This window comes from Caloenas nicobarica, chromosome 27 (genome assembly GCF_036013445.1).
Source record: "Caloenas nicobarica isolate bCalNic1 chromosome 27, bCalNic1.hap1, whole genome shotgun sequence".
Taxonomy (NCBI): domain Eukaryota; kingdom Metazoa; phylum Chordata; class Aves; order Columbiformes; family Columbidae; genus Caloenas; species Caloenas nicobarica.
In genome coordinates this window covers 4,036,070-4,302,942 of record NC_088271.1, presented here as the reverse complement: position 1 = coordinate 4,302,942, position 266,873 = coordinate 4,036,070, and the positions used below count along the sequence as shown (strand labels likewise).

Genomic DNA, 266,873 nt, shown 5'->3' with positions numbered 1-266,873 from the left:
TAAGGTGTCCTTTTATAAAAGAGGAGGAGCTCTGGGGAAAGGGAAATAATTGCTTTATTGAGTGTGGCTGGACAAACTGAACTGGCAGGAAAAAAAATGTTATGAATCTGGTTGAGAGCATCTGGATGCGTCCCGTGACAGAGGACCTGGCAGGACACGTGTGACATGCTGCGGGGACAGATTTCCTGGCCACCACCCATGTGAATGTTTGCAAATCCCATGCAAAATTTCCCAGCAGCGGGAGTAAGATGGGGATTAAGGGAGTGTCCCTGCAGCCAGGAGGAAAGAGGCAGAGCTTCCTTTTGCAAACAGTCCCGGACTCCGAGCCACCCCAGCTGTGTTACCCCAGGCAGGAGCACCTCTGAAAAAACAGGGGCTGCAAGTCCCTCCCCTCTGGTTGTCACATCTTGGTCAGTCCAAGGTGACAGTGGCGATGGACAGTCCCTGGTTAACGCAGACAAACGAAATGCACTAAAAAAAGAGCCTGGAAACTATTAATTAAGTGAATCGAGGTCTCCTTCCTGCCTCGTTCTGTCCAGGTGGGCTTTTCTTCCTCCCTCCCTCGCCGGTGGTCCTCACCCAGCTGGTCTCTGCAATGCCACTTCTTAGTTTTGCATGAATTTATTTTCGGTTCTGTGTCAACCCTGTGCATCGCCACAGGCAAGAAAGGTGCTAATTCACTCCGGTGACACACAAAACTACCTTCTCTACACAGCCAAGGTGCTTTTCAGAAGCTGGTGCTGGTATGGAATCGTCAGCATTAGTGCACTGCATCCATCCACCCTCTCGTATTTATGTATAACCACCAAAGTTACGATTGCTCGTTGTTGTGAGGAGTGCATATTCCTGTAGCTTTTTTTTTTTTTTTTTTTGGTACTTGGGGGGGTTGTTTTGTTTTTTCCCAGCACGCTGCCACCGCACGGGGTGGGGGAAGTGTATGTATACTGTATTTGGGCTCATGTCAAACTTGAAAACTCTTTTACATAATGCAGCTCCAGACTCTGGATTTTGCAAGAGTCCCAGAGCTTGTGACAGGATGGGTGGCCTGATGTTTGGGTTATTTTTTTTTTATTATTATTTTGGTTTGGTTTGTTTTTCCAACAGGTGCTTTTTTTAAAAAAAAGAAAAAACTATTAATAATAATAAATTAGCAGAGATGGGTTTGTGTGTGTGTGTTGAGCCAAAAGTCTCAAATGAAAAAGCTCAAGGTTTCCTTCATTCCTCTCTGGTGCGGTGTTTTTTTGGGTTATTTTTTTGTATTGACATTTCTTACTGGTTGGTTTGGTTTTGGTTTTTTTTTGGGGGGGGGAAGCCTTGAAACCCAAAACCTGTGCCCCCTTGTCCCGCACAGAGAGGCAGCTCTTTGTGGAATTCCTTTTTTGTATCAGAAGCAACAGCAACAATAAAATTATTTTGGGTTAAGTGGTTGCCGTGTCTTCCTCCTTGGCGCAGTGGCGGCAGCGTCCTGCCCGGCTCATCTCCCCTGCAGGTCTCGGCACCCCTGGGGGTTTTGGGGTCCTTTCCTGATCCTTTGCTGGTTCCCAGTGAGGGATTTCTCTGGGCAGGGAGGTGCCTGGGGACACAGGGGGGAAACAGGGACCACATGGAGTCTCCTCACCCCTCCACCATATAGAATCATGGACTAGTTTGGGTGGAAGGGACCTTTCGAGCTCATCCGATCCAACCCCTGTCATGAGCAGGGACATCTTGACCACGGGCTCATTCCACCCTTTAAATCCCTGTGGGTTTTTGATCAAGAGTCAAGAGCTAGAGATGGGTGGTGGATGGGAAAGCACAAGGAGTGCCCGAAGCAGAATCAGAGCCTGATTAGGGAAGGCAGCTGGAAAATTCTTTGCGTCAGCCAGAAAGGACTTTCTGGACACTAACATTTCAGGTATTAGAATCACAGAATGGTTTGTATTGAAGGGACCTTCCCAGCTCCCCCAGTGCCCCCCCTGCCATGAGCAGGGACATCTGCACCAGCTCAGGTTGCTCAGAGCCCCGTCCAGCCTGGCCTGGGATGTCTCCAGGGATGGTTCATCCACCACCTCTCTGGCCAACCTGTCCCGTGGTACCATCCTCTGCAGAGCAGCTCCGGGGAGATGTGGGGTCTTGGCTCAGAGGTGGGACGTCCCACCACTGCCTGGGCACCTGTGGGGAGGCAGCAAAGAGCAGCAGGAGAGCGGTGTGGGGTTAGCACAGTGCAGCTTTATTTCTGTGGTGGGGAAGAGGTTCTCCTCCCTGGGCTCAAAGCCCTTGGTACAAAGCTCCTTAGTGACCACAGCCATAACCCACCATGGCCTTCGCTAGCCCTGTGGCTAGCTGCAGCACCCCTGCTCGCCGGGCATGGTTCCCACAGAGGGGCAGGAGGAGAGCTTGGTTTTCCCCTCAAGAACTTCCACAGCCCTTTGGATGCCCAGATGCAGGATGGCCAGGGACGTGTCGGCCACCCCCAGCAGCCCTGGACTTGGGGACATAACCCCAATCCTGCTGGAGCAGGGGCTGGCCATGGTGGGATGCTGGTGGGAGGCTGCCAGGCTTGGGCTGGCTGAGGAGCATCTCCCAAGCATCGTGTGGAGCCTTTGATCCCTCCTGGGATCCCAGCAGGGCCACCCAGGCAGGTCTGCATGACGGCCCCTCTTTCAGACCAGTTTCACCAGTTGGGCAGGGGCAGGTCACTACGGTGTGAAGCAGAGAGCAGGCTGCAGGGCTGGATGCCGGAAGGGGGCTGCGCATGGAGGGGGTCACCATCTCCCCCTCACTTCTTGGAGGGGGCACTTGGGGCTGCCACACACTGAGGAACAAAGCCAGCACTTGGGTCTGGTGCCTACAAACCCCCCGACAGACACAGCTCAGCTACAGGGACACACACGCGCGCACGGGACCACGGGCAGCGCTCCCAGGGGGACACAGACGGGGGACACGGGGGGCAGGAGGAGGTGGGGGTCAAAGCTCTGGCCTGGCAGCGGGCAGAGCCGTCCCGAGCAGGAGCCCCGGGGGCCGTGGCCGAGGGCAGGTCCCGCCATGCCCTGTCCCATCGCCTCCTGCCCCGCGACACCGCCGGGGGACACAGGGGACGGCAGGGACCACGCGGAGCGACGTCACCCCTCCAACACATCTCTCCGAGAGTCCTGCGGGCTGCCAAGAGAACTGAAAAGTGCTTAGAAAAGAGAGAAACCCCTAGAAAACCCACCGCGGCCACAAGCCCGACCTCACCTCCCTGCCCGGAGCATCTCTGGCAGTCGGGGGTGACACCACAGAGGAAGGGGGGGCCGGGGCCAGCGGGGGTGGGAGGCACAGAGAGCACCCAGGCTCGCCCCATCTCTGCCCTCTACACCAAGGCGTAGTCGAACTGGCCCCTCTCCAAGCCTTCCTTGTGGTCGGTCCAGGAGGAGGCGGGCATGCGGCTGTAGGGGTCCAGCAGGATGCGGAAGCAGCGCACCATCAGCATCACCAAGAAGACCAGGAGGAAGATGACGAAGGCAAAGACGGTTTTCTGCTCGGCGTCCATCCCCGCGGCGCCGGCTGGGTGCTCCACCAAGGAGGGGGAGAGCAGTTCATAATCCATCGTCGATGCATCATTCATGGCAGAGGCGAGGAGCGTGTGGGCTGGGGGCGTTCAGCCGCCCGGCGTCAGGCTCCCGCTGTGCCCACACACTGAGGATGGGTTACTCCATAGTTGCTATGCCAAGCTCAGGACTCGCTCCTGCCCGAGACAAGAGCTCCTGGAAGGGAAAGCAGAGATGGTCAGGGAAGAGAAATTGGCCACAGGCTACGCCATCTCTGCTAAATAACCAGGGGCAGGGAAGTTCACAGGTGGGTCCCCAGTTTTCCAGCAAGCTCAACAAGCCACTCACGAGGGTAACAAAGGCAGGGAACCATAGAATCAATCACAGAATAATTTTGGTTGGAAAAACCCCTCGAGATCATTGAGTCCAACCGCTAATTCAACCCTGGCACTGCCCCATGTCCTGAGAACCTCATGTCCGTCTGTCCAACCCCTCCAGGGATGGTGACTCCAGCACTGCCCTGGGCAGCCTGTTCCAATGCCCCACAGCCCTTTGGGGAAGAAATTGTTCCCCAGATCCAACCTCAGCCTCCCCTGGCGCAACTTGAGGCCGTTTCCTCTGGTCCTGGCGCTTGTTCCTGGGGAGCAGAGCCCGACCCCCCCTGGCTCCAAGCTCCTTTCAGGCAGGTCAGAGATCAGAAGGTCTCCCCTCAGCTCCTGTTCTCCAGCTGAACCCCCAGCTCCCTCAGCCGCTCCCATCACCCTTGTGCTCCAGCCCCTCACCAGCTCCGTTCCCCCCTCTCAACTCGCTCCAGCACCTTGGCACAATGAGGGCCTGTGGTTTAGTGCCAGGTATAGGAGGACCCGAGTCCCGATGGAGAAGGAAGGCGCCTACCTCAGTGTATCTGCATGGGGACACTGGCATTGCTACTGCAGCAGAAGGCTGAGTCCGAACAGCCACGTCACTGAAGGAGGATCTCTAGGGTCCAGCTTTCTTGGGCTAAGGGTGCAAAGCAGAAGGACAAAGACAACAGAAGAGGTTAAAAGGACCACAGTCACTAGGAGTCACAGCAAAACACCACAAGGCACCTCTCAAGCTCACAGTGTCTCTTGTCAGACCAGCACTGGGTGGAAAAGACCTTTTAGATCATGGAGTCCAACCACAACCCACCCCTGGCACTGCCCCATGTCCTGAGAACCTCATGTCCGTCTGTCCAACCCCTCCAGGGATGGTGACTCCAGCACTGCCCTGGGCAGCCTGTTCCAATGCCCCACAGCCCTTGGGGGAAGAAATTGTTCCCCAGATCCAACCTCAACCTCCCCTGGCGCAACCTGAGGGAGGGCAGGAGGATGGGGATGGGGGAACTGAGCTGAAGGAGCCTCCACCTGGGCAGAGAGCACTTGGCTGTCCCATCCCCAGCCAACAGGTGGTGGCTCCACATGGTCCTGTCCAGGGGAGAAACATCCACCCATGGAGGAGCCGGGATGGACACAGCATCCCACTCCTCTCCACAGAAGCCTTTGGGGACAGGGACTGTTCTCCAGAGCCTCCACCTCCCTACAGTGCTCCTGGTGTCCTCAGGAACCCCCTTCCCACAGACACATCTGCCTTAAGAAGATTCCCCTTCACGGTTCTCAGAGATGCTCAGGACAAGCCCCGCTAAAATATAAGTGACCCAAGAACAAATCGCGTACCTGGAGCTGCCCAACTGACTCACATCAAAAGCGCAGCGAGGAGACGGCACATTCAAGACAAAAATGCAAGATTTTCTGCTAAATAGTATCCCCAGTATTATATCCCATAGTATTGAGGATAAACAATTTCCCCCACATTTGGGATGTGTTGCTTTTTCATTACTGTTTAATGAAAAAAAATCAGATCTTAATTTCCCAGGAATTTTGAGCAGAGAGAGAAAAAAAAAAAAAAAGCCTGATAAGACAGTTAAATGAAGGCAGCTGTTATTTAAGGAACATTTGATTGAGTTTTATTAAGATTCATGTTCCCTTAGTAACTAAAAAGGATCCACGAGCAAGGAAATTGCTTAATAGGGACAGAACTCACACCAGAAGAGGATCACTGTCAACAATTCAGCGACGCCGCAGTGAGATTCTTCTGGATATGAAACACAAATTAAACGTTAATTCGGGCAAGGCAAATACCTAATGAGATATTTCTTTCAAAATCAAGAAGGACGGTGCGGTGTTTACTGGTGCAGGATGCCATCTGGCGTGGAGGGCTCACCTTTCCCACCGCAGCCGCCTCCAAACTGGGATGCGAGTGGGCAGCGAGGGAGGCGCTGGGCTCTCGGCAGGGACTGGGTGACTCAGCCTGTTCCTGGACCACGGGCTCATTCCACCCTTTAGATCCCTGTAGGTTTTTGACCAAGAGTCAAGAGCTAGAGATGGGTGGTGAGTGGGAAAGCACAAGGAGTGTCCGAAGCAGAATCAGAGCCTGATTAGGGAAAGCAGCTGGAAAATTCTTTGCGTCAGCCAGAAAGGAATTTCTGGACACTAACATTTCAGGTATTAGAATCATAGAACGGTTTGGGTTGAAGGGACCTTCCCAGCTTCCCCAGTGCCCCCCCTGCCATGAGCAGGGACATCTGCACCAGCTCAGGTTGCTCAGAGCCCCGTCCAGCCTGGCCTGGGATGTCTCCAGGGATGGTTCAGCCACCACCTCTCTGGCCAACCTGGGCCAGGCTCTCACCACCCTCAGGGCCAACAATTCCTTCCTCGTGTCCAGCCTGAATCTCCCTCCTTTAGTTTAAAACCATCACCCCTTGTTCTATCACGACAGCCCCTGCTAAAACATTTGTCCCCATCAGGCATCCGCTGCTGCGCGGGGGTCAGGGCTCTCGCAGGACCCGGCTCCGTTAATATTCATTGCATCTCTGCACAACCGCCTGTTGCAACCAGCCAGCAAACGCGATCGCCAGGGAGATCCAAAAGCAAACGCCCTCGCAAGGATTGCAAGCAAACAAGCTTCTGCCTCAGCAGGAGGATTTCTAGGACCTGAGCTCCTTAGAGATGAGAAAAGGCTTTACTTGCAAGTGCGGCAGGGCTGCGGTTTTCTGTCTGTCCTTCCATTCCCGCGCTCCCAAAGCAAAGGGTCTGTCTGTCCGCAGCGCGTCCGCTTGTCCCTGCTGGGACGGAGGCAGATAGATGCCTTTTTGGGAAGAGCGCCCTTGTGCTTGGCACCGTTACACGGCGCTCATGAGGCAGCTGAATTCTTTGCAGGGTTTCCGTTGCCTTTTTCAGTAAACGTTGGTTCAGACGGACGATTCCCGCAGGGTTCCTGCATGCTGCCAGCGCAAGCACAGCCCGTGGCTCTGCCAGGGGATGCTGAACTTCCCACGGGATGCAGAACTCTGGAGCAAAGAGCTGCACGGTGACCTCAGGGGTGGTTTTGCCCCATGTTCAAGCACCTTGCGAAGCCCCTGGCTGGCCGAGGCTGTGAACACAGGGCTGTGTTCTCCAGCTGCTTTATGGGGTGCACTCTGGACTTGAGAGCAAACAGGGCTGGGACTATCCAAATGGATTTCTGTCTTCCTGTGCATCCCAAAGCCAAATTGTGGAAATCTGCTCCTGGCTTTGCCGAGGGGGATGCAGAGACCCCCCCCAGCCCTCAAACTGGCTGTGTCTGAACCACCTGCGGGTGCATCTGGCCCTGTCCGTAGGGGCAAAGAGCTGCCCAGGGACAGACAGTGCCAAGGGACCACAGTCGCATCTGGGCTTCCTCCTACCTACAGCAGGATGCTGGGGGCTGCTTCACGAACCATCCATCCCTCCATCACCTCGGCCCTGCCAGGGCTCGGCATGTGGAGGGACAAGGATGTCCGGGGCTCAGGACACATCCTGCCACAGGTCTGGCCCAGCTGCCAGGACCTGCACCCAAGGAAGATCCCAAGTCTCAGCAGGATGTCCCAGGTGGGCTGGTGTACCCAGAGGTCCCCTCGCGCTGCTCTCAACATCTCCACCTTCCAGCGCGAGCAATGGCAGGACAGGCTGGGACTCCAGCCCAGCACATCTGTACCCCGAACCCCGACGTAAGAGCTTGGCCGGTCTTCTGCTAAACCAGCCCATGGCCAAGGGTAAACCACCGTCTCCACCACTGCTTCTCCAGCGCCGCGAAGCCACCATGGAGGGGCTGTCCCAGCAAAGCAGCTTTACTGGGCAGGAATGAGCAGACCCTGGGCTTGGAGGGGACAACCGAGCAGATCAGACAAGGGCAGGAGCCTGAGATATGGAGTGTCAGGGATGTCCCATCCACTTCGGTGCAAGCGGAGGGGACAACCCTTCTGCCCAAGGGGAGGTTTAGCACAGCAGAGGTGCTTGTCCCCAGATCCCAGGCTCTGTGACCCCCTCATCCCCCTTGGCAGGGGGTCACAAGCCTGGTCAAGCACAGAACATCCTTCACGTGTCTCTGCTCCACGGCCATCCCAGAGCACACGGAAAACCCGCTGCTGCTAACCCAAGTCACCCAGAAACAAGATAAACCCCCCGGAAAGGTTGTTCCCACCCCAAACACCAGCCTCCTGCTCTCTCCACCTAGACTTGACGACCACCACCAGAAGATCCACTGGTCCTCAGCATCAGACAAACATCTCAGCCCCATCTCCTGAACCCACCACTGCAAAGGGTGGGGGGCATCCCTGGCCACCAGGAACGACCCCCTCCTTGCCGTCCCCAGCTCTGCAAGGCCACCCTGCTCCCTGCGCCCCGGGGGCACGGACGGTACCTGGCTGGCGTGGGCTCCCGGCTCCATCACTTGCCATCTTGAGGGAAGGAGCAGCCGCCTCTCTCCTGGAGAGCACGCAGGGAAGGCAGCTGCTCCTCACTCGCGCTGGAGCGGGTTCCTATGGCGATGCAGAATCAATTATAATAAAAGGTGGAGCACAGCAATTGGAGACAGGAGAAGTTTCGTGAGCTGCCTGCCTGGGGAAGCCAGACCAGGGGAGAGTGCAGGGCTGGGGGCTGAGCCTGCCCGTGCAGGGACCACAGCTCCTGGATCCCGGTGTTCCCCCAAAAAAGCCGCTCGAAACCCCAGGGCAACATGCCTGCATCGCTGCCCCTCCAAGACACAGAATCAGAGAATTGTTTTGGTTGGGAAAGCCCCTCCAGATCATCGCGTCCAACCACAACCCACCCCTGGCACTCCGCGATGTCCCTGAGAACCTCATGTCCGTCTGTCCAACCCCTCCAGGGATGGTGACTCCAGCACTTCCCAGCCCTGGACCCTGTTCCTCTGTACCTGTCCCAAGAGGAGCCGCGTCTGTACTGGAAGCCCAACTCCAACCGCTCTAATACGTTTGCCTTGAAATTCCTCCCCCACTCCTCAAGTCTCTGTTAAGAAGTCCATGCCTGGGGGAATGGCAATGTGGGGAGCTCCCCACCCTGCCCTCCCTCTTGGAAGGGTTTTGGAGCTGGAGGGTGTCCTTCTGCTGGAGATTTTGCCTCTTACGACAACAAGAACAAAACCAACACTGGATGAGCCTCAGGGAAACTCGGGACACAAGTTCCCCGGGGCAAACAGAGGACTCTGGATGCCAATCCAGAAATATCGATCCCGACTGCACTTGAGAGCACAGATTTAATGCTGCACCGCAGCCTGCACAGTCACTGCCCCAAAAAAAGTACCAGGAAGGGTGGTCCAGGCTTCAGATTATGCTAAACTAATTGCACCGTGGAGACAGCAAGAGTTTGTTGTGCCTGGACTTAAAGGGCTTGATAATTAAATGAGGTTCAGCCTTTGCATTATCTCACCACTTGGCCAAGCACTTTGAAAGAAAAAAAAAAAAAGCAGAGTGTTTCTCTAATCAGAAATCTATTCACCTATAAAATGCAATAAATCTCAGAAAGGGATCTAAGCACTTTTTTTTTTTTTTAGTGCTGACGAAGTGATATTGTAAAACACTGCAGTGGTTGCACAGGGTAAAACCCTGTGGCATGGAATGACGGCTTTTGTCTTTGAGGACAGCGCCTGTAAACGCACACTTGGATGCTTCGGTTCAAGGCAAAAATAGTTGCCCGTGGCTCAATGAAAACCATTCGTTATTCATGCCGCTTTCACAGATTAAAGATTTTAAATTTACCTGCCGATGGCAATTAAGGAATATTAACTTCTGATGTATGGCGGGGCTGGATTGCAGCAAGCACTGCTGCTGCTGCTGCTGCTTCCGAAGGGCTGGACCGCTTGGGAAAGCTTCTGGGCTCTCCCCGGTCTGAAGGCGACGTGCCGAGATGCTGCAGCCTGCCAAGGCGGCGCGGACCGAGCCAGGTCACGTCCACCAACCCCCCGCCTCAGTCCCCCGGGACTGGCAGGGCTGGTGGCACAATCCCGTCCCCTTTCCTGGAAAGTACCGAGCGCCGACCTGAACCTTCCTTCCGAGGGCTGGGGACGTGTTTCTCAACCTGCTTGGGTGGCAAAGAGGGAAGAGAGTGTCTTTTCCTGGGCTCATCCAGAGCACTAGGGAGCAGCTGACTCCTGCGTGCCGGCAGCTGATCAAGCAGAGAATTGCGCTTCGTTGCTCTTCCCTGTAAGCCAAGTTCAGCTTTGCAAAGCTATTATGGATAACGTGAATGATGCTTCATAGCTGACCTGTTCTTTGATATGTGCGCTTAAAAGGGGCCCATAAGAAAGATGGGGACAGACTTTCGAGCAGGGCCTGTTGTGATAGGACAAGGGGTGACGGTTTTAAACTAAAGGAGGGAGATTCAGGCTGGACATGAGGAAGGAATTGTTGGCCCTGAGGGTGGTGAGAGCCTGGCCCAGGTTGGCCAGAGAGGTGGTGGATGAACCATCCCTGGAGACATCCCAGGCCAGGCTGGACGGGGCTCTGAGCAACCTGAGCTGGTGCAGATGTCCCTGCTCATGGCAGGGGGGCACTGGGGGACCTGGGAAGGGCCCTTCAACACAAACCCTTCCGTGATTCTATTCTGTGATTCTATGACCAGTGGGGAGATCTCCAGAGCAGATCAACCCATGCCTGCTGCCTGTTGCACCCTTCTGATGCTTCACCCCGTCACAATTGCTGTGGTGGACAGGAGCGCTGAAGAATCACCCCTCCCAGCCCCAGACAGAGGGTGAGGACAGGCAGGGGAACGGTCTGGAACCTTCTCATTTCCAGCTGCTTTGTTTCACCAAGTTACATTCACAGCATCCCGGCATGTCAGGGGTTGGAAGGGATCTCAAAAGCTCCTCCAGTCCAACCCCCCCGCCGGAGCAGGAACACCCAGATGAGGTTACACAGGAAGGTGTCCAGGCGGGTTGGAATGTCTGCAGAGAAGGAGACTCCACAACCTCCCTGGGCAGCCTGGGCCAGGCTCTGGCACCCTCACCAGGAAGAAGTTTCTTCTCATATTTAAGTGGAACCTCCTGTGTTCCAGTTTGCACCCATTGCCCCTTGTCCTATCACTGGCTGTCACCCAGAAGAGCCTGGCTCCATCCCCCTGACACTCCCCCTTTCCACATTGATCACCATGAATGAGTCACCCCTCAGTCTGCTCTTCTCCAGCTCAGAGCCCCAGCTCCTCAGCCTTTCCTCACCCGGGAGATGCTCCACTCCCTGCAGCATCTTCGTGGCTGCGCTGGACTCTCTCCAGCAGTTCCCTGTCCTGGAGCTGAGGGGCCCAGAACTGGACACAATATTCCAGATGAGGTCTCCCCAGGGCAGAGCAGAGGGGCAGGAGAACCTCTCTGACCTACTGACCACCCCCTTCCGATCCTGCCCAGGTCCCATTGCCCTTCCTGGCCACAAGGGCCCAGTGCTGGCCACCAGGGACTGTGTGACACAGGCTGAGACCGGGCTGGTACCTCAGGGCTGGCACGAAACACCGGCTACTGCTGTGGGGCAGAGAGGAAGCATGTCTGCTTCACTCTAATTAGCATGAATCATTAAATAAAATGTCCCCTTCCTGACTTCAGCATGTGTTAGCGAAATAGCTCTATCAAAGCCGCCTTGTCAGGGGACAAGAAGTATCCTTCTGCTGGGATTTTACAGTGGCGGAATTATCCCTTGCCATTGACAAGATCAATTAATTACTTCAAAGTCATTTGCAGTAATAAATTAACTTTCCTTTTTTTCCTCCCTGTTAAGCTGGAGTGTAGCTGCTGAGTAAATAGACGTATCTGGGCAGGCACATGGTGTCAGCTTGAGACCCCTGTGGTCAGGCTCTGAAGCAGATAAAGGCTCGATTTTGCTCCCTGGAGGTGTGTGCTGGGTTCCAGACATGCAGGAGTTTCTTGACAGAGCTCCAGGGTCTCCTTGTCTCACAATGTCACAGCCGTGGACGCACACAAGCTTTCCACCACTGCCCTGAGCAGGCAGCTCCACGCTGCAGAAGAGTTTGTGCCTTGCAGCCCAACTCATTCGTGCAGGTGGGGTTTGCCTGCCCATTCCTACCCAGACATCAGCTAGAACAGCACAGAGAGCTGCCCCAAATTGTCCCCACGTCTCCCTGAACTCCTCCCAAAGGTGACCACACGTGATGGGCAGGGGTCCCTGCTCAGGGAGTCTGTCTTGGGCTGGGCTGGGAACCCAGGGTGGAGGCTGAGGAGCTGGAAGGGGTCCAGAGGAGGCTGGGGAGGAGGAAGAGGTCCTGGAGCAATAGCTTCCAGGGGCCAGGCAGCACAAACAAACATGAGCAAGAAATCCAGACCTTGAGTTCCAAGGAGAAGACTTGAGGTCTCTCCAGACACCCACAAACAGGTTGAACTGAGACCTGAAGGGAGACCAAGAGCAGGGAATGCACCCACGGCTGCAGACGACCGGCCTCCAAAACTAATTCCTGCAGCTTTCAGCCCAACCCTGCCGTTTTCTGGTCGTGCACGGGTGGTTTATCCGATGGACCTACTGGTAAACGAAAAAGAACAAGTGCAGGGCAGCTCCCCGGGCAGACTCATGTCCGATGGAGTGTTCCACGGGCGTCTCCTGCCCCTCGGCTCTCCCTCGAGCCCCAGCTGTGCAGCAGGACGAAGAGCACGGGAGGACATGGGCACAGCAACGTCACCCAGGCGCCAAGCACTTGGTCCCATCAGCCACACGAGGACAGCCCTGGTGACGGGCTCCGTCAGACACCCATCGGCAGGAGCTGAGCCATCAAACCTGCAGCTTTCTGGCTGCTCCTTTCCTGCCGCGGGTCTGCGCAAGTAGGTTTCGTGTCCAGCTTAAGACAGGTTGTGTCCTTGGCCCGCCTGCCTGGCTCTGGAAACGGTTCTTTCAAACCCAGGCCCACGCGACAGCAAAGGGAGACACATCTGAAAAGCAACACGGTTTTCAACAGATATATTCAGATGATGTGTCAGCCCAGGTGACATGGAGGCTCCAGGGCACAAATTGTGTCGACACGTTCACTGGGAGACATTAATCTGGCCCTAGATAATTCACGCAGAGAGCCTAGTGATAAAGAGCAGCATTCCCTGAGCAGGCTCTTTCTGAAAGAATTTGTCACCATCAATAAATTGCTGGGAGATTTATTTCTGCCAGCCCTAAAACTGCACACAAAGTAATGCGATTTGTTCAAACTCTTTAACATGCTGTTCTCCTTGATTTAAAGTCTGTTGAACTATCTTTATTTTCTTAGCACATTATTAATTCAGATTCTGGCTCTGACGTGAAGGAACCGAGATGCCTCTAGAGTCTGTAATGTGGGAATGAAAGGAGGAAAGGGCACATGGAAGGGCTTAGGCAGCAAAAAAACCAGCTCGGCCTAACTTCAAGCTGGGAATAAGCAAACTTAATCCACGTCTTGCGCATCACTTACATTCTTCTTCATGCCTACAGCTTTGACCACATCAAGATAACCCAGCTCCAGAGCTCCCAAGGGGTGTTTTCATCCAAGATTATGTAAATGTATTGTAATCTCCTCAACTCTCTGACTCACAACCCCAGTTCCAAGGCCAGAACAACAGCTCTGAGACTTTACTGAACTGAACTGCTGGCACATCGGACAACGGCCGTCTCCGACCCTTCAGGATGGTTTGCCAACTTTTGCAAGACACCTGATCAGCCCACGCACAATTAAATTAATCTTTCCTTCATAGCGGCACCTCTGAGGCCCATGGTGAGGGATCTCATGCTTTTAACTCAGCTTTGTGCCACAAACGATGGCAACATCTCGCCAAAACTGCCAGCTCCAGCACCTGCCTTCGCTGAACCCAGAGGAGCAGCGGTGAGAACCTGGGAAGTGTCCAGCCCAGGATGGAGCTGGATCTCCAGCAAAGATCCACAAATAAGCATGGAAACACCCCACAAATGGCAAGGAACGGGTCTTCCACTATTTTTGTACAGAACCAGCTGACTTCCACCCTGTGCTGGCTGAGAACAGTGGCTAAATTGCCTACAGGAACCTTCCTGCCTTTAACCTCCGTGTCCCTGAGCTGCGCAAAACAACTTCAGCAATTCCTTGGTTGAAAAAAAGCTCCTGGTGAACATCTGTTCTGAAAGGCAACAACCCTTCACCGTCTCATTAGCAAATTCCCCAGGCGAAGGAGCAACCTTTGCAGATGCTCAGCTTTTGTTCGCTGTGCCCTGGCCAGGAACGATAATTCTCGAATTCTTGGGCCAACACGGAGCAGGGTGTCACCCAGCCCCAGAAAACGGGAGCTCCAGCCCTGGATGGGTGCGCTGAGCCTCGTTAATCTCGGCGGTGAAACCAGGCTGCACAGTCACTGCTTCTGCAGATGGGGACGCTGCCTCATCCCTCCCATCACCTCCTCTATCAGTTCAGGGCTTATCCCATCCAGTGCTCCCAACTATTTATCCTCAAATACTTAACAACCAGACCTGGAAGAGAAGTGCAGCCACATCAGCCACTCTTTTGAGCAGGGCCTGTTGCGATAGGACAAGGGATGATGGTTTTTAAACTAAAGGAGAGAGATTCAGGCTGGACATGAGGAAGGAATTGTTGGCCCTGAGGGTGGTGAGAGCCTGGCCCAGGTTCCCAGAGAGGTGGTGGCTGAACCATCCCTGGAGACATCCCAGGCCAGGCTGGACGGGGCTCTGAGCAACCTGAGCTGGTGCAGATGTCCCTGCTCATGGCAGGGGGGGCACTGGGGGAGCTGGGAAGGTCCCTTCAACCCAAACCCTTCGGTGATTCTACTCTCTGATCAGTGGGGAGATCTCCAGAGGAGACCAGCCCACACCTGGTGCCTGTTGCACCCTCCTGATGCTCCCCCGGGGCGATTACACTCCCAGCTCATCCATCCATCCACCTCCCAGCCTGTCAGCTCCCGCAGCATCCCGGCAGCATCCTGACCAGCCGGTGGCCGATGCAGGTTGCCATGGTACCCACAAGCTACCTTAACTGCATTGACATTAACCGCAAGGTTACGGCGCGGCTTTTCTGCTCGTGCTGCTCTAGCTCGGTGGTCCCCAGCCTGGCACAGCTCCCGGCCAGGGTTCAGGTGCTCAGACCCAGCCGCTGTCTCTATAGAGTTTGCCTTGAAAGCGAGCCGAGCTCAGCGTGGGATCACTGCCGCCTCCCTCACTAGATTTCTCTTTTTTTTCCCCTTAAAATCACTGATTCATATTCTCGGTTTTAATTGCATCATAACCCAGTTTTGCCTGGGAATCTATTCCAGGAGCAGGAGGGTGCCTAATATAAAGACACTGGAATAACTGCACCTGCCTGCACCTCCCAGAGGTTCGAGCATCATTACAGCGAGGGCCGGTCCCAGCAGAATGTGTCTATCAAAGGAACATCGTGCAAAAGGGCCTTGATCGACATGCTCGAGGAGCTCGGAAACAACCCCAGTATTTCCCAGTTCTCCCAGCAGGGACGGTGCTGCTCCTGCGCGGTTCCTCTGGATCAGCTGTGGAAAACCTCAGGTTCCAAGCCATCCACCCAACATCAGTTTATGGTGTACCAGGCACTCCAGAAACCAGACATGGGGTATGGCTGCTTTTCCCAGAAACTCAGCAATATCAACAAGAGAATCATAAAATTCACAGAATAGTTTTGGTTGGAAAAGACCTTTAAGATCAGTAAGCCCAACCGTTAACCCAGCACTGCCAAGTCCACGTCTAAACCACATCCCCAAGGACCTCATCTGCAAAGAACAAATTTGAACTGAACTTTGTTTATTCTCAACTCGGTCTTCACAGTTTAATGTAAATTGTTAATTAACGGTGCTCCAGCCCTTCCGTGCCCAAGAAGAGTCAGAGTTTGAACCGTGAAAAGCTGCTCAACAAAGACAAGGGAAGCTGATGCCTTGTTTTTCTTCAGATTACCTAGAAATCACCAGAGAGACAAACCTCGGTGGCAGGTGGACCAGCTGGGTCCCGGCAGGCACAGATATCCTGGTTTTGCTGGGTTTTGGAGCAAAGGCTTCGTGCGTTCACCTGAACTGCCCCGGGAGCCTGAGCCATAGCCAGGGAAATGGAAAAAGATGCCAATTCAGAAAGAGAGACAGGCACTGGGCCAGTGGGAACAGCTGGGGTGAGCTGCGCGTCGGTCTGCGACCCACCACAGTTTAATCAACAGGATCAGATGATCTATCCTGTGTCTCCCTCGGAAAACCAGTAGTTAAGGTCAGGAATCTTTAGCTGGGGTTGCTAATCACAGAATCATTTTGGTTGGAAGAGACTCTCAAGATCGAGTCCAACTGTTAACCCAGCCCTGGCACTAGCCCACGTCCCTAAGAACCTCATCGATACATCTAGTAAGTGTGTTGAGCCAGGATATGTGATTACAGGCTATTGATTGCTCTCCTTCTCTTTCTGGAGAACAGCAAATATAGTTCCTGGACTGAAGAAAGAAAGAGTAGAGACAGAAGCACCTACAGACTCCACATAGACCAGCTACGACAGCACTCAGGGTTTCTAAAGCTGGGAACAACGCAAAGATGTATATTTGAGATAAGATAAAATGCTGCAGCGCTGGCAGAGTGTGCCCATGCCAGGCAGGCCGACAGTTATTTTCAACAACGTCATTGTTTACAGGAAGAAATTCCAATTAATGTCATCCATCAGGATTTCAGCAAAGCACATGGAGTGGTGAGAAATCTGTAGTCAGGCTGAGGGTGACGGCGGACAAAATAGGATGAGCTGTCCTCAAGGGGGAAGATGGGGAACAAAGCTCGATATTCTCCACAGCCTGATCTTAAAGGTCTTTTCCAACCAAAACACACAGCCTGTGCTGCTCAATTTTTTTTTAATTTGTGTTTTTCCTCATGTTTTTAATAGCCACTAACAGAAGATGCAGCACATGCCTTCCATCAGCACAAATACAGGGAGAAGTTTACAAGATAACTGCCTAAAAAAAATACAAGTGTTTATGCTCTGTGCAAAAAACTCCACAGAAATGCTGACTAATTCTTATAAGATGGTAAGTAACTGTATTATTTTTAATTAGCAATTAAATTACTTAGTAATTTCTTGCATTTAAACAGTAATATAAGTACAAACAATGCTAAGCAAATCAGGTCTTTAGCATTTAATTACCAGGCTCTTCTATGAATTATTTAGCAAGTGGGCAAATACGCTACTCCAAAGAAACCCATTGCTGCAATTAAGTGATGCTTTAAATTATTTCTTTGTCTGGGTTGCTGGCTTGCCTGGCACCATTCATGTGCAACAGTACGCGTAGCGATGCTGGGGTATTTCTGTGGAAAACGGAGCTGAATTTTCAGTAAAACAACCCAGACTGGCTGTAAATGTGCAGGAGTTGAGATGTCCACCCCATGGGTCTGCACGGTGCCACTGGCATCAACAACATCACAACAAGCTACTCTAGAGCTATTTTCTATTTTCAGGATGATTTTAAACATGGAACATCCTGGGCTCACGGAAACATGAGGATCCCCAAACCCCACCTGCCACCAGCTCTGCAATAAGCCCAAGGATGCTCAGAACAGTCACTTACTTTGTTAAAATGCAGCTGACGGGGATTCTCCCAGAACTCATCGCCCATCTGCACCTCGCTCCTCTCTAACCTAAATCTCATTAGCTCCAAATTAAACTGATCACTTCTCATCTCGTCCCAGCAGATGCAAAAAATATTCGATCACTTCATAACACTTTTTTATGTGTTGGGAAGAGCTCCCTCCCTCTCTTTGCTGATCAAATTCAGCTTGTTCCACCAGCCTTCCTGGTCCTTCTTCGCTTTCTCGAGACCTGCTGCTTTCTCCAGCGGGGTGGGAGCAAAGCTGGGATCACACGGGGTTCTGCAGAGGGATGAACCCCAGGCCAGGAACCAGGTCACCCAGGAAAAACTCCGCCAACTCCTGCCCAAACCCCTCTACATGGCTTCTCAGACCAGCTGCAGAGCACATTTCTCAGGTCTGGTGGAACGTGGGACAACCCAAGAAGAAGATAACAACTGCGAGAGGAGCATCGCGTCCCATCCCTGCTCGGTGGAAGGACGGCCAGCTCCCCTTCGCCTGGGATGCAGCCAGACACGGCCGATCACACCACGCGGTGCCGGAGAGACGATTCCTCCTGAGCCCTGCCGGGGGGAGGAATTGGAGCCTGGCAGAGTCAGTTCTGGGGCTGAAATTGGATAATTTCTTGACAATCGTCCGTTTCAGCATCACGACCGAAGCCCAGCGCTTGCCAAGCAGCATGTTCAACTGCAGCTCCGGTTTCAGAGAGAGATAATATTAACAGAGGCAGCCTTAAATTAACACATTGCCCCTCAGCTCTGTGCATCAGCACGTCTCCAAATGAGCAAAAGTCTCCTAGAGGACTCGAATTGTTCAAGCCATTTTGGCCAGGTAGCTCAAGCTCTGCCCGAAGAGCAAATATCCTGCCTTTGGCAGCTGGATGCTCTGGAATTTATCCCTTCCACCCATACCCTTCAGTGGCAAATGGGAGCAGGAGAAGGAGAGAGAAAAGCGAAGGCAAAACCTCGCTGGAACTGGTTGAATGTGGGGGCTGCCCAGCCAAACTGCAGCCCCGGGAGAGTTTTAACCTGGAGAACGTCCCTCTAATATTTTCGCAGGCAGGTGCGTGACATTGCAGGGCCAAGCAGAAGAGCCGAGGAGCTGAGGCGGCCAACAGCAGCGACCCCAGGACAGAGCTCCTTCCTCTGCAGCGATGCCGGAACGTCTCCCGTCCGCTGCGATGAGCTGATAAGGATGCAGATCGATTCCAGGGCCAGGTCTCCAGCGCGTGTAAATTGATGCTGTTCCCGTGACTGGAGCAGATTGCTACTAACTCCAAGCAATGTTATCTGCCATCAGCAGGAAGAGCCACAGAGCTGCAGGAAGCCAGGGGATCCCATTTCTGCCTCCCTTAAGGAAGGCGCGAAGCGAATCTCACTTGTGCCACAGTTCCCGGCACCTGGAGCACTCTCCTGGCCCAACCGAGACTTCAACAAGCCGCAAACCGGCCGTGCAAAGGAGCTGGGAGCTACCATGTGGAAGGAGCATCCCCAGAACTTGAGCCTCAGGCAACAAATAGATCCCCAAATCCTTTCAGCCCACTGCTGAGACACTTTTCCCTTCCCACATCCACTGTGCCAGCCTTATTCTGCATGTGCGGAGAAGGAACAATACCAGGGACAAACAGGAGGGGACTTTCTAACCCTCCGTCCCGCTGCGGAAGGGCCATGGTCAGAGGAGACCTGTGTCCCCTCCGTGGAGACCTGTGTCCCCTCCACCCACCTGCTTCGGGCTGCGGCTTTTTCGGTTGCCACCGAGCGCGGCTCCGGCACAGCGCCAGGTCCCTCAGCTCACAGCGCTGCTCCCGTCTGCGCCCCCCTTGCAAAGAGCCCCTTGCGCCAGGACACTTTGTGCCATCTCGATGCCAAGCGCTCGTCATCGCTTCTTGATTTGCTTCCCCGCCACGTAAAAAGCTGAGAAATGCATCCCCACGCGCATTCCTGGAAGCATGTCGGTGTTGCTGCAGCAGAATCCTTGCACCCGCATCATTGCGCCTTCTGTTAAGAAGCAAGACTGGACAGACAGTGCTAGCACCCTGCCAGACAGACGGACAGCGTCCCGTGCCCAAAACACGTATTTTCTCCCAGATACTCTGTGTGTGAGTTGTGACACCCCTGGAATGTGGGGGGAGAACAGAGCTTGCTCTGCTCGCCAGCCTGTGAACACTGCTCAGAGACATTTAGTGCTCCAGAGCCCAAACAAAGCTGGAAGAGAAGTTCAGTAATTCACATCCTGCCTGTTTTGGAGCTCCCAGGAGTTGTTTGTTCCTTTCCATGTGCTCAAGCAATCGCTCTCTCGCGGGCACAGTGATCTCCGCTCTTTAACACTTACATTAACTGGGTAATTCAAGCAGCAAAGTGTGCTTCCAAATACAGCGTTTTGGAGTACAAAAAACCCTCCCCAAAGGAGGTTCTGCTCTCGTGTCTGGGATGTAAATACCCAGTAGGCACTAAGCCCTGCCAGGATAGGAAGAGAAAGGCAAATAAGGGCTGAGAGGCCATAAATATCCATGGCTACGTCTGTATTGTGGGATCCTGGCAGCTTCCCAGGCTCCAGGTCTACACCTCAGCGATGTCCGAGCCTCACAGCAGCATCCCACCTCCCCACACATGGAAACCTTCAACCTGTGCTGGGGGGCAGGTGCAGAACGGTCTGAGCTCTCTGCTTCGAAGCCGGTTAAATGGTATTTCAACAAGACCAAGTAAACAGGACAGAACCGTCCAGCAGCTGCAGCAGCCGCAGCACGGGCAGGAGCTGGATCCAGCCGCCCAGGGTGGGATGGGACAGGACAGAGAGTTAACGCCGGTTTTCCTGGCACATGCGGACCCCGAGTTCTGCCCAAGGAGCTGGTCTGCTTGGCTGAACAGTGCGATCAAAAAGAACCTCAGGACAATGCTGGGCAGCAGGTCCTGTCCCCAAAAGAGTCCACAAGCAGGACATACTGAGAGCAGAGCCAGGACGGGGGACCTCAGGGATCACAGAATCATTTTGGTTGGAAAAGACCCTCCAGATCATCAAGTCCAACTGTTCCCCCACCCCTGGCACTGCCCCATGTCCTGAGAACCTCATCTCCGTCTGTTCAGCCCCTCCAGGGATGGTGACTCCAGCACTGCCCGGGACAGCCCGTTCCAGCGCTGCTCCCTGGATGCTCGGCCACCTCAGACCCACGTTACACGTCATTCTTCGGGTCACCACAGCTCTGCCCTGGCAGGTACCGGCTCCTCCTGCCACAGACCTCGCAGCAGCTTCCCCAGCTCTGCTCTAGGTCTCCGCGCTCCCGGAGCAGCCAGCCCCCCACCGCCCTCCACCCATCTGGCAGCCCTCTTCATTTATCTTTACGCCTTTAATTCTTCCGTTAAATGGCGCAGCTCTGCACTCAAAGCTGGAAAAAAAACCAGCCTAATGGCCATTAAGTTCCCCTACAGAATATTAGATTCAGATCCATCAATTTTACTTTGTAGAGGATATTTGCAGTAAAAATCAGAGCAGCTCCCAGGCGCCTGACAGCCCAACAGTGTTTTCTTCCTAAGAGCAGCTGTTCAGAAAACACATCGGCTCAGGATTTACTGGCAGTTGGCAATACAAGATAGTTCAGAGCCACGAGCCAGAAGATGCCACCCGCTTCTGCCACTCATGTCGGCATCCGTGAAGAAACCATGGAGCCAATAAAACACATCTGCTGCTATAACCCTCCAGCTTTCCAGCATCCAGCCCTGGTCACTGGTGTGCAGCCCAGTTCATCCCCAGTGAGAACTGGGAAGGTTGCCCCAGCCATGCTGCAGATAGTGCAGCAGAACCGGCCAACTGCTAGGGGAAAAAAAAAAAAGAAAAAAAAAAAAAAAAGAAAAGAGCAGATTTCTCTGGCAGAAGCGCAGCGAGGAAAGCAGCAGGACATGCCTACATCACCCAGCCGGTGCCATTTGCAACAGGTTGATGGGAGCAGCCGCCCTCTCCCAGCCCGGGGAGCAGGTTTGCAGGCAGACAGCGCGGTTGTGCATCCCTGGAGATGTGCCAAATCCTTTCCAGGGGGACCTGCATTTCACCCATGCAATGTGTTTACAGCTTGCAGAGGCGATGCCAGGTCTCTCCCTTCCCCTCCTGGAGCAGCCCTGAGCACACATGCCACAGGAGCTCACCAGCATTCCCTGGAACTTGGGGAAAAGCGCAGCCTCACCCTGAGATTTGCACATTTTCTGCCCGCAAGCATCAAGCTGGGGCTGTGCTGCTAAAGGCAAGAGCAGAAGTGGAACAAGATGGAACCTGCTTCCAGCCAGTCCACCTGCCAGGACAACCTTCCCCACCTCCCGTCCCATGCACCAGCCCTACCAGAGCATCACCAGAACCTCTCACAGAGCAAAACCAGAGGATCATAGAATCATAAAATTATTTTGACTGGAAGAGACCCTCAAGATCACCGAGTCCAACCGTTCCCCCAGCCCTGGCACTGCCCCATGTCCCTGAGAACCTCATCTCCGTCTGTCCAACCCCTCCAGGGACGGTGACTCCACCACTGCCCTGGGCAGCCTGTTCCAATGCCCGACAACCCTTTGCAGCCTCCCAGCTGCAAACCCAAGGACCAGCACCCTCTTAATGATACAAACAGCAAGGAACACCACCAGATTAATTTTTTATCTTGCTAGACTTACCCGCCTAGCCCCAAACTGAACATTACTGGGACAACAAGCTCCCACTGGGTGCAGTGGTTCTGTTCAGCTTAAAAGCTGTGCCCCAAGCTGGCGGGTACTAAACTGGGCAAAGCAATCGGAGGCCTCGAGTCCCTCGTTACAGCATCTCAGCCTGAGCTTGGGGTGGCTTGCAGCGCATACAGAGGGAGACTGGGCAAGTAGACAGAACCAGAGTCACACTTCCCCATGTACTGCAAACAGGTCTGCCCTGCCAGCCTCAGGATTTTACCTCCTCTGCTTTTGGGCAGATTTATGGCAAATAAACAATAGCTGGGAGAAAGCAGAACATTTCTGGGAACGGCAGGAAGGTAAGGATGGGAGTCAAGTGCTGGGGAGCCCCTGACCCTTGGCAAATCCACACCTGCCGTTGCCAACAGCTTTTATCCTCATGTTTAACATGAGGCTCTGCACCAAAAACTGTCCCTGGCAAACCCGGTTTTCCCAGGGCTCGGGAGAGCTGAATCCCCTCTGCCACGGGCAAGGCTCACCGACACTCCCAGCATCGCATGGAGAGTTCCCGCAGCTCCAACTCTTCCCAAGAGGGCTGAAATTTAAATTAAACCAGCTCTTTTGTGAGGCTGCTTTGGCTCGTTCCTTTGTCCCAGGTCTCTGTGCAATCCTCCCCTGGTTCCGCACAGGCCCACGGCTCCAGAAGGGAGAAATCAGCCCGATTTCATTCAAAAGTTTCGCAGCCCCCCCCCAGCCCTCCAGCCCCAGGGGCTGAGCATCCTCCGAGGCCCCTCGGCACAAGGGGGCTTTTTGCAGCCGCCTCATCCCTTCCAGCTAGAAGAACTCTCAAATCAGCAGTTTTGCAGCAGCTGCAGAAATTCCCTGTTTTCGACTTCTTCTTCCCCACAACGCCCAACCCCATTTTCTCATCTAGTAGCGGTATTTCTTCCTAAAGCCACATTTTTTTTCCCCCCCTCCAGGCTGTCACAGACCCCCGGCAGCACATCCACCCCGGGGATACCCCAATTCTCCGGGACCCCCTTCTCCGCAGGGTACCCCGGAGCCTCCGGGAGCCCCACCCGGCCGTGGCTCAGACCGGGGGGGAGCAGCCGGTACCGGGAGCGCTCCCCCCGCCCCGTCCTTCCCCCGCCGCCCCTGCGGAGCCGCTGCCGGGCGGTTCCCGGTGCAGCCCCGGGCTCGGCTCAGCCGCCGCCCCGCTGATACCGCGATCAAACTTTCCCGGGAGCCCCCCCAGCCCCGGTTCTCCCCCCGGCTCACCTGCGCTCCGGGCGGCAGGCGGGGGCCGCGCCCGCCCCGCGGCTCCCCGAGCCCATCCGGACCGGCCCGGCCCCGTTCCCGGCCGGGGGAGCGGAGCGAAGCCGCCGGGTGGTTGCGGGGCAGGGGTTTGAATTCGTCCAACCCGCCCTGATTGGGCTGCGGAAGGCGGGGGGGGACACACACACACACACGGGGTGGGGCCCGGGATTGTGGAGCGGGGTGGGGGGGGCGGAGTGTAGATGCGGAGTGGGGGGGGATGCAGCGGCGGCGAGGAGGCAGGAGGGTGTGGGGGGGATGCGGGGGAGGTGGGACCGTGGGGATGGGGGGGCGGGGGGGTGGGACAACTCGGGGATGCGGGAAGGTGTGGAGGATGGAGAGCCGGGGGGATGCAGGGGGTGTTGGGGTGCAGGGGGATGTGGTACCCTGGGGATGCAGGGGGATGCAGGGGGATGCAGGGGAGTGTGGTACCCTGGGGATGCAGGGAGTGTTGGGGTGCAGGGGGATGTGGTACCCTGGGGATGCAGGGGGATGCAGGGGGGTGTGGTACCCTGGGGATGCAGGGGGTGTTGGGGTGCAGGGGGATGTGGTACCCTGGGGATGCAGGGGGTGTTGGGGTGCAGGGGGATGTGGTACCCTGGGGATGCAGGGGGATGCAGGGGGGTGTGGTACCCTGGGGATGCAGGGGGTGTTGGGGTGCAGGGGAATGTGGTACCCTGGGGATACAGGGGGATGCAGGGGGATGCAGGGGAGTGTGGTACCCTGGGGATGCAGGGGGATGCAGGGGGGTGTGGTACCCTGGGGATGCAGGGGGTGTTGTGGTGCAGGGGGATGTGGTACCCTGAGGATGCAGGGGGGTGCAGAGGGGTGTGGTATCCTGGGGATGCGAGAGGTGTGGGGGATGTGGGGGATGTGAAACCCTGGGGATGCAGGGGAGTGTGGTTCCATGGGGATGCAGAGGGTGTTGGGGTGCAGGGAGATGTGGTACCCTGGAGATGCAGGGGGGTGCAGGGGGAAGTGGTACCCTGGGGATGCAGGGGGGTGCAGGGGGAAGTGGTACCCTGGGGATGCAGGGGGATGCAGGGGAGTGTGGTTCTGGGGGGATGCAGGGGGTGCGGGGGTGCTGTCAGATGTCACCACCAGGGTGACAGCATTGCTGCTGTTTATGCTCAGCGCCAGCTCGCAGCTGGGAGCGTGATTTGCTGTCCAAGATCAGCAGAGCTCCCCTGTCCTGCTGGGGCATCTCCAGGGGACTTGCAGGGCCAGCACTGGGTGACAGCAGGGACAGGAGAGCAGTGATGGAGCTGTTGGTCCTCTGTAGCTAATTGCTACCAGCACACCCTCAGCACATCCCTGCAGCCAAGCGTAGTTGCTGCTGCTGCACCACAGCTGTCATAGAATAAAATCATAGAATGGTTTGGGTTGAAGGACCTTCCCAGCTCCCCCAGTGCCCCCCCTGCCATGAGCAGGGACATCTGCACCAGCTCAGGTTGCTCAGAGCCCCGTCCAGCCTGGCCTGGGATGTCTCCAGGGATGGTTCAGCCACCACCTCTCTGGCCAACCTGGGCCAGGCTCTCACCACCCTCAGGGCCAACAATTCCTTCCTCATGTCCAGCCTGAATCTCCCTCCTTTAGTTTAAAACCATCACCCCTTGTCCTATCACAACAGGACCTGCTCAAAAGTCTGTTCCCATCTTTCTTATTGGCCCCTTTTAAGTCCGGAATGGCCGCAATAAGGTCTCCCCGGAGCTTCTCTTCTGCAGCTGAACACCCCAGCTCTCTCAGCCTGTCCTCAACATCTCCTCATCATCTCCTCCACCCTGCCCTGAGCCTGCCAGGACCAGCTTCCCAGGAGAGAAGCTGCTGAGCTGCACATGTCAATGCAAAGCCTGGGTCAGAATTCGTTACGGGCTCCTCATTAAATGGGAAGAGGTGCCCGTTGGTGAGACAGAGACCTTTGCTTCACAGGCAGTGGGATGCTCAGGGCACAGATAAGCTTTAATAGGGTGCTCCCTTGCATTGCATAGAAAAATTCATCATTTGTATTTGCTTAAAATTTGCAGCCCTTGCTCTGGGAACAGCCCGAGTCATCACTGACAGCACCGAAGAGGAGGAAAAAAAAAAAAAGTGGAAAAGTGTTGCTGCGCACCGCTTATGTGTATCTATGGTTACAGGAGATCGTGTCGGAGGATGTCAGACGTTACTGGGGAAATCAGACGTGATGGTGTCGATAGAGACCGCGGGAGCTCATCCCCCGTCAGGGCAGGGTTTGGCTGCTCGGCGCAGACCCACACGGCACCCGGTGGGGATAAAAATAACCGCCAGCCATTTGGAGAAGAAAGCAGCCCACACACCGCGGGCGAGGTGGGCCTGGCAGGGAAACACGAGCATCACCCGCTGCCGCAAGCGCCTGGCACATGTTCCCGGGGAAAATTCAGCGTGTGCTGAGGAGCCGCTCCCGCCCGGGCGGTTCTTGCGTCGTTACAGACCTGGGCGCAACGAGAGCTCCTCAGGATGTTTGCATCCAGCATCGCGTCCTTTCCAAAAAGCAAACGTTTCTGGGAGAAAAGATTCTTTCAAAATCATGGGATATTTTCAGTGTATTTTAAGAAAATGGTTTCATTGTTTCTGCTGCATTTTCATCTTCAAAATTGCGATATTTTGGGATGCTATCCTTCTTCTCTTTCAAAATACATGTAAATCTTATCAAATCGTTCCAGTTACCAATTAGTAGCATTGCAGCAACAGAGTGAAAATGAATGAAAGCCGTTTTACAAAACACCTCCACTGAAAGCACACCAGGAAAATTCAGATCAAGGACAAAATAAAACTCATTTATTCATCTATTAAGCTGTGGTCTTTCCTCTACTAAGAGTTGTTTTGAAAACCAGCAGCACAAAAATTACGTGGTAGCATGTTGGCTTTTAAGGGGCAGCGCAGATGCACCAGATCCGGCCTCGCCATGGGATTCCCAAATCTCTTCCTGTTCCCCTCTGCTCCCGGAGCATCCTCGAGACTTTTCCCAAAGGTGCCCACAAGCTTTTTGTGTCTTTTTCTTTTTGTTTTGCTGACAGATACCGGCTGCGGCGTGTTCAGCCACATGCTCGAACCTGCTTCAGATCAGACGCGCTGTGTCAGGATGCTCTGGATTTTGGGCATCTGCCTCCAGACACTTTTACCGTGGCCACGATGTTTGGAAGCGCTGAGAGCACTTTCCCTCTGGAAAGTAAATTGCTGATGGCATCTGCAGCTGCTGCCCAGATCATAATTCAGGGCTGACAATTGGAGTGTGGCTATTTTTTTTAATGATGTTCCATGTCTCGGTTTGTGCTACCCGGCTCGGTGCTGATGCCATGTTGGAGTCACAGCGGTGACTCCACTATTTAAGAGCCTGCACGTTCAACACGTGCACCTTCAAAAGCCCCTCGTGCATCTTCAAAAGCCCCTCGTGCATCTTCAAAAGCCCTTCGTGCACCTTCAAAAGCCTCTACATACCTTCAAAACCCCCTTGTGCATGTTCAAAAATCTCTATGCACCTTCAAAACCCCCTTGTGCACGTTCAAAAATCTCTATGCACCTTCAAAACCCCCCCGTGCACCTTCAAAACCCCTTCGTGCATCTTCAAAAACCTCTATGTACCTTCAAAACCCCTTTGTGCACCTTCAAAACCCCTTCATGCACCTTCAAAACCCCCTTGTGCACCTTCAAAACCCTCTTGTGCACCTTCAAAACCCCTTCATGCATCTTCAAAACCCCTTTGTGCACCTTCAAAATCCTCCATGCACCTTCGAAACCCCTCCATGCACCTTCAAAACCCCCTTGCGCACCTTCAAAAACCACTATGCACCTTCAAAACCCCCTTGTGCACCTTCAAAACCCCCTTGCGCACCTTCAAAAACCACTATGCACCTTCAAAACCCCCTTGTGCACCTTCAAAACTCCCTTGCGCACCTTCAAAAACCTCTATGCACCTTCAAAACCCCCTTGTGCACCTTCAAAACCCCCTCGTGCATCTTCAAAAACCTCTGTGTACCTTCAAAACCCCTTCATGCACCTTCAAAAACCACTATGCACCTTCAAAACCCCCTTGTGCACCTTCAGGAGCCCTTCGTGCACCTTCAAAATTCCTTGGTGCACCTTCAAAACCCCCTCGTGCCCCGGGAACCGTCTCCCTGTGCGGAGCTCACGTGTCGACGAGCCACCGTCCCACCTCTCGATGTTCCCCCACGCTAACACTGCATTTCAGAAAGAACCTTTCAAAGTGGTGTTTCCTCTCCGTGCTTTCCGGCATCGGGAAAATGATTTTAAAGGATTTGCCTTAAAGAAGCTTTTATGGTTTTTTGGGTTTTTTTTTAAATGTGGGGGTATAGTCACAGCCTGAAGAATTTCTCATTTCTCAGTAACTCATCCCTCTGAGGAGCTCGGGTAAACCTCCCGCTCTTCTCTTCAGTAGCACCGGGGGAGAACTCGCAGCACTTTGGGCTGATCTAATAAAGGAGAAGAATAATTCCGGAGTCATTCACCGCAAAAATGAACCCATCTCGGAGACTTCGGCAGATGAGATGAGCATCTCGAGAGCCAGAACAGAACAATTCTGTTCCGGGGAGCTGCACCCAGGCCTGGCAGGTACATTCCTGAGATGAAATACACCCCATTCAAAAAATAACTTCCACCTCTAACGAACTGTTCTTAAACGAGGTTGATGCGTCAGTCTTGGCACAGTGTTTTCCTTGGAGCTGCAATTTGGCAGAGAAAACTTTGTATGCTGAAGTCTGGAAAGAAACAACCCTGTGCCAGGAAGCCCGGGGAGGACAATTGCACCCAGCAGCACAGGCTGCATCCCCAGTTTGTGCCATTTGGGGGAGGAACAGGGGACCAAAGTGCACCAGGTGGGGGTCACTGGGGACGCGTTCGAGAACCGTCCTGATCATCGCATTTCGTCAAAATCAAGCACGAAACTTGGAAACGGCTGAATAAAACCTTCAGTGAGAAGTGCTGGTCGGCAAATAGGCTGTCTGACCTCAAACGCGGCAGCACCGACCCTCTCCGGGAGGGCAGCGGACGGGGGTGACAGACGCAGAGTCATAGAATTATGGAATAGTTTGGGTTGAAGGGACCTTCCCAGCTCCCCCAGTGCCGTGAGCAGGGACATCTGCACCAGCTCAGGTTGCTCAGAGCCCCGTCCAGCCTGGCCTGGGATGTCTCCAGGGGTGGTTCATCCACCACCTCTCTGGCCAACCTGGGCCAGGCTCTCACCACCCGCAGGGCCAACAATTCCTTCCTCGTGTCCAGCCTGAAGCTGGGTGGACAGTGCCCAACACCAGCTCCTCTGCCCTACAACATCTCCTCCAAAAAGAGGCTACGTGGGGAGCCCCCGTTAAGCTGTCAGGAGCTCACGTCCTCCGTGGCAGACGCACCTCAGGTCGCACCAAGACCCAAACAGCAGGTGTGTTCCTGCATCATGGAGGGGACAGAAGGACCGTGTCCTTGCTCCTGCACCGCACACAGGTGTCCCAGGCCAGACGGGACCCACGCGAGACCCCAGCGTGGAGGCAGCGCCTGCTCCGGCCGTGGTTGCGTGCGGTGGACCTGCCTCCTCCTGCGGTCCCCGGGGAGGGATACAAATTGCTTTCTCCCCAACCAAGAGTATCGATTGTGGTCAGGCCCGCGGCTCAGAGCTCGCTAATGAATTGTAATTGGAAAGAAGTTCCACTTTGACATGTTTTATTTTATTTATGTCAGGATTTGCCATGCATTAAGCTAGGGGCTCATTAAATTAGCGAGGCAGACAGTTCCCGTCAAGATGGCCTGAGCTGGGCAGACTTCAGCCAGGGACGGGCAGCAGCAGGTCTGGGAGAGACGTGATCTGCAGAGACACCACGGGTCCTCCTGCTTCCCCGCTCCCCGCAGCGCAGAAAGCGGCTCCAAGACCGTCATGGCCAACACTCCTCTCCTCGGCCTTGAGCCCTCTGGTTGCCCCGTAGATTCCTCGCTCCCAACGCCTTTTTCCAGGGATTTTGCCCTCCCCGAAACAGCCCTTCGTGCATTAAGGGTGAGCACGTAGTAGGGCAGCAGGTTGGGTCCTGTCTGCCCTGCCTGAGGCCTCTTGTGGCCCAACTCAACACGGAGGAGCCATCTTGCTCCATTCAGTGCTCAACGGGTGGGACAGAGGCCACACTATGGAGTGCTTGTCCATCCCTGAGCCAAACTCCAGCCTCAGGAAAGCCTGAGAGTGGGAGAAAGAAGAGGAACCAAAAGCGTGGTGAGCACGGACCAAGAGTAAACAGGCCAGGAGAACCTTCCAGTTGAGCAAAGCGGGACCTGAGCCTGAAGACTAAAGCTGTACCATTAATCCCAGTGCCGCAAGTTGGGCTGTTGACAGAGATTGGCTGGCCTCTGAGGACCAGATGGAGAGACGTGGCTTTGTCCCCACTCCCAGGACTGTACCCCAGCGCGTGCGCTTGCACCTCACATCTAAGCACCGGCATAGTCTTGACATTAACCACGAACCGTCGGTCGCCATCAGGAACACGCGGCGTCGGAAACCGACACAGGTACCTGGAGATGCCACCTGAAACTTTGCTGCGAGTCAAGGTCTCCAAGAATGCGGTTGCTAAACAGGAAAGAGTCAAATGGGAATTTCGTCTCTGGGTGAAAGCAAGTACAGCAAAATGGACAACATCAAGGGTCACAAAACAGATTTTCTATCAAGGTCTGCTAATTAATTAACGTCAAAATTAATCAAGTCCCTAAACTGGGGCATGAAATGTGCTTAGTAGACTATTAGGTGACAAAGAACAAGCTGGTTATTACTCATATTTGCTATAGAAAGTAAGAACACCGTGCTCCCAGAAAAAAAAGAAAAAAATTACAGTGCTTATAATGGACATGAGATTTTAGTACAACACTTGATTCCAGATGACTTGTAGAATCACACCCTCGAGGCAACATTGTAATGCAGATCAAGAGACCTCCAAACTGGGGAGGAAAAAAACGTGAGGGAAATTAAGCAGAGAAAGAAGGATGCTGCCATGTAAAGCTGGGCCAGACAAATCTGGAGGGACAGTATAAGGGTCTGAATCAGAATTACAAAAGCAGGGCTTGAAGGAGAAATCAAAGCAAAACTCCGAAGGCAAATAACATTGCAGGAATTAAAGAGTGCATCAGGTGGGAAAGCAACTTGGACAGAAGCAGCGTCTTCTCTTTTCGCCAGTCCAGATAAATTTCCAATAGCACGTTTGGAGCATAAACTTCTGGCTGATATTGCGAACAGATGGTACCTATGAAGAAATAAATCAGAGCAGGGTATAACGCACCTGCAAAATATGCAGAGAGGTGCGGCAGAAGCAGGACCTCACCAGATTTATTAGTTGGAATCTGGGGGGTGATGTCTCTGTTCAGGGACAATTATACTGAATAAAAATGGAATAATTCTTACAAAATTAGGCCAATTCTTCTCATTAGATCTGGTGCTCAAGTTAATGGCCTGTCTGAAGTTAGTCTGTGAAAACTAGAGAGAAAATACAGCTGCACAGAAATCTTCCAACTAAACCTCGACTAACACCCTGGGACGCCACGCAGTGGTGGACTGGGCAGCGTTAGTTTAACCGTTGGACTGGATGACCTTAAAGGTCTTTTCCAACCAAAATGCCTCTATGACTCAATGACATCTGGCCCCAGAGCCATGTACCGCAGCGGGGCACCCAGCAGGGACGGGTGACGACCCAACGGGCCACGCGATGTCTGCTACACCCAGGCGGGGACCACCCGAGCTGTGAAGATCATTGCTCCCAACCTCACAGCACCAAAGGTGGGTTCTTGCTGGCCAGGGATCTTCTGAGACACCAGACCAAGGTGGGCGCAGCCTTCAGAGCGCCCCCCACCCCTCCCTGGGGACAGCACTGCCGGGGCTGCTTTGCACACCTCTTGTGCAAGGAAAGTGGCTCGGGGGTGGTGGGACAGGATCCCCCCGCGGGCTGTGTCCCCTGAGGGTCCCTGGTCCAGCCGCCCTCTGCCACCAAGGGCAGCCGGGATGACCATCCCGCGCTCGTTCCGCGGCGAGGAGGCTCTGCAGCAGCTGGGGAGGGAGGTTGGGGAGCATCATCCATCACTGACACATCTTCCCGCAGCAGAGAAACACCCTGTCTGAAAGGCCTCATTAGCATGTAAACGAGCTGCTCCTAAGCACAGCTGGGGCTTCCCTCGCCAGCGGGTCACAACCGCTCGTTTACCGGTAACCACCGCAGAAAGGCAAGATGCTCAACACTGGCCCAGGTTGGCCAGAGAGGTGGTGGCTGAACCATCCCTGGAGACATCCCAGGCCAGGCTGGACGGGGCTCTGAGCAACCTGAGCTGGTGCAGATGTCCCTGCTCATGGCAGGGGGGGCACTGGGGGAGCTGGGAACGTCCCTCCAACCCAAACTATTCCATAATTCTATGATTTCCAGGCATCAGCCGGGCTGGAGCGAACAGAGAGAAGCATCACTGAGGTGGGAGGAGGACGCAACCCAAGGACGTGTTCGGATGAAGAGCTGGCAGGACAAGGGCTGGGAGGTCGGACACCTACACGACCAGCCCCGTCCATCCCACATCAACACCTGGAGCCTCTGCCCCCCCCGCACACAGTACGTGACTCTCCACGTACCACAGAACTGAGGCTACACCCAGAAAAGGGGCCTGGAGGGGGACGAGGAAACCGCCCCCACTCCCAATGTCAGCAGGACGAGAGCTCCGCGCCTCCAGCTACACCGCAAACTCAGAGAAAGTCACTTTTATTTATAAAATCAGGCCATGTCATTAATAACACGTAATGACTGTATTGCTGTGTGCAGCACGGTAAATATACACATCGCATTACCGAGCCCGGCAAATTCCCAGCTGCAAATTGCTCACAATTTGCCATCGACTGTGTCTATAATCATGGTGACTGTGTGATTCTTGCTTTCAGCGCTGGGCATCTGGCAGGATAATGAGGGGATCTGCTAATTGGAGTTCCTTTAACTAGAGTTTCTTGCAGGGGAGAATTGCCCTCGAGGCCAAGCCTTCCCCCTCGGTGACAAGGGACCTGATCTTTCACCGATTAGCCCCATCCTGACCCCAAATGATTTTGCCTCAGACTCCTCTGTCCCTGGAGACATCCCAGGCCAGGCTGGACGGGGCTCTGAGCAACCTGAGCTGGTGCAGATGTCCCTGCTCATGGCAGGGGGGGCACGGGGGGAGCTGGAAGGTCCCTTCAACCCAAACCATTCTGTGATTCTATGGACAGTTGGGGTCCTGCTGGAGAAACCCCACAGCTTAAAGGGAAGAGAACATGGAGCAACCAGGTGCCCAGGAGCCTGAAAAGAAGCAACCAAGGCTCGGCAGCCACGTGAACCCCGTTCAGTACAAGGTCCCAGTTCAGTACAAGGAACCGCCAAGGACTTTGCTCGGCTCCCGGAGCCTCACAAGCACTGTTCCTCATTTGTTGTTACTCCATGAAAGAAAATAAGCTCTTGAGCCGCGGACGGGCAGCCAATTGATTCATACATCACCGGGGAGAGGCTCAGACACTCCTGCACCACATTCTGTGCAGCAGCCCTGAGCTGCAATGCGGTGTCATCGGATAAATCTCCTACTCTGTGCTGGAAAACCATTTGGATTGCGCTCAAATTCTCGAACTTCCAACTAGGTTCCAGGCACTATTTTTGACTTACAACAACCAGGAGCTGCTTCATAAATTCCCACAGGAGAGAGGCCTCCGTGGCTTCTCCTCACCAGAAAACTTGAGCGCTGTGCTCTGCAGGAGCCCCCTCTGCTCGGGCGACCACTGGGAACCCCTGCTCTCCAGGTCCTGCTGTTCAACCGTAACCACATCTTTAAGTCGTTGTCTTGGCTGACCCGGGCCCCGTTTTCCCCCCAGGAGTCTGGATGCTCTTTGTGAGGCAGCTTAAGCCTGGTTCTCCCCAGGCTCAGCCCTGCCCCTGCCAGCTCTGCCCGAGCGCTCAAACATGCCTCCAGCATTGAATCGTGGAATCTCTTGGGTTGGAAAAGGCCCTCAAGCTCATCGAGTCCAACCGTTCCCCACCCCTGGCACTGGCCCATGTCCTGAGAACCTCATGTCCGTCTGTCCAACCCCTCCGGGGATGGTGACTCCAGCACTGCCCTGGGCAGCCTGTTCCAATGCCCCACAGCCCTTTGGGGAAGAAATTGTTCCCCAGATCCAACCTCAACCTCCCCTGGCGCAGCTTGAGAAGAGCAGGTTGCACTCAGGAGAGATGACACCACTGAGTGGATTCTCAGTCACTGGAGATGCACTGACCTTCCTGAGTCATGAAACTTGGCACATCTCCGTTGATGGAAACGTCTAGAAGTAAACCCAGCCATGTTCCAGCAAAGGGCAGCCACAGCCACCATCTTCAATTGATTTGGTCATGGAAAATCAGTAATTCACAGGGCAAACCGTGACTGCTCATCTCTAATGTGATTTCTACCTTAATATATGGCATGAAGGCTGGAAACCCACCAAAGGTGCAGATGGACGTCAGAGCGCTGCTGAAAACAAAGAACTGAGAGAAATACGAAAGGTCAAACAGCGTAAATCTGTCCCAAGCACTGAAATTCATTGCAAAGGCCAGGAACTTCTTATCTCTAGAGCTGTCCAGGAGAAAAAAAGAAATCTCTGGAGGATGGAGTGAAGCTGGATCAGCAGAGCAGCATGCGAGGAGAGGTGCCCATGACCCACCTCCCATCAAACACTGCTTGGAGAGGGAAACCTTTGGGTGTGAAGAGCATCTCAGAGCAAACAGAAAAAGGAGAGCCTTACTCAGCCCTTGTACGAGCCTGGGCAGCGCAGAAACGACTCGTTTGGTGACCGTCTTCAGCAACAGATCCTCATCCTCCATCGTCCTCTCTGCAAAGGCAGAGGACAAGGCCAAAGGGCTGGGGGGTGATCTGGCTGCAAAGACGCTCCACTGCTCGGCCTCTTCCTCTTGGAGAGCAGAAGTGTCTCCTGTTGGCTCTAGAAGCTGGAAAAGGCCAGTTATGACCATAGCGAGAGGATCTGGAAGTGGTGGCAATGCCAAGAAGGGAGAAGAGGGGCAAGACAGCAAAGGTTTGAGCTTCTACTTGTTCCTGCTCTGCTTGGGCTGCACCAACGTCATCTTTTCGTGCGGGACGGGATGAGGAGCAGCTGGAAGGGATCTCTGATCCCAGGGGAAGGGATGAAGGGCTTGCTGTCCCAACCAAGAGGCCGGTGGGGAACAGGATGAGCCCAGAATGGACAGAACCGGAGCAACCCCCCCATTTCAGGGCAGCCAACCCACCCAACGCTCCCACACACCAGGGTGGTGGCAGCGCCTTGCAAGGCTGAGGGCACGGCTGGATCTGCAGCAAAGCGGAGCAGAAACAGCACGAGACGTTGTTTATTGCAGTCACGGTCACTTAACTGGCTTAAATGAGTATTTAGGAGCTATTACCGTGAATCATGAGTGTGCCTGATCCCAACACGCAGCGCAGGAGCCACTGCAGGCAGGCTCCGCATTAGCTGGCAAAGATAAACGAAGAGAGATTAGAGTCTGGAGATGACCAAGGGAAATATTTTTCCATTTCAGGTGACGCACAAGGAGGTGTCTGAGGAGCTGGAGGCTGACGGTCCCACCCAGCAACGCGTGGCCAGGAGCTCCCAGTTTCCAGCACCCCGCAGAGTTGTGTATCAGCTTCAGAACAGAGCAGCCAAAATACTGGAAATCAGGCAACGCCAGCAGATTTGAGTGCCCGTGGGGGGACGAGGACCAAGTCACCACACTGAAAACACACTCATGCTGTTTTCTCTTAGGATAATACATATTTATATTTTAATTATATCATTATTAACACTGGCACTGCCCCATGTCCCTGAGAACCTGATGTCGGTCTGTCCAACCCCTCCAGGGATGGTGACTCCAGCACTGCCCTGGGCAGCCTGTTCCAATGCCCCACAGCCCTTTGGGGAAGAAATTGTTCCCCAGATCCAACCTCAACCTCCCCTGGCGCAGCTTGAGGCCGTTTCCTCTGGTCCTGGCGCTTGTTCCTGGGGAGCAGAGCCCGACCCCCCCTGGCTCCAAGCTCCTTTCAGGCAGGTCAGAGATCAGAAGGTCTCCCCTCAGCTCCTGTTCTCCAGCTGAACCCCCAGCTCCCTCAGCCGCTCCCATCACACTTGAGCTCCAAATGCAAGAGCCTGTTTGTACCTGATGACTAACTGGGCAGTGCTTCGTCACCCAGGCTAATTGCTGTCACCCCCCCAGCGCTGCCTCCCGTCCTGCAGCACTTGGCCTCCCCAAGCTTGTTAAATGCTGCAACGCGACGCTGTTAATTGGCTTAGCCCAAAACCCCTCCACTTTGGCAGGGTTCAGGCCCTAATTACAGCAAATTAGCCTTCATTCATTATTAATGAAATGCAAATTCAGATGAGCAAACAGTTCCCCGGGGTTCAGCTCTGCTCCTCTGAGCTGATGGTACCACAGGCTCCAAGAACCCTCTGCATCCCTCCCCCCAAGGACATAATTGCCCCCCAAAATGCAATATTCTCTCTGCTACATTATTATTATTATCATCATCATCATCATATTTAATCCCCATTGGAACAGGCTGGAAAGGCTGAGCCCCAAGACGCAGCCCATGGGTGCAGATCTCCCCATCCCAGCTGCTCTCCCTGTACCAATCTGACCCAATATCTTCTTTTTTCAGAGAGATTTATAAGCACCACCAAGCTCTCTCCACACCCCAGTGCCTTTACAGCAGCGCCAGCAAGCGCAGGCCTGCGCGGTGCCACTATAACTCAGCGCTGCAAAATATTTACAGCCCCCTGTAAATCTGCTCACTCATGAGAAGTATTTAAAAATAATTTAAAATCCTCCTCCTGCTGTGTGCAGGCTGAGCGCTGCCTTTCTATCCAAACTATCTGCACCTCCCAGGAGATTGCTGCTTCTAATTACTTAAAAAAAAAATAAAAAATCAAATCTCAAGATAATTATCCCAAGAGCTAAAAAAAAAAAAAATGAAGCTCCATACAAACCAACCTTCCCACGTGCTGTAGGTGACACTTATTATGACCTGCAATAGGTTTCCATCCCATCCCTGTTTTGCTGAAAAACCAAGAGCTGGACTTAGAGACGACCAACAAACCCCAACCACGGTGAAGCCCCAGCAGATGCAGAAGTCACCAGTAGAGTGATGTGGGTTGACCCTCATGGTTTAAACCTCGTTTCGGTAATTACCTTCGCGCCACCGCATCTCTGGCGAAAAGCTGCTAATGTGGACAGACCCTAGCAGGGCCTGTTGTAACAGGACACGGGGTGATGGTTTTAAACTAAAGGAGGGAGATTCAGGCTGGACACGAGGAAGGAATTGTTGGTCCTGAGGGTGGTGAGAGCCTGGCCCAGGTTCCCAGAGAGGTGGTGGATGAACCATCCCTGGAGACATCCCAGGCCAGGCTGGACGGGGCTCTGAGCAACCTGAGCTGGTGCAGATGTCCCTGCTCATGGCAGGGGGGGCACTGGGGAGCTGGGAAAGGCCCTTCAACCCAAACCCTTCTGTGATTCTATACTCTTAATTTAGATCATTTTTTGCCCCCAACATCAGTTAAAGAGAAGTGAAAAGCACACTAAGTAAAAGAAGTTTTGCACATGCTTCAGAGAAGCATCCCAAGACTCGGACAACAGGTTGCACGTACGTACCCAGGCTGGTGTAACTCCTGTCTGATTGGCAACTGCTCCCGCAGACACAGGGCAGGACAGGATCAGGCTTTATTTTCAGACAATTTCTGCACAGTCTTGGCAATGAGACTTTCCCCATCCCTGAGGAGGTTCAAGAAGCATCTCAAAGACATTCTGTCAACACTGCATTTGCCCTCAGTGGTCCAGACGTTCAAATAAAGAAGTCTCTCCACACACGGTACAGACTGCGCGCAGATGCTGGATGAGACCTGTCCCAGAAAGAGCCTCAACTAATGTGGCATCAAACATCCACCCACCACTTCCGAGGGATTCCTTATTCCATAGCCGATTCCTGCATTGTGGAATTTATCCTGCTCAGATCTTCAGTTTGTGTACCAGCGCTTAAGATATTTGAGTAAAAATTCTGAAATCACTTCACTGGAAAATGCAGCAGCAAGAAAACTGTGTGATGAGGGAGGGAGCAGGAACACCCGGCGTGGCAGCAACTCTGGGCGTTTTCTAAGAGAAAAGGGTGGATTCTGCTCTCGAATTTGCTGCACTCATCACAAGAGAGCTGCTAAAGGTGGATGTCTCACCCAAGGGCTGTGAGATAATCCCGTTTACATTCAAAGGAACCGATCCAGACACTCAGAAGGAAGAACCGGCAATTATTCTCTTTAATCATAATGTCAAGGAAGTGCTGTCCTGCATCAGCCCGGTTTGTGCACAGGCAGAACACGGCAGCAGATCAGTCCTTTGATTTCCTATTCCACGATCGATTTCTTTCCGCCCCCCACAACCTGACTTTCCATTAAGAGGTGGCAGCTGATGGATTGACCCACATCACAGCCCCGATCTGAGCCTCCAGCAGAAGCTCAAAACCCAGAGTCCGTGTGTGCCAGCAGCTCTTCCCCATGTGCCATCCCCCCGAATCACAAGTCATCTGGTGAAGAAAACCACGCGTGTTCTGCAGTAGGTGTGTGAACTGCACCCTCTTTTCTCATGTCACATAATACCTGAGCTACAAGAGGTGACGTTCTGCCTGTTATTGCATTTTATTTACATACTTGCTGCTATTCTGTCCATCTCTACTCCTCTGCCTGCTTCCTCGTAGCCGGTCAGAGCCCATTGCCTTCCCACCATCAGATTAACCTGATAGAGAAATCCAGTGGTGCACTCTTGATACAATGAACAGAACACCAGAAACGATAATATTCCCCCTTTGAAGCCGTGGATATATAAATATTATCACTGGCAGCAAACTCCACCCTTGCAACTGGCTGGGAGAACTCGTGGGATGATGCCAAAACCCCCATCCCAACCCTGCTCCACCCCAGCTACAAGTCATGTGCAAAGTCCCGATTGTATTTGGTTCGGTAAAGTGCAAGACACTGCAGCAACGGAAGGCTTACTGGTGAAATTCTGAACATGAGATGTATGCTAGCTGAGACAACGTGCCTTCAAAGCACCTTTAAGATATTTTAAGGGATGCTGTGAGGCCACCAGAGGATGACAGCAGATGGGAACTAGACCTGTCACATCTCCCTCTCCGATACCCACCTCTGTCCATCACTGGGAAACACACGGCACCCAAACCAGCCTCCTTCGGCCACAATTAAAAAAGGAGCCAACAGCAGCTGCTAGTGTCTGAGAGCATTCACGTTGAGATCCACCATACGCCCTTACAGTGCAGTACTACACAGCAAAGCGTAAGGCAGACACGTCGTCCAGTTCGTTACGGGAGTTGGTATTAACGAGGGCGCACCGACCAGCCCGGTGTTGTGCAGAGGAATGGATCTGGCAGCAGTTGGTGCACGTTCGGAGGCGGCGGCGCCGGGCGAGAGGAACGGGAAAGCCCTGGGACGCGATTGCGCTCAGAGAACCTGCTCGGTGCTCGAGGAGGAAATGTCCAGCAGCCTCCAGGCAGCGTAGGGGTTGAGCTCGTCCTGGTCCCTGCAGAGCGCCCACACATACAGCATCCGCAGAACCTTGTCCTGGAAGGAAAATCCCCTCGTTAAAACGTGCGTGGCGGTCACCGACCTCCTAAGCTCAGAGTTCACCCTTCCTACAGTGACCGTATCGTGATTTTGCCCTCTGGTTCTAAGCCCGAAGCTCTCAAATAAGGATAATTCCAGCGACATCCGCTGGATTGTGGTTAGAACCTTATCCCGGTCAGGAACGGATAAACTCTTGAAGAGAAGCTGCCAACTTCATGTACACTCTGATTAAATTATAAAAGAAGCACCCATCATTTACTAATTGACATGAGATAAATGCCTTCTGACCACCTGCAAAACGAGGGGATATTTTTCAAGTTTTAGGTCCTGTTGCATGACGAGAGGGAGACAGAAGATGAAGTGATACATTGTTTAGAAGCAGAGTGCTTAGTTTATATTTAACTAATAATTAACAGGGGTATTGTAAGTAAGAAACTAAACAATTATAAGTAACATCGTTAATTATTTCTTAGTATAGATGTATTGTATGTCAAAATTTTCAAAAATTGTAATGCATATGTAATAATTATGTGAATATAAGCAATGCAAGAGCATCCAGTTGCTGCAGCACTGATGGAGGGTGATCCCCAGTGTTCCCCAGCGCTGATAAAATAAAGAATGCTGCCTAACAGTATAATTGACTCTGCTGTTAAGTTTATTTCTTTGTTTCGCTTTTGATTTAAAAAAAAACCCAGAATTAGGGTTTCCAGGTTATCTCTGGCTGACATACATTAAATGGCACCGCTGTCAAGTTTGATAGTATTTGACCTTATTTTTAAAATATAAATTTCTGGTTTCAAATGGGTTCGGCTGCCAGGTTGTACTGCTCTCTGTAACCTTCAACCAGGTTTAGGTGTAACCTGCCTGTCCCCCCCCCAGCTCCATCTGTACCGCTCACACTGCAATCTGACCACAAATTATCATTATCAGGTCTGAGGAGAGACGGAGAGTTAAAAAAACCCCAAATTTATCGATGAAAATCAGATCATACCAAGTCCAGCCACAGTGTTAGCCACAGATTGATATTAATTCTGCAGGGCAGAATTAATTGATATTAATCCTTTCCTGGGCAAACAGGGTTTTCACCATAGGGCATCAGACTGAAAGAAACAAGCAGCTTTTCCACCCTTGATGCACGTAATGAGAACGCCGGCGGTTTAGTTCAGAGCAAGTGAATAAGGACGAAAGCCGCATCTCAGCACATCCTGGGCCACCACTTACGAAAACAACCCCCCGAAGAGTCACCACGGCCTCGTGTGACACAGGGGACACTGCCCAGAGCCTGCGCTGCCATGGGGTCACACACCCAAACCAAAGCTTATTTCCATTTTATCATTTAACCATTAACCACGGAGAGTATCTCCCTCGGATAACAAGCATCGCCGAGGGATCCGACTGTGCGCTGGCTCAGCTCCCAGATGTGCACTTAACTGCTACGTTTTTGATTGAATCTGTGAATCTTTATAAGTTATAATTTAGGTACACAAATGTGAGGGGGGAGACTTTCTGTCCCAGACCAGTCATTACAAAACTAACGCTTTAGAAATATCACATAAAGCCTATTTTTTTTTTTTCTTGCTCAGTGTTTCAGAAGATGAACTTGCTTCAGCTCTGCTGAGCAGTGTTAAAAGTGATGGAAAACTTGAGTCATGCGGATGTTTGGGATGTGTCAGAAGGAAGGGCAGAGGGGACAAAAGAACAAAAAACGACCTCCTGCCTGCTCGAGACAGGCTGTACATTGTTGTACTATCCACAGCAACACGAACAGAGCTTTCCTGAGTATAAAACACTAAGTATAAGCTTAAGATGAAATGGGTAACAACTGGCTTAACGTCAGAACCTTAATTTGTACGATTTTTGTGATTTGTGATTTTCAAAGTCCACTTCACAGGATTGCGTACGAAACGCAATTCAGTCGTGCACGTCTGCATCAAAGCTCTGCTACACCTGGACAAGTTTACATTCCTGAACACGGGATTTCCGAAGGGATGAATGGCGGATAAGTTGGGAGTTGCTGGGGCTCTCGCAGTGCACAGTACTGCACAAGCAGCACGGAAACGAGACGTGACGAAACATCAAAATTCCGTGCTTCCAAAGCTGAGAGATTTCTGGGCTTCTGATCTGGTGCTTTTATTAATAGGGTACATCTTAATCCTCAATGTACAGCGCATGCTGCTGCATATATTGACAGCAGGAGAGCAAACGTTTGGACTCCCAAAGGCTGATTTCTACCCTGGCCGTGCACGCAAGGCGAAAATTTGTCCTTTAATCCCCCGATCTGCCGTGACAAACACCATCCTGCCTCACAGTCCTCCAGGACCTCATTTTAAAAAGCTTCCCTCGACTCCGCAGCGCTGCTGGATGGGTTGTCTAAGGCCTCGTTTGCCCAGATGGATTTTGCGGTGCCCCACGGGGATCCCCGACATTAATGTCCCCTCCACATCTCAGCGGGGCCGAGTTGCAGCACAGCGGCGGGAGCTTCAACAATTGCAACGAGGTAAAACATAACAGCATTTCCAAGCATGTGATTTCTGTTTAGCGAACTTACAGTTCGAGGCTCCTCCTTTTCCCGAGAAGGTCATTTGTTCAGTGCTCTGCAGGAGCAGCTCAGCAGTTAACACCAAATCGCAGTTACCAGCCTGCGTCTGACATTTGATTAAAACCGAAGTTTTGTTTCCCATGGAGAATTTTAATGCATCTCCTTGATTTATTGCTGCTCCAGAGAAATCAGGCAGCAAACAGACTTTGATATCCTGTTCAATAATTATCACATCAATATCCATCTTCCTGGAATGCGGTAATTTAATGCAAGAAATTACTATATCAGCTGTTCCTCCCCTGCAGTCGAAGTGACAGGTTGTAAATCAGTCCAGATGGGCCTCATCATTAAAATTAGTCCCTTTTTTTTTTTTTTTTTTTTGAAACTTACAGCCTGGACTGAAGGGTTGCAAAAAGCCAATGTTTGTCAAATGCATGTATTAATTTTAACAGAAGTCTGCTAGAAACTGCCAGCTCCAAGCATCTCACAATATCCCCCATTGTACGTCGTTAAGCTACTTAAATATTGCGAGGCAGAGCTGTCTGGACAGCGAGCCGCTTGAGAAGAGCGGTATTCAGAGAACACACGGGCTCCTCGAGCCTGCTGTGTCATTAACTCCGGTAACGAGCGTGTTTTGTGGTTGTGTCTGGCAGGCTCAGTCCAGCATCGCTCACAACACAACAGGCTGGACTCGCAGCGTTAAAAGCGAAACCGCGGCAAAGCAGAATCCACAGAGATCTGCTCCACAAACCGCCCTAGACCATGGAATTTAACACAGCTGGATACAGGAGAGTGTCGCTAAGTAAAGGTTTGTGGCCCTGTAGGATATTTTGTATTAGTGTAGGGAGACAGCAGCTAAAAACACGAACTTCTGCTCCCCGTTGTTTACAGTGATTTTCCCCATCTCCTGCAAATTACGTCGGTAACTCCAGCTCCTGCCCTGTTTGCCAACCATCTTTGTGCTCTGTTCTTACAGTGCCCTTTATGAAAGGAAAAGGGAGAAAGAAAAGAACAGGGAAACCACGTGCAGACCATGAGCATCACTTACCGGATCACCTTCCACCACCTCCCCGCTCTGGTTCTTAATGACCATCACGACCTGAGCCTGAAAAGTGATGATTAATACTGGTCCCTGCTCCATCATCTTCCCCATCGCCAGCTGCAACGGAAGAAAATTCCATCAGAAAACAGACGATTTCTGTAGATTAATGTAAAAGCATCAAGTATTTAACACAACTGTTAGGGCTTGACAGGGCCAACAATCCCACCTTCTCCTCGAGGAGTTATTTTAATCTAGTTAACTCTAGTTATTTTCAGCAGGTTATACCTGCTCTGTTAACACAGGTGCTGCAGATACTATTGCAAAGCGTTTTCCCAAAAACTTCCCCTGTACTTAAGAGCTTTCCCAAAATTGTTCTGAAAGTTTTCAGTTCTTCCAAGCCTAAAAAACTGGGAAATATGAACAAGCTCTGTTCCACGATGTCCAAATTAGAAACCAGAAATAAAAGAAACCCTGCCCTTAAAAAATCACATTTTCTGAAGAAAGTACCTCAATGGAAGTTTTTTTCTCTTGCTTTTAAATGAATCTTTGACATGAAATTGTACTGAACTAGCTAAAAATAACTAACAGAAAGACTTCAAGGTGAGAACCTTTTGTTTGACAGGATTTTTTTCTCTATCCTAAGGTCGCTCCATTAAATATTTAAAGAACTTATTAACTGAAATGCAAAGAGATTAATCCCCCATGGTAAAAAAACATAGAAAAGGCCACTCACGTCGATGTTGTCGATGTCGAGGATCCTGGAGTGGAACTGCAGCCCCATGGCTTTGGCTTGCTGGATTGGATGGGCGAGCTGACTGTAAGTCTAAACGAAGCAACAAACTTGTGTTACACCTTTGAATCTGTTCTGTCACAACGAAAAAGGTATTTTCTGCTTAGAGGGAACCACCAAAAAGAAAAGAATAAAAGTCCGGTTTTGCGCGTATGCTGAAGACGTATGTCTTGTGAGGTATTAAACACTCTGGGCTTCACAGAATCAAATTCTCACTAAAAATCCCATTGCCCCTGGCCAGGAGATCCATGATTCACAACAGAATAAGCACACCGAGTGCATCTGATAGCCAAGATGCCGATTTGACGGCAGACGAGGAGAAACAGTCTGGGAACCGAGCTATTTTCCTAATATTCAGCCAGCCCCTGGAGGCAGCCCAGCATTTCCTGGCTCCTTTTAGCCACACGCTTCATTATTTATAGTATTTATGCATTGAGAACGGTTGCTGGGGATGGGGGATTTCGATTTGCTTCCAGCATCATCACCAGATTCTTGGCAGGTATCAAACAAACAGGAGGGAGTCCCTACCTGCCTCCCCACCCTGGATCTTCTAACCCTCATCGCAAGCGTTTAAATGCAAATATCCTACAGAAGTCACCGGCAAAGTCACCGAAGCCGGAGTTACAGAGCGGGGATTCTGAGGACACAGCTCAAGGAACCACCATTTTTTTTACATTTAAGGCAGTGGGCTGGCAGCAACCTGCAGCTCGGCTGGTCAATCTCACTTTAATAAGTTTTTGCCTTACTGGTTTTATTCCAACACGTCAGTGACCAGTATCACAAACTTATCATGCGTGGAATGATTCTGTTCGAGAGCCTTTTATCTCCTGGATTCTCACTAGTAGGACTCCCATCTCCTCCCTTGGCTTATTTTACAGATGATTCTTGATTTACGAGCTTAATTTACAACTACAACTAGCTTAGAAGGGTTTGCTTTTTGTCTTATAAACTGCAAGAAATCTCCTACTACCCTCTAGAGATCTGAGAGGAGTTCTACGGTGTCATTTCAAAGGTTGCTTGAAGCAATAAAGAACTTTACTTTTATACTGCTTTAAATATCTTACTCTTACATACTGGAATATTGTTATAAAGATGCTAATCACAATTAAAAATAAACACCAAATTAAATATTAAAAAGCCTCTCCCAGCGTGTGCATTCCAGCCCTCTGGTGGTGATGAGTAAGGAGAACATTCACTTAAAGCAGTTAAATTCTTTAGAAGCAGAACAAGTACGGGTGTGCGTTGCCTATAACACAATTATTTTGGAGCAAAGGGAAGAGCAAAACAAATTTCCCTCTATGTTGTCAGGAAATGATCGGCTTTCATGAAGTTAAGTGGCCAGTAACACAATCACTGAATCACAATCAATTCACAGTCACTGCTTTAAGAAGTGGATCCAATTCTGAAAATCTATCCCAGTACAAAACCAAAACCGGTTTTTGTACAACAAAACAGCTGGAGAGCAAAGGAAGCACAAAACACTGACTTACAAGAGAGAAACAACCTTTTCAGGCATGTTTAGTAGCTCTACTTACTGCTTCATAGCACCAGTCTTTGAGGATATCGAGCTCTCCAGCCATCATAGCCTGAAAGAGAAAATCAAATAAAACATGAACATTTTAAAACACCTCCTATATCACAGAGTTGAAATTATCAGCACTTTCAGCAGCATACTTGAAATGCTACGTCTGAGTCAGATGAACATAAACCTCCCAATAATTAACATGAAAGCTATCTTAAACCTTCCTGGCCAAAAAAACCCTGCAGAATGCACACTGGCCAGAAATCCTGGGATCTAAGAGAAGCAGGAGTACAAACCAGAAGTATATCCACAGTTTTCAAGACTGTGAAGACTTCAGGGCACAGAATGAACAGAAGAATCACGCGGCAACTCCTGAAAAGTTTTCTCTTTAAACCGCTGTGTAATAAACACCTGGAATTCATGACAAGACAGATGCTGGGAGTTCAAAATCAAGTCAGTTAAATGTGGTTGGGTGTTTTTCAATATAATGTCTATAAATCTTCACGTGTGATGGAATCTGTAAGCTGGCTGCCCACAATTTGAAAAACTCTCTCCTTTGCAAAATTCGTTCTCTGATAGTCAAGAGCCCGTTTTTTGCAGCTTGATGTATGACACGGCACCATTAGAAAAGCAGGTTCACTATGACAGGTCTGTCTTATTTCGCTGCCGACACCACGGTTCCAGCCACACGTCTGATACACAGTCGGTCACTGCAAAAACAACCGTGCATCCGTCTGGATGCTTGGAAGCATCAAATTATTTTTTATTCATCCTATAATGCTACCTCACGCCTAGGAGTATCATAAATATTTCTACATGTGCATTAGCACGCATGAATTTGAGATACGATCACACACGGTGTTGTAGGATGAGAAAATAACACTTTGCTCTCTCTTAGCATCTGTTTCTCTCTTCAAGCCTCAGTTTTTCCAGTCTCAGACAAATCTCTCAAAACAATTTCTGCTGTACGTCTTCAAATCCCCTACTTTGACTCTGTCTTTTCTGACATAGCGTTACAGCGAGAAGAACTATATTCATTTATACTTGAAGTCACATCCTACATCAGTGCCATCCTCTGAGTGGTTTTATACTTTAAAACATTAAGTTCCACATAGTTCCTTGACGAGTGCCTGAAATAGTGTCACTGAATCATCTGTCATGACCTGGTCTTCTTCCCAAGCAGTCTCAGATCATTTAGAATCCAGCAGTACATACACACTAAATTATTTCCCTTATCAATATTCAATATCAGCATTTGCCCAGTACTGTTCATTCGCCTCCTTCAGGTTGATCTCCCTGATGCCCAGATCATTTATCACGGGAGAAGACGGTTTGTTGTTTCCCAGGCCACAAAAAAAGAAAATGTGCTAGTCTACTAAATGCTGAAATATGGTTTTAAATTAAATTGTTATGTGGGATCCAGCTTCCTTTTCCCAAGGTGATCTCATGTTCTGTGCAAAGCTGGATGATTGAAAAGTAAATACTGCTCTACCTTTTAATTGTAGCACCAGAAAACTAAAAAAAAAATCTCCCATGTTATAGTAAAGGAAAAAAATAAAACAAATGCATCATACTCTACCCCCACCTTACCTCCAAGACATTGGGGATTATATCGCGTTCACATTGCTTTAAAAAACGATCTTTATCAAAGGATGGATCCACTTTGAGTATCTCTGTTAAAACCTCGGACATTTCTGTCTTCGAGAACAATCCACCTAATAAAACAACTCAGTGAGGCAGGTGGGACAACAACTGTCGCCAGAAAACAAGAGAAAGACCTTTGGTTTTATACCGGAGGGAAGGACGACTTGGGAACAACTGCAGACTTTAAGTTAGGCTTGAGATTTATCCTACACAAGCACTTGTCATCGCGCCGTACTTCTGATCCTGCAGCAGGTTGCGACGCTGCGTGATACTGGATAACGATCCGTGCAAATTGTCATAAAGCTCCAGAATCTGTCCCAAAGGTTGGGAACACACAGAGGGCGACAACGCTAACAGTGACTAGAACAGAGCTAAAGGCTAAAGACGCACTTCCACAGCAGCGAGGAAACGTTACCTATTAAGTCAGTGACTTTGTCTGTGACAGCTCGGGAAGCTCGAATGAACGCGTTGTCGCTTTCATCGTACTTCATTTTCATTTCAAAGAAGCCTGAAAGGAGAGGAGATGTGAGCAGCAGGATCCTTACGCGACATTCCCGACCAATGAAACAACACACGATGGGTCGCAGATCAAACCTGCTTGTTCTTTTCTAAATCTCTTTGTTGATTAACAAGTATCAATGTCAAAAGTCACTTTTCTCCTCATTTTCCTGCCAAGTTCTTAACTATCAATAACTGTCATTAGAATGATGGTTTCTCTGACTTCAGCTGCCAGAATCTCTGGACCTTCTATGCAGATTTTCAGACAGAAAATACACTACACTTGCTCACACCCCATGATTCAATCTGCTACAAGGGGGAGCAGGATGTGAAACCAACACCAGAAAGTTCAACTAGGGGGGAGGAAATCAATAATAGACCTTCAACCTTGCCAATTTTTAATAAAATAGTACGACATCAGTGAAGATGCGGTTTGAAGCAGCTCTATGTGCTCCTCAACCTTGGTAAGAAAGCAAGCCGAGCCTGTCCCCAAACTACAGAAGTCACTGATGTGGAAGAAAAATTCCTGCAAAGCAAAATCTCAAAGGTAGAAATAAGAACAGAGGTGAAGCAAAAAAATAAAAAAGTCGTTTAAGCAAGCAGGCATTTTGCAACAAACTAAGGGCTCAACCAACCCATTATCTGTCTCTGGACATGATCAGATGGACCAGAACTGCAGAAGGTGGTTGCAGGATAATGGGCCCTGCAGGGAAGATTCTTCCCAACACGTCAATTAACATTTGGAATCCTGCCCTGAAGCTTTGCTCCTTCCAAAAAAACCAAAAATACACAGTGTTCTTGGTGCAGGTGGTACATAAAGGGAGAGCACACGCTGTAAAGCCCGGTGCAGCCACATCTGCAACGGTGCCTGAAATGTGAAGCCAGAGCCTTGGAAATACGCAGAAAATGTGGAGAATGTGGAGAGCTGGTGCAGATGGCACAGGAGCGGAGGAGGCAGCAGGTGGGGAGTTTGAGGAGCTGTGAGCATCTCTCCTTGGAAAGGCTAACAAATGGGATGGAAAAACCCGTTCTTGGAGAACTCCCAAGGAGCTCCGCTTTAAAAGAAGTTGGGAAGAAACACAATCCAAAGCTAATTATATGTTGCACTTTTATAGCCTGTTTTTCCTTAACCTTAACCCTGCAGTCAAGGGCAGCGATTATTTTGATTCGTTGAAGGATTCTGGTCTCGGGCTTCTCGATGCCTTTCAGAAACATTAAGTGTCTAAATAACTATCAAAAGTAATCGCTCACCACGGTACAGATATTCAGTATTTTTTAGGTTTTGCAAAAAAAACAGAGAGGAGGCAAAGTCCCACACATCCCTGAGTTCTAAGCAGACGAAAACAAAAACCGGCTCGCTGAAGACAAGATTTTTCCTCGTTATAAGCTCAAGGTCAGGAAGAAGAGATCTGCATGTGTGCACACATGCCCTGTGCCAGAGCGGAGCTGACTAGAAAAAAAAATAAATAGAAAAAAAGAACAAGAGTTCATTTCCCTTTAAGCAATGGCGAAAGCAGGTTTTGGTGCCTACCGGGAGCAGAGAATGATCAAAACCAACGCCTGACCGGGGAAAGGGTCCAAACACAGATGGAGGAGCTTGGAAAAGCTGCAGTGTTGTCACCTCCGCCCACCTCCCATTCACACCACCTCCCAGCAACAGCGACAGCAACAAAAAGCTGGCGGGGATTTGCATTATGTTGAGACTAGTTGCACAGATGGCATCAGATCCAACACAGCAAGAATCAGAACAGGGAAAATAACGCGCGACTCCTTTGTCTTTGGAACACTTACGATTGAAGACCACGTTGTTGTCCTTGAAATCTTTCCACTGCTGGTACCATTTGGAGTCTTTATGCAGCACCACTCCCATGGCCTCCCTAGAAAGCGCAGAAGATGTGGATGGGTATTTGGGAACGATTCACTTACATCCAGTGGGAATAAAAAGAAGAATATCCTGACGAATACTGCTGCAGCACACGGTACCGCCAAGGCTGATCCACTGTATGACCCCATTATATTACATACCCACTGTATAATTATAAGTGCCCGGTTTCACTATCAGAAAATCCAGTATCGTCAGCTTATGCTGGAAATTTGCTCTCAGACTGACCTGCTCTGCAAGGTCACACCCTCACTTCAGTACTTGGGTTTTAACCATCTCTGACCTGCAGTTAAGATTTCAAGGTTTACTAAATCATAAACAGAATTATTTGCCCTAAATTACATTCAATACGTACTCATTAGCTTCAAATATTCGCTCCTCTTTAGTCCTCTCGCCTGAGAATTCTGTTCTTTTTCGTAGTCGCTCCGGACGTTTGTAAGGACCAGTCTGCCCTAAAACACTTTCATCTATTTCCTTCTTAACGGTTTCTACTCCCTGAAAGGAAAATATCACTATTAGCTTGATTCACCATTCCCCTTCATTTCCCAGGAACTGAAAAAAAGAAAGAAACCACAAGTTATTCTCCTCTCCCTTCGTCAGCAAACGTGTCTTTGCTGACGTCTGTTGACAAACCAACACCAAGGCCTTCTGCTTGAGAAATTAATCCACCCGAAAAAAATGAACCAATATAGCAAAAACTATGGACACAGTCAAACCTGATGGCTGATAATGGGTAACGTAACCTCCACAGAGCTTAAATTGGAATAAATGGAGTCAGTGAAGGCAAGAATATCAGCCCCAAGAGCAGGCAGCAGCTGCTGGTAGAATGACAAGCCCCAGGTAAAAGGAAGAATGATTCGTATAAGGGAAAAGAAAAACTTCAGGACATCAATAACTAACTGCAAAGCCACCTAAAAGGTCAATAAAATCCAGGTTCTAGGCCCAAGTTTAAATAGAAGTATTGCTCTCCCCAAAACAAAAAAAGAGCCTCGCTTTTTATGGAATTATACACATCTTCTATCGGAGAAAATAGCTTTGAAGCAAATTGGGGTTTACCAGAAGACATTTGCTACCCTGCTCCACAAACACAGCACCCAATTTTTCCAGTAACGCAATTTAGCTGCTCGAGACTTAACACTTTTCTGGGGCGGTTGAGCAAACGCCAGACCTGCTAAACACATCTCCTGAATTTATCAGCTTGTTCCAATGGCTCGCGAGGTCTTGCTGTAAGATTTTTGCATTGAATTTCATACTCGGCACAAAGTCGCATGTAATTTCTGTGTCAATGAGCTGTGCCCACAGCGCTGGGTCCTACCGAGGCACGGGACGTACGGACCTGAGAAAGAGCTTTGAAGGCTGCTGTCCTGCCTAATTTCTCCCCTCCTTTTGTCACTGTCTCCGCAGACTGCTTTGCTGTTTTCGCTGCTTCTTCCACACCTTCCTTTATCTTTCGGCCAATATCGCTCTTACTTACTTCATCCAAACTCTGCAACAAAAGAAAACAGGAAAGAAAAGGTTATTTCAGGTGAAACGAGTGAAAATTTATTTTGAGTAACTCCTTTTTGAGAATGCTAAAGATCTCCTAATGCACGCACAAGACTAACCAAAGCTAAGGTGAACGCACAGCGGAGATTTACCACGATGCTGTGGCATCATCCAACACCTCCGTGCAGAACAACAAATCTGGCTACTCACGGGACCACATGCATTTGTAAGAGCTGCTACCAATAGATTTTAAAAAATATTTCTTTTTCTTGACATCAAAGAGAAGGAGCAATGATGCAGAGTTAAAATACTCCAGCCCTTTCCTTTGAAACCGTAAGGTGCTTCTTAAGCGAAGGTATGGAAGAGATTGAGACATTTCTCCGCTAAGCAAATCTTCCTGCAAAATCGGGAAACGCTTTTCTCAATCCACCATCTCCACTGACACCACTCGGGCTGTGTTTACAGAGTCAGGATCTTTACGCAAGGGGTTAAAAGGACTGTGACAGTAGCTGGTCAAATGGAGCATCTCCAGTCTCCAAATCTGAGCGGAATCGCGGGGCACATGCTGAATAAGAAATCCGTCCTACATTATTGCTGCAACTTTGTTAATAACTCTGGTCTTAAAGATTCAGAGTTGTGATCACCTTTGGAATAGCGACCACGGTCCACCAAGGAAAAAGGGGTGGTAATTCAAATGCAGACAAAACACAAAACTGCCTTAAGGGGAAGGTTCTTCCGCAGCTGGGATTTACCTCTTTCACTGTGCCGGTTATTTCTTCGAGTTTCTTTTTAATCACTTCTGAGGTCTTCACCGTTTCAGATTCAATGGTTTTCTGTGGGGAAAAAAAGAAAGGAAAAAACCAAAACACCAAACATGCTGCATGTAACTGTGAGGACAGAAAATACTCCAGAACAGTTTAGCACGTAGCACAGCCCGTTAGCGCTGTAATTAAGGGCAAAAAGTTCCTCTCAGGGAGGTTACTGCAGTAACCGGCCTCAGCATCTCATTTTCGCAAGTCATGCGGTTTATAGTTCTTCAAAGAAAGTACACAAAAGTATTTAAATACTGCCAACGTTAAATTTAATGGCTCGTTAGTTTATCTGTTCATTAACAGGGAAATCGGTGAAAGGTCTGCAGTAAAGATTTTCCACTAAAAAAAAAACCCACCACCACTCCAAGGCATTTACCAGTCGATATTTGCAACCAAGCAGAACTTCTCATCAAAACAGACATGCAGAAAGATTCAAATTTACATTCAGAACAGTAACAGCTCAGTGGCTGAAAAATAACATCAAAGGGATTCATGAGGAAGACTCACATATTTCCTCCTTGCTTCTCGAAGCGCATCGGATTCTTCCAGCTTTCTGGCTTCATCGCGGAATTTTTTAATACTTTCTTTCATCTCCTTGTTTTTTGCTAATTCCTGTTTGATATTCTCCACAAAACCCGATATAAACCCCTTTCTTCCTCCAGAAGAGTAGCATCTAGACTAAAGAAAACCATTACATGTTATAGAATCCAAAGAGACATTAATTTAAAACGAGCACCAAAGCCAGCTGGTAGATTTACTTAAGCCAAGCAGTGGGTCACTTCTAATGTAATTAAATGTTGTAAAAAACAAACAGCTAACTTGAAAAACAAGTAGCTTGCCCTCAGAACAGCCCGATGGCTAAAATATATCTAATGCCCCATGAAGTACATCCATACAGACATTAAAAAAGATGTTTCTCCAGGGGAAGTTTAACTGCACAGGTTAGTTCAGGCTTAAATGATTTGGCAGATGAAGTTACCAGAGCATCACTCCTGAACTCTGTCACTCGCACTCAGCTACTACGGAAATCCTTGAATTCATCAGATATATCTTAAGAAGTGGAATTTTTCAACCGAGAACTGGCGCTTCTCAGAAACACGCCCACATCCAGTAGATCAGCACTCTAACAGGAGACCACTTTTGGCTTGAAATAAAAAAAATTCAGCCGTTCACCAACCTGCTGGAGCTCTGTAACAGGTCTGCTCATTCTGTAGGTGCCCCCGTGGAGCGCAGGGACGGGGTATCTGCTGGATATGAGCCACACGCCACTGAGGAGACATTTCTGCAACGAAAACACAAGATCAGGTTAGTGCAAAACACGGCAGCGGTCTTAGAGAGCCAAGGAGGAAAGAATGCTGCAAATAGACAATATTCACTGGTTTTCATGGGAATACACAACAAGTGCTGCCAAGAAATGCTGAAGGCTGGGAAGAGACACTGAGAATATTTAATTCTGTGTCCAAACAATGCGTCTACCTCTTTATCAAGCTCCTCGGTGTTTAAAGGGTTTTGTAAAGAGCTGTACTGTCCAGTCCTGGGGCTTCAGTGATGGCACCACCAAACATCACAAGGTAAATCCAGATTTCTGAGAAGGAATAGCTTGACTCTCCCGCATGTCCTGCTGGCCCACATGGTATTAATTCACCGGTTTCTACACTTCTATTAACTCGCATAGTTTAAATTTGGCTCCCTCCTATTTATCGCCTCTGTAGCTACCACTAAATTCCACTAAAGTATCAAGCCGATACCAAGAAAGGAAACGCTACCCACAGCCTATCTTTAAACCTTGCTGCCCAAGTCAGCGCTTAGGCCGGGCTTTGAAGCAAGCAAGAACAACCTAGATGTTACATGCATAACTTAAACACCTCTATTAACTGCAAGAACAGTGTCAGAACTTGGGCCGGACCGTCTGATGGATTTAACTGATCGCAGCTCTTGACCAAAAGACACAGAAATGCTTAACCCCACGTTCAGCTTTGGGCACAAAGGATCCACCACCTCCGGAGCACGTCAGCCTACAAAGTGACTTTTAAAGCCCGAACCTTTGCGTGCAGTTCACGCATCGATTCACCTGCTCGATTCGGGGGAAGAATTTAATGTTTCAATGAAAAGCTCACAGGAGGCCAAGTGGAGAGCTGCTCTGTGACGGCTCCAGGAGCTCCCAGAGCGCTCCGGGCTGTCCCTTGCTGGGGCCACCGGGCAAGCGGGGACACTGAGGGGCAGAGCAGCCCCCGTCCGCCCCCTTTGCCCTCAGTACGGGCCCCACAGCCCCGGGACCCCGCGTCACGTCCCCCGGCAGCTCCGCTACCTCAGCAGCCACCGAGCTGTTACTGTTCTGAACGTAAATTTGAATCTTTCTGCATGTCTGTTTTGATGAGAAGTTCTGCTTGGTTGCAAATATCGACTGGTAAATACCTTGGAGTGGTGGTGGGTTTTTTTTTTTAGTGGAAAATCTTTACTGCAGACCCTTCACCGATTTCCCTGTTAATGAACAGATAAACTAACGAGCCATTAAATTTAACGTTGGCAGTATTTAAATACTTTTGTGTGCTTTCTTTGAAGAACTATAAACCGCATGACTTGTGAAAATGAGATGCTGAGGCCGGTTACTGCAGTAACCTCCCTGAGAGGAGCTTTTTGCCCTTAATTACAGCGCTAACGGGCTGTGCTACGTGCTGAACTGTTCTGGAGTATTTTCTGTCCTCACAGTTACATGCAGCATGTTTGGTGTTGTGTTGGTTTTTTATTTTCCCCACAGAAAACCATTGAATCTGAAACGGTGAAGACGCTGAGAAGGGAGCGAACCGGCACCGGGCCGCCTCTCTGGGCCCGGCCCCGCCGAGGCGCTCAGCGCCCTCACGGCACCCCCAGCTGCCTCCCGCCGCAGCCCCACGGCGCATCCCGGCCCCGGTGAAGCCGCCACCGCCCCGTTCAACCGTCAGAGCCCCGGTGAAGCCGTCACCGCCCCGGCCGCCCCCGCTCACCCGGCAGCCGCCGCCCGCCGCCGCCATCTTGCCCGCCCGGCGTGTCACCTTCGCGCGGCGCCGCGCAGTGACGTCACTTCTGCGCGCCGCCCGCGGCCACGTGGCGAGGGAAGGAGTGGGGACAGGAGAGGGACCCGGGAACGGGGACCTGGAGCGGGGGCGGCACCGGGAGGTCAAACCCCATCGGGAGGTCAAACCCCATCGGGAGGTCAAACCCCGCCGAGCATCGACGTGCCGGCCCCGGGGCAGCTCCCACGGCCCCGGTAAAGCCCCATCCTGCCGGCGAGGCCCCGCCCTCCCGCAAGGAAACGCCAACAACGTTTTAATGACGTTTTTATTGTGAAGCAAAATGCAAATTTTTTTTTTTTTTCCCCCCCTCCAAAATACAAAATCCCAAGTGAAGTATCTGCTCCTCGTGCTCCCTCCAGCGGCAGCAGCCCGCGCCTCCTCTCACCACATTCTCTGCAGTAACAAGGCTGGTTCGAGGTTTCAGTTTACAGTTAATTATTTGCAAGGGTAATATAAAAAACTGTGAACTACAACCGAATTTGAGGAGTTTCATCCCACAACTATTTCCACGGTTGTAACCGAGGGGTAAGAGGGAAAGGGCAGGAACCTCTTACAGGTGATTTTCCTGACTAAAATAAGCAAAAGGTGATAGTAAAAATAGATGGTCTGAAGCACCCAGAAGGTGTTTCTGAGAGTTCATTATCTTGATGCTTACAGGAAGGAGTAAGAGCCCAAGTTGTGACATTTATTTCCCACATCGTACTATTCTAATAATCATTAGGGCTATTTCAAGCTATTTTCCCCCATTTAGGATTTCTGACACCGCTCAGCTCCTGCAGCATCATAACGCAGAGATCAGCAAGAAGCAATCGATAAAAATTCTCTTAATTTCCCATTGCTGTAAGAAGAATTTAATTTTGGAGGCTACGCAGGTCTCAAACTAAGGGCAAGAAATCCTGTCTTTGGCATAAAGCTTCAGCCCTCTCACAAGAATTCCCACTTTCAATTCGTATTATTAAAACTATATTTGTTGCAGAAGGTGAAATAACCCGCCTCCTGCTTTTTGCCTGCACCAAGCAAAATGCCCCAAAAAACCCCACAAACCAACCCCAAACCCACAAGGTTTTAAAATCTATTTTCAGTTCAGGCCTTCAGAATGGCACTGACGCAGCTGAAGGTAGAGGATGTTTTATTTGTTTTGGTTTTTTTTAAATCGGCATTGCCACTGGAGAAAAATTAAACTACCGGCCTTTTGCTACGAGTGGTCACAGGTTGGGTGTGAACACAGAAAAGGGACGTTGCCCGCACCCCAAAGACATTCAGAGACTAACGCGAATGTGCAAACGCATCATTTTAAAGACCGAAGAGGAACATTTCTCGACACTTCACGAGATAATACAAAATTCTAGTTTACTGAGCTCAGTTTACAGAGGGTTTTGCAAGCGCGGGACGTGCTGCCAGTAACGGATGCTGTGACTGAGATCTTTAACTTGCATTTATTATCAAAGTCATACTGTTTACATCTGTAATGTCAACGAGATGCCACAACTACAAAAAAAGATTGTGCACATTGCTGTTTCAATGCAAAAAACAGTAAAATGGAAATCCATTTGTTAAAAAAGTAATTAAAATTACTCCAGAAAGCAACTGAATTGTCTTAACACCTTTACATCCAGTCAAATTAAAATGGTTAACAAGAAAAAATACAAATTCAAAAATCTGGTATCAGTGTTAAAAAGGCAACTACTTAAGCGTTTCTATCGATTCGCACATCAATCTCCCTCCCGCGGAGCTGGATCCCGTTCATCATGCGGCAGGCTCGCTCGGCAACCTCTGGGGACTCAAATCTAACCACACCACAGCCTTTAGACTTCCCGTTCTCCATCTTGATATCAGCGTACAGGACGTGACCTGAAAGAGGAAAAAAAAAAAAAAAGGCTCGTTTAACCTCAGAAAGCTCTACCAAATCATAGTTCTCAATCAGAAAATATACTTTTTTAAATTACCATTACTTTGAAACCTAAAACCGCAGGATGACTTTAGCAAGTCATTGTTTTAAAGAAGCATTCTCAGTTTAAAAGGTGAATTAATTCAAACCGATTCTCACTCAGATGCAGATAAATGGAGCAAAGCACAAGGTAACGAGCCCGGTCCAACCCCTCAGCGCACAGTTCACGTGGGAACCGATGAGGCTTTGCCATCGGACAAGCAGCACAAGAAACTGAGGAGCAATTCGGGGGACACAAACCACTGCCATGAGAAAACCCCCAAAGCTCAATAGCAAAACTCAGTCAGCAGCTGAATTCCGCATTTTTTCAATTAATTTTTTTTTAAGGACAGTTTTCCCAGACAACTACGTTCATTTAGATATAAAGAGTCTGTGCGGGTGCTTTTCAGCAGTTGTCAGGATTTTTCTCTCTCTATTTCTATCTCTTTCTGCAACTACAAAGAGACTACAGGGTAACCCAGCCCCTGAGATGGAGCACGGAACAAATGCTTAAAAAAAAATAAAAAGCTTGTGATAACGGGGTTAGCAACTGGCCAGGCATTTATTTCAACACTGCAGAACTCTTGCTGGTATAGCAGGCATGGTAAACATCCTCACGACACCTGTCAAGTTTAAGATCTAGTATTTCGTTAAGTCTGAGTGAGATTTTAGTTAAGATACTCGTGTCAGGGACACACAGAGCCAGGAGTTAACTGTTTAATTCATATTCAATTCTCAAAGTCGTCACCACTGATAAAGTAACTTACCGCATTCATTAAATTTATCTTTCAGCATTTTCCACGTAAAATCAAAAGGCAGCTGTGAAAAGAGAAGAACAGACCATTACTGAGGATCTGCCGAACAACTTGCAAGCACTACCAGCTCTTCAAAATACATTTTCCATCCTGGGACAGCCACAGTTCAGCATCTTCCTTTACAGATGCTCTTCTCCAGTTAATAGTTGCAACTCAAAAGCCCACCTAAGCCCATCCTTGGCAGCATCCAGCATTAGATATGCTGACTGCAGTCAACAGAGCACAGAGGAGATCACGTCAGTAACATTTTCAGGAGGGAGGAAGAAGGCTACTCACATTTCTCACAAATATCTGACAGGCTTTTCTGGCCACCCCAGCTGCAGGTCCTCCAGTTCCTCCAAGGGAGCCTGCAAAATTGCCTGCAAAGTTTCCACGTTCCATGTCCATTGGTCTTTCAAAATTGCTTCCCATCGCAAGTCCCATTCGATCTATGCCTGCTCCCATGCCCTGACCCATAGCAGGACCCATTCTTTCCATATTAGTGGCTCCAATGCGCTCCAAGCCCATCCTCTCCATGCCAGCAGCGCCCATACGCTCTATTCCTATTCTTTCCATAGGAGTGGCACCTATACGATCCAAACCAGCTGGCATTCTCTCTATCACCTGCCCCATTCCGGTGCCCATTCCGGCAGGGACCATCCTCTCCATGCCTATCCCCATCCTCTCCATGCCAGAGCCCATCCGCTCTACGCCTGATCCCATTCTGTCCATGGTGGTGCCAACGCGGTCGATGGCAGCGCCCATCCTCTCGATACCAAAGCCTATTCCAGACCCCATCCGTTCTATGCCAGAACCCATCCTCTCGATAGCTGGGCCCATTCTCTCGATATTAGGAGCGATGTGGTCTATGCCCAGAGGGGCCATGCGGTCAATTCCTGACCCCATTCGCTCCACGTTGGAGCTCATGCGATCCAAAACGAGCCCCATCCTATCTATTTCTGACCCTACTCTCTCCATCCCATGCCCCATCCCGGAAGGAATTCTTTCTATTCCCGAGCCCATACGATCAATGCCAGGTGCCATCCTCTCAATCCCAGGAATGCTGGCATTTCCACCACCTGGAACACAACACACAGATCATCAATCATCATACAAGGACAAAAAAACCACATGTTTACACTGCTGAAATGCTTCGAGCTCTGTCATCTTTCAGAAAAGTGACTGCACACTGTGCGCTCTGTTGCTGCAGAATATGAAGTTTTATTTCAGATGGGAAGAGGAGAACCAGAGCTCCAAGAAAAAGAACGCAAGTTCCACACAAAAACCACGGCAGAGCGGCCACTGTAAAGTCACAATGCACGTTTGGCCTTTTCGTGTGGAAAGAAATATACAGAGGTTGCACAGTAAGGTGTTCTCTTAAATCATCTAATGTGTGACGCCAGTCTCTACCAGATTCCTAAGATGTCTGGGAGGAAAGGAAGGAAATTAAGGTTTCACCACATTTTTCCTCCCTACTGTCTAGACTGCAGACTGGTTTGGTGACAGGACTGCATCATGAATCATTCAGATCGTTATAACAAAACACACATGATTTTTATCTACAGTTCGGGTATGAAAAGCAGGTAGAAGTACTCAGCGTTCTGTACTTACCTATTCCTCTCTCCAAGGTCTCTCCAAAACTACGAGACATTCCCATTTCATTTCTTCCAAATTCTCTTTCAAATCCTCCACCCATGGCCCGATCCATCTCTGAAAATATTAAGTTTGATACGTTCTTCAGGGTGTCTAAGTGACTCCGGAGAGAACGTTTTAATACAGGTATGATTTTTAAAGGTTAAAAGCAAGGCAAGTTTTTTTATTATGTTCTCCAGATCATTTTATTACATCTCTCCAGTGTTACACTTCCAGACAACACAAGTCAGGAGTTGGATATATAAGAAAATCCAAATGCTCACCACTCATTCTGCCCATGTTCATCCCAGCGGGGAAGCGACCAAGGTTTTCCAAGGCACCAAAAGGACCTTCCATTCCTAAAGGAAAATATTTTTCAGGGATTCTTTAGCATAATGCGTTTCAACTCAACACCACGCCTCACGGGCATAAGCTGCCTTCACAGAACATTTCCACGGGCACCAAGACAACTCTGTATCGCAGCTTCGCAACACAAAATTTGGTCAGAATTTGGTGGCACCGTATCTCCTAAACCAAGAGCACTTTTAACAAGTCACGTGACAAAAAACATTGGTCATGTTTTATCTGAGGTATTAACCCTTCCCCATACACCTACGGCAGTTTTAGTAACACTCAAAAAGAACAAGTTATTACTAAATTGGTGATGACTTCAAAGAACACAAATAACTGCTAAGTTTACATGTCTTTCAGAAAGCCCAAGCTATATACACATCAAAAAACACAGCTTACCTCCCATTTTATTCATTCCAAAGCCCATGCCTTCCATTCCCATTCCTCAAAATAAAAGAGAAAGCTTTATGTAGCAGATGTAATTCTACCAAAGTTCAGCCATTAGACTGGCTGTAGAAATAAAAGGCAATACAACATGTCCACTGCTTGGACTGAAGAGCTTACATGTGATAACTCGGAGTAGATTGCAACATTCCTTCTCAGAAAATAAAGCAAAAAAAGGGGAAAAAACCCATAGGCATTTATAAATTGAAAGCTGAATGTGTGCTACTTTTTAGGTGGCTCTTTAAAACTTGTGCTATTTAAACATATCCTAAACAAAGATTTGCAAGCCCACTAATAAGTGTTAAAAGTGACAGATGGTTTTAAAAGTTTAATGTATATTTGCAGTGTCTGCTGCTCATGCTCAAGAGTCAGAAAATGAGAGCTGTGCCTTGACCATAGTGAAAAAAAAAAATGGAGCAATTGGTTAAATTCAAGTTTCCATCATCAAGCTCATTACTTAGCTCAACAAAAACTCGTTTGGTTTTTACACTCCTAATACACTTCAACTTTTTGTGTAGGCAAAACACAGCTATCTACCTTCTACACAGCTTAAAGCTCTCATGAAACAAAAGCATAGGAGTAATCTTCTTACCTCCAGGTCCCATGTTGCCCATTCCCATGCCTTTGTTTAAATGATTTGCATCAATAGGTTGACCTCCAGGTCCTAATCCCATGCCAATACCACCAAGACCATCTGAAGAAAATATTCAGATATCAAAAAAGCCTTCTTTCCATAGTTTGACAAAACAGCAAGTTTTATTCTTAAGTAATTGACTTCCATTCTCCAAAAAGCTTGCTGTGTTCCCACTTTGGGGTGTGTACTTAAAGCATGAAAGTGTATATTCAGAGTAGATGTGTCTTGAAATATACTAAAAACTATCTTGATTTTTTTTTTTTCCTCATAAACCATTTTCCGTCTTACTACTGAGAAAACTTGCTTGTTTGGTTGTTTTTTTTAAGCTGACTCCTGAAAAATAACTGGCTAGAACACTGCTTATTTTGTGCAACTCCTCAATCTAAGGAGAATAGAGTGGGCAATTTAGTATAAAGATCTTCTAATCTTTGCACAATATCACCCTTGATTGACAAATGGCTTATTTCAACCTGTCATTATGATAGCCACCTATAGAATTCAGAGCACACAGCCAGCCTCTTCTCTGAGCAAACAAAATATATCATTCCCAAGCATAATTTTGAATCTTTCTGTACCCAAACGAATTAAGGATTCCCCAGTTCAAAGAAAGAAGAAAAAAGCCCCCATATTTTCCTTATAGTTTATCAGGAAGAAAGAGTTCTCTGCTTGCACTTGCATCAAACGACAGCTTAGTGGCATTCTTTGCCTATGGAAGAGGAGTTTCTCATTTGCAGCTCAGCATAATAAACACAGGAAGCATTGAACCTTGTTTTAAAACAACACAAGAGATCCCTTCCCCGCCCCAATAAAGGCCAAGAAACAGGCTTCCATTGGTATGTGTTGAGTTTTATACAAAGGTCATTAAATAGGAACCCAAGGACTTCCTCTTGAAAAAGAAATATACCGTTATAGAAAGCCAAGGCAGCAGCAAAACCCATGAATTATATTGTTGCTGAATGAGGCTTTGACAGATCCACGGAAAACTGAACTAATTAAGGGACAGATTGATTGTCGATGGCTAAAACTGTGCAAATTAGCAGCACGCCACAGATTTGGTTCCCATGCCTAAGAAAACAGCAACTGGCTGAATTAACAGAATTACATGAACAGCCACACTTGACATTTTTGCTGTCTTTTGACAACTCGAGCCTGTGTTCCGCTGCCTCCAGCTCTTGCCTTCCAAGCCAGGCCCTCCCTGTTCAATACTTCCAGTATCATAGCACAGCTGAGGTTGGAAGGGACCTCTGGAGCTCATCTGGTCCAGCCCCAGCTCGGTGCTTCCCCTTTAGAAACCTGAAGACCTTGAAGATTCTCAGGTCTTTAATTCAGCCCTTTCAATTGAAGGAAAAACACCATTAGATACCCAGAATATCATCACATAAAAGGAGGCACAATTTTCCCTATTGACTGATTAATTACATTTCCGTTAAATCCCACTGTTAACAGTAGTTTTACAAGGCGCTGGGGTCTTTTGAATTGCAATTGAGAGATTTGGAAGCCTTGAGAACGTGAATGGGATACTGTTTTAAAACAAGCTTCTAGCTATGAGCTGAAAAAAGTAACCAAAAAAAAAAAAAAGACAAGACTGAGCAGCTCTTCTCTATTATTTCCCCCTTTGATATTCTTGAGGGCATCTGGATCCCAGCTTTCCAAAGTTTGAACCAGAGCCTTACTGGGGCTGGGATCAGGCCCCAGTTGCTGAACAGCAAAATAAAAAAAATAACATGTTCAGTCATGCAGGAGAGACTTACGAGGAAGTTGTTGCGGTCGCTCTGGAGGAAAGAAGTCTCCTTTTGGAAAGGCTCGTTCGTCCTAAACACAATTCAATACATTAAAGTTTGCGAGAAAAGAAATTATTTCTTGCCCTTTTTTTTTTTTTTTTTTTTTAGTTAAAACATAGAAACTTCAAGTCAAAGCAATCCTCACTGTACTTATGATTGTCTTTTAGCAAAATAAGCAGAATTAACCTTCCCTGATGGTGTGAGTTGACATGGCTAGGAACTAGTCATGCCACGAGTCTTTCCCCCGCCCCGTGTTTCGACCCAACATTGAAACCTCGCATCATCCAAAAACCAAAAGCACAATTACCAGTTCAAGAAGCAGTAAGAACTTGGACATACTTACCATTTTTACATGCATTGGTCTGTCGAACAGCAGCTGCCCATTGAACATCGCTATTGTTTCATTAAGGATCATTGTTCAAGTGCTAGAGCCACCAAGTCTTAAAGCTCTAAGCGCTATCTGATGCAAAATACAAAAACCCAGTCAGAAAACCACATCTGTCTGATCACGGATTATCAAAAATCCTTCTGCTTTCTCCAAAATTAGAAAGCTTTGAAATTCAAATAACTGAACATTCAAAGAATGGCTTTGTATAATTAAAATGTGAGTTAAAAATACTCTTCTGGTTAAGTTCATTAAGAGGTCGCTCAAAATGCGATTCCAAACAGCCCAGGTGTTTTAAGTGTTTCATCAGTAACCTTAGCCATTTAAAACAGAAGAAAACATGCAAAGTTCTCAACATTTCCAAATCAACAAACAGCCACATTTTGAAGTACGCCACGCTAGTGATTCATGTGAAATTTGTATAAGTCTTTGTCCCACAAGGCTTAATTTCTTAGGTGCACATGCGGAACGGAATTTGCATTCAAATAGAAACTTGGTGGTGGCAGAGAGAAAGAGGGAGTGTTTTCCTCCTTTCCATCCCATCGCCACAAGTTGAGAGATCATGCCCACAGTAGCATCTGGACTTCGTTGTTTGGTTTTTGTAGATTGCTACATAGCAAACCATTGCTTGCACAGTGTAAGGAGAGAGGGAACAGAGGAACACGCTAGGTCAAGCCATCGTACACTGCAAATGGCTCCACCACACTTCTCCTTCACCTCCGTCATGGCGATTTAAGACAAATCTTTTCTCAGAAACTGCATTTTAATACTAGCTACAACTTAGAGATAGAAATAGACTACTTGACCTAGAAATGCATATATCCGTGTGGGAAAGGGAATCCACTTTGTTGATGATTCTCAAACAACAACAATTCTTTCAAGATAGACTTTTTCCTTTTTTTTTTTTCCAGTTTTCTTAATATTTTCTGTCCCCTGCAATGGCTTGACTTACTGTGACATGGAATATCCTCACTTGTAGCACTACAATTTGTATTTTCATCCTGTTTACCAAGTTACTTGACTACTATTTACCATCATTACTCTTCAAGGATACATATAGCCTGAACAGCCTCTATAGCTTGCTCAAAAGTGACGGTGCCGATCCCACGGCTTTTGCCATCTTTGTCTTCTAGTATGTCTGCGCGAACCACGACGCCGGCCATGCTGAATACTTCTTTCAGTTTCTTCCAACCAACCTTGTAATCCAGCTGGAAGACAAGCAATATTGGAAGTATGAGAAAGATTTCCATCAAGAAATGGCTTTAGTGTTAAGTTTCCTTTCCTGATACCAGCAATCTTGAGAATGGAGAGTCTTCAGGGATCGGATAAAATTTAAATAGCATAAAGAATGCTAAAGAGTTTAACGCAATGTTCTTAGCTCTCTTCAAAAATACAAATTAATAAATGCTATATAGGCTACATCTTAGTTTACAGCTTCACTGGCACAGAGAATCAACGAGAGTAGCCACACTTTAAGTTACTCCTCAGTTCTACTGGAACAGAGCTGCAAGTCTAAGGCTTTTCTTTTAATTCGTGAGATTTAACTCAGTTAAAACCCAGATGTTCTGCTCATTGATTCCACAGCACTTACATTTGCAACAAAGACAGTGCTCCCGAGCCTCCCTGCCTGCAAGGCGTGAATGATCTCGTTGGGTATGTTGGGATTGTTGAGGATACTGGGTGGGATATTGATCATGCCGGGGCCGCCCGGGCCTGGACCAATTCCCATCCCACCGGCTGTGGCCATGACCTTCTGCATCGCTCTCCTGGCGTGTTCGCCATCGGGATCCTGCAAAAACACAAACAGAGGCTGTTCCCTCCATGCTCCACTAAATCTCTGGAGGTTTAGTGGCATGACTAACAATCAAAATCTCCAGCCAACTACTTCACATATCATTGCCGTCCACTAATTTACTTTCACCAATATGCCAGCACCTTTCAAGTTATCAAGTTAATCCTACTCATGCATTTCCCCTGATTCTGAAAGTTTTTATCTATTACTTGATACTAACAACAAAGCTCACAGTTAATCTGTTCTGAAGATGGATAAACCCATAATGGCATTGGGAAGGTTTTGGAAAACCAATGTCAACTAACTCTTGACATCTTCAAAACAATGCAACCACTTGTCTACTTTGCACTTGGAATTCTTCACAAGACTGTGTGTAAAACTTCAAGAAAATTAGCTTAAGCAACACCTTTTTTCCCCCGCCCACACTGGCTTTCTAACCCAAAACACACATATCCCCCTATTACTACACAATCTCATGATTTTAGGACATGCCAGAGAACACGGAGCATGGGATGAAGAATTCAAGGAAGGAAATAAGATGAATTATTGTCACTTTATACTGAAAATGAAGGTAAGTACCTTCACAATACAAGATTAGTGTATGTTACTTAGGTTGGAAACGTCACACTATTCAGTGAGCAAAACGCACCAGCACTGCGAGACTGCTGAAGTCAAATGTCAAATAGAATTAATTTAGTCGGAAGTGCAGATATTTTAAAAATAAAAGATAGTCAAGTCAATTTGAGTCTTGATTTGAATTTTAAGCCTAAACAACAGTACATTTTGAAAACAGGAGAAAGGATAGCTTTCACATGATTATTTCAGCTACAGAAAAATCATAGTAGTCTGAGGTGGAGAACACATTAAAGTGAATACAAGTCACTTCTCAATTTACATTTTCTATTTCACTGTTAAAATAAGGTATTGATCAAAACTAGATCAGTTCCAATAGGAAGCCAGGAGCATTATCATACGAAGTAAAGCCTTCTGATCAGGCAAAGAGCTTTATCTATTCTGCCCTTCATTTTGATCGTGTCACTTGAAGGCCTTCAACCTCCTCAGCAGCGAGACAGCCACCCCAGAGAGGTGGCAAAACCACTGCTAACGGTCACCCACAAGAACTTCATTAATTCCACAGAGTCAAACTAGGGAACTTGGCTGGCATAAGTATTGCTAAAGCCCCTAATATTGGTACAATACTGCTTCATTGATTTCAAGTATTATTTCTGTTCTGCCTGCATCATACAGGCAGAAGCACTCAAGTATGACAATGGTTTCATAAAGAATTGGTCAAATTACAACCACCTCTTCTCAAGGACTGATACCAAAGGGCAACATGACTTCCAGTGTTGATGGTGTATCATTAACAGGAAAACTGACCCAGCAGCCCACTCACAACAGCTTTTTCTTCCACGGTCCCCCTTTGACAGGCCAGTGCCTGCTGACGTCCAGGTGCAATTCTGTTTTTCTAACCTTCCACTTCACCTTGTCCTTCTTTTAAAGGGTAGCGAGAGGTCACTAGCGCCAGGAGATGGCTCGTGCCCAGAAGCAGGCTCACTGCTCCCAGAACTCATCACTCTACTTACAAAATCTGCAAGATTTGAGAAGTGTCACCACTTGTTGTCCCCATCCTTCTTCCCAAGCGCTCCTCAGACTGCAGCAAGAAGCCACGAAGGGCAGATCTTCCACACGTCTCCTACCTTAGGTTCCTGCGGACGTCTTTGACCCATTAAGTGGGCAGGGCACAACAGAACATGCCGTTCACTTAGCCAAGAACACAGCTCACACACCCCAAGGCCATGCTAACACTGCAGTCTCTCTTTATTTCTGTTTAATTGAACTTTAAATGCAGCTACAGGTTCCAAACTGCTGGAATAAAACTTTAAACTTGTCAATGGTTAAGAACTCATGGTGCAGTCGAGCGTGTCATACTGGTTGACAATAGCAAAGCCACTAAAATGGAAGTAAATCTTTGAAGTATTTCAGAAACCAGATTGTTTTCTGGAATTGTTTGTGGAATACATTATTATGATGCAGAAATAAAAGTGAAGGTAGCCAAGAACAAACAGTACTTATGCAGGTTTCTTCTTCAAATCACTTAACAAGAAAATATACGTGTGGTTAAAGCCAAACTCTTGCTTTGTCCGAGTTCTGCAAAGCTACCATCAGCACCTATTCTTTAAATCAAGGTTAGTCTTGATAATCATGTTCAAACTCAAGTTCAGCAGTACATGCTGCTGGTAACAAAAGGTTGATTGTCTTTTTTGTTCTTAATCCCATTTGATGAGTCCTGGCTTTTGTCAATTATTTTTATCTGCAAATGAGTCAGCCATAAATCTCAACCAAGAACTACCCCTTCACCTTTGAATTCAACATACGGAAAGAACAGATGCACGTCTTACTTCTTTCACTTTCAATGGTCTTCCACCAAGACTATGCTTGTTCAAAACCTCTGCAGCCTTTTTCATGCTTTCTTCCATCTTGAATTCAACAACACTGTAGGGATACAAGACATCTAAGAACATTGCTTATTTTTTAAGTTTCCTCATTTCTTGCTATAAATATATAAGTGAACTTACGCGCATCCCTGATGAGGCGATTTCACAGGCGAATAACAGGGAGAGAAGAAAGAAGAAGTAAAGTAAGTAAAAGCACAAAACACACAAAAACTTTTTTTTTTAAGTCAAATCACATTAGTTAGCCCTCATAGCGAAAATAAATGTAATCTTACCCAATAAAGCCTTCAATACTTGAATTCCATAAGATATAATTTCTTATGCGTTAACAGGATTAAACTGTAGTTTCTGAAGTTGTAACAAACAGAACTAAGTCCCGATTCTCCAAGAAAAATACCACACGCTTCATGTGACCTGCTCTTCTCTGTCATACAGCGAAACCCTTGCCATATTCTCTCACCCTAAATCCATATCCTTCAGTACAGTTAAGCATGCTCCTACTATTTTTTTCCTCATAAGATACTGTCACTGGACTAGAGGACTTAAGTACCTATGAAGGCAATATACATTTACATTTAGGAATGGAATTCTGTTTACTGGCACAGGAAGCGTAGTTTACAGAACCTGCTTTTGCGCACTGGCCTTACAAATTCAGCAAACCGCTACACTGACGTTTTCCAAAACACAAGGATTGCTTTAGTATTCCGTACCGCTAGGGTCCCTGGGTCATTCGAACAGCCAACGCCAACTGAACACAGTGGAAAAACCAGCCTAACGCTGCTTACAAGGCCCCATCCCACCTCCTCCCCGCCCCAAAAGAAGCTGTAAGCGATCCTATATAATAGCCACTAAACATACACACTCTCTACCTCCCTGACTTCCTTTCGTTCCACGCCACCATACAGTTACATTTGTCATGTAGAAAATCCACAGAAGAAATCTCTCAAACACTTACCCTTGACTTTCCTTCAGCGTCCATTAAGAGCTCCACGTATGTTACCTCACCAACTACAAATCAGATTCCAGACGACACATATACCAAGGGAGAAAAGCCAAGAAAACAATGGGAATTTAGAACAATCAACAACCGTGTATGGAGCCTCTGCCTTATAAGAAAGCCCAGAAACACTCCATGTTCTCTAGACCACAAAACTGGACAATTACAGGTATGCAGTAAAGTCTTCAAAACAGTTAAACATGTTCTTGATTTTCCTCCACTTCAAAAGCCAGCTATTTCCACAATATCAGTTTCCTTGATCTTTAAGACCCACTTGTTACTCAAGGCAATCCAAATCCATGGGAAAATCTGCAAGAACAAGTTTCCTTCGCTTTACAGAGTATGCAATCTTGTCTCCATAGTCCAGAACTTGAACAGCTATTTGCTTTTCTTTGGATTTCAAGGCAAACTTCCAAAAACGGAGTCAGGCTGAACCAAGAAATTGACTGCCTGCTATTTATTTCAGCAGGTTTTTTAGCCTTTTGTTAAGCCACAATAAAATAAAGTCCATTCTTTAGCTTCAATAAGTGGCATTAAACAGTCTGCCATATTCGCTCTCAAGACAAAATGCATTGAAAACTTCATCTGCACCTTTCCTCACAAGATTAGGATTGCCTTTTTATAACCACATAACCATGTGCCTCCAGAATACAACTACCGAAATGGCTGCTGCCTTTGAAGTGACTGGCATACAGAAGAATCACCCAAGAAAACCCCTTTTCACTTTTTCTTTCTGGTTTTAGAAGTCCTAATTTGGAAGTTTAAGACAGGAGGACTCCAAATTGCATTCTCAGAAAGGTGGAAAGCAGTCTTCAGGGGAAATCACGACCCATCTTGGTAGCGTATTTTGAGCAAGGAACTGGAGTCACACCTCGGCAAGTGACAGAGAGAGAAGCTTGACCTCCCACAGGACCAGTCATTTATAGGACAGTGTCATTATGCAAAATGAACATCCTGAAGGGATGAAAAGGAATGCTTAATGAAATCACTATCTTTTTTTTTTTTTTAATCTCCATGTCTCAGTCAAAAAATAATTTAGCAACATCAGCATTCCAGCAAAAGAGCAGTTAGCTAGATGGAGTAAATAAGCTCTGAATCATTAATGTTTTTATGAGGATAGTGTTTGAGATGAGTAGAGGCTAACGAGTCCCTTTGAAAGGGACAGGGCAGATCAGAGTGTTCAATTACTATCCAGAGCTTCACTATCTAAACAATACTTCTTGAAATGAAGCCTAACAAAATTCATTCCATCCTATAATCTGAACAGCATGAGATGATGTAATATAGATGGAATTGTTTACAGGGTGTGTGTACTGAAGGGACTGCACTGTACACAGCCTTCCTTGGTGGTACGTGGTGGCTGTGAATATTCAAATATTCAGCATTACCAAGGCATTCTGAAGCCAACCATCTCAACAGCAGCAGCCAGAGTCCAACCAAACTTGGAATGCAAATGGGATTCAACAATTTATGTAGTGAGACAACAAATCCCCAGATTACCTACAATACAAAACCGCTCCGTTTCACAGAGGCCAGAAGTCTGTGACTTTGCTCCTAATAACGCTACTGAGCCCCTGGACTGAGGGCTCCCCTTTCCCAACCGCTCATCAAATTCAGCTACAGTTCTTACTTCAGATCCACACAAAAACTTCCAAAGAAGTTCACCAAGCTTGAACATATTAGATATGATTTAGCATCTACTTTTTAAATGAGTCTGACCTCTGAACTACTATTATAGCAGCAATTGTTAATACTTGGAAGGGCATGTGCTAATTTTGCTCACTGCTTCACAAAGCCTTATAGACACCTATGTTAAAAAAGAAATATAGATCCTGAAGTAGCTGTTTTCCTTCAGAGGACACTTGAAATTCCTCCAAATTAAATTTTAAAAAAAAAGCAAGGGGGAGGAGAATGACACAAATAGTGTAACAGCTCAGTATCTGAGACGTCAAGTCCAGAGTACAGAACGACTGCAATAAAAATGCCTTTTTTTTTTCCCACTTGAAAAACATGTAAAATTATTCAACATGATACTTCTTCCAGGAGACTATTGTTTGAGGCTGGCAAAGGAAGCTTTTTTTTTCCTTTAAACAACCTATGTCGGGTCACATTCTGTCTTTTTTCTAGATCCTAAACCACAGTATATCACAATATCAGGCCTTGGGGATAAAGCACAGGGGCAGACAAGGGCAGCCTACAATAGTGCACAGGCAATTAAGCCATGGAAAAGTTATAACAGCAGATATCCACATACTAAACTTGCTTCAGAGGGCAAAAGAAATGCAGAGTGATCCAGGTAGATTTTCTTTCTGCTAGAGAATAGTTGATTTACATCAGGAAATGTAGCCTATAGCCACAAGTGAAGAAATTGCTTTCAAGCACAAGAGATTGTTACTTAAGGAACTCAAGTTCATTACTGGACCAGCCTCCAAAGGGAGACAGAGCTAGTAATTTTTGCAAGCTTTAAGTCAATACAAGTATAATTAAGGAACGTGTTCCCCATGGTGTCTTTAAGGCTTAATTTGGAGGAGACAGATTTATTTATTTTAAACCTCACACTTGAGAAAGTTCAGAAACTTGATGTTTCTTAAAACAAGAGATTAAAGCAGAAATCATTCGTTTGTATTTCTAGTTACAGCAAAGGAATATCCAGTGTTAGTTATCATTGCAGCCATCGAGTTTTTCCCCCTCAAAACTTTATATTCACTTTCCAAGGAAGTTTATCCGCATGGAAAATGGAGATGTTCAAGCCAGGCTGGTCTGCAGCATTCAGATATTCTCTGACGACTGTTGAAGACACTCAGACAAGTACGTCCATATTGTGACCTGAGGCATGGCACAGGCGGAATCACTCTGCCCTACAGACATACCTGGGAAGTAACGAGGATAACAAGCTCAGACATACATGTCAACTCTGAAGATTTTGAAGTTGGGGAATATGATTTTAATAGTTCGCGACAAACCAAGAAGCTCTGAAAGGCATGAAAGGTGCAGAGAGGCAAGTCTCAGCAAGAGCAGAAGCACAGAAACTGAAAAAGGGGTAACTGCTTTATACCATGGTCAAAAGTAAATACTAGATAGAGAAGGAAGCCTCTCAAGACATTACCAAAATGATATGGGTGTCCCATTATCTTCTGAAGTAAAGAACTACAAGCAATGTGACTGATTCGAGAGGACTCTGCCATCCAAAGCCTAATAATTTCAACATAAGTCAATTCAGAATTAGTCACAGCTCCTCCTTCATTTACAGTGCTCACCAGTACTAACATCTGGGATTGAGTACGATAGCAAGAGAGCCCAAGTTACATCTTTAGGAGGCCACGAAGGTTCCCAAAATCTCTGGAGATGGAGCGAGCTGCCATGAAGCATCACCATTTTTCTCCCTAAACCAGAACCATTTGTTGGGGGACAGATTAAGACAGTTCTTTAGGATTCAATCATGTTTATGTTTAGACTCCACTTACATGCTGAAGAACTGCTGCCTCATTCTTCTCCTGAAGCCATTCACCAATTGCCAGTTATCAATGCTGATTATGTCAGTTGTGTTTGTCAGCCAATACAAGGGAGTTTCAAACAAGAACATTTTTTAATTTCATTAATAAGGATATCATACTGCATACCTGTAATTGAGTTTCACCAACAAATACACTGAAATGACTGAACCAAGGAATTACTCTTGAGAGAGAGGTCACCTTTAGAAGACTTCAGATGCACGCATCTGAGAAAACCAGGTTGCAGAAATACGAGCAGACCTCAAAGCTCGTGGCTCCTAAACCATACTTACTGACGCAAACCAGCCCAGTGAGGTGAACTCCTCCTACGTTCCGCAACCTGCCAGGCCATTGCTGCTAACAGCTTACGTCTTCACAACTGCCAAGCGATGGAGCAGTCATGAAACGCCTCTGGTTACCGGTTGTGTACACATCTGTTTCGCATGCTCCCAAAACCTTGAACGTTTGGCCTGTAATTCTTAACACTTACAAACCAAGAATTCTAACGTTTAGGTTTTTCCACGGTCACATTCCTGGTTCTTGGAACTACTATGCCTTGTATCAAGAAGTACCAATTGAGCAAGTTCAAGCACAGCACAAGAGCACCAATTTGGTAGAAGTCAGTGACTAATTAGAATGAATCGCAACTACACAGCAGATCTAAACTGTTGTATTTTAACAAGCAGTCCCAAAAACCAAGAACAAGGTTTCTCAATGCTTAGCGTAACAAGCCCTGCAGACAGAATGAGGAGGTTTCAACGTTCCCCTAGGAGTATCTGCTGGAATGAGCAGCTGAACAGCAAGGCAGGAAACAATCTCACACCGGACTTTTCCATCCACGTGAACTGGAGAGAAACCACAAGACACTTGGAACGGAATTCAACATAGTACTTAAAATTAGACATCTACACATACTCCTGTTAACTAATGTACCTTGCGTAGCAAAGTGAAAGCAGAGTTTAAGGCAAGGGACCATTCATAATTAGGGCCTGTTAAAGCAGTCTTTAAGACTGTAATTCTTCATATTACAGAAAACCACTGCTGACTCTCAAGCATCAACATTTCACACCCTCTAATTATGGAATTTTCCCAGGGCTTATAGTCCTGAAATTCATTACGCAGACTCAGTTCCATTTTGCCTCCAAAGACAGACATTTTAAAACCCTTTGGAAATTTGTTTTCCCGTTCATAGGCCACACCTTGTGAACACATTAACTAACATTCCTTACCTAGGTCACACACAAGTGAACACTGATCACTATTTTGCGAGACATTTATGACTGACGCTATGTATTTTAGAAGTGACCCACAAGAGGAATGGTCGTATTAGTCACTCTCAACTTGGTTTGAGACATTTTAAAGATGGAGTAGCCAAGTATATTCTTGCCGTTCCGCTGCATTTCCAAGGTGACTTGAAAACTAGTAAGCTTAAAGAAATAACACTATATTTAAGACTTGTCACCACCTGAGAGTAGTCAGCTCCATTTCTTCATCTTCCTCAAGAGATGAAGATGCTACGGTCAACAAACTAAGGCGGCTCTCATTCACATGGGACAGTTAAATAGAATTGGGGAAGGGGGAAACACCATGAACATGATTTCCAAAGCCCTAACTGTGTTGCAGCACATGCCAAAGCACAAACCTGTTTTTTCTGTTTTGCAGGTCACCCTTAAATACATTTTAGTGCTATCAAACAGCAGTATGGATCTTTATCTAAGCACAAATCACTACAAAGTTGAGGGACACAGCTATATATACACACACCAGATGAGCAGTAAATAACTATCCTTATTAGCCAAAAGACATTAAAATGCTTCAGAAAGCTTTGTTGCATGTCAAGGCTAAAATCTGGTGTAAAGCCTCATTTTTCACCCCCTAAGAAAAATATTCTTAAATCTGCAATGAAGGTCTATTAACTGGATGCCAACACGCCTATAAAGGAACTATACATCTGCCGGGCTGCCAGCGAGATGTTGTGCAACACCCAAAAAGGCTTCCAGAAGACCTTTTACAAAACTCATGTCACTAAGTCCACCCAGAACTTCAGCTCTTAAGTTTACAAACAAAATCAGCCACAGGTAAGATGACAGACATCACTTGGCCACCTGAGGTGTACATTACCTTTCTCTTTGACCAGGTCTTTCAGAGACTGCCACTTCACATCAAACGGAATATTTGTAATAAAAGCTCGGTATCTTTTAGCAGGATTAGCATATGGCTCAAAGCGATTTCCTCCTCTTTTGACACTTTTCTCTTTTCTTTTTTCATTTTGGCTTGGTCGTTCACTTTCACTGCAAGCAAACAAAGATAATCGCACACATTAACTACTCTGGCATGTGATCAATGTCATACCACCTCTTGGAACATAACTTGATACATTCTTAAAACTAAATCAAAACCTGCAAAGTTTGCAGAACTGTAAACCTTTCAACCAAAGCTGATATGCACAGTACCAGCGCTACATAGTGTATTGTAACATAGATTTACTAAGAGCAAACAACTTACATCATGAAAACCAACTCTCTTCTCTCCCATTTATCCCATGTAACCAAAGTGGTTTTTATTTCATAAGCTGAATTTCTTTAAAGCCAACCAAGCCTTACTCCATCTCCTCGCAATGCTCCAGACCAGACGTTCAAACTATTTATTTTCTCCTTACCACACTGTACTACTTCAACACCTTTAAGTGAAATAATACATTGATCCACCATATTTGTAGTCTTACGCGAGAATAATTTTAACAAAATAATCCTGTATCTAACTAAACACTCAGGTCAATGACTCTTGCCTAACAACTTTTTTTTTCTCCTCCAATTAATACAGGTTTTGGACAAATTCAAGGCTTCTGTGCATTCCAACAAACGTTCTGAATAGTTCCTTTAACTGTTTCAGAATACCAGCTCTAGCGGCTCAAAAATTTAAAAAGTTAGAAATGAAGACTATTTCTCAACCAAACTAGATGACCATCAAGTCTTAAAAGAACACAAATGCCACTGAATAACAGTATTTTTTAAAATAAACCATGAGAATTAAATACTTCAGCCTCAGCCTGACATGATTTCCTTAACTAATCCAACTAATCTCCTTGTTCACTTCTGCATCAACGCTGTCCCTTTAGAACCATTTCAATCACAAATCAGATACAACAGCCTGCAGGGGAAAAAATATTGTACTTTATGGATACAACCATAACCGCAAACAGAATTTGCCTCTAAGCATGGCCATCACGTACCACTTCATGTCAAAGGAGACATAGGTTCTGCATGTAAGTAATATGCTGGAAAAGAGGTCTGTAAAACAAGTGTTCTTTAGTTATGTACAATATTTATTTCACCAAAAAGTGAAATTTTTAGACTTTCCCCTCACTGAACTTTAAAGCTTCTTGAGTAATGAAGTAATTAAAACCCCAAAAATAGATCCAAAATAGGACAATCCTTTTAACTTCTGCTTGGCTGAAGAAATAACACTAAATTTAGTGCTTGTGTTAAAAACTACACCCAGGTTTGGGTTTTTTGGTGGTGGTTTTTTTGCTTGGTTGGTTGGGTTTTTTTGTTTTGGGGGTTTTTGTGGTGCTTTTGTTTGTTTGTTTTTTTACAGTTATTCCTCAAACAGGAACTATTTGCATCCCCCCTGGGTTGAACTGCTGTACAACAGGCTTTGATGTAATGCTGCACAATGCAGATATTTTTTGCAATCCTGCATTTAAGGCTCCCAAGTCAGCTTAAAAAAAACCCTCAAGCTTTCATATATCTGTAAAGAATTCACGCAAGCTACAGTACCTGTCATTAAAGCCAAGCATTAGCCTAGAACATATTCCTTATCATATTCTGTGTAACAAAGTCCAGCCAGGTCAAAAGAAATGTCAAGGAAACTACTTCAGCTGCAAAGATTTTTTTGTCTCTTCCAGGATTTCAGACACCACCTCCAGGAGTTTCACACACCAAAAAGACAAGGCCAGGCAGACAGAGGTCCTCAGCAACCACTTAAAAAAGGTGTTTTACCAAGTGTGACAACAACTGAGCTTCTTTCAAGGGACATCTAGAGAGCAGGAAGGAATGAGCCCCACATTCCGCCCAAAACAGAGCCCGGCTGCCTGTGAGAACCCCCAAGTTGGAAGGGCAGGTGAAATAAGATTCCCACAGCAGCTCTGCTCATCCCAGTAAGGAATCACTTGGAGGGACTGTGATCCATTTACACCAAAGCTAATGCAAGAGCTACAGAAAATAATGTACTTAAATAATTATCTTCAGAAGATATTTCATCTATGTTTTTTTCTCCTTGGGTTACAAAACCAAAATGCTCCATCAAGACTGAAGAAAACTTCTCCTGTTTGTGGTGTGTATAGAAGGAGGAGCTGAAAGGGAAGCTCTTACTTCCTTCAAATAAATTAACCATTATGCACATTCCTCTGTAAGATTTCTTAAAAACACCTCCTAGATCCAAAAAGTGTACTGGAAATAACTCAGAATCAAAATCTAGCATATAGACAGATCCCCCTTCCCTGCCCCAATGACACTGCGAATACATTCACATCAATATTGGCATTATCACTGTAGATATGCGAGTTTTGCCACATGGAGCTTGATATTACAAATAGAATTGCACTTAGATAAGGAGATAACCTCTCTGGAGAAACTCCAAATATAAAAGGGAGCCGAGGGGGGGGAAGTGGGAGGAAATCAGACCAAAATAGACACCTCTACTTATACTTCCAGGGATAAATCATCTCCTCATATAAGACAAAATACTGATTACATATGACCTAGAGCTGCAGGTTCTGTTCCGGTCACCAAGAGCAAGTTTTGAAGTGTAAACAGAATCCAAGACAAGACGTGAACATCCTCCATGTACCAACAACGCAACATGCGGAGGAGAAAAGATGGAGGGAAGATCCTTCCCTAGCCCTGCTAACATATTACATGTCACCGTGCCACCTGAAATGGTGGCACCGGGATCTTCAGCTCCGGGATCAGGACCGCCTCTGCTCCTGAACAGGCATGCCTGTTTCTGCCTGGCAGGAAGAAGGCAGAGTTGCGTATGTCAATATTTTGTTCTATTGCCATAAGCACAGTTTAACTATTTTGTGTTGGGGGAGAACAAAAAAAAAAAACTATGGATATTTTTCCCAAAAAGTGACACTTGGAAAGCTGATTGCCTTCCTGGTCCTGTGAAATTCGATCCACAAACTCGGGCAGCAGAGGCAGATGAGAGCGGCTTTTCAAATTGAAACACACTGTCACCATACCCATATTATCTCAAATTAACTACAGCCTTTTGAGCTGGCCTCTGTTATTGGGATCTGTCAGCTCTAGGTCAGACCACAGATACGCGACGTGCCTGGGCGTACCAGCCCAGCAGCCTGATTGACACAACTATGTAACACACCTCAGATAAATCCACCTGACCTCAAGTCTTAAACATTACTCACAGCCCATCAGGTTCAAAATGCTGATTGTTATCTTTACGGCATTTAAGGCCTAGGGCCAAAAAATAAACAAAGAAAACGTGTTCTTTATTCTACAATTTGGTGTTGAAAGAGTTTTGGTAACTGAGAAGCTTTCCAAAATGAGGTTAGCATCAGCATATGAAAGTAACAAGCTGTTCAATCTTTTTCTGCTCATCATCCACACATTTACAGACCTAGAACTGTAACCCCTGCAGATTTTTTTTTTTTATATTTCTGTAACGTTGTATTAACATCACACACACAACCCTTACTTAGGGCCTGGCATCACCTGTAAACTCTCGCACTCGAGGCATTTGTCTCTCGTGTTCCTAACCCAACCCACAGAAAAATCATCAACGACAAAACAAAACACGCTTTGCTCCAAATGCTTCTATTCTACGATTCTATTAAGTGCTGCAGCAGTACGAGAGATGAGCTTAGCTATTACACCATGCCGTTGATAAAACAAGAAGTAATTAACTTCGAACACCAAAACCCACCCCGCTAGCACAGCCTATACCTCTAGGGGAGGCTTTAAGTTGTCCACTAAGGCCCAGCACAAACGTATTTCTAACGGAGATACGCAAAAATCCCCCTGTGCGGTGCACAAAGCGGCAGGACGCGGGAACGGCTCCTTCCCCGCTCAACCGGCGGGATCCCCCGGACGCGCCTTCCCGGGGCGGCTCCGCGCCGCAGCGGGTGGGCCCCGCCCGGCTTCCCTGGATGCAAACAGCGGCCCTGGCCCCAGCAGCAGCTCTAACCCCCCTCCCAGCCCCGCCGACAGCCTCCCCTGCGCGGCAGCGGCCGCCCCGGCCCGCCCGGCCTGGGCCCGGCCCGCGGCGCGGGGAGGCCTCATGCGGCCCGGCAGGCCCGGGCGGCAGCGCGGCCCCACAGCGGCCAGCCTACCTCTTGGGGGGCGCATCCCCAGCACCGCCCGCCCCGTTAGGTGGTGGCGGAGCCGCCGCCGTCGCCGCAGCCGCCGCCGGTTCCTCCATTTTGCCGCCGGCGCTCTCCGTGGCCGCCGCTACCGCCGCCGTCGCCGCCATTTTCCCAGCGCTGCGCCTTTGTGTGAGGAGAGCCCGCCCCGCTGGCGCCGCGCGGGGCACGCCGGGACGGTGGCGGCCGGCGATGGCGCCCGGTGGCGCTGCGCATGCGCACGGCGGCCTCCCGCTTCCCGCGCAGGGCCCGGTCACCGCGGCCGCGCCCGGAGGGGATGGAGGAGCCGGAGCGGCCGTTCCCGGCCGGCGGGGCCTGGGGGGGAGCTGAGGGAGCCGCATCCGCCCGGTTCCCGCGGAGGAGGCAGGGCGGGCCACGCTGCGGGCGCCGCTCCGTCAGGGCCCGTCAGTCCGGATCTGCCTCGGGCGGGCCCAGCGTGGCGGGCGGGCCCAGCGCGGAGCCCCGCGGGGGAGGGAGGTTTAAACGTAAGTGCTTATGTGCAGCTCCAGTGAGGCCCCAGCAGCATGGGAGGCCCTCAGCTAACTCGAGGGATCTTATTATGAGGAGGTATTCTCTTATTATTAGGGGATATTAAGTCGAGGGAGGGGATTGTCCCCTCTGCCCTGCTCTGTGAGACCCCCCGCAGTGCTGGTCCAGCTCTGGCTCCTCAGCACAGGACACACATGGACCTGCTGGAGAGGGGCCAGAGGAGCCCCAGAAATGACCCGAGGCTGGAACAGCTCTGCTGGGAGGACGGGCTGAGAGAGTTGGGGTGTTGAGCTGGAGAAGAGAAGCTCTGGGGAGACCTTAGTGCTGCCCTTCTGGACTTAAAAGAGGCTGAGAAGAAAGATGGGGACAGACTTTTCGAGCAAGGCCTGTTGCGATAGGACAAAGGGTGATGGTTTTAAACTAAAGGAGGGAGATTCAGGCTGGACATGAGGAAGGAATTGTTGGCCCTGAGGGTGGTGAGAGCCTGGCCCAGGTTCCCAGAGAGGTGGTGGCTGAACCATCCCTGGAGACATCCCAGGCCAGGCTGGACGGGGCTCTGAGCAACCTGAGCTGGTGCAGATGTCCCTGCTCATGGCAGGGGGGGCACTGGGGGAGCTGGGAAGGTTCTTTCACAGCCAAACTATAACTCTGTGATCACCTTTACATAGCGCTGCTGCTGAGGGGCCTTTGCCAGGACTAGACCCTACAGATCGCTTCACACACACACTCTTTCACTCAAGCTCTCGCCCTCACCGATTCCCCGTTTTTTTCCCCATAAGTTCCAGCAGCGATCTCCAGTCCTTGCTGGGCGTCACCTTGCGCTGAGCTCGGAGGATGAAGGTTCCCAGCTGGCCCCTTCCCGTCTTCACAACACGGATCCCTCTTCCACGATCCCGAACTTGAGCTCGCACCTCCAGGCAGCTCCCGGAGGAGGCGGTTTGGGGACGCTGAGGACAGCACAGAGAGACGCGGGGACAGGGCCGGCGGAACCCCTTACCGGGCCGCGGCGGAACGGCGGGCTGCTGTCAGTGGCACAGCGGCGGTGGGCGGGGCTTGCTGACAGACAGCAGAGAGAGCCAGTAACAAGCGAGAACCCGTCGAGCGGCGGCTCGTCAAGCCAATGAGCGGCGGAGAGGGGCGGGGTTATTTCCCGGAAGTGGCGAGCGGCGCGGGGGGCAGCTGCTGGGTGGCAGCGGTGGCTGAGGGTCGCAGCCATGTCGGAGCGGAAGGTGTTGAACGTGAGTTTGGGGGGATTCCCCGGCTGGGGTTGGATATGCGGGGGTCCCAAGGCCGGGCTGGTCCTGGGGAGGGTTGCCTGAGAAATGAGGTTGGTCTCAGACCGGGGGTACCGGGGAGTCCCTGGTCAGTTGGAGGGTCCTGAGGCGGAGAGGGGACCTGAGGGGACAGTCGGGCTGGGAGGGGGCGGTTGGGGTGGGATGTGCAGGCTGGGGGCTCCTGGCAGCTTGCGGGGGGCCTGGCAGGGGCAAGAGGATTAGGCCCTAAAATCACAGAAGGGTTTGGGCTGAAGGGCCCTTCCCAGCTCCCCCAGTGCCCCCCCCGCCATGAGTAGGGACATCTGCACCAGCTCAGGTTGCTCAGAGCCCCGTCCAGCCGGGCCTGGGATGTCTCCAGGGATGGTTCATCCACCACCTCTCTGGCCAACCTGGGCCAGGCTCTCACCACCCTCAGGGCCAACAATTCCTTCCTCATGTCCAGCCTGAATCTCCCTCCTTTAGTTTAAAACCATCACCCCTTGTCCTATCACAACAGGCCCTGCTCAAAAGTCTGTCCCCATCTTTCTTATGGGCCCCTTTTAAGCCCAGAAAGGCCGCACTAAGGTCTCCCCAGAGCTTCTCTTCTCCAGCTCAACACCCCAACTCTCCCAGCCTGTCCTCCCAGCAGAGCTGTTCCAGCCTCGGATCATTTCTGGGGCTCCTCTGGCCCTTCTCCAGCAGGTCCATGTGTGTCCTGTGCTGAGGAGCCAGAGCTGGACCAGCACTGCGGGGGGTCTCACCAGAGCAGAGCAGAGGGGCAGAATCCCCTCCCTCAACCTAATATCTGTCCCCGTCTTTCTTATATCATGCAAGAGTTGGGTTCCCTGGGGTGAGGACATAGAGACGCACACACCAATACCTGACTCTGGCAGGGACGGGGTGTTTGGCACTTGAGACCACACCTGGTTAGCAGGGACATGCTGGTTCCTGCTGTGCGCAGCTGATATGGCAGCTGAGAGCCTGCCCTGGGTGACTCTGTGCCCAGCACACACACCTCTGTGTTCTGTCTCTGTAGAAATACTACCCGCCAGACTTCGATCCTGCTAAGATCCCAAAGCTCAAACTCCCAAAGGACCGACAGTATGTGGTGCGGCTCATGGCTCCGTTCAACATGCGGTAAGAGGGGCTGTAGGGGTCAGAAGGGACAGCTGTAAAGAGAGGAGTTTGCTTGGGAATTTTTTAGTCTCTGTATGCTGCAGGGGAGCTGCTGGCAGCAGCTGTTAGAGGTGACACGGACCAGAAGAAAAGGGGTGAGGGAGAAGGAAGAGATGTTGGGTGTGATTTTGGGCTTCTTTGAAGAGTAGGTACCGAATTTCCAAAGAAGAAAATAACCCTTGCTCAGAACCTGGGCTGGCATGGCCCGAAAATCAGTTGGACTTTTCTTGGTCTGTTAACATTTTTGATGTATTATGGATTATATTTCTCCTTTTCCAGGTGCAAGACATGTGGTGAATACATCTATAAAGGGAAGAAGTTTAATGCCCGTAAGGAGACTGTTCAGAATGAGGTGTACCTGGGACTTCCCATCTTCCGCTTCTATATCAAGTGCACGCGTTGCCTGGCAGAGATCACTTTCAAGGTGAAATATGCTCTGTATTTTCTGCACTCTTGTTTTCTGGGGAGGTTGTGCAGTCTGTGGACGTTCCTGGGTGCTCACCCCAGAGGGAAGCGTTGTCCCAGCAAAAACTGAGTCTGAGCGTGTGCCTTTTGGTGTATTTTCCCGTATTGTGGCAGTTTGCTGTTCTCACGTGTCTCATCCATCCATGGGTGGGCTGCAGCAGCACATCAGCTGGAGCAAAACAGAAGGCCATGGGTGTTTGTCTACCCTGTGGTATGAATGAAATTGCGAAACATTTGCTTGGGGTTCTGGAAGTGGCCACAGGATGGCTGGGGCAGAATTGCCCCGGTACAATGACGTGGCTGTCTCGTTTCTCCCTTAGACAGATCCCGAGAACACAGACTACACCATGGAACACGGCGCCACTCGCAACTTCCAAGCTGAGAAGCTCTTGGAGGAAGAGGAGAAAAGAATGCAGAAGGAGAGGGAAGAGGAAGAGCTCAACAATCCCATGAAGGTACAAGAACGTGACCTTCTCTGCAGAAGGCAAACGGCTCTCTTGCCCTGGCTGGTTTTTCCCGGTGAAGCAGGTGACTTTGGAGCTTGATTGTCCAGGCTCCCAAGGTATCGCTGTGCTCTGGGCAGGCAGGAGCCACTCTCTGCCCTCAGGAGGTTTCCCCTTGTGCTTGTGACAGACTTTCTGTTCAATTAAGACCCAAAACTGAAGATGATGATGATCCTCTTAGTGTTTCCTGCCCCATACTGAGTGGGTAGCTGATGTTGGAGATTGCTGGTGGGTTCTGCTACCTCACATAAACCCGACTTCCCTCTGGTCACCCAGGTCCTGGAGAACCGAACCAAGGACTCCAAGCTAGAGATGGAGGTTCTGGAGAACCTGCAGGAACTGAAGGAACTCAACCAGCGCCAGGCAAATGTGGACTTTGAGGCCATGCTGAAGCAGTACAAGGAGTACGAGGAGGAGCAGAAGCGCAAGGAGCAAGAGGAGGATGAGCAGGAGATGAAGTGAGTGGGCTGAAAGTGTTCATGTGTGTATGAAACCAGTGCCTCACCCTTTCCTCAGCACCCCGAGAGCAATTAAGAGAGGTCTCAGTGTTCACAGGAGTTGTGGGGGTGGCACATGAGGAGACCAGGGACAGTTTGTCATTGCAAAGTGTTTAGAGAGGTGGATGTGGAGGGGTTTTGGTGCCACTGGCTCACCTGCTGTGGAAATCGGGGCTGCTGCAGGTGCCTGACTCCTCATCTGGAGAGTTTCTGCGCCTGGCTGAGGCTGCAGATCTCAGTGCTATCAACCTTCAGGTGCTGCTTGAACATGACTTCTTAAAAAGCACCTGAGAAGGTGGATCCCATTGCGCTGCTGCTCAGTTCCAGCAAACGGCACAGGCACATTGCACGGCAGCAGCACGGAGCCAGTTCTAACCATCCGCACGCGGCCTCTCTCCTCACAGGGCGATGCTGGAGGAGGCTCAGAACCGGCGGCTGCTGGTAGACTCTGACTCTGACGAAGAGCCTGCGAAATCACATACAAAGCCTGTGGCAGAAATTAAGCCTACGGACATCTTGCAGGAGGTGAGTGGGGGCTGAGGCTTTTCCACCCACCCCAACTCTTCTCCCACACCAAACCCACTGTCCTGGGCTGTCGTCTCTTCTGTCCCTGCGATGCTGGAGTCCTGACGCCTGTCACGCATGAGCAGCTCGGAAAGCCCATGTCCCTGTGCGCTGAGCTGGAATGAGACGGGGATCAGTTTGTGATTTTAGACCGCAGCTGCTGACAAAGGCTGGGTGGGACCTGCCCTTGTCCTTGCTCAGGACGTGGCTTCCCTTTCAGCTTGAAAAGCACAGGCTTGCCTATGTCTTGCTCGTATTTCAGGCGCGATTTCAGCGCTCTGAAAATCAGAGTGATGAAACCGCTGCCTGGGACAGCTGCTCCTTTGGTTCTGTTTTGTCCGTGTGCAGAACAAAAGAGCTTTCAGTGCCCGACTTGCAAGGGAGGGATTATCCCCGCAGACCGGCCCCCGCGCTGTCGATCCGTGTCCGCGGGGACCTCTGTCCGGTTGGATGAATCGAAGCTGCCGTGTCTCTGAGCCGGGCTGGGGTTAATCTGAGCCATGTTCCCTGGCCCGGCACTAATCCTCGTTCCCGGGGGGGTTTGATTTGGTGGCTGTACCACCTGCAGGCACGCGGTCCTGGCTGGCAGAGCTTGTGCAGCCCTGCAGCACGTCTCTGGCTCCTCATCATCCCAGGCCCAGCGTGTGGCTGTGCGAGGCTGGATTTAACTGTCACAGGCAGCGGGATGTTTGTCACCATGGGCTGTTTTGCAGCCGTTTAGATCCATATCCCTGTTGTTTGTCCAGCTTGTGCCAGTTGCTGCAGGGGGAGAATACCCCACTTGGCTACTCCAAGCAGCTCTTCTTGTGTCTCCTGTGCGTTTTGCTGCTGTTTTTACCGCTCCTCCCCTCTCCATCTGTCTCCCCTCCAAGGCCAGAGCACCCTAAACCCTTTGCTCTGCTCCACAGGACCCTCAGCCCCAGAGTAAGAAGCTGAAGACCGAGAGCTGGGAGCGGAGCGTGGGCAAATTGAACACCAAGTCCCAGCTGGCCGGGCTGGTCACAGTGAAGAAGCAGAAGCCAGATCCTACACTGGCTAATGGGATGGAAAATCAAGGCACCACAGCCAACACCGGTAACTGCTGACATGGGGATGGTGAGCCTGCTGGAGAGGGGCCAGAGGAGCCCCAGAAATGATCCGAGGCTGGAACAGCTCTGCTGGGAGGACAGGCTGAGAGAGTTGGGGTGTTCAGCTGGAGAAGAGAAACTCCGGGGAGACCTAATTGTGGCCTTTCTGGGCTTAAAAGGGGCCCATAAGAAAGATGGGGACAGACTTTTGAGCAGGGCCTGTTGCGATAGGACAAGGGGTGATGGTTTTAAACTAAAGGGGGGAGGTTCAGGCTGGACATGAGGAAGGAATTGTTGGCCCTGAGGGTGGTGAGAGCCTGGCCCAGGTTGGCCAGAGAGGTGGTGGCTGAACCATCCCTGGAGACATCCCAGGCCAGGCTGGACGGGGCTCTGAGCAACCTGAGCTGGTGCAGATGTCCCTGCTCATGGCAGGGGGGGCACTGGGGGAGCTGGGAAGGGCCCTTCAGCCCAAACTATTATGTGATTCTATGATTCTTTGATCAGGGAGGGGTCTGGCAGTACCCAGGTGACATTTAGCTCTGTCTTCAGAGCCTGAATGCTCTCAGGTCGAGTCCTTGTGGTGGGACAGATGGGGCCGTGATGGTAGAAGAACAAGGGCTTGTCTCTGTTTCCAGGAGATGTCCTGATAGAGGAGAGATTCCTTCCTGGCCCTTGGCCATAAGCCAAGGCCTTGGAGACAGACTGTCAGGGCCAGAAGCTTCAAAACAGCGTCTCGGTGCACAGATATGTTGCTGGGAATCGTCACAACAGTGAGATAGGAATGGAAAAGCAAGAAAACTGCTTTGGTTTAGAGCCTGATTATAAAACCTGCCAAACTGTTGGAATTTGGAAGCTTTAAAGAAGTGGTGAAAACAAGCAGAAAGGCTTTCCAGCACCGCATCGTTCACTGCCCTGGGAAGCCAGAGGATTTGGAGAAAGAGCTGATGAATCGATTGGTTCTGGGCTGATGGGTCCTAAGCCTTTGGCTTAACAAGTCCCTCTGCCCTCAGGGCTTCCCCAGCGACAGCTCTTGCAGTTGCCCTGTTTTTGATGTGCTTTCCCCAGCCTGGCAGGGTCTGTTCAGCCAAATTATGCTGGAAGAGCTGTCCGTCTTCCAAGGACTCAAGTCTCATGGTCAGAGCTGAGCACTGGCTCCTCTTCTCCTTTCCGGTGGCTGAAATCTCCTGGGGGGCTGTGGAGGGAGCAGAGGGTTTTGCAAACCTTGTGCCCACCTTGCTGCGAGGCGGAAACAGGAGATTCCAGCCGAGGGTTTTCCTTGTCCGCCCAATTTAACTTTGCTGTCCTCATGGAGACAGGCTGGGGGATGAGGTGCTGCTCAGATTCCAGCTGCCTTGTGTTTCTGTGCAGCTGGTTGCATCGAGCTGGGGGGGTTGCCAGCGGTGGGAAGGGCCCTATCTGATGGTGTCTGCTCTCTTCCTTGACTTCCAGGCTCGTTTCCCACAGCAACGGGCACCATGTCCTCTCTCAGCTTGTTGGGGGCATATTCGGACAGCGAGGACAGTGGGAGTGACTGATGGGCGACGGAGCTGGCCCGGAACAGAGATCGCAGGCTGTTCCCCCTCCCGGCTGGCAGCAGCTGCTCTCCAGAGCCCGGCGCGGAGCTGGCAGCGCAGCCATCGTGCCCAGCAGGGGTTCCAGGCCATCTGGAGTCCCCACATTGTCACCTGCCCGGCCCAAAGTGTGCGCCCGTTCTCCAACAGGGACAAGGACCCAGCAGAGCGAACCCAGAGAAGTTGGCTTCCTCAGAGGAGGGTATTGCTGTTGCGTTGCAGCTGAGAGCCCTGACGCTGTGCCCAAACCCAGTGTCCGGCCATCCCCAGAGCACGATGTGTCCCAGCCACGCACCCGTAAGGCATTCGGGAGTGCTGGGACTGTGTATTTTCTCTGTTTTGCACTCACCCCCACGCTGGTCATCCCTGGGCTGGGGTGTCTGACTTCCTCACCCTCCCATGGCAATAGAGGGACTTTGGGGCCTTCCTGCCCCCCGTCCTGCGTTCCCACAGGGGCAGGCAAGAGTATTCACCCCTCTTTTGCCGCAGGAGGGCCCACCACTGCCTCTCCGGCCCTGGGCGTCTCCTGACCTCCCTGTGGGGCTGAGATCCCCCCTGTGACTCCAAATCCCCCGTTGTTTTGCTGTTAGAGGTGACACATCCTGCAGCGCAGATTCGGGGGGCTCATCCGTCCCCACGCTGCGGGGACAGGGCTGCCCCCAGCCTCCTTCCCCTGCCCAGGTCCCCCCACACCCCAGCTGTCCCCAGCAGTTTGGTGACAGACCCCTCCTCACCGTTTGGAGAGCGATTGGGTTCGCTCAGCTCGCCAGCAACCACGGCCCAATAATAAATGGGATGTGTCAGAGCCAGTTGTGTCTTCATCTTCCAGAGCGGCGGTTTGTACATGGGCAGTGGGTCCTGAGTGGGGGGCTGGCAGGGGCAGCCCCATGGTCCCCACCCATCAGAAGAACTGACCCACACTGGGGTGCCCCCCTGCCCCAAGCAGGACTCAGCATGGAGCTCTTCTCACCACAGTATGTCCATTAGCTTCCTCCTTATCAAGGCACCCACCTCTTAATTAGCTCCTCACTAATTAAACCCCTCTCAGAGCCTCACTATTGGCTCTCAGGGCATGGGCTGTTGGGGTATTTCTGAGCACTGAGAAGAAAAGGCAGCCCCCCAGCCCTGTCCCCTGTCCCAATTAGCATTCCTTACACATGCTTCATAATTAGCCTCTTCAAATATTAATGCTGGGTGTCAGGCTTGGCCCTGAGGGGTGTGTTGGAAGGGGTGGGGGCTGGTGGGAGGACTTTGTGGGGATGGCAAAACCAGGGGTCCTTGTCCCCGTGGTCCCCCCAGGTGTGTCCTGCACATGTGCCCCCCCCAGCTCCTCGCACCCCCCGGCACCAGACCAGGATCCCAGGCGAGGAACCTTTGTTCTGGGAACAGACAATACAAAGAGCCAAATCAGGGCATGGCTGGGGGGTCCCTGGCCCTCCTGCCCCCGCGGTGTGGTCCCTGCTGCTCCCCCGGGGCAGAGGGGCGGCAGGGTCCCCCCCGATGAGCTTTCTGGGGGGGTGTGGGTGACCCTGCAGCTGGGGGGGGCTCCATGTTCCCCCCAAAGCCCCCGGGTTCAGCCCCCTCCCAGCCCTTTCCCTGTGCCCCGACCCCTCCAGGGGCAGCCCCGAGACCCCAAAGGGGCCGGGGGGCTCCTATAGCCGGTGCCCGGGGGTTCCGGTGACCCCCACTTCTCCCAGTGTCACACAGGGGTGGCCGTCCCGGTGTCACTTGGGGGGGGTCACCGCGGGGGGGAGGGGGGGGTGGAGCAGCCTTCCCTGTGCCCCCCGCGGGGCTCCCGGCGTGTCCCTTGTCCCCTGCGTTGTCCCCGGTGCCCTCCATCCTCCCGACATCCCCCCGCTGGGTGTCGCTCCCCCCGTGCCGGTGCCCCCCCCGGCGAGGCGGGTGCGGAGCAGGGTTTTGGGGGGGGGGGGGGGGCGGGCCGGGGGCTCCGGTCCGCGCCGCGCGCGGCGGCGACACAAAGCGGCTCCTGGCGGCGCGGGGGGGGTCCCGGCGCGCCCGCGCTCCCGGTGCCGGGTGGCCCCGCCATGGCCAAGTGGCTTCGGGAGTACCTGGGCCGGGGGGCCCGGCGCTCCCCCCCCCGCCCGCCCCAGCCCGACTACAGCGGCGGCGAGCGCCGCTCCAGCGGCCCCGGGAGCGGGGCCCCCCCCGGAGCGCCCCCCGGCGCTGCCCTCCGCGGGCCCGCTGCTTCCCCTCGGCACCGGCTGGTGCGGGTGGGGGGCGCGGGGCCGGGGGGCGGCCCCCGCCGGCTGGAGCAGGTAGGAGCGGGGGACACCGGGGGGACACCGCGCGGGGAGCGCAGCGGGGCAGGAGGCGGGGGAAGCGCGGGCACCGGGGAGGGCGGCGAAGGGACCGGGGGTGCAGTGGGGCGGCGGGGGTGGGGGCTGCGGAGGGGAACCGGGGGGGCACCGGGAGCACCGCGGGGAAATGAGCGGGGCACACAGCGGGGAGCGGAGGGGATGGAGAGCAATGACCGGGGGGGACTGGGAAGACAACGGGGAAACGGGAGGTGACCGAAAGGGACTGGGGAGGACCGGGGGTACCGCGGGGGACAGGGGAGAGCCAAGGGGTCGGGGGGGTCGTGGAGCACCCGGGGGAGGACCTGGGGTCACTGGGAGAGGGAAATAGGGGAAGGGCTGGGGGTGGTGGGGTCACTGGGAGAGGGGGACGGGGACAAAGGGACCAGGTGGGAGGGAGCAGGGAAAGGGCTGGGGACACCCATATCAGGGACCTGGGGGAGCCTGCAGGGTCCCAGGGAGGGGACCCGGGGACTGGTGACCTGGGGGGGGGGGCAGTGGGGGTGTCATCCCACCCAGGGCACCCACCTGCAGGGCCCTGCTGAGAGTGAGTACTCGGAGCCCTTCGAGGAGGAGCAGGACCTGGCGCCCGAGAGTGGCTGCGAGGAGCCCGGCGAGGCCACAGGTGGGTGACACCCTGCGCACCCCCCAGCACCCAGCCCTGGGAGGGGGGTCCCGCGACCAGGGTGCTCCCACCCGTCCTGGCCCCCCCCCGTGTCTCCCAGCCCCGCCTGTCCCCAGGGTGCCCGTGGCAGGGTGAGGGCCGGCGGGCGAAGCCGCGGCGTGGACCCCAGCTCTACGACACCCCCTACGAGGAGTGGGAGACGGCGGGGGAGGGCCCGGGGGTGCCCACCACCCGGGAGAGCCGCCTGCCCCGCGACGACGAGCGCCCGGCCGATGAGTACGACCAGCCATGGGAGTGGAAGAAGGATCACATCTCGCGGGCGTTTGCAGGTGACAGCATCCCAGGGTCCCTCAGCATCCCCCAGCACCCATGGGTACCACCCCAGGGGGGCAATGGGACACTGGAGCAAGGCAGAGCCATGCTGGGGACATCTGGGATGTTCCTCAGGGGTGCTGGGACCCCACAGTGGGGTGACACCCCCCCACTTGGTCCCTGCAGTGCAGTTTGAGAGCCCCGAGCGCTCCCCCAGCCTGTCCCGGCACCTGCCACGGTCTCCCCGACCCCCCGCGAGTGCCAGGCCAGGGTGTCCCCCCAGCCCCAGGCACGTGGACACCTCGCTGCCCCTGGAGAAGCAGGCGTGAGTCTGGGGATCCCTCCTCCACAGGGCAACATCAACATCCTGGTCACACATCGTTGCATGGGGACAGCCCTGTGGGGTGGAGGGTCCCCCATAGATGGGTCCCCATGGGGTGGAAGGTGCCCCATGGCATGGTTGGTCCCTTTGATCTGGTTGGGTGCTCCATGGCATGGATGGGTGGAAGGTGCCCCATGGCATGGTTGGTCCCTTTGATGTGGTTGGGTGCCCCATGGCATGGATGGGTCTCTATGGGATGGAGGGTGTCCCATCCATGGTTGGTCCCTTTGACGTGGTTGGGTGCCCCATGGCATGGACAGGTCTCCATGGGATGGAGGGTGTCCCATCCATGGTTGGTCCCTTTGATGTGGTTGGGTGCCCCATGGCATGGATGGGTCCCCACGGGCTGGAGGGTGCCCCATGGTGCAGATGGGCCCTGGGGTCCCAGTGCTGTGTGGCAGGGTGCCACATTCCAGGGTGCCACATGCCAGGGTGACATGTGCCACCATGCAGATGGTACCACGGGCCCATCGGGCGGGCGGGCGCCGAGACGCTGCTGGCGCTGTGCCGCGAGGGCAGCTTCCTGGTGCGGGACTGCGAGACCAGCCCTGATGACTACTCGCTCTCGCTCAGGTGAGGGGTTGGGGACACTGGAGCGGCCCTGGTGACAGCCCAGGCATTGGGGGGGCCGTGGGAGGGGTGCCCTGGCAGAGGAGCTGGGCTGTGAGCACGGTGCTTGCATCCACGCGTTCCCATCATCTGCATCAATGTGCACGTGCGTGTGCAGCCAGGTCATGCACTGTGTGCCTCAGTTTCCCCTCCCTGCCCGCAGGAGCAGCCACGGCTTTGTGCACGTGAAGCTGACGCGGACCCGCGAGCAGCATTTCATGCTGGGCCGCGCCGGGGCCGCCTTCCCCTCGGTGCCCGAGGCCGTGCGCCACTACACGGCGCGGGCGCTGCCCGTCCGCGGTGCCCGGCACCTCTCCCTGCTCTACCCCGTGGCTGTGCAGCCCCTGTGAGCCCCCCAGCTGTGCCCCCCGCGATCCCCGAGTGAAGCCCCCCCATTAAAGGCCGATATTCAGCCCGTAGATGTGGCGACGCTCTGGTCTCTCTTGGGGCTCAGCTCTATGGTGTGGCCAGGGGACAGCATGGTGGCCGCTCTCCCGGTCACATCCTGGTCCCTCCATGTGGGTTCCTGCCCTTGTGCCCCCTCCCACCACCCCCTGGGGTGTCCAGGCAAGGGGGGGGGGTGTCTGGATGCCCCCCCCCACCCCACTGCAGGTCCTCGCCTTGGGGACAAAGCGTGGGGGTGACACTGCTCGGGGTCACCCGCCACCAACCTCACACCAGCTCGCCCACGCGGCACAGGGAGGACAATGACGCTGGCCCCCCCGGGGGGGTCCATACTGGAGGGGTGAAGGCCTGGCGTGCTGGGTGCCAGCACGAAACGAGGTCACCAGACCACAGAGTGACTTCCCCGAAATGGGGGGGGCCCTGGAGCCTGCTGCCCCCCCGCTACCCACCCACGTGTGGCGGGACAGGCTGGGTGCACCGGGGGGGCACCGGATGCGGGGGGGTTCTGTGGGCGCCGCACAGGAGACACAGACCGGGGTGGCAGGATGCTGCAAAGCAGCTTTTTTGGGGGGATTTCCTGCAGAAAGGCAGAGCCGGGGGGGTGTTTCCCCCCCCCAAGGCTGGTGACACACTGGGCCCCGGCTCAGGGCTGGGGGGCGCGGGGGGGACCCCGTGACCCCTGCAGCCCCCCCTGGTATGTGTTGTTCTCCATCAGCGTGTGGGGTGGCAGCAGCTTCTTGGGGACCCCCGCCAAGGAGGGCAGTGTGTTCATGTAGATGCTCGTTTCTGGGGGGGCGGTGGGTGTTGGGGGGGGAGGCACAGGGCTGGACATGGCCAACCCCGGCCCCCGAGATGGGGGTACATGGGGCAGGGGGGACAGGGGTATCGGGGCGGGGGGGAGAGGGGCTTGGGGGTATTTTGGGCACGAGGCAGAGAGGGACGGGGGCAAATGCGGACGGGGTATTTGGGGATGGGGTGTTTAGGGACAGGGTTACCTGAGTCCCTGCGCCAGCGCCGGTGGCCGAGCAGGGCCAGCCCCAGGAGCAGGGCTGTGCCCCCCACGGCCCCACCCAGTCCCCACGCGAGCCCTGCAAGTACACGCAGCTGGGGCCACCCTCTCGGCGCCAGGATGGAGGGGACAGCGGGGACAGCAGGGACACGCTTACCTGTGTGGTGTCCTCCATCAGCTGCTGGCGGTGAGGGGAGAGCAGTCAGGGATGTCCCTGTCCCCATCACTGTCCCCATCGCTGTCCCCATCCCTCCTGCACTGTGGCCCCCCCAAACCCACCAGACGTCTCCCTCCAGGGACCCCATCACCCCCCAAAGTGACACTGTGTCTCAGGGACCCCCCGAAGGTCCCCAGGGAGGAGGGGAAGAGCAGGAGCCCCCCCGGGTACCTGCGGTGACACTGAGCAGGGTGCCATTGCCGGTGGCCGTGCTGTGGCGGGGGATCTCGAGGGTGACCCGGCAGAGGTAGCGCCCGGCGTCGTCCCCCCGCGCCTGGAGGACACTGAGGGTGGCGCGGGGGGGGTCCCAGGCCAGGCGGAGGCGGGGGCTGCAGGGGGACGAGGGGACAGGGGTGGCGGGGCGCAGGCGGGTGGCACACAGCACCCTGTGTCCCGTGTCCCTCACCCACTCCAGCCGCAGCAGGTCCCAGGGTTTGGCCACCAGCACTCGGCACCCCAGGGCCACCTCATCACCTGCTGTCACCTGCGCCTCTGCCGGGTCCTGGCTCACCTGCAGGGCGCCCGCTGCTGGGGACAGCATTGGGGTCACGAGGGGTGTCACCTGCCACCCCTGCATTCCCCAGGGCCACCCATGCACCTCAGGGACCAAGAGCCACCTTAGCTGCCTGCGTGTCCCCCCTCTCTGATGCGTGTGCATGTCCCTCTGTCCCCAGCCTGTCCCCACGCCTCTGTCCCCACACGTGCTATATGACCCCATCCTGTCCCCCCATCCGTCCCCATTCCCTCTGTCCTGTCCCCCTGCCACAGCCATGTCACCCACCTCTGTCCACCCACCCATCCCCATCCTGTCCCCATGTCTGTCCCTCTCTCTGTGTTGCCAACCCCTCTCTGGTCCCCGCCCCCAGGACAGATGTCCCCAGCAGCCCCCTTGCCCCAGCCATCAGCCCCGTGTCCCCCCAGTGCCCCCAAATGGCCTGTCCCCAACCCCACGGTGTCCCAGGAACTGTCCCCTCTGTCCCCCCAGCCAGCCATGTCCCCCCACTCACCGCCAAGCAGGGGGATGAGGACCCCGAGCCCCCACATCCCTGCGCCAGGCCAGCCACCCTGCTTGGGGGAGCTGTGTCCCCAGGGCGTGCCTGTCCCCGAAGGGTCTCTGTCCCCGAGCTGGCCTCGTCCCCAAAGCGTCACTGTTCCCAAAGCCTCCCAGTCCCTCGTCACCCAGGCCGTCTCTTGCGGTGACGCCACAGCTTCCTGCCACCCCACCCCACCGCGCTGCGCAGCCCAGGGGAGGGTGACAGCGACAAGGATGGGAACGGATGGGGACAACTTCTGGAGCAAGGGCAGGGGACAGGACCACCTTGGGCACCCCCCAGGTGAGGGAGCTGGAGACAACTCCAGCCTGGCCCCATGTATGGGGACATCCCACCTGGGGACCCTCGCTGGGACCCCCCCGGGGTGACACACCCTGAGCCCAGGGCAGGCTGGGGTCCCAGCACGGCCTCACTGGGAGAATGAAGATGCTACGGAGATGATGGAGAGGGTGGAGCATCTCCCGTGTGAGGAAAGGCTGAGGAGCTGGGGCTCTGAGCTGGAGAAGAGGAGACTGAGGGGTGACTCATTCATGGGGATCAATATGGAAAGGGGGAGTGTCAGGAGGATGGAGCCAGGCTCTTCTGGGTGACAGCCAGTGACAGGACAAGGGGCAATGGGTGCAAACTGGAACACAGGAGGTTCCACTTGAATACGAGAAGAAACTTCTTCCCGGTGAGGGTGCCAGAGCCTGGCCCAGGCTGCCCAGGGAGGTTGTGGAGTCTCCTTCTCTGCAGACATTCCAACCCGCCTGGACACCTTCCTGTGTAACCTCATCTGGGTGTTCCTGCTCCGGCGGGGGGGTTGCACTGGGTGAGCTTTCGAGGTCCCTTCCAACCCCTGACATCCTGGGATGCTGTGATTCTGTGGCAGGGGTCCCGCACTGGGACAGACCCCCGCTCTGTGTGGCCGTGCCCCCCACCCCGCCACCCCTCCCCTCCGGCTCCTGCGCTACATCCCTGGGGGGGGGCAGAGGTGCTTCCGCCTTGGAGTGGGGGGATCCCCAAACGCGGGGGGTCCCCGTGTTCCGGGGGGTGACACTCAGGCTCCCCGTTGCTCGGGGGGCGGCGGGTCCCCCTCCCCGCCTCCCGCGGGCTCCATCTCCCGGCGCGGGGCGGTGCCCTGGGGCTCGGCCCCGCCCCCTGGCCCCGCCCCGGCCCCGCCCCGGCCCCGGTGACCGGACTACACTTCCTGTCGTGCCCCGCGGCGGGGCGGGGCGGGGCGGGGCCGGGGGCGCCGCTCCCCCTTTGTTGGTGTCGGCGGGGCCGAGCGGCGGCGGGGCCGGCCCGGTATGGGCGACCAGGTGGGGCCGGGACGGGCCGGGGAGGGAGGGAGAGGGGGGGATGGAGGGATGGAGGGAGGAGCGGGATGGAGAAGGGGGAATGGAGGCAGGAGGGAGGGAGGGAAGGATGGAGAGGGAGGGATGGATGGAGGAGGAGGGGATGGAGATCTGGAGGAAGGAGGGATGGAGGGGTTAGAGATGGCGAAGGAGGGGTGCAGGGGGGATGCGGGGTGCAGCGGGGAGGGGGCGGGAGGGATGGAGGGTGCAGAGGCGATGGAGAGGGAGGGATGGAGGGGTGCAGGCGGGAGGGGGGCAGGGGGGATGGAGGGGTGAAGGGGGGATGGAGGGGGGCAGGGGAGATGGAGCAGGGCAGGGGGGCGCAGGGCTGTCCCCCCTCGCTGCCCCCACTCCGCACTCCCACACTTGCCAAGTCATCCCGCTCCCGCCATGCCGGCACAGCCCCCCCCGCGGCGCCTGGCACGACTGGGCCCCGGGAGGGACCGGGAGCCGAGGGGGGGCCGGGGGTGCTGACCGCGGGCGGGGGGACCGGGCAGGAGGGTCTGCGGAAGATCATCACCACCCTGGCCGTGAAGAATGAGGAGATCCAGAACTTCATCTACTCCCTCAAGCAGATGATGCAGAATGTGGAGGTAACGGGGACCCCCCCTCCCCGCCCTGGCACACCAGGGTCCCGCTCTTGGGCGGGGGGCACCCGCTGATGCCCCCGGCGTTGTCACCAGGCGAACTCATCGCGGGTGCAAGAGGACCTGGAGGGCGAGTTCCAGTCGCTGTACACGCTGCTGGACGAGCTGAAGGAGGAGATGCTGATGAAGATCAAGCAGGACCGCGCCAGCCGCACCTACGAGCTGCAGGTCAGCACCCACCCTGTGTCTGTGTCCCCCCCACTGTCACCTTCACCCACCGCTGTCCCTGTCCCCTCCCCAGGCCCAGCTGGCAGCATGTGCCAAGGCCCTGGAGAGCTCGGAGGAGCTGCTGGAGGCGGCCAACCAGGCCCTGGGGACGGCCAACCACCATGACTTCTCCCAGGTGCGTCCCCACTGGTGCAGGGGGATGTCCCTGTCCAGCTGGCCCCCACGCTGGCAGTGTCCTGACCCCCCCTTGCTGGCCAGTTGATGCTGCACCCTCCTTTCTTTCTGTGCTGGGCACTGGGGCAACCCTGGGCAGGCTGCGGGCCTGGGGGAAGCACGGAGACCCCCTGGGGGGATCCCAGAGCTGCCAGGTGCCCCCTTTCTCCCAAGACAAAGGGACACCATGGCAGGGATACGGAGGACACTGGCGGGTGCACAGGGTGCTGTGCCGTGGGGTTACCGCGGTGGGGATGCAGGGATGCTGTGCCGTGGGGTAACACTGTGGGGATGCAGGGATGCTGTGCTGTGGGATAACGCTGTGGGGATGCAGGGATGCTGTGCTGCTGGGTACCACAGTGGGGATGCAGGGATGCTGTGCTGTGGGGTAACGCTGTGGGGATGCAGGGATGCTGTGCTGCTGGGTACCACAGTGGGGATGCAGGGATGCTGTGCTGTGGGGTAACGCTGTGGGGATGCAGGGATGCTGTGCTGTGGGATAACGCTGTGGGGATGCAGGGATGCTGTGCTGCTGGGTACCACAGTGGGGATGCAGGGATGCTGTGCCATGGGGTACTGCTGCAAGGACACTGTGCTGCTGGGTACCGCCATGGGGACCCTCTGGCACTGGTGTGGGGGGGTCCGGTCACGCTGCACTGTGCTGGCTCCTGGCGCTGCTGTCTTATCTGCTTTTTTGTTTCCTCCTCTTTTTCCTCTGCGCTCGCAAGGCTGCCAAACAGATCAAGGATAGGTACGGCACCCCCGTGCCCCCCCGTCCCACTAACTCCCACCCTCCTCCCAGCCAGGGCGGGTGGCCTCGTGGGTGCTGGGGGGGGCAGTCAGGGCTGGGTGGGTGTCTAGCTCCCATCCCCACTGACCCTTGTCCCTGTGTCCCCCCCCATGCAGTGTGACAATGGCACCTGCCTTCCGCCTCTCGCTCAAGGCCAAGGTGAGCGACAACATGAGCCACTTGATGGTGGATTTTGCCCAAGAACGTCGCCTGCTCCAGGCCCTCGCCTTCCTGCCAGGTATCACCTGCAGGTGACGGGGACATGGGGACACAGGGGCACAGGGCACAGTGAGTGCAAGGGAAGGCTGGTGCTGGGGACACAGGGGGCTGTGCCAGCCTGGCAAGGGGACAGCACAAGGGTGGGGGTCCAGGGTTTAAGGATGCCAGGGGTTGGGGTGAGGAGTTGTGGGGTGCCAGGTCTGGGGTGCCCCCAGCCAGAGCGGCAAGAAGGTGCTGGGTTGGAGGGATGAGGGGCAGGTTTGGGGTCCCCAGGGTGGGATCTGAGGTGCGGGGGGGGGATGTTGTGGACACCCTGGCTGGCAGCGGGGCTGCAGCAGGGGCAGGAGGGGGACACTGGCACGGCTGCTCCCACGGGCAGTGCCCAGCACCCCCGAGATCGACCTGGCGGAGTCACTGGTGGCCGATAACTGTGTGACGCTGGCCTGGAGGATGCCCGATGAGGACAGCAAGATCGACCACTACGTGCTGGAGTATCGCAAAACCAACTTCGAGGGGCCTCCCCGCGCCAAGGAGGACCAGCCCTGGATGGTGGTCGAGGGCATCAAGGGCACCGAGTACACCCTGTCCGGTGAGGGCACAGGGCGGGCAAAACCAGCCCCAAATGTGCCAGGGCACCGTGGGTGGCAGGGATCTGGGGTTGTGCCAGGCTTTGTAGGGGACATGGGGGTCACGGTGCCCCCCTCCATGCCCTGCTTTGTGACCCTGCTGTGCCCGCAGGGCTGAAGTTTGACATGAAATACATGAATTTTCGGGTCCGGGCATGTAACAAGGCTGTGGCGGGCGAGTTCTCCGAGCCGGTCACTTTGGAAACAAGAGGTGGGTACCAGGTGGGTGGCAGGGGACACATCACCCCTCGTGCCACCCCTTCCCAAGTGTGCCAGGGTTCTGACACCCCGTGGGTTGGGGGACACGCGCTGATGGTGGCTGTCCCCAGCGTTCATGTTTCGGCTGGACGCCAGCACATGCCACCAGAACCTGCGGGTGGAGGAGCTCAGCGTGGAGTGGGATGCCACGGGGGGGAAGGTGCAGGACGTCAAAGCGCGCGAGAAGGACGGCAAGGGCAGGACGGCCTCGCCCGCCAACTCGCCTGCCAGGTAATGTCACTCCCCCCTTGTCACCCCAGCGTTGTCCCCGCTTCCCCCGGGTGATGCCAACCCACCTCTCCTTGCTGGCGTCTGTCCTAGGGTGGTGCAGTCACCCAAGAGGATGTCCTCAGGGCGCGGGGGCAGAGATCGCTTCACCGCCGAGTCCTACACGGTGCTGGGTGAGAGCTGGGGACACCCAGTGCGTGCGGGGGGGAACCTGCAGGTACCCTGGGGTGCAGGAGGGGAGAGGGGGACCCCGAGAGTGCAGGGTGTGATGGAAGTGGGCAGAGAATCATAGAACCATTTGGTTGGAAAAGCCCCTCCAGATCATCGAGTCCAACCATAACCCACCCCCGGCACTGCCCCATGTCCTGAGAACCTCATGTCCGTCTGTCCAACCCCTCCAGGGATGGTGACTCCAGCACTGCCCTGGGCAGCCTGTTCCAATGCCCCACAGCCCTTTGGGGAAGAAATTGTTCCCCAGATCCAACCTCAACCTCCCCTGGCGCAACTTGAGGCACGGGTCACCCAGAGGGACCTGGTGGGGCGGGGGACAGAATGGGGCACCCATGGGTGCAGCAGGCAGAGCCGTGCCCCATGCCCACAGGTGACACGCTGATCGACGGTGACGATCACTACTGGGAGGTGCGGTACGACCGGGACAGCAAAGCTTTTGGCGTGGGGGTGGCGTATCGCAGCCTGGGCAAATTCGATCAGCTGGGCAAGACCTCGGCCTCCTGGTGCCTCCACCTCAACAACTGGCTGCAGGTCAGCTTCAGCGCCAAGCACGCCAACAAGGCCAAGGTGCTGGACGTGCCCGTGCCCGACTGCATCGGCGTCTACTGCAACTTCCACGAAGGTGGGTGTGGGGTGGGGTGGGAGACAGGCAGCATTGGGGGTGGGCACAGGGGCTGCCACCACCGTGGGCATTGCCACTGCTATGGCCACCAGCATGTCCACCATGGGCATTGCCACCACCATGGACACCAGCATGTCCACCATGGGCATTGCCACCGCCATGGCCACCAGCATGTCCACTATGGGCACTGCCACCACTGTGGGAACCTGGGTGTCCACCATGGGCACTGCCATCGCCACAGCCACCAGCATGTCCACCATGGGCATTGCCACCACCACAGCCACCAGCATGTCCACCATGGGCATTGCCACCACCATGGACATCAGCATGTCCACCATGGGCACTGCCACCACCACAGCCACCAGCATGTCCACCATGGGCATTGCCACCACCATGGACATCAGCATGTCCACCATGGGCATTGCCACCACTATGGGAACCTGGGTGTCCACCACGGGCATTGCCACCACCATGGACACCAAGATGTCCACCACGGGCACTGCCACCACCATGGACACCACGCTGGGGGTCTGCAAGCTCTGTGCCCATGTGTGACCCCAGCCTTGTGCCCACAGGCTTCCTGTCCTTCTACAACGCCAGGACCAAGCAGCTGCTCCACACCTTCAAGGCCAAGTTCACACAGCCGGTGCTGCCCGCCTTCACGGTAAGGGGCCGGTGGGGCTGGGCAGCTCCCAGGGGGGCTGCTGGCAGGAGGGTTGAGCCCCCCCATCCCCGTGGCAGCCCCCCCAGCCCAGCCGCTCTCCTGTGCCCGCAGGTCTGGTGCGGCAGCTTCCACGTCACCTCGGGTCTGCAGGTGCCCAGTGCTGTGAAATGTCTCCAGAAACGCAACAGCACGGCCAGCAGCTCCAACGCCAGCCTGCCCTAGAGCCGTGCCCCCCGCCGCGGGCACCCCAGGCGAGAGCACTGAATGTACCCACCCCAAGCCCCCTTTTCCACATACGCTGCGCTGGCAGGGCTGTGCCACCCCCAGAGCTGGGGTGCAGCAGCACCCATGGCCCTGCCAGCTGAACCCCCCCAACTCCGTGCCACCCCCCGCATCGCTGGCACCGGGCTGGGCACGTCCCCCCCACCACTGAGAGCTGCTTCTGGCCTGAAGAATAAATTGGGATGTAGGTGTGACATGATGGTGGCTGGGGCATGGGGGGCGCCAAGGTGGAGAAGGGGGTTTTTTGGGGATGTGGGGGGGCAGTGTCTTTATTTGGGGTGGGGCCCCCCAAATATATAGCTTGGGAGGTCCATTGCTGTCCCAGACTGAGCTGGGCCGCTCGCACGCCCCATCTCAGTGCCACCCTGGGGGGGGCACCGCTGTCCCAGCCGGTGCCTGGCACAAAGCGGGGGGCGCTGGGCCCCCCCATGCTGGCGCCCGTCAGTCCTCGATGAGCTCGGCGCAGCTGCAGCTTCTTGGCAGCTCCTCCGCCGCACCTGCACCGTGCGGGGGGGCCGGGCTCCCTCCCACCCCCTCACCTCAAAGGGACCCCCCTGCTCCACCACTTGCCCCCATTGTCAGCGGTAGCAGGCTGGGGGTGCCCCCCCTGGGCACGTCCCAAGCACGAGGGTCCCATCCGGGGGTGCCCCCCCAGCGTGTGCCCCAGCCCAGGGGTGTCTCCAGCCTCGGGGGGGTCCCAGTCCCGGGGGTTCTGCCCGGAGACCCCCCCGGCACCTCGTAGTGCCGGCCCCCCCCAGAAGGTGCGCGCAGCCCCCGCAGCCCGGCCGGGACGCTCCGGTAGCCCCGGGGGCGGGAGGGGACTCGGCACCGCACCGGGCGCTGCGGGGACACCGGGACCGGCGCACCGGGCGCTGCGGGGACGCAGCGGCGGAGGGAACCGGGTGGGGTCGGTGCCTGGGGGGGTCAGTGCCAGGGGGTGTCGATGGTGGTTACCGGCACCCGGTGGTCTGTCCCGGGGGGTCGGTGCCGGGGGTGCCGGCCCCCCCGGTCCCGCTTCTCCACGGAGCCCCCGTAGCTGGGCCGGCGTCGGTCCCGCCGGGGCGGTGGCACCGGCCGCGCCACCTCCGCCCGCCGCGGGCGCTGCCGGGCCGGGCCGGCCCCTCCCGGGCTGCGGGCACCGGGCGGGTGTCCCCGGGCGTCCCTGTGTCCCGTCTCGCTGTGTCCTTGCTGCTTGTGTTCCCACGCCCACACCTTCCTGTCCCCGCGTCCCTTCGCGTCCCTGTCCCAGTGTCCCCACCTGCAGCGTCCCGCCTTGCCCGAGGAGCCCAGGGGGCGCTCGGAGGGACACCCACGGGCGCACACCCCCCGCACGGCTGCGGGCACCGGGGAAAGGCAGCGGGGGGTGTCCCCGGGCGGGGCGCGGAGCCGGTGCGGGCGGGTGTCCCCGTGTCCCCCCCCGGTGCGGCAGGTGCGGGGCTGTTTCCCCCTCCCGCCCGGCCCGGTGTCCGTGTCCGTGTCCGTGTCCGTCCCAACCCCCCCGGGCGGGGCGGGGCGCGCGGGGCCGCCCCATCACGTGGCGCCGCCGCTGCCGCGCGCACCGGGGGAGGCGGGAGCGGCGGGAGCGGATCATGGCAGGTACCGGCGGGCGCGCGCCCCGGGCGCGCCCCGACACGCGCACCGGCCGGGACACGCGCACCGCGCGCGCGCATGCACCCGCGCGCCCCCCCCCCCCCCCGCCCCGTGCACACGCTTGTGCACCTGCGCGCGCGCGCACGCACGAACACACGCGTGTGCGCGGACACGCGGGGCCCTCGGTGCACGAGGCACCCGCGGGGCGGGGCTGCGGACACCCCGGGACACCCGCGGCGGGAATGGGGACACCCGTGAGGGTGGGAGGGGTTGGGGACACCCGCGGGGAGGGGCTGGGGACAGCCCGGGGCACCCGCGGGCAGCCGCGCGGGGCGGGGGCGGCGCTCCCCCGGGGGCCCCGTGTGCCCCCTGCACCCCCTGGGTTCAGACCGGGCTCTGGGGACCCGCTGGGCCAGGAGAACCGCGTCCCCGTGTCCCTGTGTCCCCCGGCCACGTCCCCATGTGCCCCAGTTCACTGTCGTGCCCCTGTGTCCTCACACCCCCACATGTCCCCCTGTCAGTGTCCCCCACCGCCCTGTCCCTCAGTCCTCATGTCCCTGCGTCCATCCCCTCTGTGTCCTTGTGTCCCGTCTCCCTGTGTCCTTGCTGCTTGTGTCCCCACGTCCACACCTTCCTGTCCCCGTGTCCCTTCGCATCCCTGTCCCAGCGTCCCCACCTGCAGTGTCCTCCCGTGGGCGAGGACCCAAGGGTGCTCTTGGAGGGACACCCATGGGCGCACACCCCCCGCATGGCGCGTCCCCTCCCGCAGCGCTGGCGGCCGCCTCCCCCGGTGGGGACGAGCTGGAGGAGGACGAGGACGAGCTGGAGCCGGGGCTGGACGAGGCGGAGGCCGAGCCGGACGGGGGCAGCGGGGCCAAGGAGGCGGGGGGCACCCGGGGGGCCGTGCTCACCCGCCGCGGCATCACCCTCCGCGTGCTGCTCCGCGACGGGCTCCTGGAGCCGGCCCGCGGCGTCCTCTCCATCTACTACCTGGTGAGACCGGGCGACACGGGGTTGGCGACAGGGGTGGGGGACAGGAGACCTCCCCACTCACCCCAAACTCCCCAGGGCAAGAAGTTTGTGGGGGACCTGGGGGCGGACGGGACCATCACATGGCAGGAGACGGGCCAGGTTTTCAACTCGCCCAGCGCCTGGGCCACCCACTGCAAGCGCCTGGTGAACCCCGCCAAGAAGTCGGGGTGCGGTTGGGCGTCCGTGCGCTACAAGGGCCAGAAGCTGGACCAGTACAAAGCCGCTTGGCTCCGCAAACACCAGCCCAACGCGCCGCCCGCCGAGGAGGTGGGTTGGGGGGACCCTGGGGTGACCCCCCGGTGTGGGTGGCGGGGTGGGTGCCAGCCCGGTGCTGCCCGCAGAGCCTGGCCAGCGAGGGCGAGGAGGAGGAGATGCCCGAGGAGGAAGAGGAAGAGGCGACGAGGGAAGGTCGGGTGCCTGTACCGGAGCTGGCAGCTGCCAAAAAAACGGAGGAGAAGAGCAAGAAGCAGCAGTGCAAGAGCCTGGCGGAGCCGGCGGGGACGGGTAAGGTGACACGGGGTGTCCCGGGGGATCTCGGGCAGCCCGGCAGCGGTGACAGGACGTTGTGCTTTGCAGATCACGGCCCCCCGGGGAAGAGCCTGGAGAGCAAACCCCGGGTGCCCGTCCGCTACTGCACCCTGGGGACCCGCGACTCGGCCAGGTAGGGTGTGACAAGGACCCGAGCCCCACGGGTGCCCCCGCCGGCCCCACGGGTGCGGCTGTGGCAGGGGGGGCTGCGGCTCTTCCAGGAGCCCCCAGACCCTGGTGGAGGTGACGTCCTTCGCCGCCATCAACAAGTTCCAGCCCTTCAACGTGGCCATTTCCAGCAACGTCCTCCTGCTCCTGGTGCGTCCCCTCCCCGGCGGGGGACGGGTTGGGACACCTGATGGTACTGGGGACACCCACAGGGAGGTGGGGGGTGTCCCCAGCATAATTTTGGGAACAAACTCTTTGATTTTAACCATTTTCCTTTAGGATTTCCACAGCCACCTGACGCGGAGTGAAGTGGTGGGGTACCTGGGCGGGCGGTGGGACACCAGCACGCAGCGTAAGAAGTGGGGTGGGGGGCGTGGGTTGGCTGGGTGTCCCCCCCAGCCCGTGGCAGAGCCACCCACCCCTGTGCCCCCCCGCCTTGGCAGTGCTGACGGTGCTGCGAGCTTTCCCGTGCCGGACCCGCCTGGGCGATGCCGAAGCCGCCGGCGCCGTGGAGGAGGAGGTAAACCAGCCCTGGGGGGGGATCCTGGGGTTCTCGGGGGGGTCCCACAACATCTGCCCCCCCCCGCCCAGATCTGCCAGAGCCTGTTCCTGCGGGGGCTGTCGCTGGTGGGCTGGTACCACAGCCACCCCTTCGGCCCCGCGCTGCCCTCCCTGCACGACATCGATGCGCAGATGGATTATCAGCTCAAGCTGCAGGGGAGCGGCAACGGCTTCCAGCCCTGCCTGGCGCTCATCTGCGGTAAGAGCGGCACCCGGGGGGCCGGGGGGGCCGGGGCTGCCGTCGCCGTACCCGTGTCAGCCCCATCTTTCACCCCCAGGACCCTACTACCACGGGAACCCCGGCGTGGAGTCCAAAATCGCGCCCTTCTGGGTGATGCCACCGCCAGAGGTGAACGGTCGCTGTCCCTGGGGGGGGTGGGTGTTTGGAATGGGGGTGTCCCCAGTGCCGTCGGTTGTCCCCAGTGCCATGGGGTGACCCCGCTCTCCCGTCCCCCAGCAACGACCCAATGACTACGGCATCCCCATGGAGGTGGAGGTGACCTACATCCAGGACGGGTTCCTCACCAACGATGTCCTGCAGGAGATGGTGAGCGTGGGGTGGGGGCCCCAAAATCCCCACCCGCCCCAGCAAGGACACGTCCCCATCTTGCTGTTAGCCCCGGTGACAGTGGCAGCCCCTTCCCCATCCCTGCCGCGGTCTCGGCGCTGCCGGGGCGGGGGGGGGCTGGGGGCAGCCCCAGTGTCTGCAGCCCCTTCTCTCTCCTGCCCCCCCAGACACTGCTGGTGGAGTTTTACAAGGGAGCCCCCGACCTGGTGAAGTTCCAGGAGCTGTGGAGTCAGGATCAGACCTACCTGGACAAACTGAAGGTGAGGAGGGGGCCCCAGCTCCAGCCCCCACCCCTCCAGTTTTAATTCTAGAGCACAAGTGTGATGGGAGCGGCTGAGGGAGCTGGGGGTTCAGCTGGAGAACAGGAGCTGAGGGGAGACCTTCTGATCTCTGACCTGCCTGAAAGGAGCTTGGAGCCAGGGGGGGTCGGGCTCTGCTCCCCAGGAACAAGCGCCAGGACCAGAGGAAACGGCCTCAAGTTGCGCCAGGGGAGGTTGAGGTTGGATCTGGGGAACAATTTCTTCCCCAAAGGGCTGTGGGGCATTGGAACAGGCTGCCCAGGGCAGTGCTGGAGTCACCATCCCTGGAGGGGTTGGACAGACGGACATGAGGTTCTCAGGGACATGGGGCAGTGCCAGGGCTGGGGAAACAGTTGGACTTGATGAGCTTGAGGTTCTTTTCCAACCAAAATGATTCCGTGACTCTAATTAACTGGGTTGTGTCCCCATCTCAGGGCTCCCTGGCCTCCCGCACCCCCAAAGACCAGAGCTTTGCCCACGTCCTGGAGCAGATCTACAGCCTCCTCAAGCTCAGCAGCTGAAGGACCAGGACCCCCCAACATGGACCAGGTGCCCAGGCTGGGCTCAGCAGCGCCCCCAGCCCCAGGGGCTCAACCCCCCCCGGTGTGGGGCAGCGCTGGGGGACGCAGCATCGCCTGCTGCTCCGGGGAGCAAAACCGAGGGGTCCCGGCCCCCCCGCCGGCTCCTGCCCAGCCCCGGGGGGTGACAGAGGGAGGGTGGTGGTGGTGACGGTGAGAGTCTCGGTTTTCAGTTGTTTGTGGAAGTGGTAGTTGATTAAAGAGCAGTTCCTGAGAGGTGGCTGGTGTGCAGCTCCGCTGGCTCGGCGACATCGCGCCTTGGGGACATCGCACCTCGGGGACATGGTGCTGCTGCCTGGGCTTGGGGCTGAATGGGGGACATCCTGCCGAGCCCCCCAGCCCAGCTGTGCACTCACAGAGAGGACGCAGCCGTTAGAAAGAAGAAAACATTTAATACTTTCATTCCGAGATACAAGTCGAGATTTGTGGGTCGTCTTTTTTTTCCCCCTGAAAACCAGGAGAAACCATTACCAAAAAAAAAAAAAAAAAAGGTCTAGCAAGTTGTCCCAGCTGACAAAACGCATTTCAATCCACCTGAGCAGGAGCCGGCGTTCCCGGGATGTGACCCTGGTCCCCAGCGGGGAGGGGACAGTCCCCTGGGCTCCCTGCGCTGCTGGGATCCAGGGGGGGCTGCCCCGTGCCCCCCGTGTCGGGGAGCGGGGTCACCGGTCAGCCTGGCAGGGGATGGGCACACATCGACATGCACGGCTAAAATCCCTATAGAGGGCTTGTGGAACTATAACAGGAGCAGGGACAGGGGCGTGCTGCAGCACGAGGAGGAGGAGGAGAGGTGGAGTGTGGCCAAGGCCCAGGAAACAGGGGGAAAAACCCCACTTTTCTAGCGAGAAAAACCAGGGAGAGACGGTGTGAGCATTGCCTCTGCCGGCCCCCAGCCTGACCCCGCGATACGGAACGCTTCGGGCGGCAGGAGCAGCTCTGAGATGTACGATGCCTTTTCCCACCAAGCCCAGGGACAGAGGGGGACACGGGTCCCCCCGCAAGGAGGACAGAGGTGGGGGGCACAGGGAAGGCACGTGAGGATCAGCCGAGCCCCGGTCCTGCGGGACAGGGGGCTGAGGGCTCCCTGGGGAGAAGCGCAGAGATTTGGGGGGACCTGCTCTGCCCCACAGCGGGGAGACCCCGGGCTGTGTCCCCCCCACCCCACATTATCCCCCAGCTCTGAGAGGGTGTAGCAGGAAAAGCCCGAGGTCCCTGACACAACCTGACTTCAAATACTTAAAATCGAGGGCAGAAGGGAACAGCCAACCCTGGTTAAATTCTGTGGGGAGGGGGCAGAGGGATAACACGGGGAGGGGACATCCCTGCTCTGTCCCTCGGGGTGGGGGGGACAGCACAGAGCCCCAGGGAGGGCTCAGCACCCGCGCCGCAGGGCTGGCTTAGTGTTCGGTGGGTGTTGTAGTGTTACTGTGCCACAGCGTCCCTCCCCGGTGTCCCACATGGGTTTGGGCTGTGGGGAGCGGGGTAGTGTTCAATGGGGAGGGGGCAAAGGGTTTGCCCTTCCATGGGGCTGGGGGCTCTGTTCCCGCCACCGCTGGGCCGTGCAACTCCCTGCGCTGACGCTCAGCGGGAAGGACGCGTCCCGGCTCTCCCACCTGGCTCATCCCGATGCTCGATCCCAAAGGAAAGACAAAAAAAATCTGGCAAGGGAGAGGCCGGTGACAACGGTACAGCCGGGGGGGGCCTGGCGGGGTGCGCAAAGTACCGAAGTTCAAGCACCAGAAGGACAAAAAAAAAAAAAAAAGAAAAAAAAAATTAAAACAACCAAATTCACAGCGGGGGAGAGGGGGCCTGTTCGAGCCTTCCGGCTTGTTCCCTTGGTGGCAATCTCGCCCCGAGGTGACGCAGAGAGAACGGGGTCCCGGTGTGGGATGGAGGCGGAATGGAGCGGGGACGGGAGCGATGCCGCTTCACTGAGGTAGCGGAACCAGCACGTCCACGTAGTTGCGGGGGAAGAAGCCCGACTGGCCGTTGATCATCCCCTCGTACCAGTTCTCGTCGATCTGGTTGGTCAGGGTGATGATGTCGCCTTCCTTGAAGCCCAGCTCGCCGTCGTTTTCGGGTTCGAAGTCGTACAGAGCCTTGCAGCAGGGCTGGTCCAGGGGGGCTGCGGGGAGAGGATGGGGGGGAGAGGTGAGCAGACCCCCCGCACACCCCTTGCCCCCCGGATCCCAACACCGCACGGGATCATCGCTCGGATCAACTCATTTCCCAGCCCAGCTCTGCCTGGGAGAAGCTGCCCCATCGCTTTGCCCCCGATAGTAAAGAATTAACTCCCAATAAACTCCTTTAGCTGCTTTTAGCTCTCAAGTTCCTCTGCTTTCTTGCTGCTACAGGCTCAGGGAGGAGCGGCTGGAAAGTGCCCAGCGAAAAAGGCCCCGGGGGTGTTGGTGGCAGCAGCTGAACACGAGCCAGCGTGTGCCCAGGTGGCCAAGAGGCCACCAGCATCCTGGCTGGTACCAGCACTGGTGTGGCCAGCAGGCCCAGGGCAGCGACCGTCCTGTGCTGGGAATGGGCAGGAAAAACCGCGAATCCTGGGGGCAGTTCTGGACCTCTCACGCCAAGAAAGGCCTTGAGGTGCTGGAGCGAGTTGAGAGAAGGGAACGGAGCTGGGGAAGGGGCTGCGGTGGGTTAACGGTTGGACTCGGTGATCTTGAGGGGCTTTTCCAGCCAAAATGGTTTTCTGTTCTTCACCAGCTTCTCCCAAAGCAGATCTCTGCCTCCAGCACCCCGTGGTGTCTGTTCCTGCCGGGAATTCCCCTACACAAAGCTTAACTCCAACCTAAATCAGACCACATCGCACTAGAAACCAGGTGGTGAAAAGCCACATTATTCCTGTAGATATGTGAGAACCTGCTGTGCGGTTCATGAGTTAATAGGTGACGGGGTTGGACATCAGGACGTGGTGGACAAGTACCCGGGGGTCCCTCTGCTCTAGAGGGGTCACCCCGAGCCTGAGGGTGATGGGACAGGGAGGACTGCAACTGGGCACAGGGCTTCAAAGCAATTAGCAGCTCAGTGTTGCATGCAAGACTCTCCCAAAAAAATGGGGAGAAAACGCAAGTGTCTTTCCCCTCCGTCAGCTCCATGATTTAAACATCAGACCTTCTGACTGCAAAGGGGATTTTTTTGCAGCAGGGAAAGGTGCTGCTCGCTCTGTCTGCGCACTCACGTTTCGGGATGGGCAGGTTGTGGGGATCCTACTGAAAAGGGATCGAGCTCACACAGACCCCCCTGCACCAGAGCTTTCCAGCCGGCGCAGAGGGAACGGCATGGACGGCAGCAGCACATCTGGGCTGTGAACACCCCCAGCCAGACGGGACCCAGAGAACGCCGAAAACACCCCAAAGCGGCAGCCAAGCAGATCCGTGTTTTTTAAGACAACTTCCCAAAATTCCAGGCTGGCCCCACCACCACAAGCTGGTCCCACAGCGGCTCCTCCAGTCCTCCTGCCCCCCACGAGCTCTCCCCACGGTGACACCACCGAGCCGCAGCCCCAGCCTGGCCTTGGGACCCCAACAGGGACCCCAAAGGGTCCCTTCAGCAGGAGTGTTGACCCACAGACCCCACATCACCCCACAACGCGTTGCAGGCTCCTCGCTGCCCCGCTGGGCCCGGCTCAGCGTGCCGAGGCTCTGCCACTGCCCCAGCCTTTGGCAGGGGGGGACGGGGGAGAAACAGGAGCTGGAGGGGGGTGACCCAAGCTGGGGGCTCATAACGAGAACGGGGTAACCCTCGAGATGTCGGATACCTCATGGAGGAGCATCTGATCCCTGCGCTCTCACGCAGGACGCGCCTGTGTGATGACAGCAGATGCCGCTCCTCTGGGTGAGCAAAGGCCCCAGCTTTGGGGTGGTAAACACCGATATAGCGTGGCTGTTTTAATTTGGGGCTTAGCTCAAGGCTTAGCTCAGCTCGGCTTAGCTGTTCTGCCGGCCAGGTTCAGCATGGAGGTGTTAGCGGCTCCAAGCGGCAGCATCACAGGAAGAAGGAGCGAGGAGGGATGGGGAGAGATGGTCACACACGTCATGCAGTGAGGAGGGAGGAAACTCACGGATACTCCTGACGGAGGCCCGGAACGGCTTGTCGGATCGGAAAGAGGAGGAAGCTGCTTCCAAACAAAAAGAGACATGCTTAAAACAACGTGAACTGGAGAGAGGGGAAGGTCCAAAGGGAGAAGGAGCTGTCCGGAGAAACAGGGGGGGCCCACATGCTGTGTTAGAAACCCGTCTGCCTCGCCGGGACCGGGAGGGATGGATGCAGGTGATGGAAGGCGGGGAGGGAGGGAAGGATGCTTCGTTTTCCCTGTTTGCCACTGCTGGGTGCTCCAGGAGAGCAGCCCAGGCTGGAGACGCCGCTGGGACGTCCCTAAAGCCGATATCACAAAGGCTGCTGGGCCCCAAGAGAAAAACAGCCCAAGTCTAGAGGCGTTTCTGACGTTTTCAGAGCCACCAGCTTGTGCAGGCACATCCGACACTCCAGAAACTTCATTTCCAAGGACAGCAGTTCCCCTCCATCCCAAGGAGGCTGCTCCAGAGGCACCTGCGTGTGCACATACACACAGAGGACAACTTTACCTGGGACTTTGGGGGTAGGATTGTAAGAGAAGCCCCCGTTAGATTGGTCAGGGTCTCCCAAGTCGTATGTCTCCCTGGGTTTGGGCTTGTATTCCCGCCTGGGACGCGAGGAAGCCTCCCTCATCCTGGAAAAAGGAAAAGAAATGCAGATAAATCGAAATACAAACCAGAATATTATGAGATCCATATGATAGTTACTCTCCTCGGTGGTTACGCATGGGAGCAAATTGGCTTGTAGGCAAGAATCTGCCCAACATTCTGTGCTGGGGCATTTTGAAGGTGGATCTCACCCAGGGTTTGGGACTTTTCCTTTTGAGAGGGCCACATGGCCCAGGCTTTGCTATGAAGGTGGCTCGGGCAGCTCAGACCAGCAGAGGACACTCGTGCTGCGGCTGGAAAGCTCATACTCAGCAGGATCCTCCCAGCTCTTAATTCAAGCCAGGCACTGCATCCACTCAGCAGTTTCTTCTTACAAGGAAAGACCAGCAATGCCAAATCGCCTCAAGAGGCTGAGTCGCTGCTCTGGCTCTGTCCAAGCCACCTCGAGCCAGGCTTGGGAAGAGACAAAGCCACCTCTGCTTCCTAAAGGGTGGTGAGAGCCTGGCCCGGGTTGACCAGAGAGGTGGTGGATGAACCATCCCTGGAGACATCCCAGGCCAGGCTGGACGGGGCTCTGAGCAACCTGAGCTGGTGCAGATGTCCCTGCTCATGGCAGGGGGGGCACTGGGGGAGCTGGGAAGGGCCCTTCAACCCAAACTGTTCTGTGGTTCTATGACTCTTCAGCCAGGCTTTGGGGGGACCCTCGCTCAGGTGAGATAGAGCAGCAGGAAGAGCGACCGTGCAAGTCACAGCAGCCACGTGAACCAGCTCGCTGAGTATTTCAACAGCAGCTCTGTGTTTCTTGGCACCTTGGCAGGAACCGCACGTTCCCCAGGGCTGCTGCAGAGGTCGGGCACTCGAGGAGGGGCAGGGAGAGCAGCAAGACCAGGCAGCTCCGTGGCTCTGCCTGCCAGACACCCATCTGCCTCTCACCACCTCTGCAGCAGCGTCGGGCAGGAGAGGGACTTCTGAACAGAGGGGAGAGCTGGAAAACACAGGGTCTGGGGGTGGATCACAGGTGCCTGCCTTTACGGAGGTGATCTAAGTGCTCTTCTGCTGGTCTGTGGCCACCATGTTGTCCCCACCATGCTGCGTTCACCTTCTGGGGAAGGGGCTGGAGCACAAGTGTGATGGGAGCGGCTGAGGGAGCTGGGGGTTCAGCTGGAGAACAGGAGCTGAGGGGAGACCTTCTGATCTCTGAGCTGCCTGAAAGGAGCTTGGAGCCAGGGGGGGTCGGGCTCTGCTCCCCAGGAACAAGCGCCAGGACCAGAGGAAACGGCCTCAGGTTGCGCCAGGGGAGGTTGAGGTTGGATCTGGGGAACAATTTCTTCCCCGAAGGGCTGTGGGGCATTGGAACAGGCTGCCCAGGGCAGTGCTGGAGTCACCATCCCTGGAGGGGTTGGACAGACGGACATGAGGTTCTCAGGGACTTGGGGCAGTGCCAGGGGTGGGTTATGGTTGGACTCGATGATCCTGAGGTTCTTTGCCAACCAAAATGATTCTATGGTCTTCAGAGCAACCAGGACCGTCTGAGACCGACCCTTCTGGAACTCACCTGCGTTTGAGTTTTTCTGCCAGCTCATCCAGGATCTGCACCGCCTGCCTGTGATAGTCCAGCTGGGCGTCCACCAAGGCTGAGAGCTGGCTCACCTGCTCGATCTGCGGGATCACACCAAAGTGGGATGATCAGAGGGCTGCGGCACCTCTGCTTTGGAGACAGGCTGAGAGAGCTGGGGGTGTTCAGCCTGGAGAAAAGAATCTCCGGGGAGACCACGGAGCAGGCTCCAGTACCCATACGGGACCTACAGGAAAGCTGGGGAGGGACTTTTTAGAAGGGCATGGAGTGATAGGACAAGGAGGGGGTGGCTTTAAACTGAAAGAGGGGAGATTTAGATAAGGTATGAGGAAGAAATTCCTCCCCATGAGGGTAGTGAGGCAGTGGAACAGGCTGCCCAGAGAAGCCGTGGATGCTCCCTCTGCTCTGGACAAGAGCTGGATCAGGACAAGGGGCTACAGGAATGACAAAAGGCCTACCAAGCAAAACCACGCTGGCACAAACGAGAGTGGAAATTAGTGTCTAATTCCATGTCCTTCAAGAGATCCCACCCTCGTGCACAGAAACACACTCACGTCGGTTTCCAGCAGGTTGTGCATACTGGTCTCAGCCACTTCCTTGGACTCTTCAAATTTCTCCATGGCCTGTCGAAGCTCCTCATCGGGGATTTTGCCCTGTCGTTTCTTTTTGTAGTCAAAGTCCAAGCGTCTGCCTTCCAGCTTCTTGAGATGGTGCTGGGAAGAGGATGGTGATGAAGAGTAAAGGAAAAAGAAGGAAGAAAAAACAGAGACTGGGAGCAGTCGAGCTCTTCTGCTGGGAAGGCATCTCTAATTACAGGCCAAGTCCATGTGTCTCAGACACCTGATCTTGGAGCACATGTTTCTGCAGCTCCCACCTTTGCTCAGACCCCAGAGAGGCTCCAGGATGAGATGAAGAGCTCAAGGCTCTGCCAGGTGACAGCGAGGAGTGGACCATCCAAATGCAGCCTGGCAGAGGATTATTGCTGCGGCTAACCCTCAACAAATTGAAACGGGGACATGATTTCAACCCCTTCCAGCACAGAGCTGGAGGGAAACGCTGCAGGGAGCAGCCCAGATCTGTTCCTCATGCTACTTCCAGCTCCCCCAGAGCGACGAGGATCTCTGAAGATGAGGAATTGGGATGCAGGTTCCGGACGTCGCATCCCTGAGTGCTCAGGGCAGGACTGTTTAAATCAGCCTGTAGAATGGGAGTACAGGTAAGTGCTGAAACAGTAGTTGGTGGTTATTTTATCCAGGACATCACCGTAAGTGAAAATTCACTCGAGAGCGCTGCCTTGTGAATTCCAGGTTAGGACAGATCCTGTTACAAAGCCTGGCCGTGCTCTGCACAGACTTGTCTCTTGTGTCTACCAAGCTCCCCGGTGAGACACCAAAGGAGCTTCTTGAGCTGCCGTGTAAAAAACCTAGAGGGAGGTTTGCTCATAGCTTGAAAATTATGGTATAGAATCCAGGCTACTAACAGAATAGGGCCAACAGCTGTAAAGAACGTGGTGAGGTTCAACGCCAGCGAGCGGTGACATGCGCTAACAGCCAGGAGAGGCCAGAAACTAAAGAGAGGAAGGAGGAAAGGAAACCACGGTGGTGTTTACCTGGATCTCTTTCAGGTCTTTGTCACACAGGTTCTGGAGGGGATCAATAAAATTTTGTTTGACTTCAATATCCAGCGAGTCCTTCACTTCAGCCAACCGCTTCATTGATTCGCCAGCGTCAAGCAGCGCATCACCTTGGAGCGAGAAAAGGAAGAGGGAAGAGAAAGGGAGGAGGGAGAAAGGGCCAGGCAGTTAAACAGAGCTGAAATCTGCATGCAGAGCTTCTGCCAAGACACCCAGCGTGTGCAAGCTCTGTCCAACGCTCCCGCATTTCGATCCGGAGCAAATCCCCGCGCTCGGCGCGAGAGCCAGCGATTGCCCGTTGGTACCGACGCCGCACAAGACGCTTCACCAACGCGCTTCGTTTTTTAACTCTGAAAAACAGGAACGATCTCTACCAGCTACGCAGAGGAAGGAAAAAGGTAAAAATACTTTTGAAAACCAGTAGTTTTTTTTAAACTCTCTGTTAGCTCGGGGAGTTGCTGAGCTGCTAACTGGCTTTAACCTCGGCCACCGCTGGCAAGCACAGCCTGGGACAGAGCTGCGTTTGGGCTGACCCGGCCTTTTGTTCAGACAATTTTAAGCCCAGAGCGTTCTGAGCAACTTTTCCAGTTTCCCCAGATGCTGGCAGCAAACCTGCAACCTTTTGTTCATTTTAGACACTAACCTGCATCGGGCCAACCTGATCCCTTCTCTCCTCTTAATCAGAGAGCTCCAAGTTGCTTATAAACACCTATTTTGTTTCGTGCTTTTCTAAGGCTCTTGCCACAATGACCACTAAGCCGCAGGGACTCACAGCAAAGCACATTTAGTCTTGGCTTTTTATTCCAGTGGAAACCATTTATAGATTAAATTATTCCTGTGCAGCTTTGGCAAATCAGCCATTTCAGCATGACATTAGCACAGGAGAATATACAAGCGAAAGAGAGGATAAAGTGAGAACATCACTGTCCAGCTGGAAAAATAAATATGCAAGAAGAATTATTTCAACTGTGATACTTCTACATAACCAGTCTTGGGGAGGGCTGCAGTACTAACATCAAAATCTATCAAGTTAAGTGTTTCTTTCAAGAGAGGCTACTAGAGGAAATCAGGTTTGGTGTGTTCTTCTAAAAACTTCCTTCCCCTTCACTCTCTGTAACGACTCTGGCTCCTGCGAGCCAAGAGAGATGCCGGGATTGGAGTTGGCCAGAGAAACTCTCGAGATTCCTTTGTCATTCCCACAAAGTAGCCAGAGCTTTTTAATTTTCCTGCGGCCAACGGGCTCCTCCCGGCGCTGGGAGCCACGGGACAGCTGTGCGGGGCCGTCACGTGCACAGGCTGATGTTTTAGCGGATTAAAATTGATGTCACCGAAAGGCTTCACCCCCGCCCGCCTCCCCGCGAGTCACACGTGGCTGTGAGAAATGCCACGCAAAAAAAAAAAAAAAAAAAAGATTTACGGGCTACAGCCTCCCTGGGGCAGAGCTCGAGCTGGAAACTGCACCGTAAAACTCCACATCTCGCTCGATCTGGTTTCCACGTCACGGTTGTTCTGCTTAGAAGCAAGGAAGCATTTTTTCCCTACATGCAATTTTATTTTAGTGTTTAACAAGAAAGAATTAAGAGGTGGTTTTGCACATAACGCCAGGGATTGGGATCCAGGACACCTGGGCTCTGCTCGCCGGGGCACTTTTAAGAGCCCCCAGTACTGTCCGGTGACACAGAGGGTCACAAAAACCCTTCCAGAATTCAGAATAACAGCTTGGAAATTTGGCAGCAGCCTTGGCTATCTCATGCGCACGCTCCCGGGGGTGAAGCCGGCCCCACGGGACACTCACCGAAGTTGGAATCCTCGCCCAGCTCCTTGCCGTAGCGGATCATGCACTCCCCCAGCAGCCCCTCCGACTGCGGGTAGCCGGGGCTCTTCACCTGCCCGCGGATCTTGGACATGGTGTTGAGCATGGTGAGCTTGGCCCTGGAAGCTGGCACAGAAACACCCACAGCCGCGTTTGCGATTGCTCGGGACTTGCCAGCAGCTGCTGGTCACTGCCAACATTTTTTAAAAATTTTTTTTCCAAGCTACACCCGAAGCCAAGAAACTCTATTGTCTTCATCTACCAGAAATATCATGCGCTACCCAAAAGAGAAATTGCTTTTCCAAGACAGCGAGCAAAAATAGTTCTCCACAGCTCGCCGGTGAAGGCCAAAGGAGTTTCCCCAGCCCTCCCGTAGTCCCCAGAGCGCAATTGGAATCTGGCGGGGAGGACAGCAGGCTCCAGATGCCAACAAAGCAAACCACCCCTTCCCAGCCCAGAAATGCCACTTTTTCTGAATATCCCAAGAAAAATGGGTCCCTTTCAGGGCCTCTCTAGGTCCAAGGTGAAAGATGTGTCTCTTCTTTCACTGTTCAACAGCAGTAGCAGCATCTTACAGCCCGGGGCAAGTGGGGTATCGGGATCATCACCTGATGCAGAACGTGGCCATGGGCTGGTGACCAATATCTCGGGGACAAAAAGGTTCTGTCTGATGTCTCCCTGCCCCCGCTTTGGCTCTTTCCCCGGAAAACTGGGGGGCAGAGGGGAGTGGAGAGCTCCAGGCACTCACCTGGGTTGGGCTGGAGGTACTCGATGGTTCTGGTCAACACTTCTGTAACAGCCTTGCTGGTCAGGTCCACTTTCTGTGGGGAAGACGAGACGACCAGTAGCGGTGAACACCAACCAGCTCAGGGCTTCGGCGAGGGGTTATATGGGCAATTTGAGAGATTTCTCTTGTTCACTACTCACCTTTTCCATTTCCTTGAAGTCATCGTCAAGCTTGGTCCCTTCTGCGCCTCCAACCTTCTCACTGACCAGCTGCAGAAAAAGAACAAGGGAGGAGGAATCAAGAATGGTCGTGACTCCTTAAAGCTGCTCATGGAGTAAGTCCCTGGGACAGAAAGGAAGAAGAGTTGTCCGGGCAGCATCTGCAAGACAAAGGAGGTGGAAAAACAGCCCGAAGCACGTTAAAAAAATGTGACTCTTGGCTAACGCTGCCCCACTGAAAACCCAAACGTCTCCTGCCCTCCCCAAGCACGGCTCAGCCAGGATATTCCTCACCCGACAGAAGTTACACGGCTCCTTAAATCGCACCGTGCAGCTCCAACTCCAACGCCTGCTGGAAAAAACGAGCGGCAGAATTGTCTCTCGACTCCATTTTGAGCCAAAGCTTCGGTTTCACACACGGCAAAATGCAAATAAACAGGGAATGAACACGCTGTGCTCACAGCAGCCAGCACAAAAACAGAGTCTGGAGGGAGCAGAGACCCCCCAAAACCCCAAACCATCCCTCCCGGGGGAAGCGCTGGAGGATCTAGGGCACGGAGGTTTTCAATTCTTTGTAAGCAGAAAATAAAGAGACCTGCAGAAGCTCTGGTAAAGCTTTCATATCCATTTATCAAAGCATCTCTGACACCTTGTTCTAAAACTAGAGAAAAGGCGAGATGTTTGACAAGCTGGAAAGCCAGCGCTGATTTGGCTATTTGTGTGAAGGGCTTCTCAGCTTTCTTCTAAATATTGCTCCATGTGAAAAAAGGCCTTGCTCCCCGAACCTCACCATTCAACTGCCCGAGCTGAAAGATAATAAATGCCTTATTAAATCCACCTAAAATTGTCCTTCCCTGCAGCCCAAACAGAGAGGAAAGTTTCCTTCCCAGCCCCACGCTGGTGCGGCAAAGCAAGCGGCAGCGCCTGGGGATGCAGGACACACGGATCGGCCAAAATTAGGGATTTTCTTGCCCCAAACTGGTCCAAACGGACAGTAAATCACCTACACAGACATCAAAAGTGGTCTCGGGAACAGGCGCGGACTCTGGAGCCCCCGGTGCCTGCAGGATCCTCCTGTTTGGAGTCAAAGCTCCAGTTCTGGACGAACAATACAGGTTTGTTTACTTCAACATCAAATACTTGATTTTATCAAGTCTTTCTTCCTCCTGCTCCCACGGGGATGCAAAATGATTCCTTATTTTTTTGAGGAAAAGGCGAGGGGGAAAAAAGAAAACAACAAACCCTTTAGGTAACCAGCCAGTTTCAAAAGCGCTCGGAGACTCCACACCAGCCCTGCTTGTCATGTTCAGCCTCCAAAAATCAAGTTACCAAGCAGGATGTGCAGAAGAAATGCTTGTTATTATGAAGAAGAACAAGATGGCAGTCACCATCCCTGGACAGGTTTAAAAGGCGTTCAGACGAGGTTCTTAGGGACATGGGTTAGTGCTAGAGTTGGGTTATGGTTGGACTCGATGATCCTGAGGGTCTCTTCCAACCGAAATGATTCTGTAAGATCTTCAGCATTTCAGCAAAATCTCATTTTTCTCTCCAAAATAGGGAGGGAAAAAAGAGAAAAAAAGTGTATATTTAAAGACAAAACCAACAAAAAACCACAAACGCCAAAGCACAAAGCATTTGCTGTGCCTGCCAGGACAAGCTCAGCAGAGCAAAGTTCATTCCCGGCTGCTATCACTCGGCCCCTGCCAAAAATCCCGCAACCTGCACGGCCAAAAAGGGGCACAGATCGCTTTTGGTAAAGGTTACACCTCTGGAAACCTCCCGTGTTTGTTAATACACCTAGGAAGGGTACAATTATCCCAAGAAATTGCATTCCCACTGTTCTCCACCCAGCCACCCACAGATTTGCAGCCCAGAAAGCTGCAAATAACCCCCGTGGCAGCAGCTGGGCTGTAATCGGGGCTGCGCGCCATGTCACAGGCACTGATCACCAGAGATTCCGGAGGCTTAACACCCTCCCAGAGACGCGAAGAAAGAAAAACAACCCCCAAAAACTCACTCGCAGACTAATTTAATCCTCCTTTTGACGTCCAAGAAATGCTACTGGTACCCTGCTGTGAAGGAATAATAAGATTGAGGTTCTCTCCCCGCTGGCTCTAATTAAACTGGGAGGAAAGCAGGAGGGTCTGTGCCATCCGCAGCGGCTACGTCCCCGTCCCCGCGCTCCCAAATCTCCCAGGCAGGGAGACAAATGGATGCAGAATTCCCCCCACAACCGAGACACGAAGCCCTCGCCGGCTCCTTGTTTAACCTTGAGCATCACGAACCCGAGCGGGAGCCAAGTTCCCAAGTGCTGCATCGTGCATCTCGTCACGCTGCTGCAAAGAGCCCGCGAAGGCTGGCGAGGAGGAGGCTGAACTTCTCCAGGAAGCATTAAGTTAATAAAAAAGTTCGCTCTTTGCTTGCAGGATGGGAAAGGAAGGACAGAAGGATGGAAGGAAACATCCACGCATTGCTTGTAGAGTCTTAAGTGAACCTTGAGGTTGTGGGTAAAATGCTGCTGGTGCAACATCCCAGCACAGCTTCCTCCAGGGACTGGCTCGGGGGCTTTTCTGAGGATGTGGTGACTATTTTTCTGCACTTTTATTTCTCAAACAGCCAAAAAAAGACCTAGGACAAGCCTGTCTTGTCCTGGTTAGGAACCTGACCTCCCCTGAACGCTGCAACCAGACGGATGTGAAGCCAGGGAAGGGACGGGGCAAGGTAAGACATGCAAATCATTAACCAAATTCAGCGGCCCAAATACTTTCTGGCAGGCTTATGCTGAAGCGCATCAGCTGGCTTGGTGTGACAGATGAGAACAAGTCTATACTCTCTGGTTTCTTCAATCTCCCAGCCCTGCCAGGACACGACACGTACCAAAAGGTTAAACCTGAAGCAGCTCAGAGAGAGGAGCAGGGTTCAGCGACAAAAAACCCTCAGCCGTGCTGCTACAGCAACCCAGGCTAAATGCTTCCTAAAACAAATATTAGCACAAGGCGATGCAGTTGGGCGTTACGGCCCAGCGAGACAAAAAAACTGCTTTAAAACGGGACGGCTGTTTACCTGGCAGCACAACCAAACCCGCCGCAGGGCGGGGGACGAGGCCGGAGCAGGCGGCGCACGCAAACTCCAGCGGAGACGCCGGGAATCAATCCCTTTCTTCGCATCCATGTTTAATTAAAAGGCTCTTGGCAGCGAAAAGATGCCCTAGATAGCTGAGAGCAGAGGCAGGGAGGTGCGTTTAACTCACGGCTGGAGCCCAGCGGGTGTCACCATCACCGGGAGCACGGCGTCCAGCCCGGACGGATCATCATCCAGAGGGACGAGATGCGGCCGCTTCTTGTCACCCCATCACAATTTGCGGTTTCTGCAGCCTGATTTTTAAAGAGCATCCGCTCACAGGGGGTTTCTATCGGTTTCCTTTGCAGGGACGTGGGAACGTGAACAATCCCAACTTGCCCTCACTGTTCAAAACCCATCGAGGGTTGCGGTGGTGGAAGATCTTTGGAAATGAAAGACCAATTGTTTAAAGTAACTGCTGCGGCAGGAGGCTGGTTAGAGGGAGAGGCAGGAATGGTATGTGCGTACACAGGGGGAGAACGGCCGATGAAGAGGCTTCTCTTTTAGAGCTGAGAGTGAGAGAGAAACGTAACTCGGGAAAGAGGGCGCGGAGCCCCAAAAAAAGCCTCCTTGAAACACACCCCGTTTCTAACAGCGCGGCCGGGAGAGGCCAAATCCCAGCTGCAGCAACTGGAAATATCAGCACCAGGGTGGCCAGTGGGACCAGTGACCGTCCCCCTGTGCTGGGCACTGGGGAGGCCAGACCTCCAATTCTGGGGGCAGTTCTGGGCCCCTCACGCCAAGAAAGGCCTTGAGGTGCTGGAGCGAGTTGAGAGAAGGGAACGGAGCTGGTGAGGGGCTGGAGCATAAGTGTGATGGGAGCGGCTGAGGGAGCTGGGGGTTCAGCTGGAGAACAGGAGCTGAGGGGAGACCTTCTGATCTCTGAGCTGCCTGAAAGGAGCTTGGAGCCAGGGGGGGTCGGGCTCTGCTCCCCAGGAACAAGCGCCAGGAGCAGAGGAAACGGCCTCAAGTTGCGCCAGGGGAGGTTGAGGTTGGATCTGGGGAACAATTTCTTCCCCAAAGGGCTGTGGGGCATTGGAACAGGCTGCCCAGGGCAGTGCTGGAGTCACCATCCTGGAGGGGTTGGACAGACGGAGATGAGGTTCTCAGGACATGGGGCAGTGCCAGGGGTGGGTTGTGGTTGGACTCAATGGTCTTGAGGGTCTTTTCCAACCAAAACGATTCGATGAAATCCCAGGTTCCTCCCTGAGCACCCTGCACATCTCTCCACCACAGCGGCTCCTGCAGGACCAGTTTGTACTGGGAGGTGTCCCAAGGCCCGTGTCAATCCCCCACAGACACCTGAGCTCTGATGTGCTGCCTGTCCTCGCCAACACAAAGTGTCTCATTAAAAGTTAATTGTCACCTTCCTGGTGTAATCCTGCGAAATGAGACAAGACTGGAAGGTGCTGGTCTGACAGCAGACACCAGCTGGTATCCAGAGCACGCGAATGTCGTGTCAAGGCCTCACCATTCCCGGTACAGCTCCAGCTCCTGGTCATCACAGCAGTGAGCACCCGGGGCTGGAACTGGGACGAGATGACCAAGCAGTTCCCAACCGACCAGTTCCCAACCGACCAGTTCCCGTGGAGCAGCAGCAGCTGATGCAAAATGACGAGGAGCTTTACTGCACATCCCTGTTCTCCCAGCCAGCCTGCAGTTCTGTCTGTTCACGTTAGCTTTGTAGACCTGCCTGTATTCTGCCTCCTCAGAGACTTTTAAGCTTTTTTTTTTAAATTAAAAATGGAAGGCATCCTTTCTTAAGGAGAGACAGCAGACACTCCAGTTTAGGGAGCAATCGGCACGCCCACAGCAAAGCACACGCTCATCTGAGCAACTTCTGACCTACTTTAAGGAGAAGAAAACAGATCTAAGGGTTTATTGTGCGGAACAGGGGATGCACAATTACCACTGTCCCTGTGACGAAGAGGAGGGCACGTTCCCCAGCAGATGCTCGTGCTCCAAATGGGGGGGACACCCAGCAGCTCCATGGTCCTCACGGGGCCGAGCACTGTTGCACCCACTGGACTTTTTCACCCCAAAAGCTGCCACTGTAAGGAGAGAAGACCAACAAGTGCGAGAAGAGGAAAGAGAATGGAGAGGAAGCGATTTGCCTGCTGTCAAGAGCAGGTGAGCAGCAGAGCTAAAAACAGAAGGTGGATGTGACTCGGCAGACGCTGTCTCACCATTTCTCACATCCCCATTGGGCTGCAGGGAGAACCAGAGGAGGAGGAACAGCAGCTACAGCTCCGGCCATCCTGCCTGTCTGATCAAGACCTCACTGCTGGTCCCCAACGTCAGCCCAGCCATCGACCCAACCCGTCCTGGGGCACCCGACTGCTCCACTGGCACCTAAATTGTCTGATCTCCTTGCTAAATAGAGTCATCGAATCATTCTGGTTGGAAAAGACCCTCAAGATCAGAGTCCAACCACAACCCACCCCGGCACTGTCCCATGTCCCTGAGAACCTCATGTCTGTCTGTCCAACCCCTCCAGGGATGGTGACTCCACCACTGCCCTGGGCAGCCTGTTCCAATGCCCCACAGCCCTTTGGGGAAGAAATTGTTCCCCAGATCCAACCTCAACCTCCCCTGGCGCAACTTGAGGCCGTTTCCTCTGGTCCTGGCGCTTGTTCCTGGGGAGCAGAGCCCGACCCCCCCTGGCTCCAAGCTCCTTTCAGGCAGGTCAGAGATCAGAAGGTCTCCCCTCAGCTCCTGTTCTCCAGCTGAACCCCCAGCTCCCTCAGCCGCTCCCATCACACTTGTGCTCCAGCCCCTTCCCCAGGAGCATTTTTAGCCTGGTATCCAACTCTCAACATCCTCCTGAACTTTCTTGCCTTTATTTTTCCCATCTTGCACAAGGAGGGCCAGTCCCACCCCAGACTCGCCACCCAGCACCAGCACTCGTGCAAAGGCACGTAGAGGTGGCTCCGCTGCCTCCAGACACGTGCGCCCGGAAAACGTGCCTAAAAACAAACGGAGCTTTCCACCCCCTCACCATCTGAGCTGGAGATCTGGCCACTCTCCACCCAACGCCGGAGGAACTGCCTTAATTTTGAGCAGGAAGGTCAGCCCAGAACAATGAAGAGCTCCTTCCCTTCCCTCCCGACCAGGCAAAAAGCCTTCAAAGTGACCTCGGGTCGTAATCTTATCATATAGAAAGTGCAAAGAAAGAGCTGCCGCATGCAAAGACAGCTTTCTAGGGAGCCACCTGGCAAATCACCTCCTCAAAGCGCTGTCGGATGACTCATCTCCATCCAGCAGATGGGCTCAGAGGAATGAGGACAGCACAAATTAAAAAAATAAAAGTAACTTTAGCAGCAGCCAGCAGGTCACGCTGGCAGAGGTCGGGCAGATACATACGCTGCAATGCGGCCGCTGCCCGTTTTCTCGGGATATTCGTCCTTTCCTTGTCTGTCGCATGACAGTATTTAAAAATCACGCTTGTGGTTATTGATTATTATGAGGTTTTTAGCTCCGTGCTCATCTTGGTGCTCTCCGAGCAAACTCTTCCAGCAGCAGAACGATGGTACCTCCTTCCCTCCCTGAGCAAAACCCCCCAGCTTGGCTTTGCCCTGGCTAATACTGAACCAGGGCCGGGCCAGGCTGCTGAAAAGGCACAAAACTGCCTTAAAAACAGACTCACCCAGAGCAGAAAGGTTTCAAAATGCAGCGGGGAGACACCTGAAATGTTCTCGCTGCAGGGACGGGGGCACCTCCCAACACGCAGCAATAGCCACTCGTGTCGTAAATATTTTCTCCTATTATTAGTTATTTCTCACATGCTCTGCACCAAATGAGACGCAATTTCTATTCAGCTGGGAAAAAAAAATATATATAATTGGGTCATGTTAAGAGGGAAAACAAAAACACGTAAGGATAAAAGCAGCAGCTCTTGTCTCTCGTCTCTCCCCTTCTCACCCGCTTGCAGTGACTACAGCAACTCAGAGGAAGCCCATAAACCGAGAGGAAACGTGGAATATTTGCCTTGCATCCAGATTTCCTGCGCAACCTCCCTCCGTCCCCCCTCGGAAGAGCCCGAGTGAATCACGGCCTGACCTCTGCAAAGCTGCTGAGCCATCGTTCCGCGGCCGCTCCACCCGGCACCGCGCACCCGGGGGAAAAGCCGAGCGAGCAACTCGTGTCCAGGGCTTGGAGCCGCTCGCTGAATGCGATATAAAAGTACAACGCGCTAGAAGTGAGTTCTAATAATCACAACCCTCGGTTTCTTCTGCAAAGCTTCAATGATAAACCGAGGCCGAGCACGCAGCGGTTCTGCCTTCAGCTGGCAGACGGATGATTGGCCCCAAAGATCCGCCTGGATGATGATCCTAGGGATTTAACTAAAAAAACAGGAGAAAAAAAGGAACCAGGGGGCTTAGGACACCTGTATGTCCCTGTGGAAAACACCGCAGCCACAGGACAGCTTGCAAAAAAGCAGCAGACGGGATTTCTGCTGCTGTGCAAAGCAAGACAGATGAGAAAACACCTCCCTGGGGTGCACGACATGAAGTGGCATCAGCCAGAAAAAAAACCAAACCCAAAACCAGCACCAGAGCCCAGAGATTGTCAAGGAACTGGAAAGGAGGCAGAAGAATCTCTGGATTTGCAGCACGACGAGACCAAGCCAGGTTGACACGACACATTGAGCGATTACCTAAAAAGTTTAGTCACGGCTGACACTCAGTTTTGGGTGGCAAAGAGAGTTAATGAGCTCAGGGAAGAGTAAAGGTGAGTTCCCCGGCAGGTTTACAGACAGAAATGGGATCAAAAACAATGCTGAGCTCAGGCAGGAGCTCAGCTCCACCAAAGGGAAGGTACAAAACCCTCTTCCCCGCTCGGCAGGGACAGCGGGAGCCCCACGCAGAGCACGTTCAGCACAGACACGTTGGCCAAGGGCAACCTCCAGCACGGCCCGAGCGCTATCTGAGTGTACACAGACATCAAAGAGGGTGAGAAATCATCGAGAACACTATAAACACGCGTTTTCCTCGTTCGTTTGAATACTAGGAAAAGCTTGGCGGCTATCAGAGCAGAGCACGGCATCCGAAGGAAAAGGAGAGCGGGTAGGAGCGAGCAGACGTCCGTACGGCTGTCGGGAGCGAGCGGGAACGGCGAGACGGACCGAACCCCACGTCAGTTCGTCCAAAAGCTCTGCTCCCAGCCCCGATGCATCATTAACGCTCGCCGACAGCAACTTCAGAACAGTTTAAACGTGAAAAAAAACCCCTCCGCAGTTTGCTTTTTGACTCTGCCATCGACGCGTCGCTCTCCGCAGCCAGAGCGGCAGGTGCACCAGAAATTGTGGTGGAGAACATCGAGGTTGTGTTATCCTCGTCGAGCACAAAAGTGTGGATTTCCTCGGTCTTTAAAATTCATCCCGCACAATTAGGAGGATCTTTCTGAAGGGAAAACTACACTGACATCTGGCGCTCCAGATTTGCGCCGGCCCAACGGCCCCAAGTCCACCCAAGAGCGTGTGCACGGACACGCGTCAGCAACAAATGATCTTTTCTAAATGCTCCACTTCAGAGCTTACGGAGAGAAAACCAGGGCAAAAAACCACATTTTGGCAAGAACGGCACCTTCTTACGCAGTGGATTTGCTTCATACATAGATAATTGCTCACCATTTTTCTGCCTTTTTCATCATGAAGGTGGCAAGATTAAATTTAAATATCGCTACTCCTGTAAAGCCCAAACAGATTTGGTCAAGAAAGCGGTTAATAAATTATCATTGATGAATAAAGCCTGGGCCAACAAGAAGATGCAGCCTAGTTTTCAAGCTCTAGGATGAATTATGAAGCATTTTCTCAATTAGAAAAGGCCCTTTAAAGCTTTAATCATGCAAATTTTGTCTTCTCTCTGAAAGACAGGATTTCATTATGGAGATGCATTTAACCCTTTTTTTTTTGAGCAAAAAAGCAATCTAATTAGTGACAGTATCATGAACTTTATTAATAGCCAGTTATTACGAGAGAGATTCTCCATTTCCCAGTGGCTTTAAAAGAAAAAAGAGACTAGTTTTATTAATAAGGTATCGGGAATGAAGCTAATTACACACGCCAGGGGCTAGAAGGCTTTTCTTGGAAGCAAGAGCAGCCCAGACTCTCTTGTGATGGATTCTCCACCTGCTGCAAAAGGTCCAGGACCTCAGGGGGACCGTGTTGGCCCCAGGGCAGGTTGAAGATCTCACCAGCATCCTCCGGTGCAATCTGCAAACCCACAACGGCAACGAAACCCAGGACCAGCGTGTTTATCCCAAATACGGCCCTTTCCTGTCAACGGGAACCTGTTCCTGAAAACCACGGGATCGACAATGAAAGGGACGATGGGGCCAAGGGGAAGAGGAAACCTTTAAAAAACAACAACAAAAAAGGAATTATCGCTTTTATAATCACAGGGAGAGGCCAAGAGGGGCTGAATCTTGCACTAAGTTGTGTGACTTATGAAAAGAGCAGCTCAGGAGGGAGCAGATCTGCAGGAAAAGTCACCCCCAGTGACAGGAGCTCTGGCTCCAGGTCCCCGACTTCACGGCTCAGGCTGATGATTTAATCAGCGCAATTAAAAAGATGGAAAGGACGGCGAGCGCAGTCCTCTTATGAAACAGCATCCGCGTCGAGCTGCATCACTGCGTTTCCATGCGAATGAGTTCAGCTGGCACTACAAACCCAAGGCTTTCTGGATTGCGGATTTATTCTATTTCTAGTCTTTCGGGGAGTTTGGAATCCTGCTTGGGAGCAAAGCTCCAACCTTCTCCAGAAGCGACAGTCACATCGATGCAGCAGGTTCAGGTTTTGTCATAACCCCTCACACCCCACCGTACACAAATTCCATCCCCCAGGGGCATCGAGCCCATAATTTTGATTTTTTACACTGGTATTTCTGCAGTCTCAGGTGGCAGGAGCTGCCCTGTCGTCCCTCCAGTTTTACCACCCGGGGCTTGGATGGGGCTGCGAGCCCTGGCAAAAGGCACTGGCATATGTAGGGATGGGGGAGACAAGGGGAAAAAAAAAAAAAAAAAAGAAAAACGTGCAAAAGAAATGAATCAGCTTTTACAAGGCAGCCTGCCTGATCTCATCCCTATTTTGCTCTTTCCCAGGAGGAAAGTGCTGGCAGGGAGAGCGGGGAGGAAGGATTTCCTTCCACCGCATCCACAAACCATCCCCCTCCACGCCATCACTTTCAGTAGTTCACCCATAACCTGTGAAAACACAGAGTTGGATAAATAGATCATTTTAGACAGAAAACCCCGAGGCAGACGGGCAGATGCTGATGAGGACTCAGCGTTCCCAACACCGCAGGATCCCCCCAGCCTCGAGCCGCGGATCCTTCCCCACAACGTGTCTCCTCCTCTGCTTTTTCACCTGCCCTACGTGGATCTGCAAACACATTTCCAGGCGCAGCAAAGCGCTCGGGGTGTCAAGCGAGGACGGGGGGACTGATGGTTGAATTCGGCTCCCTCCTGGCCAGACTTCGGCTGGCAAGTGGAGCAGCAGGGACGTCACACCGCGTTGCAGCAAATCCGGCTTTCCTCCGGACTCGGGAGTAGATTAATATCAAAAGATAAACTAGGGAGGCTGCAGGGGACTCCAGCCCAGGTTAATATTAGTAGAGCAAACACCGGGTAGTGTGGGAGGGAAGGTCAGGCCGGCAGGAATCTGCAAAATGCCTTCACTCCCCAGTCCAAATTCCCATTTCTAGATAAGGAACTTAGAGCCCGACACTGCCAACTACCTCCTGCAGGAATTACCTGCTCACCGTGCCATCGTGGCACCTGGCCCTTGTCCTGCCTTTGTCACCAGAATGCAGCCACCACCGAGGCAGAAAAGCCAAGGAGCGATCTGTTCTCAGGGTTTCCACTTTTTCCTGGGGATCTCAACCTGCTCCCGGGATCTCCTGCTCCTCCGACCCTGCTGCTGAGGCCAACATGCTCGCCGGTTGCATGTTATGGGCGTGCAAAATTCACCAGAACAGTTCAAAAAGAACATGTGAGCCCAAAAATAGCATCTCAAGTCGCCACCGGGTGCCTGGTTCCTCTATTGGTGCTCTCCTGGGTGAAGTTTCAGCCCCAGTGCACCAGCAAAGGCTTCCCCAGGGTGTCACCCACAGATGCAGCCTGGGAAAGCAGAAAAGCCACCACACGAAACATTTCGGGCCCACTCTTGGCTTTATAATTGCTGAAGGATTCAAGAGAAGTCAGCATGAAGTTCTCACACCACTGCAGATCTGGAAGATCCCCGATATACGGAAGAAATTGTTTGTGCTGAGGGTGGTGAGAGCCTGGCCCAGGTTGGCCAGAGAGGTGGTGGATGAACCATCCCTGGAGACATCCCAGGCCAGGCTGGACGGGGCTCTGAGCAACCTGAGCTGGTGCAGATGTCCCTGCTCATGGCAGGGGTGGCACTGGGGGACCTTTGAAGGTCCCTTCAACCCAAACTATTCTGTGATTCTATCCTCTGCTCTCCCACCCCACACCATCTGTGCTTTAAGCTCCGGCAGCTGAGATTTTGAGCAAAAACACACAGCTGAACTTGCGGTGTGTCGGTCTAAACCAGCGAGGTGGAGCTGGGGAACGACCCAAAGCATCTGCAGTGAGAGCCGGCGCGGACAGACGAGCTCCGGCCAGGGGAAGGGGCCTCGCGGGTTTGGTTTTCCATGCGGAAGGTTCTCCTGCTCGCTGCGCTTCCCATTTCACTGCCAGCAGGAGATCCTGTGCTGCACAGCACATCTGCGATATCCGGAGAAAACCATCACCCATCTGCGTACGGAGCAAAGGCAGCGAGCGGAAAGGCAACTCCTGCCTGCGAGAGAAAGCCCCGGAGAGCCAGATGCTAGAAGGACGGACTTATCCTTAAAAAAAATAAAAGGTAGCTGTTAAAGCTGGGAACGAGAGGAAAAAAACCTCACATTTGAAAGCACAGCACAAACCCACTGCAGAAAGAAGCTCAGCTGAAGAGAAATAAAGGAAATCCCATGTATGGGCAAGAGCAAATAACCACAAAGGGCAAAAAAAAGAGATGGGAATGGCTTGGTCTTTCTGGGCTGAAATGGCTCTTGGGCCAGGCAGAAAGCAAGCGGTACCTATTTGTGTTCATAAATATCTTCAGAAGCCTTGAGAGCAGTCATCAAATTCAGGAGAAAACATGCATGTCAAAGGCAGGCTAGTTTTAATTAGCGATCACCTCTCCTCCTCTTGGAAAATTGGTTTTGTACTTTGTATGCAGAAGACGAGCTTGTTGGTCTGTGTCTCGGACCAGAAGCCACCGCTCGTTAGCCCGGTTCCTAAGCCTAGGCAGGCCGAGCAGGGTTTAGGCTTGGACTACGCAGGCTTTGGGAGCACATTAATCCTGTTTGGGACGACAGCGGCGCCCAAGGCTGAACACCAGCCCGCTTTAAAGCAGCGATGCCGCCTTTGCTTGGGCTGCGCCTGCTCCCCAAGCACAGAAAACAGCTCTGGTGTCCCCAAAAGGGCTCTGGCATACCCCAAAATGACGGTTTTTCACCACACACCATCCCCTGTCCCCGAGTTGTGCCGCTTCTCCTGCCCAGGAAGAACAGTCCTGCTGCCGCAGAGGGAGGGGATGTGTTTGTCACCCCCGTGTTTGTCACCACCGCGTGTGTCACCACCGTATCACAGCAGCGCTGCCACCACCCTGGGGCTTGTCCCTTCAATCCAGCAGCTGATAACTAAACCTGCCAGTGCCTGTTCGATGCGCAGGTGGGGACAGACCCGCTTCACTCAAAAACCGTCAGGTTCACCCCAAACGGCACAGGCAGGCGCAGTCGTGAACGGGAAGTTTTGCAGGTTTTTAGGCCTTCCACCCATCTGTATATTAAGAAAACAGGGCAAATGACACCATTTATACAGCACGAGGTTCCTGCAAATTCCCAAGCGGACGCCCATGGATCAAGGACAGTACCAGGGACTCCCCACCCCAAAGCTCTTGTTGTTTCTCCTCCTTCCTTTTGCAAGAATGTTTCCTACTTTTTTGCATTTAATAAGAACATTTTGCTTTGAACTAGCAAAACCTGTTCTGGATGCACACGCAGAACTCCTCACCATCTGCAGCATTTGCCAGCTTAATTTTTTCTTTTTTTTTTTTTTGTTTTGTTTTGTTTTGCAGGATATTATCTTGGCTCTTTTCGGCGTGTGGGTGCCCGGCTGCCTCACCCAGGTAAGACGTGGGCTCGCAGGAATCAGACGGCAAAAGCCCACGAGCCAAACCTGCTCCTTCCCGCTACCAAAAAGGCTGGAACCAGCCCCCTCATCGCATGGGGAGCCGGGGGGATCCCAAACCCGCCGCTCCAGCAGCTCCGAGGGCCTTGCAGACCTTGGTCCCAGCTCCGTTTTCCTTCAATTAACAACAGCCGTGGAATGAAACATAACGTTTGAGGAAAGATCTTCCACATGTTGGGTTTTGGCAGCGTCCGAGGGCGTTAAGGGAGCCAAAAAAATAACTAATCCTCCTCTTCTTCAGCCAAGGGGTGGCTGAGGAGTGAGACCGGCGGAGGGGAAGGGAAAGAGGGTGGAAAGGGAAGGGAGAAAAGACAGAAAAATGGCCAAACTGGCACCAGTTGCTCCCAGTTTAAGCATCCCTAAAGCATCCCCAGCGCTGCAAAGGGGGCAGCAGAGCCTCTGCGTCCCTGCAAAGCCGGTCGCTTCGCCGATATCGGCACCAAACCTCACACCAAACGCGGCTCCTGTGGATTAAACCAGCTCCCGAAACCTCGCGGCAACGCGACCCGTGAACGGACGCACGACACGGCTGCAAAGACACACGGCGGGATTGCAAATGCACCTTGTCTCCCCATTTAACGGGCCACCAAGCGCAGAAGGAGCGCTCGAGCGAAGGACGTGCACGAGGCGACCGGGCCACCAAGTCCGCGTGTCGGGCAAGTTACTTCTCCCCGGACAACTGTACTGGGTTTAATTTTTCTGCAAGCAGCCAAAATGGTTCCTTTTAAGCGAAAAAAGAGACACCTGTAACCAAATAAAACCCACGCCCAAAGACCACATATGATTTCACTTCGCAATAAATCCCCCCCAAGAAAGGCCTCTCCAAGTGTCTTTAAAACAATGTTTTTAGACTTAAGCTGCTTTTAAAATTATGTTTTTAGACTTTAGAAACGCGCTACTCCTGACTCACCGACGAGCTTTCACCTCTAATTGCCCTGCGACACCAACGCGGCAGCAAAATCCTCCCACACCGAGTTCTTAGCACAATCTTCCCCCGTGGAAATCGTAAAAAACCCCCCGTGACGCCGAGGTTTGCGAGAAAGGGGGTGGGGGAACGACTTCAGGAATCTGTTCTTTTGCTTTGCTGTTTAAGAAAAATGCCTTTTTAAATTTTTCTTTTTGTAAACACGGCCGGGAAAGGAGGCGACGCACGTCGCAAACACGCTCGGGCTGAGCTTAAAGGGGTTTAAACTTTGCACCTGGAAAAGACGGTCTGTTGGTAGAACTGTGCAAAATTCGTCTTAAATTTAAAAACAGTGGCAGAAAAGCAGCGACTGGGGAAGCAGAGGAGTGTGTGTGATTCTTGAATCATCCTAAAGATACATTAATATACAAAAAAATACAGAAGATATATTACAATACATAAGAATACATCGGAAAGTACTTAAAAATAAATCCAAACTGTTAATTTCAGCGGCGTTCACAAGGATTTGAAAGGAAACCTCCGCTCGGGGGAACGGGGAACGGTCACCCCCAGGCAGAGGGTGATGGAGAAGGTGCAGACAAACCCCAATTTGAGGCCAATTCCCACATTTTTGGGGACAGAACCGTGGCCCCTGAGCTACAAGGATGACACAAACTCCCCGTTCCCCACCGGGATCCGTTTGAATTTGACTAAAAATCACACATTTGACAAGTTTTTTTCCCCCCAAATCCTCAAATCCCCCCAAAACTGTTCCCTTTTGGGGTCTCTCCAACGACCTGGGGATACGCGGCCGGTCCCGGGACCCCCCGTGAATCCCCGGGGGTCCGGGGAGAATCCGAACCGGGGACACCGCGACACCAGCCCGGTCACAGGGGACACGCACCGAGCCCCGGGGAGGCACCGGGAGGCACCGGGACGGGAAACGGGGGTGTCGGGGGCCGACACCGGGACACCGGAGGGTACCGAGCTGGATCACCGGACGCCGGCGAGGGCTCACCGAACGGGGTTACCGGGCCGGGGAGAACACGGAGGGACACCGGGAGGGGATACCGGCCGGTATGAGCGCACCACCGAGCCGCCCACCCGCCGGTTCCCGGTGCCTCACCTGGCTCGCCTTGTAGAACTGCTTCTTCAGCCCCGCCACCGACATGCTGCCGCCTGGGCCGAGGGACGCCTGGGCCGGCGGGACGCAGGAGCCCGGCCCGGCCGCTGCCGCTTCCGCCGCCGCCGCCGCCGCCAGGAAGCGCCCGCCCCGCCCCGCCCCCTGCCGGCCCGGCGGCAGCGCCGCTACCGGCACCACCGAGAAGCGGCGCTCGCGCCGGCCGGAGCGCCCCGCCTCGCCCGCCACGTGGTGCCCCCGCGCCCCCTGCCGGCGGGGCGGTGAGGGTAGTGAGGTGGGCCGGGAACTGGCTGAAGGGAAGAAGGCAGAGAGTCGTGGTCAATGCGGCGGAGTCCAGCTGGAGGGCTGTGTCTAGTGGAGGGCCTCAAGGGGCGGGACTGGGACCAGTACTATTCAATATATTCGTCAGCGCCTTGGATGAGGGAATGGAGCGACTGTCAGCACGTTTGCTGATGACACCAAGCTGGGAGGAGTGGCTGACACGCCAGAGGCCGTGCTGCCATCCAGAGAGCTGGACAGGCTGGAGAGTTGGGTGGGAAAAATTTAATTAAATAGAACGAGGGCAAGTGTAGAGTCTTGCATCTGGGCAGGAACAAGCCCAGGTTCCGGTATAGGTTGGGGAACGAGCTGTTGGAGAGCAGCATAGGGGAAAGGGAGCTGGGGGTCCTGGGGACAGCAGGGTGACCATGAGCCAGCACTGGGCCCTTGTGGCCAGGAAGGGCAATGGGACCTGGGGGGATTAGAGGGGGGTGGTCAGTAGGTCAGAGAGGTTCTCCTGCCCCTCTGCTCTGCCCTGGGGAGACCTCATCTGGAATATTGTGTCCAGTTCTGGGCCCCTCAGTTCCAGAAGGACAGGGAACTGCTGGAGAGAGTCCAGCGCAGCCACGAAGATGCTGAAGGGAGTGGAGCATCTCCCGTGTGAGGAAAGGCTGAGGAGCTGGGGCTCTGAGCTGGAGAAGAGGAGACTGAGGGGTGACTCATTCATGGGGATCAATATGGAAAGGAGGAGTGTCAGGAGGATGGAGCCAGGCTCTTCTGGGTGACAGCCAGTGATAGGACAATGGGCAATGGGTGCAAACTGGAACACAGGAGGTGCCACTTAAATATGAGAAGAAACTTCTTCCTAGTGAGGGTGCCAGAGCCTGGCCCAGGCTGCCCAGGGAGGTTGTGGAGTCTCCTTCTCTGCAGACATTCCAACCCGCCTGGACACCTTCCTGTGTAACCTCATCTGGGTGTTCCTGCTCCAGTGGGGGGATTGGACTGGGTGAGCTTCCGAGGTCCCTTCCAACCCCTGACAGCCTGGGATGCTGTGACTGTGACCCCATCCGGGACTACAACTCCCAGAATCCCTCGCGGCACCATCTGCGCCTGCGCGCAGCGGCGGCGGCCGCTCATTGGCCGCCGGTGCAGCCGCCATTTCGCGCCCTGACTCAGGCCCCTCAGTGGCGCAGCGCCGTGGGCGGCTCCGCCCCTCTGCCCGGTGCTGCGGAAACGTGCCGCGTCCTCTCCGGAGCCGGCCCCGGGGTCGCCCCGCCGCTGCCCCGGCTCCCGCCCGGCGAGCCGGCAGGCCTCGAGCCCAGGCGTAAGGACCCAGCGGCACCCCGCTGATCCTCACCCAGCTATCCAATCAGCACCTCCAGCGGGCCAGACTGACAGCTGCCGCCTCCAGTCAGCGACGGCCGTCGCGCTAGCCAATCGGGAAGCAGCGGCGAGGCCGGCGCCGAGGCTCCTGCCCACCCCCCTCGCGAGACGCGGGCGGGAAGGGGGCGGGGCGGGCGGAAGGGCGGGTCACGTGGGGCGCGCTCCGCCTATCAGCGCGGCGAGGCGCGGGGTCGCCCCGGCTCCCGCCAAATACGAGCGGGAGCCCCCGGGGCGGGACCGGGACTGGGCCGGGACGCGTCGGCCGCCGCTGCCGGAGTGAGCGGCTGGAGCCGCGGCGGCTGCCGTGGCAGGTAGAGCCGAGCACGGGGTGTGCGATGGGGCTGGGGTGTGTTTCCGGCGGCGCTTGGGGTGCGCGGGGCCTGTCCCGGGGTAACAAAGGAGGCCCCGGCAGCCGCAGCCGCGCCTCAGCACCGGGCCCGGGGCCGCCTCACCCGCCGCGGCCTCCTCTGTCCAACCTCCGCTCTCTCAGCCGGGCCATAGCGGGGCGACCGCTGTCCGGGGAGCCGGGGGGGGTGACGCTCCCCTCACCCCGGGGGTGCCGGCGGGGCCACCCCGGTCCCTTTGTCCGGCCGGGCCCCGCTCCGCCCCGGGAGAGCTGTCCGGCGCTGCCGCCCGTCGGTTGTCTCTGGGAAGCGGGTAGGTCACCAGGAACATGTCACAGGTGTTTATTTATTGTGTTTTTTCCTCATAGCCATGGAGTGCCGAGACAAGGCGGCTGCTCCTCCGCGGAGGCTCGTACAAGGTGAGGCTGCGGAGGGAGCGGCTGCTGCTCTGTGCGGGTTTAGGGTGTTAAAAAGGTGTCAGACCCAGTTTTCTGAAATATGTTGGCTTTGCAGCAATAAACGGCCCATAACCGGCTAATCTGTTTCAATTCTTGTGCTTATGAAGTAATAAAACATCTTGATATTTGATTCCACCTCCTCCTTTCCCCCCTAGAGTCATAGAATCACTTTGGTTGGAAAAAACCCTTAAGATCATCAGTTCCAACCATAACCTAAATCTTGCACTACCCCATGTCCCTGAGAACCTCATCTCCGCCTGTCCAACCCCTCCAGGGATGGTGACTCCACCACTGCCCTGGGCAGCCTGTTCCAATGCCCCACAGCCCTTTGGGGAAGAAGTTGTTCCCCAGATCCAACCTCAACTTCCCCTGGCAAAACTTGAGGCCATTTCAATGACTTACATGATATGACTAAAATAATAAAATGTTGTTGTTGCAGCTCGATTGCCGTTCAAACGCTTGAATCCTGTACCAAAGGAAAAATACGATGCAGATTCAGAAATAAAAAAAGTAAAGAGTTCACAAGGTGGTTTTGGCCCAAGTAAGGATTCCTCCCTCGATGCATCTCATGCATCCCTGGACAACGTGGAGAATGACTGTCAGTTGGATTCAGATGTGAATTTTTCTCCAAAACTTGTCAATGAAAAGGGTCCTTTAGACCATTTTATACAGAAAAACACAAAAGATAACACAAATGAAACTGTAATTGTTATTGACCTGACAGAGGGCTCTACCCATAGACTAAGTGATGCTGTAGACCGCGTTGATTTTGATTCAAAAGCACCTTCATCCCCACCTATAACTAATGGTGCGTTAGGAAAAGAGAGAAACCAGTTGAGTTGCCTGAATTCCACTCAGAGCAGCCAACTGGATGACTCGATGGAGACTGATACGCGGTGTGAAGCTGTAGCGAGCAAAAATGAAGATTTGGTCGATGGAATCCCGTCGTGTTCTGGGTTAACAGAGCGTAACGATGTGGAAAACACAAAGGGAAGCCAGAGCGAACTGAAGGACGTCATCTTCGAGGGGAAGATGCCCGTGGTGCTCCTGGAGGATATTATGACGGCAAAATCTCCCCAGGTGGTTTCTCTGGATGGAAGCATCGCATCAGAAAACGAGACCATGGAATCGTCTCACGAAGGAGACTCTGGACTTACCAATTCCTCGCTAAGCTCTCGCTCTGTGAGCTCACCCGAGGTGCAGCCCGCTGCAGAAGCAAAGAGAAACACGAGTCCTTTAGCTGCCTCAACGCCTATTAGGAAGGTTGGTCTCTTGTTTTTGGTTTGATTTTTAAAGCTATTGCATTGCGGATAGGCTGTGTGGTTTCCTGCGTCTGCAGTGGAAAGGATGGATAGGATGTTCACAACGATCGCGAGACGTGTATGGAAGGGGGTATTGATTTATTCGTAAGATAATTGTTGCCTTTTTGAATCTTCCTTTAAATCCTATAGCTAAAGGATTTAAATCTTGCCTGGTTTTTAGCTGCTGGTGTATTTGCATCATGTGAATGTAACTTTAAACTCTGTTAAGGTTGTGTTTTATATATATATATTTATTTTTATTTTATGAAGTGCATGCCCTGGGACCTAGTGTTTTCTAAGTGAAATAAGGACAGTGTCAAAAGCAGTTTTGTCCATGACGTGATGTTTTACAACTCTATTCTGTCCTGCTGTAATTACTGTGGGAGGCTGTTAAACTGGTACCAGTCAGTGCAGATACGTTTTCCAGCTCTGAATTTCTGCAGCCATGGCACAGAAAATGCTTTTAAGTGGAAGCTACGGTGCATCGGCAGAACTGCAGGTGTGTGTGTGAGGATGGAGGATGAGCCTGGTGCTCTCAGCCATCTTGTTATGGGCAAGCGACCCTAAAATATCGTCATTTTTGGTGCCAGATTGAAGGGGAAGTGTGTGAGGGCACCGGGATCTGCTGAGGCTGCCGAAACACGCACATGGCTCAAATATCTGTTCACAGCTCAACTATTTTGGGGACCAGAGGAGTGGGGGTGTAACGTAGGGGTCCACGGTGAAACCCATGAAGCAGAACAGTTCTGGTGAATGTGCTTGGGCGCTGTGGCTAAGCCTCGCCTACAGTTAGGCTGGACTGTCTGGTTTTGCTCGACTCCCATCATCAGAGGGGAAAACGGGGACAGGATTGAGGAGTGGGTTGATGCTGTGCTGCAGGAGGTGGAGAATTGAGTGTGTGGCTCGGGGAAAGCAGCCGGAGTCTTCCTGCTGATGCCACCCTGAGCCTTTTAAGAAAGATTTTAAACAATTATGCCCCAGGTATTAAAGGAGAAACGGTCCTGCAGGTGAGGAAAAGCCTCGCTGACCTGGAGGAGGGCAGGTATGGATGGGTTAGAGCTTGGAGCTCACAGTGTGATGGGTCTTTCCCTTTCTTCTGCCTATCAGAAAAACGATCAATTCTTCTACTGTTGAAACTCGCAATCTTTCGTCTCTAAGATAAATACATAAACTCAAGCAGGCGTGAAGTATTTCCAGTGTAGCAGAACAAATAAAAAAAGTACTTGTCTCCTGATGTAATACATTAGCGTAAACGAGTTCTTGGTTTTCTGTGGCGTGAGGTGAGGGTGGAACAGCTCAGGTGGGAATTCTGCACCTTCACCTGTACCGGCGTCTGTCCTGGCGTGTTTGTCTTCCCAGGTGGAAGCAGCGCCAATCAGCTGCATTTCCCAGTTGAAACAACTTTTTATGTTGTGTCAGATACATCCATGGTACCTTATACTGCGAGCGGCAGGAGAAAGAAGAGGAGGATACAAGAAACCAAGCCATAGTATGCTGAAATATTGACAAATTCAGCCTCTGACTAGTCTATGAACCATGCTCTTAACCATAAAATACCTTATTTCCTCCTCTAAATAACAGCTTTAAGAGAAATGAGAAGCGTGACCTGTTGGGAGCTCAGGGTTGATTCGCTGGTACTGGTGGAAGAGCGAGAGGGCTGTGATTACAAGAAGGAACAGCATTAAAATATGAATAATAGTCCTTGTATTCAGGAAGAGTTAAATATTGCAAGAGTAAGTGGTAGGATGCAAAAAAAAAAGAGGAAAGAAACAAAACAAAACACAAAGTTAAACCAAGGAAGTGACTTTGCTCTAATTAAGTGTCCTCAGTTGTGCCCTTGTGATTTGGAGCAGCTCTGGCTTCTGTTTGTTTTTCTGCACATGATATTCCCTTGCAAATGCTACTTTAGAGCTGAGTAGACCAGAGGGATTTGTTTATGCAAAGCGTAGTAACGTGAGGACTTAATGTAAACCGAAGCATTTAGATGTATTCAGGCTTAAATGGAAACCGGTGAGATTAGATACGCGTGAACTGTGTTCTGTGCCGAAGGAACGCTTGAGTTGCTGGATGCACCGATCTGCAAGAACCATGTTAATATAATTCAGATAAAACTTGCTGTTCTTTAAGAGCTCTTGTGCCTTGTGGAAGGGGAATGATGTTGATATCTAAAACTTGCGTTTTGTTGTTCCAGGTATCCCAGAAATTCCACAAAAGCTCGGCGGCGAGGGAGAAGCTGCGATTGCAAAGAGTAAGGCGTTTTCCCCGCCGTGTGAATTTAACCTGCCGTGCTTTTGCCCGGAATATTCCGCAAAGCCCTTTGGGTTTCATCTTAGTCCACTTCGAGCATCTTTCTCCCTGTTTCTCCTCATTTATGAATATGGAAGAATCTTAACACATGCGGTTAAAGCGCTTGGCTTCTTCCAAAGCTTCCTAATGTGTACGGAACAAAGTGTGGGTGGCCCGCGCTGCGTTTCTGGGTGGTTTGGGAAGATGTTTTAGAAACTGTGAATGTTGCTGACTGCTTGTCAAAACGCTTTCAGGAATTGTTTTTTCAAACCCTTCCTGAGAGGATAGGTGCAGTTCTAAGTGGACACATCCAAGTGGCATCTTCAAGAGCCTTTTATTTATTCCTTTTATTTATTCCCTCTCTTTATTCCTGCTTTGTCGTTCTCACCCTTCCCCCTTTCAAGCCAGAAAACGCAGGGTCTGGTCTTCATTACTAAATGAAGCAAATTGGCCCCTGTGTTTATATCTTGCTGAAGAACCTGCTGGAAACGCTCAAGCCCTGGTCTCTGTTTCTTTAAGCACAGCTTAGGGAACTCTGTTCCGTAACAAAGCACCAATAATTTTGCTGCCCGTTCTGCTCTCAGTCCTAAAATGCTAAATATAAAGGAGGCTGATAGATCACATGGAGTTCTTGAGCTGCACGAGTGGGCTTTGCCTGCTGGAAAACTGAGTGTTATTTATAAATTCTGATTGTTTCTTGGTAACTAGTTTGTTAAGCTGGTAGAGGGGACTGTTGTGGTTTTTTTATACAAGCTGTATGCGGTTGAGCCTGCTCCCGAGATGCTTTTTACAGTGCCCCATGTAGAAATCCAATCTGTTGTTTTCTTCCATCCTATGTGTGTGTTAAAAATAGCAGTAATGTGAGGGAGAGACAAGAATGGAAGCTTTATTACACTAAAAATTAAATAGACCCGCCAATCTTGCTGATAACTTCATACCAAACTACCCAGTAGATTTTTCGCTGATGTCAGTTCTGACAATATTGTTTTGGTTTGGTTTTTTTTACCATTGGCACCACTTGGTATGTCGATCGCCTTCTGCAGTTATTTGTACATTGTGCCACTGTTTGGTGAGTCTTGATGCTGCCAAGAAGAGACGCGAAATAAATAAAATCGAGTTGAAAATACACAGCGGAGGATATTTGTGTATCTGAGCACAGACATACTTTGTTTCCTGGTGAAGTCAGGAGGCCAAATTTCTTGAATTCATAGTTTTTTAATAAGTGTTCTCCATCTCCTTTATGTGTCAGCAGAGCCGTGATGAGAATTTCACTTGCTTTGGGAGGAAATACTATGAAGGGCAACACTTTCAGTGTCATTTTCCCCACATAGTGCCCCTTAAATAAGCTTAGGGCACCTGGTGTCGTCTGATTATCTAACAGTCTAACACAAGTGACAATTTTTTTGTGAGCTCCAGGTTTTATAAAGCAGCTGCACAGTCCAGAGTTTGGAGAATTGTGTCTCCTGAGATAGGGGAAAACATCATCAGAAAATCCTTGTGGTTCTATAAGACAACATCAGATCAAATGAACTTTTCGAACTTTACACCATGGTAGCCCTGCATTGATAGAAACGCGTGAAAGCTTAGCTTGAGGTGTGTATTTCCAAATAAAGTATTTTGGAAACAATCCGAAACCTTAAAATAAATAAAATTTTAAGAGGATGTAAAAAAATTCCCATCTAATTTTCCATAACACCACATGGGTAATGAAGGTGACTCAAGTAGAATACAAAGCTTTCCTTGATGCTTAGAAAATGGAAGTACCTCTATTTTTTTAGGAGAAAAGAGCAATTATTGCTGAGCTGGCTCAGGTAGCCACGGTTCACAACTCCGTGTCCTGCAATAACTAGAAACGATGCTGCAGGCCAAGGGTGCGGGCAGGAATTGACTCCAGTATCTCAGCTGAAGAAACGAAGTCCTCGTTTTATTCAAGTTTTTTCTGCTAGCAGCTATTACAAAAAGAAAATTTGCTTAATGGTTTGTTTCCAACCCAGGACCAGGAGCGTGCGGACAAGCTGCAGAAGCTGCAAGCGGAAAGGGAGGAGAAGGGAAGGCTGAAAGAAGAGGCGAAAGCGGCGAAAGAGCGAGCCAAGGAGGAGGCCAAGAAGAAGAAGGAAGAAGAGAAAGAGCTGAAAGAGAAAGAAAGGAGAGAAAAGAAAGAGAAAGAAGAAAAGGAAAAAGCCGAGAAGCTGCGAGTGAAGGAGGAGAAGCGGAAGGAGCGGCAGGAAGCTTTGGAGTAAGTGGCTGAGGAATAACGTGTAATGATGTGAGCACCCTTCCATACGCACCTTTACTGTCCCATCTAGAGGCTCCACTGCTTAAACAGCCTGTGCCTCTTTGTCACAGGAACATTTTAAACTCTTGACAGACCCTGTACGCCAGCTCCGAGTTTCAGCGCTGCTTTTTGCTCGCAGGGGCTGACCTGGGCTTCTGCTGCAAAGAGCCGTCGTGCTCCACTGAATCTTCCCTTTATGACCAGTCTCGCTTGTACTTTTGCAATTTGCTGGTGCCCTGTCTGTTGAGGAAGCTGCTTGTAACTTGATAATACCAATAAATACCCTTTCCTGGTGTTGAGGGAAGCTTGGAGCAGCCTGGCTACTTTGTGGTTAAAACAGGTCAATATTTGCTTTCAAAGGAATGAAGAGAGACTTGTGCAGGCTTAACCAAGCGTGGTCCTTGGCTGAATTAATAGATTTCTCTTCTTGCCTGGCATGATAGGGTCTTAGTTAAGGTCTGGGGCTTCCCACCTCTTCCTCAGTGCAAATAAACACTTCATGATTTGTGACATCTCAATGAACTTTGTATTAAAGGGCAAAACTTGAGGAGAAGAGAAAGAAAGAAGAGGAGAAACGGTTAAGAGAGGAGGAAAAGGTAAACGCTTTCTCTAGCTTGTCTCTAAACTGTCCTGCTACGGTGAAATGATATTAATGAGCTCCTGGCACTTCGCCGACTGCTACCGAACCGTTTGCCGCAGCTCCTGGGGTTCTCCAAGGAGCGGAGTTGCTTTTACCTCTCGAAGTCTTCTCTGCATTTGTTGGGTTTTTTTTCAATGCCCATGAGTCGAACTCTCTCCTTTGTCTTAGCAATGACATTAGAATCCACAGAGGTGTGGTAGAGAAGACAATGACTTTTTTTTGTTGGTAAATGACTGAACTTTGCTTTATGCCTCGCTAGATTTGAAGTTAGGTCATGCATGAGCTCACCTTGAATTATAAGGCTTTGTCCTACCTTTGTGTTTGTAATTTGGGGTTTGATTCTGATTTCAGCGTATCAATGCTCAGAAAGCAGAAATCACAAGGTTCTTCCAGAAACCAAAGACTCCACAAGCCCCAAAGGTGAGGTGTTGCTATTCCTGCGTTTCGTTGCTCTAACAAAGACTCTGATTTCCTTCTGATCCGTCCTTTGGATCTTCTTAGGTGGACAAAACATTAGTATTTCATGCTTCCTAATTTTAGAAGTGTAAAGAATTTTTAAAAAGCCTGTGACCAGTGCAGAGAGACTACAAAAGAAGTTTAGTAGTTGCTTTAGTAAAAATCTCAGCTCTGTCTTCTGCTGTAAAGACTTAGACCCCCTTGGAAGGTCTGTTGGAGTCTCAGATAGGACGGACTTAACCTAAATCTTCATTCAGACATCACCTTATGTTGAGGTTTGGTTCATATCTTGAATGTGTTGCTACTGCCGTTTCTCAGGTGTTCAAACCCTAACGATCCTCACTTAATATTTCAGATTCTCGCTGGCTCTTGTGGAAAGTTTGCTCCTTTTGAAATTAAGGAGAACATGGTCTTAGCTCCCCTCTGTCGTGTTGCCCTGGATCCGGACATCCTGGAGCAGCTGGATAAGCTCCTGCGTGCACAAAATAGTGATGTTTCTTTCTTGAGGGACCTAAAGTGTCGTAAACCGCGTAAAACTGGACCTACTTTTGTGAATAACAGCGCCGACATAGTAAACAGGTTAGTCTGTGTTTGGGGGGTTTTCTTTGCGCTTTTTTTTTGTTTGTTTTAATGAAGCACAGAACGGTTTTGGGGTAGTCATATTCTAATATGTACTGAAGATGGTGTCGTCTTTTCACAGCGATGTGGTGGTTGTGAATAACTGCAAAACAGATGCTGAAAGGGGGAAATTTGGTAGAATGAAACTTCTGCAGTTTTGTGAGAATCACCGCCCTGCATACTGGGGCACGTGGAACAAGAAAACCACTATGATCCATCCCAGGAATCCTTGGTCGAAGGACAGTGTAAGCACCTCACCAGCAGCGTGGTTGGATTCTTTTGTTTCTTTATGCTCTTGAAGTGAATTTGTGGTTGGGCAAATTCAGCTGTTCCCTGGGATTTCTGATCCGCTTGCATGTTCCCGTTTTGAAACCCTGGGTGGGATCTGGTGTCGTGCTTTCAAATTATTGACAGAAATGTTGTGTTGGCTTTTCTTCCAGCAACTGTTGGACTACGAAGTAGATAGTGATGAAGAATGGGAAGAGGAGGAACCTGGAGAAAGTCTCTCCCATAGCGAAGGGGTGAGGATTCCGCCTGCTGGAAAAATAGCTTTCTGAACCAACCGCGCTTGTCAGTGTGATTTCTAATAAGCAGAGTTTTCTTTTTAGGATGATGAAGAGGAGGGAGAGGATGAAGATGACGACGATGGGTTTTTTGTACCCCATGGGTACCTATCTGAAGATGAAGGAGTGACAGAAGTAAGTGAACTGGGTGTTGCTGGATTTCCATCTCCATTTCCAATGGATCTTGTAAGAAATATTGGCAGAGGAAGAAAGCCTGTAGTCTTGGCAGCGATGTAACTCGTATCTAATCTTCCATAGCTCAGGGAACACGGTAAAAACCTGGGTTTAATAAGCTTTTGTTTTCCCTGGGCTGGACGTATCAAGTTCTTTCTCGCCTGTGGCTTTAGGAGTGCGATCCAGAGAATCAGAAAGTTCGTCAAAAGCTGAAAGCAAAGGAGTGGGATGAGCTGATGGCCAAGGGGAAGAGGTTCCATGTTCTACAGCCTGTGAAAATCGGCTGCATCTGGGAAAGTGCAGAACACGACGGCAGCGCAAACGCGGACCTGAAGGTTCTCCAGCAGTTCACAGCGTGTGTCCTGGATTCACCTGTTGCGGAGGAAGAACAGCAGATACAGAAATGCAGTAAAAAAAGAGCAAAAGATCAGCAAAGTAAGACCTGAAGGGCTAAACAGTTGCACTTAGACAATGTTGTACGCTGCTTTGGAGAGAAGAGAGGTGGTTGTTTTTTTTTGTGCCGAGTGTCAAATTCAGAGTGACCTGATTATGACAAGTCTGAAATCCAAGGAATCTTTATAAGGGTTCTTGGAAAGGAGTTTTCCGGCGTTGTGTCCACTGTGGCCTTAGTTATGCTCTCCAAAAACTGTTGTGGTGTGTAATGTAGGAAATGAAGCCAACAGGACGTCGGTAGGCTCAGATCTAAAATGGCTTACTGGAAGTGCTCAAGCCCACCAACCTGTTTATTCATAGGGAAAGGTTTTAGTTTTTGTGGCAGGTTTCAGTACTGAATATCTCCTGCGTCTGATAGAACACAGGATGCGAATAGTGCACATAAAGGCTAGAACCGGGCTTGACGCTTTGACTTCAGGGGTCATTATTATTGGGGGTGACTTCTCTAACATCCAGTTTAGCTCCTGGTACAATATCTAAAATTAATCTCAACCTATTTGTCTCCTCTTTGGAGCGCGTGTACTTATGGGTTATGTTAACCTGGCTTTTCCCAACCTTTAAACTGTTCTTTCCCGCAAACCTTTCCTCTCCGCAGTCCTTAGCCAGCTCCTGCCGCTGCTGCACGGCAATGTGAACGGGAGCAAAGTGATCATCCAGGAGTTCCAGGAGTGCTGCCGGCAGGGACTGTTCAGCGACGTGACAGTGGCTGCCGACGGTGACACAAGCCCCGCGAGCCCCCACGCATCCCGGCCGCAGACGCCCGTGGGTGAGGACGGCGTCGTCCCTTCCAAAGCCAGGCTAAAGAGAATTATTTCTGAGAACTCTGTGTACGAGAAAAGGCCCGAATATCGCATGTGCTGGTACGTCCACTCCGAGGTGCTGAAGAGTTTCGATCAAGAGCATCTCCCCGTCCCCTGCCAGTGGAACTATGTCACCCAGGTCCCTTCCTCGGGGAAGGAGGAGGGTGGCAGCGCGCTGGGTGTGGCGGCCCTGCAGATGCCCCCCCCGGCAAAGAGGAAATCCAGCGGGACCGTGTCCATCACGAAATTCATGAAGAGACCTCGGGACGCCGAGCAGGTGAGTTCACAGAATCACACAGAATCCCAGAATGTCAGGGGTTGGAAGGGACCTCGAAAGCTCATCCAGTCCAATCCCCCCGCCGGAGCAGGAACACCCGGATGAGGTTACACAGGAAGGTGTCCAGGCGGGTTGGAATGTCTGCAGAGAAGGAGACTCCACAACCTCCCTGGGCAGCCTGGGCCAGGCTCTGGCACCCTCACCGGGAAGAAGTTTCTTCTCATATTTAAGTGGCACCTCCTGTGTTCCAGTTTGCACGCATTGCCCCTTGTCCTATCACTGGTTGTCACCTGGAAGAGCCTGGCTCCATCCTCCTGACACTCCCCCTTTCCATATTGATCACCATGAATGAGTCACCCCTCAGTCTCCTCCAGCTCAAGAGCCCCAGCTCCTCAGCCTTTCCTCACACGGGAGATGCTCCACTCCCTTCAGCATCTTCGTGGCTGTGCTGGACTCTCTCCAGCAGTTCCCTGTCCTTCCTGAACTGTGGTGTTGAAAGAACGAGGGGGATGGAGCTCTACGTTTTCAGCAAGTAAACATCCTTATGTGCTGCCTACATCTGCCGTGAGCAGAGGCAAAATATTAAGCTACAGATCTTCATTAAAAAAAAAAAAACCCAACCTTTTTGTGGGGAAAGGAGTGAAATTATGTGACTCTAAAGAGATGAGTTTCTTTTGTGTGTCTCCAGCTTGGACTGTCTGTTCCATTTGAAATGTTGCTCTCCTGCTGTTCTTCCATTTTCTGTTGTTTGGCAGTGATTGCATCCAAGCTGTGAATAGTTTCTGAGTGGCTGCTTAGCCTTGATTTTACAGCTGTATATAATTTGTATGCAGGGTTTTATGGACACGTATGGCTGCCAGATGTATAGCCGGGGCTGGTGACTTACACCAATTGCATGTGTACTGACTAAATGCGGTTCCTAAGTGCTGCGATTCAACCTGTAACAGTCTGTAAAGTCTCTGGCTTCTGCTGTCATACATAAAGCTGAATTTCAAGAGCTTGTTTTTTAAAAAAATAATAATAATTCATAGAAACAAAATGAGATGGATTTGGAGTAGTTATCTCCAAACCTAGAGGCAGGACAGGGTTTGTACTGTCACTGGATTTATTCCTCATCCCCTGGGGACAAGGGGCTGAGGAAAGAAGCCCCAGACAAGGCTTTTCATGCTTTTCCTTCCCACTCTATTCTTGGCTGCTTTGGCTTTTCCCCTGAAAAAGCTCTGCATTCAAGTATTGGTGGGGATCAGAGACTCGGGAGAAGCTGTTCAGCCCCCAAATTCCATCTGCTTGGGTTTTTATTTTTTTCTTATGCACTAAATAAAGGCAGAGATATAAATCTCTGCTTGGCACCCACTGGAAATTCTGCTTAGAACCAACTGCTTGAGCAGAAATAGCAAAACAAAGGCTACTAATTCTACTAAAAGGTAGAATTACATCACTGGCCTGAATTTTTCAAAGCTCTCGGAAGCATCTTCAAATTGCCTTTGAGGCGTGGGTGCCCTGCAGCTCCGAGCAAAGGTCAGAGTCCTGAAAACCTTTCATGCCTGACCTCTAAATCAGCGCTGCTGAGGAACTGAGATCTTTTTGAGCGAGGCAGGAGCTCGAGGAGGACATAGGAGTGATTGGAAGGTCACAACTGGCAGGTTTTCTGCCCCTGGCACGTATTTTTCTGCCCCTGGCACGTGTTTCTCTGCTGTGAAGCTCACACTGAGACTCGTGTAAGCAAAGGTGCTCTTACATAAACCACAGAGAGAGAAGAACTCAGTCTCGCAGTGGGCAGCACCTGCACCGTGTGTAGGAGGGGGATGCTTAATCTGAGAGCTGTGACTTTAATGAGAGATGTAAATTTAAAATTTCTCCTCTTGGAACAGCTTGTAGGGGGTGGGGAGCAGGTTCTAGGTCTGAGATTTTCATCCCACAGTTCCAGTTGAGGGAAAAAAAACACGACAAAAACATTCGCAGCTGTTGAATTCTGGGCGACTTCAGATTGTGTCACTCCTTGTATTCATTTTCTCAATTCAAATTAAGTAGCTTGTGTTGCTCACATGGCAGCAAATAAGGTCAACAAGGAAGAACTGTCACCCCTCCCTGAATAAAAACTAATTGGCAGCGATGAGGAGGGTTCGGGGGGAGAACACGCTTCAAACTTGACAAGCAAAAGTCATTTTTCATCTTCAGAAGGAAGAAAGCATCCCAAATAATCAGCAGCGGGGGGAGATTTCCCTTCCAGAACAACAACAAAACTGAGTCACTTCTCAATTAAGCTTTGCACTGACTTTTCCCTGTGTAGGCTGCAGCGCATTGTGTAACAGCGAAGCATCTCGGAGCAGACGCTTGGCATGTTTCCTGCTGTCCGTGCCATTGCAGATGAGCCCTTTTATCAAAAAAACCAGCGTCTGTTGAATGTGGAGGCTGCTTATTTTTCTTATTTTCTTATTTTTTCTTATTTTTCTTCCCTTCCTTCCGATCCTGCGAGTGCCCGCTGGGTCCTTTGCAGTGCTGGCTGCACTCGCACGTTATCGCTTTGCATCCTCAGGAGGAAGAAAGTGTTCAAAATAATCAGCAGAGGGGGAAGAGATTTCCCTTAAAAAAAAAAAAAAAAAACAAAAACCAAAACAAACAAAGCCAAACCAACCCTGAGTCACTGGTACCTTTTTTGTTTTTTCCTGAAGGCTGAAGCTGCGGAGATGGACGGGTTTCAGGCAGACACTGAGGAAGATGAGGAGGATGATGACTGCATGATTGTGGATGTACAGCCAGGCAAAGGTGGGAAAATCAGTTAAAGATGATCTCTTGGCTGACACTTCTCCCAGAAGGGAGGACACAACAGAGCAGAACCGGTGTCTGGCTGAACCTGTTGCAGTTTTTCTGCCACGCTTTCATTGCACCTTGTGCTCTTCTTTCTATATATTTTGTTCTACATACTTCTCTGCTTTGTATGTTTTATGCTAGGTGCTGCTTTGCTATTTATGGTCTTCTCTAACCTGCTTTTGCCTTTCCTTCCCTCCTCCCTCCAATGGACTAAATAAAGTGCTTGTGACTGGCATTTGGCTGCCAGTCCTACCATTTTTTTAATTAAAAAAAGTGAACATTGGGGTCAGTATCAGCAGATCCACTACTGGCGAATGTTGCTGAGCAGGGCTTGTCTCTGGAGCGTGGATATTTTATGTCCAGAGCCCTTCCAGGACTGACAAGGTCTGGAACATAACTCCGCTCTGCCGCCTTCTCCAAGTCTGAGGTGGGCGCTGAATTGTTTGGAGGAAATAAAACCCGAGCTCTGGGGTGTTTGGCAGGTGAAGGGTCTGATAACGCTGCTCTAGATTCTAAGAATTGCTTTTATTTGTGTCCCAGTTATCCCTTTGTAAAGAGCTTTCAAAGCTCTGCTGCTGCAGCATATCCCATCAGGCCGCGGATTTGGGAGCGGGATGAGGATGCGGCTCCTTTCATCTGCACGAGGTTTTAACTGCGGACACTCGATCGTACAGATCGGTGACGTTACACCCACCGTGTGATCTGCATTCAGCTCCTCTAAACCACTTTGCAAAACCTCCAAGCCCGTTCTTACCTCTCACAATAGAGCTTCTCAAGGCGGCTGGCACAACCTAGATTAACTTTTTGTATGTGTTGTGCAGCTCCTCTAATTGATAAGAGCTCTTGCATATCCCTGAAGCCTTAAATTCTACAAGGTGTCTGACCCATTCTAGACGTTCTCCTTTCTACATTCCTCCTCTCGCCCTCCCTAACAGCTGTTTGACAAGAAGCTTTGCGTTTAATCTTAAGCCGCTTCTGCTTATTATGAGTCTGCAGATGAAAAGCCTCGCGTCAGGTTTGTTGCCTTCCTTGGGCTTTGGTGACACGCACGCAGCCGTATTTGTTTAGCTCTGCCCAAGTCTAAAGCACTGAAAAGATTGTGAAGATCCTTTTTATGGTTGAAGTAATTTATTTTTTTTATTCTGGATTGATGGTTAACCCAATATTAAAACCTGGTTTTTTAAATAGCATTGAAAAGGAGACTTGCAACAGATAGGGGCAGACAACCTAAGACAGATAAAGTAGATAGTTAAATTTGACAAGAATAATGAGGATAAAAAACCAAATAAAACAACAAAAAACACAAAAAAGAAAACCAAATCCAACACGTTTTCTACTTCGCAGATTTGATGTTGGCAGCTACTGAAACAGCCTCAGAATCCAGTGGCACAAGAGCCACCGCTCACCAGGACACCGGCGCGGTCAGCCCATCTAATCCAGTTTGAGACTTAAACGCCTACTAACTTCTCTGTATGTATGTAGAATGAGTTAGAACATTTTAAAACCTTGTGTATCTTTGAACGAGATACTTGAAAGTATTCCATATTTCTTGTAAAGAGAAGACAGCACTTTGTTCTGCTTCAGACCACATGGAAGCTTAAAGTTTTAGCTCTAGTTTTTAGCTTAAAAAAATATTGCATATTAATCTGTCCTTAATAAAGCATTATTGAAATTTTGATACTTCTTTGTAATGGAAGGTATCTAAGTTATCTCAAACTAGTGGAGGGATTTTGAAATAAGCTTATTGTGATGCCACTGGGGGAATTACTCTGTTCATAATGTTGTATAGCACGGCCGTGGGTATAAATGATGTACAATTATATTTGAATTTATGCTATCTGTATCATCCTGTTTGTGGTCTTACTTGTTCCAGAGAGCAGGAGCAGTCTTTACCCTTCGAAAAAGAGAAAAAACCCCTGCAACTTGTTTCTCTTGTTTTTGGGACTGGATGGTATTAGTTACACCTCAGGGTAGTGATAGATTATTTATCTCCTGTACCCATTGCTGCAGTAGCAGCTGGATACACAAAAGCTGGTTTCTACCCTCAGAAAAACCTTAAGATTGAAGTATAAAGGACCAAACTCGCTTCAAATTTCTTTAGGAATGTAACAAACTTGCTGGGGGTTGAACCATATTTGGATGGGTTAGTTTCCTAAAATTCTGGTGGTAGTTTAAAGCTCAATCTCTCTCCTGTGGGCAGCATAATTATCTGTTGTCTGTCCCCTGGTCTGTCTGCAAGTACCATGAAGTGAAAAGGTGGGTGATGCCACAGCTGCACCAGTAACACCAGAACCAGCCCCAGCACTGACTGGAGCTCGTCTGCATTTCAAACCCCTCCGAGCAATGCCATTCAAATAACTTTGAACAGAACGGCCTCCTTAAATATTCCACTTAATCACACTAGATGTAATTTTATCTAAATATATTCTCTCCAATAGGAGTTACAGTGCACACAGAAGCAAAAGGAAAAGCTGAGTTCTAAGCCCAGCCCAATGTCCAGGCTCAACTGATGGGTAATCCAGCCTAGTACTAGTGCCTAATCCCTCCTTGGAGGGAGGAGACTTGTGCTTCATCCCAGTCTTGGAAACACCTCGAGCAGTCACTGCCAGAACCTGGTTTTTAGGGCTGTTCAGACCAGTCCTGTGTCTTACTGCGCCAGACTGGTTCAGTGTGTGGCTGCTGGAGCTGTGGAGGTGGCAGCAGGGTTGGTGTGACCTGGCAGAACCGACACTCCCGCTCCGCAGAGCCAAACCAACGTCATTCCTGAGGTCCCGGAGCTGGAAGCTCCAACAGTCTCTATGGGGGAAAATGAGGGAAAAGTTTAAAAACCAGCAGCCCTGAATCCACTGCCCTTTATTTCATGACAGTGTCTGGATGCTGCAGAGAAGTTCGGGTTTCAGGGGACTCGCTGGCAGCTCCTCTCGTGACGCCTGAACATCTGCCATGACCGCGGCATCCCAGGAGAGCGTCAGCAGCGCTGAGGGCACCTGCAACAGGAAAGGCAGAGCAGTTCAGCTACAGCAATGTTCTGCTTTGACCTCACCACACGCTGTGCATGTTCACGCATAAAGAGCATCCTGTATTATGAGGAAAGGCTGAGGAGCTGGGGCTCTTGAGCTGGAAAAGAGGAGACTGAGGGGTGACTCATTCATGGTGATCAATATGGAAAGGGGGAGTGTCAGGAGGATGGAGCCAGGCTCTTCTGGGTGACAACCAGTGATAGGACAAGGGGCAATGGGTGCAAACTGGAACACAGGAGGTTCCACTGAAATATGAGAAGAAACTTCTTCCCAGTGAGGGTGCCAGAGCCTGGCCCAGGCTGCCCAGGGAGGTTGTGGAGTCTCCTTCTCTGCAGACATTCCAACCCACCTGGACACCTTCCTGTGTAACCTCATCTGGGTGTTCCTGCGCCAGCAGGGGGATTGGACTGGGTGAGCTTGTGAGGTCCCTTCCAATCCTTAACATTCTGTGATTCACAGACCCAGAAAAACTTAAAAAGCTTCAAAGAAAGGGGCAAGAGCACAATTTGGGGCACTGAAAGCAGAACACACCAATGTGTCTCTCAAGTTATGAACAGCAGATGCCTCTGACAACCTGGAGACCCTTTGGAAGGTACCCCCGATTTTTTTTTTTTTTTTTTATACTCACCAGCCCACATTCATTGAAGGCCAAGTTGTCATCAGTGAGTCTGAGACCCCCAGGTCCCAGCAGCTCAAAGGGCAGCCAGTCATCTCTGAGCGCTCCTCTCACAAAGTTGTAAAGTGCAGATACAGGTTCTCGTGCGTAAAAAGTCCCTGACATGAGAAAACGAGGTGAGATATTGAAAGAGTCTCTGGCATTTACCGAATCTGACCTTTTTGTGGTAGATTTCGTGGGGCTCACGTACTGCTGCTAGTTTTCTGAACTACTTGAGTCACACAGAAAGAGCCTGATCCAACTGAGAAGCATTAAAGCGGAATCTCCAAAGAAAAAAAGCTATCACTGCAATTGTTGCAAACCCCCACCAGCCTGGAACAAAGAGCTGGGAAAGCCTGAAATGATTTCCAGAGTTCCACCGCAAGATCTGAAGAGGATTTACACCGTTGTGTAGCCTGGCACCGCACAGACCACCTCACGCTGGTTCCTGTAACAACCTGCTCTAATGAGTCCAGCTTGTTCCAGTAGCCTGGGAAGAGCACACTGTAATTAATTAATTAACAGCGCTTTGAGATATTTTCCCCTCTGCTCAAGCCTGGCTTACAGTCCCAGCCTTGTGGAGAGCTCAGAAATGGGAAGAGTTCTTCAAGAAATGTTACCCCGCTCTGGTTTTTGTGGTTTTATCCCACCAGCTGTGTTTAGCACACCTCAAGCCCACTTATTATTCAAGCTCCTGCGCTTGCAAGTTATTCTCAGAAGCTTTTGGGGGTGCACAAAGAAAGGGTAATAAGTCTTTTTTACCTTGGAGGATGTATCCGTCGGGAAAGCGGACTCGCAGCAGCGTGTAGTTGTATTTCCGCATTTCCCTTTGTTCTTCCTTCTCCCGCATGGCTCTTGTCCTCAGCATCGAAGCTTTCTCCACTGCTTCTGTCCTTTAGGGAAAAAGCCATTTTTAGCACAATGGAAAAGTCCAAGACTCGTCCTGGGCAGTCAGGACCCTCCCGAGCCCACTCACCGGAGCCGCTGCTCCCGTTTGATCTCTTCTACTGTGAGGTTGTAAAAGTCATTTGGCAGCTCAAACCGAGCGGCTTCAAGGGACGGTTTAAACACGCAGAGCTGGCGATCGAGCTGGGCTCTCACCGGCTGCGAGCTCAACAGCTGCTCTTTGTAGGCCTTGAGGTCTTCCAGCCTGGTCAGCATCTCTTCCTTCAGTACATAATATTCCTCTGTGGTCTCTACAAGCAAAAGGACGGGATTTGAGTCTCTTTGTTCTTCACAGGAAGAACGTACGAAATAGAATGGTGAGGAACTCCAGAAAATGTGACATCTTAACAGGGAAACTGGAGGGTGAGTGGCTGTTTGTTACAGCCTTGGAGTAATATGGAAAGACATGGAGCTGTTGGAGAAGGGCCAGAGGAGCCACAGAAATGGTCCGAGGCTGGAACAGCTCTGCTGGGAGGACAGGCTGAGAGAGCTGTGGGGTTCAGCTGGAGAAGAGAAGCTCCGGGGAGACCTTAATGCAGCCTTTCCGTACTTAAAAGGGGCCAATAAGAAAGATGGGGACAGACTTTTGAGCAGGGCCTGTTGTGACAGGACAAGGGGTGATGGTTTTAAAGTAAAGGAGGGGAGATTCAAGCTGGACATGAGGAAGGAATTGTTGGCCCCGAGGGTGGTGAGAGCCTGGCCCAGGTTGGCCAGAGAGGTGGTGGATGAACCATCCCTGGAGACATCCCAGGCCAGGCTGGATGGGGCTCTGAGCAACCTGAGCTGGTGCAGATGTCCCTGCTCATGGCAGGGGGGGCACTGGGGGAGCTGGGAAGGTCCCTTCAACCCAAACCCTTCTGTGATTCCACGATAACAGCTTTTGTTACAGCCTGTGCAATGTTCTCGCTGCCTCACCAGCCTCCTCGGACATCCCACCGCCACTCAAACACCTGACTCCAGTTTAATACACTTGAATTTCTTGCCTTGTCCTGGAACAGGCAGTGTTTTTGTCTCAAAACCAACAGCCTGGAAAAATCTTTGTGTCCCTTCCAGGCAGCTTATCCTTTCCTGGAAGAAAACGAAATAATTTCAATGTCGTCTGCTCTAGGCAAGGATTTTCCTCAGCGGAGAACCTGCAGGAGTCTCGACCTCACCTGAAACACTTTGTTCTGCAGTTTGATTTTCCGGTACTTCTCCTCCTCTGGATGGAGACAGATATTATCCAAGTATCTGCAGAAAGAGGAACACGTGGATCAGAGCAGGCACTTCACCACACGCTACCCCAAGGTATAAGAAGAAACAGAGACCTCACAGTATTTCTTGCAGATAAGAGCTGAAAAACTGAGGGAAATTAAAATAAATCAGCATTTTGTGCCCACATCAGGCACAGGATTGTGGGGACTGATGTCAACCCGCAGCTCCCAAGCCTCTTGGACTAGCAGAATAACTCTTAAAATGAGATGCTGACCTTATTTCTTAATTAACAGTTAAGATGGTTCAAGTGTTTGGCTTTTGGTTTCCTTCCCAACAAGAAAATCCAGGGAAGGGACAAGCTCCCGGCTGCTGCATCTCACGTACTTGGCCACGGTCTCCACGCCCACGCGGAGTTTCTCCTGGTCCTTGTTGAAGGTGTGAATCTCCATGATGGAGGCAGCGACTGGGTCTACGGAGAAATACTGGGGGAGAAGGAGAGAAGGTGGTCGGGGAGGAGCCGCTGCTGCTCCGCACAAAGGGACGCGGGGATTTGTCGTGGTTTAACGCTGACCAGCAGCTCAGCACCGCGTTTGTTCCTCCCACGGTGGGACAGAGGAGGGGACCGCAAGGGTAAAAGTGCAGAAAAAAAACCCCAAAAAACCCAAAACGTGAGTTGGGCTAAAGACAAATTAGCAGGTAAAGGAAAACTGTGTGCGAGCAAAGCCAAGGGATTTATTCAGTGCTTTCCAGTTCAGCTGTTTCCAGCACGTAATTGACGCTTTTCATCACAAATCTAAAACACGGCACCATCTGAGCTGCGATGAAGACAATTAACTCTGTCCCAGCCAAAACCAGTATGGGGACAGAGCTCCCAGTCCCAGCATTTTCAGGGAGGGCGCTGGGACAGGCGACAACAGAACAGAGCTGCCCTTTTCGGGGACAGCGGAGGGTGAAGATTTTACAAGGAGGAGGCAGAGGGGTGGGGACGTCCCTGCTCGAGGGGACCCACACCACAAACCCCATTAAAACGGCAGGACGGGACACCGTGCAGGTGGCAGATGCGGCGCTTACCGACTCGATGGCTTCTCTGAGGTGCTTTTCCTTCTTGTCTTTCCTCACGACTGCGCCGGTCAACGGGCAGATGAAGTAAACCCCCGAAACGGAGAGAGCAGCTGCCCCGTCCTCATCCGGGGAGGTGACAACCTACAGGAGACAGAACCGGGTGCCGAGCTGAGCGCAGGATGTGTTTTTTGCATTTTTTTTGTTTATTTTTAAATGCCCTGACACATCTGCACAGGACAAGGACAGCGGCGCAGGAAGGTGTGGGTCAAACAGCAGCATCTCTCGTACCTTCTCCTCCTCCGAGAGCCTTTTCTCGCTGGCAGCTGCCTCGGCCATCAGCTCTTTCCTCACTACGAGACACAAACCCGGGTTACGGCGTCGCGCGGGGCGGAGGTTCCGCGGATTCCTGAGGATTTCAGAGCCCACAGGGATGCAAACGCCCACCCAGGTGCTCTGTCCCTGGCTCGAGAGCCCACGGGTGAGTGTCACCAACGTTTCTATGACACCCAGGCAGCCGCTCAAGCCCCAGAACATCCTGGAGAGCTGAGCCGTTCCAAGCCGGGATGGGATCAGAGTCCCCCCCGTCCTGGCCGGTCCCCCCGTCCCCACGCAGCCCCGTGTCCCCCGTGTCCCCACCCTGGTTCCTGATGGCCTCCTGGGATGCAGCCGCCTTGGCCTTGGGCTTCAGCTCCATCCGCGCCAGCGCCGCGGCCGCCGCCATCTGCGCCTCGTCCGTCGGGCCCTGCCGGGGCTTCGGCGCCGCTTCGGCTTTCGGCTTCTCCTTGGGGACCCTGCGCGGGAGGGAGCGGCGGACACGGCATCGTCACCCACTCGGGACGGGGACACCGGTTGCCGACACAGAACGGCAATTACCGGCCGGGAAACCGGCTGCCCCGGTGCGGCGGCGGCGCTGCCCGGTGAGTGTCGCCCCCGCGGGTCGGGGAGCGCCGGGCGCTGCTCCCGCAGCCGGTGCTGCCGGTCCCGGGGTCCCCTCCGCCCCGCCAAGCACCGTGGTTACCGGCAGCCGGGCACAGCGGGGCCGGCTCCCCCCACCCGGTACCGGCAGCGCCCCGGAGCGGCCTCACCCCCCCCCGCCCCGCGCTGGGCCCGCCGGTTACCGGAGAGTCCCCCCTACCCCGTACCGGGACGGCTCCGAGAGCTTCTGCCCGGGCCCCGCGGTCTTGAACTTCAGGTCGGCCTTGATCTCCTGGAAAAACTTGCGCATGGCGGCGGCACCGGGACGGCGACCGCCGCCCCCCCCGAGCTTCCGGCCCGCCCACGGCCCCACCGCCGGAAGGGGCGTGTTCATCACGGTGCCGCTAGCGCCGCTCTAGGCTCGCGCCACTCTATGACCTCCGCGGTCCTCCAGGGCCCGAGGGGAATGGGGGGAGCGGGGGGGGGTCCGGGACCCCACGGCCCCCGGGGACCCCACGGCCCCCTCACCGTCCCCACCGCCCCCAGGCCTTGCTCTGCAGCCACCCCAGGAGGAACCAGCAGCCCCAGCCTGAGCGAACCGGCGCCAAACGGTGGGAGCAAGCGCTTGCTCGCAAGGTGGCATCAAGAAACACTGAAGAAACCAAAGAAACCGAGAAACCGAACCTGCTGCTCCCGCCACCCCTCGCTCCACCGATTCCCCCTCGCCGTCCCCGTCACGCTGCGGGTGACACACCAGACGCTGCCCGTGGTTCATCAAATCATTTAGGTTGGAAAAGATCACCAGGACGGTCCCTGCTCGCCTCTCCCCAGCCCACAGGCGCCCTGTAAATAATTTCTCCCCGGAGCGTGGTTTGTGTCTCGTACTCGCCGGCTCCTGCCACCCCGTCAGGCGGGGACCCGGCGCGGGCAGCAAACCCTTTGTGTTTCCGTGGCCTCGCAGAGACACCAGCCTGGGTTAAAACCAGGTTTAAGAACTAGACAAGCTTCCAGCCTGGCTCCTTGCACTGTTTAGCTCCGGCTTAGCTGCCTTGAGCTCAAATTTTAAAAGAAGAGGCAGGTAGAGCTGGACTAACGCTGTCCCCCAGCGCTGGTGGCCCTGTCCTCATCCTCGGGACAATTCCTGCCACCCCAACCACACAGGCCCCTCACTCCTGGGGCACAGGGAGTCCCCGGCTGCCCCGTCCCTCACCCTATGGCCCTGTCCCCTCCCTATAGCCCTGACCCTCACCCTATGGCCCTGTCCCCTACGCTATGGCCCTGTCCCATTCCCTATAGCCCTGTCCCTTCCCTATGGCCCTGTCCCATTCCCTATAGCCCTGCCCCTTCCCTATGGCCTTGTCCCCCCCCCTATAGCCCTGTCTCATTCCCTATAGCCCTGACCCTCACCCTATGTCCCTGTCCTCTACGCTATGGCCCTGTCCCATTCCCTATAGCCCTGTCCCCCACCCTATGGCCTTGTCCCCCTCCCTATAGCCCTGTCCCCTCCCTATAGCCCTGACCCTCACCCTATGGCCCTGTCCCCTACGCTATGGCCCTGTCCCATTCCCTATAGCCCTGTCCCTTCCCTATGGCCCTGTCCCATTCCCTGTAGCCCTGTCCCTTCCCTATGGCCTTGTCCCCCTCCCTATAGCCCTGTCTCATTCCCTATAGCCCTGACTCTCACCCTATGTCCCTGTCCCCTACGCTATGGCCCTGTCCCATTCCCTATAGCCCTGTCCCCCACCCTATGGCCTTGTCCCCCTCCCTATAGCCCTGACCCTCACCCTATGGCCCTGTCCCCTACGCTATGGCCCTGTCCCATTCCCTATAGCCTTGTCCCCCTCCCTATGGCCCTGTCTCATTCCCTATAGCCCTGTCGCCTCCCTATGGCCCTGACCCTCACCCTATGGCCCTGTCCCATTCCGTACAGCCCTGTCCCCCACGCTATGGCCTTGTCCCCCTCCCTATTGCCTTGTCTCCTTCCCTATAGCCGCGTCCCCTCCCCTACGGCCCTGTCCTCCCCCCAGCCTTGTCCCCCAAGCCCCGTCCCACGCAGCTCCCCCGCCCCTCTGGCCACGCCCCCCCCCCCCAGCGCCCCCCGCTTCGGCGCCACTGGCGGCGCGGCCCAATCCCGTTATCTCGGCGTGCCCTCGCCTCGTTCCCATTGGACGAGACAGCGGAGCGACGCGGCGCCGACCCAACGGGAGCTGGCGCCTCGAGCGGGGGCGGGACATCCTGCAGGCCGGGCCGTTCCCGCCCCGCTGCCCGGTGCTGCCCGCGGCCTGGGCCTCCGCCGCCGCCCCGCCCGCGGCCGCCATGCCGCACAGCTTCAAACCCGGAGACCTCGTCTTCGCCAAGATGAAGGGCTACCCGCACTGGCCGGCCCGGGTGAGACCGCGGGACCGCGCCGGCTTGGGAACGCACCTGGGAGGGGGGTGGACGCATCGGGCCGGGGGGTGGCGGCCCGGGCCGTACCGGAGATCCCGTACCGGGCTGGGGGCTGGTACCGGGCTGGGGGGCGGTACCGAGCTGGGGACACGCACCGCCTCCTGTCCCGGGGTGGGGAGCCCGTAGCGGGATGGACGTGCCATAACGGTACCTGCACCGGGATGGGGACCCGGTACCGGGATGGGGTGTCCGGTACCGGGATGGGGACCCGGTACCAGCACCTGCCCCGGGATGGGGCCGGTATTGGCCCGAGGGACTTGCACCAGCACCCCAACTGGGATGGAGATCCCATAACGGCACCGTTCTGGTCCTGGCATGGAGCATCCCACACCGGGACGGGGGGTCCCACACCGGGATGGGACCCTGTACCGCCTCGGGGTGTCCCAAACTGGGACACGGGACCCACCCCGGTGTCTGTCCTGAGATGAGGGATCTGCAGCAGCCCCTGTACTGGTGTGGAGAGTCCCATCCCAGCACCCACACCAGAGTGGGACATCCCGTACTGGGGCGGGAGCTCTGGTACCGGCACCTGTACCGGGATGGGGACCCGCTACCGGGATGGGGTGTCCCATTCCAGCACCCAGGCTGGGATGGGGACCCAGTACGGGAATCCTGTAATGGAATGGGAAACCACGTCCGCACCTGTACTGGGATGAGGGCCCGGTACTGGCACAGGGATCCTGTACAGGCACCTGCTGGGATGGGGGTCCCAGACTGGAATTTGAGGTCCCGTTCTGGGATGAGGTCCCGCACCGGGATGGTACATCCCACACCAGCACCCAAACTGGAATTGGGGTGTGATCCCGGGACGGGGGGGGTGCCGTGGTGGCACCTGTGTCACGACGGACGAACCCAGACTGGGATGCGGGTCCCCAGACTGGAATTTGGGGTCCCATGCTGGCACCTCTACTGGGAGGAGATCCCCAGACTGGGGGTCCCGTGCTGGCATCTGCACCAACAGAGAGATCGGGTGTCCCCCACAGCCACCGCCTGCCCTTCACCCTCCCTCCTCATCCTCATCCCCCCCAGCCCAGCAGGACCCTGTCCCTGCAGACACCCCCCCATTCCCCTTCCCAGCCTGGATGTCACCCAGCACTGGGTGGGGACAGAGCTAGGGGCTGGGGACAGCGCCTGGATGTGACGTGCACGGGGGCTGCGCTGAGGGCTCGTGGAGTGCAGGATCGGAGGGTGCTGGTGCCATTTGGGGGGCGCGGATGGAGCGCGTGTGGCAGGGGACACAGGGTCCTGCCGGCTGGGTGACAGCGTTGTGCCGCGGTGACACCTGAGGCGCGGGCGGAGTGGGGGCCGGTGTCGGACGAGCTCCCGAGGGGAGCTCGGGGGCTCAGACAGGGGCTCCGCGGTGGTCCCCATCGGCAGGTTTGTTGGCTGAAGGTGTGCAATAGCGAGAGACTGGCAGGTGGAAACCGTGTGGGATCGGGGCCGGCGGGTACCGGGGAGGCTCCGGGTGCCAGAGATGCTGTCGCTTGGCCACACCACACCAGGAGATCTGGGACGCCGTCCCTACGCTGTCACGGCTGGCCTGGCGCCGACAGGACTCGCTCCTTCCAGGAGAGCCCTTGCACTGCCGGCGTCTGCAGCCCCTCCTGCTTTTAGCTCGCTTGCTCTTTTGGGGAACGCTTCCTCCCCCGACCCGAAGACCTCCCCAGCACGTGGGGCACCCCCTGCGCACCCCGAGGCTCCCGCCCGACCACGTGGAGCAGCCGGACGGGTGCAGGGAAGAAGACGGGGTGACCCCTCCACGCATCCCGCTGGCAGCGGGGGCTGCTCCTGCGGCCGGTCTCCAACCTGGAAGGACCCTCAGGAGCAATCGCCCCCCAACCCCGGGCTGGAGGGGGCTTCCCTCGGGCGTCCCCCTCACCGGGGCGGCCGGTGCAATGGATCTCTGGGGAGTAGCGCAAGGCCCGCGTTTCCCTGGGCGTTGAGAGAGACGACCTTGCGCCGAGCTCTGCCCGCAGAGCCCCCGTGCTGGATCCCTTCTGTTACTCTTCTAGAGATCCAGATGCCGCAGCGGGACTCCCATGCGTAGCGACGTCCCCGGCCGGGTGCTTTCTTGCCGTGCTTGCCTCCAAGCGGGTGCAGGTTGCCGACACCGCTAGCCGGGGGCTTGACGTGCCTTGCGGAGGACGTGCTCCAGCCGCTCTCTCTGACCACCTCCTGCTTTGGGTTTCCTTTCAGATCGATGACATCGCGGATGGCGCCGTGAAACCCCCACCGAACAAGTACCCCATCTTCTTCTTCGGCACCCACGAGACGTAAGCGCTGCCTCGCTCTCCTCTCCGGACTTTGTCCCGCTGCCTCCGCTCCGGCCTCACCTCTGCTTTGTTTCTCTCCAGCGCCTTCTTGGGCCCTAAAGATCTCTTCCCTTATGAAAAATATAAAGACAAATATGGGAAACCAAACAAGAGAAAAGGCTTCAACGAGGGATTGTGGGAAATCCAGAACAACCCTCACGCCAGTTACAGTGCCCCAGGGGTGAGTGCGGGCCCGCGCGGGGGCAGCGAGGCCGTGGGCTGCCTCCCGCTCTCCTTTCCTCCCGATCGCTCTCTTTTTTTCTGCTTCCCGTTGCTCTGGTGTCTACGTGCTTCCAGCTCAGCTCTCTCGGGGTTGAAGTAGCTTCCCTGCCTTGCCCTCTCCCTTCCCGAGGGAGTCAGCCCACCTCCTCCTCCTCCTCCTCCTCTGGAGGAAGATGCTTTCGCCCCGTCTTCGAGGTGGAATCGGGGATGTGCTTTGTGCCGCTTGCCCAAAACCACAGAGGGTTTTGTTATCAGAGCGAGATCTTGAGGTTTGCTCATCCCAAGCTCCCACACCTGCACTTGGGATGGTTCGGCAGTCCCATTCTTCATCTGTTTCCAAGGTCCTGACCCAAAAGCTGCTCCTTGAGCAGGCTGGGAGACGGCTCTTTGCTGTCAAAGTGGCTTGTGTGGGTATTTCGTAACCATAATAGTGTGATACAATTTGTTGTAGAGCAATCTTCAAAGAGGACATCCAGGGCAGCTCTGTAGGCGGTTGGTCTGAAGAGGCAGAGGAAGGTTTTTAAGATGAGCTGCCGAGACAAGGTGTTTCAGAAGGGGGGCAGGCGTGGGGAATGAGCCCCCGCTGCCAGCGCAGGGGAGAGGATGCGGTTTGAGTGGCTGTGGGAGATGGTTGGACCCAAAACCGCAGACATAGAGTTAGGAGAGATAATGGAGATGCTTGAAAACCTGGAGAACTTGAGCTTGTTGGGTGGGAGGTTGGTGCTGGTGAGGGAGCAGCACCTGCGTTGCCCAGGGCCTCCCGGTGGGCTCCCAGAAAACCTGTTGGTGAAGGATCTGCTGTGATCAAGGGACCGAGGTGACACCAATGGCCCCGGCAAGGCTGCGGGCTCACCAACACCAACTGCATCTTGTGGCCAAAATACCTGGAGGAGCAGAAGAACAGCCTGAAGTTGAGATCCTTTTTGGTTTTGAGACCTAAATGAAGTGAGTTGCCAGGAACGGTCAAGGACAAGGAGAGACTTGCCAGCATTGGAAGATTCCCAGCGCCAGGAAACCCCTTGGGTGCAATGTCCTTGCGTGAGGAACCTCGTGGAAAGCCAGGAGACCTTCCCTACGTGGGAGTGAGCGAGCAGGACAGTGGGGATCCCAACTGGGAAGAGCCGTGGCTGCCGTGCTGGACTTCTCGTGTGGACATTTTCCGTGGGGCGAAGCCACCTGAGGAGGAAGAGACCTGAACCACGTCGAGGGCTGGTGATCAGCTGAGCAGAGAACGGCGGCTCCCTGGCACCGAGGAGGCTGAACCGAAGCACCCAACGTGTCTGGCGCTATCGGGCCGTCGGGTCTCGGCTGCTCCAGGGGTCTGTGGCAGAGCGCGAGGATTTGGGGACGGGGAGCGAGGCGGGGGAAGCCGAGCTGGGGGATCCAGAGGGAGAAGGCGTTGCTGGTGGTCTCGGGGCAAGGGGCAGAGGAATTAGAAGGGGGTCATTGATTGAATGTCCTTGCTGAAGGGCTGGGGACGTTGTCCCCCTGCCCCAGAGCAATACTGAGGGGTTCTGTGCCGTGGAGGGGCTGCGCTGTGCTCCTGCACCCACATCTCTGCCATCCATCGCTCCTCACCCCGCTGCGCCCCTTCTCCTCTCCCCCCGATGCACCACAGCCTCCTCAGGGCAATAACACACAATAACACGACTCTCGTCTCTGCCGTCTTTAGCCCACGAGCTCCTCGGACAGCGACGTTCCCGAGAATGACCCGATGGGGGGAAGCGATGCGGGTGACGATGAGGAAGATGCTGCGATGGGTGCAGTCGCCATGGAGAAAATGGAGAGTGATGAGGACTCGGATCAAGGCAGCGACCACAGCGGGATGAAGCGGAAATCGCTGACTATGAAAGTGAGTGTAGGGGCTGAGGTGGGGACGGGAGGGTGTCCTGGTCAGGGAGACGCTGCTGGAGAGGGGCCAGAGGAGCCACAGAAATGATCTGGTTCTGGAACAGCTCTGCTGTGGGACAAGCTGAGAGAGTTGGGGTGTTCAGCTGGAGAAGAGAAGCTCCGGGGAGACCTTATTGCAGCCTTTCTGGACTTAAAAGGGGCTGATAAGAAATGGTGACAGACTTTGGAGCAGGACCTGTTGCAATAGGTTCTCTCACATTGTCACTTCTTGGATATCAGATGCCGGTGACAAAACGGCCTCGGAAATCCTCCAGTGACCTGGATCAGGGCAGCCCCTCCCCGTCAGAAGAGGAGAACTCGGAAACGTCTTCCGAGTCAGAAAAAAACAGCGACCAGGTGAGAGGGTTTGGGGAAACGCTTGTGCGGAGGATGGTGGCATCACCATCTGGGCGGGCAACAGCTTGAGGGAACCTGACCGGTTCTGAAACCGTTGTGAGACTCTTCCTTCATCTTCCTACCTGTGTTTTCCTCCAGGACTTCACTCCTGAGAAGAAGCCGGTGGCCAGGGCTCCCCGGAGGATGCTGGCAGTGGGGAGGAAGAAGAAGGTAAGGAGGGAAGCTGGGGAGGAGTCTGGGGTCTGTGCACTGGGCTGGGTGTAGATTCAGAGCACCAGGAGGGACCTCGCTGGTGCCTCTGACGTGGTTGTGCCTCATGCTGCTGAGTTTTGGGGCACATTGCTGTGGTTTTGGGCACGTTGCTGTGGTTTTGGGCACGCTGCTGAGCCACTGCCGCCCTCCCGGTCCAACCCTGCTCACTCTCTACCTGCAGAAAGTGGAATCCGGCTCAGACTCGGACTCCAAAGTGGACTCGGATTTGGAAATGAGAAACACGACTGTGGACATGACCAAGTCGGATTCCAACTCCGATTCGGACTCGGACGTGTCTGTGAAGAAGCCTCCACGGGGCAGGAAGCCAGGTGAGGCCGAGGAAGCTTCTTGCACTACCGCTGTCTTCCTCGGGGGGCTGGAGAGCATGTGAGGTTGGGGGCTCCTGGGGTCCCCTTCTGTCATGGCCACCGTCCAACAGCCTTCTGCCCCCCTGATTTGGGGCTGTTTTAACACCAGGGACACCCAGGGCTCCTGCTGAACATCTCCCCGTTGTCTTGCAGCTGAGAAACCTCCTCCCAAGCCCCGGGGCAGGAAACCAAAGCCCGAGCGTGTCCCCACCAGCTCCAGCAGTGACAGGTGAGATCAGCTGGGACGTTGTCACCCGTGGAGCTGGGCTGAGGAGGATGTCACCCACCTCCCTTCCGCATGAGGGGTCCGAGCGTGCTCTGTCCTTGGCAGTGACAGTGATAGCGACGTGGATCGCATCAGCGAGTGGAAGAGACGAGATGAAGAACGAAGGCGAGAGCTGGAGGAGAAGAGGAAGAGGGAGCAGGAGGAAGAGATCCGTCGGCTGCGGGAGCAGGAGAAGGAGGAGAAGGAGAAGAGGAAGGAGAAGGCAGAGAAGGGCGAGGAGGTGCGCTCAGACTCGGACAGCAGCGCGGAGGATGAAGTGGCCAAAAAGGGCCGGAAAGGCCGGGCCAAGGCTGCGTCCTCCTCGGACTCTGAACTGGAGCTGGAGAAAGAGGTGAGTGCAGCGCCGCGGGGAGCTGGGGACGGACAGGCAGCGTGTCACCTCCCTGCCACGTCGGGGACCTCCAGGAGTGACAGGGACCTGCTGTCTCGGTCTGGGGTGGCCCACAAGCACTGGGAAGGTTTGTGTCCATAGGCACTTCCATGCCAGGGCTCTCCCTGGTCTGGGACGCCCCATCCAGCCATGGGTCTCGCATCCCCACGGTTCTGTCCCTTGCTCCATGGTCATTTGATTTGTTCCCTCTCCTTCCTGGAGCCAGAGGTAGCATCAGCCAGACTCAAATCCTGGGGTCAGTTATGGGCCCCTCACGCCAAGAAAGGCCTTGAGGTGCTGGAGCGAGTTGAGAGAAGGGAGCGGAGCTGGGGAAGGGGCTGGAGCACAAGTGTGATGGGAGCGGCTGAGGGAGCTGGGGGTTCAGCTGGAGAACAGGAGCTGAGGGGAGACCTTCTGATCTCTGACCTGCCTGAAAGGAGCTTGGAGCCAGGGGGGGTCGGGCTCTGCTCCCCAGGAACAAGCGCCAGGACCAGAGGAAACGGCCTCAAGCTGTGCCAGGGGAGGTTGAGGTTGGATCTGGGGAACAATTTCTTCCCCAAAGGGCTGTGGGGCATTGGAACAGGCTGCCCAGGGCAGTGCTGGAGTCACCATCCCTGGAGGGGCTGGACAGACGGAGATGAGGTTCTCAGGGACATGGGGCAGTGCCAGGGGTGGGTTATGGTTGGACTCTTGATCTTGAGGGTCCTTTCCAACTGAAATGATCCTATGATTCCTTTTTTATCCTGTGCAGGGGATGCCCCTGCACTCAGAGGGACCCGCGGGAGTGGTGTGATGGGTGCCGGCTGCTCACATTGCCAGATTGTGGCACCATCACCCTCCCGCACTGGGGAGGGCTCTGCTGCTCTTGCCTGCATTGTTCTCTCCTCCAAGGTAAAGAAGCCTGCGAAGAAGCAGCCCTCGGAGTTGTCAAGGAAACCAAATCAAAAGGAGAAGAGGGGCCGAGCAGAGGAGAAACCACGCAACAAGTCAGCATCTCCCCTCCCCACATCGGTGCTTCCCTTCCTCTGGGGACAGGGCCATTCCAGCTGCCACGCTGGGGTGGGGATGGGGCTCCCGTGGGGCTCTCCTGGGCCAGCAGCGCCTGGGGGGGCCGGGCGGTTCCCCCCCTCCTGGAGGGGCTGGAGGAGGTGTTGAGGGACATCCTGGTGTGTTCCATCTTGCAGGGGCAGGTCCTTGGGATGTTGCATTGGGGCTCTGTCTCTCTGCAGTCCCGGGGAGTGTGGATGGAGCGCAGTGGGACTCTGCTGCCTCAATTGTGCCGGGGCGACGTGCCGACAGGCGCTGTCACCCTTCTTGTTACCCTCACCTGAACCATAATGGTTTTACCTCTTTCCTTTTCCTCCCGCAGACCTGTGAAAGTGGAACGAGGCCGGAAGAAATCTGAGCCCATCCCCGAAAGGAGGATGGAGAAGAAAAAGGGTGAGAAAGCCGTTGCTTGCCATCACAGAGAGAGAGAAGGGGACCAGGGTTGGTTCCCCCATCCCAGGGAAGGGATTTTCCCCACTGGGATTAGTGTGGTTGTACTGGGGCCCTTCCCAGCACTGCTGTGGTCCCAGTATCATGTTGGGAAATATTAACAGGGTGTGCAGAGACAGTGAGTTTCCTGCATCCCTCCCCATCTTAGCACATCCCAGCCCTCTCCAGAGAGGTCCCTGGGGCTCTGCTTGACCTTGGAGATGCAGGAGGAAACCAAACCCTTGCTGGGGGAGAGGTCCAAGGCTCTGGGCCGTGCTCCTTTGGTGACCTGGTGTCTCAACCTGTCTTTCTTGTTGCTCCAGAACCCACAGTGGAAGAGAAACTTCAGAAACTTCACAGCGAGATCAAGTTTGCGCTGAAGGTGGATAATCCGGTGAGTTCTGAGAGCCTTGGCCTGGCCTGGGAGGTCCCTGTGTCCTCATCTACACACGAAGAAGAAATTGTTGCCCGTGAGGGTGGTGAGAGCCTGTCCCAGGCTGGCCAGAGAGGTGGTGGATGAACCATCCCTGGAGACATCCCAGGCCAGGCTGGACGGGGCTCTGAGCAACCTGAGCTGGTGCAGATGTCCCTGCTCATGGCAGGGGGGGCACTGGGGGAGCTGGGAAGGTCCCTTCAACCTGAACTATTCTGGATCTACAATTCTGTGATTCCCTTTCAGGGTGCTGGGTGGCATTAGGGGACTGTGCTCCACACCGTGCTGCCCCGGGTGCCCACGGGGAGACTTACACGCAGCTGCTGATCTCGTTGTCACCCTTGCAGGACATCAAGCGGTGCCTGAATGCGCTCGAGGAGCTGGGCACACTCCAGGTCACCTCTCACATCCTCCAGAAGCACACCGACGTGGTGGCGACGCTGAAGAAGGTAGGGCAGAGGGCTGAGTCCCTGCTCCAGGGAGCGAGGAGCCTGCGCGGGCCCCCCCGGCCGTCAGACAGTCCCTCCTCCCTCTTTCTGGCGCAGATCCGTCGCTATAAAGCAAACAAGGACGTGATGGAGAAAGCTGCTGAGGTCTACACCCGGTTGAAGTCGCGTGTCCTGGGACCAAAGCTGGAGGCGATCCAGAAAGCCAACAAAGCTGGAACGGAGAAGGACAAGGGGGAGGCGGAGAAGGGCCAGGAGAAGCTGACGGGAGGGGAGACACGGAATGAGAAGGGGGAAGAGGAGACTAATGCGGGTAACGTTCCCTGTGTGTCCCAGGGCTGTTCCCTGGGGACAAACAGGGACACAGCACATCCCCTGGGGATGCGAACAGGCTCTTGGCCTTGGCGGCAGCGGGGATTGTCAGCCCCACGTGTCACATCCAGTCCTGTTTTACGGTGCCAGGAGGGGGAAAGGCCAGGATGGGGAGCGCTGGCGGCACTGGGAGCAGAGGGCAAACCCCACCCAGAATTTGGGAGCCTTGGGACTGGTTTTCGGGCCAGCGGCTCCTCTGCCAGCCTGAGCGCTGCCCTGGGTAGCTGCAGGAATGCGGAGCCGCCCTGGGCCGCCGGCTCTGGCTCTTGGCAGCTGCTGGTGAGCGGGATCTTCCACCCTGGCAGCCGCGTCCCGGCCCGGGGACATCCTGGCGATGCTACAAGAGCCTTCCTGGAGGAGCTGATGGGGAAAATCCGCTCTGGGTGGGGGGTTTGGAGTCTTTGGGGCCCTTTTCATAGCAATTGGGGTCAGGCCAGGCCTGGGGTCCCCTCGTGCTTGGCTGGGTGTCCCCTGCCTGGATGGGGACAACCCGTGCCCGTGGGTCCTGGGCTTGCGCAGCCCCTCGGGGATCGGGATGGACAATGTCCCCCATGGGGATGGGGTGTCTGAGCCTCTCTCTTCCCTTTTAGACTTATCAGGTCCTGTGAATGGTGAATCCTTGTCCCAAAAAGCGGAGGGCACGGAGGAGAAGGACAAAAGCCAAGGGCTGGGAGCTGGAGAACCGCAGGCATCGGCTGAGGAGACCCACAACAAGTGAGTGCACGGAGCGGGAGTTCCCCAGGAACTGATTCATGTCCCTGCTGGGCTCGCATATGGATGATTTTTGGAGGATTTCAGGGGGTGTTTGGGTTTTTCCCAGCTCGGGCAGGAGCCTGGGAGGCAGAGGGACGGACACCGGCTGAGCAAACCTCTGCTTTCCCCCACAGCACGCAGGACTATCCCAAGGCTGAGCGAGCCGGGCGCGGGGAGGCAGAAGCTGCGGATGACACTGAGGAGAGCTGAGGAGGAGGAGGGGGAGGAGGAAGAAGAGGGGCTGCAATGGCAGAGCAGCCTCTGCTTGAGTTACTTCACTAAGTCACACAGTAGCTGATGTCCTAGATCTTGTCCTGTGCCCCCTGCCCTGCCAAAGCACTGGCCACGGGGGGGCTGTGCTGGTTCTCTGTGTTTGTCCCCTCTTTATTTTTTTTTTTTGTTTTTAATTTTTGTTCCTTTTTGTTTGTTTGTTTGTTTTGTTTTTCCCTCCCACAAAATTTCTTGTGATTTCAACCGACATGAAATGAATATAAAGGGTTTTTTAATGAAAAAAAAAAAAACCACGAGGAGCCCTAGTGTCTTGTTTCTTGAGGCATCGCTGACTGTGACGAGGGGAGGGCAGGAGCCCCCCCAGCCCAGCCTGGGACTGGAAAATGTCCCCATGGGTCCCCACAAGCCAGGACCAGGCACCACTGGGTGTTCCTGTCCCTGGTGAGGGGAGCGGGACAGCTGAACCTGGCTCTGCCTTGGACATGGGGGCTTCTCCAAGCCCCCTTCCCCACCATCATCATCATCACTCTGGCCAGAGGCAGCTGCTGGAGCCAAGTCCCTCTGCCCCAGGGGAGGAGGCAGCTTTTGGGTTAAAAAAACAGAATAAAAATGGTGTATTCTCTCCTATCCCAGCCAGGGAGGGACTGAACTGTGGCAGCATCCTGCCTTGTGCTGGGCAGCATCTTCGTCCGTCTGTCTGTCTGCTCTTTTGCGAAAGATCTGAAGCTTTTGTACATGTAAAATAAAAGATGTTCCCAGCTCAAGCAGCTGCTGCGTCCTCGTTTGTGCCAGGGCAGCGGGGGGACCCCCCCACCCCACTCTGAGGCTGCTCTTGCTGTAACTCTGCCCTTGGGGAGAGGGTGATTATTTTTTTTTTCCAGGGCCGATTTCATTCTCCGTAAACAAAACCCAAATAAAACCTAAAAAAAGAAAGAAATGAATATAAAAAGCCCCATGCGCCTTTTACCCAATTACCGGGAAGCGGGAGGAGAAATGGGGAAGATCGGGGGGACATGGGGGGCCAGTGCAGGGCTGGGGGCTCAGCCCCATCCTTGGGTTGGGGACATGTAAGAGAGGAGGGGACAACCCAGCCCCTGTGCTGGGGAAATGGGGACACTGGGACATGTCACCACAGCTCAGGAGGGGCCAGTTAAGCCCTGTGCTGCCCCAGCAAGGGGCTTGTATCATCCCCCCCATAAATTCCCCTCTTGCCTTTGGCTGTTGCAGCACCGGGGGACAGAATAACACCAGGACACAGACATCAGCATGAGCAGAGCCTTGTTGGTGGCACCGAGGCCACAGCCGTGTTGGTGGCACCGAGGACACCATAGGGTTTCAGATCCTCGCATGGCTGGTTAAACTGGGGGCACCCTTATGGTTGGGGGTCTGGGGCGGGAGCGTCTGGTGTCTCAGCAGCCTCGGTGCTGTCTGGTGTCACCGTTTCGGCAGCCTCGGTGCTGTCCTGTGTCACCATCTCGGCAGCCTCGGTGGTGTCTGGTGCCACCGTCCCAGCAGAACTGGTCGTGTCTGGTACCACCATCTCTGCAGATTTGGTGCTGTCTGGTGTCACTGTCTCAGCAGAACTGGTGGTGTCCGGTGTCACCGTCTCAGCAGAACTGGTGGTGTCCGGTGTCACCATCTCAGCAGATTTGGTGCTGCCTAGTGCCACCATCTCCGCAGACTTGGTGGTGTCCGGTGCCACTGTCCCAGCAGCCTCGGCGGTGTCTCGTCTCCATGTCCCAGCAGCATTGGTGGCATCTTGTCTCGCTGTCCCAGCAGCGTCCTGCAGCCACCCCAGTGCCGGGTGCTGGAGCAGGAACACCCCCAGCGCCTGCCAGGCCTGGGTCACCACCTCCTCTCCCCGGGTCACCACGACCACCAGCAGCTCCTCCAGGGACCCGACCTGGACAAAGATGTTACGGAGCTCGGCCACGCTGCGCCGGGCTCTCTGTGCTGCCTTGTTCAGCGGCAGCCGCAGCCTCTCGGCCCGAGCCCGCAGGTTCTCCGAGACGTCCCACAGCCTGGCCGAGACGTCCCACAGCTGCTGCACCAGCATCCAACCCGCAGCCGCCACCTGTCCCCGCACCGTCACCATGGTCCTGTACACCTCCGGGCCGCCACCTTCCTGCGCCGAGTTGGTCTGCGGGAGGAACGGCACCATGGGGATGGGGGTTCTGGGCACGACGGGGATCCCCGGCACCCCCCAGCATCGCGAACGAGCGGCTCTCACCAGGCCGAGGACGCGCTGGAGCCGGGCGAGCTGGGGGCGGATGTCTGGTGGCCGTGGCCAGAGCTGCTGTGTTATGGCCACCACTCGTCTCCTGGCGTCATCTGTGAGGGAGCAGAGGGGAAGGAGGCGGTTGAGCCGGAGACCTCCGGCCAAGGCCAATCTGGCCCCTCCACAATGCGGGGAGAGGGGCTGGAGGTGGGGTGCTGGCCCCCAACAGCGTCCTGGGCAAAGGGGACATCCAGCAACATCCCAGAGCAAAAGGGACATGGCGATGCCCAGCAGCACCTTGAGATGAAGGGGACATGGGGATGCCCAGCAGCACCCCAAAGCAAAAGGGACGTGGGGACACCCAGCAGAATCCCGGGGTGAAGCGGACACAAGGATGCCCAGCAGCACCCTGAGAGGAAGGGGACGTGGGGACCCCCAGCAGCACCCCAGGACAAAGGGGACATGGGGACCCCCAGCAGCACCCCAGGGTCTCTTACCCGCCTGCCTCTCGCTCAGGTGCCGGTTCAGCCACCTCTGGGACGTGTCCAGCGCCCGCTGCACGCTGTGGAAGACGATCCGGACCCCCCGGGGGCCCAGCACAGCACAGACGATGGTGCTCACAACCGAGGGGTCGCTGGCCCCGGTGTCCTCAGGGAGCCCCGGCTGCCTGGGGGGGCCCCTCGGGGGGGCAGAGCCTGCGGCAGCCTGGGGTGCAGGGGGGGCTGTGGTCAGATACCCCCCCCCGGCACTTGGTCCCCTTCAGGGACCTGTGGGACCCCAGGCAGTGTCACAGCCCCTGGGGACAGGGTACCTGCTGGGGGGGCTGCACGGTGGCCTCATCCGCGGGGTCCTGGGCGGCTCTGCCTGCGGGAAGGGGGGGGCACAGCGCTGACACTGGGGTGCAGGGGGCCACGGAGCCCCAGTGCCATCTCTGGGACAAGCCATGCCCGTGGGGGGAGGCTGTGCAGGGTGAGCCGTGCTGGGGGGGCCCTGGGGTCCTGCTCGGCCCCTCCATCACGAGAGTGGAGCCCCAGGGCCATCGTCACCCGTGGCGTGGGTGACACTCTGGTCTGGGGGGCACAGAGCAGGGTGCCACCAGATGGACTGGGGGGTGTGGGGTGCTGACCCTCACTCCTGGGGGGGTGAGAAGCTCCTGCCCCCACCATCAGACCCTGCTGCTGGGACAGCTTGTGCCTGAGCCCCCCCAGAATGAGCCTGTCTGTGCCCCGGAGATGCTGCTCCCAGGACAGCCCGGGTGTCACCTCCTGCTCTTGTCCTCCCACCCCAGGACATGGGGGTCCCTTGGCCTTAGGGGGGGGGTTGTTCCTCCAGAGCCCCCCCCCTTTACTCACCCTCAGCCATGGGCTCTGCTGGGGGGTGGGGGGAAGAGGCCGGTGTCCTGGGGGCTCAGCACCCGCTGTCCCCTCCAGTCATTCCATCAGAAGCCGCGGCCTCTGTGACATCATCCCTCAAACCCCTTCGGGGGGGTGGAGGGGGCTCAGCCATGACACCCCTGTTACCACCCTGTGTGCCCCCCCCGCCCCCAGAAGAAGCCTCAGTCCAGTGCAAAACTAACCAGAGTTTATTGCTCATGAGCCACCCCCAACCCTACAAGAGCAGGGGCTCAAAGGCACCAAGGACGGGATGGGGGGATCCAGCCAGCGGTTAGAGGTGACCCCACAGGCACTTGGGGAGGACCAAGGCACATCACTGCATGTCCCTGGCACAGGTGACAAGGGACAGAGCTGCACGTGGGGCCGGCAGGAGGTCCCCGTACAGGCAGGCACTATGGTTATGGGCAAGGTGGGCCAGGCAGGGGTTAGTACTTGCTCCTAACTAGGCTTGGGGTGGGGGGGGACCAACATCACCCCACCCCAGAGGGTGCTACTTCATCTCCAGGTCCACCAGGTGCTGGCCCGAGGGGGTAAAGGGTCCCACGAGCCAGGTCAGGGGGGTGTTGTGGGCCACGTGCTCCACCAGCTCATCCATCAGCTGCCGAGCTTTGGTGGCCCGGGCACGCGCTTGGGCCAGGGCACTGCCCGTCACGTCCTGCAGGGAGGTGGCAGAGCCCAGGGCCGCCCGCAGCTCCTCCACGTTGTTCCGGACCTGCCCCGCCATGTCCTGGATGCTGGCGGGGAGACCCTGGAGACTGGACACCAAGGGCTGGCAGGAGCTCTGGAGCTGCTGCGTCAAGCCCTGCAGCATGGCCAGCGTCCCCGACTCCACCGGCTGCGGGGGGACAAGGCGATAAGGGGCGGGGGGGACACACCAGGTGGCCCTGGGGACCCCCCCCCTGCCCTTCCACCTACCTCTGGTGGCACCTTGTCACTGCCTGGTTGCTTCTTGCTCCACTCCAGCCACATCTGCTGCAGCTTCTCCTGCCCTCCCTGCAGCTTCTGGTCCATGCCCTGCTTGAGCTGCTCCACCTGCGAGGAGAGACGAAACGCGGTGTGGGTGCTCTGCCAGCGCCATGGGTGGCATGGGACACATGGGATGGGTCCTACCAGGTCGAGGGTGCACTGGAGCTGGGCCAGCACGTCCTGGCTGCTGCGGCGGGCGCTCTGCAGCTTGCCCAGCGAGTGCTGGAGGGCTCGGTTCCGCAGCTTGGTCGAGAGGGAGCCCAAGCGCACGAAGTAGCTCTGCTGCTGCTTCTGCTGCTCGGGTTCGAAGCCCTCGACAGCTGTGGCCAGCTTGGCTGGGGGAGAGGGAGCTGCTGAGGTGGCCCCCACCACCACCAACCCCATGGAGAACCAACATCACCCTGCCCGGGCTCTACCCACACCCCCCAGGCCACGGCACATCTCCAGGGGGTTGTGACCAGCTCCTTACCCAGCTCCTCATCTGTCATGGGCAGGTAATGGTCCACCAGCTCCTCCGACTTCTCCAGCATGGAGCCCACCCCGCTCACCACCATCTGGCCCACGGTGGAGCCCATAACGGTGTTGACGCCGCTGCTCACGGCCGACTTGGTGAGCTCCACGCTGCCCTGCACGGCCCCTTTGGTCATGTCCATCACACCCGTCACCCGGCTGGTCACCGCGTCCTTGGCTCCAGCCACCGTGCTGGTCAGGACATCCTTGGCCCCTGTCACTGTGGATGTCACCAGCTGCTTGGTATCCGAGATGAGCTGGTTAAGGGGTGGACAAGCCTCTGTTAAGTAGCACTGCAGGGGGGACATCAAGTGTGTTTGCCCCCTCCACGCCACCCCGTTACCTTCTCCGTGGGCTGCTGCAGGATGGGCAGCTTCTCCTCCAGCTTATCCAGCCCTTTGCAGGCGTATTCGTTGGCGGTGGAAACTAGAGATGTGAAAATAGATGTTTCTTGATATCCTGCTGCCTTGCAAGAGCTCTGCTAGGGCCAGGTTTTGGGGCACCCCAAAACTCATGGGGTGCTGCTCCCCCCAGCTTCTCCACCCCTTCACAGGTTTATTTGTTGATGGTGAAAACCAGAGGTGAGAAAACAGCTTCTTCCTACCCCGCTGCCTCGCAAGAGCTCTGCTAAGGTCAGTTTTCCAGCACCCCAAAATTCACAGGGTGCTGCCTCCCCTCAGCCTCTCCAGCCCTTTTACATGCTTATTTATTGACCACATAAACTAGAGACACAAAAGCAGATCATTCCTCTCCTGCTGCCTTGCAAAAGCTCTACCAGGGCCAGTTTTTGGCGCACCCCAAGACCCCTGGGGTGCTGCCCCCCCAGACCCCACTCACTCTGCGGCTCCAGCTTGGTGAGGATGGGCTGGGCCCCGCTCACCGCCGCCGCCGTCAGCGTCTTCACCCCCTTTTCGGCGGCGTCGCAGACGGACTTGACGTAGGGGTGGCTCTCCTTGGTGGAGGCGTACGCCGTGGACACCATCCCGTAGGCAGAGCTGACCAGGGGCAGGCTGGCCACCCGCGTCCCGATGCTCTGGGGGGGCGAGAAGGGGGTCAGTGTGTGCGTGGGGGTGATGGATGCCCAAATCTCATAGGGGATGAAGGGGCACTACGTGTCCCCAAAGCCCTGAGGTTTGGGGTACACCGAGGACTCCCCAAGCGCACCCAAGGGCGGGATAATAGCGCAGAGTCTTGTCCCAAAGCAGGGACCGCCTGGACCCCCCCCACCCCAAAACCCTTGTCCCCGCTGACCTGCTGATCTTCAGCCTTGGGCTGCGCCGCCCCGGGCTCGCTGGTGGCCATGGCGGGGCTGGGGGGGAACGGAGCCGTGAGTGGGGTCAGAACCCCCCAACCCAGCGCGGATCAGCCCCCACCAAGCTGGGGCTCCCCAGAACAAGGGGGTCGCAGGGGCCGGGACCGAACTCACCTCCGGAAGCCAAGCCGCGCTCTGCGCTGGGTCCCCTCCCTCCCCGCCGCCCTTTGTAGCCCCGGAGCCCGGCCCCGAGCGCATGTGACCCGCCCCGCCCCACCGGGGCCGGCCCGGGGCGGTCCGGGAGCACCGACCGGCCGGGAGCGGAGCGGCCCGGGGCTGCAGCGACCCCTCCCGGGACCGAGAACCGCCCCCCCGGGGCCGCAGCGACCCCTCCCGGGACCCTCCCCGGGGCAGCAGCGACCCCTCCCGGGACCGGGACCCCCCGCCCGGGGCTGCAGCGACCCCTCCCGGGACCCCCCCGGGGCCGCAGCGACCCCTCCCGGGGCCAGGAACCCCCCGCCCGGGGTTGCAGCGACCCTTCCCGGGACCCCCCGGGCCAGGCTGCACCGGCCGCCCCGCGACCGGAGCTCCCGGGACCCGGTTACACCGACACCGAGCTCCTCGGGGTCTGATCCTCCGGTCCGGGCTGCACCGACACGCCCACCCCCGGGACAGGATCCCCCCCCCCCGGGCCCCAGTTCCCCGGGACCGGACGGAGCCGATCCCCACAGGAGCGGGTGTCCCCCGCGAACGGGATTCACCAACCGCCCCCCCGGGCCGGGCTGTACCGATCCGCCCCGGGACAGGGAACCCCCGGGACCAGATTCCCCATTGGGACCGGGCTGCACCGACCCCCCCGGCACCGGATTCCTCAGGACCGGGCTGCACCGACCCCTCTCCGGGACTGGATCCCTTGTGATCGGGTGTCACTGGCCCTCCCGGGACCCGATTTCACTCTCCCAGCACCGGATTCCCCACGCGAGGCTGCACCGACCCCCTCCACCCTCACCCTGACTCCCCCAAATCCCCTCTCCCCTCAGGGGGATCCCCCAGCACGGGGCTCCCAGTGCTCCCAGCACCTTGCCCAGCGGAGGTCAGACTGGTCCCAGCAGGACGGGCAGTCCCGGGGGACTGGGCGCCGTGGCCACGCTGCACTTGCAGTGTGGGGGTGTCCCAGCCCCAGCCCCGCCGCGGTGACAACCAGGACGAAGTTCAATGCCACACGGCCGCGGTTCACAGTCCAGCCACCCCCGCACCCCCCATCCCAGCACCCCGCTGGCGCCCGTCCTGCTGCCCCCACCCTGACACCCCAACAGCGAAACCCTCCCCGCGGGGTCCCCCCCAGCTCTGCCAACCCCCCGTCAGCCCAGCATGACGTGGCGGCTCCGTCACAGCTGGTGCCGCAGGCTCGGAGTCATTTTAAGGCCTAAAAAGTAATTTAATTCTTCTTTAAAGTGCTTTGAAGCCACTAAGACAAGAAATCAACTCTCCAGGCTTGGGGACACCGTGGGGACCCCCAGACGGGCAGGGCTGTGTCCTCCTTGTGCCACCATCCCCTCCCTCCCCAAACAAGTCCCTGTCTTGCAGCATCAGGGGTCCCACGCTGGGTCACCGAGTCCATGCTCGCCTCGTCCCTGGCAGGGATGGGGTTCACCGCCGTGGCTGGGTGGGTGCTCCCCCAGTTTGGTGGCACAGGGGGGCTCAGCGCTGGCTGCAGGGCCGTGGGGGAGAGGGCACGTGGTGCGTCCCCCCCACCGTGATGCAACCCTCCCACTTGGCCATCTCGATGGGGGCATCCTCCGGATACTCCACCAGGGCGGGGGCGAAGGGTCCCACCAGCCAGGGCAGGGGTGCGTGTTGCCCCATGTGCTCCAGCAGCTCGTCGATGCTCAACTGCGCCCGCATCACCGTCTCCCGGCTCTGCTCCAGCACCAAATCCGACAGGTCGCGGATGGAGTGGACGCGGGAGAGGGAAGCCTGCACGCCCTCCATGCCGTGCCGCACGTGTCCTGCCGTCTCCTGCATGCTGCCGGGGAACCTGCGGGCGCTGGCGGCCAGGCGGGTGCAGGCGGCGTGGAGCTGGCGCAGGAGCCCGCGCAGCATGGCCAGCGTCCGCGCCTCCACCTGCAAGGCAGCCAGCGGGCAGCGGTGGCCCTGGGTAGCGATGGTCCCCCTGCCCGGCCCAGCTTGGAACCCTGTACCTTGGTGTCCTCCATGGGATGATCGCCCAACCCCATACCTTGATGTCCTCCATGGGTACAGTATCCCACCCCATACCTTGATGTCCTCCATGGGATGGTCCCCTACCCTGTACCTTGATGTCCTCCATGGGATGGTCCCCTATGCTGTACCTCGATGTCCTCCATGGGATGGTCCCCCAATCCCATATCTTGATGTCCTCCATGGGATGGTTCCCCAACCCCATACCTTGATGTCCTCCATGAGATGGTCCCCCAACCCCATACCTTGATGTCCTCTATGGGATGGTACCCCACCCTGTACCTTGATGTCCTCCATGGGTACAGTATCCCAACCCGTACCTTGGTGTCCTCCATGGGCACAGCCACCCCCATCCCATACCTTGGTGTCCCCCTAGGGAAGTCCCACCCCGTACCTCTCTCTCCTCCATGGGCACAGCGTCCTGCTGGCTCCACTCCAGCCACATGCGGTGGAGATGCCGCTGGGTGCCGTACAGGGGCCCGTCCAAGCTCTGCCGCCCCTGCTCGATCTGGGGAAAGGGACAAGGAGGTGGGAGCACACCGGGGGGGTGCCGGGCTGGAACGGGGGGCTGGCACGGTCCCCACCGCATCCTTACCAGCTCGAAGATGCGGTGCAGCTGGGCCAGGACCCGCTGGGCGCTGTGCCGTGCCCGCTGCAGCTCAGCCAGCGAGCGCTGCAGGGCTCGGTGCTGCAGCTTGGCCGACAGCGAGCCCACCCGGACAAAGCAGCTCTGCCGCCGTCTCTGCCGCTCCCGCGAGGCCACCTCAACACCCGCTGTCACCGCTGTGGGGCGAGAACTGTGGGGCTGGACCATCCGGCACTGGAGCATCCCGCTGGGATGTGCCCCCCGAGTGCCGCACCCCATCACAGGGACAAGGATCCAGGATGCTTGGCCACCGGGTCATGTGGAAGTGTCACCAAAACGTCAGGTGGCCTCTCCGGTCACCTCTGCTGTGACACAGGGCCAGCTCTGCCCACTGCCACCCCGTGCCGAGCTATAAATACCCAGAGAGGCGGCACTGGGCTATATTTGCTTTCTGGTTTCCAGGTGAGAGTTCACCCATCACATTCCCCGGCTTTGGGTCCCTGACGGGTGGGGACTGTCCCCTGCGCGGTGCCGTGGTGGCCCCAGACACCACGTGGGGCTCAGAGATGCCCTGACACTGCGGAGCTGCCCAGGCATCGACCTGGGGGGCTACACAGGGGCAACGGGGCTGAGCAACAGGGTGGGGGCACCAGGAGGGGCTTGGCATCCCCAAATTTGGGAGGCAGTTTGCGGCACGGCGCAGTCGGCACTCACCTGGCTGCTCGTCTGTCCCGGGCAGGTATCGCTCCACCAGCTCCTCCGACTTGCCCAGCACCGCGTCCATCCCCGTGGCCAGCAGCCGGCCCACGCGGGAACCCACCACGGTGCTCACCCCGCTGCTCAGCGCCGAGCGCGTCCTCTCCACGCCGCCCCGTGCCAGCCCCACCGCGCCGCTCACTGTGGATGACACCAGCTCCCTGGTCCCTGCCACCACCTGGGAGGGGACAGCACAGGGACGCTTTGTCCCAGCACCTCACACAGGGCTGGACCCCCCCGCTGTGTCCCCCAGAGGAGACGTTACCTTCTCCGTGGGCTGCTGCAGGATGGGCAGCTTCTCCTCCAGCTTATCCAGCCCTTTGCAGGCGTATTCGTTGGCGGTGGAAACTAGAGATGTGAAAATAGATGTTTCTTGATATCCTGCTGCCTTGCAAGAGCTCTGCTAGGGCCAGGTTTTGGGGCACCCCAAAACTCATGGGGTGCTGCTCCCCCCAGCTTCTCCACCCCTTCACAGGTTTATTTGTTGATGGTGAAAACCAGAGGTGAGAAAACAGCTTCTTCCTACCCCGCTGCCTCGCAAGAGCTCTGCTAAGGTCAGTTTTCCGGCACCCCAAAATTCACAGGGTGCTGCCCCTCAGCTTCTCCTTGTACATGCTTATTTATTGACCACATAAACTAGAGACACAAAAGCAGATCATTCCTCTCCCGCTGCCTTGCAAAAGCTCTACCAGGGCCAGTTTTTTGCGCACCCCAAGACCCCTGGGGTGCTGCCCCCCCAGACCCCACTCACTCTGCGGCTCCAGCTTGGTGAGGATGGGCTGGGCCCCGCTCACCGCCGCCGCCGTCAGCGTCTTCACCCCCTTTTCGGCGGCGTCGCAGACGGACTTGACGTAGGGGTGGCTCTCCTTGGTGGAGGCGTACGCCGTGGACACGGCGCCGCAGGCGCAGCTCACCAGGGCCAGGCTGGCCACCCGTGTCACCACGTTCTGCCGGGGGGGATGACAGTGAGCCGGAGCCCCCAGTGATGCCCCAAGCCCCCCCCCCCCCCAACCTTCCTTGCACCCCTACTTTCAGCTCCTGCCCATCCTTGGTGGTGTTTTCGGCTGACATGGCTGCAGCGGCTGGAAGATAAAGATGTTGGGGTGTCGTGAGTGGCTGAGCCCAGCAGGGACCCCCCCGGGGTGGCCAAGCCCCATGTCCCCCCCTCACTGCACCGAGGAGAGCAGGACACGGCGAGGCCGAGCCCCCCAGCACACCCCTCCGAGGGCTGAGACCCACCAACTCATGACACGAGTGGGAGGCAGCCGGAGGCCCCCGAGCTGCTCAAAGTGGGGGGTCATGGGGGGCCTGGGGTCAGGACTGACCTGCCCCGCCAGGATGAGGTGGGGTGGGGTCCCCCCATTCCCTTTTGGGTCCCCCCATCCCAGTTTGGGGCCAGGGAGGGGTTTTCGGGTGATTCAGCCGGAAGCCGGGCTGGATTCGCCTTTCACAAGCCCGTGCTGGGGACGTGCCACTTGTCACCGTCACCTCGGCCGGGGCAGCCCCGGGGACCCGTGCAGGGAGCGGAGCAGCCAGCAGCCCCCTCTCACCCTCCCGCAGCAGCTCTGCCCTTTGGGGTGTCTCGCTGCACCCCGGGTCGCGGGGGGCAACTTCTGGGGGGGCCTTGGGAGGGGGCTGGGGGGGGTCAGGTCCCCTTGGGGGATCCCCTTGAGACCTCGCGGGCAGGTCCCCAGGGGGGAGCAGGTCCCCTTGCGTCCGTGCGGGGGGTCCCTTAGGTCTCTGGGGGGCAGGTCCCCGGGGGGAACAGGTCCCTTTATGTCCCTGGGGGTTCCCCTCGGGGTCCCTGGGGTGCTCCGGGGCACCCCCCACGGAAGAACGGAGGTCGAGACCGTCAGGGGACGCCCGGGACCCCGCGGCCCCCGCAGGGCTCTCAGCAGCCCGAGTGGGCTCTGTCCCCCCCAGCCCCCGGAGCCCCCGCGGGCCCCGCGGGGCCGGAGTCGGGGACTCCCGGGGAGCCCCCGGACCCGCCCCCGGAATCCCCGGACACCCCCGGGAAACCCCGGACCCGCCCCTGGAACCCCCGGACCCCACCCTGGGGACCCCCGCACCGCCCCCGGCAGCCCCCGGACCCGCCCCCGAAACCCCCGGGAACCCCCGGACCCCCACCGGGAGCCCCCGGACCCGCCCCCGAAACCCCCGGGAACCCCCGGACCTCCCCCCCGGGAGCCCCCGAACGCCCCCGAGCCCGCATTCCACCCTTCAGCTCCCGCGCAGTCCCGCGGGCGGTACTTACGGGAGTGGGGGGGGGGGTCTGTCGCGACCCCCGGTCGTGACCGCGACCCCCGGTCGTGACCGCGATCCCCGGTCGCGATCCCCGACCCCCGCCCAGCGCCGAATTCATAGTTGGCGGCGGGAGCCAATCAGCGAAGGGGAAGGAGGCGCCGCCACCAATTAGAAGTGGGGGGCGGGCCCGGGAGGGCGGGGTTTAGGAGGTGTCGCCACGTGAGAGCTCCCACGTGGGGCCGCGGGGGGGCCCGATCCTGCCCCGGGGGCTCCGGGGACACCGGAGGGGACAACCTGTCCCCAGGGGGCGGCCAGGGGCTCCGAGCCACCGCCCCATGCCAAGTGTCCCCACCCCAGGTGTCCTCTTGCCACGTGTCCCCATACCAAGGACCCAATAGCAGGTGTCCCCTTGCCAGGTGTCCCCTTGCCAGGTGTCCCCTTGCCAAACATCTCCAAACCAAGTATCCCGTTGACATGTGTCCCCATACCAGGCATCTTCATACCAAGTGTCCCCTTGATGTGCGTCCCCATACCAAGTGTCTCCTTGCCAGGTGTCCCCATGCCAAGCACCTCCATACCAAGTGTCCCCAAGTCGTGTGTCCCCTTAGAAAGTGACCCCATTCCAAATGTTCCTATGCCAGATGTCCCCATGCCAAGCATCTCCATACCAAGTGTCCCCTTGCCCTGTGTCCTCATGCCAAGTGTCCCCAAGCCAAGCATCTCCATGACATGTCCCCACCCCAGGTGTCCCCATACCAAGTGACCCAACAGAAGGTGTCCCCATGTCCAGCATTCCATACCAAATGTCCCCAAGCCAGGTGTCCCCAAGCCAAGCAGAGTCTGAACAGGGTCCTAGGTCCCCTCCAGTCCCTGTGGGTGCTCAGGTCAGGGGACAGAAGTGTCACCCAGCGGTGAGCAATGCCAGAGGGTGGTGGCCCTGTTGGGGACCAGGCCAGTCTGGATGGGCATGGGACACAGCTAGTACGGGACAGGCATAGGTGGGGGACATGGTGCCCGTCATTGCCTTATCCCCGGAGACTTCACAGGATGACACACAGGAGTGTGTGTGCGGTGGCACCAAGTGACCGTGTTTAATGTGCTCTTGCTGGGTGGGGACAGGGACATGTGCCAGGTAGGTTGGGGACAGGGACATGGGACAGCCTGAGCTGGGTGAGAAGGAGCTGGACGCCACTGGGATGGGTGTCGCAGGATGGGGACAGGGGCCATTGGGATGGGGACGGCTGCACTCCTGCGCTCCCTGCCTCAGTTTCCCCAGGACAACTTGTCTCGTCTGGGGACAGAGTGGCAGGGAGGGAGGTGACACACAGAGTCACCTAGGGTGACACCAGACCCCTTGTCTTGGGGTCTGGCAGGTGTTGCATGTCCCCCCTGGGCTCACAGCCGGTGTCCCCAGCCTGGACGACAGTGGCCACCTCCTGTCCCCGGTGCCGCGGGGGGCTGGCACAGACGGTGTCCCGGGCGGCAGTGAGACGCGGTGTCACCCGCCGCAGCAGGGCCACCAGCTGGCACCCACAGTCCCAGGGGTTCCCCGAGATGTCGAGGTCCAACGCGGGGCCGGGGGGCTGGGGGGGCAGCTCCAGCACCCGCAGCCGGTTCCGTGCCAGGTCGAGGACACTGAGGTTGCGCAAGGGGACGAAGATGCCAGCGGGCAGTGCCTGCAGCTGGTTGTCCTGGAGGAAGAGGAGGCGCAGGGTGGGCGTGGGCGCGAAGGTGGCGGGGGACAGTGTCCCCAACCTGTTCCCCTCCAGGTCGAGCCGCTCCAGCGCCCGCAGCCCCGCCAGCACGCCCGGCGCCAGGGACACCAGGCTGTTGTGGGACAAATCCAGGCTACGGAGGGACCCCAATGGATGGAAAACCTCTGGTGGCACCTCGGTCAACGCGTTGTCACCCAGGTCGAGCCAGAGGAGCCGGGGAAGGTGCCGGAACCAGGCGGGTTTCAGCGCCCGCAGCCGGTTCTCCCGCAGCACCAAGTGCTGGAGGTGGCGGGTGGTGGCGAAAATGTCAGCGGGGAGGGTGGCCAGGAGGTTGTTGGTCAGGTCGAGGACGCGCAGGGTGGGGACGGGGCGCAGGAGGGTTTCGGGGAGGGCGGCCAGGCGGTTGGAGGAGAGATGGAGCTCCTGCAGGCGCGGCAGCCCGGCCAGCGCGGTGGGGACCATGGCGGCCAGAGCCGTGAACTCCACCGAGATGGCCAGGGTGGTGGGGGGCAGCCCCGAGGGGAAGGTGCTCAGGGTGGGCTCGGTGCAGACGAAACGGGTGGCGTTGGGGTGGGGGGAGCACGGCGCGGCGGGGCACGGCACCAGCAGCAGCAGCAGCAGCGGGGACAGGATCTGGCCCGGTGGCATCATGGCGCTGGGCTGATCGTCACCCGAGGGTTGTGCAAGCCCTGGAGGGGGGGACAGGCAATGGCTGCAAACAGGGGGACACCCTGAGCCCCGTGTCCCCCCTCCCTGACCCCACTCTGAGCCCGCAGCCCTGCCCTCACCTTCCCAACTCCCCAGCGAGGCTCCTCGGGGACCGTCCTGGCTCCTTGGGGACTGTCCCTTCTCCTCGGTGGCTGTCACTCCCGGGGGGGTTGGTGGCTCGGCCTCACGTGTCGGTTGGGAAATCGCTGCCAGCTCGCTGGGTGTTGGCATCCGGGGCAGGGTCAGGGTGCTGGCGTCCCAGTGTCCCCATTGCACCCCGCAGTTCTTGGGGACACGGCACCGACACCCGCCTTCGCATCCTCGCCACACCACGGGCAGCACGTGGTGCTGCGCACCCGCGTGGGGAAACTGAGGCACGATGCTTCGTGGGTGCTGGGGAGCGGTGGCCCCCGCGGGTGGCTCTGTGCACACCGGGGGTCCCTGGGCAGCCCTGTGTCCCCCCCCTGCCGCCAGCACCCCCGTGTCCAGCGGGTCCCGGGGGGGGTAAGGAGGTGCCGAGGCAGCGGCGGGGGAGTCGCCTCTGGTAAATGGGCGTTTATTGGGGCCGCGGGGTACAGACCACGGGCGGCCGCATGCATGGCCGCTGGGGGGGGGACGCGGTCACTGCCCCCCACCCTATTTACAGCCTGCCACCCCCCCAGGGACCCACCGCCCCGGGGCCAGGCAGGGGTGGCACCGAAAGGGCACCCTTTGCCAGCAGAGAGTGGGTTCGGTGGGGACCCCCCAGCCCCAGCAGTGCCCCCCAGGAGGGGAGTGCTGGGGGGGCACATGAGCCCCCCCCCAAGCTGGCACTGGGCAGGGGTTAAGCCCAGGCTGGGATGGCTGTGAATGTGCCCTGTCCCCAGATAACACCCACATTTGGGGGTCCCCCCACTCCCTGCACCCCAAATGTTCACCGTGTCCCATCACTGTCACTGACGCACCCCGATGCCACCCCCAGGGTGCTGGCAGCACCCACCAGCCCCCCTGAGCGCCCGGGCACGGCCGATGGGTCCGAGGAGAGCGGGGTGGGGGGCACAGCCCTGCTCTGCCTTGGCCGTGCCTGCGTCCGTGCGTCCATCCTGCTGCCCCCCAGGGATCCCCCCCCAGGGTGCCACCATCCCTGGGTCCAACCTGGGGAAGGGACGGAATGGACAGACCCCCCCAGGAGCCGGGGCAAAGCAGCTGGAGCGCAGGGCACTGCCCCACGCCAGCCGGGGACACCCCCAAACCCCATCCGGGGGCACCAGGGGGTGCCTGTCCCCCCCCGCTCTCCCCATGCAGCATCTCACCCCGTGCCCGCAGCTCCTGCCCAGCCACCCCTCCCTGTCCCCAGGGGACCGCACTGGTGTCCTGGGGGGGGACACACACGGCGGGTCCCTATTTTCCCGAGGGAGTCCGCTCCACGCCGTAGCGCAGGAGGTGGTGCAGGTCCGTCAGCGCCCGGGGGGGGCCGGTGCCGGGTGCCCGGGGTGCCGTGCCGTGTCGCCCGTAACCGCCCCCCGGCACCTCGCCGCTGTTGAACGTGTGGTTCCTCTTGAGGTGGGCGCCAGGGCGGCTCGTGCCGTTGTTGGCGTTGAAGTTCAGCTGCTCGGGGTGCCAGGGTGGCCCCTCGCTAAAGTCCCCCCCCTCCCCGCTGGGCGCCGAAACCACCCGCCGGCGATCGGGGCTGGGGTGCGGTGTGCCGGCGAAATCACCGTAAGAGCCGCGGGGCTGGCGGCGGGTGGCGGCGGGTGGGTGCTGCCGGGTACGGGGACCCTCTTGGGGGTCCCGTCCCCAGTGCCCATCGCCCGAGGAGTCGCTGAGTTCGGCCTCCAGCTCCTGGTCCACCAGGATGGCATGACAGGAGAGGGGGGGGATGCCGCGAGCCGGGCGGCCGGAGCCCCCGTGCATCCGAGCGGTGCCGGCACCGGTCGTGCCAGATCCATCCCGCAAGGCGGCGTTGATGATGTTGTGACTTTGCTCCCAGGTGCAGTTTTGGAGGGCGCCGGGGCAGCGTTTTTGCTGTAAGGGGGTTTGCTCCGGCGTGGGGAGGACCCCCGAGTCCAAGTCGTGTTGGGTGACTTTCCCCAAATCCTTGGGCCACCCGTTGGGCATGAGCGGGGCCAGCAAAGCGCCGGGTTGGCCCCCGCGCGCCCGCCGCTCGCCCAGCCGGCTGACGCTCACCACCGACTCGCTGTGCGCCAGGATCGTGTCCTTGTCCTTGCGCCGCGCCAGCTCCTTGCGGTCCCGGTGGCCGATGAACCAGCAGACGCTGAAGCCGGAGATGACGGCGCCGATGACGAAAGCGGCGACCGAGGAGATCACCAGGAGGTTCACCGACACCAGCCCGTCCGGCTCGTCCACGAAACTCTCTGTCACCAGCCCTGGCGGGATGGGGGGGACGTCAGGGGACAGCCGTGGTGGAGCCTGGCGGTGCCACCACCGTGTCCCCAAGCCCCATCCTGCACTCACCCTCGCACTCGCCCAGGTGGGACGTGCTGCTGCCCGCGATGTCCTGCTCAAAGGCCACCCTGGGGGGCACAAATTGGGGGCGGGGGGTTAGCCAGTCCCTAATGGCCCGGCAGAGGGCTCCCAGTTTGCTTCAGCAAGCGATGAGTTTGCTGGGTCTCAGTCATGGGGGGCTGCAGGAGCCGATGCTCTCTGGGGAGCCCCTGAGACCCCGTTTCCCCGCACTGTGTCCCCCAGTGTCCCCCCCGGGGCCTGGTGGCGTTACCTGGGGCTGGGCTCCAGGAAGACGCAGGAGCCCTCGGGGGTCCAGCCACAATAGGGGTCTCGGCTCCCCAGGCAGTTCCTGGCAGGGAGCAGAGACATCAGGAGAGGGGGGTGACACCCCAGACCCCCACGAGGGACCTGGACCCTGCACCACGCCGTGCCTCAGTTTCCCCTGACCGCGCTCCCAGCCATGCTGAGCCCTTCCCCGCTGGATCCCAGCCCGGGGCAGATTGTAGGGGTGTGAAGTTACCGGTGGCTGAGCCCGGCGCACTCACTTCATGCAGCCCGAGTGCTGCTGGCAGCGAGCCACAGGCACCCTGGCCACGCAGGGGGGAAAGGCCAGCAGCAGGGCCCCCGACGCCTTGTCCAGCTCCAGCCCCAGCAGCCGCCGCTCGTCCTCGGTGTCCCGGCCACACCTGGGGAGGGGACAGAGCTCAGAGTGCCCCTGGTCCAGCCTGCAGGCCACGGAGCCAGCCCCAGCACAGGCTGGTCAAGAGAGGGTATCTCATCCGTCCCCCCACCCCATTCACCCACCCATGACCCCTTTCATCCCTCTGACCCAGCCCCTCCAACCATCCATCCGTCCATCCATCCATCCATCTGTCTCCAACCACCTCATTCATCCTCCCCGTCACCTCGCAACTGTCAATCGGTCCCTCCCTGAACATCTCATCCATCCACCCACCCATCAGTCCAACCACTCCCCCACCCATCCAGCTCTCCAACCAGCCGTCCACCTATCCATCCATCTCTCCCTCCATCCACCCATCTACCCAACCACTCACTCAACCATCCATCCATCCAAACATTTATCCATCCATCCACCCATCCATCCACCCACCCATCCATCCATCCACCCACTCAACCATCCAACCACCCAAACATCCATCCAACCACCCCTCGACCCATCTGAGCGCCCTTCCCTCCTTCCCAGCACCCACCTCCCAGGCTGGTAGGTCTCAAACTCCTCCAGGAAGACGCTCTGGCTGCCGGGGGGTGCGGGCGCGGGGCTGGCGCTGGCGTTGGGCTGGATGAGGAACTTGAGGATGGTGCCGGTGCTGGAGCCCAGGAAGACCACGGTGTGGTTGCCCCACGGCCCCGCTGCTGTGTCCACCACGATCTTGCGGAGCTGGTACCTGCGTGGTGTGAATGGAGCTGGCGCTGGGATGGGCAGGAGCCCACGTGGCCCCGGGAATGGGGAAACTGAGGCAAGGTGCAGGGCTGGGACCTCCCGTGAGGATGGAAACCCATCCAGATCCCGGTCAGGAACCAGCCCAGGTCCCACTCAGATTCCCCCAAAGAACCAGCCCAGGTTCCGCAGTCCCTCAGCAGGATCCCGGCTGGTCCCCAGCCCCACGTCACCGTCCCCAGCCTTGTGTCCTCATCCCCAGCCCTGTATCCCTGTCCCCGGCCTCGTGTCTCCATCCCAGCCTTGTGCCCCCGTCCCCAGCCCTGTGTCCCCATCCTCAGCCCTGCACGTGCCCCTGCTGCCCTGCCAGCGGGAGGCTACGGCCCGAGCGTGCCGCTTGATTAATTCTCCATCAAGCAGCAATTAAGGCAGATTTAATTAGGACGAGACAATCTCGACTGCAAAGTTTATGAGATTTATCAGCACGCACGGGCAAGGGCAGCACGAGAGGTTCCAGACAGTGCTCACCAGCATCCACCATCACCTACCAGCATGCACCAGTACCCACCATCACCTGCCAGCATGCACCAGCACCCACCATCACCTGCCAGCATGCACCAGCACCCACCAGCATGTACCGGTGCCCACCAGAATGCACCAGCACCCACCAGCGCCCACCAGAATGCACCAGCACCCACCAGCATGCACCAGTGCCCACCAGAATGAACCAGCACCCACCGGCATGTACCAGTGCCCACCAGAATGCACCAGCATGCACCAGTACCCACCAGAAGGGACCAGCACCCACCAGCACGTACCAGTACCCACCAGGATGTACCAGCACCCACCAGGATGCACCAGCATGCACCAGTACCCACCAGAAGGGACCAGCACCCACCAGCATGTACCAGTACCCACCAGGATGCACCAGCACCCACCAGCATGTACCAGTGCCCACCAGAATGGACCAGCATCCACCAGCACTCACCAGCATGTACCAGTACCCACCATCACCTACCAGCATGCACCAGCACCCACCAGCATGTACCAGTACCCACCAGGATGCACCAGCACCCACCAGCATGTACCAGTGCCCACCAGCATGCACCAGCACCCACCAGAATGGACCAGCATCCACCAGCACTCACCAGCATGTACCAGTACCCACCATCACCTACCAGCATCCACCAGCATTCACCAGCATGTACCAGTACCCACCAGCATGCACCAGCACCCACCGGCATGTACCAGTGCCCACCAGAATGCACCAGCACCCACCAGCATGCAGCAGTGCCCACCAGAATGCACCAGCATGCACCAGTACCCACCAGAATGGACCAGCATCCACCAGCACTCACCAGCATGTACCAGTACCCACCATCACCTACCAGCATGCACCAGCACCCACCAGCATGTACCAGTACCCACCAGGATGCACCAGCACTCACCAGCATGTACCAGTACTCACCAGGATGCACCAGCACCCACCAGCATGTACCAGTGCCCACCAGAATGGACCAGCATCCACCAGCACTCACCAGCATGTACCAGTACCCACCATCACCTACCAGCATGCACCAGCACCCACCAGCATGTACCAGTACCCACCAGGATGCACCAGCACCCACCGGCATGTACCAGTGCCCACCAGAATGGACCAGCATCCACCAGCACTCACCAGCATGTACCAGTACCCACCATCACCTACCAGCATGCACCAGCACCCACCAGCACGTACCAGTACCCACCAGGATGCACCAGCATCTACCAGTGCCCACCAGCATGCACCAGTACCCATCATCACCCACCATCATGCACCAGCACCCACCATCACCCCCCGTTGCCCCCCAGCACCCACCGGCCCATGGTGCGCAGGATCCAGGGCGCGTGGCCCAGCGCCGGCACCGCCTCGTCCATCAGCGGGTGGGTCTTGACGAAGGTCAGGATCTCGTCGGGGAAGGTGCTGGAGGAGTTGTAGCGCATCCCCGGGGACGCGCAGCACCCGGGCCTGCGGCCACCGCGTCACCCGGTGTCCCCACCGACACGCTGGGCTTGTCCCCAGCGCTGTCCCCAGCCCTGGCTGGCCCCAGCCCTGTGCCCTGTGGCACATCACTCACCGGGGCTTGGGCACCATGTCCTCGGGCACGGGCGTCCAGATGGACTCAGGAGACTTTTGCTCCCGAAAACGTCCCTCGAAGACGGCGGCAACTTGGGTCATGTCAAAGGCGCAGACGGCCGAGCCGGGGATGCTGGGGGGACACATGGGTGTGTGGTGAACACCACGTCCCCTTTGTCCCCCGCAGGCACACAGAGGGGTCCCAGCCCAGCCCTGGGGCTCTTGGTGGGGCACAAGAGGGTCTGACCTGTTGGCAGGTGTGGAGAAAACAGCCAGGACCACTGGGCGCCCGTCCAGCTCCAGGATGTCAGTGACGGCTTGGATGACGTTGAAATAGAAATGGGAATCCCCCGGCACGGAGCAGTTGAGCCGGGCTTTGAGGAACGAGGTCCATTGCTTCTCCAGCACCCGCTGCGAGCCCCCCATGTCGTTCTTGCACACCCGGGCCACCCGGGACACCACCACCTACGGGATGGACACCCGTCACCACCTGGTCCCCAACCCTGATAGAATCATAGAGTCATTTTGGTTGGAAAAGACCCTCAAGACCATCGAGTCCAACCATAACCCACCCCTGGCACTGCCCCATGTCCTGAGAACCTCATGTCCGTCTGTCCAACCCCTCCAGGGATGGTGACTCCAGCACTGCCCTGGGCAGCCTGTTCCAATGCCCCACAGCCCTTTGGGGAAGAAATTGTTCCAAGATCCAACCTCAACCTCCCCTGGCGCAACCTGAGGCCGTTTCCCCTTGTCCCCGTCCCCACCCCAGGTGTCTCAGGATGTCTCGCACCTTCTCCAGGTAGTTGAACTCCATGGCGATCTCTCTGAAGAAGAAGTAGACGTGGCTCCTCCATTCCACAGCGTGGACAAAGTAGGGCTCTGCAGGGACAGTGACAGGGTCAGGGACGTCCCAGGAGGGCGGGAAAGGGGCATGCGTGGCATGACTTGGCATGGCATATGGTGGCCACCAAGCCAGGGGAGGCACCTTTGAACCATTTGGAGTCGTGTTTGACGGTGCGGAGGGTCGGGCTGTCCCCCAGGCTGCGGTAGATGACGGCGTCGATGGCCAAGAAATCTGTCACCGTGGCGGTGAAGAGCATCCCCCCTGCGTGGGAGAGGGGGTGTCACCGGGCGCGGGGCAGGGGACAGCAGGGCAGGAGCCCAGAACGGCCCCGGCGGTGCCACCACTGACCTGTGAACAGGGCCACGTTGGCATGTTTGGGGTCATAGGGACACCGGGCCATGCCACTGATGTTGTCCCCAATGGGCTCCAGCGTGTCCATCTGTCACGGGGGAGATGGGGACATGAGCGATGCCACGCGGGCAGCGGGGTCCGGGTCACCCGCACACGGCGGGGGGTGACACGTGGGGGTCCCAGGTGTCCCCATCCCCACGCGGGGGGACTCACGCTGTAGTTGGCGCAGACGGGGTTGAAGGCGTTGGTGCCGCAGACGAAGAGCAGGTTCTCGTTCCGCACCAGCAGCACCTTGACGAAGTTCCGGCACTCCGCCTGCGCCGGCGAGAGGGGACGGTCACCTCGTGCCCCCCACCCACCCCCGGGTGCTCCCACCCAGGTCCCCATTGCCGCCAGAGTCTGCCTTGGGGGGGGTGTTTTCACCCCAAAATGGTATTTACAGAAAAAAAAAAAAAATTGGATTTCTGGCAGCTGCTGGGCTGTGCCTGCCTGAAATAATTAATTACAAACCCAATTATCCCAGCGGCCGATAAATCACAGAGACACAACCGCTGGCAGGGAGCGGGGAGGGTGACAGCGGGGGGGACACACGGGGGGGACACACGGGGGACACACACGGGGTGGCTTTGTGGGGTGCTTGGGGTGGGCGATGAGCATCCCTGGGACAGGGACAGACCCGCCGGAGCCCCTCGTGGTGTCCAACCCCCCGCGCGCCCCACGGCAGATTCGGGGCGCAGGAGGGTGCTCAGTCCCGACCCGGGGGGGTCTCCTGGGGTGCGGACCCCCCCCAGTTCATACCTCGTGTTTCCCCTTCATCCGGCAGATGCTGATGTCGTGCTGGTTCGAACGCCACGTCAGCTTCTGGGGGAGCGGGCAGAAAACCCAGCGTGGGGCTGGGGGGAAGCCTGCAGACCCCATGGGGCCCCCCCGGAGCCCCCCGGCACTTACCCGGTGGTAGCGCATCTCGCCGGCACCGCTGGTCTCCAGGCTCACGCTGTAGACGTTGTCCCTGGGGAGGGGGACAGGGGTGTCACCAACCTGACGGGGTGCCCCCCCCACACACGTTGGCATACTGGGGGGGCTGTGGGATCTGCCACCCCCCCCAGGGAGATGTGGGGTTCTGGGGTGGACGATGAGCATCACCAGGGAGCCTCGAGGTGTCCAACCTGCCCCCCCATGGCAGGTTTTGGGGTGCCCACAGGGGGTTAGGGGGGTGTCGGGTGCCCACCCCCACTTGGGGGGGTGCTTTGGGTGCCGCGGTTCAGACCTGTCCCCGATGAAGAGGGTCCGGTTGACCTTGAGGATGCGCTGGATGTTGAGGCGTGGGGTCCCCCCCCCGTCGGGGTTCGTCCCGTGGCCCACGAAGACGGCGTAGTGCTTCACGTCTGGGGGGACACGGGGGCGACAGGCTGCTGGGGCACCCCAAAACCCCTTCCCATGGGTCCCCCCCCTTCCTTCACCCCAAAACCCCTTCCCATGGGTCCCCCCACTTCCTTCACCCCAAAACCCCTTGCCATGGGTGCCCCCCTTCCTTCACCCCAAAACCCCTTCCCATGGGTGCTCCCTTCCACTTTCACCCCAAAACCCCTTCCCATGGGTGCTCCCCTTTCCTTCACCCCAAAACCCCTTCCCATGGGTGCCCCCCCTTCCTTCACCCCAAAACCCCTTCCCATGGGTCCCCCCCCTTCCTTCACCCCAAAACCCCTTCCCATGGGTGCCCCCCCTTCCTTCACCCCAAAACCCCTTCCCATGGGTGCTCCCTTCCACCTTCACCCCAAAACCCCTTCCCATGGGTCCCCCCACTTCCTTCACCCCAAAACCCCTTCCCATGGGTGCTCCCTCCCACCTTCACCCCAAAACCCCTTCCCATGGGTCCCCCCCTTCCTTCACCCCAAAACCCCTTCCCATGGGTCCCCCCCTTCCTTCACCCCAAAACCCCTTCCCATGGGTGCTCCCTTCCACCTTCACCCCAAAACCCCTTCCCATGGGTGCTCCCCCCTTCCTTCACCCCAAAACCCCTTCCCATGGGTGCCCCCCCTTCCTTCACCCCAAAACTCCTTCCCATGGGTGCTCCCTTCCACCTTCACCCCAAAACCCCTTCCCATGGGTCCCCCCACTTCCTTCACCCCAAAACCCCTTCCCATGGGTGCTCCCCCCTTCCTTCACCCCAAAACCCCTTCCCATGGGTCCCCCCCTTCCTTCACCCCAAAACCCCTTCCCATGGGTGCTCCCCTTTCCTTCACCCCACGGCACCCCAAAAACCCCATCCCTCCCCCACGCCGACCCGCACCCCCCCTCTCCCATGGCTGCAGCCCCCCCAACTCCCACCCTGTACCCCCGGGGGGTCACTCACAGTCCGGGGGGGCCACGGCGATGGGCCCGGGCTCCTCGGGGAAGGTGCCCCGGACCGTCCTCTCCACCGCCAGCAGGAGCAGCAGGACCAGGGGGACATGGGGGGGTGACCCCATGGTGTCCCCCGGCGCGGGGGGGGCACCTGCAGGCACAGGGAGAGGTGGGAGGGGGGCAGCACCCACCCGGACGCCTGGGTTCCCTCCTCATTGCGCGATGCTGACCCCCCCGGCCCCGGGTGAAGAATTTGAAATATGTGGGGAAAAGCAGCCCCCCTGTCCCCCCCACAGCGCCACCGTCCCCCCACTGTCACTGCCCTGCCACCCATCCCCGGGGCACGGCTGGGTAATTAGCAGCTGGGCAGGGATTTAATTGATTATCAATTAATTCCATGAGAGCAGGGAGCGGGTTCGATCAAACTGTCGCCCTCCTGCCACCATGTCCCCACGGGGGGTGACATTGCGTGGGGCTGGGGGTCACGGTGCCAGGACACCGGGCAGCATCAGTGGGGACGCTCATCCCTGTCCCCTCTGCGGTGTCACCGGCCCCTGTCCCCATCCTGGTCCCCTCTGCGGTGTCACAGCCTGTGGGGACATCTGCCCCTGGTCACCCTGGGTAAGACCTGACCCTGGTGTCACAGCCCCTGGGGACAACTGACCCTGTCCCCACGGTGTCACAGACCCCAGGGACACCAAATTCTGTCCCCATGGTGTCATGGACCCCAGGGACACCCACTGTGTCCCCACGGTGTCACGAGCCCCCCCAGCCATGGAACATGGCTGTGCCTCAGTTTCCCCATCTGCCCAAGGTACAAACGGCACTGGTCGTTATTATTTTTTAATAAATTTCTATTAATTGTCTTAATAGAATTCTATTATTTCTGTATTTCTATTAAAAATGCCTCAATGCCAATGTACCATAGGTGACAAACTGGCCAGGATGAGCCCCGTCCCCTGGGTGCCAGCCCTGGCAATTCCTATTTTTTAATTTATTTTTTGTGCCTGAGCTGGTTTATAAAAGCCATTAACAATTTAATTGCTGTAATTAAAGTCTCTGAAGCTTTTACCACCCAAAAAAAAAAAAAAAATCACCAAATTTAAGCATCTCCCAGGTGCCGGGTGGGGGACCCAACACCCCAAAAAGCAGCCCAAGGGAAGGGGGGAGCTGAGAATTCACCCCCAGCGGGTGGGATTTGGGGTGCGGGGTGGTCGTGTCACAACCTCAAGCGGGGGGCCCGGTGTCACCGTCCCCCCCCGCAGCCTGTGTGGTGACAGCGAGCGGGCGCGGGGGTAACCGGAGCCTCCGGCGACATAAATGCCTGTGATTGTGCAGGGGAAGAAAAGGCAGCGGGGGGGGGAAAGGAGGGGACACGGCGGGGAGGGGGACACGGCGGTGACAAACAGGGACCCATTCACGGCGGTGGCGGAGGAGAGGGGACGGGTGTCGCGTCCCCAGCGTGGCTGTGGGGAAACTGAGGCAGCGCGTGGGGACAGGGTGGCCGTGCCGGGGGTGGGGGGGGTGGCGCTGGGGGGGTCGAATGTCGCCAGCCTGGGTGTCCCCAGCATCGAGCGGCTGAACACCCACGGCCCTTGTCCTTGTCCCGGAGCCCCGCGCTCCGTGCCTCAGTTTCCCCAGCTGAAAGCACGCTCAGCCCTCACCCTCTGCACACAACGCTTTAGGGGGGGGGCAGCCGCTCACCCTGTCCTTCCCCCACCCAGCATCTCCCCGACACCGGGGTGATGGGCAGGAAGGGGGGCAGCCCCCCCAGTTTTCCCCCCAACACTGATAACGGGGGGGCGGCAGCGATACCCAATCCTGCAGAGGGGTCCGACAGCTCCCCCGCCCCCCCAAGGCTGGTTCATTGCCCCCCGTCCCCTCCTCGGGGTGCGAGCCCATCCCCGTGGGTCGGGCCCCCCCCGGTGCCCCCCGCTCTGCCCACCTGAGCTCCGCCGGCCGCCTCCGCGCTGGCCCTATGGCACGGCCACCGCTGGCCCCACCGCTCGGGGGGCGCCCGGACGCCTGGGTCCCATCGCTGGGGGTGGGTCGTTGTCCCCCCCACTCCCCCAGGATGCCCCAATGGCACCGGGGGCTCCGGCGTCCTGGAAGCAGCTCAGCTGTCACATAACCCCCCCCCAGGGACCCCCGGGGAGGGGACCCGCGCCCCCCACCCGCGCCAGGTGGGAAGGTAGGGCTGATGTCACCGTAACCGGAGCCACTGTCCCCCCCCATGCTGACAGCTGTCACCACAGCCGGGGACATGGGACCCCCCTCCCCGAGTGGCACCGCGGTGTCCCCGCCCAAAGCAGCACAGGAAAGCGCCGGCACGAGCCCCCCCCCGGTGACACCCCCGGTGACACCCCCCGTGCTCCAAGCCACGGTGGGGACAGTGGCACCGCGGTGTCCCCCCCCATCCTCACTGGCCATCCGCACCCAGAGCTGATCCCGGCTCAGGGATCCTGGAATGGGGGGGCACTGGGAGTTGGGGGGGACACTGGGAAAGGGGGGGGACACCTAGAAATCGGGGGGGGGGGACACCAGCCCTTAAAATACAACTTCTTTTGGGGGGCACAACAGCAGCGGCAGCCCGGCACTGCCAGCCTCCAGCCTCTAATTAATCAAGGCTCATTAGGAGGCATTTGATGAGGGGTGGGTTATTCAACCACCCCAAGTTGGGGGGGACACCCATGATATTATCTCAATATCTAAATAAATCCTTTTCATAGGGCTAATGCTGGATTTTCTTTGCTGTTTGGGGTAATTTTCTTTAGAAAGCACCAATAAGCAATCAGCAATTAGATGTGCTAATGAGGCCCTTAGAAGCAGCATTAAGGAAAATGTGCCCCCCCCAAAATGCAGCTCCCGACCCCCAGAGCATCCTTTGCTCAGGGCGGGTATCCCCCATTGCTATAGGGGGGTCACCAGCAGTAGCCCCCCCCTCCCCAAACTGGCCATGGGGACCCCCCCCCGACTCCAGCTGCTGCCGCCGGGAGTGGGGGGGCTCAGCCCCCCCCCGGGGTTTCCGTCGCGGGGCCGGTTCAGATGGCAGAGCCAGGAAGCAGCTGTCCCCACGGCGGGGACGGAGCAAATGTCACCCCGGCCACCTGGCACCGCGGGCTGGCCCTGGCCCTGGCTCCCCCCACGGCCCCCCCCGCCCAGCAGCACCTCCCGGGGGGGCCGCGGGCAGCAAGCACTCCCAGAGCCGCGGGGGTGCCAAGAGGATGGGGGGACCCCAGCATTAGTGGGGTCCTCATGCGGGTGACAGGGATGGGGGGTCACCAGCGTGGCCGGGGGGGGGGACACGCAGCACCCACCATTTACCTTGGCGCTTTCGCGGCCCCGCCGGCGGCTCAAATGTCCCCCCCCGGGCCTCCCGCTCCGGTTACCGGCTCCGCTTACAGCTGCCGTTTATAGCCCCTGTCCCCGTCGCTGTCCCCTCCCCAGCGCCCAGGACCCCCCCGGCTGGGGACCCAGGCATCCGGGCCCCCCAAGACACCCCTGGGCACCAAGGGGGTTGACCCCCCCGACGCTGGCTCTGGGGATGGTGGGGAGCCCACGGGCACTATGGGTGGTTTTGTCCCGCACTTGTCACCCAGGACGGGTGCCCAGGGGTGACACGAGCCGCTGGGTGCTGTCCGCGCCTCCAACACCGGCCGGGTGACACCCATGGGTGCTGGGTGTCCCCAGCCCGTCCCTTCCAGGGCAGTGCTGGTGGCCGGACAGCTGCGGGGACGTTTGCATATTCAATACATCCTCATCTGCATAGTAAGGATATAGTTTCCTAGCGAGGAGGTGACACGCTTCACATCAAAATAAACCCCAGGGAGGGGACAGAGGGGGTGACAGGAAGGGTGCTGTCCCCCCGCAAGCACATGGCTGCTCTGTGTCCTCCCGGTTCACAGCCCTTGTCCCCCCATGTCACACGGATCCCCTGTCCTGCTGGTCCCCCCTTACAGACACACATCCCCGCATGTCCCTCCTCTCCCCCTTGAGACTGTCATCCCTCTTGTCCCCAAAGACACTCCTTCCCTTGTCCCTAAAAGCACTCACCTTGTCCCCACAAAGGGCGCCGGCCCCTTGTCCCTCCTATCCCCCCAAAACAGTCACTCCCCCTTGTCCCCCAAGACACCTCATCCCATGTCCCCGGGGTGCCCTGTCCCCAGGGAGCCCCATCCCCGAGCGGACAGAAGGATGCGCAGCTCCTGGTTCAACCCCAGCAGCCAAACCCAGCTCCACAGGGGAGACCCTACAAAAACAAACCAGCGCACACAGCCTCCGCTCCAGCTGGAGACCCTGTAACCACAAACCATCACGTTTACACTCAACCCCAAGCGGGAACCCTATAATAACAAACCAGGGCACAGAGCCCATCATTAACCCCATGGGGGGTTGCTGTACGCACCCGCGCCGGTCAGAAACACCACCAAAAAAACCCCAGAACAACGCCAAACCCAAGAAAGCAACCCTACAATAACAAAGCCACAGCAAGGGAGAGGCGGAGGAGCTGGTGGAGGTGCTGGGGAGGCCGGGAGTGAGCGCTCAACCCTTCAGCCTGCTCATTTTTTAAGCTTTATTAAAAGTTCAGTTGTTGGTTTTGGTAGTTTTATTTCCTTTTTGGGCTCCCCCGCGCCGGCTGCACTCGGCTGCTCCGGCCGCAATAATGGGGCTTTTAATTGCTCCAAGCCCAGGCGCCCGCGCCTCCAGTTCAGATTTCTGCACTTCAAACCGCTGATTTGGAGTTAAGTAAGATTAAATATCTGCTTGGTCAAACAGCGCGAGAGGGGAGGGGATGTCAGCGAGCCTGGGGACACCAAGGGACAGGGACTGTCGTAGGGACAGGAGCCACAGCCACCGCCGGTGTGCCAGGGACGCATGTGTCGGCGACGGGGTGTGAGCCATGGCACATGAGCCCAACCTTCGTCCCGCTGCCTCCTCCTCCTCCTCCTCCTCCTCCCAGTGAGGCCACAGGCTGGTGGTGTCACCCGCTCTGCCCCACTCTCTGTTTTGCAGACACCAATGTCAAAGGTTTGGTGGTGGCACCTGCCCCATGCGCTGCCGGGTCCCGCTCCCGCCATGGTTGGGGACAGATGGGAGCCACGGGGGTGACACCACAACCCCCCGCAGTCTGAGCCACCAGCACCCGGGCACCCTGAGCCCCGACCGGCTGTGGGATGGAGCGGAGCCAGGCTGGCGTGGGCGCTGGGTGCTGGCACTGCCGCGGCGTGGGATGGGACGTGGGATGCAGGATGCGGGGTGGCATGTGATGCAGAATGCATGTGGGATACAGGATACAGGCTGGGAGGCAGGATGGGATATGGGACACAGGATGGGATGCGGGATGCAGGATGGGATGTGGGATGGGATAAGGGATGCAGGATGGGATGTGGGATGCAAGATGGGATGCAGGATGCAGGATGGGAGATGGGGGATGGGAGATGCAGGATAGGATGCGGGATGGGATGTAGGATGTGATGCAGGATGCAGGATGAGATGCGGGATGGGATGCAGGATGGGATGCGGGATGGGATGAGCGATGCAGGATGGGATGTAGGATGCGATGCGGGATGCAGGATGGGATGCGGGATGGGATGTGCGATGCAGGATGGGATGTGGGATGCCAGAGGCGGCGCGGAACAAAGGGCCATTGTTTGCGGGTGCGCGCCCAGCGCCGCCGCCTCCACGCTCACCGCCTCGCCGGAAGGTCAGGTGTTTCCTCGCTGCCCCCGAAACGGCTCCTTGTTCTCCCGCCAGCGCCGGCAGAGCCCGCTCAGCCGCCGGCACCCACCGGGCCGGCACAGCCCGGCCCCCTCCCCGCCACCCCCACCGCCTGCTCCGAGACACGGGCACTGCAAAGCTCATGGTAGGACGGGTGACAAAGGTCCCCTGAGTGGCCCTGACAGATGTGCTGGGTGTCATGTCTGTGCAGCACGTGCCACATGTGTGTGCTGGTGTCGGTGCGTGCACCAGGTGTCATGCGTGTGTGCACCAGGTGTCACATGTGTGTGCTCTGTGTGTCACATGTGTGTGCAGGTGTTGGTATGTGCAGCAGCCGGCACATGTGTCTGGCACACGTGTGTGCACCAAGTGTCACGTATGTACAGGTGGCAGCATGTGCCCCGGCTGTCACATGCGTGCCGGTGCGTGTACATCGCGTGTCACATGTGCCAGGTGTTGGTGTGTGCTGTGCAGTGTTGGTGAGCGCACCGGCTGTCACACGTGTGCAGGTATCTGTGCACCATCTGCCACGCGTGTGAGGGCTGTGCGGGGACGGGTGACGTGCAGGATGGGGCGCAGGTGGCGCTGGGGTTATTTTCAGCTCCGCGCTCCCCACCTGGGCAGCATCCAGCCCCGCGCGGGACCAGGACGGATCCCAGCTCCCAGCCTCCCAAATCACCTTCTCAGTGCTTCCCAATTTCCTGACGCTTTAGCTCGACGTCCCCCGGCGGGAGGTGATGGATGGGGCTGATAATCGACGCCAGTTCTGTTTGCACCGCCCAAACTGGAGCAGATCCGGTCTCACTGGGGACACGCGGGTGCTGCCACCAGAGCCTCTTCCCACTCCCCCTCCTCCAGCGCCTTGGGTCTGTTTTTGGTGCTGGGACACGGGTGGCTGCCACCCCCCTGTCCTGGTCCCCAGCTACTGCAAAGCCACATGCTGTGCCCCGCTCTGTGCCTCAGTTTCCCCACCTGATGCCCAAGAACCTCTGCAGCTCTGCATCGCCCTGACAAGAACATGGTGCCGCCAGGGCCACCGTGTCCCCAAGCCAAGATCCGTCCAGCACCAAACCCAGTGCCGAGCTTCGCCACGGCACTGCCAGGTTTGATGGGATTATCCCGTCGGGCAGGATTGCACAGGGAAAAGCCGGGGATTAGCCACAGCACTTCAGCACGTCGCCGCCACAACCACAGCCGGCCTCGCCACCAGCACGCCAAACTGGGCTGAACTGGGAGGAACTGTAATTGGTGTGACTGCCAAGCCCTAGGGTCCCCTGGGGCCTCCTCCAGGCACCGGTGGCTTCACCAGCCGCTGTTTAATTAACCGGCTGCCAGGAACCAGCACAAAGAGATGAGAGCGATCTTTCTTCTCCCCCCCCCTTTTTTTTTATTTGACAAAATTGTAATTAAATAGGGAGTAAAATCCTGTTAGCACAAGGCAGCCCCACTGGGATCTCCTCCGCACCAGACGATCTCTATTCCTCTCCCTCCCGCCTTCACAAAGGGAATCAAAACCTCCATCACCCCTTTTAGGGGATGCAACTGAAGCCCAAAGGTCCCCGAGGACAAGCTGGGGGGTACCCAGAGCCACCGGGTCCCCTCTGAGGTGGGGCTGGGCCCTGCCAGGGATACGGCAGCATCCTTTTGGGTACCAGGTGCATCCATCACCATCCTGGGGATGCAGGGATGGGAAGAAGAGCCCCCCGGGATGCAGCACCCATGATGCTGGTGGCGATCGGGCGATGCCGGCAGCGATCGGGCGCAAATGGGTTAAGCCGGCGCGGTGGCACAACCCAGATGGAACCGGGCTTGCTCTTGGGTTTTCTTTACTACTATTTATGCTGCCGAACGCACAGCAGATGCCACTGCACCGGTACCACCGCGAAACCATCCCACCCGGGCTGGTGACAACCCGCTCGGCCGGCACGGCGAGAGATGCCAGCACCAGGAAAGCCACCACGGTCTGTCCGGGTGGGAAAACCTCACCCAAGGCAACGCCGGGAGATGGACACGGCTGGAGCGGCCCCGGCGCAGGAGATGCACCGAGGGGCCGGCGCAGCTCAGCCCACTGAAAAAATGAAATCGCATCCAAACTGGCAGGTTTAATTAAAAATATTCGAGCTTGTCTAAGGATACAAACCACGGCCGGCACTGCAGCAGGGAGCTGCATCCAGCGCTGGTACCCAGTGAGCATCGCGCCGGCACAGGGCCTCGTGGCCGGGCTGAGCCCTCCCAGCACCGCTACGGCCGAACTGGTGGGGAGGGAAGAGCCCTCGCAGGAGGCACTGGTTTAACTGGGAGCCAACCCATCACGTGGCATGTGCAGAGCAAGCTGCAAGGGATGCCGGTGGCTCCGAGGACCGAGGGGGCGTGCGAGGGGGACGGTGACACCCAGCTCGGCACGTCACCACCCTGCCCCGTGACTCGGGGCTGCTGGCAGCGCTTGGAGGGCTGCAAAGCCACCGAGAACCTGGATTTAGGGAGAGCACCGGGGTCCCCGCACCCCCCCGCAGGCGGGGGGAGCGGCACGCCCACACGCGTGCACACCCGTGCACACCGGTGCACACGCATGCACACCCGTGCACACGCGTGTGCGGACACCTCCAGCCCGCTGCGGTCACCGGTTTGCCGGTGGCTTTGCCGCCGTCCGGGAGGGGGGTTGAATTTAGTGATTTCTCTTTGTTTATGAGAACGGCAGCGAAAACATCTCGGGAAGCAGCTCCTGGGGGGGGTAACGGAGCCGTTCCCCCCGCAGCTGAAACACCGGCAGCACCAGCACGGCTGGCGGGGGCTGAGCTGCCCCCCAGCATCCTCACAGCCCAAACCTGACCCCCCCAGGCGCCACCTCCAGCCCCACCACGCACAGAACCCGCCGCAGCCACGTGCCCCGGTGACAGCGGTGACCCAGTTCCCGTGTCACCCCGGGGACGCTGCGAAAGGGGCGTCTCGGCGGGGCCGGGCGAGCGGCGCTGCCGGCGCTCAGCACCTCAGCAGCCGGATCCGGCCCCCCCGGGCACCCAGCGGGGACACGCACCTGCAAACAGCCCCCGGGGGGGGGACACGGCGCTGCCAGGGCCCCGCTGGCACCCAGGGCCCGATCCTGCACCCTCCGCTGTGCACAGAACAGGAGCTGCCCTCTAGTGTCACCAGTTCATGCCACTAACTGTGGCTAAAACTGCCCGGGGGGGACACAGAGGGGTCCCCCCAAGCCAATGCGCCCCTTCCCTGTGGCTGTTTGGTGGGGGGGGGAGGCTCAGCCATCACCCCCCAAGAGCAGGATTCAGCCCTGCTGGGGCACCCCCAGAACCAACCCGGACCCAAAGAGATTGGGGTGCGGGGACGCAGAGTGGGGACAGCGGTGCCACATGTGCCACCGTCGTCCCCACCGCTCCCTGGCGCTGGGGCAAGCAGAGGTGGGTGTCCCTGATGGGGGGGCTGCTTGTGGCAGGTCCCCCCGGCTCCCCAGGGTGGGTGGAAGGGTTGGGTGCAGCACCCAACACCGGGATGGGGGGGGCTCCTTCTGCACCCTCCACGGTTCACAGCCTCGTTTGGCAGAGGGGAAACTGAGGCACGGCGGGAGGCAGAGCTCACCCAAGGTCACCTCGAGGGGATGGCACAGCCCCGTGCCCTCCCCCACGGCTCATCTGGGGGGTGCTGGGCCCCCCCCAAAGCCCTCCACGCAGGGTTGGGGCTTCCCACTCCCAAAGTGGGGGCCGGGACCACCCCAGCCCCACAGATGCTGCCCGCATGGGGGACCCCAGCCCTGCCCTGGTGCTGGGGGGTGCCAGCCCCCCCACCATGCATGGGGGGTGCTCACTACTGCCGGGTGTCCCCCCAGTCCCCACCATGGATAAAGTTACAGCTCCAACAAGACAGAGCCAGACACCCCCCTAATTTGTGGGGCTCTGCCGCCACTCCAGCCCTGCGGGGTTATTTGCGGGGGGGCTGTACTGCCAACCCCCCCAGCTGAGCCATCACCGCTCCCCTCTGCCTTTTCAGGGGCTGCACTGGCCGAGACCCCTCCCAGTTTCAGCCGCTCTGGCCCCCCCAGCGCAGCAGAGGCTGCATGGGGGGAGAACACACCAGCCCCCCCCCTTTATCCGGCCCCCCCCAAACAAGCAACCCTGGCTGCTTCCCAAAGAGGCGGCGGAGGCAAAACGCAGCCCGATGAAGCAGGGAGCCCCCCCATGGGAGCTCGGGGTGGGGGGGCCCCTCAGCATCTCGTACCCATCACCGTGTCCCATGGCTTTTGGGGGGAGAGTCAGGGTGCCGGCCCGGGGTGCTGATGGGTGGGATGGGGGTGTGCGAGGGGATGGGGGGTGGGACTGGGTGCTGGGTGGAAGGGATGGGGGGGGCCGGGTGCGGGACTGAGCTGCTGGGGGGGGCGACCGAGGTGCTGGGCTGGGGAGAGGGGTGCGGGATTGGGGGCGGGGGGGAGATGGGGGTGCAGGATCGGGATGCTGCGGGAGCACCGGGGTGCTGGGGGGGGGCACCAGGGTGCTGGGGGGGGCATGAGGAGCAGGATCAGGGTGCGGGGGGGTCAGCGCGGTGCCGGGGGTGGGCGGGGGGTGCAGGATCGGGGTGCCAGGGGCCTCGCCGGGGTGCCAGGGTGCGTTGGGGTGCGGGGGTGCCAGGGGTGCCGGAGAGGGCTGCGGGGGGGGGTGCGGACTGGGGTGCCGGGGGGGCCCCCAGGAGTGCTGGGGTGGGGATGGGGATGCAGGATGGAGGTGCTGGGGGGGTGGCGCGGTGCGGGCGGGGGGTCTCAGGGCAGAGGGGTGCGGGCTGGGGGTGTTGGGGACACTGAGGGGTGCGGGGGGACCCGGGGGGGGCCCTCCAGCCCGTGACCCTTCAAGGTTCCGCCCGCTCCGCCCGGAGCCGCTAACAAAAGCGCCGCTTCCCAATGCAGCAGCCGGCGGCAGCGGGAGGGGGGAGAGCTGGGGAGGGGGCACCCCCCTTTCCTCCCATCCCCCCCACCTCGGGAGGGGGCAACTGATGGGGAAGGAGGGGATGAACCGGAGCGGGGGGGGACACACACCGAACCGCATCGCCGCGGGGGCGGGAGGGGGCACCGGCCGCGCTCTTACCTCCGCCGTCCCGGTGCTGCTCGGGGGTGTCCGGGGCGGGGGGGGCCCGGGGCACCTCGCACCTGCGCCCGCCGGCAGCGCCGCTCGGCCCGGCCCCGCTCCGCTCCGCTCCGCCGCGGCGGGAGGCGCCGGGGCACCGGAGCCCGGGCGGGGCGGGGCCGCGGGCGGCGCGGGGGGGGCCGCGGCCGGAGCCGGAGCCGGAGCCCGGAGCCGGGCCCGCCCGGTGGCTGCGGCTGCACCGGAGCCGCTCCGGTAACAGCGGCGCTGGAGGAGCCGCCGCTGCCGCCGCCGCTGCCGGAGCGGCTGCGTCCCCCCCCCCGCCGCCCTGCCCCCGCCCCGGGGAGGCGGCCCGGCCCGGCCTCGGGCCCCCCCGGCGCGGAGAGGAGGGGGGAGGCGGGGGGAGGGGACCCGCCTGCCTTGCCCCCCCCGCCCCCCGGCAAAAATGCGTCCCCCCCTCCCTGCCTTCCCGGGTAAGGGAAAGGGCTGGGACTGACCCCCCCCCCCCACATTCCCTGCCTCAGTTTCCCCCATCCCTGACACCCCCGTTACCCCACTTCAGCCTCACACCCCCCGACAAGGGGCCTCCCCCTCTTTGCTGCCGACCCTGCCCCCCTGGCTCAGTTTCCCCCTGCGAAATGTCCCCTCCCGCCCCTTCCCCTCCCTGGCACTGCAGAGGTGGCACCGCCAGCCCCCTGCCTCAGTTTCCCCTCACAGCAAGGGCTCAGAGCTGCCCTCCGTCCCACGGGTGCTGCCCGACCACAGCAGGGGGAGGCCAAACCTCCCCAGCCCGGGGTGCAGGGGATGCCGGCGTGGGTGCCCGGGGTGGCACGCAGGGCGGGGGCCAAGTGCGGCAGGTGAAGGTGCTTTGCTTCCACCGCTTCAATGCTTCACCACCATCCCCCTGCCACCATCTGCTTCCCCAGCCCATTTTAGCCGAACTTTCCCCAAATCAGGGCAGTCAGAAATAAACCAACCCTCCCGGGCAGACACTCGGGACGGGAAATCTCAGCTCAGACCCCCCACAGGTGCAGGAGTTCACCGTGGGCGATGCCACCGTCCCCAGCATTGGTGTCACGGAGCAGCCACGTGTGGATCCTGGAGATCCCACCAGTGTCGGTGCCATCGGTGCGCTGAGCTGTGCCCGGTGCTCAGCCTGCCCGGCCAGCCGGAGGTTTCTCACGCTGCCAGTGATTCAGCTCTTCCTGCCTCTCCTCCCGGTCCCCGGGGTGGGAAGGGGACAGTCACCCCCGGGGGGGACACTGGGCTGCCCCTGTGGGGTCTGGGGAAGGAAACCGTGGCCATGACTCAGCGCCTGAGTCACGGTCCCCAGGGGGACACCGAGGGGACACCGCCAAGCGCCTTGACCTGTTCACACACCCCCTGGCCCTCAGCTCCCTGTGCTGGCCAAAGTCAGGCTAATTAAGGCCAATTAACACTCCTCTGAATTAATTCCTCCCCGATTCCCGTTCTTCCTCCAAGTACCGCCGAGATGCTTTTTGCTGAACACCACCAACATCCCATGGCACCCCGACATCCCACATCACCCGACGTCCCACATCACCCGACGTCCCACATCACCCCGATGTCCCACGGCCGTGGTGGCCACAGGAATCCTCTCGGGTTGGGATTTTGGCGGGGAATCTGGAAAACCGTGGCTCTGGGAGGGCTATTCTCGGCCGCAGCCTCCGTGTCGAGATTTATTCCTGGGCTGTGGGGTTTATTTGACCTTTTGGAAATAGAGCGAATTGCAGAGGAGCTAATTGGCTTGTTGGAAATCCCGCAGCCACGCGTGTGATGAGCAGCACCGTCCTCTGCTGCGGGGTGTTGCGGGGGGGTTCCCGGAGCGGGATCGGCCTTTGCAGCAGCCCCCATCCTCACTGGGGTCCCCAACCTGGGGATTGGGGGTCCCCTCCGCAGGACAGGGACTCCCATTTGCACGGTGACAGACCCCCAGCAGCACTCTGTCCCCTTTCCACACCTTGGGGGGCAGGAGCCTGCAGGGCTGGTCCCCAAAGGGCCCTGGGGCACAGCGGGTCAGGGGACAGGGACACTGGCTGCCCCTCCAGCGCCAGGGGGGTGGTGGCACGGGGCACGGTGGCTCAGGGGGGGCAGGTACCATGGCTGGGGGGTCCTCCCCGTGCTCCCTCCGCGGGTGAGGACCAGCCATGGGCATCATTTCCTTGGGGACATCCCCTGTACCCACCCGTCCCCCTGGCAGCCCTCCCCGGAGGGTTCGGGGGGCCAGACAGGACACGCAGCTCTGTTCCTGCCATGAACACTCCCCTGCCCGCTGTCAGCCCTGCCCCAAGCAGCCAGCTTAACCCCGGCTAATTGCCTGGCTCCTAATTAGCTGCTGCTCACTGCCTGCCTGCACCTGCGGGAAGGCCCTGCTTTGTCCAGCAGCTCTTAATGGGCTGCACTGGGAAAACTGGGAATTGTACAGCATCCAACCCAGGCTGAGCCTCTCTCCTTGGCCAGCTGCATGTGTGTAAATGTGTGTGCGTGCGTGTAAATGTGTGTGCGTATGTGCATGTGTGTGTGTGTTCATGCACGTACATGTGTGCACATGTGTGTAAATGTGTGTGCGTATGTCCATGCACGGGCACATGTGCATGTGTGTATGTGTGTGCGTACGCGCATGTGTGCATGCACAGGTGTATGTGCATGTGTGTATGAGTGCGCATGCATGTGTATGTGTGTGCATGTGTATGTGCATGCATGTGTGTGCATGCACAGGTGTGTGCATGCACAGGTGTATGTGCATGTGTGTATGTGTGTACATGCATGTGTGTGCATATGTGCATGTACACGCATGTATGCGTGCATGCCTGCATGTGTGTCTAGATGTGCGTGCATATGTGCATACATACGCGTATGTGCATGCCTGCATGTGTGTGCACGCATGTGTGCGCATAAATGTGCAAGTGTGTGCATGCATCCATGTGCACGCATGTGTGCCTGTGCGCATGCACGTATCTACATGCATGTGCACACATGTGCATGCACGTGCACACCCTGCAGCACAGGCACCGCATCTCCCTGGCCCTTCCAGCTGCAGCCGAGGCCACCGGGGCAGGTGCCGGGTGCCGGGTGCCCCTGACTCTGCGGTGCTGGGTGCTTGCAGCTGGGCCGGCAGCTCTGCAGGCAGCTCGCAGGCAGCTCGCAGGCAGCTCGCAGGCAGGCAGCCCCGCGGGCAGGCTGCCCGCACACAGCCCGTGCCAACGCCACCCACCTGTGCCGGGAGCTGGGTACCCACCACAGAGCCGCCTTTGTGCCGCCGGGCACGGGTATGTGCACACATGTGTGTGTGTGTGTGCACACGCGTGTCCCTGCATGCGTACGGCTGGCAGCATTGCCATCACCCCCCAAATGTCCCCAGCTGGCACCAGCCCCCCCCTGAAAGATGCCACTGGGTCCCCAGCACCTGCCGCCGGCCGTGGCTGTGCCCGGCCCTTCCCCGGCACGCCGTGGCGCTCGGGGAGGAAGAGTGGTAATTAAGTTAATTTGCACATGTAAATCATCCTCAGTTTGAATCTGTTAATTTTATAATTTGATGTTTAATGTACATATCTGCTGTGTTTTCCCAGCCAGAAACCCAACATTTTCTGGGTGCTAATGATGGGGGCTGTGGGCCGGGGGGGCGGAGTAGAAGGACCCCACGGGTGCACAGATGCGGATGATGCACAAGAGATTCATCACTCTTGGTAACGAGGGCATCCTGCGATGTGAGTGCCGGGAGAAGGGGCTCACCCACCCCCTCCCCGCAGCCCTCGCCCACCCAGAGCAGCAGCAGCCGGGGCCGCGCCGCAAACCGGCAATTTGAGTTGGGTTTTTAAATATTTACAAATCACTACCTGTCGGAGAGAAGGCGATGAGCTGCTGGGCACAGCAGGTCCTGGTGTGAAGGAGGTGCTGCAGACACAAGAGGAAGGCCCAAAACCCACTGAATTTGCCCCATTCTGGTCCTTTCTGTCCCTCTTGACAGCTCTGCCCGGGGCTGTTTTGGGATGCGGGTGTTGAGCTGAGACCTGGCGACTCGTGTCAGCCACCAAGGGACGGAGGGACACGCGGTCACTGGGGTGTCCCCAAACTGCAGGGCTACCTGCAGCGTTTGCAGCAGCTCCCTGGGGAGCCCAGCACCTGCCCTCAGCGCCAGGAACTGCCAGGCATGGAGGGCACAGCGTCCTCACCCCTTCCTGAGGCATCCCCAAGAGCTCTGCTGGCTCATCCCTGTCCCTGAAAGTCCTGCCTGAAGGTGGGGGACTGAAAAACTGAGGCTGTGCCAGGTGTGCTGAGGCTGGGTGTCACCCCAAGGCCAAATATTGCGCTGGGGTCACGCATTGCCCAAGGCTGAGCATCACCCCAGGGCTGATCATCATCCTGGACCTGAGCATCACCCGAGGCTGAGCATCACCCCAGGGCTGAACATCATCCTGGACCTGAGCATCATCCCGAGGCTGAGCATTACCCCAGGGCTGAACATCATCCTGGACCTGAGCATCACCCCAGGGCTGAACATCATCCTGGACCTGAGCATCACCCGAGGCTGAGCATCACCCCAGGGCTGAACATCATCCTGGACCTGAGCATCACCCCAGGGCTGAACATCATCCTGGACCTGAGCATCATCCCGAGGCTGAGCATCACCCCAGGGCTGAACATCATCCTGGACCTGAGCATCACCCCAGGGCTGAACATCATCCTGGACCTGAGCATCATCCCAAGGCCGAGCATTGTCCTGGAGCTGAGCATCACCCCAAGGCCAAGCATCACCCCAAGGCCAAGCATTATCCCAGTCAAGCATCATCCCAGAGCCAAGCACCACCCCAAGGCTGAGCATTTTCCCAAGGCCAAGCACCGCTGCAGCAGCCGTGGGCTGGCAGAGGCCGACAAGCCACATCCCCGTTTATCTGCGATACCGGCTGGAGTTTTGCATACGCCGGATTTGCAGGTTCTCTTTGAAGCTCCGGCTGCTGCCGGCCCCTCATCTCTGCCTTGGTGCAGATAAAGCGGTTGCCCGCAGCCGCTGAGCTCGGGAAGGACATTGTCACCCGCCGGCCTGGGTTTGGATCCATCCGGGTGATCCCCACGTCCCCAACAAGGCAGGGAGCAGCCCTTGGGGAGCAGAGGAGGGGGATGCCGCCTTTCTAATGAAAACTAATCGCGATTAATCCCATCTCATTGTTTACTCGGAGCTGATTTAAGCACATTTCAGGCTAGACTGAGCAGCTGAACATTTCTAATGTATTTTTCTTTCTGCTTTAATGACCTCGTTCCCACCATCCCGCTGCCGTCTTGCTGCTCCAGGAGATGAGCAGTAACTTCATCAAGTTCATCCGGAAGGAGAAAAACCTTCCGTGGCTGCTCCAGAGGTGGCTGGGAAGGAAACGAACCCCGGCTTGGCCTGGTGCCAGGCAGGACAGCCCCTTGTCCCCATGAGTGTCACCCAGCCGTGGCCACCACCATTGCCGGGCTCTCCCATCCAGCTGTTCCCCAAGGCCCCATCCAGCTGTTCCCATCGCCAGCCCTTCGCAGCCCTTCCAGCTGCTCTGCCCCATGATCCCAGGGCTCTCCCATCCAGATGTGCCCCACATGATCCCATCCCAGCTGTTCCCATTGCCACCCCAAGGCCGCCACCCAGCCAGCTGTTGTCGCCATGCCCCCAAACCAGCTGTTCTCACTGTCACCCAGGGCTCCCCCATCCAGATGTGCCCAGTCTCTCCCAATCCAGTTTTTCCCTCCCAGCCATCCTCACACCCCAGCCTGTTCCCATATCCCTCCCCGTCCCCCCGCTGACCCAGGGCTATTTTTAAGCTCCCCTTCAGGTCTCTCCTGCTTCGTTTCCATCCCGAGCTTTTCCCAACCTCTTTTTACCAACCCCGAGATTTTCTGTTCTCCTTCCTCCCTCTGGTGATGACAAAACATTGTGGGGACCCCAGGAGGTCCCTGTCCCCTCGGGTCCCTGCCCAGGGGCTTTGCCACACTCACCTTTTCCTCAGCGGAGCTGTCGCCCGTCCTCGCTCCTCCACAGCCTTTCTTTCCCTTTTCTCCCAACGAGGACAAAACCCTTCAGGTTTCTGTCTCCTGCTGAGGAAGAGGAGCAGAGCAAAGGCTTTTGGGGTGGGTGGAGGGGATTTTCCCCACCGGGGTGATGGAGCGAGGGCACGTGTCCCCCCCATCCACCCTCCAACGCTGTTGCATCCCGCTCCTCCACCTTGGAAACCCCTCGCTCCCACCCCGTGCCTCAGTTTCCCCAAAGCACCATGACCAAGGGACCCCTCCCAAACCCAACCAGCAGCTTAACCCCCCCCCAGACGAGCTGTTCCCATGGCAGCTGGCACGGATGCCACCGTCCCCCCCGGCTTGGGTGCCCTTTGGCAGAGCAGCTCTGGCGAGGGAGGCCCCGGCCCCAACAGCGATTGAGATTTTCCCCTCAAGCGTGGTTAACGCCGGCGCTCGCCGGGCGCCGCAGCCCAAGCCAAAGCATTTTTCAGCCCCCCCGGGGTAGCTCAGGCAACACTCGCTGCAGAGACAAGTCCTGAGGTGTGTGGGGAGGACGACAATCCCCTCCCACAGCCAGGAGAAAAAAAGAAATCACAAGAGTTTCACCCAAAATAACAGCACAAACTTGGAGTGGGCTGCTGAACCCATCCTGCCATTTATTTTTTATCCCCGCCCCGTCCCCCCCATCACCTGTTTTCCAGCTTTCAGCCCAATCCCGAAGCTCTGATGTCCCCACTCCAAGAGGATAAAAGCCCAGGAGCCAGGGACGCACACGGGGCTCTGTTCCTCGAACAAAGGTCAAATTCACTAAATTCAAGGACAATCGGACTGGAAGAAGCTGGGGGGTTTTATTATTATTTATTTATGATATTATTATTACAGTGGGTTGGTAAGAAATGATGCACTGCAAGCTTCAAAGTGGAGCAAACAAACTGCCCTAAATGGTCAAAACCTCCCAATTAAATGGTGAAAATCCTGCCCGTTTTCCCTGTCTGAGGACTGGAGTTAAGGTCAGCTCTTTCCTTTCCTTAATCCGTGATTTTTTACCGTGATAGCAATTTTCCCTGGGCTGCCAGCCGGTTGGTAAACGGCCTCTTTTGTCTTTAGCCCTTCCTTTCTTTTCAGGAAAAACGGAATCCTATTTTTTTTTTCTTAATTGCATGCTATTTGTCCGCCGGCAGCGCGGTTCCCAACCCCACAAGTCGGGGTGATGCTCCGGTACCCACCGCACCCCGGGGAGGGCGATAAACCCCCACCGGCCGCCACGGGACCAGCAGGGCTGGTCGCTTTGGGCATCAGCCCATGGCTTGTTTAACGTCCCCGTCTGTCACCGCCAGCGCCCGGGACGCGCTCCAGCGAGCAGTTTGCAGCGCTCAAGTGCCAAGCGGGCACGCCGCGGGCGCCTGGCAGGCGCGGGGACGTTTCGGTGGCATTTCCCATGGCCGAGCATCACACGGTTGCGTGTCCCCAACCTTTGTCTCCGGGAACGCTCCCCACTTTGCCTTCCAGCCCCGCAAGGCTGCGTCCTGCACGTCTCCGCCCAGGGAAGCCTTCGGCCTCGCTGCCGCCCAGGGCTTTGCTCCGATCGATGCTCCAGCTTCTCTTAACACCTCGCAGGGATCGATGGACAAGGCAGGGAATTGCCAGCACTGGAGGGATGTGGCTAATCCCCCTGGCAGGGCTCTGCCTGCGGCCAGTCACTTTAACCCTGCCGCTGCCGTGGTTGTCACCGGGCTCCCTCCAGCATCGCCTGTCCCCTGCCCATCACTGTGGCCTCTGGGCACCGGTGCTGCATCCCCGTGTCTCTGCCTGTTTTAGCCTCCTGCTCCTATCCCTGCCTCTCCTCTCCTCCAGCTGCAAAGAGCTCCCCAAGGACACGGCCACCGAGAAAACACCCAAATCCACCGAAATCTCCCCCGCACTGGTGGCACCGGGGCTGTTTCCCTGGCTGCAGGGACACCGTGACCCGCGGCTAACCCCCCCCGCCAGACACCACACTCCACTTCCACAGAGTCTTTTAATCACCAAAGGGCAATTTGGCACCTTAAAGTCACGCTCGGCACATGGGTGCTGGGATGCTCACGTTCCCATGGGGCTCCCGCGTGGGCACGTGTTCCCCGTGGGCTCTGGGGGCTGGAAGGGGGGTCCCACGCCATGGGGACAGTGCTGCCCTGCACCTGGAGCACCGGAGCATCCTTAACGGGAGCAGGAACCGGCTCAGCCGGTGCTGGGGCCGTGCCGAGCCCTGGCATAGCTCAGCACACACACGAGTTCATCACAACCTGGACCCAGATTTCCCCGGGGGCAGCGGGGCCGGGGGATCCCGGGGAGCTGGTGAGGAGCTGGATCCCATTCTGGGAAGGCGGCTTTCGAGGAAAAGCGGTGCGGGGAGAGGGAAGAGGAGGCTGGAAAGGCTCCAAGATCAGCAGTGCCGATACGAAACCATAAATTATCCTCCCGGCTGAGGCGGCTGCAGGGAAAGGCGGCCCCTCCAAAAAGTGTCACGGCCGGCGCTGACCCCGACGTCGCCGAAACCGAGGTGAGCCGGCTGCCATCCTTAGCAGGGGCTGTAATTTCTCATCAATCCAAAGCGAATAATTAACGGGAGCCGGCGGCTGGGGCTGCTCCCCGCATCCATCACGGCACCGACCCGGGCTTGGCGGGGTCCGTGTCTGCGGTAAATCAGCGGCACCGGGGCTCGGTGCCAAAGCACGCGACTGGCTGGCACCAACGCTCACCAGCCCCCGCAGTGGGAGCTGGTGCCTTGGTGGAGCAGAAAGCCCCCCAAATTTTGCATCCACGGTGGGATGTACCGGTTGGGCTGGGATGACTCCGGTTCCCTTCATTTCCCCCCCGGCAAGCGTTAACCAGCGCCGCTTCCCGGCATCCCGGCAATCTAATTACAGCCCAGATGAAGCAGGGAATGATACCTTGCCTTTAATTAATAACTCAGCACTGCTGAGAGCATGAACGCCAGGTGCCTGCCTTTCAGGGCGCTCAGATTTTTGGGTGTAAACCCCTTGCACCCCACAGGCACCCTCCGAGCCTGAACGGGAAACGAGAGCTGAAAATTGACATTTAAATAATAAATCCCAGCTATTAAGGGGAAGCCGTACCTGGAAGAGCCAGCCAGTGCCGGCGGCCAGCCGGGTAATTAGACCGCGGCTGAAATGATGAAAAGATATTTGCAGGCTTTGAGGCCGAGGCTTTGAAGCTGTAAATCCTCTGAAGGCAGCATCCCCGCACGCACCCGCCGGGAGATATTTACCCAGGACTTGCTTTCTGCCATCCCCGCTGTGCTCTGAGCCTGGAAAAAAAAGCGTGTCCCCCCCAACGGGAGATGCTGAGCCCAGAAGGATGCTCCTGGGTACCCTGAATTCTGTGCATCTTGCTCTGGGGAAGGGCAACCCCAGAAACCAGTGCCAGGGAACACCCGAGGCTTGGCTGGGGGGAGCCAGAGGGAATTGGGGAGCGTTGGTGCCTCTGGGATGAAGGAAAAGGCCCCGGTTCTACCCGGGGATGGAGGAGCTCAGCGAGAGGGAAACGTGTCGCTGGGGAAGGGGCAGCACTGCGGAGGGTCCCACCAGCCGGCTGGGGCGGCTCCTCCAGCACATGGAAGGGCCTTGATTTAAACACCACCCCATCAGGTTTGCGTGCACACACCCATGTACATACAGACATCCCTGCGCACCTGTGTGTGCACACACCTCTGCATGCACCCGTGCATGCGTCTACCTCTGCATGCATCCACCTCTGCATGCATCCACCTTTGCACGCACCTATGCATGCATCCACCTCTGCACGCACACACCTCTGCATGCACCCGTGCATGCATCCACCCGTGCATAAATCCACCTCTGCATGCACCCACCTCCGCACGCACCCACCTCCGCACGCACACACCTCTGCATGCAACCATGCATGCATCCACCTCTGCATGCATTCACCTGTGCATGCATCTACCTCTGCATGCACCCACCTCTGCACGCACACACCTCTGCATGCACCCGTGCATGCACCCACCCGTGCATACATCCACCTCTGCATGCACCCACCCGTGCATGCACCCACCTCTGCACGCACACACCTCTGCATGCAACCATGCATGCATCCACCTCTGCATGCATCCACCTCTGCATGCATTCACCCGTGCATGCGTCTACCTCTGCATGCACTCACTCTTGCATACATCCACCTCTGCATGCACCTGTGCATGCATACACTCGTGCGCTCACACCCACACAGATTCACCCCTTCGGCTCCCCAGCACCCCCCGATAAGCAGCAGTGAGAGCAGTGCAGCCTCCCCGGCCGTGTGTCCAGCAGCCAGACAGATGGACAAGCTCCTGGGATGCCATTGTACCACCCTGCAGCTCCCTGACTGTGGAGCTGCTTCTGCCGCACCCACCATGGCCACGTAGGGATGGAGCCCACCTCAGGGTGCTGCTGAGCACCCTTTGGTCCTTAACCACCACCCAAATGGATGCCCCCAGCTCTGCGGCAGAGCCAGGAGCACCCCGGGATGTGGGTGCTGGAGAGCACCTGCCCTAGGAGAGGGCACCCGTATGGGAACACCCTTGGACTTGGCCTCCCACCTGCCCCAAAAACCCCCGTCAGGGAGGTCTTAGGCTGGGGGATGCCATGAGGGATGCGGGTGGGATCCGGATGGATGGACAGACCCCAGCGGGAGCGCCGCAGCAGCTCGGCACAGGGGTAATTAGCAGCTTGTGATTCCAGATCCTCATTAGGGGCTGGCACCCCCCCGCCCCCCCGCTGTTGCGCTCTGTGCAATTAGTCGCTAAGTAACACGCGGATATTTATACCCGGGTGAAGAACCGGGGCCGGCACGACGCCCGCATCACCGGGATGCTCTGCTGGGGCCCGGCCAGCATGGGGATGGTGACATTTGGGGACAAGCCGCCGGTATTTGCAGGCCAGGGAGCTGAGACCAGGGTCCAAGGGGCACCCTGGGGTGACGGTCATGGGGGTCCCTGCGGGTGCACTTGCACCCGCGGGGACCCCCATGACCGTCACCCCAGGGATGCCACAGCCCTGGCACTGCTGTTGGGGACCGGCTGCTCCCAGAGCCATTTCTATAGGGAAGTTGCTTTATCTTCCCTCTCACCCCACCCTAATTAATTGTTTTAATTAAGGAAATGCCACTTCCACTCCCGACTGCCATTTGCCTGCAGAAACGTTGCTAATTATGGCGAGGGAAATGCGCTGTGGCTTGTTAAACCCGTTCGCAGGCAGCTGGGAGGGGGGTTGCGTGTGTGGGGTGGCGGGGGGCTAAAAATATAGGAGAAAGGGAAAACAAACGTGCTGCACGATGCAAATCGCCATCCAGGGAGCAGAGTTTTGGGGGTCCCCTGTGAGGGGACAGGGTTGTCTTGCTCCAAAGATGTGCCTGGAGGCACCCATCAGCTCATTAGCGGGCACTAACGAAATCCCCTCTTCGTTAATGTGTCACCCAGACGGAGCCCGGTTTGAGACTGGGGGGGGGTTTGTTTTAATCCCGAGTTTGCAGATGTACGGAGCTGTCACCAACACCCCCCGCGCCGCCTTTGTCACCAGCAGCCAGGAGCTCGCGCTGCTTTCTGCTTTTTAACAGGTTTCATGAATTTTAATGGGCAGTTGCTGCCGGGTTTCTCCTTCTCTTCCCGTCGCTTTTTCGCCCCTCAAAGCCCTTCGGGTCACTCTTGTCCTCCCCAGGGCAACTCCGGGCTCAGGACCAGCCCTGGCAGCCCCTGAGCCCCCCAAAAAACCTTCTCCAGCATCCCCATCGTCACCCCTGTGATGGAGATGCCACCCCAAAGGCACAACCCTGGGTGCGCGGTGTTTGCCACAACGATGCCGCTGCTCCGGCCGGTGGCACCTCTGTGGCTTTTCCCGAAATTCCGTGGATGTAAAGGCTCCAGAGACGGCACTTCAGAAACATCCGTCTTTATTAGCAGCTGTTTAACACCTCCCCGAGGGACCATAACGAAGGGAAGCAACTTAATCACCGGCGTGCAGCAAAGTGCGGGCGAGCACGTCGCTGCCGCCGCCCCTGCCGTGTCCTCGGCTGCTCCCACTGGTGACAGTGTCCCTCTCGGTCCACCCGGCTCTGTGACCGTGGCCCTCCTGCTGTCTGCTGGTGATGTCTCTGATAATGTCCCTTCTGGCCCTGCAGCCGTGTCCCTAATGGTCCCTTCAGGTTCTCCTGGTCCTGCAATGATGTCCCTCCTGGTTCTCCAGTGATGTCCCTCGTGGTCCCTCCTGGCCTTGCAATGATGTCCCTCCTGATTGTCCAGCCGTGTCGCTCCTGCTCCCACACAACAGCTCTCCTAGTCCTGAGCAATGATGTCCCCTTGGTCCTCCTGGGCCCTCATGGTCCCTCCTGGTCCCCTTTGGTCCCTCCTGGTCCCCTTTGGTCCCTCCTGGCCCCGTGCAATAACGTCCCTCCTGGCCGCACAATGAAGTCCCTCCCGGTCTTTCCTGATCCCTCCTGGCCCTGTGCAACAACTTTCCTCCTGGCCCCACGACAATGTCCCTCCTGGTCCCTTCTGGTCCATGAGACATCCCTCCTGGTCCAGCCCCACATGGGACCCCAGCGTCTCCCCCCACCCTTGGGCCGAATCCTGCACGAGGGGCTGGGAGGCGGTGGGGAGCTGGGCCAGGCTCTTTTCTTTCCCCATCTCCTTTATATTCGGGTCCTCCTCAACACAAAGCACCGCTTCGAAACGACTTGCGGTTGCCGAAGCGATCGAAATAACATTTTCTGGCAAAGATTTCGCTTTGTTTTTTAAAAAAACCTCTGCTTAGAAATCGCTCGGTGCTGTCGGTCCCTCCCCTGCCACAGCCAAATCCTTGGAGATTTTGGAGCTGAGCCCATCTGGCTCCAAAATTCCCCTTTTTCTTGGGAAGACGCTGAGTACAGGAAAGCCAAATTTCCTGGCTCCATTCCCTCTGCCAAGAGCTGGTGTTGGACGCGGGTGAATTTTGGGAGGGAAGGAAACAAGCCCGGGCTGCCGATGGATCCGTTTGGCTCCCTGGGCTGGGAAAAACTTGTTGCAGAAAGGGTGCGTGGGAGTGGGGAAGGTGGGGGAGAAGCTGCATCAATCCTCCAGCTTCTGCCGCGATGCTGAGCTGGGTGTCGCTGTCCCGGCGTGGTGGAGGGACCGTGGTGCCACCCATAAGTGTCTGTCCTCCCGGCGGTGGTCATTGAACTGCCCTGCCTGTATGTGGGGAGATGGTGGTGGAGGCCATGGGGAGATGGTGGTGGAGGCCATGGGGAGATGGTGGTTGTGGCCATGGGGAGATGGTGGTGGAGGCCATGGGGAGATGGTGGTTGTGGCCATGGGGAGATGGTGGTTGTGGCCATGGGGAGATGGTGGTGGAGGCCATGGGGAGATGGTGGTTGTGGCCATGGGGAGATGGTGGTGGAGGCCATGGGGAGATGGTGGTTGTGGCCATGGGGAGATGGTGGTTGTGGCCATGGGGAGATGACAGTTGTGGCCATGGGGAGATGATGGTGGTGGCCATGGGGAGATGATGGTGGTGGCCATGGGGAGATGATGGTTGTGGCCATGGGGAGATGGTGGTTGTGGCCATGGGGAGATGACAGTTGTGGCCATGGGGAGATGATGGTGGTGGCCATGGGGAGATGGTGGTGGAGGCCATGGGGAGATGGTAGTGGAGTCCATGGTGAGATGATGGTGGTGGCCATGGGGAGATGGTGGTGGTGGCCATGGGGAGAAGATGGTTGTGGCCATGGGGAGATGGTGGTGGTGGCCATGGGGAGAAGATGGTTGTGGCCATAGGGAGATGGTGGTTGTGGCCATGGGGAGATGACGGTTGTGGCCATGGGGAGATGATGGTTGTGGCCATGGGGAGATGGTGGTTGTGGCCATGGGGAGATGGTGGTGGAGGCCATGGGGAGATGGTAGTGGAGTCCATGGTGAGATGATGGTGGTGGCCATGGGGAGATGGTGGCGGTGGCCATGGGGAGAAGATGGTTGTGGCCATGGGGAGATGGTGGTTGTGGCCATGGGGAGATGACGGTTGTGGCCATGGGGAGATGATGGTTGTGGCCATGGGGAGATGGTGGTGGAGGCCATGGGGAGATGGTGGTTGTGGCCATGGGGAGATGGTAGTGGAGTCTATGGTGAGATGATGGTGGTGGCCATGGGGAGATGTTGGTGGAGGCCATGGGGAGATGGTGGTTGTGGCCATGGGGAGATGGTGGTTGTGGCCATGGGGAGATGGTGGTTGTCATCATGGTGAGACGGTGGTGGAGGCCACGGGGAGATGGTGGTGGAGGCCATGGGGTTTACATCAGATCCTTGAGTCCGCAACTGGGCAATTGGTCCCTGAGAGGCCAGGATCACGGCCCCATCTCCTGTTTTGCAGCCTCCATATGCAAGACAGGGTGAAAATGGGCCAAAAGTGGAAAAAATGGGATGTGCAGCCAAGGGAAGCTGCTTGCCCACGGCCCCTTTGCTGGAGGATGCAGGTGTTCCCTGTGCTCCCCATCAGCCCTCGCCAGGGAGGATCTTCATTCCCCACTTCATCCCCTGGCCCTCGTCTCTCTCACCCCCAACTCTGCCTTCATCCCCATCGCAGCATCCTCGCTGCCACCAGCTCCCGCATCCCTGCGAGGCGAGGGAGGTGGCGAGGAGCGCGGGGAACCGGCGGGCTGGAGATCAAGAGGAAAATGATCAAAGGAGGGATGTGGGTGAGCGCTGGCAACCCCGTCACCCTGGAGACGGGAACCAAATATTTGGGCTAATAGAGCTCTCGGGGAGCGGGGCCGGGAGCTTCCCATTGTCAGGCGGCAATAGCGACAGGCAGCCGCCCCGCTGATCCGCTGCACGCCCGGATTCATTAGACATCGCCGGCACGGTGGGGAATTCAGTGGATCGGCAGGTTCGTTAAGGGAATCGGCATCAGGCAGTGCTGGATGCTTCGCTGGGGGGATGCTCGGCCAGAGGATGCTCAGCTGGGGGATGCTCACGTTGGTGTTGAGGCTGATAATAATTTATTTTATTATTTTATTTTATTTTATTTTATTTTATCTTATTTTATCTTTTTTTTTTTTAATTTTTAAATTTTTTATTTTATTTTTATTTGTTTTTTATTTATTTTATTTTATTTTATTACCGAGCTGGCCAAGAGCCTTTGGCTGGTGCCGGGAGCAGCGCAGTCCCCATCCGTCCCCGGACACAGTACCTGCCGTGCCGCCCGCCCGCCGGTTCCAGGAGCTCGCTGGAATTGGAGTGACACGGAGGAAAATCAATCTGAATGAATGAGGTCACCTGCCTCATAAATAATTCATCAAATCCGCGCGTTAATACACCTCTCCCCTGTGTGCCACTGGAGGGGAGCTGCACGGCTGGGCTGGGTGCTGCTAACTGGGACCAGTCCAGTACAGACAGACTGGGTGCTGGTAACTGGGACCAGTCCAGTACAGCCAGGCTGGGTGCTGGTAACTGGGACCAGTCCAGTACAGACAGGCTGGTAACTGGGTCCAGTCCAGTACAGCCAGACCAGGTGCTGGTAACTGGTACCAGTCCAGTACAAACAGGCTGGTAACTGGGACCAGTCCAGTACAGCCATGCTGGTAACTGGGACCAGTCCAGTACAAACAGGCTGGTAACTGGGACCAGTCCAGTACAGCCATGCTGGTAACTGGGACCAGTCCAGTACAAACAGGCTGGTAACTGGGACCAGTCCAGTACAGCCATGCTGGTAACTGGGACCAGTCCAGTACAAACAGGCTGGTAACTGGGACCAGTCCAGTCCAGCCATGCCGGTAACTGGTACCAGTCCAGTAGAGCCAGACCGGGTGCTGGTAACTGGTACCAGTCCAGTACAGCCATGCTGGTAACTGGGACCAGCCCAGTACAAACAGGCTGGTAACTGGGACCACTCCAGTCCAGCCATGCCGGTAACTGGTACCAGTCCAGTAGAGCCAGATCGGGTGCTGGTAACTGGTACCAGTCCAGTACAGCCATGCTGGTAACTGGGACCAGCCCAGTACAAACAGGCTGGTAACTGGGACGAGTCCTGTCCTGGCAGGCTGGTAACTGGGACCAGCCCAGTACAGACAGACCGGGTGCTGGTAACTGGGACCAGCCCAGTACAAACAGGCTGGTAACTGGGACCAGCCCAGTCCAGGCAGGCTGGGTGCTGGTAGCCGGTACCAGTCCAGCCCAGCCATGCTGGTGCAGGAGGGTGGCGGGACCCCCATGCACTGGAAGAACCCACGAGGTCTCTCAACACCCCCCCGGGACGGAGGTGACACCCCAGCACCCGGCTGCTGCCACCAGCTGCCACCAGCACGTGTCCCCACCACGGGCAGCACTGGCAAAGGGGCTTTTGTCCCCCGGGACCCACAGGCAGGTGACGGAGGTGCAGGCAATTAAATTGAACTGTATTCCTTGAAAATAAAACGAACACTTTCAGAACAAATATGAGGCCTTGGTACTTATTTTTAAAATGTTCTTTAAGCTCCAATGATTGTTTGCTGCTACCCTTATCTACAGTCATGCTGAATAAAGCTATAGCTAAACGGAAAGTTAAATGTCTTCACGAGGTGTTGATGTCTACGTCTTATTATTTACAGTCTCTCAGAGAAAGCAAAAGTAACTACAGATAGTGCTACACCAGAAACTGGTTTCTTGACCAACAATGTTGCTTCAGCATGCAGAGAACTGGTTCATTCTAAAGTGGTCACCGTTGTTGACCACAAGAGGCTTTGTATTTGAATATGGCACGTCTTTATGTCCAGGTGAAAACAAGTTTGAATGTTAAATATTTTCTGACGCTTTGGAGTTACTGTTGCTCTTCCCATTTTCTTTAGGGAAGCTGCCACCAGCTGCCACCAGCACGTGTCCCCACCACGGGCAGCGCCGGCAAAGGGGCTTTTGTCCCCAGGGACCCGCAGGCAGGTGATGGAGGTGCAGGCAGGACGGGCAGCGCGGGCAGGGATTGCAGCGGGAAGAAAGCGATGCAGTGTGAGGCCAGCAAATGGTTTAATTCCCTTTAATTCCCCACATCCCCACACTTGGCCACCACAGCCGGGGTCACCGCCCCCCCGCCCCAGTACACACGGGGCTCTTCCCAACCTCCCTCCTTGGAGCGAAGGAGCCCGGCAGCCCCCGAATGTTGCAAAAGAACATCTTGAAACCGTTCTGCCATCTGTTGTGCTTTCAGCACAATTAAGCAGGCAGCAGCCGTGCCAGGCAGCGGGGAGCATCCCTGCCTGCAACACGCACCCCCCAGGCCTGGGAGGTAACCCCGCGGGGCTGCGGGGGGTTGTGGGGTGCAGGTGGGGAACAGGGGGGGATGGTGGAGGTTGCACCAAGAGGAAAGCTTGCAGCACCCCAAAACCTACCCTCCTGCTGGCCTGGGGACACTTGGCCGAGGAAGCCAGCCGTTCGGTGACACCACGCACGAGAAGCTGCCATAGGCAGGGCTCGGCACTGGGCTGAGACCTGCCCAACTCGTGACATGACCCCGAGCCCCTGCTGCCACCCCCAGACCACCAGGCAGCGTTTGGGGGGGGACTCGCCCCCAGAGCTGCGGCTGCTGCTGGCTCAGGGCTTGTCACCGCGTCCCCTGGCTGCGGGCAGCGTTCGCTTTCCCGGTAACCGTTGGTTTATCCCCTTGATCTTGACGGGAAACAGGGAGGCGAGAGAATCATCCCAGGGGGAATCGCCGCTGCATGCGCTGAGCGTTAATTAGGGATGGGAAATCTCTGCCAACAGCCGCGCGGGTAAACGAGCCCGGTGCTGGAAGAGATTACGACCAAAATTAAATTGCCTGTTCTGAAACGGTGAGCAAAATGCTCCCAGCCCAGCTCCTGGCGATGCTGTGGGTACGGATTTGGGGAGAAAATCCGCCCTCCAGCAGGGGGGGGTCTTGGCAGGTGGCGGAGATGAGGCAACGAAATGCAGGATGGATCCGGCAAACGGCAGCAGCTGCGGAGAGGAGGGTCTGGTGCCAGGTCAGATGGGGACAGAGGGTCCCCAGGACAGCCCCTCTGGGACCCCCAGGCTGGCTGGGGACAGTGGGGACAAGGCCACACATGTGGCCTGAGCTGCTCTCCTGGGGGGTAACATCCCTGCGGGCAAGGTCGGGGTGACGCACCACGCAGGGCTGGTCCCCAGGACCCCAGTGCCAGGGTCACCCCAGCTGGAGACATGGGGACGCACATGTCACCTCCACCTGCACGGCCCAGATGGCACAGGGACATGTGGCAGGCGGCTGTGCCAGTTGCTCAACCGCTATCTGCCCGTCCCACCTGCCAGGGCGAGTCCCATGGTGACACTCACTATTTTGGGTTAAAACCCTGGGGGTTTCAGGTCACCCAACGCATATGGTGGGTGAGGCCATCATGCGAGTCCTGGGGATCACAGAATCATTCTGTTTGGAAAAGAACCTCAAGATCATCAAGTCCAACCACAACCCACCCCTGGCACTGCCGCCTGTCCCTGAGAACCTCATGTCCGTCTGTCCATCCCCTCCAGGGATGGTGACTCCAGCACTGCCCTGGGCAGCCTGTTCCAATGCCCCACAGCCCTTTGGGGAAGAAATTGTTCCCCAGATCCAACCTCAACCTCCCCTGGTGCAACCTGAGGCCGTTTCCCTTCATCCTGTCGCTTGTTCCTTGGGAGCAGAGATGGCAATGTAGATGCAAACCGTCCCTTCCCACTGGTGAACATTCCGTCTAATTAAATCGGTGATTTTGGCTCTCGCTGCCATGGCAGCCCCAGCCGCGGCTCCTGACCATGCCGCGATAATCGGCTCCATCAGCATAAAACACCGGTTCCGAGTGTGGCCGGTGATTGGGAGGATTAAGCAGCTGGCTTCTTCTGCTAATTAATAATCCACTTGATTAAGAGTTGTCAGTCAATATGTCACCAGCACAAGGACAGGCTCTGTGGCCACAAGCTGGGGACACTGCTCTATGGGACTGGCATCTTCCTCCTCCCACCGAAACACCCCCAAAATGCCGGGGAAAAGCCAGATCCGTCCCTGGTGCTAAGAACATTGTCCCCACTGTCCCCAGCAGTGACATCAGGGATGCAGCACCTAGCCAGGGGGCAGCGGGTTTTGGGGGGCAGTGTGCTCCCTGTTCTTCCAGCCCAAACTCCCATTGCAACGGGGTGCGGGGGGCAGAGGGGACAGGCCAGGGTCCCCCAGGGTGGCTGCAGCACAGGGAGAACGTGGCGGGGAGTGACAATAGCATCTTCCCCAGCCCGCGCACGGGAATACGGAGCAATTAGCTAATTGCAGCAGGAGGTTGCGGTGGGTGCCTGCCCCAGCCCCCCTGGCATGGCCAAGCTCCGCATCGCTTTGTGCTTAACCTACATTTGCTTTTGTCCCGGCCAGCACAGCCAGACTGTGCCCGGGGCCTTGTGTTCAGCTCTGCACCGTGTCCCCAAGATGGGGACAGTGTTTTTTGCCTTCTCCCAAGCGGGGGGGTTATCTCAGGAGCCCCTTCCCCAGGGTGTCTGCTCTGGAGCATCCTCCTCTCACCCCATCCCTTCCTGGGAGGAGGGGAGCGCTCGCAGCGGCACTTGCTGACGAAGCTTCAGCGGAGCTTTAATTATCTAACGAGTCTCGGCATTGGCAGCCGTTGTGCTGTGAACACACAGGGGCAGAAGGCGCCCGCTCCAGCTGTGGCATGGGGGCCAGATGTGCAGCAAGGAGCGGGGAGCATGCGGGGGGTGTGGCAGGGGACATTGCTCAGTGGGGACTGTCCTGCTCCGAGATGTGGCCCTGGGGACCCCGGAGAGGCCGAGGCGGCGCAGCCGGCACCGCTAACGTGGCAAGAAGGGGCCATTGTGGCACAGCGCAGCTGCACGGGGCGCAGGAGGGGAGCGAGGGGAATGCAAAATGCCAGCGATGCGAAGGACTCGGGGGATTTGCCACCCCTCTGAGGGTGTTTCCCCACCCCACATGTGCCCCGGTGACAATAGGGGCTTTACGGGGATCAAGGTGGTGCCCTGTCCCAGGAGCTGCTGGGGTCTGGCATGTGCCATCCCAATGGGACCACATGAGTGCTGGGGACACCTTGTCCCCACCCTGTCCCCCTGCACAGCCACAGGCCCAGCACAGCGGGGTGCTGGGGTGCTCCCGGGGACCTGGTGCCACCAGCAACCTGCTCGCAAGGCTGATAGGGATGGGGTCCGTGAAGCAGCATGACAAAGTGACACTGGGGACAAAGGGGAGGACGGAGAGTTGCTCAGGGCCCTTCCTCTGCAACCTGGCGGGCAGCAGCTCCTGTTTCTCTTGCTGAGCTCTCCTGAATTATTCAGACACTCTCTCTCTCAGGATGCTCCCCCCTCGCCCGGGAGTCACCAGCGAAGCCCCCCCGTGCCCAGCCGTGGGGTGCAGAGGTGGAGGGCAGCTGGGCCAGTGCTGCTGGGCTCTGCTGGCCGCCCCGGCGGGATGTGCCATGCGGAGGGAGCGGGACGAGACGCGTGACCTCCCCGAGCACGGGGCGATGCTCAGCGTGCGGGAGAGGAGCCGTTGCAAACACCATTTCATTCCACTGAAAGGAGCAGAGGAGGAAAGGCGGGGCGGGGGGGGGGGACACAGCACGCGAGCTGGCCCAGATCCTCTTTCTTCTCGTTTTTTATTCTCTGCTTTTGCGCAGCGCCAGCTCTCATCCCCCGCCGATCAGCAACGGCTGCTCCATCGACGCCAGCAGTGCCCGGTGCCACCAGCGGGATGGGGCTGGGGGGGCCGTCTCTGAGCCCCCGCAGCGAGGTTTTGCTGGGGTGAGCCCCAGTATGGCTCCAACCACGTACTGGGGGGGAGCAGGGTGGCCCCCCACAACCCCAGCCCATCCCACCACCTTCAGCAATGGCCTGAGCAGAGTGAGCACAGCGGCTGGGGACATCCCAGCAACGAGAACATGGGACGGGGATGCAGAACAGGGTAGCAGTGGGGACAAAGGACAGGGTGGGAATGGGGACACAGGATGGGGTAGCAATGGGGACATGGGATGGGGCAGCAACGGAGACACAGGACAGCAATGAGGGCACGGAACCAGGCGGTGATGGGGACATGGTGCTGGGCAGAAGCCGGCAAGAAGCCATTATGTTCTGCCCATGCTTCCCCAGCTCTATTCAGCACCTCCTCCCAATTTGTCACCGTCTCCTTAGCCCACAGGCCCGTGCTGCTCCCGGCTAATGGCTTGTTTCCCATCGCGGCAAGTGGCCACCAGGAACAGATGAGCCCGGGTGTGTGATTTATGCCGGGCAGGTTGACGGCACAACTGTTCGGGAGAGCGGCAACAGCTGCTCCGGCTGTTCCATCACAACGTGGAGCAAATCCTGGGCAGCAGCAGGAGCAGGGGCTCGGGGCAGGCGATGTCCCGGGGATGTCGGGCATCTCTGCAGGGTGGAGGGATGGCAGGGCTGGGGGGTGAGGAGGACCTGCGGGGGCTGAGGCTCACTTCCCAGCCACTGCATGAGACCAGGATTCAAACCAAGGATCTGGTTAATCCGAACTTTAATCCAATCTAAATCCCACCTTTAATCTGTTTAATTCCTTAGGATCCTTCCCGCGGTGAGGAGGAGGAGGATGAAGGACGATGCTCCAACAGCCCCAGTGCTGGGGAGCTTGGGGATGGGGGCGCAGCCCCGACACAGCTCAATGGGGTGGGCGAGCAGGGATTTTACGGGCCCCCCCGGTGCTGCCCATGCTCAGCCCGATCTACCATCGCCCTCCTGAGCTCTCGCTCAGAAGCGCCCTCGCACCCTGCCAGCATCCCACGCCGGTTCCACGCGTGACCCTCTCACACCCCCACCCCCCCAGCTCCCCGTCACCCCCCCCCCGGCTCCCCGTCACCCACGCCGCTCCGTACGGACCCCAGCGAGGCCCCGTGCCCGATCCACGCCGCGCTCACCGGACCGGCCCCACGCACAATCCGTGCGCACCCCCGCGACCGGGACCGCGGCCCCCGGGGATCCCCGCTGCGCGCTCCCATTGGCTGCTTCGTAGCAAGCCCCGCGCCGCTATTGGCTGGCCCCGCCCGCCGGCCCCGCCCCCGCCGCCGCGCCCGGCCCCGCTCGGGACTTGGCCGCAGCCGCGGGCGGGAGACCCGGACCCGCCGGGCACCGGGACCCGGGACCCGCTCGGAGAGGCGCTGGGGGAAGCGAACCCCCCCCGCCCCGTCCCGCCGGGGGCACCGGAGCAGCCCCGGTCCCGGCGCCGCGCTCTCCCGAGGCAGGCAGCAGGTAAGGGCCGGCCGGGCTCTGCTGCCCGCCGGTGCAGCGCTGCCGGGATCGGGCCCCGCCTCGGTAGCCCCCGGTTGCCCCGGTCCGTGGGGGTGGGCGCGCACGGTACCGTCCCCGTTCGTACTTCTGAGGCCGGAACCGGGGCGAAGCCTCTCGTCCCCTTCGGTCCCCCCAGCCGTGTCCACCGGGCACCGGCAGCCCCGTCCGGCCCCCCGGGCAGCCATCCCCCCCCCCGAGCCCCAGGGCAGGGGGGGACACCGAGGGTTTGGGGAGCCCCGACTGGTGGGCAGAGCCCGGGGCTGTTCCCGGGAACCCCTGGCCGTGCCTCAGTTTCCCCGGGAGGGTAGAACCCGGGGAAAGCGCGCTCTTCCCCCCACGTTCGAGGGCAGGGACGTTCGCCCCATGGCAGCACTTGGCTTCGTGCATCGCCCCGTCCTGCCCCCGCAGCCATCCCCTGGGCCCGAAGGGACAAAATTCCCCCGTTCCCGGAGAGATGAATCCCTTAGCGAGGCTGGATCCTGCCTAGAGTTGGGTTTAAAACTTCCCAACTCCCACCAACCGAAGCCTCATCAGCTCCAGAGCGGGGGAAGGATTTGGGTTGTAAAAATTCTTTGCCGACCCCAAACTCAGCACCAGATCCAAATGATCCCGCGGAGCTTTTCTCCCTTCCCGGAGCAGCTTTGTCCTCGCCGATCCCCAGGCAGGAAGCATGTGATGCACCAAAGCCCCCGCCGCGGGACGGACGGACAGACAGACGGTGGTTTGGCCTCTGTTTCCCCCCTTTCCGCTCCGTTTTCTACTTCCCCATGAGTCTCCCGAGCTTCTGTCTGCTCCGAGCGACGGAGAAAGGAAGTTGCTGCCAGCGCGAGAGGCTTGATGGCAGCTCGATAAAGAAAAGGAGGAAATGGAAGGCGAGACAGATGCTCCAAAATAACCCCCGCTTCCTCCTCTCCATAAAATTACCCCCTCCTCCTCCTCCTCCTCTTCTTCCTCTCCGTGCTGCAGCTGCCTCCCCTCTCCCAGGGTACAATAATCCTGGGGGGATCCCTTGATTATCTCCCCCATCCCGAATCGGCACCGGGCAGCACCCCAGGGTTACACCAGGTGTATCACCCCCCCCAAACCGGAGCACCCACGGTCGGCACCTCACCGTGTGCCAGGATCCCATTCCCACGCTGTGCCGGCAAACGGGAAACGCCGGCGGGATTCACCACCCACGCCCTGTGGTTAGCATCGCCGGAGCCCCCACCTCGGATCTTTGCACAGACACGTTGGGAGAAAGCAAAAAGCTTCTGCTCCTTCCCGCAGGTGCATTCGCAGCCCCGGTGAGGGAAGGAGATGGTGGGATGGGGAGTTCAGAGATGGCAGGGACAATGATGGGGACATGGCTGAGGACTTGGCAACGCCACTGGCACAAGTGCCAGGAGCAAGCGGAGCAAAATGCAGCATGCAGTGCCCGGCGAGACGATGCTGCAGCATCCCTGGTCCTTGCTGGCTGCAAGAAGCTCCGGTGGCCGTGTATTTTTTTTGCTGGCCTTGCCAAGAAATGAGGTTTTTTTCCCTCGAGCGAGGTGTTTACTCAGTGGTTTCCTCTCTGGCCTCACCCCGCTCGGCACACACGCGCCGGACCCGGCCGCTCTCGCTGCTGTTTGCACCCATGGCAACGTGCGAGGGACGGCTGTTGCAAAAGGCTGCACGGCTCCTTCCTCCTCCTCCTCCTCTGCCACCCCGGCACTGGTAAAATGGGGTCTGGAAGCCGGAGGGGGTCACGGGTGGTGGGGGACGGGCTGGTGACAGCGGTCGGGCTCTCCGGTTACATCCCCACGCCACGCTGGCCGTCTCCTGTAATCCAGCGCGGCGGCAGAGTTTAATTAATTAATGGGGATTGGAGGCACCGGGAGATGATGGAAAGCGATGACGGGGGACGGGGAGCGGAGCGGTGGATGAGGATTTGGGGGGACCGGCGGCGCTGGGATGCGGAGCAGGGGAGTTTTCCGGAGCAGCAGGAGGAAACGGCAGGTGGGATGGAGGGAAAACTGGGGAAATCGCCACCATGAAGTGTTTCCCCGATGCTTGTGTGTTGGAGGAAACTTGTAGCAAGACGGCTAGAAGTTAATATGTCCCCAGTGAGGAGGAAGAGGAGGCAGAGGTGTCTTTGCTCTCAGCTGAGTTTCGTGGAGCCGTTCCATCACACCGCACGCTTGCTCCGCACTGCACCATAAATTATTTAGGGGCTTTTGCTTTCCTGCATGAAATATTCAGCCGGGTGTTGGATGAGATGCTTGTGGGCTGTGTCACCATGCTCCCACCTCATGCAGATGTCCCAGCTTTCAGCTGTGCCCTCATGCCACCACTCAGGGCTTCAACTCCCCCCCCCAAAACCTGCAAAATGGGTGGAAAACCCCCCAAAAAAGGCCTGTGACTGTCCCCAAAGCCACCGTTGGGACCACAGCCCTGCCGCGCTCTTCCGGAGCAGGGAGGGACTCGGTGAAAGCAACACCCGGTTGCTCTTTTTTTGGTGAAAGAAGCTGGTTTTCAAGGGCGTTTTCATTAAAAAGAAGAAGGGGAAGGGAAAAAAACAAGCCCTGAGCTGGAAACTTCAGCGACAGGAAGGAAACGGGGGGGTTTTAGTTCAGTCTCAAATTTGCTCATTGGGGCAAGTCTTGCTTCTTCCGTGTGCCGGCAGCAGCCCCTCCGCAAACAATGGGGTCGCGGGGCCCTTCCCAGCGGGAAAACGGCTTGTTCTGGTGAAACGTCCCGGCCGGTGCTGAGTCAGCAGGTTCTGGTGATGCTGCGGATGGTGCTGGGTGAACCGGGCCGGTGCTGAGCGGGAGCGACCGCGCCGGGAGGTGAGCGTGGGTTTCCTTGGGGCTCGCAGAGGGCGGCCTGCACAACAGGCGCTGGAGGAGGAGCAGGTCGTGGTTTTGGGGGTCTAGGGAAGACCCCGCTGCCACCGCTTCGTGCCTCAGTTTCCCGCCACGAGCGACGCTCGTCCCCCTGGTCCCCGCCAGGAGACGGCTGCGGGGCAGCCAGGCGTTATGCAGCGCCGGGAGCGGAAGGTTAATCTGTTGTTACAGTCGCTAATTAGGAGCCGTGGGCGCGCGGGGCAGCTCGCGAGAGCCGGCAGTTCCTATTTTGCACGGGCTCCGTCGCTGGAGTTTGCACTCGCTTTATGGCTACAGGGAGCTCAGGCGTGCAAATTCCCGTTTATCGGGGCGCCGCTCCCTGCGGGGAGCCCAGGATACCCCACAACCGCCGCGGGACACGAGGGAGGGGACGTCCAGGGTGCCAACGCCGCGGCAAAGCCCTTCCCGAAGAGGGAAGACGGAGCCGCGCAGCCTCTGCCCGTCCTGCCCGTCCCTCCGGGCTCGGCTCCCGCAGCACCTCGTGGATGGGGCTGTCGGCCTCGAATGAGCCCGAGCTGCCGACAGCTCAGCGAGAGCAGCCTCTGCTTTGTCATTTCTCTCTTGTTAAGCGCGAGAGCCTCGGCTCGAAGCTCACGCTGGCAAAAATCAATGTTTTCGCGTCGAGGGAAATACTTACAAACCTCCGTAGTTTTCCTAAGGGCTGTAAATAACGCCGCGTGTGGCAGCTCGCGTGGTGCCGGTGACGGCAGCTCCGTTACCGCTCGCTTTAATTCACGCCCTCGCAAAGCATCGGTCGGGCTCGGGGAGCCAGTGGCTGGAAGATTCTGGGGCTCAGCGTGCACCGTCCTTGCACAACAGCTGCAGTTTGCACCACGGCCCTTGCACCACGGCTGCAGTTTGCACCATGGCCCTTGCACGACGGCTGCAGTTTGCACCACGGCCCTTGCACCACGGCTGCAGTTTGCACCACGGCCCTTGCACCACGGCTGCAGTTTGCACCACGGCCCTTGCACGACAGCTGCAGTGAGAAGGAGCCTGAGCACCGTGGGGTGTCCAAACCCCGGGGGTTTTCTCCCCAGAGCCCAGCGTGTGCTCCGTGGCAGGAGCAGCGGGATCCAGGGTCCCCGGAGGGTCCGGGACAGGCTGGTGGTTGGACAGGGCTGCCGGTGACAGGGACAGACTCGGTTCTGTGCTGGAATAACCACTGTGGCTGCAGATGAGACCCCCCGCTCCTCTCCTCTCCATATCCCCGGCCGATTTATCCATCCGTTCTCACCCCAGCAGCATGCTTGAGCTTCAATAGCTCCTCTCTCCTCCCCGGTGATGTATTCATAGTGCAATCCCATCCCTTCCCCGCTCCCGCTGCCTGTGCCACACACATAAAGCAACCCCCATCTCTGCCCATCCATCCCAGCGCAGGAGCCGGTTGTTCTGTTGTTTTTCGCCTTCCCCGTGATTTGTAGCTCTGCGATTTTATGGGGCGAGATGCATCTCCAGGGTCGGCAGCGTTTTATTCATTTGCAGCAGTTTTTAAAGCCGTCATCTGCCTGAGACGGTGGGTTTGGTCTCACCGGGACATGGGGAGTTGGGCTGTAGGTGTGGGGGGGTGAGGTTTCTACCTTGCTGAATTATTCACCTCGCTGTGATGCTCGTGCTGGCTCCAGAGGACGCCGAGACGGTGGCAGAACAAGTCTGAGCTCTAGGGAAAAATAGGCAGGGAAAAAAGGCTTTGACACGTCGGTGGGTGCTGCAAACCGGCCGTGCGGCTCCGGCCTCGGCGAGCAGCGGGCTGGCTGCGGCACGTGGCTGTGCCGGCTGCCGCGGTGACTCAGCCATCACCTGGGTTTGTCCCCAGCTCACCCTGCAGGAAGTGAGTCAGGTTTTAAGGAAGAAAAACGTGAAAATGGTGGGGCAAGAGTCCTTCCGGCACGGGGAGGAAGGGCGGCGCCGGGCACAGGACGGGACGGGGATGGAGGGTGGCGGGTGAGGCTCAGGTAGGAAGACCTTGTTCTCCTCCAACACTGCCTGTCGTGCTGGAGCTTCTCCCCAGATTTTGGGGGAAGGAAGGTGGGAACACCCCGTAACTCATCCCACCAACAAAACCCCAGGCGTGAGCTCAGCTCTGGCCTGCCCTGGCACCCGGGAGCTCCTCTCGGTCTTGCCATTGGCCTGAGATGCTCTTTGTCCTCCTAAAAGGATCATTGAATAGTTTGGGTTGAAGGGACCTTCAAAGGTCACCCAGTGCCCCCCCTGCCATGAGCAGGGACATCTGCACCAGCTCAGGTTGCTCAGAGCCCCGTCCAGCCTGGCCTGGGATGTCTCCAGGGATGGTTCAGCCACCACCTCTCTGGGCACCCCTGGACCAGGCTCTCACCACCCTCAAAACGCTGTGTGGGGAGGAGTGGAGACAGGGTCTGATCCAGGGCATGGGCTGAACTCTGTGTGTGCCTCTTCCCCCACAGAGATGGACACCTTCAGCACCAAGAACCTGGCCCTGCAGGCCCAGAAGAAGCTCTTGAGCAAGATGGCAACCAAGACCATAGCCAACGTCTTCATCGATGACACCAGCAGCGAGATCTTGGATGAGCTCTACCGGGCCACCAAGGAGTACACCCACAACCGCAAAGAGGCCCAGAAGATCATCAAAAACCTCATCAAGATCGTCATGAAGTTGAGCGTGCTCTACCGCAACGGGCAGTTCAGCCCCGAGGAGCTGCTGGTGATGGAGCGTTTCCGCAAGAAGGTCCATACCTTGGCCATGACGGCCGTCAGCTTCCACCAGATAGACTTCACCTTTGACCGCAGGGTCATGTCGGGTGTCCTCACGGAGTGCCGGGACCTGCTGCACCAGGCTGTCAACGGCCACCTGACGGCCAAGTCCCACTCCCGCATCAACCACGTCTTCAACCACTTTGCGGACTACGAGTTCCTCTCGGCTCTCTACGGGCCGTCCGAGCCCTACCGCACCCACCTGAAGAGGATCTGTGACGGGGTTAACAAGATGCTGGAGGAGGACAACATCTGAAGGTGGCCAAGGTGGCAGCGATGCGGACTCTGCCTCCTGTGAGACCGAGGACAGGACATACGCCTGTTTTGCCCATCACCAGGCTTGATGTCCTCTTCTCCTCTGCAGTGCTAACTCGTTTTCTCCTCATTTCTACAAAAGACTGAACCTCTTGACTTCGTCTAACCCTTGCCCGGGGTCTGCAAACCCACCCTGTGCTGGGCTGAGTCCTTTCCAGGTGATCCTGGGCTCCTCCTGTCCACTTTGATTTCCCTTTTTCCACCAAGTGCTCTTAGCTCAGAGTCCATGGAACTGGGACTCATCACCTTGAACTCTTATTGTCACCCTCCTGGGGGGAAAAAACCAAAGACTCGTGGTGCGTTAACACCTCTAAGGTGGACGGGTGGGCAGTTGCTTGGATGAACGGTTGGGAGACCCGATTCCCAGAGGGTTGTGGAGCCCCAGGGTTGTTTTTCAGTAGCTCCACGACATGGTGGGAGCAAATTAAGGTTCAGGCTTGTGCTGCCCAGGGTAGGAAGGTGCTTCTCCACCTCACCTGGGCTCCTTTCCTCCATCCAAGACCCATCTCGCCGCACAACGGTACCGCTGTGATGGCTCTGACGCCTTCCTTGGTGGTCGTCCAAAGCTCTCCCTTGGATTTCGTACATTTTCTGTCTCTTGACTGAGTTATGGTTGTTATTTTTTTAGCAAACGCTGTAGCCCTGATGAGTTATTTAAATAAACTCACCTGTTTGGCCTGGGTGCTCCATGCGGTTGTTACAAAGGCAGGTGACAGCGAGAAAATCTGCACCGGGGGCAGTTGGTTTTGTCTTTTGAATGGCGTTTACTCGCTGTGACCTGAGGCTTTTAGTCTCCGTCCCCTGGCATCGCTGCTGCCCCACAGCGCAGGAGCTCTGGGCTCTGCACGACCAATGCTGAACTGGTGGGAGGAAATTTGGTGTAAAACCCGGCAGCAAAGCTGTGGGAGGAACAAAACTTGCTCCTCTGCATCCCCTCATCCCCTCGCTGCACAGGGGGAGCAACAAAAGCACCATCCTGATGGCAGGAAACAAGGGGCAACTTTGCAGAATTCAAAGTTGTAAATGCGTTGCAGCACGGATGCACCACCTGTGGCCGGCTTCCAACCCACCTTTGAACACCAAAAATTGGTCTTTTAGTGTGCAAGGCGGTGCACAATCTCAGCCGGGCTTATCTTCGTGACCTTCTTGTGCCTCCCGTCCCACGGGATGTCTCCGGGCGCGGGAGCTGCCAGCGCTCGTGGGCTCGTGGCCAAGCAAATGCCGCGGGTCGCGCCGCTCAGGGCAGAGCAAACTCAGGCCAGAACGTGATGCTTTATTTCTTTATTTGCGTTGTATTTACACAGGAGAGGAATTCCACGTTCCCTCACTGTTATGACTCTAGATAAGAAAAAAATCGCTTCTGTACGTAGAAAATAGTCCTGCAGTCGTACTGAGACATGAAAAGTGTTTGCTCGGATTGATTCCTGGGTTGTGTCAGAATAAGCAGCTCTGCCTTCCCCACAGCGAGTGATCCCAACCCACGCTCTGCACCAGGGCAGGTCCAGAATATCCTCCCCAGCGATGGTTTTCAGTAGCCGCACTCACCAAAGAGCCCGAGAGCTTTGGCCAACTCCATCCCTTCCTTCCCCCTCCCACCCAATTTCATTATTTCCTCCCGTCACGCTTGCAGAGAGAGAGAAATCCCATCTCCCCTCCAGAGGCTACAGAGTTAACAACTTCTCCTTGAGCAAACCGCATTTAAATCCAGCCACTTATCTCTCCGCATTGCTCTTCCGAGCAAGGGAGATAAGTTTGGGGGGAGCTTTCCCCTATTCAGCAGATCTGCCAAGCAGAAAGCGGGCGGCAGAACGGCTGGCTGCAGATCAGGAGCCTCGGAGGAGGGTTCCAGCTGCAAAGCGCATTGTTACTCTGACACAGGACAGAATCTATCTGTCTTAACACCGCCGAGCCCCTCGTGTTGGACCCTGGCACATTTTAATATGGAAAAACATTAAAAGGTTTGGCCAACCAAAAAAAAAAAAAATCCCGCAGTTAACAAATAATCCTCTTTATCTGCCATGTTCTTCTGGCTAAAACACCCGGCCCAGCCCTGGCCTCAGGGTCACAGCTCGTCACGGGGTGTTTTTGCTACAATCATGAGTTTGGACAGTTCGAAACGGAACTTGCCTTCCCTGTGAGAGACTGGAAAGAGAGAAAACAAGCGCAGGATCAACAGATGGTAAGGCACGAACAAAACAGCCCTGCTGGTTCCTTTCCAGGACGATAAAAGCCAGCAAGTCGGGCATTGCACTTCCTTCTTATGCACGCACCAACCATGTTGTGATAAACCCCTTCTTCCCCTGTGCTAATTTAACATTTACACTGGGACGGGACCCGCAAAATCCTGCTGCCAGCTCTGGATCAAGAACATGCACTGTCCTGTACATTGTCACCGATCTGTATTTAGCTGAAACCCTCAGCTCCTGGCAGACACACCAGCCCCTTGCTCACACGGTTCTCTCGGTCACAAACCTGTTGTTTCGGTGATTTCAAACTCTTCCTGTTTTAAGGGGATGTCGCTTTTTCCACCCGCTGCAGCTTGAGACTGAAACGGGAAGGAAGAAGGTTGAAGCAGTTGAGGCAGTTCAAGAAGTTACTGTATTTAGAAGTAAACAAACAAACAGTGCATTTTGAAGAGGGAAGTTGGGTTTTAATAACGTGGAATGAAAGAATTAAATCCACAAAGGAAATCTGAAGGAAAATCTCTGGCCATCTTTCCATTTCCTATTAAACACGTCCGCGTCCTTCGGGTGACTGCAAGCCTCACACCAGAGACTGGGAAATGGGAGAGTGAACCAGTCAAAAGCACCAGCAGCGGTTTGATTTACTTTGCCACATGCAATCTGTCGAGGCAAATCACGACTCCCCGAGTGCAGCGCACCCTGGCAGGACCGTGTCTTTTAGAGTCACCGATGCCAGCAAAGCCGGCAGCAAATCGATGGTGTTGAGGGAGCAGAAATAAAACAGAGCAGGAGAACCCACCTGCGGCCACTCTCCTGACTGCCACCGCTCTCTAATTAGGGATGTGGCAGAGTACATTTTATTGCACAGATGTCCAATAAATGTTTTCCACGTCCAATTCATGTGTTAGAGCAGCCCCCCCGCACACCAGCTGGGACTTACATAAGCCATGGCGTGCTCTATCTTGGCTCCTTTCACTTCAGCTTTAAACTGGGTAAAGAAGAGATAAGACTTCCCTTGGGGCCTGAAACAAGAAAGGAGAGTTTTTGACACGGGCAGAGAGGGCGGAGGTGCAGACGAGCTCAGGATTCACAGCCACCTCTGGCTCTCTTGGAGCTCCATCTAGTGCAGAGGCTGGCGAGGGGGGAACGCAGCATTTCGCACCCATGGCCTGGGAGGAGGGTCCCTGGCCCAGATCCCACCTGCCTTCTTGTTGCTTTTCCCTCAGAGTTCGGGGTTAAAGAACAAACCTCCAGATGGAGCAGGAGAAGAGCAGGTTGTCCTCGCTGACTCCAACGTTCATCTGCCATTGCTGCAGAGGGCAAAAAGGTCCAAAGAGTTAATGTGGGGAAGAGCCTCGTGCTTTCCGCTGCCCCCAAGGCCAGTCACCTCCCCTCCCAGCTGCAGGCACAGCGAGTTGCAACCAATTTTAGAAAATAACACAACTACGCAACAGTTGTGGATGGCCCCTTTTACTTTGCATTGCACAAAGCTCAAGGCCTGATTGCCCTTCCTCTCCATAATTCCATTAATACAGTTACAGAAAAGAGTTAAAAGTTTCGTTTCCCTTTGTGCTAAAAGTACCTGATTCTAACAGGACTTGCAGGTAAGAAATGCATATCTGAATAGCACTCAGTGCAGCAGCCAGATGAGCTGCAAAAGCTGCAAAACCCCTCTAGCCTCCTAAAGAACACAGGATTTATGCCTGTGAGGCCATTCCTACCAACTGGGTATGAAAATGTCACTCCCTGTTCTCCAGAGACTTGAAGGTTTTCCCGACTCACCTCGTTGGTTCCTCCCTGAGCTGAGTATGTGAAGGTGCAGGTGTAATCCCCCTGGAAGAGAAGACAATGGTAAGCAGCCACGCTCGAGCAGAACCTTCTCTTTGTTCACCATCAGCTGCTTCCCGGCGAGGATGGGAGATCTGGGGACACTTCAGGTGTCACCCCGGAGGTGACCAAGGAGGACAACACACCACGTCCTCGTCTGGAGCGGCCGGCGCTGGGGACCCCTGGGGTGTCAGCAGGACTGTGTGTTCTGGGGACCCCCTTCTCCATTGGGTCCCCTCCCCTTGGTGATTCACCTTCCCATGGGGACCTCATTGCTTCCAGACTCCTTTCCCCTGGTGACCCCTCCCCCTGGGCACCTCCTCCCTTTGGAGACCCCCCTTGGAACCCCCTTTCTCCTTGGGGGACACGCTCCATTCAAGCCTCCCTCCCATGGCACCTCCTCGCCATGGCGACTGTCCCACCTTGGGGACTCATTTTCCTTAGGGACTCCCTTCTGCTGGAGAACCCCGCTTGGAGACGCCCTTCTCCCTGAGGATCCCCTTCTCCCTGAGGATCCCCTTCTCCCTGGGGGTTCCCTCCCTCCTTGGGGATCCTCTTCTTCCTGGGGGTCCCCTCCTTCCTTGGGGACCCTCTTCTTCCTGGGTTTCCCTCCATCCTTGGGGAGCCTCTTCTCCCTGGGGAACACCTTCTCTTTGGAGACCCCCTTCCTCCTTAGGACCCTCCTGCCTTTGGAGACCCCCCTTGGAACCCCCTTTCTCCTTGGGGGACACGCTCCATTCAAGCCTCCCTCCCATGGCACCTCCTCGCCATGGTGACTGTCCCACCTTGGGGACTCATTTTCCTTAGGGACTCCCTTCTGCTGGAGAACCCCCCTTGGTGATCCCCTTCTCCTTGAGGATCCCCTTCTCCCTGGGGGTCCCCTCCTTCCTTGGGGACCCTCTTCTTCCTGGGTTTCCCTCCATCCTTGGGGAGCCTCTTCTCCCTGGGGAACCCCTTCTCTTCGGGGATCCCCTTTTTCTTGGAGACCCCCGTTGGGAGCCCCTCTCCCCCTGGGGATCCCCCGGCAGAGGTGGGGTCCCCCCGTCCCTAGCAACCAGCCCCTAGCAACCGACCCGGATCCGCCCCCCCCGTCCCGCCTTCCCCCGCTGGCAGCCAATCCCCGCGGCGGGAAGCGGGAGCGACGTGCGCCGCAGCCAATCAGTGAGAGGCGCGTACTCTCTCCTCACCCCTTTCCCCTTCTCGCCCCCTCACCAGGCTCCGGGCGAAGGAATGAACCTCCCCGCCGGGCCGCACGTCGAACTCGGCCGTGCTCGGTTCCTCCGCCGCCCGGGCCGCCAGGCACAGCAGGGCGGCGGGCAGCAGCGCGGCCCACAGCCGCCGGCCGCTCCTCTCGCTGGGCGCCGCCATCTTGGAAAGGAAGCCCGCGCTACGGCGGGCGGGCGGGGTCAACGCGGGCAGCGGGCGCCGGGGCGGCCATCTTGGATGTGGGCACAGAGCCCGGGCGGGTTAACCCTTGGGGGGCCGGTGGGGACAGGAGACCCTGGGGACAGGGGACCACGGGGGCGAGGGGACACGGAGACAGCAGCCAGTGGCCCTGGGGCTGCGCCACGGCTCTGCTGTGTGTTTGTGCCCACAGGGAATGTGGGGCAGCCATGGGACATTTGGGGGCAGCGATGGGACATTTTGGGGTCCCCGTGCTGCCACTGGCCACGTCCAGAGTCCCTGATCCCCTGTCACCCCGGCCTTGCCTCCCTCCAGCCTGCCGGCCTGTGCGCGGCACCAAATGCCCCAGATTATTCAGGAAAGAGAGGAAATAAAAAGCAGGATTCCGGGGGGAATGGTTCATTTTCTGCCTTGTCGCGCAGGTTTAATGGGATAAAGGGCTGTTTATAAAAGAACCGGGTCTGCAAGGGCGGCGTTGTTGGCCAGAAAATCCAGCCCTGGCCGGTGGGATTCAGCTGGAAGAATAAAGGGGCCGTGAGAGGGGAAGGAGATGGAGGGGCTGGGAGGAAAAAGCACCGAGAAGGCGCCGTTTGATGAGCATCACACGGGGGGAGCTTTGCCTTTCCCACCAGGAAAAGCACCGGCTGCGTCGGCCGCCAAACCCTGCCCGGTCACACTTCGCAGGCGCAGAGCGATTAGCTGTACCGCTTTTAATTGCTTCTCACCACACGCAAATAAAAAGCCCTTTTTTTTTTTTTCCCCAGAAGGCGGCGGCTGCGGATCCGCAGCAGGACAGGGCCGTCCCGGTCACAGCGAGGGGAAGCTGGCCTGGTTGGCCACCCCGCACTGGTTGCGGGCTCCCTTCAGCAGGCGCAGGTAGCCCCGCTCGCCCCACAGCTCCGACCAGCTGCAGGGACAGACGTTTGGGTTGGAAAACACCCTCGAAATCAGAGACCAACCATAACCCACCCCTGGCACTGCCCCATGTCCCGAGAACCTCATCTCCGTCTGTCCAACCCCTCCAGGGATGGTGACTCCAGCACTGCCCTGGGCAGCCTGTTCCAATGCCCCACAGCCCTTTGGGGAAGAAATTGTTCCCCAGATCCAACCTCAGCCTCCCCTGGCGCAACTTGAGGCCGTTTCCTCTGGTCCTGGCGCTTGTTCCTGGGGAGCAGAGCCCAACCCCCCCTGGCTCCAAGCTCCTTTCAGGCAGGTCAGAGATCAGAAGGTCTCCCCTCAGCTCCTGTTCTCCAGCTGAACCCCCAGCTCCCTCAGCCGCTCCCATCACACTTGTGCTCCAGCCCCTCACCAGCTCCGTTCCCTGCTCTCAACTCGCTCCAGCACCTCAAGGCCTTTCTTGGCGTGAGGGGCCCAAAACTGCCCCCAGGACTCAAGGTTTGGCCTCCCCAGCGCAGACACCCTCAGCCCTGACCTGTTCTTTAGGATCCAGTAGCTGACGTTGCGCCCGTTGTCCTGGCCGGTGCCGTAGCCCACGGCCAACATGCCGTGGTTCACCCGCTGGCTGCAGAACACGCTGCTGAAGACGCCTGGGGAGAGCAGAGCGGGGCAACCAGCTCCGGTCGCTTCTTCTCCGGGCAAAGGCAGGATGGTGGGTCCTGTTCCCCCAGGACTCAGCAAACCACCCACTCCCACAGCGAGGCAGCCCTGCCTCAATTACCCGTCCACACCACGAAGACCGAGACAGTACCTGACTTGTAGAAGTGGAAGTGGAAGCCGCTGGCGTCCACCGCCACAGACACGGGGCCCACGGTGGCCACCGCCTGCTCCAGCGCCGTCTCATTGCCCTGGGCCACCAGCCAGATGGCCGAGCAGTTGGCCGCCCTGTCCCGCGGGTTGTATCGGCAGCTGGAGGTGTCCTGAGAGGAGGGACAGAGTGACACTGGCGCTGGGACCTGTGTCCCCAGGGCCACCCGTGTCCCTTACCGTGGCCACGTAGGGGTAGACGTGCTCCGAGTTCAAGCCGCCGTTGTCCCGCACGTACTGGAAGGCGCGGGTCATGTAGCCGCCATGGCAGCCGTTGTTGCCCAGCTTGCGGGAGCAGTCGATGAGGTTCTGCTCGCTCAGCACCGCCGGCTTCCCCGTCCGCTTGAACACGAGCCCCTCCAAAGCCCCCGTGGCGCTGAACGCCCAGCACGACCCGCAGTGCCCCTGGGTGGGATGGGGACAGCCGAGCAATCACAGCGCCACCCCGAACCCACCGCGCTGGGATCCCATCGCCCCCACTGCTGCTCTCCAGCTCCTCGGCTGCAAAACTGCAGCAGCCAAAACCACAGGAGCTGCTTCTCTGGGTTACTCTGGTTTTGGTGCTGGGGGGACGCTGCTGCTTGTTTCTGCCGCCCAGACACCCGGCCCTGGCCGGCCCCCCACCCCATGCCCACCTGGTTCTTTACGGGTGTCACGTAGCCCTTGGCCCTCCAATCCACCTCCGCCGGGGTCTTCACGGCCTCCGACGCCTGGAAGAGCAGCGCCGGCTCCTCCTGCCACGCCGGCGTGAAGCCGTTCAGGAGCTGGTTAAACTCCTCGTCTGTCTGCAGGTCACCAAGAGAAAACACATGTGATGCCACGAGTGCCCGGCTGGCAGCACCGCGGGTCCCCACCGGCCGTTTGAGCCCCGGGAAACAGCCCAGGCCCAGGGGCACCCACAGCTCCCAGTGGGGTGGGGTAGCTGGTCCCCAGGAGTGTCAAGAGGTCCCAGATCCCCAGATCCAGCCCTGGGTGCATCAAGAGGTCCCATATCCCCAGATCCAGCCCTGGGTGCATCAAGAGGTCCCAGATCCCCAGATCCAGCCCTGGGTGCATCAAGAGGTCCCAAATCCCCAGATCCAGCCCTGGGTGCATCAAGAGGTCCCAGATCCCCAGATCCAGCCCTGGGTGCATCGAGAGGTCCCAAATCCCCAGATCCAGCCCTGGGTGCATCAAGAGGTCCCAGATCCCCAGATCCAGCCCTGGGTGCATCAAGAGGTCCCAGATCAATCCCAGGTTTGGGGTGTCCCCGGGGCAGGTACCAGGTCCCCATAGTGGTTCATTTCCAGACGGAACTGGTGCTTCCCCTGTGACTCCTCCCAGTTGTGCTGCTGGATGCGCCGCATGTTCTTCTCCCAAACCTCCCTCCGGGCAGCCTCGACCTCCTGCCGGGGCAGAGGGATCAGAAATGCCCCCCGGGAGCACAGGGACATGGGATGGGGTGGGGGCACATGGGTGGCTCTGGGTGAGACCCCCCCAGAGCCAGCCCCAGCGTGTGCCGGGAGGGACAGGACCTACCTCGGGGTACTCCTTGGCGTGGAGGCTCTTCCACCCTTCCCAGGCCTCCTCCAGCGCCGGGTCCAGCGCCGCGGTGCAGCCCAGCAGGGCCAGCAGCAGCCCCAGCCGTGGGGACATGGCACCCGGCTGGGGGGCAACGGTGACACTGGGGTCAGGGGGACCCTGGGCTGAGCCCCATGGGCAGCGGCTGGGCTGGGAGCAGGATGAGTTCCCCTAAACCCAGGTTTGAGGTGCAGGGGGAGGCATAGAAATGCAAACAGCGGCCAAGGCACACATGCAAGGGGCGATGGTTTTAAACCAAAAGATGAGAGATTTAGACTAGATACAAGGAAGGAATAGTTGGCCCTGAGGGTGGTGAGAGCCCGGCCCAGGTTCCCAGAGAGGTGGTGGATGAACCATCCCTGGAGACATCCCAGGCCAGGCTGGACGGGGCTCTGAGCAACCTGAGCTGGTGCAGATGTCCCTGCTCGTGGCAGGGGGGGCACTGGGGGAGCTGGGAAGGGCCCTTCAACACAAACCCTTCTGGGATTCTATGCTGGTTCTATCAGCGGGATCAGCTTTTGTGCGGTCGCGCTGCTGCTGTGACAGGAGCTTCAGGAGGTCCCAGCTGTCCTTTGGGTGGCATTTAACTGTCCTTTACAGGAGAGGAACAAGCAGCTCGGTGAGAGCAGAGCCTGGACGGCAGAGGAGGCAAATGCAGACAAAGCACAAGAGCTCGGCGGAGCAGGAGCCGCGGCCGCTGGGCCGGGACGAAGCTGTTTCCACTTGAAAGCCGGAGGAAATCTGCACCAGCAGCAACCGCACCAGCCTCCGAGCAAGGGGCTGGAACCGGAGAGCAGACGTTTTTCTGCCTCTCCACGCCGGTGACTGAAGCCTCGCATCTGTCCCAGCGCAACGGTCGGCCCGTGCGTATGTGCTTCACCAAAACCCCTCCGCGAGGATTTTCCAATATCACTTTACACTCTTTTCTTTGTGCCAGCGGCCACACGCCGCCCTCCCCAGCCCCATCCCGGCCCCCCCTGCGCTGCAGCCATTTGTCTTCCTCGCATCACACCCCCCTCACCGCCTCCTTTCATGGACCCTGGTATTTCTGAGCAACCTCAGTTATTCTGGGGGTAAAGCCACGCAACTCACGGCCGGGAGCAGAGATCAAATGCCCGAGACGCCCCTAATTGCCCCGCACAGTTTCCATTGACGTGGCTTTGCAGGCGCCGTCATCCCACCTTGATTCCACGCGCCTTCTGAGCTAATTTTGTCACTCGAGCTGTGTTTTTGTTTTAAAAATAAGCCCTCCAGAACATCTGTTCTCTATCTACATCCTCCACCTAAAAATAAAGCCCCACGTGTTGGGTTTTCGTGGGAGAAATGCTTCCCAAGCTGCTCTCATGCTTAGTCCCAGGTTCTTGAGGAAAAGCCATTTTTTGCCCCGTTTCCCCAGCACCCGCCACTTCCTCCGGCCGTTACCCCTTGCTCAGGAAATTATCTCAACTTCAGGTTGCAGCTGTGAATCCTCTACCCGAGAGAAACTCCCCAAACCGGGGCTGCACCGAGAGAAACACCCTGAACCGGGGCTGCACTGCGGCTCATCCCGCCATCGCCTCCCACATCATTCGTATTTCAATCCCCTCGGAAGAGCCCGTTCCATGTTGAAAAAGCTCAGGATTGCGGTGGGCGATTTCCCAGTTAATGCCTTCTCAGGATTCTCAAGCCTCAAAAAGAAAACCAACCCCCCCTTTTTTATGGCGTTAAATAATCCTGCAGCTTCAGAAGGAGCTTGGAGAATCAAAGGAGCTGACGGATTTGTAAACTCTTTTAGACAAAAGCATTTTGAGAGTGCGTTGCAGACATTTTAGGAAACACTTGCTCTTTTAGGGCAGGAAAAAAGCAGTTAGAGCCTGAAAAGAAGCAAACCCTGTAAAATAAAGCTTCTTACCATGCACCAGCACCCACCCGGCTCTAAGGGCAGCAGGGAGAAAGGGGATCGACTGTTCTGTCTGTGGATTTCTCTCAAGGAAACTTCAGAGATGTGCAACTTCCTCCATCGTGTCCCCTTCCGCCCCTCTGACCTCAAAAACTGCTCCGGGGTTACTCAACAGGGTGCGCGGCCGCAGCTAAAACACAACCGCAATAGCGGGGACGATTATTTGGGCACGGGGACAAGAAGCGGGGCAACAAATACGCTCGTATCCAGAAAACAAAACCTCCAGCTGTAAGATGCTTTGCATTTCAAACAGAAGCCTCCAGCTCGCATCCTCAGGGCATTTAACAGCGGATTAACGAACGCCTGAGCCTTGCGCAGAAAGAAGAAAGAGCAAGGCCGGGTTTTGCAAGCGCTGAGCTCAGGGAGGGCGAGCACAGGCAGGCCCAGCACTTGCACAGAGCAGCTCCCCGAGTCCCAGCGTGGGACGGGACTTTGGAAGCGCTGGGATCCGAGCAGCTGCGTCCCCCTGGGTCACGGGAGTCAGGGCGCGGTACCAACCCCAGCGCCCGTGCCGCCAAACACAAGGCGTCCGACTCGCCCAAGGTCACGCAGAGCCAAGAACACGGTCCAGGATTCCCCAGTCTCCACCCGCACGGCTCGTGCTTCCCCCCGAGGAAGATCAGGGATTTAATATTCTCTCCAGCGCTCGGCACAGAAACCGAACAGAGCGCTTTGCTTTCAGCACAGACACGGCTTTGGCGATGGGCAGCCAGCTGCTGCTTCCTCCCGAGCCCCCTCCTGCACTCCAAAAACAAGCACAAATGTCTCTTTCCAATATTTTAATGAGTCGCTACATCTTACACTCATAATTATAAAAGAATAAGAATCCATAAAAATATTTTCTTTTCATAATACGCACTTAAAATACTCCAGGGCAAGTCAACGTGGTTCATTTGGGTTTGGATTTTTTTTCCTTTTTGCCCCTGGCAGAACCCTTGGCTTGAGGGGGGTATGTGCTCCCCTGAGGTGCAATTGCTCAATATCCCCCTCACCAGAACTGCAGTTCCTGTTGACCAGGTAAATAAAAAACCAGAAGAGAGCATTTGCTGAGTAGACGGGCAAGGGGAACAGTCACTGACCCGCAGAGAACTGAAGCAAAGCCAATTTCAGTGCACATCGGAAAGCTCAGGGAGGAGAAAGGTGGGCAGAGACCGGAGGGAGGGAGGATTTGCATAAATATCATCCATCTTGCGTTGCAAAAAACCCAAAAAGCTGCTGTTGATCTCCAGAGAGGTGATCTCGGGTTGCAGCCAGCTGCTCCAGCTGCCGCGCTACCTGTTGGCACAACTCTGCTCGTGAGCGGCCATGAGAGAAAGGTCTCTGAGGACGCCGTAACCGACCCCAGCCGCTTCCTCCATCTGCTCTGCAAAATTAAAACTGAAAAAAAAAAAAAATAGAAAGGTACTAGTGTTGCATGCTTCTGTAGAGCTCCCTTCACAGCCCAGGGCTCCGCGTTGTCGCAGCAGGGCCAGGACACAGCAGCAGCAGCAGCGATTGGCTCCCCTGGGGCTTAACGACAGGTAGTTCTGTCTTCCCTCCCAGTCCTGGCTTAAGGCAGCTTGCTGATTCGGCTCTTCCGTTTCCAACACAGGCACTGAGTTCTCACAGGTGAGAGTATGGGAACCGCAGAGGGAGGGGAAAAGGATGGAGGGAGAGAGAGATGGACACAAACCTTGGGAGAGAGACCACGGTCCATGGATTCCCAGGAGAGAGGGAGTAGCAGCAAAAAAAAAAAAAAAAAAAAAAAAAAAAAAAAAGCATTAACAGCCAGGCCAGAGGAGAGAACAGGACGAGCAGCCGAGCAGGAGCAAAACTCCAGCTTGGGAAGTGAAAGAAGGTGGCACTGTCCAAAGGGAAGGTGCCCTCCAGCCTCCCCCCTCGCTCGGGGGGACACCCGGCCCGGTCGGGGCTCTCAGCCCGTTGTGCTGGGGTGGGATGGCTGGCGAGGGGGTGGTAGCGGCGGGCACGGGCTGGGGAAGGCGAGCTGTCAGTGTCCAGTTTGCAGAGGCTTGTGCTCTCAGAGGTATTCTTGTAGAAAGTGCAGCAGCGTGATTTCGTAGTGCTCTCCGGACTCAGGGCACCGAATACTGTGTCTCTCGTTGGGGTAGATCTGTGCGGAAGCAGAGACAGGGCGGTTAGTCAGGAGCAGCTCGTTCAGCGCTGACAAGCCTCCCCTCACATCAGCCCTTTCTACAGCATCCCAGCCTGGTTGGGGTTGCAGGACCTCTGTAGATCCCCCAGCCCAGCGCTGCTCACGCAGGGTCACCAGAGCAGATCACACAGGTCGGGCCAGGCGGGTTTGAATGTCTCAGAGAAGGAGACTCCACACCCGCTCTGGGCAGCCTGGTCCAGGCTCTGGCACCTCCCAGCAAAGAAGTTTCTCCTCCTGTTCAGATGGACCCTCCTGTGTTTCAGTCTGTGCCCGCTGCCCCTCACCCTGGCGTTGGGCACCACTGAACAGAGTCTGGTCCGTCCTCTGACACCCACCCCTGAGATATTGATCCCATTGATCAGATCCCTCTCAGCTTCTCTTCTCCAGGCTCCTCAGCCACCTCTGCTGCCACCAGCCAAGTGAGACGGCAACAGCTCAGTCAAGAAGGAAAGTTCCAGGCCTGAGGGCAGGAGCCCTGTGCAAATGCTTTTAGATACAGGCCACATCTACCAGCAACGAAACACCCACAGTGCCACCTCCCGGCCACCTCTCCGAGTCAAACTAAGCATTTGCTGTCATCTGCACTGCAACAAGATGTGGGAGCATCTGCCTCCACCTTCTCCCGCCTCCAGACACACAGCAGAAAACTTTTTCTCTTTCCAGATTTAAGGGACCTTCCCACTTCACTCTTGTCCCTCCTACCTGTAGCTGGTAAGGTTTTCCAGCCCGGATTAGCTGTGATACCAGGAAGTTGGTGTGAAAAAAGTGCACATTTTCATCCAAAAAGCCATGGAGGATCAGCAGACGATTTGGCCTGGAGATGGGATGAGAAATAGCATGAAAAGAGCTGCTGGACAGCAAGCTGAGACTGAGCACCGGATGGGCAGTCAGAACAGCGTAAACCAGTCGTGGTCCTCAGCCCTGCCCCAGCAAAGGGGCTGGGGGTACAATCACAGAATGGTTTGGGTTGGAAGGATGTTCAGAGCTCCCGCAGTGCCACCCCCGCCATGAGCAGGGACATCTGCACCAGCTCAGGTTGCTCAGAGCTCCGTCCAGCCTGGCCTGGGATGTCTCCAGGGATGGTTCATCCACCACCTCTCTGGCCAACCTGGGACAGGCTCTCACCACCCTCAGGGCCAACAATTTCATGATATCCATCCCGAATCTCCCCTCTTTTAGTTTAAAACCATCACCCCTTGTCCTATTGTAACAGGCCCTGCTCAAAAGTCTGTCCCCATCCTTCTTATGGACCCCTTTTAAGTAAAGAAAGGCCACACTAAGGTCTCCCCGGAGCTTCTCTTCTGCAGCTGAACACCCCAACTCTCCTCACAGCAGAGTGGTTCCAAAGCCCCAGTTTGCTGCAAAAGGCAGTGACCGGCCACACGAGTTCAACTGAAATGGGATCACAATCCACCCCTTCTTTTGGGACTCAGCAGAGGTGCAGCTGGTGGCACCACCAGGACTCGGGAGCAGGTTTTGACGCGGATCACTCAACCCCGCAGTACTCACTCATTGGGAAGCTTTTCTACGTGTAATGCCACAGAGCCAGCCTCGTAACCTTGCTGGTTGTTTTCTGGGATATCCATGTACCGCTCAGTATAGCCGGTGTCATATGCCATCCAAACTGTGACAGGAGCACCTGCTATAGCAATCTGTCAAACAAACAGGTGGCAGGAGACAGCCTCAATTATCACGTGCTAACGAGCTTAAGGTTCCTTGTCTTCCTCAAGAGGCAGAAAAAAAAAATAGTCTTTGGACTATTCTGGCACTCAGACCAGAACAAACCCACGTAAAATCCAGATTTCTCTTTGTGCTATTTCTCTTATAATCACAATGGGGCAAATTCCTGCACACCAGCACTAAAGGCTTCTTCTCCTTTCTGGAATGATTCAGAAACTGCACTGAGGACTTGGGAAGGGGATGAGGAACAGCTCATCAGTTATCTTATTGGATGCTAGGCTAATTCCTCCACTAGGAAACACTGGGGAATGACCCCGTTGAGCCTCAGACAGGTATGACCTGTAAGCAGAACGTAGCCAGGAGCTACAGGCAGGTCCGAGGGACATTTTTACCCATCCACCAGAAACATCAGGCAGAAAAAGCCAACTCCATACACCAAGAGTTCCAGACGCTGAGAAAGGAAAGGGCCCCAAGACGACAACCCCACACCTGGACTCACCTTGAAGACATTGGGTTTACAGATGAGACCCATGAGGGAGAGAAAACCCCCGTACGACCAGCCATGTATGGCCACCCGACTCAAGTCAATGAACCCGTATTTTTCTGCTACATAATGTAAACCTTCCACCTGGTCCTCGATCTCCACCTGACCCTAAAAGGCAACAAGGAAGCTCAAGTTAGTGGCTTTCTAAATCCAGAAACTTGGGACAGAACAATGCTCGCACAGGAAACATGCAGCCTTAGAGCAAACGAGCAGAGATTCATCAACAAAAAGTACGTTACCATTTGGTTTTTCAGGGCCCCTTCAAATTTGAGTCCTCGCTGGCACGAGCCCCTTCCATCGATCACCACCACAGCGTAGCCTAAGGACGCCAGCGTGTTCAGCCGCAAGTACTTGATTCCTTTGAAGGAGTTATTCACTAGCTGCACCTGCAAAGGAGGGCAGGAAAGTTTCAAAGCTGAGCAGCCGCTTTCCAGTACTTTCCTCTGTCTGTCCCACTGCGCAGGACCCCAAGGCGGATGGCAGCTGCTAACTGAGCAATCGGAGCCACGCAAATCAGCCTGAGTGCTGGAGAAATGACCTGAGGTTTGAAGCAGAGGTCAGAACCAAGATCCAGTGCTCAGTGCTGACCAAAGCTTAAGTCTTGATGCACGACTGAGCTACGCAGAGCTCTGCCCTGGACAGCAATTCCACAGCCAACAATCTGGATGATTACCTGAGGGCCTCCATACACAAAGAGCACCGTGGGATGCTTCTTCCCAGGCTGGACATCATGAGGTTTGTAGACCATTCCATAAAGCTCCACATCTGCCTGAGTGCGGAAGTGAAAGATCTCGGGTGGGATGTAATCTGGGGGACAACCTGCAGAGGAAGTTCAGACACGAGCGATGCACTGACGGCAGCAGGCTCTGCTTCCTACCCTGATGAACAAGCTCATTCTACTCAAACTTGACCCCAGTCAGGGCTCTTTCCACATCAAACTGTTCCAAGCCTTCACAACGTCTCTCACTGGGAAACAAGCAGCCTCATTCTGCCTGCATAGGGAAATAGGCCATATAAAGAGCGAAGGGACCACCCAAGAAAACACAAGCAGTGGGTGTTCTCAGACAAAGCATGCCCTGCCGCAGCAGCAAGATGTGGAAGGTGAAAAACAGGAATTGGTAAAATGGAAAAAATATTTGCAGGAGAGGTTCAGGTGCTGCTGTGAGCTTTATCTTTAAAGCCTACAGTCTTAGAATGAATTAGCCACTGCGTCTCAGATACTTGCCCCCTCCCTCTTCAAACAAGTCGTGAATACAGAATCACAGAATCATTTTGGTTGGAAAGGACCCTCAAGATCATGGAGTCCAACCGTTCCCTCACCCCTGGCACTGCCCCATGTCCCTGAGAACCTCATCTCCATCTGTCCAACCCCTCCAGGGATGGTGACTCCACCACTGCCCTGGGCAGCCTGTTCCAATGCCCCACAGCCCTTTGGGGAAGAAATTGTTCCCCAGATCCAACCTCAACCTCCCCTGGCGCAACCTGAGGCCGTTTCCTCTCACCCTATCGCTTGCTAAACAGCAAAACCCACAGCCATATAAACCCTGCACCCTGGAGCACTGCATTCCCTCAAAGCATGAAACAATAACATCTTAAAAGCCCATGAACCATTTCCTGGATGAGTTACCCACTAAGGTACCCCTGCAAGGTAAAACAATTCCTTTTCCCTCAGAGTGAAGTTACTCGGGTCACTTCCCTCTCCATCACTTTGGCTACCACTGGTAGGAAGAGCATCACAGACACAACCCATCACCAATACGTTCTATGGGACTTACTGGCCGCCTCCATCATGCTGGCCCAAAACTTGGGCTGCTTGTGGAGCGGGTCGTCATCGGAGCCGCTGAGCTTGTAGACGTGCACGCAAGGCGGAGTGCTCACGCTGCTGTAGTGGCTGATGAACATGTCAAAGTTCTGCAGACGGGAGAGAGAAGAGTTCGGGGGAACCAGGTCTTTCGTTTCCCACATCTAATTTCTTCTGCACAGTTCTCAGACAAGAGCTCCCACATCTCAACCACGACACAGAAGCCCTCAGGACTCATAACTGGTCATGATTCATCACCGTTCCCAGTCAGGATCCCTGTCAGTCAGGAGATGAGAGTGGTTTTCATCTAAGAAACAACAAACCTGGCTCATCGAACAGCTGTGGGAGAAGCCCGGCGTGGTGAGTCGCACGATTTCTCCAGGAGACTCATAGCTGACAACGTAGAGATGGTGCTCCAACGGGGTGTCCCTCGTGCCTTGAAAATACACCAGCTTCGTGGCCTCGTTGACCCAGATCTGTGTGGAGAAGAGAGGGCTCGGTGACAGAAGGGCGACAACTGCTGCTCCTCTGCCAGTTCAACCAGCCTGGCCCCAGGCAGAGTCAGCGTGAAGCACAAATAAACCATGACAGGCTGCTGGTGGCACCGGGGACCGCACGCAACGCCTGTTGATTCCAAAGGCGAGAGAAAACACATGCAGCGCTTACGGAGAACCGCACAGAGTCCAACCAAGTAATAAAGAGCAATTTCTCAGCTTTTCTGAGAGACTCAAAGCATTTGCTTACTAAGGTGGGCCCTGTCCCCCACAGGTGAAACAAGGAACATTCTGTGCTTAAATACAGTATCATCCTGTAGTATGTCTGGATTATAAGGGTATAGGTATATTTTTTCCAGCAACCATGATAATGAATCCCCATCTGTGGAAGGATCAGTCTAATAGCTCTAACAGTACCAAACTTCAAGCCACATTAAGTATGTTTTTAATGTCCAGACAAAGCTGTTTCTAAAAACCACCCGGCCAGCCAAGAATAGAGACAACAGCTTTTAAATACTGCATCGATCCAGCAACAGTCACCAAACTGTTTTCCACCTTACAGTTTCCAAATGCTGGAGCCCAAATGCTATTTCTGACTAACCCACGGTCTGAAGACTGCTGTGGACAGCAAAGGGAAAAAAATATCCAACTCAATTGGCCAGGAAAACCGGGCAGAGCCCTGTGGAGCAACAAATGCATCAAAATAATTGCTGCTAACACAATTTTAGCTGTAACACATGCAGGGAAGAGCTGCGGCCAAAATCAACAGCATGTACAGTGAGAATCCACATGGGGAAGGGCAGCAGGTTAATTGCAGATTGAGAAAAAGCAGCAGAAATCAAATGCACGGAGCTGTAGGGCTTTTAAAAAGCGAGAAGTGAAAATCAGATTAATTGGAAATGAACAGACAAGGTCTTTATTTTGACAGAAATCAGCTGGAAGCGTTAAAGATCAGACTTGGAGTTAATTCCTCAAGAAAAAATGGCACTAGATTTCTACAAGATTAATAAAAATTCATTTCTGGCTATTCTGCAACCAACAACAGATCTAGTTTCTCCATATTCTAAATTGTTTTATACTCCCCAGCTGCCTTCTTCCTAAAGGCTCTACTGAGGGATCAGCTGGAGACCAAGAGTTCACTCTGTGCACTAGGACGTATTTCCAATTCACCGGTACTCATCGGGGTTAAAATGCTTCTGCAAAAGCAGCAATCCCAAGCTGCTCCACAAAATCGTTCTTTGTTGCTTCTGAACCTCAGCCTTGTGTCCTTTTTTATGGCCTGACTCACTTGTGGGATTTACCTAAGGAGCAATCTGAAGTCTGATTGAAAAGGCAATCAGTTCAATGTGCACCGACTACAGCACTTCTGGGGAAAGCAGAAGCAGCAATAAAAAGAGAAACAAAATGAAGCTTAAGCAGTTCTAGCTGGTCCCAGGCCTAACAGAGGGCCTAGGCCAGGACGGTGGGCAGACAATGCAGAGCTGTAACACAGGAAAAAGAATAAAAATAACCACTACCTTCGATCCATGCCTTGCCAACACCTCCCATTCCCCACCAGTCAGGGCAATCTCCTCTTTGATAGGACACTTGAAATCATCTAGATGAAAAACACGAAAATAAATCCCTGTGTTCTCCAAAAGACACGGGAAGCAAATCAGAGAGGGAGCTTCCAAAGCTGCAACGCCGACAAAGCGCAGCTCTTACCCTCGCTGTGGACGTACGGCTGCACCCAGTCGTAGCTGCCTTGCTTGAGAACCGCCGTGACTCTGTACAGGTGACAGAAACCTGTTTTGCACTCGTTGGCTCGGATAAAGCAGAGCTCTTCCTCCTCTCCGTCCGGTTGGATGAAAGGATAGAAGATATCGTGAACCTGTCACACAAGGCAAAAGACCCACGAGTGATTTGTTTTGACCCGGCAAAGACATAGCCAAGGGCGTCGGTGCTAAACTACTGTGTTTTCAAAGGAAAATAGAGGGCAGAGAAGCATCTCAGATGAGGAGGCCGCAGTGCCAGCTCCAGGTCCCTTTGTCACTTCAGTACCACGATGCTTAATTTTAGAGACTGAAGTTTGTTTCCTGTCCCTTACCCACCTAAGTACAAATTCCAGGGATTAGGGTTGTTCATGCCCCAAGAAGCCGTTTAATCTTTGTAATAAAATAACCCCACCAGGACGACAATGTTACATCCAAAAGTGTCATGTCCAAAACGCCTGTGTTCACACAGAATGTCAGCAAGAATTAATTAAATGAACCGCTCCAACTGCAAGGGGATGGCAGGATCCTCAAACCCCCTGAATTAACACCGAATCTGGCACTACTGAGCAGCAAAGCAGTTTGCTGAGGCATGGACTATAGTGGACACACAGCCGACAAGAAAATGGTCAGCTATGGGGAGGAAGGGGCAGCCTGTGTTCTCCTCCCAGCCCCAAGCCTCTTACATTTATCCACACGTCAGTGGTTTCTTCGTAGATCACAAATGGCTGGACGTTTTCTGGCACGGTTTTGGCAAATTCGGCTCGCTGCTCCTCGTTTTCTGGGACTGGAATAAAGAGCGCTGGAGGCAGAAGGATGAGCTGCAGCCGCTGCTGAGGTCTGTCTAGGAACATAGCCCAGGCGCTGGGGATAGGGGTTGGAGGTGAATGTCAGCACCACAAAATAAATGCCCCTTTCTGACACTCAGAACATGCAACCGTTTCCCCCTACCAACAGAAATTATTTAGAAGCATCTGAATGCAAAGCTTTCCTCCTCACTGCCGCTTTCTCATCTCCTGGAAGCTTTGCCAACAAGCGCGGATTGCCAGACAACTCTGGTATTTCACAGGAGTATCGCTCAGACACAGTGTCTGACAGATCTGCCGGTGTCTATTCCAAGGGACCACTGTCAACAGAACCCCGTCTCCAGAACGGAACTCTTCCTTCGACAGCCCCTCCATCAAAAAGCACTATTTGTTTTTCTCGCAAGCTCCTGATGAACTAAAGTGATCCATTTGTAGCTTCCTCATCACACGCTGCACTAGCAGGGAAAGGCACAGACTGAAGACAACTACCAAGCGATGGAATCGCTTCGGTCTCAGCCTGTTCCTCCCGAGGAACTCGAAGCAGTGCTGTGCTGCACGACAGACGGCAAACCAGCGCTGCAGTGCGGCTGCCCAAGGCCGGGAAGCGCATCAAGGGAAGTTCCATCATTGAGACAGACTTTCAAAAGAGCCAGTTCTGCCCTAACATCTCCGTGACTCTGGATTTCACGAACTGATGTGTTCAGCACATTTAGATACGCTCCGGTGCAGAACATAAGGATCACCGGAGGGATCACCTTCTGTAAAGCTGTACGAATTTAGTTTCAAGAGCAGAAAATTAATGATGAGTTACAGGATGCCATCTTCAAAGGGAGTTAAATCACTTTAACTTGATCTGGACAGAAACTAGTTAACAAGCAAGCTTTTGAGGGGGAAAAAATTAAGAGCTTTAAAATTTCAAACCGATCAGAATGGTGTGAATTCTGTAACTCTTGGGGTAAGGCTGGCCAGCACCCAACTGTGTGTCGCATTTGGAGCGATAGCGAGCTCTGGGAGCTCACGGTCACAGAGCAATCTTTCCCCCCGTACACACACACAAAGGACTTGGAACCCTGCAACGTGCCCGCTTCCCTATGATACATTCGGCATTGATCACAAACCGGATCAATGAACAACGATAAAACTGCTTACGGGACATTCTCATTTTCAGCAGGAAGCATATTGTACTTGCATTAAACATCTTCAGCTCAAAATAATTCCCTAGGACTGCCTGCTTAATATATCAATGTCATTTAGCTTTGTGGTTGTAACTTAAATCCCACAGCTTGTCACTCCAGTCTACATTTGATTAATTCCTACTTTTAGGATGTTGTAACACTGAAGAAACCAAAATATTCATGTGCCATTTCTGGCTTTAAAACTGGGGTCATGATGACAATACAAAGCACGTTGAGGGCCTGCAATAGTTCAGCCAGGGAAGCCTTTGAGAGCGTTAGTCTGGAAGAAAACCATACATACTATTTGCCATCTCGGGTCCACCCAGCACGGGCAATGTACTCCACAGTCGGAAACAACGCAGCAAATGGTTGCACCAGCTCCTTGTCCTGAGCACACACGATCTGCAGCAAAAGGAAGGTCCGAGATCCAATCAAACCACTCCCAGACCTCCTCACCTCCTCCCACAGCAGCTCAGGGGAATGGGAGAACAAGGAAGTTGAACTGTTGGCATCAGCAAGGGTCAGGCCAGGAGAAGTGATGGCAGGAGGAGAAGGGAAAAACAAGCTTCAAAGCAAAAGGATTTTGGCATTCAGCCTCAGAAAAGGAGACAGCCAGGGACTGAAGCTCAGGATTAGATGGGGCTTCAACCCTCCTGACGTGGTATATACCAGGTGAACCCGACATCTCGCTTCCCTCCCCTCTCCCAGCTGCCTCTCCACCAGAATAAGACTTGTCAGCATTTTAAAGTTTTTCTGCTTCTTGAATAAACACGTTACAGAACCAGGTGTTACAAGAGGAATGAAAACAAAGGGTAAAACTGGCTCAGATTTCTTAGTGACCTTGTCTTCATTCTAGGGAGCTTCAGAAGGAGTCAACCCTGTTATCACTTACCTTACCCTTACTGTCCGTTTTAAATTCTGCCAGTTTTAATGTAATCTTGGGGTTTTTGCTGCCTGCAGAGAAGGAGTGAAAGAAAACCAAGATGACCAATCTGAACACCCCACGGCTATACACAATACAGCTTCTAGAGAGGCACCGCCCCTGGTCCTGCTAAAATGGCTGCGCATGAATGTACAAATATCAAATTATGTATGTGAGCAAACATCACTGGAATCACAGGAGTCATTCTGGGTATGGGAAAAGTTTGCTTTTGCCTTGCCTAGTTGGCTGTGCATGTTCTCAGGAGGAAGAAAGAAGGGATTCAAAAAATGCATTCCACAATATGCCAACCAATATATTTCACCTTCTCAGCAATCCTTTCCTTTAAGCTGAACTTTAAATCTCGTTCCTTTCTTGCAGCAGATTTTGGGCTCAGAGACTCAATTAGGCCTCGACATTTACAAGCAGCTTCTACCATCCTAGTAAGTACCTAGATTAATCATGCAAAGTTTACAGCACAAATTCCACTGCCTCTGCCAGCAGGAGTCAAGAGCTGCATTAGCAGCCCCACGGTATTTCACTTACCCGTCCTGGGGTACCGATAGGAGTCTGTTTTTCTCTCCTCCAAGGCAGGTGAAGGAACATGAATTATCTCCACCTCTGACTCATCCACTTCCTCATACAAGATCCGCAGCGTTTTTAAATCCTCTGAACCTGGGAACAGATAGCGAGCATGTTTGCTGGAGTGTTTTCCAGCTGTTTCTGGCTCGCCTGGAGCACTGCGGCAGAGTCTGCGCCTCCTGTGCAGCCGCAGCGCCGAGCGACCAGCTGCAAATACTCCTCAGAGCACAATTACATCCCTTCTGTGTTCTGTTCCATCAGGTGGCCTCCCCAGACACAGATCAAACCCAGGCCAAAGGAAAACCTTGCTCAAAATATCATTCATAGCAGGGGCCGGCAGCGCTTACAGCATCAGAATTTGATAAGCAGAACACTGACCTTCTGTGGAAGCTGTGGGACACCACCAATAGCCCGTGAACCGATCAAACTCCTCCTGAATGACAAAAGTGGCTACACCAGCAGACTTAGGGTCATCGAGAACATTGGATAAGCCTGGAGAGGAACAAAAATGAGACTGCATTGACATCTCCTTGAAAAAAGCTGATCCAAAAGAAGAATGTGATTGTGAGAAACAAGCCAGAGCCATTCCAGCCTGAATCTGTCAGGAGGAATTTCCTTTTGCAGCAGGTACCTTTATGGCAGTATGTCATCCGCTTCTCCTCTCCCGTCTCAATATTTGCTACCCACAGATCATTGTTATTAATGAATGAAAAGAAGGCAGGGTCGGCAGGGCAGATCTTGGGATCCATTCGTGGCCCCGTGCACTGAGTCTTGATCTCCAGAGGCTTCATCGGAGACACCTACAGCAACAGACACAAACAGCTCTGAACCAAATCAGCTTCCAGCTTCGTATTCACAATAAAGGCACGTGAAATGAGCTGTAACCATAGCCCTGACCAGACACAAGCAAAATGACCAGAACCAAACAGATGCAGATGCGCAGTCATTTCCAACCAAAAACATTAAGTCCGTTTCAGGTGATATTCATAAAATCCTTAGCAGACTCACCATGAAACCATTCTTGCCCCCGTCTCGACAATGAAAGAGGCTGTTGCTGGCCTGGAAGAGGAATAGGCCGCTCTCACTGTGGAAATCATAAGATGTTATACCAAAAACACCAAGGCGCTTGCGTTCCCTCAAGAGTTCCTCTTCTCTAGAATACATCCCGTGATGAGGGGTTGCCTAGTATTGAAGGAAAGGAAAATCTGAAAGAACTTGCAAGGAGAGAAACTTTCACAGAACAGGAATGCTCCAAGACCGGCACCAGATAGTATGTGCATGCCCAAAACACGATCTAGCAGACAAAAACCACCAGCAGTCTCATCACATCGGTCCGTAATCACAGGCTACAGGTGTTGCCCAGGAGGACTAAACCAATCATACACCCCAAAGTCCCCTCTACGTAAGAGGGATGAATTGTGAATTGATCATTTCTGCAGTCAGCACTTCAGCATGAACCAAGGACAGTTGTGCTTGCTCTGTTTATGCAAATCAGATGTAACCAATTAGCTTAATGACATTATCTACAGCCTTCACAAACAGTTTCCATGTCAGACACTGCAAACAAAAGCTCTTCCGGGGATCTTGAATTACCCTGAAGGTGACTAGTGATCCAAATGGGGTCAAGACAGCTAAATTCTTTTCCGGCAGGAACCTTTCTAGTAGGGAAGAAAGAGCAACACCCTCCACTCTCTTCTTCATCAATGCTGTTAGTGACACAGGATATCGAGATACTGAAATCAGGGAAAGGAAAAATTCAGCCCCTTTCTGGTTCACTCACAACAGAACCTGCAGCAGAAGCAGCAGTTTAAATTCAACTTTCCCATCTTCCTTAAAAGCAGGAAAGATGACAGATGCGTGTTCCACTGAGCGTGATACTTAGAATAAAGGAGCCCTGTCCTGATGGTTTATAGTCTGAGGGAGATTCTGTGATGGTTTAGCAAGTCCTCCTTGCTCGGTCAGCCCTTTGCTCATCACATCCACTGCTGTTTCACGCTCACTATGAGCTCCATCACACACACAAGTAACTATTTTGTGTTGTGAAGCACAGCAATTCTCGATACACTCCTACCGACACCGTTCTCCGCGTCTTACACGCTCTACAGTTCAGCAAAGCAGCACCCACCACATCAGCCCCACAACATCACCCAAACCGTCCCAAGCGCCGTTAACCCCGGCTCTTCACGCTTCGGTTTACCTGAAAGTGATCCAGCATCTGCTTCCATGACAAGAGTAGCAAGGCCTCCTTCCGTACCTTTTTGGGAATCTCTGAGTAAAGAAGGGAATTCTCTCGGCTGCCATATGGCATTCCTATGAGGAGGACAAAAGCATCATCCTACTTAAGATTACTTTGCTGGGACAAAGAGGACCAAGAGCAAACTGGAAAAAGGAAAAAAAAAAAGTCCTTGATAACAGAGGGGTTGGGAGTGTTCAGAGGCTTTTACCAGCTCTCAGTCCAAGCAGCTCTCAGTTCGATCTCAGAATAATGTCTAAATTATTTAAGTTTAGATATTAATTCAGAAATTTCCCTAAGCCAGGTTTAACACTAAGCAATCTCTTCAGAATTAGTTACATCCAAGTTTCCTCTCTGTGGACTGCTCAGCCCACGCCCCAGATTCATTCTAAAAAAGCCACTCCCTGAATGGGTGACTCAACATTACTCTCCGCATTTCTCAGCCAGAAATTTGCTCCAGGGACCTCATTCATGCAAATACACCGTCCTGCAAGAGGGGAAGAAAAAGCCTGGAAGCTCTAGAGAGCCCCTTCCAATAGGAAACAGTACACGACACAGTCAAAAGACCTTGTCATCTTCAATAAGCTTTTGACTGTGGTTATCAAATAATCAAATTGGCCTTTATCCAATTTCTGAAACAATAATGAAAAATAATATATCCTGACACACGATTTTGGCAGTTCTAACAACAATCAAAGACCATCAACTCGCCCTCTACATACGCCGTAGAGACTCCCTAGATCAGAATTTTGCACAGGGAAATGTTCCCTGACATCGTCTACTCTGTGCATGTTCTGGGCAGAACAGAAAGAGTTCTGAGCTGATTAACCCAGCAGTACTTAAAACTGAAATATTAATAAGTGCTCAGGAAGCAAAGCAATATGTGAGCATATAATCCTCAGAGATACAGAAACACCAAAGTGCTGAGCATGTGGTGTTTAATATAAGCAGCATCTGCCATGATACAACATAAAATTCTATGGGGACAGCCCAAGAATGATTTCAGATGTCCAAATTAGAAAAAACTGCAGATAGGAACAAATTACTATATATACACACATTTGGCACCCATGCAACTGTGACCTGGACTTCCTTTCTCCTTATTACATTAGTACTTTCTACAGTGACCTCGGGCTGACTACAATCAATCAGCACTTACAAGAAAAATCACAGAATAATTTTGGTTGGAAAAGCCCCTCAAGATCATCGAGCCCAACCATTAAACCCAACCCTGGCATTGAACCATGTCCCTAAGAACCTCATCTCCATGTCTTTTAAACCCTGCTCACAAGTGAAGAAAATTATTCAACTTCTACAGCAAAGTTCTTCAGAATTCTTCATCCTACTCCTTGGCACACAGTCGCTAGCAGTGTTCACACAAAAACTTGAAAATGTTATTTAACATTGGGACAGGAATAGCACGCTGATGTTAAACACTTATGAACTGTTGAAGTGGGTTCTGAGCATTTAACAGCACGTGGGATGCAACTCAAAAGATGCTCATTACGGCAAGAAAAAGCAGCAGCGTTTACCCTTTATTAGGAATGTCTGAGAAGAGGTTCCCTGGTGTTACCTGGCAGATTCTCATCTGAAATGATGGATCAACCTGCTCTATGCATTTCCTTAAGGAAGAGAACACTGGAAAGACACTCGCGTGTCTTCATTCCTGCTTCTGGCTCCTACAGCGGTCACACCCCTGCAGAAAACCAACCAGCCGGTACCTGGTCTGGTTGCCTTTTCATACAATAGAAGAACACTTTTTCTTTTTTTAATTAAATTATCCAATTAGACCCTTAGTCATCTAGATAAAGAACTGTATCAAAGTCAACTTGGCCTTGAAATACATTCAGCTTTAAATGAAGTCTCACTGTTCAGACTCAACAAGAAAAATACGCTCACTCTGGATACTGCTCTTTACAGCAGCACTCGTGTCTAAGAATGTTTCAGGAACTGTAAGAAATCAAGTCACTGACACACAGGAGCTGCTTAATGACAAAACAAATCAGTCCCTCAAATCCAGCATCCGATGTCCTACAGTGACCTACGCTCACAGACCCAAAAAAAGGAGAACAAAAGCAGGGTTACTTCAGGAAAGCCATCGCTGTATGGAATTGCACATCAGGCAATTTCTTTACTGGGCCAGTAACAATCAGCTCGTGTCCCAAAGCACAACAAACTCTTTATAGTCTATAAAGCTTCCCATGTTACGGACCACAAAATTATCCAGTTACTAAAATCCAACCACTCTGTCACTAATTACATTGTGGCTCCGGCTATAATGAGGGACCTGCACAACACAGCGTTCTGCTGTCTCTTGGTCCTATTTCCCCGTGAATACCATTAATAGTTAATTCCCACCTCATCTTTTTTTCTGCCCCCCCTACTCCTGAAAGCGTTTTACCTACACGGTACTTAAAGCAGGGAGACACCACCACGTCGCAATTAATACCTACAACTTGCAACATATAGTGAGTAATTACTGACAGCAAATTCCTTGGAAAGTCAGTCTGGTTGATCAATCAAGTAAATCCCATTTCTCCTAAGTCCTGAATTTGAGGAACATCCTTTTTCTTGCCTCATCGCCTGGGCTGCCACAGGACGTGGCATTTGTACCTCCATCACAAGGTAAGTCTGGCCAGGCGGCACTTCCCCCCATCCGGGCTTAAATCGAGGTTTCTCCTCAGTTCCAGGCTTCGCTATAGGCTGAGCGTGCAAACCTTGCGCCACGTTACTTAATCTCGGTTCCCCCATCTCAGAAACGGAGATCACTCCCATCCTTTTCCCCGCCTGTTTAGATTGGAAGCTCTCCCGTAACGCACTCACACCCGGCGCCTGGCACGCTGGCTTACCCAGGTAATAAAGACGATGAGAGTGCGGGCTGGACTCTTCTGTTTTCCGGACAAACTGGAAATCGTGGGGAGCTTTGTTCACTATCATGCCCGAATACTTCCTGCTGCTGTGAATAATGTCACGCAGCCCATCCCAAGAATGCTTTTGCACCTGGAATTGGGAAGGCACATCCTCCATCTCGACCACTTCAGAGCTGTCTGATAGCGCGTCCACTGCAGTCATCCTCTCTTCCCCTTCAGAACTGGACAAAAAACTGAGGGAGGAGTTGAGGGAGAGAATTAAGCCTTCAAATCAAGCAGGCACATTATTTTGTTGCTTAGAGAAAGCTCTAAGCATGCAACAAGCTTAGGAGAACAAGCACTCCTTAAACTACAGGTCCGAGGATTCTCTGCACTCAAAGATTACAATTTAAATATACATCAATGTATCGAAAGGAAAAGTCCATCTCCCATATCAAGTCCTGTAAATGGAGATATTAACCTCAGAAAACTCACTCTCCCAAGACTAGTTCTAGAAACAAGCTGTTAAAAGAAGTACAAGCAGCAGATTCTGGTGCAGGAAACAATCATTTTGACTCAAAGGAAAACCAGCCCAGGAATTTGGATGGATAAGTCATCAAAGCTGGGACCTATCACAAAGGCACATAAACTTCTGCCCTGGAAGACCACAAAAGTGAAGTTCCCTTCCTGACGTCCAGAAAAGAGAGGTTAGAGCCCAAGCACAGCACCTCACTTACCTGAAGAGCTGTTGCAGCCAGGAATGAAGTAGGAGAGATGGCAAAACGGGAAGAAAACAGCACAATTGCCTTTGCTAACAGAAAGAAGACAGCAGGAACAGACCCTGCTTGTATCCTGCAAAATGTGGCACGCGTTCCTCAGACATTTCCAAGCTGGCAGCTACTGAATGAGCGTCTACAAAAAACGCCTCCACACGCAACTCCAGCAGATGTTAATGTGAGGAGAAGTGGACTGACAGACTTGCCCAAGGTCAGTGATGTCATCTGCTGCAAAGCAGGAATGAGACCGGGACTAGGGAAACCAGTTTTTGTCACCCTGTTGGAAAAGCTGGGTTTCCCTCCATGAAGACATTTTAGTTGTTTTTTTGTTACATGTTACAAAGAATTTGAGAACAACTTCGGTTTACAGAAAAAAAATCCGGCTGGAGAAGTTTGCTCCACGGAAACAGAATCGCTTCCTTCGACACAGCATCAGGATGGCAAAACAGTGACTGAGGATGACACCAAAAAAGGCCTTGTCCTCAGCAGCCCCAACATTTACATTTTCAAATGAGATGTTTCTTGAACAGTGACCTGCATTCTGACAGGAGGGCAGCTCCTGAGATGAAGGATTAAACAAGAATTACACACCAACCAAATCTGGAAGACTTCAGCCTCAGGAAGATGCGCCATGAGTTCTCTCCCGGTGGAGGGAACCAGGGGAAAGGAGAAAGATGGTTATTTATATCACCACAAGAAAACACTCGCCTCTGCCCATTTTCTACCAGGAGTATTTTTCAGGAGAGCCCCAAGACTTCCTTGAGGATTTTTGCACCTTCTAACAAACTGTCTAAAAGGAAGTTCTCACCTAGTTCAATATCCTCCACAATTAGAGCAGGAGATGAGCAAATCTGGACTTCCTTAAACTACAGGTACGAGGGCTGGAAATACAACCATATCTTCAAATTGCTCAGTCCCCAAATTGTACCAAATGTGCAAATAATAAAGAAGCAGTTTGTGAAACAAATCTAGGTACTCCTGGTACCTACTGCCCAGCAGTAAATTCACAGCTTGAAAATGAGTATTTTCCAATCAAAGCCAGGCAGGAAGCTCAAGTGAAACCACAAAAGAGAACGTGACGGGATGTTGTAAGACTGTGAGAGCACCTGTGGCCTCTGCTGTCTATATCCAGGGCCTCCATTACAGCAAATCAAATCACATTTGCAGGCAGAAGTGTTGCCTGTCAGAAATGCATGACGGGAAGACCACAAAAACTCATAAACTGGGAACAATTCTCTCAAACCAATCGCACTGCAGGTCAAGTCACTCAATTAAAATCATCTCGCTTTGGCTCAAGACACCCAACCCTCTTGTTACTCTCACCCAGGTGGAGAAAACATCTTTGCTCAGCCAGCTCGACTCCTCACAAGGGAAAGTTGCACCTTTAAGGGCTTGAAACAGTCCACAAATATCATACCAGTAAACATCTCAAATGGGACTGGAGGCTGGAGTCCCTTCCAGACGATATTGCCATGATTTTACGATTCACTAGAGAACTAAAAGGTACAACTTTAGTTTGGTGCTGCTCTCATCGTGGTGATTTTGACACTAGAGCAGAGGGGAGTAGCGGGATAAGCAAAGTAGCTGCTGCACAGAGTTACATGAGCGTTGGGAAACACCACTGTCATCGCTGGAGCGTTGTGGGGTCGCACAAAACCTGGGTTCCGACTCCATACAGAGTAAAATGAAAGCTGAATTGCTTAATCCCTCCCTACAGCCATTTCTGGGACAAAACGCAGCAAGTATTTGGCAACACGATGGTCCAGCAGGTCCATGTCTGTCCCGTGCTGAGCCCAGAGCTGGACCACCACTGCAGGGGGGTCTCATTAGAGCAGAGGGGCAGAATCCCCCCCAAACCTGCTGCCCACACTGCTGGGGATGCAGTCCAAGATACAATTTGATTTCTTGGCTGCAAACCCAACCATTCATTCTCCAGCACTCCCAAGTCCTTCTCCGCAGGAGGTAGTTACATTACTACTATGTTACTACTGCATGGGCAGACACCTTAGTCTGAAGACAACAAGCCAGCACAGGTGGGACATCAGCACAAGAAAAAAAAACCAAGTGTGAAGCTTGGAATTGGAAACGAGTGAAACAAATTATCTTCCTGAGCCGCTTCCTGACCCCCAGATCCTGACGTGGAGCTTCCGGGGCAGAATTGTGTACCTGGGATTCTTCAGAAACCTCCTTCCCTCCAAGAGCTGACCATTGCTCTGTCCCACACGAGTAACCAGGACACGTACCTTCTCCAACCTCCTGCAGTCTCGTTTTCCAGACGAACCCTCTTTATCTTCTGCATTAACTACTCAGCGAGCTGGGCAGGACAGGAAACTGGGAAGGAAAAGGAAAAAAGCACATTTCATACAGCTGCAGTTTCCCCTCTCATAGGAATCAGGCTGTGTAAAAGCATCCTCCGTAGGTCACATTTCCACAAACAAAATCCTTGGTTTGCATATCACAATCCGAACCATTCTGCCAACACATGCTGGATATTAACAACCCAGATAAATCCAAGAGACTTCTTCACCTGAACAATGGGACTCTCCAAACTCTGTGGCCTCTTTCTTTCCTAAAGATTTATTCTTAAAGCTTGAGAATCCTCAGTACTGACTCTTCCTTTCATTTCCCTCCCAAAATCTTTAAATTCTCTGAAGTATGAGGCACTAAGAATCAAGAAATGGGAGCTCTGGACCATAAACTTCCAAGCAAGAGTCAAACAAAGGACACCATAAGGAGCCAGACCGAGGGTCAGCAGCCCCACTGCCAACAGCGCCACAGTCCCACCCGGGACATAAAAAACCCACATTTGTCTTCAAGCCAGACTGCAGCTTGCCTCTGCCTCGGCCTGATGCCGTGCGGGAGCCCCGGCCCCCCCCCACAAACCCATTTTCCACAAGCATAAGGCGCTACAGTCACTATCGTCCTCTCAAGTACAATGAAGTACAAAGATCTTTGTCTCCTCTTGGCCAGAGCTCTGAATCACAGACACACCCCGGACCAGCCGCTATCTTTTGCGCCGGGCTGCCCAAACAGCCATTTCTCCACCAAAACCGCACTCGCGGAGGAACAGGAGAGACAAAGCGTCGCAAAGAGGCCCCAGCAGCAAAGTTCCTAAACTGCAGGAGAACAGAGAGGGATGAAGTAGCAGCATCTGGTAATTTAAGGGCAATTTTGGGCACAGGGATGAAGGGCAGCAGGAGGATGCTTGGGAATGCTGAGTAACCTGCTCTCATCTCACAGCTCTGAGCCAGGGGCTGCACAAGAGATCGCCCGAGGCCCCTTCCAGTCCCCATTATTCTGTGATTTTAGTGATTCAGAGGAGCATCTCACCCTCATCCCACCCACCACAGCCCACACATTTCACAGAGACAAGGAACAAGAACATCCTCTGATGCTGAACCCAAAGAAACTGAACAGAACAGAGACAAGAGATCAGAAACCTGGTGCAAATAGCGATAATCATTTGTCAGCGAGACCCTGTGGGGCCTGGTGTGTTTGGGAAGACCCAAAGTAACATGGTCACCTCGAGAAGCCCTTAAAACATGTCCCTGCCGTGGCTGGGAGTTTTGGGAACTCCTCTCCAAAAATAAAAGCAACTGAGGGTGGAATAAACCTTTGGGGGCTTCTCTAGAGAGGGTCGAGCTCTAGCAAAAGCTGCAGCAGCCGTGTCCATCTCTGCAGCACAGAGAGGGGCTGGAAGCCTTGACAGGAGCTGGAAACCCCAACTGGAGCTGGAAACCCCAAGAGAAGCTCCTGCCCCGGCTGTGGGGGGAGGATGGGCCGCAGAGGGGGGACTCCAGGGGCCGGAGCTCCTGTGTCCCCCCCACTGCCCAAGGCGGCTTTTGCCTGTGGAGAAAGATCAATGAGCAGCTTCTCACCCACCGCGGGGAGCACAGGCTGCGGGGGGGCGGGGGGGGCAAACACCCCCCAACCCCCTCCCCCACATCGCTGGGGGGGTGTGAAACACCAGCAACCCCCTGAGAGGCCTGAAGGACAAACGGGGGGAGGACAAGCGCCCCCCAGGACAAGGGGTGGCCGAGCCCTGGGCGGGGGGGGGACAGAATTAATGGGGGGGGGGGAATGCACAAGCCTGAGGCACCCCCTGCCCAGGGGAGCGGGGAATGCGGCCCACGGAGGGGACAAACGTCCCTTCCCCGGGCACCCCCCAGGTGGGCCCCACCTCCGCGGCCCGTACCTGGTGGGGGGGGAAACCCCGCGCCTCGCCGGTCCCCCCCCGCTCCTCACTCACCCCGGGGCGCGGCGACCTCCCCCTGGCGGGCGGGGGCGGGGACGCGGCTCCTCAGCGGGAGGGCGGGGGGGGTCGGCGGGTCCGTCACTCCGGCTCCATGTCCCGGACACGGGGGCAGCCCCGGAAACGGGGGAGGGGACGGGGGGGCGGCCGCCGCCTGCCACAGCGCGACCTTTCACCCGGCGGCGGAAGTGGCGGGAGCGCGCGGGGCGGGAGGGCGGGAGCGCGCGCACTTGGGAAAGCACCAACTCGGGGCGGGAGGAGATGGGAGGAACCACTGCGCGGGAGGGGGGGGTCCGTGCGGGTGGACGGAGCTATTCTTCCTAGCGAGGGGAGGTAGAGAGAGGAACGAGGCTGATAGAGCGTAAAAAAATCGCGAATAGAATATTTTTCCCGCACTCAGCTTTCGAGACAGGCCCCTAATTCGGCATTTATTGCCGCCTTGAGGCAATTGTGGTGCTAGTCTAGGCCCTCGCTGCACTCTCTGTCCTCCCCCGCTGTGGGAGCATGGTTGGCTCCAGGTCGCTGAGTTTGCTGAGGGAGCCTGGGAAGGAGTCTATCAGCGGGCGTTGGTGGTATAGTGGTTAGCATAGCTGCCTTCCAAGCAGTTGACCCGGGTTCGATTCCCGGCCAACGCAGCTCACTTTTCTCTCCACTTTTCTTTTTTCTTCCCATTCCTCACAGATTCCACAGCCAATTCTACACACGGAACGCCCCGCCCGGCCGCGTTTTTACTCACCCGAACCCCACTGGGTCGCCTGGCGGGACGCGGGCGCTGTCCGGTGGCGCGTCACGTGGTGCCGTTATTTCCCCTAAAGCTCCCGGTGGAGAAGCGGCGGGGCCTCGAGCCGGAGGGGGAAATAAATAAAACCGAAGGAAAACTAACTAAATCCGAAGGAAAAAAAATAACGAAGGAAAAAAACATAACGAAGGAAAAAAAGAGTTGAGCATTAGAAAAACAGTGGTGTTTCCGCCCGGGATCGAACCGGGGATCTTTCGCGTGTGAGGCGAACGTGATAACTGCTACACTACGGAAACGCGCCTTGGTGAAGTTTCCCGAGCGGCGGGTGGTGTTGCCGCCTTCGGCGCGAACCCCGCGTCGCCTGAGGGGACAAGTGTGTCCCTCGGCGCGCCCCGCACCGCACGGCGACCTCAGCCAAAACCCTTCCGAGTGATTAGCGTCAATGAGTTAATTAGCGCTTCCAGAGGCCCACTCGGCTGAGGTGGGTGTCCCCGCGCCGTGCTCGGCTGCGTTTCGGTGCTGCTCCCCTCAGAGGGGACAGGCCCAACAGGGAACTGTTGAGAGAGTCCAGCGCAGCCGCGAAGGTGATGGAGGGAGTGGAGCATCTCCCGTGTGAGGAAAGGCTGAGGGGCTGGGGCTCTGAGCTGGAGAAGAGGAGACTGAGGGGTGACTCATTCATGGGGATCAATATGGAAAGGGGGAGTGTCAGGAGGATGGAGCCAGGCTCTTCTGGGTGACAGCCAGTGATAGGACAAGGCGCAATGGGTGCAAACTGGAACACAGGAGGTGCCACTTAAATACGAGAAGAAACTTGTTCCCGGTGAGGGTGCCAGAGCCTGGCCCAGGCTGCCCAGGGAGGTTGTGGAGTCTCCTTCTCTGCAGACATTCCAACCCGCCTGGACACCTTCCTGTGTAACCTCAGCTGGGTGTTCCTGCTCCGGCGGGGGGGTTGGACTGGAGGAGCTTTCGAGGTCCCTTCCAACCCCTGACAGTCTGTCACTCTGTGATTCCCACTGAGGGGAGGGCAGGACGTGCCCACACTTGGGCCACTTTGAAAGAAACATCTTTTTTTTTTTTTTTTTTTCCTAAACCAGCTGCCACCAGATGTCGGTAGAATAGTGGCAACATCCCTGCGGAGCTGCTCAGGAGGATCCAGCGCAGGAGGTGGAATAGGACCCGTTGTTTTCTGAGCAACAGGACAGGCCCTTGGCGGCCTCTCTTCACTGGGGCGAAGTTTTCCCTCCCTGCAAATGAAGCTTCTCCAATGCACAGTGAGCCGGACTCTGTTCTCGTCAGCCGTGTCTCTCCAAGGCAGTGGGAGCCGTGCGAGAGGATGGGACAGCGCGGGGTGACATGATGCCAGTATCACACTGCTGTGAGTTTCCCATCACAGTTTACCCTGTTGTGATCCCAGATGGTTCCGGAACATGCTAGTTCCTCTTCTTTTATCGTAATGCAGTGTTAACAGCGCGTACACCCATGCAAATCGCTCTTGTTTAGGTAAAACCTCAGCCCTTGGAATCAGGTGGTAATGTGAAAACTATTTTTCCTGGTTTGTTTTGATTTGTTGAAGTGTGTTTTGTGCTCTGCTGGCTGCAGAGGAAAGCTTAGAAGGGAGAAATGAATCATAAACCCAGACAAAAGTGAAAAGAACCTCACTTTCAAGAAAACCTACTTTTAATAAAACTTACTTTTAATAAAACCTACTTTTAATTTTTCATTTTTGTGGCTAATCTCTTGATTTGGGGCCAAAAAGGATAGGGAGTATAGAGTTGTCCCTCTCCTTTAACTCCAGGACTTGCCAGTACTTTATGCTGGTCTGACCTGTGATAAGGATGAGAACATTACATTAAAAGTCCATGACAAACCTGGAGCCTCGGGACTTGTTTGCTTCACCTTGCTGTTAAACGTCCTGCTGTTGCACCCTCTTTGCCTGCAGGAGAAGACTCTGGCAGCAAACTTTGCATTGTGCATCAGCTGAGGGATCTGGGGGCAAAACTGTCTCCCTAGAGCAGGAGGACGTGGATCTGTAAGTGACCCAAGACCATCAACGAAAAGATTCAAATGCTTTGGGGTTTGTTTTCTTCCACAGACCTCTTCCAGCCTGGTGATCAGGGGAGGAAGAAGAGCTGCAGCCCCGGAGAGGAAGCTCTTGGCAGGTTCCTGTGGGAGGCAGAAATCAGACAAAAGATGGTATTTACTCCCAAACCTACATAATTGAGATGTTGTGTGGTCCCTTGTTAAGACAGCACTGGGCTTGGGTGGCCTTGAGATGATCCTGGACTCTAGATCCTGCTGGCATGGGCAGCTCTGGCTTTGAGGGCCCAGACGAACTGGTTGCCACTTGCTGGAGTGGCTCTCAGGGATGTTCTCGCTTTCCTCACAAAGGTCCATTGTCAGTGGCTGCTCAAACTTTGCCCTGCAGGACAAAGAGAGCGGCAGCGCCTCGGTCTCCCCTCCAGCCCCTGACCTGTCCCGCTCCCTCCGCTCCCAAAACTTACAAACCCGCTGCTCTGCTGCTGTGTCGGAGCCCCCTCTGCCTCCCTCCTGCCCCAAGGACGGTCCCCAGAGCGCTAGGAAGTGCTGTCACATAAATACCCAAGAAAAAAGGAAGCAGGGGGCTTATTTGGAGGTGAAGGATGGATATTCTCTACTATTATCACCAGCCTCTGCCCTTTCTGAACAAGCCAGCCCTCCCCCAGGCAGCCTTTTCACCAGCGCGCTCAAGGCGGCCATGCTCTGCTTTGTTTCCCTGCCTCGCTGCGATGCCTGCAGAGTCCCCTTCTCCCCTTTTCCTCCCTCCGCTCCCTAAACAGCCTGCATGGCTCTTACAAGAGAGGGGAGCTCGGAGCACTGTCGAGCTGACAATCAGGGTTGGGAGACAACGGCCAGCTCGCACAATACCCCCCCCAATTAGCCATTCATTTCTGCTACCTCTGAAATGGGGAGCGCAGCCCTTGTGCTGGGAGATAAAACAAGAACGGCTTCAATAGCACTGATTTAAATTAGGTCAGGCTAGCTTTTGTGCGGTGGGGACCGCACAATAGCAGTCACACGACGGTGGAGGGGAGCAGCATAAAGGAAAAGAGGCCAAGCGAGTGGCACAGATGCTCGGAGTCGGGGGGTGCTGGGAGATGAGGGGTGCATGTGTGTGAGTGATAGCAGAGGGGCAGACACTCCAACCACACGCGCTGCTAATACTGAAAAGGGGACACATGGTCAGCAGGGGACAGAGAAGTCAAATACTTTACCTGCAGAAACAAAATTATCAGCTAGTTGTGCCGTGCCAAGGGGATGCGAGAGCAGAGCCCGTGCTGGGCACTGGGGAGGCCAAACCTCAAATCTTGGGGTCAGTTCTGGGCCCCTCACGCCAAGAAAACCCTTGAGGTGCTGGAGTGAGTTGAGAGAAGGGAACGGAGCTGGGGAAGGGGCTGGAGCACAAGTGTGATGGGGACTGTGCCAGCCAGTGCCAAAAGGAGAAAACTAGGTTAAACTTTGAACTATCAGTTATTCTCATTTGTTTGGTCATGTATGAATGTATTTTTTTAAACCCAAGACAACTTAGAGTCATTCTGGGAGCCATCTTCTGACACCCGTGGCCTACGGAGTTCACGGGTTGATTTAAACATAGCGCTTCTTACATGCAAACACAGACAGCAGGACGTTCAGTGGCCAGAAGCCGATATTGGAAAGATACATGCTAAAAATAAGTTGTCCTTTTTTAACAGTAAGTGTAATTAAGCACTGAAATAGTGCCTGTTGTAGGGAGGTGGCCCTGAAGGCATCAAGCCAAAATGCGACATGTTGCTAAAAGGTATGTTCGCATTCAGCCAGATGGTCAGAGCTTTGATGCATGAAGCACCAAGTGAAATTATCTACCCAGTTTATGTAGGAAGCCCGTCTGGAGCAACCATAATAGCCCTCATTTCTCTCAAAATACAAATATATGGTTGCTAGTTTTCACTGCTTTACTGCTATGATTTTTGGCATATTTTTAGCCTTTTAGTTGTGCGAAAACAGCACAACAACAAAGTCCCACTTTGTTTTTCATTGTGTTTTTCCTTTCTAAAGCCCCTGTCCATGCTGCAGTGGAGAGTGGAAGTACCCAGATGCTGGAAGCAGTTTAACTGCGGTAGCACCAAGTTCTGTGTCACTGCTTAGTCCTGCTGCCGTGCTCTGCTCACATGGTGCAACACACAGACAAGAGGCAAGACTCCCGCTCTCGCAGAAAACTTACAGATGTGATCCCTGGGGGTTCCAAACAAGAAGACATAAAGATTATATATAGTCATGTTAATGGTACACACATCCACACATATAAATAAATCAAAACTATACCGTTAGGTGTGCATAGCTAGAGACTGTTATTCTCAAGGGCATGGGCTGGGATGTTCCTGAGTTGTGATTTTGTAAATCCTGGTGTTGCTGAGATGGACTCTAAAACCTGAAACGCTCATTTGAGTCCTTCAGCTCTCCAGCAGCCAAAAAACCACTGCAGAAACAAAGATGTTTTGCAGAAGGCTGGTTTATTCCCTGGCTATTTATTTGCTGGTTTAGGTTGGGGGTACTTTTATTATTATTATTTGTTTTGTTTATTTCTTCCTCTTTTATCAGCTCCAGCTGAGACACGAGAGGGTGGGAGGAGGGTTTTGTTCCTCTGGAGATAACAGGAGGCTGTGTCTGTGCAGCCATGGTGACAAGATCCAGGGCGCTTTCTGGCTTCCAAGCAATTTGCTCCCCACCCCTGGCTCCCAAGTAAAAGTGGGGCAGAGAGAGAGGGAGAGAGAGAGAGAGAGAGAGAGAGGAGCTTTTGTTTCTCAAGTGCTTCAGCTGTTGCTACTAATTAAGCGAAGAGCTCTAGTGCCTTCCCACCTCCCAAGCCTAAGGAGGATCTTGCTGGGGCAAAAGGAGAGTCAAGCGGCTGCACTGCCGCTTCTCAGCACCCTCCTGTCGCTCTGAGGCTCTTCTGTTCCATCCTTGCTCTGCCACGGCCTCGGTGGGTGACCTGTGGACAACTCTCTGCCTCAGATTCCCTAGCTGCAGGGTGGAAGAAATGCGAGACGCCAAGCTCAGCACACAAGGCCGGATGGAAACTACCACCCTGCTGTTCAAGGTGTTATTGTCAGTTTAATGCAATATGTTCCCAGCTTCTCGGACATGCTGACTATCAGCAGATTGCTCCTTCCTTCTCCTCCCTTCCCTAGATGTTATTCCCTTCACTCTCTGAGATGCCAGCCCCTTCCCTGAGCTCTAACAGCATTTCTGCCACCTCCCCGGCGTGCCTCTTTTTAACCCCCTCCAGTGTCACCAGCGTGTGCTGGAGGAGCCAGATGAGCCGTCAACGGGCAGGTATCAGGCAAATGGCCTTTGCGCAGGGCAGTTGTGCTTTTTTGGACAAGGAGAGCAGAGTGGGTAGAGGGCAGAGACAGCAGCAGCTGTGGGGGCTGCAGGGCAAGGAACTGTGTAGCCTCTGCCCAGTTCTGCGGCAGGGAAGGCGTACTGTACTGAAGCATTGCACGCATGTGGGAAGGACTGCAGGGAGGAAAAGGGTGGAGATGTGGAGAGAGGAAAGAAAAGAGAAGTAATATAGGGAATAGGAACGCTGCAGGAATCCAACGGCTCACGGAATCAAGGTCTGAGCCCTGGCTCGGCTCTGCAAGATGCCCGGTCACCAAGGGCTGGATCGGGCCACGGCTGCTCCCCGGTGCCTCTGCGCCCATTGAACTCAGCTGGGTGTCTTCAGCCCAGGATCTCGCAGGGAGGAATTTCAGGCCGTGCTCAGGAACAGATGGTCTCCC

The 266,873-nt window shown here is 55.3% G+C and overlaps 22 protein-coding genes and 2 non-coding genes across 41 annotated transcripts; 8 read left to right on the top strand and 16 right to left on the bottom strand.

The window, feature by feature from the left end:
- Positions 1-2,201: 2,201 nt before the first annotated feature.
- Positions 2,202-23,389, bottom strand: CTXN1 (cortexin 1). 4 transcript variants are annotated; one of them, XM_065652618.1, is made up of 5 exons: positions 6,553-6,634; positions 5,751-5,876; positions 5,571-5,621; positions 4,404-4,508; positions 2,202-3,725 (listed from the first exon to the last, which is right to left on the bottom strand). In XM_065652618.1, the coding sequence occupies exon 5, from the start codon at positions 3,584-3,586 to the stop codon at positions 3,332-3,334; it is 255 nt and encodes an 84-aa protein (XP_065508690.1). In that variant the 5' UTR covers positions 3,587-3,725; positions 4,404-4,508; positions 5,571-5,621; positions 5,751-5,876; positions 6,553-6,634; the 3' UTR covers positions 2,202-3,331. The 4 variants fall into 4 exon arrangements, with proteins under 4 accessions (XP_065508690.1, XP_065508692.1, XP_065508691.1 ...); XM_065652620.1 differs by lacking the exon at positions 5,571-5,621 and having other exon boundaries at positions 5,669-5,876; XM_065652619.1 differs by lacking the exons at positions 5,571-5,621; positions 5,751-5,876; positions 6,553-6,634 and adding an exon at positions 23,303-23,389.
- Positions 23,390-37,628: 14,239 nt separating this feature from the next.
- Positions 37,629-54,236, bottom strand: TIMM44 (translocase of inner mitochondrial membrane 44). Of its 2 annotated transcripts, XM_065652437.1 has the most exons (13): positions 54,165-54,236; positions 52,358-52,462; positions 51,688-51,858; positions 51,121-51,201; positions 50,220-50,369; positions 49,239-49,378; positions 48,793-48,878; positions 46,919-47,011; positions 46,450-46,574; positions 44,873-44,923; positions 43,281-43,370; positions 42,554-42,664; positions 37,629-38,963 (listed from the first exon to the last, which is right to left on the bottom strand). In XM_065652437.1, the coding sequence occupies exons 1-13, from the start codon at positions 54,189-54,191 to the stop codon at positions 38,844-38,846; spliced, it is 1,350 nt and encodes a 449-aa protein (XP_065508509.1). In that variant the 5' UTR covers positions 54,192-54,236; the 3' UTR covers positions 37,629-38,843. The 2 variants fall into 2 exon arrangements, with proteins under 2 accessions (XP_065508509.1, XP_065508510.1); XM_065652438.1 differs by lacking the exon at positions 54,165-54,236 and having other exon boundaries at positions 51,688-51,853; positions 52,358-52,443.
- A 1,117-nt stretch (positions 54,237-55,353) lies between these two features.
- On the bottom strand, positions 55,354-66,469 carry LOC135999035 (heterogeneous nuclear ribonucleoprotein M-like). Of its 2 annotated transcripts, XM_065652439.1 has the most exons (12): positions 66,376-66,469; positions 63,773-63,970; positions 63,236-63,389; positions 62,140-62,189; positions 61,767-61,827; positions 59,974-60,075; positions 59,337-59,381; positions 58,871-58,945; positions 58,566-58,664; positions 57,252-58,033; positions 56,928-56,979; positions 55,354-56,084 (listed from the first exon to the last, which is right to left on the bottom strand). In XM_065652439.1, the coding sequence occupies exons 1-12, from the start codon at positions 66,451-66,453 to the stop codon at positions 55,921-55,923; spliced, it is 1,860 nt and encodes a 619-aa protein (XP_065508511.1). In that variant the 5' UTR covers positions 66,454-66,469; the 3' UTR covers positions 55,354-55,920. The 2 variants fall into 2 exon arrangements, with proteins under 2 accessions (XP_065508511.1, XP_065508512.1); XM_065652440.1 differs by lacking the exon at positions 59,974-60,075 and having other exon boundaries at positions 55,355-56,084.
- Positions 66,470-67,269: 800 nt separating this feature from the next.
- On the bottom strand, positions 67,270-77,469 carry LOC135999036 (heterogeneous nuclear ribonucleoprotein M-like). The gene is made up of 3 exons (XM_065652441.1): positions 77,270-77,469; positions 73,039-73,208; positions 67,270-67,437 (listed from the first exon to the last, which is right to left on the bottom strand). The coding sequence occupies exons 1-3, from the start codon at positions 77,407-77,409 to the stop codon at positions 67,373-67,375; spliced, it is 375 nt and encodes a 124-aa protein (XP_065508513.1). The 5' UTR covers positions 77,410-77,469; the 3' UTR covers positions 67,270-67,372.
- A 1,452-nt stretch (positions 77,470-78,921) lies between these two features.
- YJU2 (YJU2 splicing factor homolog) lies at positions 78,922-85,673 on the top strand. The gene is made up of 8 exons (XM_065652574.1): positions 78,922-79,026; positions 80,078-80,178; positions 80,497-80,641; positions 81,003-81,137; positions 81,462-81,643; positions 82,087-82,207; positions 83,155-83,320; positions 84,763-85,673. The coding sequence occupies exons 1-8, from the start codon at positions 79,003-79,005 to the stop codon at positions 84,846-84,848; spliced, it is 960 nt and encodes a 319-aa protein (XP_065508646.1). The 5' UTR covers positions 78,922-79,002; the 3' UTR covers positions 84,849-85,673.
- A 1,256-nt stretch (positions 85,674-86,929) lies between these two features.
- SHD (Src homology 2 domain containing transforming protein D) lies at positions 86,930-89,477 on the top strand. The gene is made up of 6 exons (XM_065652763.1): positions 86,930-87,160; positions 87,734-87,824; positions 87,941-88,153; positions 88,323-88,461; positions 88,972-89,091; positions 89,291-89,477. Exons 1-6 carry the CDS (start codon positions 86,930-86,932, stop codon positions 89,475-89,477), a joined length of 981 nt encoding a protein of 326 aa, XP_065508835.1.
- A 698-nt stretch (positions 89,478-90,175) lies between these two features.
- LOC135999289 (uncharacterized) lies at positions 90,176-91,869 on the bottom strand. The gene is made up of 5 exons (XM_065652860.1): positions 91,766-91,869; positions 90,930-91,283; positions 90,699-90,722; positions 90,528-90,620; positions 90,176-90,318 (listed from the first exon to the last, which is right to left on the bottom strand). Exons 1-5 carry the CDS (start codon positions 91,800-91,802, stop codon positions 90,176-90,178), a joined length of 651 nt encoding a protein of 216 aa, XP_065508932.1. The 5' UTR covers positions 91,803-91,869.
- A 1,174-nt stretch (positions 91,870-93,043) lies between these two features.
- Positions 93,044-98,230, top strand: FSD1 (fibronectin type III and SPRY domain containing 1). 2 transcript variants are annotated; one of them, XM_065652565.1, is made up of 13 exons: positions 93,044-93,111; positions 93,645-93,740; positions 93,831-93,962; positions 94,036-94,137; positions 94,904-94,926; positions 95,082-95,203; positions 95,564-95,773; positions 95,923-96,021; positions 96,140-96,299; positions 96,390-96,469; positions 96,898-97,149; positions 97,725-97,813; positions 97,925-98,230. In XM_065652565.1, exons 1-13 carry the CDS (start codon positions 93,100-93,102, stop codon positions 98,033-98,035), a joined length of 1,488 nt encoding a protein of 495 aa, XP_065508637.1. In that variant the 5' UTR covers positions 93,044-93,099; the 3' UTR covers positions 98,036-98,230. The 2 variants fall into 2 exon arrangements, with proteins under 2 accessions (XP_065508637.1, XP_065508638.1); XM_065652566.1 differs by lacking the exon at positions 94,904-94,926 and having other exon boundaries at positions 95,634-95,773.
- A 1,439-nt stretch (positions 98,231-99,669) lies between these two features.
- Positions 99,670-103,456, top strand: MPND (MPN domain containing). 2 transcript variants are annotated; one of them, XM_065652682.1, is made up of 13 exons: positions 99,670-99,691; positions 100,455-100,678; positions 100,754-100,984; positions 101,059-101,221; positions 101,294-101,378; positions 101,467-101,563; positions 101,693-101,765; positions 101,857-101,933; positions 102,005-102,173; positions 102,253-102,323; positions 102,432-102,521; positions 102,710-102,802; positions 103,276-103,456. In XM_065652682.1, the coding sequence occupies exons 1-13, from the start codon at positions 99,685-99,687 to the stop codon at positions 103,360-103,362; spliced, it is 1,467 nt and encodes a 488-aa protein (XP_065508754.1). In that variant the 5' UTR covers positions 99,670-99,684; the 3' UTR covers positions 103,363-103,456. The 2 variants fall into 2 exon arrangements, with proteins under 2 accessions (XP_065508754.1, XP_065508752.1); XM_065652680.1 differs by having other exon boundaries at positions 101,059-101,378.
- Positions 103,457-103,791: 335 nt separating this feature from the next.
- On the bottom strand, positions 103,792-129,637 carry SH3GL1 (SH3 domain containing GRB2 like 1, endophilin A2). Of its 2 annotated transcripts, XM_065652318.1 has the most exons (10): positions 129,470-129,637; positions 114,063-114,131; positions 113,884-113,956; positions 113,118-113,261; positions 111,299-111,432; positions 110,244-110,402; positions 109,669-109,772; positions 108,015-108,139; positions 107,492-107,545; positions 103,792-105,544 (listed from the first exon to the last, which is right to left on the bottom strand). In XM_065652318.1, the coding sequence occupies exons 1-10, from the start codon at positions 129,512-129,514 to the stop codon at positions 105,348-105,350; spliced, it is 1,104 nt and encodes a 367-aa protein (XP_065508390.1). In that variant the 5' UTR covers positions 129,515-129,637; the 3' UTR covers positions 103,792-105,347. The 2 variants fall into 2 exon arrangements, with proteins under 2 accessions (XP_065508390.1, XP_065508391.1); XM_065652319.1 differs by lacking the exon at positions 107,492-107,545.
- Positions 129,638-131,310: 1,673 nt separating this feature from the next.
- On the top strand, positions 131,311-146,409 carry CHAF1A (chromatin assembly factor 1 subunit A). 2 transcript variants are annotated; one of them, XM_065652361.1, is made up of 15 exons: positions 131,311-131,436; positions 131,838-131,888; positions 132,367-133,190; positions 135,420-135,476; positions 137,509-137,750; positions 138,325-138,385; positions 138,781-138,849; positions 139,241-139,464; positions 139,586-139,748; positions 139,944-140,024; positions 140,112-140,201; positions 140,414-140,675; positions 141,289-141,770; positions 144,443-144,536; positions 145,926-146,409. In XM_065652361.1, the coding sequence occupies exons 2-15, from the start codon at positions 131,840-131,842 to the stop codon at positions 146,024-146,026; spliced, it is 2,799 nt and encodes a 932-aa protein (XP_065508433.1). In that variant the 5' UTR covers positions 131,311-131,436; positions 131,838-131,839; the 3' UTR covers positions 146,027-146,409. The 2 variants fall into 2 exon arrangements, with proteins under 2 accessions (XP_065508433.1, XP_065508434.1); XM_065652362.1 differs by having other exon boundaries at positions 131,339-131,401.
- Positions 146,410-147,417: 1,008 nt separating this feature from the next.
- Positions 147,418-153,118, bottom strand: UBXN6 (UBX domain protein 6). Of its 2 annotated transcripts, XM_065652371.1 has the most exons (12): positions 153,057-153,118; positions 152,600-152,664; positions 152,094-152,248; positions 151,746-151,807; positions 151,467-151,598; positions 150,780-150,877; positions 150,356-150,431; positions 150,185-150,269; positions 149,233-149,452; positions 149,019-149,149; positions 148,230-148,375; positions 147,418-147,568 (listed from the first exon to the last, which is right to left on the bottom strand). In XM_065652371.1, the coding sequence occupies exons 3-12, from the start codon at positions 152,176-152,178 to the stop codon at positions 147,440-147,442; spliced, it is 1,164 nt and encodes a 387-aa protein (XP_065508443.1). In that variant the 5' UTR covers positions 152,179-152,248; positions 152,600-152,664; positions 153,057-153,118; the 3' UTR covers positions 147,418-147,439. The 2 variants fall into 2 exon arrangements, with proteins under 2 accessions (XP_065508443.1, XP_065508442.1); XM_065652370.1 differs by lacking the exon at positions 153,057-153,118 and having other exon boundaries at positions 152,600-152,725.
- Positions 153,119-154,626: 1,508 nt separating this feature from the next.
- Positions 154,627-165,355, top strand: HDGFL2 (HDGF like 2). 3 transcript variants are annotated; one of them, XM_065652751.1, is made up of 16 exons: positions 154,627-154,760; positions 157,017-157,093; positions 157,175-157,313; positions 159,027-159,206; positions 159,485-159,601; positions 159,740-159,811; positions 160,035-160,182; positions 160,375-160,450; positions 160,553-160,838; positions 161,775-161,863; positions 162,247-162,317; positions 162,677-162,747; positions 163,134-163,235; positions 163,332-163,545; positions 164,195-164,318; positions 164,492-165,355. In XM_065652751.1, the coding sequence occupies exons 1-16, from the start codon at positions 154,689-154,691 to the stop codon at positions 164,565-164,567; spliced, it is 1,914 nt and encodes a 637-aa protein (XP_065508823.1). In that variant the 5' UTR covers positions 154,627-154,688; the 3' UTR covers positions 164,568-165,355. The 3 variants fall into 3 exon arrangements, with proteins under 3 accessions (XP_065508823.1, XP_065508822.1, XP_065508824.1); XM_065652750.1 differs by having other exon boundaries at positions 161,769-161,863; XM_065652752.1 differs by lacking the exons at positions 157,017-157,093; positions 157,175-157,313 and having other exon boundaries at positions 161,769-161,863.
- A 515-nt stretch (positions 165,356-165,870) lies between these two features.
- Positions 165,871-168,015, bottom strand: LOC135999206 (uncharacterized). The gene is made up of 4 exons (XM_065652762.1): positions 167,618-168,015; positions 167,304-167,511; positions 166,819-166,919; positions 165,871-166,728 (listed from the first exon to the last, which is right to left on the bottom strand). The coding sequence occupies exons 1-4, from the start codon at positions 167,819-167,821 to the stop codon at positions 165,961-165,963; spliced, it is 1,281 nt and encodes a 426-aa protein (XP_065508834.1). The 5' UTR covers positions 167,822-168,015; the 3' UTR covers positions 165,871-165,960.
- Positions 168,016-168,367: 352 nt separating this feature from the next.
- On the bottom strand, positions 168,368-171,134 carry LOC135998929 (perilipin-3-like). The gene is made up of 8 exons (XM_065652247.1): positions 171,103-171,134; positions 170,928-170,985; positions 170,514-170,709; positions 170,020-170,102; positions 169,636-169,933; positions 169,311-169,501; positions 169,116-169,232; positions 168,368-169,035 (listed from the first exon to the last, which is right to left on the bottom strand). The coding sequence occupies exons 2-8, from the start codon at positions 170,976-170,978 to the stop codon at positions 168,691-168,693; spliced, it is 1,281 nt and encodes a 426-aa protein (XP_065508319.1). The 5' UTR covers positions 170,979-170,985; positions 171,103-171,134; the 3' UTR covers positions 168,368-168,690.
- Positions 171,135-172,345: 1,211 nt separating this feature from the next.
- On the bottom strand, positions 172,346-176,832 carry LOC135998928 (perilipin-3-like). Its single transcript, XM_065652246.1, has 8 exons — positions 176,745-176,832; positions 175,520-175,572; positions 175,242-175,437; positions 174,756-174,838; positions 174,449-174,668; positions 173,744-173,931; positions 173,543-173,656; positions 172,346-173,052 (listed from the first exon to the last, which is right to left on the bottom strand). The coding sequence occupies exons 2-8, from the start codon at positions 175,559-175,561 to the stop codon at positions 172,630-172,632; spliced, it is 1,266 nt and encodes a 421-aa protein (XP_065508318.1). The 5' UTR covers positions 175,562-175,572; positions 176,745-176,832; the 3' UTR covers positions 172,346-172,629.
- Positions 176,833-177,811: 979 nt separating this feature from the next.
- Positions 177,812-179,586, bottom strand: LRG1 (leucine rich alpha-2-glycoprotein 1). 2 transcript variants are annotated; one of them, XM_065652833.1, is made up of 2 exons: positions 179,238-179,586; positions 177,812-179,138 (listed from the first exon to the last, which is right to left on the bottom strand). In XM_065652833.1, the coding sequence occupies exons 1-2, from the start codon at positions 179,386-179,388 to the stop codon at positions 178,069-178,071; spliced, it is 1,221 nt and encodes a 406-aa protein (XP_065508905.1). In that variant the 5' UTR covers positions 179,389-179,586; the 3' UTR covers positions 177,812-178,068. The 2 variants fall into 2 exon arrangements, with proteins under 2 accessions (XP_065508905.1, XP_065508906.1); XM_065652834.1 differs by having other exon boundaries at positions 177,812-179,161; positions 179,238-179,321.
- A 100-nt stretch (positions 179,587-179,686) lies between these two features.
- SEMA6B (semaphorin 6B) lies at positions 179,687-199,540 on the bottom strand. 2 transcript variants are annotated; one of them, XM_065652832.1, is made up of 17 exons: positions 199,458-199,540; positions 188,666-188,806; positions 187,580-187,697; positions 187,261-187,321; positions 187,111-187,173; positions 186,526-186,627; positions 186,310-186,400; positions 186,103-186,222; positions 185,908-185,996; positions 185,365-185,582; positions 185,119-185,250; positions 184,860-185,009; positions 182,814-183,008; positions 182,148-182,288; positions 181,874-181,951; positions 181,612-181,670; positions 179,687-181,523 (listed from the first exon to the last, which is right to left on the bottom strand). In XM_065652832.1, exons 2-17 carry the CDS (start codon positions 188,778-188,780, stop codon positions 180,538-180,540), a joined length of 2,718 nt encoding a protein of 905 aa, XP_065508904.1. In that variant the 5' UTR covers positions 188,781-188,806; positions 199,458-199,540; the 3' UTR covers positions 179,687-180,537. The 2 variants fall into 2 exon arrangements, with proteins under 2 accessions (XP_065508904.1, XP_065508903.1); XM_065652831.1 differs by lacking the exon at positions 199,458-199,540 and adding an exon at positions 190,601-190,690.
- Positions 199,541-221,520: 21,980 nt separating this feature from the next.
- TNFAIP8L1 (TNF alpha induced protein 8 like 1) lies at positions 221,521-228,286 on the top strand. Of its 2 annotated transcripts, none has more exons than XM_065652626.1 (2): positions 221,521-221,694; positions 227,024-228,286. In XM_065652626.1, the coding sequence occupies exon 2, from the start codon at positions 227,026-227,028 to the stop codon at positions 227,584-227,586; it is 561 nt and encodes a 186-aa protein (XP_065508698.1). In that variant the 5' UTR covers positions 221,521-221,694; positions 227,024-227,025; the 3' UTR covers positions 227,587-228,286. The 2 variants fall into 2 exon arrangements, with proteins under 2 accessions (XP_065508698.1, XP_065508697.1); XM_065652625.1 differs by lacking the exon at positions 221,521-221,694 and adding an exon at positions 224,285-224,543.
- A 625-nt stretch (positions 228,287-228,911) lies between these two features.
- MYDGF (myeloid derived growth factor) lies at positions 228,912-233,049 on the bottom strand. Its single transcript, XM_065652630.1, has 6 exons — positions 232,868-233,049; positions 231,611-231,661; positions 231,077-231,138; positions 230,769-230,850; positions 230,118-230,190; positions 228,912-229,787 (listed from the first exon to the last, which is right to left on the bottom strand). The coding sequence occupies exons 1-6, from the start codon at positions 233,021-233,023 to the stop codon at positions 229,708-229,710; spliced, it is 504 nt and encodes a 167-aa protein (XP_065508702.1). The 5' UTR covers positions 233,024-233,049; the 3' UTR covers positions 228,912-229,707.
- Positions 233,050-233,518: 469 nt separating this feature from the next.
- LOC135999063 (procathepsin L-like) lies at positions 233,519-238,402 on the bottom strand. Of its 3 annotated transcripts, none has more exons than XM_065652504.1 (8): positions 238,275-238,402; positions 236,342-236,467; positions 236,086-236,208; positions 235,459-235,608; positions 235,004-235,228; positions 234,768-234,936; positions 234,492-234,606; positions 233,519-233,966 (listed from the first exon to the last, which is right to left on the bottom strand). In XM_065652504.1, the coding sequence occupies exons 1-8, from the start codon at positions 238,275-238,277 to the stop codon at positions 233,867-233,869; spliced, it is 1,011 nt and encodes a 336-aa protein (XP_065508576.1). In that variant the 5' UTR covers positions 238,278-238,402; the 3' UTR covers positions 233,519-233,866. The 3 variants fall into 3 exon arrangements, with proteins under 3 accessions (XP_065508576.1, XP_065508577.1, XP_065508578.1); XM_065652505.1 differs by lacking the exon at positions 238,275-238,402 and adding an exon at positions 237,476-237,554; XM_065652506.1 differs by lacking the exon at positions 238,275-238,402 and adding an exon at positions 236,860-237,246.
- A 691-nt stretch (positions 238,403-239,093) lies between these two features.
- DPP9 (dipeptidyl peptidase 9) lies at positions 239,094-260,507 on the bottom strand. The gene is made up of 21 exons (XM_065652240.1): positions 260,334-260,507; positions 258,328-258,415; positions 255,309-255,562; positions 252,424-252,536; positions 251,235-251,408; positions 250,858-251,026; positions 250,605-250,718; positions 250,191-250,319; positions 249,618-249,679; positions 249,027-249,127; positions 247,431-247,608; positions 246,698-246,863; positions 246,511-246,590; positions 244,823-244,975; positions 244,474-244,609; positions 243,372-243,517; positions 242,938-243,084; positions 242,654-242,806; positions 241,984-242,126; positions 241,177-241,288; positions 239,094-240,432 (listed from the first exon to the last, which is right to left on the bottom strand). The coding sequence occupies exons 2-21, from the start codon at positions 258,381-258,383 to the stop codon at positions 240,340-240,342; spliced, it is 2,679 nt and encodes an 892-aa protein (XP_065508312.1). The 5' UTR covers positions 258,384-258,415; positions 260,334-260,507; the 3' UTR covers positions 239,094-240,339.
- A 392-nt stretch (positions 260,508-260,899) lies between these two features.
- On the top strand, positions 260,900-260,971 carry TRNAG-UCC (transfer RNA glycine (anticodon UCC)). Its single transcript has one exon. It is a non-coding gene; the product is annotated as a tRNA-Gly (tRNA).
- Positions 260,972-261,298: 327 nt separating this feature from the next.
- On the bottom strand, positions 261,299-261,371 carry TRNAV-CAC (transfer RNA valine (anticodon CAC)). Its single transcript has one exon. It is a non-coding gene; the product is annotated as a tRNA-Val (tRNA).
- Positions 261,372-266,873: the final 5,502 nt, after the last annotated feature.

Coding starts and splice junctions, on each gene's coding strand:
- YJU2 (XM_065652574.1), top strand. CDS start 79,003: ATGTCGGAGCGGAAGGTGTTGAAC. Junction 80,642..81,002: donor TGGCAGAGATCACTTTCAAG/GTGAAATATGCT, acceptor TTTCTCCCTTAG/ACAGATCCCGAGAACACAGA. Junction 81,644..82,086: donor GAGGATGAGCAGGAGATGAA/GTGAGTGGGCTG, acceptor CTCTCCTCACAG/GGCGATGCTGGAGGAGGCTC.
- CTXN1 (XM_065652619.1), bottom strand. CDS start 3,586: ATGAATGATGCATCGACGATGGATTATGAACTGCTCTCCCCCTCCTTG.
- SH3GL1 (XM_065652318.1), bottom strand. CDS start 129,514: ATGTCGGTGGCGGGGCTGAAGAAGCAGTTCTACAAGGCGAGCCAG. Junction 109,773..110,243: donor ACAACCTGCTGGAAACCGAC/GTGAGTGTGTTT, acceptor GTGATCCCGCAG/ATCGAGCAGGTGAGCCAGCT. Junction 108,140..109,668: donor GCAGAAAAACTCAAACGCAG/GTGAGTTCCAGA, acceptor TCCTTTTTCCAG/GATGAGGGAGGCTTCCTCGC.
- MYDGF (XM_065652630.1), bottom strand. CDS start 233,023: ATGGCGGCGCCCAGCGAGAGGAGCGGCCGGCGGCTGTGGGCCGCGCTG. Junction 230,191..230,768: donor TAGAGCACGCCATGGCTTAT/GTAAGTCCCAGC, acceptor TTCCCGTTTCAG/TCTCAAGCTGCAGCGGGTGG. Junction 229,788..230,117: donor TGAAATCACCGAAACAACAG/GTTTGTGACCGA, acceptor CTCTCTTTCCAG/TCTCTCACAGGGAAGGCAAG.
- FSD1 (XM_065652565.1), top strand. Junction 95,204..95,563: donor GGCCCTCGCCTTCCTGCCAG/GTATCACCTGCA, acceptor TCCCACGGGCAG/TGCCCAGCACCCCCGAGATC. Junction 97,150..97,724: donor CTACTGCAACTTCCACGAAG/GTGGGTGTGGGG, acceptor TTGTGCCCACAG/GCTTCCTGTCCTTCTACAAC.
- LOC135999036 (XM_065652441.1), bottom strand. CDS start 77,409: ATGGCGGCGACGGCGGCGGTAGCGGCGGCCACGGAGAGCGCCGGCGGC. Junction 73,209..77,269: donor GGGGATGCGCCCCCCAAGAG/GTAGGCTGGCCG, acceptor GTTTGCTTGCAG/TGAAAGTGAACGACCAAGCC. Junction 67,438..73,038: donor AGACCTGGTCAAAGAGAAAG/GTAATGTACACC, acceptor TCTGATTTGTAG/TTGGTGAGGTAACATACGTG.
- SHD (XM_065652763.1), top strand. CDS start 86,930: ATGGCCAAGTGGCTTCGGGAGTACCTGGGCCGGGGGGCCCGGCGCTCC. Junction 88,154..88,322: donor CATCTCGCGGGCGTTTGCAG/GTGACAGCATCC, acceptor TGGTCCCTGCAG/TGCAGTTTGAGAGCCCCGAG. Junction 89,092..89,290: donor GACTACTCGCTCTCGCTCAG/GTGAGGGGTTGG, acceptor CCCTGCCCGCAG/GAGCAGCCACGGCTTTGTGC.
- LOC135998929 (XM_065652247.1), bottom strand. CDS start 170,978: ATGGCCACCAGCGAGCCCGGGGCGGCGCAGCCCAAGGCTGAAGATCAG. Junction 170,710..170,927: donor CCAAGGCTGAAGATCAGCAG/GTCAGCGGGGAC, acceptor TCGCCCCCCCAG/AGCATCGGGACGCGGGTGGC. Junction 169,233..169,310: donor TCCAGTGCACCCTCGACCTG/GTAGGACCCATC, acceptor CTCTCCTCGCAG/GTGGAGCAGCTCAAGCAGGG.
- MPND (XM_065652680.1), top strand. Junction 102,522..102,709: donor ACGATGTCCTGCAGGAGATG/GTGAGCGTGGGG, acceptor CTGCCCCCCCAG/ACACTGCTGGTGGAGTTTTA. Junction 102,803..103,275: donor CCTACCTGGACAAACTGAAG/GTGAGGAGGGGG, acceptor TCCCCATCTCAG/GGCTCCCTGGCCTCCCGCAC.
- TNFAIP8L1 (XM_065652626.1), top strand. CDS start 227,026: ATGGACACCTTCAGCACCAAGAACCTGGCCCTGCAGGCCCAGAAGAAG.
- LRG1 (XM_065652833.1), bottom strand. CDS start 179,388: ATGCCAACACCCAGCGAGCTGGCAGCGATTTCCCAACCGACACGTGAG. Junction 179,139..179,237: donor CTCGCTGGGGAGTTGGGAAG/GTGAGGGCAGGG, acceptor CCCCCCCTCCAG/GGCTTGCACAACCCTCGGGT.
- DPP9 (XM_065652240.1), bottom strand. CDS start 258,383: ATGCAGAAGATAAAGAGGGTTCGTCTGGAAAACGAGACTGCAGGAGGT. Junction 250,320..250,604: donor TCCCACAGCTTCCACAGAAG/GTCAGTGTTCTG, acceptor ATCTGTTCCCAG/GTTCAGAGGATTTAAAAACG. Junction 243,518..244,473: donor CAGCATGATGGAGGCGGCCA/GTAAGTCCCATA, acceptor CTTCCTCTGCAG/GTTGTCCCCCAGATTACATC.
- TIMM44 (XM_065652437.1), bottom strand. CDS start 54,191: ATGGCGGCGGCGGGCGGCGGCTGCCGG. Junction 47,012..48,792: donor CAACAACGTGGTCTTCAATC/GTAAGTGTTCCA, acceptor CTCTCCTTTCAG/GCTTCTTTGAAATGAAAATG. Junction 43,371..44,872: donor AAGACTGGTGCTATGAAGCA/GTAAGTAGAGCT, acceptor TGCTTCGTTTAG/ACTTACAGTCAGCTCGCCCA.
- SEMA6B (XM_065652832.1), bottom strand. CDS start 188,780: ATGGGGTCACCCCCCCATGTCCCCCTGGTCCTGCTGCTCCTGCTGGCG. Junction 187,322..187,579: donor ACCCTCTTCATCGGGGACAG/GTCTGAACCGCG, acceptor CCCCCTCCCCAG/GGACAACGTCTACAGCGTGA. Junction 182,289..182,813: donor GAGACCTACCAGCCTGGGAG/GTGGGTGCTGGG, acceptor TCCCCTCCCCAG/GTGTGGCCGGGACACCGAGG.
- UBXN6 (XM_065652370.1), bottom strand. CDS start 152,682: ATGCGCAAGTTTTTCCAGGAGATCAAGGCCGACCTGAAGTTCAAGACC. Junction 149,150..149,232: donor AAACGGGAGCAGCGGCTCCG/GTGAGTGGGCTC, acceptor TTTTCCCTAAAG/GACAGAAGCAGTGGAGAAAG. Junction 147,569..148,229: donor CCTTCAATGAATGTGGGCTG/GTGAGTATAAAA, acceptor TTCCTGTTGCAG/GTGCCCTCAGCGCTGCTGAC.
- LOC135999063 (XM_065652504.1), bottom strand. Junction 236,209..236,341: donor ACGCCAAGGAGTACCCCGAG/GTAGGTCCTGTC, acceptor CTGCCCCGGCAG/GAGGTCGAGGCTGCCCGGAG. Junction 235,609..236,085: donor TGAACCACTATGGGGACCTG/GTACCTGCCCCG, acceptor GGTGACCTGCAG/ACAGACGAGGAGTTTAACCA.
- LOC135999289 (XM_065652860.1), bottom strand. CDS start 91,802: ATGTGGGGGCTCGGGGTCCTCATCCCCCTGCTTGGCG. Junction 90,723..90,929: donor CCTGCTCAGTGTCACCGCAG/GTACCCGGGGGG, acceptor CCTCACCGCCAG/CAGCTGATGGAGGACACCAC. Junction 90,621..90,698: donor TGATGGAGGACACCACACAG/GTAAGCGTGTCC, acceptor GTGTACTTGCAG/GGCTCGCGTGGGGACTGGGT.
- CHAF1A (XM_065652361.1), top strand. CDS start 131,840: ATGGAGTGCCGAGACAAGGCGGCTGCTCCTCCGCGGAGGCTCGTACAA. Junction 131,889..132,366: donor TCCGCGGAGGCTCGTACAAG/GTGAGGCTGCGG, acceptor TTGTTGTTGCAG/CTCGATTGCCGTTCAAACGC. Junction 141,771..144,442: donor GACCTCGGGACGCCGAGCAG/GTGAGTTCACAG, acceptor TTTTTCCTGAAG/GCTGAAGCTGCGGAGATGGA.
- LOC135999206 (XM_065652762.1), bottom strand. CDS start 167,821: ATGGAGGGGCCGAGCAGGACCCCAGGGCCCCCCCAGCACGGCTCACCC. Junction 167,512..167,617: donor CCGTGCAGCCCCCCCAGCAG/GTACCCTGTCCC, acceptor CCTGCACCCCAG/GCTGCCGCAGGCTCTGCCCC. Junction 166,920..167,303: donor CCTGAGCGAGAGGCAGGCGG/GTAAGAGACCCT, acceptor GCTCCCTCACAG/ATGACGCCAGGAGACGAGTG.
- HDGFL2 (XM_065652750.1), top strand. CDS start 154,689: ATGCCGCACAGCTTCAAACCCGGAGACCTCGTCTTCGCCAAGATGAAG. Junction 159,602..159,739: donor CAGAAAAAAACAGCGACCAG/GTGAGAGGGTTT, acceptor GTTTTCCTCCAG/GACTTCACTCCTGAGAAGAA. Junction 160,183..160,374: donor TCCACGGGGCAGGAAGCCAG/GTGAGGCCGAGG, acceptor GTTGTCTTGCAG/CTGAGAAACCTCCTCCCAAG.
- LOC135998928 (XM_065652246.1), bottom strand. CDS start 175,561: ATGTCAGCCGAAAACACCACCAAGGATGGGCAGGAGCTGAAA. Junction 174,839..175,241: donor CACCAAGCTGGAGCCGCAGA/GTGAGTGGGGTC, acceptor TCACATCTCTAG/TTTCCACCGCCAACGAATAC. Junction 174,669..174,755: donor TGCAGCAGCCCACGGAGAAG/GTAACGTCTCCT, acceptor GTCCCCTCCCAG/GTGGTGGCAGGGACCAGGGA.
- LOC135999035 (XM_065652439.1), bottom strand. CDS start 66,453: ATGGAAGAAAGCATGAAAAAGGCTGCAGAGGTTTTGAACAAGCATAGT. Junction 63,971..66,375: donor GACCATTGAAAGTGAAAGAA/GTAAGACGTGCA, acceptor GTGTTTTTGCAG/GATCCCGATGGCGAACACGC. Junction 56,980..57,251: donor GTCAGATATTTGTGAGAAAT/GTGAGTAGCCTT, acceptor CTCTTTTCACAG/CTGCCTTTTGATTTTACGTG.